At 39.6% G+C, this 263,911-nt stretch overlaps 6 protein-coding genes across 8 annotated transcripts; 1 reads left to right on the top strand and 5 right to left on the bottom strand.

Moving 5' to 3' along the window:
* Nucleotides 1–30,562: 30,562 nt before the first annotated feature.
* Nucleotides 30,563–38,904, bottom strand: LOC128737156 (glycine cleavage system H protein, mitochondrial). Its single transcript, XM_053831727.1, has 4 exons — nt 38,723–38,904; nt 31,469–31,548; nt 31,102–31,297; nt 30,563–31,038 (listed from the first exon to the last, which is right to left on the bottom strand). Exons 1-4 carry the CDS (start codon nt 38,841–38,843, stop codon nt 30,941–30,943), a joined length of 495 nt encoding a protein of 164 aa, XP_053687702.1. The 5' UTR covers nt 38,844–38,904; the 3' UTR covers nt 30,563–30,940.
* Nucleotides 38,905–46,507: 7,603 nt separating this feature from the next.
* Nucleotides 46,508–51,724, bottom strand: LOC128738039 (uncharacterized). Its single transcript, XM_053832855.1, has 7 exons — nt 51,662–51,724; nt 51,465–51,597; nt 47,885–48,034; nt 47,688–47,815; nt 47,430–47,624; nt 47,146–47,222; nt 46,508–47,069 (listed from the first exon to the last, which is right to left on the bottom strand). The coding sequence occupies exons 1-7, from the start codon at nt 51,722–51,724 to the stop codon at nt 46,508–46,510; spliced, it is 1,308 nt and encodes a 435-aa protein (XP_053688830.1).
* Nucleotides 51,725–60,499: 8,775 nt separating this feature from the next.
* On the bottom strand, nt 60,500–73,572 carry LOC128736164 (uncharacterized). 3 transcript variants are annotated; one of them, XM_053830646.1, is made up of 7 exons: nt 73,553–73,572; nt 72,731–72,988; nt 62,111–62,225; nt 61,881–62,051; nt 61,687–61,823; nt 60,833–61,628; nt 60,500–60,771 (listed from the first exon to the last, which is right to left on the bottom strand). In XM_053830646.1, the coding sequence occupies exons 2-7, from the start codon at nt 72,800–72,802 to the stop codon at nt 60,743–60,745; spliced, it is 1,320 nt and encodes a 439-aa protein (XP_053686621.1). In that variant the 5' UTR covers nt 72,803–72,988; nt 73,553–73,572; the 3' UTR covers nt 60,500–60,742. The 3 variants fall into 3 exon arrangements, with proteins under 3 accessions (XP_053686621.1, XP_053686620.1, XP_053686619.1); XM_053830645.1 differs by lacking the exon at nt 73,553–73,572 and adding an exon at nt 73,056–73,534; XM_053830644.1 differs by lacking the exon at nt 73,553–73,572 and having other exon boundaries at nt 72,731–73,534.
* A 12,935-nt stretch (nt 73,573–86,507) lies between these two features.
* On the bottom strand, nt 86,508–88,746 carry LOC128734876 (pescadillo homolog). Its single transcript, XM_053829267.1, has 2 exons — nt 88,590–88,746; nt 86,508–88,533 (listed from the first exon to the last, which is right to left on the bottom strand). Exons 1-2 carry the CDS (start codon nt 88,608–88,610, stop codon nt 86,713–86,715), a joined length of 1,842 nt encoding a protein of 613 aa, XP_053685242.1. The 5' UTR covers nt 88,611–88,746; the 3' UTR covers nt 86,508–86,712.
* A 7,449-nt stretch (nt 88,747–96,195) lies between these two features.
* LOC128737068 (uracil phosphoribosyltransferase homolog) lies at nt 96,196–107,896 on the top strand. The gene is made up of 4 exons (XM_053831620.1): nt 96,196–96,577; nt 97,208–97,400; nt 97,470–97,637; nt 107,489–107,896. Exons 1-4 carry the CDS (start codon nt 96,450–96,452, stop codon nt 107,669–107,671), a joined length of 672 nt encoding a protein of 223 aa, XP_053687595.1. The 5' UTR covers nt 96,196–96,449; the 3' UTR covers nt 107,672–107,896.
* Nucleotides 107,897–108,348: 452 nt separating this feature from the next.
* On the bottom strand, nt 108,349–186,668 carry LOC128734076 (protein vein). The gene is made up of 7 exons (XM_053828077.1): nt 186,167–186,668; nt 185,330–186,106; nt 135,625–135,793; nt 129,465–129,607; nt 128,940–129,063; nt 128,727–128,833; nt 108,349–108,446 (listed from the first exon to the last, which is right to left on the bottom strand). Exons 1-7 carry the CDS (start codon nt 186,666–186,668, stop codon nt 108,349–108,351), a joined length of 1,920 nt encoding a protein of 639 aa, XP_053684052.1.
* Between the last annotated feature and the right edge of the window lie 77,243 nt (nt 186,669–263,911).

The following is a 263,911-nucleotide window of genomic DNA, read 5'->3' as shown; positions in this document are numbered from 1 at the left end:
GAATCGCCGCTAGTGGCGCCGCGCTTCGCCCACGTTTTAACCAATTTCTGGCTGTACGTACCACTTGTGTCAAATCTAAATGTTGTGTTTTATGCCATATTTTATTATTTCATGCATTTCAGAAACAAAATTTTTAGCATCCTAAAATTAAGTTTTTCTTAACAATAAATATGAGGGTATTTTTTTCCAAAGAAGCGTACAAACTGGATTGTAATGTTTCAGAATTTTATGCAACCTTGTACACGACTTCAGGGCTTGTGCATGAAACAATATTTAAAAAATTCATGGTATCGTGTTTTCCTAGAAAACTCAAATGGAAATTTCTCGATTTTCATGTACACCTCCTATTTTAAAAATTCATAGCTGTTGAGCCAAGTATTGAAAAATAAATATTTTTTTATGCTAATGTAAGCAAATTTACTCATCAATCCAGAAAAATACTATCTGGAAAAAAATTCATGATTGTGGGAACTCTACCGAAAAATCAATAAAAGTATAGTATTACGAACTAGTTGGAAATGAATTCCTTTTAGTTCTACTATAATTTGACTTTCATACGCGTTTTTCGGTTACGACTTGCAACCTTCATCAGCGTGGCAAATTTCTGCAGAAATTATAGTAGAACTAAAAGGAATTCATTTCCAATTAGTTCGCGATATTTCGTGAGTTCTACTAAGACGCTCGTAAATAATTTTTAATAAAAGTATGCTTTACCTTTTAAATTTTTCAAAAGTATTTCGGTTCGCCAATTTCTATTCTTTTAACGATAGGAATTTAGGATTATTTGTTGTCCCTGAATTAGGGCAAAAACCAACGACTAACGTCGGTGTATGACCGGTTATTTGTTAACACAGTTGTGATTTCAAGAGCAGCTATTTTCACTGATCTATTTGAAAACATACTGAAATTAAATGTAAATTCTGTCTTTCTTCGAAGGCACCTGTTAAAATAGAGGAAAATTGCGAGACTAGTGCTTCGATCCTATTGAGTCTTACAGCCTCTTCCAGTCGAAATTATAACATGCGACGCCTGGCTTGTTGAATCAGTGTTGTACCTTGAGGTCAACTGGGAGGAGAAAGTTAACTTATTTAACACTGCTAGGTAGATAAAGTGAAAAAAGATACTATATTTACCCAAAAATACATCTGTACTATTTGTAATGCTTCCGAAGAAAGTAAAAAATTATCTGAATTTATATAACCCGAAATAGTTAGAATATTGACCATGTACAAGCTCATTTAACACTGCTAGGTAGATAAATTGAAGTGAGATACTATATTAGGCACCAAAAGTAAGCTTATACCATTTATAATTGGTTAATATATAAAAACATTCGTTTCAGAAACTTTTTATTGGAATAGGCCGAACCAAGATCATCGATGGGCCGAACCACGATCAACATAGGCCGAACCAGGATCATAATTTGACTGTCATTAAAAATCAAATTATAATTCAACTGGCCCTCTAAAGTTTCTTCTAAATTAAGAAATAGAATCGTCTTTAGTTATTCTTCCTAAACATTCTAAATTTTTTTCGAAAAACATTGTGATTTTGTAGATATACGTGCATTAGTCCATGTGTGCTATGTGAAACAGTGAGAATAGGCCGAACCACGATCAATCACCCTATCTTTCAATTTTCATTATTTTTCAAATATGCTCAATCTACCATCAATAATGTTTTAAAAATAATTTTCAATAAAAAAGGAAAAAAATATTGGTTATTTCATGCGTAATATTGTTAACTGTTATTTTAGTTTTATGTCATTTTTTAATCGCTGGTAAGTATATCAAAACAGGCAAAGAGGTAAAAGAGAAAAAAAACCTACAGATCCCTTTCGAACTTCAACCACCTTATATCAGTATATCGTTGATTTGGAAAACAAAAATGGTAGTCATTTATTTGAGAGATTCAGTAAATGTTATTGTCAGCAATATACCAATTTATTATATTAATAATTGGTGGAAGCTCCAGAGTACGTGTACAATACGAACGATTTTGTATTGCAATGACTGGATCGGACGACAGCAGGAGGCGTTTGAACGCATCCTCCAAATTGGCATTCCGGTTAAATTTTCTGGCGTGAAATTCTCTGAACTTACAAATACATTTATTTCGCGTTTCCTGTACCTCTTAGCTTAATAACCCTATGGGTCGTGCCGTGGCCTTAATAATATCTGCGCCGTGTATTAACATTTTATTAACGGTTGGCGATATAGCTAATATGGAATTGAATGGGAAATAATCTCCTAAACTACCGAATTACTTTCACGAACATTTTAATACTTCAAAAAAACTGATTCAAAAAAACAGTAACGGTACCCTCAAATCTTTTGACAAAAAACTCCTGGACTCTAATAGGATTTGCTTGAAAGCGTTACTTCTTTTTTACTACGATCATAGTCATGTTCCTGTTCCTGAATACGTATAAGACATCAATTTTGAAGACTTCTCAGCTTTCTGACACTAAAGTAACTTAAAAGATTACTTTAGACTAGAATCAGAAATATCAATATAAAATTTAATTTCATGTGCATATATCCAAGTGAAGATTTCCATTTGTCTATTTGTAAAATAATGAAAATTGTAAGATAGATATTTATCAAAAACAGCTGGTGCTGAGCTCCATGTGCAGAGAGGACGATACGACAGTGATTATTTGAAATCCAGGATAACTGCTAACCAGAGTACAGTAGTTCTGTGGAGACTAAGGCCCTTCACTCCAAACCACCGTCGAACTAACTACGCGCGCAATGAACCAGCCTGCGGCTGAAAACTAAACTTAAACATGTCGACTGATAATATTAAGAAAAAACTTTCTGACTATTTCTGAGAGGTCAATTACATGTACACTAATACCACTGCATTTTATATTATTTTGTATTTGGTATTGTAATTTATATTTATATGTATGGACTGGATGACGGGCGAAGTGATATATCTTGACAATAAACAATTATAAAAACTACCGTTATACAAACTTATTTAATGAATATTTCAGCAGTGGTTCGAAAACTAGCACAAGGTCGAAAAACTAGATCTCTTAACTTATCCTGAGTTCGAAGACTATTTTACGTGACAACCAGTAGAAATTGTGTCATGGTACGACAAATTTCTTTTTTACTATTGACATGTTGACTTTAATCGTCTTCAAGAAGATATTAGAAAATACTGCATAGTAGAAAATGGTCAAACATGAAATAATTAAACTGAAATTATTCGAGTTAGAGAAAAAACCAGTTTTTTATTTTCACATATGTTTGAGATAAAACTCCAAGCTTTCAGAAACGGCCAAGTTAGATTTTTTTCGTTTGCCCCTTTTTGAGATATTCTATTCCAAAAAAGACTAAAAAAACACAGGAAAAACGTTAGAACTCGTTATACGTATGAGTTTTCAACATACAATGTTCTACAAAAATATGTCTTTTGATAAGATAACCAACTTTGTAAAACATTATGATGCAATAAAACCATTGCATTTGAAGTAATCAGCGAAAAAATGATTTTTGAGAGGTCTTTTTATAAAACACCCTGTAAGTTAGAAACGCTTAAAAATACGCCTACTATGTCTTTGGCAAAGTTACTTATATAATCTTTAGCTACAACTTTGTTGAAAAAATTATCCGTCTATCTCTTTCTTATAAAAAGTTATTATCGATTATGTGTTTACAAGCCAAACTGGAACTTAGTCGTTGATTTCGCATTAATTGTCTTTTAGAGTTGTACAACTTTGCTGAACATTGTGGGGAGCTATTTTAAGCCACAAAAAACTTTCCACTTAATTTTCGCTGCTGGACCACTGTGCAATGGCCGACCGACTGACCGACGACGTCGTGATTGTACGATTGTGTAGATATGAAGGCACGCGCGTAGTAGCGACGAAAGGATCAGCGTCGTGATTTTCATGCTCTCTGTTGTTTCTTGAGTGAACCCATCGTGTACGCTAGACATCGGATGATTCCCTACCTGTCGGTGATGCAAGCGATGGGAAAAGTGCTGCAACGGTGGCGAAATGTTTGTTCAGCATAGAGGGCACGGGAGGGTATTTTCAGCAGGTTTCTAAATTCAGCCTATTTGCCTTTTCTTTCGCCAATAAATATACTTTGCCGGCATACAGTTTTAATATGTTATAACTATTTTCTCAAGACAGTAAGTAATCTACTATTTTTCATTCAAAGAACGTCAAAACCACCTGTTCTTCCACTAGAACTAGGCCATGGACTGAAAAAATAGATGCCATCGCTTAATGGGCTAAAAATACCCTCCCGTACCCTAGTTCCGCAAGATTACTTTGTTTTACTTTTGTTTATGATTTGCTTCTGTAATTATCTACTTATATGTACTATTAATTGAATTCCAGAGAAAGTGGACTCAAATGTACTTTATAACAATACTTTATTTTTTTAATGGTCTGGTTTATTCAATAAAATTCAACTATTTTGTAATGATTATATTTTTACTTTTCGTTTCATTATGTTTTTTTATATTTACGTATAATTTTGAGCCTTAGCGTGTAGAGCGCTATATCTCTGCATATTAGCGTTGGTAATAGGAAATGCTTATTAACTTAGGGAATATATTAACTCGATTCATTATGCCTGAATTTTTTTTTCAGCGAAAAAGCAAAAAAAAAACAAAGAGAATTTTTTTAATTGAGCAAAAAAATATGGATTTTAGGCATTATTACTTAAAGTTTAAACTTGAAAACCAAATCTATTCTTACTTTTAATATATACGTTATTATTTTCAATGCAGAAATCTACGGAAAAAAGACAAAATAAAAAAGAAAGATTTTTTGGATTTTCGAATTTCCATTTCTGCTTCGTGCTAGAAGCACAAAGCTTTTTTTTTTGTTATTTGTTATTTATTTAAAAATCATTCGACGCTGCATGGTCTTTTGGTACAAATTAGGACTATTAGTACAAATACAACAATAAAATTTACAAATAATTATTACATTAACTACTCATAGCTATCATCTCGGGGAGAGTCGTCTCTTGAAAGCATCGATGGATTTTCCAAAATTGAACAACTCGTAGGCACTGTTGAATTTAGCTGCCATATACCTTTTCGAATTATACTGGCCGTAGTTAACTCTCCGTACATCGAGCTGAACAAAGCTTCTCTTTCGAAGAGTTCATTCTAGAGCGTAGATATTTAGTTGTTCCAGAAGATTTCGACATTCAATTTGTCCGATCAGCTGTTTGGCGACAAACAAGATTTGAGCTGTCGTGCGCATATCCTCAAGCGTTTCGAGTCCTAGCAATTTGCAAAGTGTATCTTACGGGTACAAGTCTGATGGGTTACTCCAGGGTACCATCAGAAGAGCATCCGAGCGTCCGAAGAGCGTATAAGCTTCTTTTGCACTGCTCCGATCCTCGCAATCCAGTTTGCTTGAAACGGACACTATGTTATAGAGCAGGATTCCAGTACTGATCGTACTAAAGTACAGTACAGTGAACGCAGGCAATGCGGATTCTGGAACTCATTAGCAATTTTGAAGATGAATCCGTGTTACCTATTAAACCTCGAGATAGTTTCCTCGAAATGATCGAAAGGAGAGCGCGCAATCAAGATTGACTCCTAGGTCACAAATGTGAGCAACTCGTTGCAATGCGTGACCCAGAATAGAGTATTCGAAGGTAATCGGGTTCACTTTAAGGAGATATGTGATTGCGTTGTACACTAATTGTTTTCAACTTATTCGTATAATTTCAGACAGTCGAGAACGGTTTTTTACACACAGGTATATCTACATCATCAGCATACAATAAGCGACATCCAGGTGGCAGCAGTATAGAGAGCTCATTGACGAACAGTGTGAAAAGCAAAGGTTCTAGGTTTCTTTCTTGCGGAACTCCTGACGTATTACAAAATAATTCATAAATCTGCAACAATCTTAACACATAAACTACGGCCAGTCAAGTAGGACCTGGTCCATGTCGTAAAAAATTCCGGCAGAAGTTCCGAGTTTTTCTATCCGACACAACCATGTTTCATAGTCAACACGATCGAAGGCAGCTTTCAGATCAGTGTATACAGCATCTACTGGAGCACCTTCCTCCAGATTATTTAACAAAAACGAAACGAATTCCGTGAGGTTCGTGGCAACAGATCCCTTGGGAAAGATCGATGGAAATATAATGCGAGCTACACATAAACAACGTGTAGTGGACGATGATTTCCAAAACCTTTGAGCAAGCACAAAGTGACGTGATGCAACGGCAATTTTCAACAACTGGAAGATAAAAGGCTCCCCGTTTATACACGGAAAGCACGATGGAATTTTTTACATTGTGGAAAATATATTTATTTATTTATTTATATTATTATCTTCAACTTAGAGTTGTACAGACAATTTGTTTTAGTCTAATAGTTGTATCCTACGCTTATAAATAGTTTTGCTAATGTCGAAATCGTACACTTCACTAGTATCATTGAAGACACGGCAGCACATGGCCCAAGGTTCGTTGTACCCGTAGTTTGTACGATGAGAAGGCTGCCACAGAAGGGAATGATTCCGGACTTTAAGTCTTTAAGTGATTCCTTTTTTTAAGTCAATCGCAATCTAAATATTGTCATTCTGATTAGACCAGGCCATTGTATTTCAGAAAACTAAAGTAGAACTACCCAAGGTGATCTACCGTTCTGATTCAAACTTCGAACACTTAAGCCATGCTGAAACTTTCTTCAAAGTAAAATGTACGAAAACATCTTTATTCTACCCCCATAAATAGTTCAATAGCATTGCAGTTTATTTATTTTCATGGGAAAATTTAAAAACTGTGGATAAAATGTTATTTTATAATGAAAAACACCAAAAAACTGCTGTTCGGTTTTGATTCAAACTTCGAACACTGTCATGGTCGACATTCAAAGCTCGAATATTTCAGTCTCAGACATCGAATACTTGTATTACTTTGAAAAGTATTAATGTTTTTAGTGTCATTCAACTTAAATAAGTGAAATTACATCCTTTTTCTAAACACTGTCCTTTTAAATCCACCTAACAGTGTGATTTAAATTTTTCACACAATAATTAGTTTCAATCCTTATTTCTGAAGTCAATTGCTAATATTTACGAACTCCATGAACCACATCTAAAGGAAGTTTACTTTCTACAGCTTTATCAATGCAGACAATTAATTTTCCCGAAGGAAAACCCGAAAAAACCGGATATTATTCGTGGGTGTTCGAAGTTTGAATCACACCTCAAAACGTGATTCAAACTTCGAACACTTTTTATTTATCTAATATCTTTGAAATAATGCATGAAATATTGTATTTTAACTATGCTTTAGTACATATATATCTTGCACTTACCTAATAATCGCGCAGTAGGAAGGTAAATGTTCTAAAATTGGTAAAATAATGCAAAAGAAAAAAACAACTACTTTTGCACGAAACGCTAAGAGTATGCGAACGAAGTTAACATCTGAGTTCTCACTTTTTTCCAACGCCTCCTGATTTCTTACAAAAAGTGCTACAGTTCAATGTCATACCTCACCGGATAGAGGACATTCTAACGAACACGGTGGTGTACAATAAACATAATATTTTATAATATTAGTGATACTAACGAGCATTTTATTCTGAAGTGTTCGAAGTTTGAGACTGTTCTAAGTTTAAATCAGAACGGTATTTACGATTAATTTTGCGCCGAGTTTCTTCTGCAGATAGATATCGTAGTGTGACATAACGTTGCCATTTTAAAAAAGTTCTTTAAACCCCATTTTCAAGCATAACCATCGTTGCTAGTAGTTGCTCTCTTCAGTAATTAGACTAACATGAGCACTAATGTGCCCAGACATAAACAAGAAGTTTTCGTCTGGAAACAAGGAGAAATCGTAGGATGGCGAATCTATCATTACTTATCACAATTGGATTTAAAATCAATGTTGGAATTGGGCTAGAACTTAAACTTGGAACTGGTTTAGAAATTAGAATTAAAATTGGACTTTTAGTCAGACTTAACATAGGACTTTAAACAGACTTGAATTTAGATTAATTTGGGTTTGAAACTTTACTTTATATTGAACGGCAAATTGGACTTATTCTATTCTTTCATATTATTCTCCCACACGTTTTACCTGTTTTCTGTTCCGTTTTCTCTCTTTACCAGTCCCTGTTTTCTACTTTTTGTTCTGTTTTTTTTTCGTTTCTGTGCCATTTTCTTGGTTTTCGTTTTCGCTTTTCTTCCGTTTTTTCCCTTTTTCTTACGTTTTCCCTCTTCTGTCCATTATTCCGTTTTTCTTCGTTTCTTTCCCAAATCGTCTTTCCCAAAAGTCAGTTTTCGTCTTTTTCTATTTTTTACCTTTGTTATAGTATATAACAAAGGTTTAGAAATTGGTCGAAAAACACGAAACTGATCCGAGGCCCGGAGGGCCGAATCACATATACCAATTGATAGAGCTCGACGAACTGAACAATGTCTGTGTGTGTGTATGTGTGTGTGTGTGTGTGTGTATGTGTGTGTGTGCAGCTCATTTTCTATCGCCTGTTTCTCGGATATGGCTAAACCGATTTATGCGTTATTAGTCTCATTTGAAAGGTATTATTGCCTAGTATATCACTATTGAATTGCTTCGTGGTCCGATGTTTCGTTTAAAAATTATAAGCAAAAATGTGAAAACTACGTGACACGATTTTCTCCGGAACCACACAACCGATTTCAATGATCTTAGTACCAAATGAAAGCTCTTGCTGAATTATAAAAATTTTCAGAAAGTTTTATTGAAAACAAACAAGTAGTTTAAAAGTTATGCTTAAAAACGTGTTTTGACAACGTAATAATTATCGCCTGTTTCTCAGAGATGGCCAAGCCGATTTATGCGCTATTAGTCTCATTTAAAAGATAATATATCCGGATAGATCACTATTGAATGGTTTTTTGATTGGACTTTTAGTTTGAAAGTTATGAGCAATTGAAGTTACACGTTAAAATTTACAATACTTTATAGCGATTTTAACCAAGATAATTTATCTAGTTTCAATTGTTTTAGTATTAAACGAGAGGTCTTAACACTGTAAATGTATTTACCAAATTTCATAAGGATTGGTTCTACTGGTCAAAAGATATTTAAAAATGGTTGATGAAATTTATTCAAGAAAACCTTAATGACCAAACCTTTAATGGGACCAAACCTCAAAAACAGAATAATATAGTAAAAATGTGTAATTTTTCAACGGGTGTTTCTTTGCAGCAGTTAATTAATAAAATATAGCACATTTCCTGACACTTTTAGGGTGACCGTGAATCCGCTTAGAAGGGTGACACAAATTTTTATTTTTGAATGAAAAATGAATGAATGAATGAAAAATAGCGTCTTCACAAAAATTGTAGAACACACTAAAATAAGCAACTTTGTTGCAAATAGTAACTATCTATCTCTTACTGGTTGCGAAATTTAATGATTTGTTTAAAGAAACCAGTTTAAATTCAAGCAAAGCAAAGTCATGGGTGTAAACGTCCTTCAGAACTTAACCCTTCTTTATCGACAGACTTCGCAGCCGGTTATTAGAGTACAGGAAAATTACGGGCTAGGGCAAAGATCCTATTAACTCTGTAACGGCACTGATCAGTCGAGATTCGAACATACGACGATTGGCTTGTTAGGCTAGCATTGTACCCCGAGACAAACAGCCACTTTAAAATCAGTTCTGCTCAAAAATTCTGTACACGCTGTTTTCATTGCTTTCATATGTTCTATAAAGTTATTTAGTAGGTTAAAATACACACTGAAGATTGTTTATCGCTAGGATGCATATGGATGATAACTAGCACAGCATTAACAAACAATTGAATTAAGTTCCGAAGACGTGTCGATATCTGTATGATCATTTCCAGCTCAAAACGCATAAAAAGGCATTTTTTTCTCGACTATTTTCGATTGGAATTGGAATTTGAATGTGAATATAATTTCTTTCGTATCCTAATATTTGACGGGCAATATTTCGAAAGGTCCAATGTGCAAATGACATTCTTTTTGCGCCTCCTCTCTTACGCTTATTACGGCGGCATAAATGCACTTGAATGCATCTATTTTGCATGGAACGGTTGCCGGTGTTATTGGAAAGCTAAAATCCTTTAGAAAAATTGGGTTGAAATGCATTTATGTCTCCGTAATAAGCATAAGAGAGGAGACGCAAAGAGAATCTCTCATTTACACATTGAACCTTTTGACATGTTGGTCGAGATTTCCACGTTTATCTGTAAGTAAAAAATAAAAAGGTTTGACAAAACGGGTCTTTTCTTTTAAAAAGGAGGTACTGCCACTAATCGTGGGGGGTATCAATCGGCACCAAATTTAAGATGTTTGCTTTCTGACCTATAATGAACAATCTGACAAAATTTGGTTCGAATTCGTGAAGGTCGATTACACGGTTATCGGATACTTTGCATGTGTTAACTTTAATAGATAATTTTTAGATTTCACATCTGAATAACTTGAGAATGGCTGGGCCTGGAAACAGCTTATTTAAGACTTTAGTTCAAAGTGATGTGTATAGAATTTGACTCTGTCAGTTTTATAAAAATTACAAATTAAAAATAATGACCTGGAAATGCCCATTTCAAATGACATATAAGCTGGTATAACAAAGGTTCCTTTCACCACTAGGTGGATTAAATCGGGTTTTTTGTTTGCAATTGTCGCAGTTTTTTACATTTTTCTGTTGCGTTTTTATTCTGTTTTTGGCTCCCATTTACCTTTTCCTCTCTGGGATTTGCTTTTTTACTTTGCGTTTCACGTCGTTTTCTCTTTCGTTTTTCCTTTTTGCCTTTCTACTATATAAATATACTAGCTGACCCGACAAACTTCGTATTGCCACAAATTACTGTGTTGTACATAAATCGTGAATCTCTGATGGCCTTTGTCACAATCTCGAGTTTTGCAAGTTTCTGGTGAGTTCATGGGAGTTTTAATATACAAATTTTCCTCACAGTAAAGTAGAAAACAACTCCCCCCATTGCTTAGCCTGATAAAATAAAGCGGATAGCATTTAAATATTCACCATCATTACAAACCATTTCGCCGAATACCATTTTGCGGAACACCAATTCTCGGTTGACCACAACGCGGAATATAGAGTTTCGCAGTATACCATTTCGCGAAAAATCTTACGCGGGACGTACCATTTCACGGAAAATCTTTTCTTAGAAAGTGCCATTTCGCAGGGGTGACCCAACTGAAGGAAAGTAATAAAGGTCAGTAGATCTAGGAAAATAAATAAACCTAGATAAAGGTGATCTCTACGGGGGCTGCCCTCCGCAGTGGCCAGCGCTTCCGACTGCAGGTCGCCGGCCTGTGGCCGTCTCGCCCTGAATCATCTACTGTTACTATTGATAGTTTTTGGTGGTCTTGTTATTGACTAATGTTTTATGAAAGAGTTTAAAATTTCTCGAGTTCGATTAGTTTTTGAGTTACGCAAAATTTCTGTTTTAATTGTATGAGAGGGGTCCACAGGGGTGAGGGGTCTCAAATCATCATAAAAAGAATTCCTGCCACCAAAACCCTCCACATGCCAAATTTGGTTCCATTTGCTTGATTTGTTCTCGAGTTATGAAGAAATTTGTATTTCATTTGTATGGGAGCCCCCTCCTAAAAAAGCAAGGGGTCTCAATTCATCATAGAAAAAATTCATGCCTCCAAAAACCCCCACATGCCAAATATGGTTCCATTTGATTAAATAGTTCTCGAGTTATGAGGAAATTTGTATTTCATTTGTATACGAGCCTCCCCTCTTAAAATGGGGAGGAGTCCTAATTCACCATAGAAAAAAATCTTGCCCCTAAAGACCTTCACATGCCAAATTTGATTACATTTGCTTGATTAGTTTTCGAGTTATGAGGAAATTTGTATTTCATTTGTATGGGAGCCCTCCCTCTTAAAGGGGAGAGGAGTCATAATTCACCTTCTAAAGAGGGGAGGGGTTCTCAATTCATCATAGAAAAAATTCTTGTCACCTAAAACACCCACATGTCAAATTTTGTTCGATTTGCTTGATTAGTTCACGAGTTATGCAGAAATGTGTGTTTCATTTGTGTGGGTGCCCCCCCATCTCAGTGGAGGGAGGGGTCTCTAACCATCATAAGAACCCTCCCTGGCCCCAAAAACCCCTATATGCACATTTTCGCGCCGATCGGTTCAGTAGTTTTCGATTCTATCAGGAACATACCGACAGACAGACAGACAGAAATTCATTTTTATAGGTATAGATATGTAAAATATATATGAAATATAAATATAAATGAATTTTCAGACCAGAACAAGATGCAAACGATGCTTTCGCGGGTGGCGAAAACTAGACATGTATTACAAATCGAACTTTTGACTTTTTCAAATATTTAGTCTTAATTTTTATACTAAAACGCAGCAAAAATGTTTCTGTTTATTGGATACTAAAAGCTACTCATCGGTATGGAACTAAACTACCATGAATTAAGGATTTATTGTTTCATGTCTACAAAAGTTGCGATTTCTGGTGCCGTTACCCTATTAAGAAAAACTGAATTTTCAGACATTAAAAAAACAACCAAAAATGTTATCTTGTAAGTTTGATTAAGGTATTCAGTATTGACGAACTAGAAAGAAAATTTCCATGACAGAACATAATTTTCTTTTTTTTTATATCAAAACATAGTTAACATTTTTTTTGTTTAGATTATAGTCACTTTAACACTTTTAGGTCATTTGTGACTTCTGCGGGGTTGGGATTTGAACCCGGGTCCTCGGCGTGAGAGGCGTGAATGTTAACCAATACACCGGGACTGACCCCTGACTTAACAAATTGATTTTACCGAATAGAATAATAAATTCACTTTTAGCCGAGCTTTAATATAAATTTTCACTTTTAATTGGCGGAAACGTGAGCGTGACATTCAGATTGTAAATAGACAATGCTTCTTATTTTCTTTTTAAATTAGATCCGTCACTGCGATACACGCCCGACGAAAAATAAACTCTCAGTGTGTAGTTTACTTATCATGTAGGGTTTTTTTCTAATTACCGTCGTAATAAGTAAAGCCATTCTAATTTTCATAATTTGTTGGATGGATTTAATGAATACTCCAAAAGTTCTTGTGCTGATTTGACTAAAACACACTTACCTTCCGATCCGTGAACTTTGAAATCACTGAAAAGCGACTATTAAAGCATATTATTGAAATTACGCAACTGACTTTATTTCTAAAATTCGTCGTACCGTTTTAAAATCCGTCCATCAAAATTTTTCATCGTCCAAACTAAAAATCACAACAATATTCACGAAGCTAACGCGCATGTATTTGTGTAGGACGGCATGACGAATGTTATTCTACAAATTTTCTGCAGGTCAGGCAAGTTTTCCTGACTGTAGAGTAGAATAATGACAATGCCTTGCGTGAGTTATTTTCATTTATGAATGACGGAAATTAAAACGATTAGTCGACATTGTCTTCTTCGTCGCACGAAAAAACGTTGGAAATTTGGCCGGTAGGACTTCTTTAATGTTCAAAAGCATTTAAATAGATCTCAGCTCACATTGATTGATCGCGCATGATAGACAACTAACTAAAATCTTAGGGAATAACTAGTTTTGCATTGTGTGTCATAAAAATGCTGATATTTTTAATAATTTGTATTGGATAGGACGGGAATAGGTAATTTCGACGATGTAGCAACACACCCTACATGTAATGAATAATGTCGAATTTTCTCATTCTATTCTAGAGCTTATTAATCCATGTGTTATCAGAGATTATTTTTTAGGTCATTTACTGGTCTGCAAATTGGCTTTTTTTCGAGGTCAATCACAATCTAAATATTGTCATTGTGACCAGGCCAGGTCATTGTATTGCAGGAAACTAAAGTAGAACTACCTACGTCGGTATCGGCACGTCTGGCTACGTTTCGGCATCTCGCTGGGTGGTTCAATCATATCAATCTCAAAACAGTAGAAAGTGATAAGGTTAATAAAGAGACATAGAGGTGCAGGTGAACTTACCGTGTGCTGAGATTTTACATGATGACTCGAGCAACAGTTGTTTGTTATATACCTGGTATGGTAACCATAATACAGTTTGATGTACACACGTACACCCCATTAATAATCGTACGTGCCGAAGTACTAAATGTTGCTTTCTTGATACGAGGACTTTTTATTCTCAATCAGCTGTCTTCGTACATTTTAGGAAAGTAAACAACAAATGCGGTTTTTGATCCAACCATTCCTCTTTGCGCCTTTGAGGTGATTCATGCAAAAAGATCATGCCACTATTGCAATCATTATTGCTATACAAATCCGATTATAATTAGTTCTGATTATAGCTAGGTTCGTTCCGCCGATCTCCCATCATGGGTAAATAAGCATGTTATACAAACTTAATAAGCGTCGCTTCAATGACCTTCCCTTACCTAATTTTCCGCTCATTCCTTTTCACGTCTTGTCTCACCGTGGAGATACTATCAACACCTTTGTTGCATTACTTTTTTCTGCTCTTCTCTCCGTCCTTTGGAAAGACTACCGTTTTACAAAATTGTAAAAAATTCTACTGTTTGTTTTATTGTTTCGGCAGATACGCATTTCACCTGCTTCTTACAGGCTACATCAGTACCTAGGACAGGACCGGACAACTGGCTTCTTTGTCTTCTTTTCTGCAAATTTTCGTTACTTTTCCCACGTTGTCTAGCACTTTTAGCCCTAGTGTTCTTGACAACACTATTGAGTGCTCTTTTTGTGTTTTTTTTTCATGCGTGCAAAGCCTTCCAATTCAGCCAATCAGCGGCTGGTCTAAAATGGTCTAAGCATCTGCTACGAGTTGACACGTCTCGACTCAGATCAAACATGATAAGTATTTGTTCATGTCCTATACTGACCATTTCCCACAGCGATAACTTAAACATTTCCGGTTAATTCCAATACAGCGTAAAACTCCTAAAATGGTCGAAAATGCGCATATGTTGTATAAGAAATTAATACCGGCTCTCCTAATAACGGTATTTGAACATTGTGTTAGTAAGGATGCCATACGATACACGCATTTTCCAAAATTGGATGAACGAGAGCACAGTACAGCGATTTCCAAAAATATGCGTCCGAAAAATAATTCGCTATCCTGGCGACAAAACCTGACTGACGTAATGCTTTCGATAAGTTTGTTGAGCATTGTAAGTTGAACGACATTTTTGAGTCAAGTACAATTCCCAAATCCGTCATTTTTGTAACTCTAGTAAGAGTAACGCCGTTGATGTTATGGACGAACAAAATTGTATGTACCTTGCGATGGAACGTGACCACTTGACATTTTTCCACACGAATAATTAATTTGTTTCGTTGACACCAATCCGCAACTGATATTAGCGAATTGTAAGCGTTGTTGTAAGCGAATTGTTGTAAGCACCAGTAATCTTCTAGTGCGTGTACTACTACGTACAGCTTCAGTTCATCTGCATAAACTAGTTTGAGACTTCCATTCAAAGTCAGAGCAGCATCGTTAAAAATAGAATAAACAACAGTTAACTTAGCTAGTAATGAGCTACTAGCATTGTAGCACCGTAACTACAAAAGATACAGCGAAACTTTATTCAGCAAAATTGTAGATGATAATAGTAGACTAATTCTACAAATGTCTCATAACTGGGGCCAGCCCCGGCATAGTGGTTAGCATCCATTCCTCTCACGCCGAGAACCCGGGTTCAAATCCCAACCCCGCAGAAGTCACGAATGACCCAAGCTGTTAAAGTGACTATAATCTAACAAAAAAAATGTCCCATATAAAACTTTGTCAAATTTTGCTTGGCTGAGACGGTACTGTCACATGAATGTGAATTGAGTCAAAGTGATCGTGCCATCCCTGGTCCCAGGTTGCTACCTTGCGGGACTCCAAAATTACTTGTAAAAGGTCGTGATATACAACCGTCAATCTTTACCCACAGCTCACGCTCCGTAAGGTAAGATTCTAGCCAAGCAATCAAAATACAAATGTATTCATACAAACTACACAAGTCATATGGCAATACAAGAATAGTTCGCAACCAGATATAACCGCAACGTTATCTAGTCATAAAATCTAATTTATTATCTCTTGAGACCAGTTGTTGTTCAGTAATCATCTATATGATATTTATCGAACCATATGATTCATGTTTTTTACTCATACACATAGACCAGAATAAACGACATCCACGAAAACTGATTCTCTGAAACAATGCTTTCCCTTACATTTTTTTTTGTTTTTAGAATTTTAATATATATTAGATTGATCTCGTCTACTTACAAATAAAAGCGCAATCAAATGGTTTTATTTGCGAATGAAGTACACATTTCATTGATGACTGATCAGGCTATAAAACTTTTGTTTTGTATTGGCACTGATTAGATTATCTCGGCAACCTTTGGAATGATGACAACACACGGAACCAACACGCAATGTTTGACAAAAGTTACAGCCAACAATGAGCTCTGGGAAAAATGGGTGTCGTCTATTCCGAATCGGGTTCTCTGATTGGTTTTGCTGGGAAAAGTCCGCAAACTGGCGATGTGACTGAAAGAACGTGTTTCTGTTGTGATTGATCACGCGATAATTTCGATACGATACAGATTTACTGTTACTTATTTTGGTGATAAAAAATGTACCTCCTCTATTGGTAAGCAAGCTACGCAATTGGAGTCATGCATTTTTTCGGTAAATAGCTCAAACTTTGGACCTGTCAAACAATAACGGCTAGGATGATTGCATCAAATAGATCATACTTTGTTATCGAAGCCATTAGTCATTGATAAGCTGTATTGCTAATCTTGATGAGCTAATTTCTTTTATTAGCAAATTATCACTATTTATCAACCGAAATACTAAGCCACATGATAGCTTTGGTTTTCTTTTAAACTCTTAAATACAATTGAGCTTACAAAGCTGCAACTTTTAAACCGCATATAAGGCATACAAAAGTGATTAAGGCAGGTTTATAAAACAGCAAGTAATATCCATAGTATCCCATGCCATTCTACTATGAATGCTTGCTTTCGAAAGTACCGTCAAACGGGGTAACTTGCAACATGCAATATTTTTTGGAAATTGAACGAGTTTAATGATTTGTAGAGTTTCTTTTGACTTGAATATGCAAATGCTAATCCGACTTGCGATTTTTAATGCTTTTCCTATAAATTTACGCACAAATGTCCTATGTCACGTTGGTGAAAATAATAAATTTATAAGCCCCGTAACGGAAACTACTAATTTGAGTCTTTATGTTATTCATGCAGTTGATAGTCCTTGTCTGGATCGGAAAGAGCTGGCTTATTTAAGGACCATTCACATATTACGTAACGCACTTAGGGGAACGGGAGTTGTGTAACAACGTATTACACGTCCTATATCCACTGTGCAAAATCGCATCACAAAGTGGAGCGGGGGAGTTAAAAATCATCGATAGCTTGGTTACGTAATATATGAATGTTCATTACGTTACGAGTGATCGTAATTAGACACTGTCATATTGCTGGTCGATTTCTCTCAGTGAGGATATTTTCTTTTTGGCCTCTTCAGTATATCTAAAGAAAAACTGGCATATTCCCGATTGACTGAAAGTATCTTACACTCTTCAGGTCTACTTTAGAATTGCTTAATGCAAAATTAAATGATAACTTGCCTCGTGAATTTAATGGAAGCAGCTTTTTATATCTACCAGCTGTTGCAAGTTACCAAAATAAATTTAACAGTATCTAAGGCTTCTTTGAACTGGTAACAACAATATTCAGTGCCTGATATAGGTTAAAAATTGAATTAACAGATCAAAAAGTACAATACATTGGATCGATATAGCGTTGTTGCATGTTACCTCGTTTGACGGTACCATGAAAGATCTATTTAAATTTACCATGATTCTTTTACGTGGAACATGTTTTCAGTCAATTCTACTAGCTTTCTTGTCACTTTGAATACAATTTTTGATTTTTACTGTGGGTCATGCTAGCGCCGAGAGTAACGCATAGTAATTTAGACTAGAAGAAGCTTAAACTGGTGACTCAAGCCAAACAGAAAACTTTTCAGGTAAAAAGTACTAACGTACTATTTTATTTTTACTCTCTTATATAGTATTTCCTACCATGGTTGTTTTCTGTGTATTTTAAATTATGTTGGTTTCGCAAAATAGCAGTGGAATCGCTGATTGTAAAGTGCTAGCTGATTGCCCGATCTTATCCGGGACTGCCTTGATGGATAATTAATCTGCAATGTTTTTTATGAATTGCTTAGGAACGTTGGTAGATGAAATAAATGTGAGAATAGGGAGAATCCGAAATAAACTTCTGTCTTACTCGAGAGAAGCATTTTCCGGCGATAAAGAAATCGACCAATCATCACCATGAAACCATTGTATCTTCTTATCAAAACGACTAAAAAATGATAATGCTGAAAAATACCGAATTCATCCTTTCCTTGTTGCGAACTGGTAGTCTTTTGTTGATAAATCTAAAAGAGGTGATTTTTGTCTAACTATGACTAATCAAATCAACTGGTAATAATTAGGTTAACCGGACGTAACGCATTAAATGCCATTCTCTAAGGGATTTCTTATCACGATTTAGTATTTTTCGAATTAATGGGGGTTTTCCAAGATACGCCCACGGGAAAAAACCTTGGTATTTTTGTGGGATTTCCATACAAATCTTTTATTTTTTTGACCTTCAGAAAAAATTGAAAGCTTTTTTGGTTTGATATTCAACTTTTGCAGTTTTAAAATAATTTCAAACGGATGCGATGGTTTGTTGGTATATCCAACGTTTCGGCCATTGGTTTAGTTTTGCACTTATCTTGAGATTGCCAAAGCTCGTTCTTCTGACATTATATTATAAATGAGAATAAAATAAATATAAAATAAATATCAATAAAAATTATTACCGATAGGTGAAGAAATGAATAAATCTAACAACATTTTGCACGCATTTTACAAAAAACCTGTAGTTGTGTTATATTATAAGTAGAATATAATTTGGTTTCAACTGGTTTTTAACGTTGATTACCTTAATGTTATACAAGAGAATATCTTACTGTCGTTTATAGACTCAATATTTAATATCATGAAAATTCATATGATCGGTATTAAATCAGACCGGTCCAAGTCGCAAATTTAAAAAATTAGTATGTTGCAAACAGTCTGACTTAACACCGACCATATGTACAAGTACAAAAAGTGTTTCTGTGCTATACTGTAAGTTATGTTCTATCTCAGTGGAATAGTCAGTAAAGGGGCTGACTGGTTGTTACTTTATTGAGCATAAAAGTAAAAATATTTATACTTTTGACATATTCTTCGTTGCAATGTCAAAGATTTTTTCAGACTTGCGATAGTTTTTTTTTCAATGGTTTTCTCAAATTTTCATTAACATCAAATAGCATTATAGATTTGATCTATTCATTAACTTTTCTACTGAATTTGGATGCAAAAACGTTTCTTTGAGGTATAACACTGCGTGACGTTACAACTAACGCTGAATTTGTCACTTTTCCAACTTTCTTAATAATAGTGAAAATATTAATCAATGAGATAAGTGATTTGAAAGATTAGAAGACTGTTTGTTTATATGTTAAGAACAATTAACAAAAACCAAAATTGATAAGACGGGATGCAAAAATTGATTCAAAAGTCGGGTATACCACTGCGAAGAATGTGTTTTGCTATCTACAGCATCTTCCTACATTCTAAAATACGAAAATCCTTAAATCGCTTCTCCAATCTCCAGTGAAATTAAACCTCCTTTTCAGAAATCATGCAATACTTCAATCCACTTCCGACACATTAGTCATGTGATTAGTACCATTCATTTTCAATAGGCAAAAATCTCGTTGCATAGTCTAATGAAGGTCACCGTTCAACTCTTCGCTAAGCACATTATGTTCCCAATTGCCTACACGCAATGAGAACCGCCAGCGAGCATGACTTACGCCGCCGGCACGCGAATTCATACCGGCTGATAAGACGATGCGGCGTGATCGGGGCCCGCATCCCGCATGCTCAGCTGATAGCAACGACACGAGAGGTGTGTCCGGCGACAGCATCTGGTCTGATTGATAAATTACGCGCCAGCCCGTGTACCCATACCGGCGACGCTTATCGCCATGTACATACAAATTTTATATAACAAACTCATGACTGGACCGACCGATAATCTGTTTCATTCGTCGGATGTGTGATTTGCACCAAATGGCCTGATCGATTTCGAACGGGGGATATACCGATGAAAGGCGGGGAAGTTTCGTAAATACTGCGGAAAATATATTCGAGTATATTTACGTATTACGGCACGAGGCACACGAAATTAATTCCAGATTTAATGGTACAGAGATTAAACTTCCCTCAGTGAGTGCTTCGAAAGCTCGTGCGTGATGGTTTAGAGTAAATGTATCAGTAATAGTGATAGAACAACGTTTCTTATTATTTTCGGCTATTCTGAAAACATCATTTTAAAATAAAAATTCCGGAAAATGGTAAAAAATATCACTTATTCCGTTTTTTACTTTTGCAAAAAAGGTCCACCTAGGACAAAAGATTGATCTCAAAATTTATCTATGAGTAAATGATATGCTTTATGCCAATTTTGTCAACATATCTGAACTGAACAAATATCTGGCTCATCATTAGTATCGCCGTAAACAGCGGAAGAGAGGAGATACGAACAGAATCTCTCATTTGCAGATACGTCGAAATGAAAAAGTATGCGAGAAATCAAAACCTTCATCGCTGATGTTACCAGCGCCAAATACAAACGGGAATTCGGGAGCATGGATGAAAGTAGATCGGGCATACCCAAGTAACCAAAAGTTCCGATAAAAGGGGTTTTTAGCTTAATCAGCCGACGAAATGATCATGAATAGAACTCTATTCAGCTTAACTTTTAAGTAATTAACCGTATTTGATGATTAAACTTCGAAGGGAATACAAAGCAACTTCTAACAGGACTAGAAAGTTCGCAAAAAGTTCAATTAAGTCGCTGTATAGAATACTATTCAGCTCAAAAAGAAACTCCAATAATCTTAAAAATAAAAAAGATTGGGGGAATATACCTTGAAAAGAGGAGCGAACTGAATTGAGAGTTCTCTTGTGACAGCTCACTCGATGAAGAATTTATTTGAAATGTAAGCAGTTGCTTACAGTAGCTGAGTCGAATGGTATATGACATTCGGCCCGCAGTACCTTATTTCCATTTCCGGTTTTCCAAGTGATTTCTATACCTTTATACTATATATTTATACTAGCTGACCCGACAAACTTCGTATTGCCACAAATTAACCTGTGTTGTACATAAATCATGAATCTCGGATGATCTTTGTCACTATCTCGAGTTTTGCAAGCCCCCCAGTGGGCGGCGCTTCCGACGGCGGGTCACCGGCAACACTCGCGACCGGCTCGTCCTGAATGATCTAGTGTTACTATAGATAGTTTTTGTGGTCTTGTTATTGATTAATGTTTTATGGAAGAGTCTCGAATTTCTCGAGTTGGATTAGTTTTTGAGTTTCGCAAAAATTTCTGTTTTATTTGTATGAGAGTCCATATCTCCCTACCACAGGGGTGAGAGGTCGGTCTCTAACTATCATAAAATAAATTCAAGACTGAAAAATCTCCTACATGCTAAATTTGGTTCCATTTGCTTGATTAGTACTCAAATTATAAGGAAATTTGTATTTCATTTGTATGGGAGCCCACCCTCTTAAAAGGGAAAGGGGTCGTAATACACCACAGAAAAAAAATTCTGCCATCTAAAACTCTCACATGCCAAATTTGGTTCCATTTGCTTGATTAGTTCTAAAGTTATGAGCAAATTTGTATTTCGTTTGAATGGGAGCTCCCCCCCCCCTCCTAAAAAGGTAAGAAGTCCTAATTCATAATGGGAAAAATGGTTGCCTCCAAAAACACCCACATGCCAAATATGGTTCCATTTGCTTGATTAGTTCTCGAATTATGAGGAAATTTGTATGGAAGCCCCCCCCCCTCTTAAAGGGGAGAGGAGTTACAATTCCCCTTATAAAGAGGGAGGGGTCTCAATTTACCATAGAATAAATTCTTGTCACCGAAAACACCCACATGCCAAATTTGGTTCTATTTGCTTGATTAGTTCTCGAGTTATGAGGAAATTTGTATTTCATTTGTATAGGAGCCCCCCCTTCTAAAGTGGGGAGAGGTTCTTATTCATCATAGAAAAAATTCTTGCCTCCAAAAACACCTACATGCCAAATTTGGTTCCATTTGCTGGATTAGCTCTCGAGTTATAAGGAAATTTGTATTTCGTTTGTATAGGAGCCCCCCCCACTTAAAGTGGGGAGGGGTCCCAATTCATCATAGAAAAAAATTTTGTCTCCAAAAACACACACATGCCAAATTTGGTTCCATTTGCTTGATTAGTTCTTGAGTTATGAGGAAATTGGTATTTCATTTGTACAGGAGCCCCCCCTCTTAAAGTGAGGAGGGGTCCTAATTCAACATAGAAAATTTTCTTGCCCTCGAAAACTTTCACATGCCAAATTTGGTTCCATTTGCTTGATTAGTTCTCGAGTTATGAGGAAATTTGTATGGAAACCCCCCCTCTTAAAGGGGAGAGGAGTTATAATTCCCCTTATAAAGAGGGGAGGTGTCTCAAATTACCCTAGAATAAATTCTTGTCACCGAAAACACCCACATGCCAAATTTGGTTCTAATCAAGCAATAGTTCTCGAGTTATGCAGAAATTTGTGTTTCATTTGTATGGGAGCCCCCCCTCTTAGTGGGGGGAGGGGTCTCTAACCATCACTAAAACCTTTCCTGGCCCCAAAAACCTCTACATGCAAATTTTCACGCCGATTGGTTCAGTAGTTTTTGATTCTATAAGGAACACAGGACAGACAGACAGACAGACAGACAGACAGAAATCCTTCTTTATAGGTATAGATTTGTATTTCATTGGTGTAGAAGCCCCCTCTGTTAAAGTGTGGAAGGGTCCTAATTCACCATAGAAAATGTTTTTGCCTCCAAAAACCTCCACATGCCAAATTTGGTTCTATTTGCTTGATTAGTTCTCGAGTTATGAGGAAATTTGTATTTCATTTGTATAGGAGCCCCCCCTACTAAAGTGAGGAGAGGTCCTAATTCATCATAGAAAAAAATCTTGCCTCCAAAAACACCTACATGCCAAAGTTTGTTCCATTTGCTTGATTAGTTCTCGAGTTATGAGGAAATTTATATTTAGCTTATATAGGAGCTTCCCCCTCCTAAAGTGGGGAGGTGTCCCAATTCATCATAAAAAATATTCTTGTCTTCGAAAACCTTCACATGCCAAATTTGGTTCCATTTGCTTGATTAGTTCTCGAGTTATGAGGAAATTTGTATTTCGCTTGTATTGGAGCCCCCCCTCCTAAAGTAGGGAGGGGTCCCAATTCGTCATAGAAAAAATTTTGGTCTCCAAAAACACACACATGCCAAATTTGGTTCTCTTTGCTTGATTAGTTCTCGAGTTATGAGGAAATTTGTATTTCGTTTGTATAGGAGCCCCCCCTCCTAAAGTGGGGAGGGGTCCCAATTCGTCATAGAAAAAATTTTGGTCTCCAAAAACACACACATGCCAAATTTGGTTCCATTTGCTTGATTAGTTCTCGAGTTATGAGGAAATTTGTATTTCATTTGTACAGGAGCCCCCCCTCTTAAAGTGGGGAGGGGCCTAATTCATCATAGAAAATATTCTTGCCTTCGAAAACCTTCACATGCCAAATTTGGTTCCATTTGCTTGATTAGTTCTCGAGTTATGAGGAAATTTGTATTTCGCTTGTATATGAGCCCCCCCTCCTAAAGTAGGGAGGGGTCCCAATTCATCATAGAAAATATTCTTGCCTTCGAAAACCTTCACATGCCAAATTTGGTTCCATTTGCTTGATTAGTTCTCGAGTTATGAGGAAATTTGTATGGAAGCCCCCCCTCTTAAAGGGGAGAGGAGTTATAATTCCCCTTATAAAGAGGGGAGGGGTCTCAAATTACCCTAGAATAAATTCTTGTCACCGAAAACACCCACATGCCAAATTTGGTTCTATTTGCTTGATTAGTTCTCGAGTTATGCAGAAATTTGTGTTTCATTTGTATGGGAGCCCCCCCTCTTAGTGGGGGGAGGGGTCTCTAACCATCATTAAAACCTTCCCTGGCCCCGAAAACCTCTACATGCAAATTTTCACGCCGATTGGTTCAGTAGTTTTCGATTCTATAAGGAACAAAATACAGACAGACAGACAGACAGACAGACAGACAGAAATCCTTCTTTATAGGTATAGATAGTAGAAAGGCAAAACATACATTCGTTTATGGCTTTCAAAGAAGAAATTTCTGATAACCTATTTTGATCAATGTTCTTCAACAAAATGTTACACATAAAGTCATGTGAATTGATTTTCTTGCAGGGGGTACATTTTTTTGTGAAATATCGTCAAGGGGTTCGCGGACAAAAAAAGGTTGGGAACCGCTGCACTAGATGATTCAGGGCGAGACGGCCGCAGACCGCTTGTGTTGCCGGCAACCCGCCGTCGGCAGTGCCGGCCACTGCGGGGGGTAGCTCCCCCGCAGAAATCCTCTCTGCCAAAGCTTATTTGTTTTCCTAGGTCTACTGACCTCTATTACATTCCTTCAATTGGGCCCGAACAAGCGATAGCGAATAAGAATGCAAATCAATGTCGTATCCCGTTTGGTCTGGTGTACCCCAAGGGAGCCATCTAGGACCTTTACTTTTCGTAACTATCATGAACGAGCTTCCGGAACTACTTCCCGATGTTTACATCCTAATTTATGCCGACGATGTTAAGATTTTTCTCCCAGTAAAATGCATGAATGATTGTCGCATACTTCAAGATAGCGTCGATCGGTTCGTCGGCTTTTGCGAAATGTTTGGTTTCAGAGTGAATACAACGAAGTGCAGCGTGGTTTCGTTCACTCGAAAACCAAACAAATTGTTGTCTGAATATCTAATAGAAGGTGACGTAATTCCTAGAAAGGTTTGTGTATGTGATCTTGGAGTAGAAATAGACAATGAGCTCAACTTTGTTCGTCATGTGGAAAAGATAGTAGCAAAGACAAATTCACTGTTCGGTTTAATCAAACGCCTTAGTGGAGATCTGAATGACTCGTATACTATCATTACTCTATACAATTCCTTAGTATGCAGTGGTATTGAATACGCGAGCATAATTTGGCAACCATGCTATGAAGTGCATAAGAAACAAGTCGAATGAATTCAGAAAAAAATTATACGCTATGCCCTTCGGAATTTAGGATGGTCTGGAGAGATGCCCGTTTACAAGTCGTTATGCATGTTGATTGGAACGGAAAGCTTAGAGAGCAGACGACGTACCACAGATGTTCTTTTCCTAAAGGATCTACTCAGCGGCAGGTATAACTCGCCATATCTGTTGAGTCAGATAACCGTGTACGATGGACGTTCTTCGTTGAGGCGGGTTAGGCCTTTCCAATTGACAAATAGAGTCCAAAACTATGCTAGAAACGAACCAGTATATAGAATGATGTCCATATTTAATAATTATCGAGATATTGTTAATGTTCAAATGACAAAGCAGCAAATTAAAAGTAGTTTTAGATTGTTTTATGTAAATTTTATGTGATAAATAATTAGTTTTAATGATGATAACGGGCGAAGCCTATCAATCAGTTAATCAATAAATAACTAAATAAGAAGAAAATCACCCCTGCGAAATGGTACATCCCGCATAAGGTTTTTCGCGAAATGGTATTCCGCGAAACTCTATATTTCGAGTTATTTTTGAAAAAATAGCAAAAAGTAGTGTTTTTTTTTTTGAAACGATGGTTCTACAATTGATGAAGGGACGGTAGGGGAAAGAAATGAAAATTTTTTTTTTGTTTTTTTTTTTTTTTTGGTGAAGGAGGGGGAAGAGCGGAATGGAAGGGGGGGTATTGGTAGCTATGCTTGACAAGTAGTCATTTTGACTCCTACCTTTTGTCCAATGCTGGAAGGTGCATGAGTCGAACCAAGCTGTAATCTGAGATTATAACCGGATTCGAACCCACAACACCCTCCAGGGCATGTGGTTCGCTGGTACTTGTACCTTTGAACCATAGAGGCGCTGGACAAAAGGAGACCGCAAAATCCACTTCTCAAGGATAGCTACGCGTGTTGGTTGTGTTATCGACACATATTGTGCCGCTTCCTGCATCAATTGCAGATTACCACCGAGCGAGAAGTTTTAATCTAACTACTATTTACTTTCAGGACGACGACACTGTGCCGGCTCTTACGACTTGCAAGGTACTGCACGTGACGCTGTTCGTCCGTCAGCGTATGTTAGCCGCGTTTCTCGGCGCGGGTTTTCGAGGGAAGGCCCCGTTCCTATGTAATAGACTAATCTCAAGATTTTAGTCTTGACCTTGGAATGAGGTCATACATATATTAATATTTTTTTTTTGAAACGATGGTTCTACAATTGATGAAGGGACGGTAGGGGAAAGAAATGAAATTTTTTTTTTTTTTGGTGAAGGAGGGGGAAGAGCGGAAAGGAAGGGGGGGAGAAGTGGATTTTGCGGTCTCCTTTTGTCCAGCGCCTCTATGGTTCAAAGGTACAAGTACCAGCGAACCACATGCCCTGGAGGGTGTTGTGGGTTCGAATCCGGTTATAATCTCAGATTACAGCTTGGTTCGACTCATGCACCTTCCAGCATTGGACAAAAGGTAGGAGTCGAAATGACTACTTGTCAAGCATAGCTACCAATACCCCCCCCCTTCCTTTCCGCTCTTCCCCCTCCTTCACCAAAAAAAAAAAAAGAAAAAAAAATTTCATTTCTTTCCCCTACCGTCCCTTCATCAATTGTAGAACCATCGTTTCAAAAAAAAAATATTAATATATGTATGACCTAATTCCAAGGTCAAGACTAAAATCTTGAGATTAGTCTATATAAAAAATAGTGGTTTTCTTACATTATCTTTTGTCGATTACGAAAGGACAATACATAAATATTAATGCCAAGAATTAGTTTGAATTCGCCGTTTGAATACTTCCGTGATTCGCCTCAAAGTCAGTAAAAATGCTGGTTTTTCGTACCTATGTCGGGAAACTCGACGAAGACGCGCTGTAGACGAAGACGCGCTGTAGACGAAGACGCGCTGTAGACGGAGCCGTCATGCACCCTACCCATGCTTTCATAATTACGTAACTGCCAAAATGAATCATCCAGGGCTAAACCTCTCAGAAATTTGCAAAGCTCGAGATTGTGACAATGGTCATCCGAGATTCACGATTTATGTACAACACAGTTTAATTTGTGGCAATACGAAGTTTGTCGGGTCAGCTAGTTTATTCAAATAAACGTTTAGGTTTACCATGAACACATGGGATGTACAGTATACAGTGTTTCACGTTTTTGTGTTAAGGCCCAGATACAATGCATACGGATTTTACTACGTTGCGGAAATTTGACAAAAAACCCATAAAAAAACTGTCAAATTACCGCAACGTAGTAAAATCCGTATGCATTGGGTCTGGGCCTTAACACAAAAACGTTAGCCACTTTCGGTTTCCACTTAATTTTGACAAAATTGAATGTCCAATCTAAACTCCGCTTTCAAGCTCATTTCAGCACAAATTTCAAGTCTAATTTAGCCCTCTAGTGCCCGAATGTCTTTTCAGCCTGTAGAAATTTTGATAGATTACTGTTGTGATCCATTATCCGAAGCTGATAAAAACCCCAATTTTGAAAAATATGTCTCAAATATAGAGAGACCACCAAAAGGCGATCCTGAGAAAAATGTACATAAAGCTCGGAAACCATGAATTTGAATGGCTAGATTAGAATATAATGAAAAGGTATGAGTAAATATTAATCTATACCTATAAAATGGATTTCCGTCTGTTTGTCTGTCCGTATGTTCCTTATAGAATCGAAAACAACTGAACCTATCGGTGTGAAAATTTGCATGTAGGGATTTTTGGGGCCGGGGAAGGTTCTTATGACGGTTCGAGACCTCTCACCCCACTAAGAGGGGGGGCTTCCATACAAATGAAATTTGTCTTGTGGGGGGTTTTGGAGGCGGGAATTCTTTTTATGATGGTTTTAAACCCCTTACCCCTGTGGTAGGGGGATAAGGACTCTCATACAAATAAATCAGAATTTTTAGCGTAACTCAAACACTAATCGAACTCGAGAAATTTTAGAATCTTTCATAAAACATTAGCCAATAACAAGACCACCAAAAACTATCAATAGTAACACTTCATGATTCAGGGCGAGACGGCCACGTGTGGCCGGCGAGTGTTGCCAGCAACTCGGGCAGCACTCCGCAGAGATCACCTCTATCTAGGTTTATTTGTTTTCGTAGGTCTACTGACGTCTATTACTTTCCTTTAGTCCGAACGAGCGATAGCGAGTAAGGAGAGGATAACCCCTGCGAAATGGCACTTTCCACGAAAACATTTTCCGTGAAACGGTACATCCCGCGTAAGGTTTTTCGCGAAATGGTATTCCGCTAAACTCTATATTCCGCGTTATGGTCAACCAGACCAGACCAGAAGTGGTGTTCCGCAAAATGGTATTCGGCGAAATGTTATATAATCATGGCGAATAATTTAATGCTATCCGCTTCATTTTATCAGGCTAAGTAATGGGTAATGGCTAAGTAATGGCTAAGTAGAAAACAACTCTATTTTCTACTTTACTGTGAGGAAAATTTGTATATTAAACCACCTATGAACTCCTCAAATACTTGCGAAACTTGAGATTGTGACAAAGGTCATCCGAGATTCACGATTTATGTACAACACAATTTAATTCGTGGCAATAGGAAATTTGTCGGGACATCTAGTATATGTATAAAAATCCGGGATTTATAGGGATTTAAAGAGAAATACCTCTAACTCGCCAATAGGCGACCGTGAACACCAGAGGATTAAGTCAAATTTCAAATCTTTTTTCAAACTCAAATTCAATTTAAATAAAATTTCTATTTCAAATTAAAGTAAAGTTTCAAACTTAAATTAATCTACATTCAAGTCCAATTTTATCACTAGCTTGAATATAATTGCAAGTTTAATTTGCATATCTAATTTTACATCCAATATCAACTCCGATTCCAAGTCCAATGTAGATTTGAAAGACCAATTTCAAGTTCAATTTAAAACCAGCCTTACGTAAAATTTCAACTTTCGCGTCTAATTTCATGTTTAATTTAAAGCCCGGTTTTGTTGTCGTATTTCCAGTTCAATTTAATTCCAATTTATAATTTTGACTTCTGTTTTAGAATATAGACTTTTGAATGCAGAATTTTTATTTTTGGCTTTAAACTGTGACTGTGTCACAGTTAACAGTTAACAGTTAACAGTTAACAAAAGTTAACAATCTTTTGACTTGATTTTGGCATGCAACCTTTGACTATTTTGACTTGTGTTGTTGATTTTTGTTTTTAATTTTATTTTCGATTTTTTTTTGTAATATTTTACTTTAAATTGGACATTTAGTTTTTTTAATGTTGACTTCTGAATTTCAATCATTCGAATATCATTCGAATCGACTTCGAATATTTGAATTTAAACTTTTTATATTTTAACTTTCGGCTGTTTACTTTTTGACAAATTCTAGCATTACGGGACACAATCAGCACCCATTATTACCGTGTGAATCGCCTCCTATTTCACCAATTTTTTAGCAAACACCTTGTAAAATAGTTGTTTAAAGAGTACTTTATTTTCCACTAAAATACCAGGGATTTGATAAAACAGAGACCGATCTGTATAGTAGGGATAGGGTCCCGTAACACTGGAATGTGTCTTATGCTGGTGACTATTTCCTTTTGACTTTTGACTTTTCAAGTTTGACTTTCAACTGACTATTTGACTTTTGTGTTTACGACTTTCGATGTAAAATCCAATTTAAACTCCGATTTTAGATTTGTTCATAGTTCCGAATTCAGTTCAATTTTAAGTCTATTTCAAATCCAATTCATTGTTCCTTTTTAAATCTAATTTAAAGTTCAATTTGAAGTCCAAATTCATGTCCAATTATTTGTTGAATTTTCTATTCAGGTTCAACTAATGTCTATTCAGGTTCAAAGTCTAATGCCAATTCAAATTAAAGTTCCAATTTCAATACAATGTCAAGTCCAATTTGAAGCTTAATTGCAACTGATAAGCACTGATGAGCCCAGACTTGGGTCCTTGCTTCTCTATCGTTACAACAAATAATGTAAAAAAAATCTCAAGATGTTACGGAAGGTTTGCGTAAACATAGAGCTGCTGTCCTACTTGATTAGTAATTGATTTTAAAATACTATACTATGCTTCGATCTCTTAGCCTTATTTTTTGTTTTTGCCTGTACAAGCCAATGTTCATTGTGTTGATTTCAAAAAATCCTATTAGGATACTCCGCAAATAGCCGCACACTTATATCGCTTGCCAATGATTGCACAGGTTGGCCAACTGTTCTTTCTACAGATAAATTATTATGTGATATTTTTACAAAAATGATCTACAATTGAACAGTAGTTTAAACACAGTATGTATGTGGGTACGAAAAGGTTGAAATTCAATAGTTTTCATTGCGATTGTTTCTACGCTGACGTCTTATTTACTTATGTAGTGATAAGCAGCCGTTTAGCAAAACGCTATTTGGTGTGGAAAGTTGCATAACTAAAGCCTAAATTAGCTGGGCGGCTTATGTAAGCAGCAAACGTGTTACCCTACTTTCTATCTTAGGTCAAATAGGCAACCGTCTTAACTCCTGTGACGATAATGGTCCACAACGACAATTAGTGGCAAATAAATACCAATATTGGTTTAAAACATATTTACTTTATAAATTACAAACATTCGATTTACATGAGACTTATCTGACTTAGCAACTATTCACGAAATGGCTACGATACAGGTAAGCTGCCAACTTAGTGATCGGGATTTTTTGTAGAATCTGCACCATTCTTACCGCTCAGAGAAATGCATTAATGAGCATCGGATTTCAGGAACTCAGTATACTGCTTTTCATTCATCAGCTGTGACAACTCATCTGGTTTCGTTAATTTCAGCCTAAATAACCACCCTAACGGAAATATCAAGTTTCGCATTAGTTGAATATTAACAGTAGTTTAAATTTTTGTTATACCTTTTTCGTAACACGATGAATTTACTAGCCCTGGCGTCTCCTCAACGGCTCCGTTTTTCTCTGTTACCTCTCCGGAAACGGGCGAATACACCTCACTAGCTGCCTTTACACTTTCTAGCGCTCCGCATTCGTCTTTCTTGGACAGTTTGGTTCCAACATCGGGAAGCTGTACAAAGACCACATCGCCAAGGGCTTCCTATTTTCCATAAAGAAGATTTGAAGAAAAATATGTTTCGATAGTGGCCAAAAAGAATGGAAGAATTGCAGTATAATCGTTTATGAGGAACATTTCATCATTGCAATTCATACATTATTATTTTTGCTTGCAGTGATCCTGAACGTTACGCTCAATTCACAAATCACCTACCTGGGCAAAGTTCGAAATTCCAACGGTTCCGACCTCACCGTCCACTGAAACCCACTCGTGTTTATCAGTGTACAACCTCTCTGAAAGTGAAAACAGAAAACATATTTTATTTTCCGAACTCATGCTCCACGTCTGATTCAATTCATTTCCCAATGTCATTGCCACGCGATAATTGTGCTTGTGCTCTAGAAAGTATAAAACAGCTCACAAGTAGGTAGTGATAACGCTTGAAGTGGGCACATCCTTGCTCGGTTGAAAGATGGGGAAGCCTTTTTTTCAACTAGTCTGGTTGACTTCGGAAGGAAACGTTCCGTGGCAACCCTTTCCGCAACCCACCCAGCGAGGCTGCGACCAAGTTATGCGTACGAGTCCAGATGCCATCTGGCAGATGGTATAGGCAGGAGCGTTATGGCTTTTTTTCCCTAACACCGAACAGAGCTTATTTATTAATATTTTAAATATGCTTACGGTTCAACGTTTTAAGTACCGAAAAGGTTATCTTGACAATTAAGTCGTCGGGTCGCAAGCAGCACCTCTCAATCAGAGAACAGTATCTTGCCGCGAAATCGTTAACTCTACAGGAGATTATGTAAATAAATTAACGGAACCAGGATTTGAGGAACATAACGAGCAAATAACGTATAAATAAGAACAAGCGTGAATTGTACCAGAAGCAATAGCTTGTCTCGAAATTCACAATTTCAAATTTACCAAAAAATATTTTGCATGTTGTTGACTCATCTGGCTCATCTGGTATTTAGTTAAATAGATGATGCAAGAGCGTGCAATTTATGTACGGTAAGTAGCGTAGTTAGGTCAAAAATAAACGGTGCCACAACATCGACATGGTAATTTCTTTCACTAAATAGTCAAGATGTGTTTGGAAGTAATCACTTTTGCAAATTCATGAAAAAATTGTGAAGATAGTGAAAACAACAGTCTAATAAAGAGACACAGTTAAAATAGGTTTACGAATCACATTTCTCGCACTGAGATGCGCTGAATTGTGCTTATTTCTGAACTCGCGAAGTTTTAAAAATTGTTTCTATGTGCCTTTACATGATTTTTTGCCATGTGATCAGTAAATGACATCTATGCGCGGATTAAAGCCACAATACTATTGACTCTAACAGCATCTTCCAGGCGTGATTCGAGCATGCGTGTCATGTCATGTCATACGAATATTTACCAATAATTGTGTAGAATCTTTTGCTGGTAGACAGGACACTATCTGCCATTTATTTCAAGCGTGATTACATCCGGTAAGCAACGTTTTGTTTTTGTTCATCTGCACTATTCTTGTTTCGAAGAACATTGAGAACAGGCAAATAATGAAATAAATTGTAAAAAAGGTACTATGCCACGGTCACAAAGGATATCAAACAAAGCTATTTCTATAGGACAAAATTTTCTATAGGCAAACAATATTTAAAAATTGGGGTCTCTTATTTTCCAAGAAAACTCAAAAGAAAATTTCCCGATTTTATTGGACATCGTTTATTTAAAAAAATTATAGCTGTTAAACCAAGCATCGTAGAACAAATGTTTTGGAATTGACCAAGCTCGTGCTTTCGTCTTGATCTTTGTAATGAGGTCTGACATTTAATTATTTTTTTTAATGGCCGTTTTTAACAATCGACAGAGGGAACGGTGGAAGAAAGCTTGGGTAAACAAGAACGGTACACATATTTAATGAGCGTTGCTTCAATGAACCTCCATTACCAAATTTTCTGCTCTTTCCGCTTCACGTCTTGTCACGCCCTGGAGACACTATTAACACCTTTGTTTCATTACTTTCTTTTATTTACAGTCGATTGTAAAAAACTGCTGTTATAAAAATTAAAAGTGATGGAGTTCATCACTATCGAGGAAAATTTTGGGAATTTTCTTAGGAAAACCCATCTGGAAGTAGTTTTTGGGCCAAAAACAGGGTTTCTGTTTTTAAAAATGTATTCATTGCATTCTTCTTGCCAATCGGAACACAGAGAATATATTTTTATGAACAGAATTTTGAAATTCTGTTCTGCTTTTGATAAACTGCTTTTGAAATTTACAGAATCAATAAGGACTCATTCCTCCTTAAAGATAATACCAAGGTCAGTTAAAATAGGTGATCTAGTTATCACAGTTTGTAGAACAGAAGTTCGCGGAGCGATTGGTTAGCAACCATCGACGTTGTTTATACCCATTCAACAGTTTTCGCTTTGAAAATGTCGGTGATCGTCAAGGGTAACCCAATGGGGATGATAAACATATTTGAACATCAGAAAACCTCTCTTGACTAACCTTGGACAACACTTTATCTGTAACTTGAAAAAAATGGAAAACCCACAAAAAACTTAAGAAAAAGACTAGCTTGCTTTGATCCGAAGTATGGCGTACAATGCTTACCACTGGTAAGTTACCAACGTTACCCCTATAACTACCAGGTAATCAAAAATAACGAACGCACAAGAGACAAAAACAACAGTCAAGATGGGTTTGGAAGGAAAATCACTTTTGCAAATCCATAAAGAGATTGTGAAAACAACAGTCTAATAAAGAGACATAGTTAGAATAGGCATCATGTTTCTCGCGCTGCGATGCACTGAATTGTCCTCATTCTTGAACTCGGAAAATTTTAAAAATTGTTTCTATGTGCCCTTACATGTATATTTGCCATGCAATCATTATTAAATGCGCATTGAGAACAAGTAAATAAAATAAATAAATCGTAAAAAAGGTACTATACTATGGTTACAAAGGACATCGAACGAAGCTAGGGGTTTCCGTGTATGTAAATCATGTGGACATTTTTCTATACGATAAAACTTTTGGCCGAAGGGTCCCAGTGTTTCAAGTAATTTTTTACTCAGGCATAGGTAAGGGCGAAACAGTGTATGAGAGAAGTAAAACAATCAGAAAGGACTTTCAAAATGCCATCTTTCACTTTTGAACCAACGCTGTTCGATACTATCGTTGCTTCACCTTATCGAAAACAATATTTAAACATCGGGATCTCTTATTTTCCAAGAAAACTCCAAGTATTTTTTTTTTTGATTTTCTCTGTCATCGTTTATTTTAAAAATTTACAGCTCCTAAGCCAAGCATCGTAGAACAATAGATTTGGAACAGACTAACCTCGTGCTTTCGTCTTGATCTTTGTAATTAGATCTAACATTAATATAGTTTTCGTATAATGGCCGTTTTTTACAATCGACAAAGGGAACGGTAGAAGAATGCTTGGTTAAAGAGAAACGGTACACACACTTAATAATCGTTGCTTCAATACACCTTCCTTACTTAATGTTTTGCTCTTTTCCCTTCACGTCTTGTTACACCCTGGAGACACTATTAACACCTTTGTTTCTTTACTTTCTTTTATAAACTGCCATTATAAAAAATTAAAAGTGCTGTAGTTTATCACTATCCAGGAAAATTTAGGGAATTTTCGTAGGGAAGTCCGTTCGAAAGTAGTTTATAAACCAACAAACAGGGTTTGTGTTTTTAAAAATGTATTCATTGCATTCTTCTTGCCAGTCTGAACACAGAGAATATATTTTCATGAACAAAATTTTTGTTTCATACAAAATAACTGCTTTTGAAATTTACGGAATCAATAACGACTCATTTCTGCATTGACAATATGTACTTTATCAGTAACTTGGACAAAAGGGAAAAACCGCAAAAAATTAAAGAAAAAGACTAGCTTGTTTTGATCCGAAGTCTAGCGTACAATGCTCACCAGTGGTAAGTTACCAACGTTACCTTGGTAACTACCAAACATTGCACAGTGGGGAATTTTTCGAAAAAAAGTCCTTTATCTCTATATCTTAAAATGCGACTGGGCAGTTTAGTGGCAAAGAAAAGATGTTTATATAAGGATTCCGATGGTGTGATGCATGTTTGCGGCACCGATCTGTTTCCAGCAGTTTTTGCCAAAAGAAGAGCGTTTCACCCTACTTTTCTTGACTTGAAATAACATATTAGTCCATATCTCACGATTCCGTTGGGCTAAAATGGAAATTTTCCGCTATAAATAAAGCTATCTTGAAGAGAAATCCTATGCCATTGTATTTGTTTACGACACATGGTTGTTTTTTGTTCCTTGATGATCAATAAAAGTGAAAATCTTTAGATTCCGCAGGGATAAATTAAATCTTTTTCCATAAAAAAAAGCTATTTTCATGTGCATTCCAACAGTTTGGTGTTTGGTGTTTCTTGTAGTTTTGATTAAATAAAGATCATACTACTATGATTTGGCAAAGTTAGTAGAGAAAATTATAGGGTAAAATGACTAATTTTGCCGCAATCAAATACCCTGCTATCGGAATCTACCTAAAGTTAGATTTCTTGGGGTGAAAAAAGTTCGGTTTCGTCCCATCGGATGGCAGAGTTCTTTATCAATACATCTATGTTCTCCTAAAAGAGTAGACTAAGACCCCCTTCATTTGGCCAAAACTGCTAGGAACAAACGTGTGCCGTAAACAAGGACAACACCATTGGAATTCCCAAAAAATCAGAGGGGCTGTGTACAAGACACGACCGCATATATAGGTAACGCAGGACTACGTAATTCTCTTTGTAGTGATAGTAGCATGTATTCATGCTTGTAATCATTCGATTCTTCATCTATACATGCTAGATGCAACATTCAATTTTCAATTCAATTCTTCAATTCAATTCTCAAAAGATTGTGTACTGAAATTAAAGATTGTTTTTATCACCTATGGTTCCCCACGTTGAAGGGATTTTACCAATTCAATCCTATTTTATCAACAGCACATCTTTTCACTACACTTCTAATGAAACGGCAAGCATGCGTATTCATACAGAGTCGTATTATAACCGAACACTACAGCTGTAGCACATTTTTCCAACACAGATATCAAATTCGCCGAGGTTTAATCGTCTCGCAGTAAAGAATTTGCGATTTGTTGGGACAATGAACTTGTGTCATTTTTTCTGGCACACTTCTCTAACACAGACATCAAATTGGACTAGGTTTAATCGCGTTCGTAAGAAATCTGTTGGCACGAGAGGGCTTTGTTACTCTCTCTGGCGTACTTCCCATACAAGGACATCAAAATGGTCTAGGTTGAACCGCGGTGTTAAGAATTCTTGTTGAAATGAGGAAACTTTGTCACTTGTTTTGGCTTACTTCCCAAACACAGATATCAAATTGGTATAGGTTTAGATCATCGTAAAGAATCTTCCAACCAATCACGAAGCGAGAATTCTGGTAAAACATAGGTTCATTATTTTCAATTTTTCAATAGTCCAACATCAAGAATCCATACTTTCCTTCATTTGGGCCAATTCTTAGAAGATTTTCCAATCGATTGGTATAAGAATATTGAACATCGATCGGAAAACCGCTGAGCTATTAGCACTCAAAACCTTTCATTTTCCGTGACGCACGCATTTTTCGATTTTTTGGAATGACACCCTATCTCAAAACTTGCCGTAAGACGTAGTCCTACGTCAAAAAACCTTTCTTTTGATATCAAAATATTTAATGTAGCCCAGTGGCATTTGAAGATATTGTGATCAAAGAGTTTTTTGCAAAAAAAACCCCACTGTGCATTTCCGCTGCCGACATGATATTGTTATCATATCTTATTATGACATTCGATATATTTTATAAAATGATTTTTTAATATCTCATATTCTACTGCATCCGATATTCAATACTTTAATAATGCTAAAATATGTTATTCTAAACACTGAGTATAGTCATGTTATTGTTTTATTGTTCAAATAACACAAGCATTTATGTTTTTGGCCTTATAGGAGCAAAATTTTAATATTATTTGTTGTTCTTTTACCAATTATGTCAGCCAAAAGAAGACCAAATTTTGATTTGTGTTATTCGATTTCCATAACACAGTTTGAATTTTTTTATATTATTTTGCCCTTCGCGTCTGCTCGGGTGAGATTGTCATACTACTTCCAAGCACCATTCAATTGGTTCTTTATACAATCTTACTGATTCGGCCAATTACGGAGTGCAACTACGGGCAGTTTACCTAAGCTAAGGTCAAAGGAAGAATCTTTAGCTTTAGTTTATTCTTAATTCGGCCTGAAAAATATTTTCGCTAAAAGTAATTTCCCACTTTTTGTATAAGCCTATTAAAGTTAGGTCATACCAGACTTTTTATTGATCAATCCCCCTAAGAATATTTCGAATTCTCAAAAATTATTTTCGTTGTCAAGTCCATTAGCTTGTATGATAATTTTGAAAATTGCCCATATAACGTTCCAAGCCCAGACAAGTATTAAATGAAAGTTCATATTTTCTGATCAGTGGACACGTAAAAATTAGTAAAACGATTAATCGACTTATTTAGACTCTAAACACAGCAGCCAAAATAGATACGAATGAAGGTACGTAATCCTGCAATGAATATCACCCTTATTTTTGTTTTAGTTCGAATGACATTCGTTCGGAAGTTCAGCCGATTCGTGTACTTGTTTTCGTTCGAGTCAATTCGAACGTTCGAACGCCCCTTCCGTTTGCTCATTCGAATATGAGAATAGTGCTTCCCAATTCGTTCGAAACAAACTCTTCGTACGAATGCAGGATACGGCCGTATACAAGAATAAAGGTGTATATATTATAGATAAAATAGACCCAATAGACCCAATTTAAAAGTTCAATTGTAAACCCAACTAAAGTTGCAATAACAAATTATTTTATTCAATTCAATCGTGAGATGTACACTACGTCTTTGATGTACACCGTTTAAAGTATCGCGTTAATTCGAAAAATGGTGTAACAAAACTGCGTTAATTCAAAAATCGTACAAACAAGCCGTGTAAAAAAAGTCTGGAGTGTATACGAATTATCAAAAACCATAATATTCCACAAGCAAGAAAACAAGAAATACACAATTCAACCGGTTAAAAATAGGAAGCACCTCCGTTGTTGCGTTTATGACTCACTTATACCACTTTGTTGAAAACAACATTTGTTATCCACATAGAAACCTTAGGGTCAATAAAAAAAGTTGAGCACATGTCCGCGTTAAACTAGAAACAGAATTTCTAGCAGAACACGTGCTGCTCTCGCGCGCAACGAACGAACGATTTTTTTGAATCGCTAACACGCTGTAACGCCACATTCTATCCACAAGCGTTATCCATTTGCCAGCAAACGTCAGATAGTCATTTGATTTGTTTTGATATCATATTCCTTCGTATTCATAACCACACTTTTATACACTATTCATTACCGGCGCTGTATTGTTTATTTTTTGCAGAAAAGAAATTTACCTTTTAATAGCAAACTGCTGGTGCCAAGAAACCTACTGCTCTGGTATCCACATTGTGCACGAGCGGTAGAACAAATTAATTGGCCAAGTTGCAAAGTCGCACGAATGTGACATAACACCATTTTGCTATCTGTCGCTGGTACCTATAACTGAAGAGCTCCGAAAGAGATGAACTGAATGCGGCGAGTTGTTTTTTCCTACTGATCGGCCAACAGCGCGCCGAATGATGAGTGAGCACGACGCAGGCTGTGTGAGATGGGAATGGGAGTAAACGTTATCAATGTTTTGATAACGGTTTGATGTTGTTATATTTCACTTAGAACAGTTACTGTAGTTTTTCTGCTTTGTATTCTCGGTTGCGTTTTTAGCGGTGGGCGAGAAGCTAAATTCGATTTTGTCGGCACTTGCCACCTTGGCTACTCAAACAGGGTGTTAAGTTAAATTCAGTTAAATACCATATTTCTAGATTGGATCTCTTTGCTTCACTATGGTTTTTATAATTACAGAGGTTGCATGTAAGAAGAATTCCTTATAAAGTAGCTGCCAAAATAGCCGATAATAAAATTTCACATTTCATAAGATTGAAAAATAGGTCATTTTAAAAAAAGTAAAAATAAATATTTATCGCGAATGTAAACATTATTGTTGTATATTAAAACTAATATCTTAGCGTTAGCGTATTAAAATATGAAATATAAACAAATTTAAAATCAATACGGTGCGCCATAGGCTACTTATTATAATAAAAATGAAATTATTCTCATAAACTTTAATAAAAAAAAACAACTCTTATTGCCTCTTGTCGTAGCAGTTTCTTACAGTGCGCCTGAAAGCTCTAAGTGTGTTATACAGTTGGATTTCGAATTTGGCGTAGTTCGATTTTGGCATGCCTCGATTTAGGCAACAAAAGTATTCGTTTTTGGCAACAGAAGATATTTCACTTCCAAAAATATGCTTAAATATCAATCAGTTTCCGCATACATCCTTTAAATGACGAAAAAATGTTGCCCTAAGTATGTTCATGAAAAAAAGTTATATGGTTTCGAACAATAATATTTATTTTTGCCGTTTGTCAATATTTTTTTTGCACCGGGCGGATAGCTCTTGGCGGACTTTTTAAACATAAAATGTTTGCAATCGTTGATTAATGATATTTAGTCAATTTCTAAAGCATTTACATTCATTTTTTTCACACCAAACACCAAATGGGTTTCGATTTTGGCAACATAGGCGACACGCATTCCAAATCCTACTGTATCGAAACACGATTTAAATGTTTGCTTTAATTTGAAGTTTTTCGAGAACTACATACTAATTTTAAAATAGTCATATTTTTAGCCAGCGTTTAATATTTTAAATACTCTATCTACAAATCTGATTATCTATGTTACTAAATTTACTTAGTATCTGGAGAGAATTTTGAAGAGAAAATGGAATCCCCGAGAGAAAGATATTTTTGCAAAGCAAATATTCATATCGGGAGCGTCATATTTACCCAAATAACGCTAAATATAACTTCTTATATTTATAAAAAATAATTTTTGTCGAAAATCACAATTTTCGGACTATAGTGGATTGGTGGAAAACGAGAAATCTATCCGAGGCTCAGGTAGATTTATTAATTTTACAAACCTATTTTATTTAATTGGACGACAAGAGTATAACATTCCACAATTAAGTGGGCATAATTGTATCTTCAAGAGTAATAGGTACCTGCTTTTTCCATGTGTCTAGACCAAAGTCAGACAAAGGAAAAGTCTGAGAGTAATGCGAACTAAGATGTATTAAGACTGAGCTCAGGCAAACAATTCATAAAGTTGGAATACGCTCGCCCACGTCTCGTAGAGTACAATAATGTATAGTATACATTATAAAATAAAGTATTTCTAAACAGTGTGGTCACTATCCACGACCGTCACTACCCGGTGATGCTGAAGCTAACTGCCTCTACCAATACGGTGGACAGTCGGCCCCGATGAAACTACCATCGTGCCAACTGGATCGAGTTTCAACGCATCGTCGACGACAACATCGATCCCGAACAGCTTCTGCATACTCTGTCTGTCTGTCTGTCTGTTTGTCTGTCTGTCTGTCTGTCTGTCTGTCTGTCTGTCTGTCTGTCTGTCTGTCTGTCTGTCTGTCTGTCTGTCTGTCTGTCTGTCTGTCTGTCTGTCTGTCTGTCTGTCTGTCTGTCTGTCTGTCTGTCTGTCTGTCTGTCTGTCTGTCTGTCTGTCTGTCTGTCTGTCTGTCTGTCTGTCTGTCTGTCTGTCTGTCTGTCTGTCTGTCTGTCTGTCTGTCTGTCTGTCTGTCTGTCTGTCTGTCTGTCTGTCTGTCTGTCTGTCTGTCTGTCTGTCTGTCTGTCTGTCTGTCTGTCTGTCTGTCTGTCTGTCTGTCTGTCTGTCTGTCTGTCTGTCTGTCTGTCTGTCTGTCTGTCTGTCTGTCTGTCTGTCTGTCTGTCTGTCTGTCTGTCTGTCTGTCTGTCTGTCTGTCTGTCTGTCTGTCTGTCTGTCTGTCTGTCTGTCTGTCTGTCTGTCTGTCTGTCTGTCTGTCTGTCTGTCTGTCTGTCTGTCTGTCTGTCTGTCTGTCTGTCTGTCTGTCTGTCTGTCTGTCTGTCTGTCTGTCTGTCTGTCTGTCTGTCTGTCTGTCTGTCTGTCTGTCTGTCTGTCTGTCTGTCTGTCTGTCTGTCTGTCTGTCTGTCTGTCTGTCTGTCTGTCTGTCTGTCTGTCTGTCTGTCTGTCTGTCTGTCTGTCTGTCTGTCTGTCTGTCTGTCTGTCTGTCTGTCTGTCTGTCTGTCTGTCTGTCTGTCTGTCTGTCTGTCTGTCTGTCTGTCTGTCTGTCTGTCTGTCTGTCTGTCTGTCTGTCTGTCTGTCTGTCTGTCTGTCTGTCTGTCTGTCTGTCTGTCTGTCTGTCTGTCTGTCTGTCTGTCTGTCTGTCTGTCTGTCTGTCTGTCTGTCTGTCTGTCTGTCTGTCTGTCTGTCTGTCTGTCTGTCTGTCTGTCTGTCTGTCTGTCTGTCTGTCTGTCTGTCTGTCTGTCTGTCTGTCTGTCTGTCTGTCTGTCTGTCTGTCTGTCTGTCTGTCTGTCTGTCTGTCTGTCTGTCTGTCTGTCTGTCTGTCTGTCTGTCTGTCTGTCTGTCTGTCTGTCTGTCTGTCTGTCTGTCTGTCTGTCTGTCTGTCTGTCTGTCTGTCTGTCTGTCTGTCTGTCTGTCTGTCTGTCTGTCTGTCTGTCTGTCTGTCTGTCTGTCTGTCTGTCTGTCTGTCTGTCTGTCTGTCTGTCTGTCTGTCTGTCTGTCTGTCTGTCTGTCTGTCTGTCTGTCTGTCTGTCTGTCTGTCTGTCTGTCTGTCTGTCTGTCTGTCTGTCTGTCTGTCTGTCTGTCTGTCTGTCTGTCTGTCTGTCTGTCTGTCTGTCTGTCTGTCTGTCTGTCTGTCTGTCTGTCTGTCTGTCTGTCTGTCTGTCTGTCTGTCTGTCTGTCTGTCTGTCTGTCTGTCTGTCTGTCTGTCTGTCTGTCTGTCTGTCTGTCTGTCTGTCTGTCTGTCTGTCTGTCTGTCTGTCTGTCTGTCTGTCTGTCTGTCTGTCTGTCTGTCTGTCTGTCTGTCTGTCTGTCTGTCTGTCTGTCTGTCTGTCTGTCTGTCTGTCTGTCTGTCTGTCTGTCTGTCTGTCTGTCTGTCTGTCTGTCTGTCTGTCTGTCTGTCTGTCTGTCTGTCTGTCTGTCTGTCTGTCTGTCTGTCTGTCTGTCTGTCTGTCTGTCTGTCTGTCTGTCTGTCTGTCTGTCTGTCTGTCTGTCTGTCTGTCTGTCTGTCTGTCTGTCTGTCTGTCTGTCTGTCTGTCTGTCTGTCTGTCTGTCTGTCTGTCTGTCTGTCTGTCTGTCTGTCTGTCTGTCTGTCTGTCTGTCTGTCTGTCTGTCTGTCTGTCTGTCTGTCTGTCTGTCTGTCTGTCTGTCTGTCTGTCTGTCTGTCTGTCTGTCTGTCTGTCTGTCTGTCTGTCTGTCTGTCTGTCTGTCTGTCTGTCTGTCTGTCTGTCTGTCTGTCTGTCTGTCTGTCTGTCTGTCTGTCTGTCTGTCTGTCTGTCTGTCTGTCTGTCTGTCTGTCTGTCTGTCTGTCTGTCTGTCTGTCTGTCTGTCTGTCTGTCTGTCTGTCTGTCTGTCTGTCTGTCTGTCTGTCTGTCTGTCTGTCTGTCTGTCTGTCTGTCTGTCTGTCTGTCTGTCTGTCTGTCTGTCTGTCTGTCTGTCTGTCTGTCTGTCTGTCTGTCTGTCTGTCTGTCTGTCTGTCTGTCTGTCTGTCTGTCTGTCTGTCTGTCTGTCTGTCTGTCTGTCTGTCTGTCTGTCTGTCTGTCTGTCTGTCTGTCTGTCTGTCTGTCTGTCTGTCTGTCTGTCTGTCTGTCTGTCTGTCTGTCTGTCTGTCTGTCTGTCTGTCTGTCTGTCTGTCTGTCTGTCTGTCTGTCTGTCTGTCTGTCTGTCTGTCTGTCTGTCTGTCTGTCTGTCTGTCTGTCTGTCTGTCTGTCTGTCTGTCTGTCTGTCTGTCTGTCTGTCTGTCTGTCTGTCTGTCTGTCTGTCTGTCTGTCTGTCTGTCTGTCTGTCTGTCTGTCTGTCTGTCTGTCTGTCTGTCTGTCTGTCTGTCTGTCTGTCTGTCTGTCTGTCTGTCTGTCTGTCTGTCTGTCTGTCTGTCTGTCTGTCTGTCTGTCTGTCTGTCTGTCTGTCTGTCTGTCTGTCTGTCTGTCTGTCTGTCTGTCTGTCTGTCTGTCTGTCTGTCTGTCTGTCTGTCTGTCTGTCTGTCTGTCTGTCTGTCTGTCTGTCTGTCTGTCTGTCTGTCTGTCTGTCTGTCTGTCTGTCTGTCTGTCTGTCTGTCTGTCTGTCTGTCTGTCTGTCTGTCTGTCTGTCTGTCTGTCTGTCTGTCTGTCTGTCTGTCTGTCTGTCTGTCTGTCTGTCTGTCTGTCTGTCTGTCTGTCTGTCTGTCTGTCTGTCTGTCTGTCTGTCTGTCTGTCTGTCTGTCTGTCTGTCTGTCTGTCTGTCTGTCTGTCTGTCTGTCTGTCTGTCATAAGATAACGTATTTTTCATTTATCGTTTTGTCTCCAAATCGGCTGCTCACAGTAATAGTTTGTCACCCGGATTCGGTCCAACGCAAGCAAAATGTTCGTTTGTATTGGATGGAGTTTCGGCGACTGCTAATACATTTTTTTTAAATCATGTTTCGATGTACATAAGACAACTTTTTGAAGTTATAAATTGGCTTATATTGAGGTCTCCCTGTATCAAGGAATCAAAATATCATTGTTCATACCGAGAAATAAACGTCAAAAACGAAGAGCGATAAACTGTTTATTTTCTGCCCATAGAACAAACATACGTAGCAACCAGAATATATCATAACATTAAAATAAAGGGATCAACGATTGTCGGCTCGCGGGTATGATCAGAATAACTTTCTTGTTTTGGTATTGCAGGTATACAATATACCAATTTATTTATTTATTCGACATCAACAGACTACAATTGTCCTAATGATGGTTTCTTATACTATTACTAATCACACAGTCAAAAAATTACAAATATACACAGATTTTCTTAAACGTCATTGTTAAAGAAAAACTCAGAAAAGTTTCGGCGGAAAGTTTCACGTGACAGATTTAAATCGAAGACAGCGACAACTCTATTGAAGACTCGCTGTACTGTAATAGCACTGTTTTCTCCATAGTTGGTGCGTTGAAATGGTAGTCGCAGCATTGCATCATTCCGCAATGCCCTGGAACGTACATTCAGATTAATCGTACCCAAAATGACAGGACAATCGATTCTTCCCTGCAACATATCAGCAGCAAACAAAGCTCTTGCGACGTTCCTTCGCACCTGAAGTCGGCATCATCTCTCGTAACTCGGCAATCGGAACGGATCTCGCCAAGGTAAATGACGGAGCGCAAAACGTAAGAAGCGGCGTTGAATCGACTCAATCCTAGCAATTCCGTTTTGGTAATACAGATGACAGACGACGGAACTGTATTCGAGAGTCGAACGGATGAGTGAGCAGTATAATGCTTTAAGACAATACACATTTGTGAAGCCTCTAGTGATGCGGAAGACGAATCCTAGAGTTCTGGATGCTTTGTCCACAATGTAGGAAATGTGTCGTCTGAACGATAACTGACTGTCCAAGATAATGTCGAGATCCTTCACTTGGTCGACACGTTGGATTTCAGTACCAACGAGCTTGTAGTTGAAAATCACTGGTTGACGAATTCGGGCGAAAGAAATAATGGAGCATTTTTCAGGATTCACAAGCATGCAGTTCAAGTTACACAAATCCATAAAGGTGTCAAGCTCTCGTTGAAGACGGATTGCATCGACATTGGAGCGAATCCTCAAGTAGATCTTCAGATCACCGGTGTAGGATAAACGAAAGCCTTCATTGAGACATCATTGAAGTATGCATGTGTTTGTCGCTAGTCGACTGGTTAGAGACAATACTTTATCAGTAACTTGAGCAAAAGGGATAAAAAGCAAAAAACTTAAGAAAACGACTGGCTGACGTACAATGCTTACCACTGCTAAGTTACCAACGTAACCGTGGTAACTACCAAACACTCCCGCTGCCGATAAAGTATGACATGATTAGGTTGCGTACAATACGTATTGCGTACAACAGTGTGTCTCTTCCGCAAACAATAGCATGGTTGTCATGAAACCTCTGTATCCATGATAAACAGCTACGATAACTTGTTGTTATCCTTACTTTCATGCAATAGTGACAAACTTTCATCACACTTTGTCCCAACATTTTGAAGTAGGGATAATATCATTGTCTCTTGTGCGTTCGTGATTTTTGATTCCCTGCCCTGTATATAAACATTAGAATGGCTCCCTTTACCCCAATGATAAAAAAACACAAGTTAATTATATGCATTGCTGATATGTCTTGCAGCAACCACCATCGAAGTGATCAAGAATTACGTCATAACGTTTCTCATGTTGTTGTTGATTGCACTGAAAGTTTCCGATTTCATGACGTTGTGGTTGCTATGCCTATGGGCATAGGTTTGTTTACTCTTTTCTGTTACACACATCCGACCGATTTACTTTTATTAACCTGGTTCATGCCGGGTAGCACAAGCTATACCCAAAAGGCTATTAAAACGTTTAAAAGCCCATCGCCGAATTAATTTGGATAACACAAAATCGTTCATTTTAAAATGCAGTTTCAAAGCGCTTACCGTAATACTACCTAGATGGTTTAAAACAACATTCCAAAAAACATTTTCTTGTTAATTGAGATTGATTATGGGTTTTTAACGAACGATGGCATTTCAGTTATAAGGCTTGCGAACCAGGATGAACCAGATCAATGAACAAATTTGGTATTAAATATCTATATCTCTTGTTCTTAATATTTTGTTAATAAATAGCAATAGAGGCATATACCTCGATGAACCGCTGTGTTTAAATTTCTCGGCGAGCGTGTTACATGTGTATTAATTTGTTATAACAAATTCTACTATACTTTCGGCCAGCATCACGAACTCCTATCTGCACTGCTATCAGCGCAAACGTAACCCTACGTCTCCGGTATTGACCCTTTATGGGGGGTTAAGTGTACAATATATAAACCAAGTTCGAATGCGTTCATTGCTAAGGTACCCCTTTTCTTATCGCCTATGCCAGGGTATGAGTGAAAAAGCAAGCTTCAAGTTAGTACCGCAAAACAAAATATTTGTAATATTTTATTACTTTATTTCTATCAAAATATATACGAGTCAGTTGCATTTATACAGATTTTCAACTCCCCATTGACGTTCGTTTGTCTACTGATATCTCGTGCTCCGCAACACGGACCTTAGTGGCGGTCGATTTTCGAACGGATTTGTTCGCGGCATTGGTGGACTGTAGTTTGCCATCGGTAGATCAGCTTCATTACCAGTCGCCGCCGGTGCAGCACCAAACGTTCGCAGTCCATTGCTGGTGTTTCCGTTGGACATGTTCATACTATTCCTGTAGTTCAACTCCTGAGCCACTTTGGCAGCTGCTGCGTCTCTCCGTACCACTGTGTTCATATTAAAGTTTTTAGGTGGCGGCGGCGGAGGAATCGGCTTCGGGGGATCGGGTCTAACTTCTTCCGGTTCGGTGAAGGATTGCGGGCGTTGTAAGGTTTCGAATGGACGGACTGCCGAAGGGCCCGGTTGGGGAGTAAATGTTCTTTGATTGCTGGACCAATCTTGCTGCTGTGGTGGCTGCTGCGGGGCGGGTCGCTCGACAACGGCGATCGCTTCACGGGGTTGTTCATTGATGCGTTCCAACGGTCGACGATAGTTACTGGGCGGGATGTACGGTCTGCGTGGCTCTTCTTGGCTGATGCGACGGGCTTGACTATTTGATTGAAGAGTATTGCTTGTTTCAGAACTCGAGATATCAGCACACAAAATTGTTTTGGTGTGTGACTCACCCCATATCGTAGGCATCAATAGGCTGCCGACGGACTCCACTGTTATCCTCTGTGAATCCTCCGTTGGTCATACCGCTCTGCAAAACAAAATATAAAAGGAGAAGTAAACCTCTACGGAAACGCATCGAACAATCTAAAATCAGTGTCAATCGAATTTGACTGCCGTAGATGTAAACCGATTGATTGATTGATTGATTGATTGTTTAAAACTCTCGAAGATCCACTTGAAACTGTTAACGCTCTATACCACTTTGATCAACACGATGTAAGCTATCACTTCGTACCTTTCTTCGCAGCTGGTTGTAATCGTAGATAACGATTGATTGCGTAAACAGATAGACCGCCAGACCTACATTGACGGCCCAGAATATCCAGCCGCGGAAAGCCATGACCATCATTATGCCGGATACAGTAACCGCCATGATGAGGGTTTGGTCTGCAGCGGTTGTAGCCGGATACGGACGAAGAAACAAGGCATGCTGAAATCATTTTTGATAATTTATTAGTTTTCTCGAGAAAACACAAAGATAAAATATACTCACAATGATCGTATCGTAGTCCACACCGAACTGAATTCCCAACGCAAGGTCAAGAACGCTTATAACGACGGTTAAAGCTATCCAAATATATAGAAATACGTTGATGTAACGGACGTATTTTTCACGAGCATCTGAAATTGACAGTGTCAGTCAGCACGTTTTAGCACTAATTTGGTTTTTGAATTTTACTGTATACTTACTGGTGAGTAGTGTCAGAGAGCTGATGGCCCAGAAAATGTGCAGGATCAGGTAAACCCAAACCCAAGCGTGAAAATCGCCGGGTGACAGTAGGTTAAGTGCCCGCACTGCTGTCATGTCTATATTAGGAATGTTCGTCATCGTACACGTGCCTGCAAAAGAAAGTACCTACACTTGTAAACAGTCCTACAATAGATTTTTAAAACGGAACTTGACGAATCATATGAAGAAGTGTTTACAACTAAGCTGGTTTTTATTTATAGTGGCATGCAATTCACTCTGCAGTTGCATAAATGATTTACTTAAAATATATTTAGACAGAAATAAATCGTCAGTTGTTCACATCAATTGTTATAAGTAGCTGCTAGAAATTATACAAAGATTGTTCTAGCCAATCTTAAATTTCAAAACTGTTTCGACTTTCGAGCCACGAAATTTGATTTCAATTTCAATTTGAAGTTTGAATTTCGAATTTTGAATTTTGAATTTTGAATTTTGAATTTTGAATTTTCAATTTTAAATTTTCAATTTTCAATTTTGAATTTTGAATTTTGAATTTTGAATTTTCAATTTTGAATTTTCAATTTTGAATTTTCAATTTTCAATTTCAATTTTCAATTTTCAATTTTCAGTTTTGGATATAATCATAGTAATATGGGCAGCAAGATACCAAAGTTATTTTACCAAATATACTTACTATGTTCGCAACTCCATAAGTAATTTTTACTAGCAACTTTCAAGAATGATCTATGGACTAGTACTGTTTATGTTTATAATATTCATAGTTCAAAATGCCAAGTATGCTTTATCACCCTTAATTTTTTTTATAGGAATCGCAAATGTACGATGTATGTAAATGTAAATCAATAAATTACGATTTTCTTATACAAATATTAATTGTAAATTTACCTTCAAATTTATTTTTTGCAATCATTTTCCTATCAGCAAATAATGGTTTATGAGATGAGAATGGTCAGACCTATAAACCAGAGCATGTAGAGATATAGAAGCAAAGCCTAGCTGGTACATTCCGATTTTAACACTGAACCTTCTGTTTTTATACGACAGATTTTGCAGCTAGCTGCTAGAGTGCAGGGTAATTACGGCGTCAGTGTTATAATAATTTGACTCTAACAGCCTCTCAAACCCGGGATTCGAACATACGATGACTGGCTTGTAAGGCCAGCATCGTACCCCGAAGCTAACTCGTCGGGACCATCAACCATTATCAATAGTACGCTCATAAATCATTAAAATGTCTCAAAACAATGGAAAATGACCGTCTAGGGTATTTTTATAAATTTTGATATCCATATTGTAGGTATTCTATCCAAAAACATCCATGGCCACGCGGATCCCTACGGGAACCCGTTGCAGAATGGCCATTCCGAGGACCAATAATCACATTGTTTCAAAGCAATGAAAAATTACCTTCCGGAATAATTTCAAGAAATTTGATGCTTTTCATAATTTGATTTGATTTTCATATCCAAAAACATAAAAAAACCTTCCCAACCGGAACACTTTCCTGGAATACCGAATTCACAGAAACCAGATGAATCGATTACGTCTCTGTTGTCACCTCACTGAAATGGATAAGTTCCTGAATCTTTGTGTTGTGTAGATTTTCAAAAATAGCTTTAGTATGAAACATAAAAAGTGAATGTAAGTAACTGTGCGTAAATATAGAAGATTTGAAGAAGTGTCTTCTAAAGCAAATATTCCTTTGAAATTTTTCAATGTGCAATCCTCAATATGTAGTAAAACTGCTCTTCAAGCGCTCTTCAAATGGAATATTTCATGAAGTGCAGTTTTCCAATGATTCGGGAGCTTCGCATTGAAACACTTCAAGGCTCACTATGAGGTTAAAAATAACGAAGTGTTTCGTTGCCATGCTCGCCTCAAATACAGCACATGAGTGAGGTTCTTGCAAGCCTGCTTTATACTGTCTTTTTACTAGCTTCAAGAATTCATATCTCAGGAACAAAGGAGCGTGAAACAAGTGAAGTGGTAAGCATATTTTTTCACCAATCTGGAAAAATATTATAGGGTGTAGAGATTGTAAACTTTATGAAATGAGCAAAAAAGACTCTTTTATTTGTACGGCCCTACTGTACATGTTTTAGGAGTTACGAAGATCTTGGCTTAACCATACTTTATTAAAAATAATTAAATAGAATACAAATGTTTACGAACCGATTGAACGTAATTCGAACCTGTTATTAAAGTGTAAATTTATGTGAATGTATTCAAATTGATCACGATCGGTGAAATATCAAAACTCAGTTGATTACGTTTCGGCCTACTGTCTTTTATTCAGCCATCATCAGATACTACTGTTGACAGAAATAAAACAAATTTTAATTTACATATTTTAACAAACAATTGTAAATTTATGTACAACAATTTAACTTTTATTTAACATTTCATATTTTTAATGATCGACGGTTAGATGTTTGAACGAAATTCATATGGTCATACGTTTAGTCCAGGACTATAACAAATTAGTTTTTCATTCTTTTGTTTTAAACACCAAATTTCCTATTAGGGCGATTTGTCTATTTTGGGCATTATTTTGGACCTATACGTCAAAGTCAAATAGAAGTGTACGCGTAACGCACTGTCCAAAATAGATGAATCACCCTAATTCAAACAGTCTTCCAAGTAACTTGAATATTTTAGTTTTTATAACGGTAGTTTTTAATAATCAACGCAGATAACGGTACAAGAAAATTATGAAACAAAGATGTCTAAACAGAATGGGATCTTGCGTAAAGGGGAAAACCGAAAATTACCCAGGTAACCAATAAGCATTAAGACAAGCAGTAAATCAGCTGCTTATTAGCATATCTGGCATTTTATACTGCACATCGCTGTTTATTAGCTTTTTGATTGCCTAACTGCATTAAATCAGCTTCCAAAATTCTATTCAAATTCTTCTTGTCGGTAATCAGCCGCAAATAAGCATTGTCAGCACTATAAGATGGTTAGCAGTAAAATAACTGTATATTTTGCCAAAATAGTTTTTAAGTAGCATTTAAGGTGACTTAAATGCTTATTGTCTTGCATTTGAATGGCATTGGTAATGCTTATTGGTTACCTAAGTGGGTAAAGGAGGGCCATTGAAGCAACGCTCAAGAAGTTGTGTGAAACTCCTTTTTTATCCAAGCTTGAATATTTTTTTTACTTTTACTTTCAATACACATAACTATATCTTGTATTGCTAAATTAATTGAATTTTATAATGAGAACGCTCAGCTTCATATACGGTATAATTTTTAACCCCGTAGGATTCACTATAAAAGTCGCGTGTGTAATATAACGGTAACTTTATCGTTGCCTTCAAATCTAGCCTATCAACTTTTCCTGATAATTATCAAGGTGCACACAGGCAGAGTGGATTAATTAGTTTATTTTTGTGTTGGTTCTATACAGCTTTAGAAGTTGAATTTTTGAATGTTTGACTCATAACAATGACGCACAGTTTTTCGTCATTAATCATTTTGTCCAAAATTATCTTCACATGTAAGCTTACAAAAATGTTTCTCAGCATAGGTATAAGTGAACAAAATCGAATCTTACCTTCGAAATATTGGTGAAAAAATGTCATCGTTAGCAGCGACCCAAGTGTTTCTGACTGACCGGATAGATTTAAATCGCAGTAATACGCGATGATTCCGGTTATAGCAAAACCGATCCATATTAGCGATTGGAACTGTTAAGGAAGAACATAGTTTACTTCACGAAATGCATTCCAGAATGCATTATTATCTACTTACTATTCCGAACACTCCAGCAAATATAGCAAACGCTCTGAATACACTATAGTTTGCAAAGGACATTTCTAACGAATAAACTTAATCAAAATCGCTATGGAAATAGTAGGATGTTGTGTATAATATAAAGTATCGCGAAAAAAATAAACTTGTTTTTTATACTTCCGATCACATTTTCTACCAACTAGCTATCTAGCGAAAAAAAATATAACACACTTATTGAGCGCGTAAATACTTAGCCGCAACTAAACTGTAACTAACCACCCACAGAAACCGCGCTTCTTATCCAACCCGAAAAAGGTTCAAATTCTTACTACGAAACTCAATCGAACACGACGAAGGAAGCCGATATCGAAAGTGGTCGAACCGCCCAGCACCTAGGCGGACAGGTGAAAATCTTATCAGCACTTCCACACCTTTCCCTGAGTGTTCTGTGCGAGTAGCCCCTCTGCGCTTCCCAAATGGCTGCTGATAACAGAAGTTCGGCTCATAAATTGAATCAGCTTGTATCTAAATTTTATCGTCAGTAGCCCTGCATGGTTAGGGTTGCGACTTCTGATAACACCGGGTAGTTTCACGGTGGAGCACTCGGGGGATTAGATGAGTAACTTAATTTTTGCTAACATGCCGATCCCACTGCACTGGTGTTAATTACATGACAAATGTTATAAACTAAAAAATTACTCATATGAAGCAGGGAAAAAATTCTTTTAACATATAAACCAATTAGACTGAGAACCCCCTTAACGTTGATATTTGTTGGCGAAAGTTTAACTCGAACAGGAGGTCAGGACAGCAGACACATAAACCAAATCTTTACTCCCGGTCTGATTGCGGTCAGCTCGCTCTTATCAGAAACAGAATTGCCGCAAGCATAGGCGCATTCCTCGGGTTGCTGCTATTCTTTGACGGTTCCTTTTAATCTTTCAACGGCTTTAAAATCATTCCAATGATAAGAGATGGTGGTAATTCAGTGTAGTTCCGAGTCTATTATTCAACTTTGGGCTTTATTTGTGTTGCGGAAGTAACGAATGTTTATGCTGTATACAAAAATAACGCTTACCAGTAAAACAAAATATGACAAAGTTATGGCAAAATACAATCTACGATGGTATGGATCGTATGATCTTTGTGCGATTTTCATCTAATGGCATATGAGTGACCTCGGTACGGGACTGAAAGGGGTACGGAACATGTCTTTTACCCAAAAAGAAGAGTATCCGTATACAACAACACTTCTATGATCTTCTCGATGTATGACGAGAGGTCGAGTCAAAGCCTTATCAGTCGCCAGTCTATTCGCTAAAGGTTACCCTTTGATTGCCAAAGTAATTTGAAGAATTGCTTCAGGTTCATAGGTTTCAGTCACCATTAAACCACAGACTAACAGACGTAACACTTCGAACAAATTTTCAAACACAACATCGTTTCAATGACATCCCTAACACTTGCAAAAAACACTAGCATCACCTGGTGTAGTCTTCGAGCTACGCAGAGCGGGTCGCTATAAATTTAGCAATGCTATAAATTTACTTGTATATTATCTGATAACCAGCGCCGCAGCGTGCGGTTGGCCAGACTGGCCCTCGCCAAGGGCGCTAGCTCCTGAGGGCCTGCATTTCAGGAAAGCATTAGCAATAACATATGCATTAAAAAGCTGGATTGAGCGATTTTTCATGCCACGTTCCAGTTGATTTGCATGCAGCAGCCACGGCGAAAACAGTCAAACAATTACATACGTTCGTTGCTGTGTTCGTACTGCCAGCTCCACCCCGGAGCGAAGAAGTTGAACATGGTGTACCACTTCGTACCAGTTGAATTGAGTCAATCTGGCAATTACAACATCCTTCCCCGCGTTAAACGAAAACCTGGCTTCGGCCACTAGACAGTGCTGCGCGACTGTAACGTGCAGTAGAAGTTAAAAATGAAAGCCGAGAGCAAAATGGTTTCATAGTTCCGCGCCTCGGATCGGGAGGTCGGAGCAACTAGCTAGACGATGAAGAAGTACTGGGCCAAAATGAACATTTTTATGCGAACAGCTGAAGGTGCTGGTGAAACCATCTTTCCGGCAAAGAACGATGTCGCGGTCATAATGAGCGACGAATACTACTTGACGCTGGGCGGCAACGATTGGTAGATGACCGCGTGCTTTACGTCCCCCACCAAGAAGATAAACGAGAACGTCAAATAGATCTTCCCAAAGAACATCCCTCCGTAGCTGACGATCAGCGTAAAGAGAATACTTAAGCCGCTGTTGTTTCGTTCGGGGCTTACGGTGACCGAGGAGATACGAAGATATAATATAAAGTACCTACCGGAAGTTACCGCCTTTGTCGAGCAGTATCGCGCAAAGGACGGAGCAAACGGAGCATTTAAGCCAATAATGTTGTGGTCAAAGTATTGAGGGGCGCCAAATTGGGTTTCCGCCAAGGAAGCCACAATATCACGCTATGGGTCTGCTGATAACAGCGTCAGCGCAGTCGAGCGGTACTCTCGCGCAGCGACTGTTGTTTGTGTCTTGGCTTTAGTGAAAATTTGAAATGATCGTTTTTATTGGCGATGGAATGAGGCTTCAGTGTTACGTCTGTTAGTCTGTGATTAAACCATCATTTCAAATTTGGGCTTAGTTGGGAATGTCTCCGTTTTGGTCAAAGTGGCGCTTTTTAACGAAAGAAGGGGAACGCCCCATAAAAACACTTGCTAGTTCGAGAGATGTTGCTATTTAATATTTGGGAATGTCGATCATAGATGGTGCCAGTGGTCAGTCTAAATGTGAGGTACGATATTTTTTGTTGATTTTTCTTGCAAGAGTTATGTCTGTTTGTCTGTGCTAAAATATTGACTTACAAAACATATTGACAATTTTTTTTATTACAAACCCACCCTGACCTCAGTGTCTCTGATGATGCTGTCAACGGGTAGAACATACGAAAAGGCGTTTCAAAGCAAACTAAAGCCTGGGTGTTTCATTCCGTATATTTTTTTTTCGACAGTTATAAGCATATTATGCGGATTGTCAAAAATATTCGAGAAACTTCTCAAAGAGCAAATGACTTCATATATTGACAGAAACAACCTACTAAGTGAATACCAAGCTGGTTTTCGTTTAGGTCAAAGCATCAAAACCGCCGTGCTGAGGGTTCACGATGACTTCGCGGGAATAGTCGATAAAAAAGGAGTAGGCATACTGCTTTTATTGGATTTTTCGAAAGCTTTTGACACCATTCCTTATCGGGAACTATTGGATAAATTGGGAGCACAATTCAACTTCTCTTCTGCAGCTGTGAACTTGCTCCAGTCGTATCTCCAAGGAAGAAAACAAACGGTGTTCTGCAGCTTCTCGAATATGGTAGAAGTAATGTCTGGTGTACCCCAAGGCTCAGTACTTGGCCCTTTGTTGTTCTGTTGCCACATAAATGACCTTCCAACGGTTCTCAGGTATTGCTCTATCCAAATGTATGCTGATGATGTTCAACTCTACATTGGACGACTCGGCCCGAGTATGCGCGATATAATCAGCAGTGTGAATGAAGACCTGGAAATGATCTCTGATTGGTTTGGTGATTCACGCTGACAAAAGCAAGGCACTGTTAGTTACAAGCAGACGTCGAAGAACTGACAGGTCAATGTCATCGATACCCGCCATCATGATGGACGGCAAGAATATTCAGTGGTCAGAAAAGGTTAGTAATCTGGGATTTATATTCCAAAGCGATCTTCAATGGGACGGCCTAATAACACAGCAGTGCGGAAAGATCTACGCTGGTTTGCGGACGTTATATGTGTGTATGTCTGCGGCACCGGTTGAAACTAAACTAAAAATGTTCAAATCGCTAATCCTACCGCATTTTCTTTTCGGAGATGTCTTTCACGTTCGCTTCAGTACAGTATGCTTCGATCGCCTTCGAGTAGCTCTAAATTGCTGTGTGCGCTTTGTCTTTGGGCTAAGCCGGTATGATCACGTGACCCACCTCCAAAAAAACTTGTTGGGATGCCCGCTGCAAGTCTTCTACTCGTATCTTTCCTGCATTTTCCTGAGGAAGCTGACAGCAACACAAGCTCCAGCCACACTGTACCGAAAATTGATACATGCCCGCGGTCGACGTTTGCAAAATTTAGTTATACCGGCAAATAACACCATGAATTACGCCAACTCATTGTTCGTCCGGGGTGTAATAAATTGGAACTGTTTACCATCTATAGTAAAGCGTGCAAATTCCGAAGTAGTTTTTAAGAGAGGCTGCATCAAATTTTGGAATCGTAATTAGTGTAATAGTTTTAGTTTAAGAAATTGTGTAAAAATGTAAGACTTTATTATACTTAACGACAAATCGGAAGTAGCATTTTTAAAAGGGTAAACCTTACGCTACTAGACAATAAAAGACAAACAAACAAACAGTTTTTTATTCGCAGCCCTGGCGAGTCCTAAAGCATCATCGGGAAACACAATAATATAATGAAGCATTTCGCTAGGTTCTACAAGCTGTAGAGCATAAAGCTTATTGTGGTAAAAAGCTACATCAGCCAGATAGCTTTGTTAACTTAAAAAATATATAGCCGTGAGTAGAAAAATTAAAATTTAGGTACGGTCAGATCATCCTGATCAATTTGGTTTGATTTGGTTGGATAAAAAATAATAAATAAATAAAACTTTTAGAAGTTTCCGTGATTGTGCAGCATAGGCATATTAAATTTTATCGTGCATATTGGATTAAGGTGAAATAAGTGATAATTAAGATATCATTTTCAATTTGTATTATTTTGCGAATAGAGTAGAAACTGTTAGCGACAAATAACCAAACGCATTGTGTATGCACATGCAGATTGACGAGCAACACCGGAGCGTTGTATAACATATACTTACTTACTGTGGCTTAACACCCTAAGACAATGTCTGTTGAACAAGGTTTCTCCAATTTACTCGGTTGTGGTCTACCGCTCTCGAATTCCTCGGACACCGAGTACTATCCGCCAGATCTCGCTCCACCTGGTCTAACGATCTTGCTCGCTGCGTTCTTGGTGGTCTTGTTCCTTACCGGATCTGAGGCAAGCACCATCTTTGCAGGGTAGTTGTCCGGCATTGCAACATACTCTGACCATCGTATCCGTCCAGCTTTAGCTACCTTTCGGATACTGGGTTCGCCATAAAGCCATACTCCGTTCTCCTGTACGCCGCCGAAGATCGTTCTTGGCACTCGTCTTTCGAAAAATCCGAGCACAACCGGTCTAATATGCGTCTTGTACAGGGTACACTTTGCACGGGGGCTGCTCGACCACAATTGCTTGTGCGCATTCTGCACCACTCTACCCTACTATGAAAGCTGTACCCAGCTCGTGTGTGTTGCCGCACCTCTGGTAGATGGTATGTGCATCTCTGAACGTACGTACCGTTGAGCTCTTCCAGCACACGTTCTGCAGCGCCACGATGTCGAACTTGCGGCTCTTCAATACATCGGAGAGCACTCGAGTACCCTTGGAAGTTGATAGATCGGCAGTTCCACGTCCCGAGTTTCCAATCCATAGTCTTTTTTCATTGCAGTTGTTCCAGTCTAAACTTCCTCGTTCTTCAATCATTACTCCTTTCTTTTTCGAGGTGACGCCAACCCCCTGTTTCGCCGGATAACCTACGAAGCTCAAAAGAGCCCTAATTCCCTGTCAGCATACGACCTTGGCTTCCACCGGGGCTGGTTACCCGATCTCCACCAAGGTTACTCGTATCCCGGCTGGCACCACAAGGAGGTAGGGATAGGACTAGCTGAATAAGAGGCAGTGAACCACTGTAGAGTCTATTTTATCCCTACAGGTGCACAATGCACCGACGGTACACAGTATTTAATCGTTTATTAGCTGCAGGCAACGTACGACAATTGTTACGTACGACACCATTAGTAGACGTACGTACAACGTACGTAACCCATTACTATCTACGCCAAACTAAAAGCAGAGGCTACGAGGATTGGGTTACAAATAGTAGAAGCTCCAGAGAAAATTACGTTCGCCTCCCACAGACAGAGACTATTGAGAGCGATGAAGGGCTAATGAGTTCCTATATTTCTTTGGTCTCTGGTCACCGACGTCAATTATATGAGTATAGATATTCAACGACGCATTCAAGTTGGAAGCCCTCCGCAAGATGCATACGCCGTTCAAAGCTACGCATACGCCGTTCAGATCTAGAAAACGTCAGTCAGGACGACAGTTATCTACGGACTATAACTTTGCTTACGGAAGACATACATTGCACTTTGAACGAAAGATGTTGCGGACTATTTTTGTTTCATTTCATTTTTTGACAGAGCACAAACGGAAACCCGAAACCGGCGTAGACTTATGAACCACGCACTACTTGGAGAGATTCCCATCGTAGTCTGGCACGTCACAAGTATGCCGGGCTGCTGTGCAGTGAAATCCTTTCTCTTCAAGAGCCCCACCGGCACCAGGAATAGAAAACCCCAACGTGCTAGGTGCTTCGGCCAGATGGAAGCCGACTTGCGTGTGTAGAGACGCTCAACGAATTGGTAACAAGAAGTCCCCCAAGTAGCACACGTTGTCACAATTGAGTCGCAGCGGCTGATATGCGACAAATTTAAATGTAAAACTTCGGTTACAGTAACCTAAAATATAACAGTTGTGTAACCGAAATAGCGCAACTTATGTAACTAAATCTGGTTGCATTAACAGTTACTCAATAACCAATATGTAACATGTATAGTTACAAAATGGTTACTATTGAAGTTACACATAAACTGTAAATTGACTTTCAATTGGTGGAAAATCAGTTATCTTGAAACTTTTATTACATAGCGAAAATGTAGCAGGTTTATTATTTCAATCTATGGCTGTCAACGTCAAGCAGTAAATTTAACTGTTGAATATAGAAGAGTGTATAAATTATTATTTCAACACAAATTTTAATGCAGTTTCAAATTTATGGTGAAATGCATGATTCTAGCTTTGAAAAATTCACGCTCTCTTATTTAATATAGCTTTTCGTTACTTACTTCTTTGAAAAATTGATGTTTTGTAAATCAAATATAAAAATTTAAATTTTAATTTTTTGATTTTTTAAATTTATTCTTAGCAATAATGAATTAGTGGAGCATTCACCTAGAAACCATTAAAAATCAAGTTGTTTTCGCTATCACTTCTATCACAGTAAAATTCATAGCCATTTTGCCTTTGGTTCTAACTACTACACCATCGTCCTTGAAGTTTTGTATCGTTTTCGGCATATTGCATGAAATGATTTTAAGCAGCCATTGTTCATTGTTCACATTGTTGATATCGGGAAAAGGTATTTTTTAGTGATTGTTGTGAAAAGAAAGTGTTAATTTAATATCAAAGAATAGTTTCAGTTTGAATAAAACAGTTACCACCAGTGTTAATCATAGAAGGTTACATTTCAGTTACATTCTAGTTGTACGTAACCTTAGCCTTCGGCCTGGTTACGGTATCGGTTATACGGTAACCAATATTAAATCTGTTGTACCCAAGTAGCACTTGTAACTAATCATAAAAATAAAAAAATACAAAAAGGTTGCACAGCAGTTACATTTAGGATACTTGTAACGAGTTAGGTTACATAAAATTAAAAATAGTTACTTTTTAGTTTTCTAGTGACAAAAATCTCAAAAAGTTACCAGGTAGTTACCAAATGACCAAATTGAAACCTTTTTTTCGAACTGTCAACAACTTGGTCGTCGCAAAACAGTCACCTTTCAGTTACGAGTTACCAAATAGTTATCAAGTGACACAAATGAAACCTTTTTCCAAACTGTCATCAACTTGCTGGTCGCAAAACAGTTAATTTTCCGTTACGAGCAGTTACAAAGTCAAAAAAAGTCGGCTAGTAACATTTTCGCAACAATTTGTTCACTGTTCCTTGTAAACACAACGGATTAAGCAAAAACTAGATCTCAAGAATTTTACTAATGGTAAAGACTAACGGAGGCAGAGCAATCTGCTTTTCACAACGACCAAGTGCTTTCGTTTTCTGTTCAACCGTTTGCTCTCCCTCCGAATGATGCCTGAATACTGTTTTCTCTTACGACCACTCATCTTATGCAGAAGGAGACAAACGCAGAAAGAGTACTACTACAAGCAGAGCTAATATTTTCTTTGCACACTGGAGATACGAGACTATTTGTTCCGTATCCCAAAGAGAGTATCGGACAGGCAATTATATGGACTGAAACGATTTGTTCCGTGACCTTCAGAGCATCCATTCGGTAGTGCTCCAAAAGAAAAAGAAAAATGAAACCGAAGTGATGCTTTTTAGCTGCCGGAGATGCATATTTGTCCAAGGAGCCCTACGAACTTTGGTCGGGATCAAACCGAGCGAGGAACAAGCAAGTAGGTCAAGTACTGACAATAGTCATCAAAGTACTCGATAGAGGCTGACAACGCCAAGGCAGTCCCCACACGAGTTGGATGTGTGCTGTTGACAAGGATGTTCGAACAACGGGTGTTAGGGGCCATTGGAGATCAATGTGATATATACAGGTGTGGCGATGTTGATCAAGTGGTGTTAGTGCCATGAAGAAATTTCATCATGGTGTGGGTGAAATCCTGAATCCGACCTATCACGATCAAGCGTGACGTCAAACTCCAAAAACAAACCCCATTGTTCGGCGTGGTTTGTTTTTGTAGTTTGACGTCGTTTCCTGATTGTTCGCTACTAATACCATCAAACAGCCCAAAATTCGCGTAAAAATGCGTAAATTCTATTTATCCGATCCACCGATTCAGCGCTGATATAGGGCGTTACAAGGCGTAACGGAATATTTTTACTTCATGGTGTCAAATGCTTCAATCTAAATGGATAAACCGGATCGAACGACTTAACTTAGGCCTGAATATGTCCCGACTAGAAATAGGTATTCAGTACATACACTGTCGTTTTTATTTCTTTTCATTTAATTTGCTATCGTTTCTCACTCGAATGTTACCGTTCAATTAGCCTACACTGCACTGCAGTGCTAAGCCATGCTAACAATTATTTACAAATCAAACAATACTATCATTTTATATAAACATAACAGTTCGATAATGGCATCTTTGGTTCTACTCCTATTTATTGCACATTTAATACCTATATTCTGGTCCGCTCCATTCTAGAAACAAGAAAAACACAATTAGCACATGTCGTTTTTATACTGCGTACTTCAATCATACTTCCTTCGTCACTGGAACGATCGTCGGGAGCAGTAGGTTTAGTCATTGGCGATCTGTACTCCTCACCGGGGAACTCTTTATGATCGCTAAGGGTAGAGGTCGCCCTTCTCGGTACTGGCCCTTGATCTGGTACTCCTTTGAAGTATGACCACGGCAGCTGTCCTCGTACTTCCGTTGGGACGTTAGCAGAATTCCGGGGACTAATTTGTGGTGGGCCCGCAAGATAAGAAAACGGTTGTGGGTTACCGGGTAAATAAGTAAATCGCTTATCCGTGTACGGATTGATCATAGTGTTTGGTCGCAGTGGGCTCGGCGGAGCGTTCGGATAATTGTTTGCTTCGTGGTCGGGTGGAAGTTCATGGCCACTCTTCAAAGGCTCTACGGTACGACGAACATTTACATTGCTGGGTGAAACTTCTCTGTAAGGTAAAATATCGTTTGGCTGTCTAGCTGTATCGTCGTATCTTGCGGCAGTAACGGTAAGGTTTATTGACGGTGGTCTGGGTTCTTCCCTCATTTCATTTGGCGCAGGGGCTGGTACCATCATAGTTCTTGGGGCTTGAGTTACGTTATTATACGAAGGAGCCGGTTTGTTTTCATTCCATAGACGGCTTGCAGTTCCGAGCATTACAAACGCAAGAATCAGGAACATAAACCATAGGATAACTCCAAAACTAGCCGTAAGCCACAGTAATAGCGAAGGCACGATTAGATATATGCTTTCGATTTGTTCGAATGCATAGCGAACAACTTCTTGGTTTTGGATTTCCAGTAAATCCATTACGAAATACATATCCTGCAAAGATTACGAGTTGATGAATGTCACATTATTAGCAAAAAAATCAAAAACATACGAAACTTCCAATGAAATCTATTAGATAGAATACGAATGTGACTGCGCTGAATGTCAGCACGAGAAACAGGGTTATAGTATATGGAATGATTCCCATTGCAATGCAGCAGCGACTCATACATGGTGTACAGGCTGATCCTGTAAATAAGATTTGAAAATTTCAGGTTGCACACGTAATTTTGAACAAGGATATACCCAACATGATGAAAGAGGTAATCATCCATAATCCGAATAGGACAACTCCGATAATGCAGAAAATATAAGTCCTTTGAGCGGCAGCAGCAACATCTGGAACGTCAACTTGCACTTCGGCGATGGAACCCGGCAGGCCCAAATGGGTTAGATTAATGTTTCCACATTCGGAGGCTGCAAATCATTAAATTAGGAACGTTTTTGGTGGACATAAATTCAAACTCGATTCTTACACCGAAGATAGAAGAGGTATATAGCGTACATTTCTGGAGATCTAGTCATGTTAATACTGCAGGTATGTGCTAAAATTCCAGACACTGTGAAAAAGGTGTATGCACCGGCGAATGCCTGAAATGAGAAAAATTATCAGTTAGTTGTATCCTAGCTCAAATAAGTTTGTTTTTTATTCAGAAAGATTCGTGAATATATTTCTTGTCGAAAAGAAGCTCAAAATGTGTCCTGCGGTCTAACTAATATCGAATTCATAAACTATATCCTGCCACCTTAACACTCAGTTTTAATTGAACTGATGTCAAAGCGATCATAAATTAAACGGCAGTCTATCCAGGTTAAACTGACAGTGTTCTTTTTAAAGCGCAGGGTAAAACCTTTTAGCATTACGGGTTTTTTCCCAAGTGTGGATACATCACTGCGACCAGTATAGTATAGTTGATCTATTGTAATATCGCCCGGGTGTTTGCTGTATGACCTGCACTACATTTCTTTTTGCTATAATCGCTATTAAGTGAGCGATATGCTTATTAAATTGTATGCGTGTATTGAGGTTTACCCTTCCTTCAAAGCTTGATCTACTTTACCCACTTATTCCTCGCTGCCAGCACTATCCCATATTATAGCCGTCCCTGGCGAGGCCTCATACATTCCTCTGACCAGTACACTTAACAACTATAGGAGGGACTTTTGCACTGTCAAGAGGCTTCAGTGGGTAAATACATAGAATTCAGCATGAAGGAAGGGTAAATGAGGGGCCTGAGAATAAACCCAGGCTAAAGTCATTTGATATCGAATGGTTTTGATTCTATCAAGATTCGAACCCACGACTTGCTTGTTAAAGCAGACTCGGTAACCTTGCGGCTACGGAGCCCCCAGCATTACGGTTTATAGGTCGCTCTGTTATAAACTGCATCATCGTTCATAAATTTCGGGTTAGAGTTAGCACGAACACAGACTAATTTCTGAATTAGTTAGGTTTTTTCTATTCCCGTCGTAGTAAGTAAAGCCATTCTAATTTTCATCATTTGTTGGATGGATTTAATGAATACTCCAAAAGTTCTTGCGGTGATTTGACTAAAACACACTTACCTTCCGATCCGTGAACTTTGAAATCACTGAAAAGCGTTTATTAAAGCATATTTATGAAATTACGCAACTAAAATAAAGTCATTTCTTAAATTTGTCGTACTGTTTTAAAATTCGTCCATCGAAATTTTCATCGTCCGAACTAAAAAATCACAACAATGTTTAAGCAGCTAACGCGCGTGTACTTGTGTAGGACGGCATGACAAATGTTATTCTGCAAAATTTCTGCAGGTCAGGCAATTTTTCCTGGCTCAAGAATAACGACAATGCCTTGCGTGAGTTATTTTCATTTATGAATGACGGATCTTCAAACGATTAGTCGATATTTTCTTCTTCGTCGCACGAAAAAACGAAGAAAGTTTGGCTGGTAGAACTTCTTTAATGATAAAAAGCATTTAAATAGATCTCAGCTAACTTTAATTGATCGCGTATGATAGACAACAAACTTAAATATTATGGAATAACGAGTTTCGCATTGTGAGTTATAAAAATGCTGATATTTTTAATAATTTGTGTTGGATAGGACGGGAATAGGCAATTACGACGTAGCAGCAACATACCCTATAAGAAGGTACAAATAACGCATTTATAAAAAATTTATAATTAAATCCCACCGAATCTGAAGTAAATTTCGTGTCATAAAAACTATGTGAAAGATATAGGATAATTTATAACCTTGTACTTGTAATGCGGAATTTTTAGATTGTTGCATTTAATATTGATATAATGCCGTTCAAATCAGTCTTCCTATATGTAATCGATAGAAATTTTGTGCTTTTTTGCTGCGAGATCGTATTATCCTGCCATATAAATAATGACAGCACTTTATACAAAAACTGATAACAAATCCGATAATCATATGACTCCCCTGTACAGCGTTTAGCAATTCGTTATTGTTTTTCGAATTGAATGAGCTGATAAAAAATTTTCATTTTTTTCTGTATTACGGTCGGCAATAGCAAAATAGTATCATTTGCAATCAGACCAGCTTGCACTTTTTGTCAAAATTCATATGTACATAGGCAGTAGATTTCAAGCAAACAGGCATGTGTTCACCGGATGTTTCGGGCAGTTTTGAACCAAAAAATCGGTTAATAGTTTTATAGCGTAATAAAAATATGAATAGGTGTTTTCAACATTATTTGCTTACACAGATAAGACTTTTATGCCTTCATCGGCAATAAGGAAAACCGGCATGTAACGACATTTACTTTAAATTGTAACTAAGATTACGGAAGTGCTTATGTATTTTTGCTTTTGTCTTCACTTATACAACGACAAATCATTATATAAAAAACTAATAATTGAGCTAAAAGAATTAATGCTATTTTGATAGTCAAGTAAAATATGTCACTGTATAGAATCTGTGGTCTAACAATTGATGATACAGGTCGATTATCCGGGTGAAAAAAAAATTGTAAATAGGTTTTTTGAAATGTATTCACGTTCAAAACGTGTTCGTTATAAAGAAATGTTTTTTCATCCGGATAATCGAGTCCGACCTGTTATTCCGAAAAAAATATTTGCATGTTTTTTTTGAGTAATGTGTTTTTTGGATAACATCTTTGGGATATGATCTCCGCTAACAAAACTGTAACAAACATAGAACATGTGGTAAACCGATAAAACTGTCTAAACTAAAACTGATGTTTTAGTCTTAGTCAATAACAATTTTTAGCATAACTGTTAATTTTGAAGGTTCTAGAATAATTTTCTTTGAAGTTTCTTGTTGTCCTCATTCCAGAGTGCAACCTCAAGCAGGCCACTGAAAAGGATTTTTTGCCGAGTTGTTCACGATGTACACACGAGTGTTTATTATATGAACCGGATCCGTAACAGGCAAATGTACCTTAACGACAGGACAATTTTTTTTCTTTGCATCCATAAGTCATACCGTTAGCTGATAACCTTTACAATATACAGCGTACGCGAATATTTTCATCTGTTCTCTCGCATGGTGTCGCAATAAAACATGATATGGCACATCACAATGAGTCATTTCCTACTATTTGGTTATGAAGATTTAGCTTCATGCACCAATCAACTGCAAAATATCTACAATTTGAATTGCTCATGGCTAACTCATTATTTTTCTCTGTATTACTATGAATTTTTCGTTTTAGACTCTTATCCTCAGAAATTATTTTTAGAGCATTTAAACCCCCGTTTTCTCTCAAAAATTCACTGTGTAGTAAAAAATTCTTCAAAGTGCAATCGGTAATTTCAGTTTCAAGTCCAATTTCGAATTTCATTTCATGTCCAATTTAATATCCCAGCTGATTTCTTTAGGCTTCCATTGCACCGTACTCAGTTCGCTCAAAACAATCCATTTGACGTATGGTGTCGTGTATTTAATACTGTTTCTGACGATTATGATTTTAATGTTACTCGGACTACTTTCAAACTTAGAATAAGTAATTACTAAGAACTGTCTGTACGAAATTTCGAAGACTAGTATAAATATAAATATTAATAAATATCCCATTTTAAGTCGCCTTTCAAGTCTAATTTGATTCCCATTAGGCCCCCACATATATTTTGTAAAGTTTTGTGTCTTTCCTATGTTTAGCAAGGGGGGAACGGGGTTTGAGATTGGACATTGTGAGGCATTTCGTGTCCTCCGGATGTACGCGATCCGGCAGTTACAATGTCCTCTCCCTCCTGGAGAAAGACAAAAGCGTTAAACAGAATCCTGTTTTTGGCCGCCCTATGGTGCTGCATTACCGTAAAGGGCAATTGAAGAGGAAGACCGAGAGCAAGGTAGCCACATCGTTCCGCGCTTCGGAGCGGGAGGTCGGAGCAACCAGCCAAACAGCTAAGAAGTACCTAACCAAAATGGAAATTTTTATGCAGAAGCGTCAGTCGACGCCGGTCGTGTCTAAGCTATAGGTAATCCATGATGTATAGAGCTATACATGTCTATACTCACCATGAGGTAATCATCCAGAAAGAGTGGCAGAAGGTGTTGTAACATGTAAGGTGTTGGTGAAAGAAGAAACCTTTCAAGCCAAGCACGGCGTCGTGGTCACACTCCACCAAGGAGATAAGCGATGACGCCAAACACGTCGTTCACACCTAGTAAATAGTGCATTTTTATAAACAACTGCAATTTTTTCAAAGTTGGAACTTTTTTTTATCGATTTTTTTTACTTTAAAATATTTGTTCATCTTTCTCGAAGAAGCATGCAAAATTTGGAAATGGAGAAATGAAAACTCTGGAAGTTATGAGTTTTTATGTCTCAGCGCGTGTGTTAATGTGAAGCGAGCGGTAATGCTCAATCGATGTTCTAACCCACGGGCAGCTTCATAACGAGGCCGCCTTTGATTCTATTAAGTGTAACGTGTCGTTGAAGCATGCGCATTCGTCCGCTCGTTTGCATTAACGTGCGCGCATCGATATAAAAATTCATAGCTTCTAAAGTTTTCATTTCTCCATTTCCAAATTTTGCATGCTTCTTCGAGAAAGATGAACAAATATTTTAAAGTAAAAAAAAATCGAGAAAAAAAGTTCCAACTTTGAAAAAATTGCAATTGTTTATAAAAATGCACTATTTAACTATTGAAAAACAATCGAGAGAAGGTATGGTATACCAATTTTGAAAGCTTGTGGAATAGTGAACACATCTGGTAGAAAGTCATTTTTTGATATTACAAACTATGTTTACAATCAGTATTTAAAAGATAGTGATTTTTTCGGATTACAATACTTTAAAGAATCATATCTTGCGAATTCCAACAGTAACAGCGAAATACAAAAATACGTGTCGATTTTTTTTGAACAAAGAACGTAAAAAAAATATCCCGAAGAGAAAAAAAATTTTGACTGTAAATTTCCCGTGGAATGACCCATATATATATATGCTCATAGTTTTACAGGCTAACTAGTAACATCCAGAGCGCTTACAAAAAAACAGAACCTGAAGAATTTAGCAAAAATAAAAGTTCAGTTGATAAAAGATGTTAGAGATTTGATTCATTCTTGTTTATTTTCTATCAGCAGTTCCTCTCCATTTACCCAAGTAGCACACTCCATCGCACTTACTAAAAGCAACTAATTAGTGATAAGAATCAATCATAAACTAAATAAAATCAACTATTGTGACTATTCATATTCATTTAACTGCCAAATCAGGAATGTTATTTGATGTTTATGGAGATCGTGCTGATCCATCAACTTCAGCCAACGAATACTAATTTAGACAGCTTAAAGCGTTAGTTTTTGATGTAAGCAGCAAAAATAAAACTTTTTGTTAATAAAATCACATTTTCTAAATAAACTCACACAAAAAATATATAGCTCTAAATCAAACGTTTAGATGATACATCGTAATATCACATAGAATGATTTGATGGATTTCGCGCTAACTTGACCAAAGTTTGGTATGGTATGACCCTTTCAGAATCAAATTACACTTATTGGGTGTAAAGCCCACATCTAATTAGGAAACTAATCAGAAAGTTTTTCCAAAATAAGTCCAGATTAACTCAATTATTTTTTTTTGTTATAAAACTTAACTCAAAAACTTTTAACACGAACCTGCGAAACAATGATTCATGAGAGTCTTTAAGAAAATGTCCTGAATTTTCAATAAAAAATACTGAAAAAAATAAAACCAACGTTCTTCACTCAAAATAAGCATTTTGAAACTAAAATTAGATTTACCAAAATTGGGAATCTCAGAAACAAATGAATTCTTTTTTTCAAGACATTACTATCTGTGTTATTCATAAATATAAAGAAGTACATATTTGAAGGAAAAAAGTTCATCTAACAAAAACTTTTTCATGACCCTGAAGAAAAACTAGAACAGAATTGGAAGTTATAGCCATTTGAATTTTGTCTACCACTTTACATCCCTTAACAAAAAATAAACATAAATTATAGACATTAAGCCTTAAAAGTTGCGAAATTGGATTTATTAAGGCTTGTTCGCGACAAAATTTGGCCAGCCCTAAACACACACAGCTTCGGAAATACATACATTAAGGTGAAATTAGTCGTCATCGATTCTGCTAATTTCAAAAGCAGTTTTTTTTTTGTTTAAAACAAAGATTCTGTTCATGAAAATATATTCGCTGTGTTCAGATTGGCAAGAAGAATGCAATATTTACATTTTTATAAACAGAAACCCACTTTTGGGCCCAAAAACTGCTTCCGAAATTGGGCTCTCCAACGAAAAGTTAATGACTGCTAGTTTCCCGTTAACAATGAGTGAAATATTTTGCAGAGTGGTAGACGTATGTCTGTTCTTTCTGAAAACATAACACTTGCTTTATTACAAGCGCTCAGCGTAAAATGGCGTCGAAAAAAGAGCATGTGCGAAAAGCAATTGTGTGCGGTCGCAATGAAAATCCGGATCTCTCGTTAAGAAAACTTGCCAAAAAGCTTAAATGTCCTCCAAGCACAATGTTTTAAAATCGTTCGATACTCGCTTGACAACAGCTAGGAAGAAGGGAAGTGGAACAAAAACGGATCTGAGGAACCACCACAGGGATGCGAAGGTAAAACGGAGGAGACCAGATTTTTCTGTACGTACCATTGTTCGTAAAATAAAAATGTTGCCAACATTCGTGCACACTTCTAAGCAACGACAAGGCATGAAGTCTTTCAAGGTGAGGACTGTACCAAACCGTAATGATAAGCAAAATACGTTTTATCATGCGAGGTACGATCTTCAACAAAACTAGCAAATTTATCGGTTTCGCTGACGACGTTGACCTTGTCGGAAGAACGTTTCAGGTGGTTGCTGAGCAGTATACCAAACTGAAACGTGAAGCAATAAAGGTTGGATTACTGGTTAATACGTTCAAAACCGAGTATCTGTGAGCGCGATCGATAGGCAATAGTGTGGTAGTTAACGGGGACTAGTTCGAGGTGGTGAACGAATTAGTATACCTCGGATCGTTGATGACGTCGGATAATAACTGCAGTAGAAATACGCAGACGTATTCTTATCGGAAGTCGTGCTTGCGGTTGGGTAGACTGGCCCCCGCCAAGGGCGTTAGCTCTTGAGGGCGCCAAAAAGAGCCTGCATTTCAGTAAGGCAAACAGATACGCTCGATGCTTTATTCGTACTGGCAGATCCACCTCGTAGCGAAGAAATTGGATATGGTGAAGCACTTAGTATCCGCCGAATAGAGCCAATCTGGCAATTACAACATCCTCCCCTGCAAGAAAGCGGAAAACGTTGAACGGAAACCTGATTCCAGCCATCCGACAGCGCTGCGCGGCCGTAATGTGCAGCAGAAGTTGAAGATAAAGACCGAGAGCAAGTGGTCTCATCGTTTCACGTCTTGGGACGGGAGGTCAGAGGAACCGGAAAAAAGGTGAAGAAGTACTGGGTCAAAATGAACATGTATATGCGGAAGCTTCAGTCGATGCTGGTTGTGTCTGAGTAGCATGCAATCACCTAGCGAACGGCTGAAGGTGCTGATGAAAATATCTTTCCGGCGAAGCACGATGTCGTGGTCATAATGGGCGTCGAAAACTACTTGGCAGGCAACGACCGGCTGAGGACTGAGTACGTTACGTCCCCCACCATGAAGATAAGCGATGACGTCAAGTATATCCTTCCAAAGAAGACCCTTCTGTGACTGACGATCAGCGAGAAGAGAATGTTAAAACCCCTGTTATTTCGTTCGGGGTTTACGGTGAACGAGAAGATACGAAGATGTAGTACGAAGTACCCACCGGAAGTTGCCGCCTTCATCATGAATTATCGCGCAAAAGACGCAAAAGGCGTCGGCCCTGGCCTTGGGCCATCATGCCAAGAGATCACTAGAGGAAATGACCCGGCTGAAGATAAACGTTGTACTGATGATCACCAACTCCTAAAAACATTTTAGACGAAGCTCAAACGGAGCATTTACTTCAATAATTTTGTGACCAAAACAGAAAAAAAGCTGCCCATCTTTCGATAGGTCGCCGCGAAAGTTCCGGTGAACCGATGTAAAGCCACCTGGCAGGGCGTCAAACCATTTTATAGAAGGCTTCATCGTCAACCGAAATCAGTCCATTTTTCAATGCATAAGTTAAGTGCAGCAAAGTATTGGATAAAGGGCGAATACGAAAAAAAATAGATAAACCTGAAAGAAACACAGATTTGGGAAACAAGGGGCGTAAAATCGGGTTTCCGCCAAGGGCGCCACAATGTCACGCTACGGTTCTGCGTGCTTACTACAGACTCCACAAGACCCTAAGGTCTGGTACGCTCGTACCAAATGTACCATATATAAAACGCTAATAAGACCGGTAGTCCTCTATGGGCACGAAACGTGACCAACGCTCACCGGGACTTGAAAGCATTGGCCGTTTTTAAACGTCATCTGCTTCGGCGGACACAGTATCTAGAAAGTTGCTAAAACTGGAAGGGTACAATGGGCGGGACATGTTATGAGAATGCCGGACAACAACCCTGCAGAAATGGTTTCGCCTCGAATCCTGTTGGTACCAGACTTAGAGGTGCGCAGCGTACTCGATGGTTAGACCAAATAGAGCATGAACTGGAAAGTGTGGGACAGTCGAGAAACTCGAGCCGCACAGCAATGGACCGAATTAGTTGGTAGGATATTATATTGCCAAATCCCAAATATAAAATTATACACTAGAATGTCTTTTTACGTCCGTTCATTTTACGTGATTTCGTTTTACGTCACTTTTTACGTCCGAAATTTGAATTAACGTCCTCTCGTTTTACGTCCAAAATTTGAATTAACGTCCACTTTTTTTACGTCCAAATTTGAATTAACGTCCTCTCGTTTTACGTCCAAAATTTGAATTAACGCCCTCTCGTTTTACGTCCGAAATGTGAATTAACGTCCTCTCGTTTTAAGCCTAGTATAGAGTTCCGAGCGAAGTGAAAATCCCATACAAAACGTTCAACTTTTTCACTAGCGCAAAAACTGCATTTCACTTCACTCGGAACTGTAAACAAACGTGATCCACCGAAATTAAAGATTGTGGATGACATCTTTTTCACTTGGGTACTTTTCTTTCGCGCGCGCCTACGCTCGTGAACAAGGCTGCAGCTAGCGAAAACTTGACGTTTCAAGCCAATGAGTGTGTAGAGGTGTGGAAAAGGAAAATATTTATTAATATTGGCGACAAAAACTTCATGGCTCTAAAAACATACCGCAACGAGCAATGCGGATTTTTTGTAAATTTGGACGTCACGCCTAACCGTTATTACCGGTTTTTCGGTTCCAAAAACGTATTGATAATGTTTTGCGCTACACTTAACTACTGCAGCACCATTGCCCCACTTGTAAATACCGCATTGGTTTTAAATTTTTTTCACTTCGCTCGAATTGTAAACCCTTCAATTCACTTCGCATAAACTGTAAACCGAAAGCTCATGAAATTATGAAGAGATCCACAGTCTCTATTTTCCGCGAGCGAAAAGGTACGCTTTTTCACTTGCTTCAATTTTCACTTCGCTTGGAACTGTATACTATGCTTTAGGTACGAAATTTGAATTAACGTCGTCGTCAAAAATCGTTATTTGGTTGTAGAAAATTCGAAATAACATCAATTTATTTTATGTCCAAAATTCGAATTAACGTCCACTTTTTTTACGTCCAAAATTTGAATTAACGTCCTCTCGTTTTACGTCCAAAATATGAATTAACGTCCTCTCGTTTTACGTCCAAAATTTGAATTACCGTCCTCTCGTTTTACGTCCAAAATTTGAATTACGTCCACTTTTTACGACCGATTTTTTTTTATGTCCCCCCAGTAGTAGACGTAAAACGAGATTTGAGTGTATTGCCAAATTATATTGGTCAAATCCTAAGGGACAGCGAGCCATATGGATAAGTAAGTAAGTATTAAAAAGATTTCATCAATTTCTGAGGTGGTCAAATCGCACTTCTAGACTTCAACATGTATTTTTTTCAGATTTTATAAAATTTGATTATTTTTTCATTTTATTTATTGAAAGTTAAGGATGTTTTCTAAAAGTCTCCCAGAGATAATATTTTTGCAGGTCTTATAATTCTCGTATTATATCTTTTATATGAAAAAACGAACAAAAAAGTTTAGCATCCTTCAAAAATTAGCCCGGACCAATTTCGGAAAAACTAAGTATGCAAAGTTCCTTATTTATATGAACTCTTCACGTACACCAAGTTTCATTAAACCCATAGACGAGTTGGGGCGAAATCCGTCAATCTCGATTCATTTACAAAACTAGGAAAGCCAGTAGCTTATCACTACTTGTAAAAATACTCAATCTTATGTTATGTATGGTAACTATGTTTTGGTAACTTATTTATTGTACTAGCGATAAGATATGGTGGATTGAGGCAGTTTTTTTTAAATTTTATTAGCATGTTAATGACATGCTTGCAAATATTTCTGGATATTCAACATTAGAACAGCTGGATCAGTAATTATTTTATCTCTAAGAAAGTAATTCAATCATCCGTAGAACGTAACTGTTGAAAAATATATGATAGTTACAAATATTTACATAGTAGTGATATTTATATACTAACTACAAATAAACATTATTGCTAGTATAAATACTACTCACTATTGACACTAGTCCGACGAAAAGGATGGTCGCCCTCGGGCCCATCCCGCAAAGGGTACAATTGAAAACCATAATGTATGTAATGGTATGCACTTCCGCTTGATGCTATGCTGTGCAACTATTGCCGTTATCCAACACCGTTTATCACTTCACGATTTTTTTGCTTCCGTTCGATTCGCCGTTGACAAATCCGCGAACGCGCACTTTCTCATTCTCCGATCACGGGTGACTATTTCACTCTCGTTGAATTTGGAATTACTGTCGAAAAATAGCATATAAAACAATTCAAAACAATATCAGCACCTGCGAACATGCAAACACATACACGCTCGAAGGTCAGGTCCCCCAGATGATTAGAGCTGGACTGGTGCCTCATTCCTCCAAGTCGTAATCAATCTGCGTATTTTTGCCTTGTTCACTGAACGATATCACTGACAGCCGCGACACGATATCAGCGAGCAGTCTATCTTCCCCGCCGCTTCCTATGGATGCGGAGTTCGTACCCAGTCATAGGTAGGATGACTCATGGTTAGCGTGGTTTACCATGGTTTTTCGGTAATCACCATAAGATTAGGATGTCTAATCTTAAGACAAAACCATGTTTTTAAACTAATCACTCAAATCACTACCGCGTCAATACTATTGATATCGAAGTTGACTTTCGATCATTTTCTCCGTTCCTCCTATCGCGTGGTTCATGTAAAACTGTCGCGTACGCGTGAAATACCCTCGCGATTGCGAACGCAAGTGTACGACTTTTTTCCGTTGTGTTTGCTTCACCAGGTAACAGATATATCTTCACCCATCTGTTTGCATATTTACCCTTTCCCCTCCACTACTGGAAGCCGCATGTAGTGTAGCACAGTCAGTCCGGATAATTTGATATGCCCCGTTGTCGTTCCCGTTTCCCGGTTCCGACCCAAGGTTGCAAATACGTACAAAATTCACGTCCGTATGTGGACATCCGCGCTGTGTAGTTGTCGTTCGGTTAGCCCATGCCTCCATACTATCCGAGCTCGTTCGGAAGTGTTTTAGCGCGACCGGCAATAGCTTGTATTGTATGTATCGTCATCGCTATCACCATAAGTGAGATCCAATGCATTTCTTCTCCCTTATTCCTCATCCTACGTGCCGTCTTATAGGCAAGAAATGCCTCTTCCTTGACCACAATCAACCAGGTATTAAACCGTGTTAAACGTGCGACAGCACCGAGTGCTTTTAGTTAGTGTACAGTTGTTTCCCGAGTGGATCAATGTACTAAAATGCTCATTTATTAAAAAGTTAGGTGATGATGATCTTTTGTCTAATAATACCATTACTGAATAATACCATAGATCAACCTCATGTTTGTGTGTTGACTTATTAATGAAGTCAGATAAATTTGGATAATCTATTTATATAAGAGACTGTACCGAAAACCAGGTCTCTGACAGGACGTCATAAGAGGCTTATCGGAAACTAAAAACAAGTCCCTGACAGGACGTCATGCTTTCGTAGCAATGGGTTGTATTCTCAGTCACCCGACCCCTCGGCACGTCGCCATTTTTCTGTGACTGAAACTGAAACGTCAAAAACACTGGGCGGGAAATCACTTCATAGAAAATCAATGCGACGGCCATTGTTGTTTGGGGTACAATAGTGAGGGGTCCAACTTAATGGGGGTACTGTCAAACTCTGTAGACCAAGATAGTGATGTCGAGGAGGTGCAGTCACCTCACTGGTCAACTGGTTGACTAAACTGCTCGACTGGACTGGTCGAATAGACTGCATTAATTACTGATAGTTATCAGTAAGCAATAATATCACTAAGTATCAGTAAGGTTTCGCAGTTATTGATGCTTACTGATACAGCTACGTCGTCCCGTCGAAAAATCAGTTGGATTAAAGTTAATGGTCGGTAGTTGCGTACGATAGACGAAAATGACACATTATGTCGTCGTTGTCGTCAGCAGCCTAGAGCCGGGGTGGCTCGTGTTGTTTCAAGCAGACGTCTCTATTCAACTCGATTTTGGGCCATTCGTCGCAAGTTTTCTAGTCGTCTCAAAAGTCATAAATTGCTTTCGATTTGGTCAAGCCATCTTGCATGTTGAGTCTTCGTGTTTCCAGTGCCGGTGGGGTTGTTGAAAATAACTGTTTTCGTTGCTCTGTCGTCCGGCATCCTTACGACGTGCCCGGCCCACCGTAGTCTACCGACTTTCGTCAGATGTAGATGGAAGTCTCTGGGATTCACAAGCATTGAAAGTATGTCGTGATTCATATACTTCTACCCTTAATGAAAATCATGCCTCTCGTTTCGATACCCGCTGGTCGGAACACCGCCTCAGAGTGATGTTGAACAATATACTGGATAAGCTGTCACTTTGTACCAACCATCGCCGTGTCTCGAAGAGACTCGTTTGTGTCCCCGAAACGTGCGAAACACATCACTAGTTCCAATGTAGCTCTGATTAGTCGCGTCAGTTTATCCGAAAAACCAGTTTCGTGCATTATGTGCCATAGCTGGTCTCGATGTATCGTATGTTGCTTTGAAATCAATAAAGATGTGATCCGAGGACACGATGTACCCATTTCCCGATTTACATTTCTACAAGATCTGTCGGATGGAATAAAATCTGGTCGGTAGTTGCGCGAGCTTCCATGAAGTCCACCTGATAAATTACAATGTAAAATTACAATGAATGATGCAGTTATTTCAATGTCCTGTTTTTTTGCTACAATGCCGTGATGCGTAAAATTACTGATAGTTATCAGTAACGTACTGAAACTGCTGATGGTTATATGTAACGATTTTTAATGATAGTTCCCATCCCTAACTGCTCGACTGGACTGCTTAACTGAATTGCTGGACTGTTCGATTCGACTGTCCGACTCAACTGCTTGATTGAACAGATCGACTTGACTGCTTGACTGAACAGCTCGATTTATCTGCTCGAGTGGGCTACTCGAATTAACTACTCGATTCGACTGCTTGACACATTTGCATGACTTACTACTCGACCCGACTGCTCGATTTAACTGCACGATTGAACTACTCGACTGGACTGTTCGATTCGACTGCTCGACTGGACTACTCGACTCAACTGCTCGACTCGACTGCTCGAATAAACTGCTTGACTCAACTACTCGATTGGACTATTCGAATCGGTTGCTCGACTCGACTGTTCAACCCGATTGCTCGATTCAACTGCTCGACTAGACTACTCGATTTGATTGCTCGACTCAACTGACAGCTTGATTCGACAGCTCTACTAAACTGCTCAACTTAACCGCTCGACTTAACCACACAATCCGACTGCTCGACTCAACTGCTTGACTTAACTGTGTGATTCGACAGCTCGAGCAGTTGACTGGACTACTCGGCTGAACTGCTCGATTCAACTGTTCGACTTAACTGCTCGACTGAACCGCTTGACCCGACTGCTCGACTAGACTACTCGATTCAACTGCTAGACTAGACTACTCGATTCAACTGCTCGACTAGACTATTCGATTCAACTGCTTGACTCAACTGCTCGACCGGACTGCTTGACTGAACAGCAAGAATTTGCTAAGCAACATTTTACTTTAATCAGACTACATAAATATTGTAAACAGCCAGGAGTTTTTATTCAGTTAAATAAAATTCCATACGATCATAAAAACTATTTGTTTCAGTTTCCGGCTATGACTCTTTTATGTACAATATCTTAGAGCTACATTATGATATAAGAGCTACATATGATCAACCAAAAGTTCGAATTTTACCTAAAACGAACTCAGAAGTTCTCATTTGGATAACTATCAGTTCCGCTGAACTTTATGGCTGCTTAATATAGAACCATACGTGTAAACCGAACTTAAGTACCGCTATATTTGTTAAAAACTAAAAAGTTCAAAACAATTTTTTAATTCCCTTCAAAACAACTTTTAAGTTCACGTTAAGGACTTAAGAAACTTGTTTCGAACTCTGTTCGACAAAGTTTAACAAAAGCACCGACTGTACTTTTAATAAGCGTGAAAGTTCACGACAAATTGTTCGACTGTTAATCAGCGTTGTAGCTTGTAACCATAGAAATGTTTATTTATAGAATTGCACTTTTATTTATAGAATTTATTTATATTTGTGCTATTTGTACACTATTCATAGAAGTGCACTTGATTGATTTAAGTATCAGGAAACGTTTTCTTGCTGGGTGGAGAGATGGATCGATTTAGGCTATACATCGCTATACATATAAAACAATTACGTTCATTATATAAAACAAGTTTTTATGAGTATTGCTAGTTAGACTACACCATTCAAAATTAAAGGATTATTTGTTAAAAGGCCGATTTTCTAAAATCTAACACAACTATAGGCGCAGTTGGAGCGCACAACTATAGGCGCTCATTTCTATAGTTGCGCTACAATGTTTTTTCACCTAGCAAGCAGCACCTTTTAGGACTATTTATATTTTTGGTGACCTGTTTTAATCTGTTTGGGATAAAATTAACAATTTTTCAAATATCCCTCTGTGGACTGCTGACCATTTTTTTACAAGAGCTCGGTTTAAGTCATTTTGATAAGAAATCGAATGATTTCTCATTATAGAAATGAAATTATCTAAAAAGATGTTCAAAAGGGTTCAAATCTAGACTGAATACTGATGTTTTGATAGCGCTAGGACAGTTGTATGGTGCCAACCGCTCACAATTATCGACAGTATGTTTAGATTCAACTTCCCGGTACAATATGTGTGTACCACACAATTACAATTTTGCTTTAATTTCGCCTAAAATTGTTCAGATAATTAAGTTTACACTTAGTTCTATCCAAAAATATATATCTTTGCTACCTCGGAGCTTTCCATGCACCCCAACAAGGTATGACACCAACAACCCTTATGCAGGAATAACTAAAAGAGAAGGGCTACAAGAGGAAAATCACTCGTCAGCAACGAAACAAGCAATGCGGTTAGTGTCATACCTTGTTGGGGCGCTTGGAAAGCTCCGAGGTAGCAAAGATATATATATTTTTGGATAGAACTAAGTGTAAAGTCAATTATCTGAACAATTTTAGGCGAAATTAAAGCAAAATTGTAATTGTGTGGTACATACATATTGTACCGGGAAGTTGAATCTAAACATACTGTCGATAATTGTGAGCGGTAGGCACCATACAATTGTCCTAGCGCTATCAAAACATCAGTATTCAGTCTAGATTTGAACCCTTTTGAACATCTATTTAGATAATTTCATTTCTATAATGAGAAATCATTCGATTTCTTATCAAAATGACTTAAACCGAGCTCTTGTAAACAAATGGTCAGCAATTCACAGAGGGATATTGGAAAAATGGTTAATTTTATCCCAAACAGATTAAAACAGGTCATCAAGAACGTAAATGGTCCTACAAGGTAGTAGTTGAGCGAGAAAGGACATTTGTTTCAACTAATAGTTAACTGTCCGAATAATTTTTTGGCTGCATTTTTAACCAATTCAAACTATATATACTCTATCTTCAAAACGGAAAGCAATTCCCCGAATTTTTGTTGTGCATCTAACTATGCTTTAGTTAAACATTGTTTTAAAAAAGATGTGTTACCATTCTTTGCAAAAATACTGCGCAAAATTACTAAAAGAAAAATTTATGCGCTGCTGTCCGAATACTTTTTAGGTTGACTGTAGATACAGGTTACCAAGAGGCGTACTTGAGTTCGAAACCCGAAGTAAGTTTTATGAAAAAAAATTCATAATAATAAACAATCATTATTCTTCTGATCCAGGTTTTCGATCTAAGCTTATCATTAATAATCAAAACAAATGGTTTAGTTAAGCAAAAAACAGGGAAAAGTGGAAAATTGTCCAATCTTTTTAATTTTGAGATTATTGAAGTTTTTTTTCGAGCTGAACAGCGTTCTATACAGCGACCTAAGCAGACTTTTTGCGAACTTTCTAGTTCTGTTTGGAAGTTGCTTAGCATTCCTACTTGAAACTTGAAAGTACGGTTAGCTGCTTAAAAATTGAGCTGAATAGGATTCTATTCATGATCATTTGGGTAGCTGATTAAGCGAAAAATCCACTTTTATCAGAACTTTTGGTTACTTGGGGAGCAATATAAGAATTCAAAGAACTAATACAAAGATGAAACATCTTCGCAAACACTGGAAAATGAAATGTATTAGCAGTTTTCTGAATTCTGAAGAGACATTTATATTTTCCGGATCGTAAGATTCCGGCTCAACTAGTTTTTTATAATTACGCTAAAGTCGCATTTTACGGGTTTTTGCGCGACTATTTGTTAGTAGAATTATGGTTTTACGCTAATTTCGGAATTGTCTTTGGTTATTCACTATCCTATTCTTTCACAAAATTTGAACAAAACTCGATCACTTTTCAAATTTCAATAGAATTATTCATGGAATTGCTGTGAGTAAATAAAATGTTTGTGAATTAGCGGAATTATTCACGTTATTTGCTGTACAATTTAAAAGATGAGAGGTCTTGTGCACTTCGGCGGACTTTTCGCTACTTTACAAATCAAACAAACAAATAAACATTTGCAATCTCTTGTATGAAATCTTATCATACCGCCGTTATTTACATCATTACATATATCACATTCTGGATAGCAGTAGATATGACCTGTTTTAAGTTCAATTTTGCTACACTTCTTGCCTCGGGCCACAACAACAGAGCGGCCTGACTAACTAATTCACGTTTTGTGAAATCTGCGGCTGGTGTCAGTTATTTTGAGCACGCCTCGCCATGGTTGTTGTCGTAGATTGCAATGCAATACAACCAAGTACGTACTATAACCAAAAGCGAGCGCGACTACCACCAGTAGACTAAAGTACAATGTCGGTGTCTCTCATCACTATTGGCGGCTGTCTGCTACTATCCAATGATTAATTCTGCTGATGGTATAGCAAGTTGAATTGCCGATTTTTTTACACATCTGAAGTAGCAAAATATTGAATAAAATGAATTGTTCATTGGGGAAGTGCATTAAAATAGAAAATTATAATTTCTATTCGAAATCTTGTACTGATCGAACCATATTCCATATATATTCACTTTCAGAAAAGCGCGAACAGCCATCCAACGTGTGCTTATTCACGAGTAGCACAGCGTATGTCGCTTGTAAAGCGATAAGATAGCAAAAAATCAATTTCGTATTATGCTGATAAGTACGTACTTAAGTTGACTCAGATGTAGGAGAACAACATCATGGATTACAAATTTTCATGGTTCGAGTTTTAGATTTAGCATTGCCATGGACGTAAAAATAGGTTAAGGATGATGCACTCAAAATGTAGATAAACGGGAGAAAAATGCAGATTCCCTTTCTATATAATCAAGTAGTTACAAACATACAGTTGAACTGGGAAATAATTCTTAGTTTGTTAAAATTTGACAAAAGGTTCAGAATCTGTAAAACATAACTTCTGTATCAAATGGAAACTTTTTAACATTTTTTTCGAAGTTTCGCCAAAATCACGAGTTTTTCTAACAGAAGGCTGTTAACGACTGAATCTATTCGTACGATTTCAATGATTTGGAAGTGGGACGAGCTGGGAGTGCCCATGAACATAATAGAGATTCGAAAACATTTGATGCTCCCGTAGACCATGTTACGTCGCCTATCCCCAACGTCACGAGCTATGGTAGGGCAGTACTTGTACAGTAGAGCGGCTTTTTTCCCATGTTAGGGACTTACCACCGCGTAGAGTGGCTTTATGGGGGACCGTGCTACTACGGATCAAGTTTTTACACTTCGACACAATGTATGTCTTTCACGGACAGTGACTATTGACGGCGTTGAGCTCAAAATGGTTGATGAGTTATTGTATATTTGAGATCTCTGATCACCGCCGACAATGATAAGGACGACGACGTGTAAGGAGATTCAACGACGCAATTGATTTGGAAATCGGGCCTACTTTTCCCTGCGCGAGATATTTCGATCAAGGATCATACATCGCCGAATAAAGGTGACGATCACAAAACGCTGATCAGACTGGTAGTCCTTAACGGACTCGAAACTGTAATCTTATTTACGGAAGAAATACTTACTTACTTTGCTACACTTTACTACACTTTGCTACACTTTGCTACTTACTTTAGTGGCAACGCTCCGTTACCGATCCTGCGCCGAACAAAAAGTGGTCCTCCAGTACCGTCGGTCCTGGGCTGCCATTCTCCAATCCCCATGAACACCAGCTGAACGTGCATCGTCTTCGACAGCACACACCCACCGGGTGCGGGGTCTGCCTCGGAGTCTACGGCCTCTTCCTGGTTGTCTGCTGAAAATAGTTTTGGCTACTCTTTCATCGGGCATTCTGGCCACGTGTCCAGCCCACCGCAGCCTGCCACATTGCACTACCGTCACTATATCAGCATATTTGTATACTTGGTACAGCTTGTGATTCATGCGTCTGCGCCACACTCCATTTTCCCTTTTTGCCACCAAGTATAGATCGCAGAATTTTACGCTCAAAAACCCCAAGCAATCGCCGATCAGCTTCCTTTAGTGTCCATGATTCGTGTCCGTTAAGGGCCACCGGGAGGATTAGTGTTCTGTAGAGCGCCAGTTTTGTGCGAATTTGCAAGCTACGGGACTTCAGCTGGCTACGTAATCCGTAGAAAGCCCAATTCGCGGCTGCAACTCGTCGTTTCACTTCGCGGCTTACATCGTCGTCACATGTCACGAGTGTACCAAGGTATATAAATTCCTCCACTATTTCATATCGTTTCCCATCTAACTCCACCTCGGCACCAACACCACTTGAGCTCCCACGTGCTGGTAGAGAATGTACGTTTTGGCGGTGTTAATGGTAAGTCCTAATCTCGCCGCTTCCTGATACTTATCAACTCAGTGAGTGCCTGCACGTGTTAGGAGCAGCCCATCGTAGCCATTGATCCAGAGTGGCTGAATTAAGAAACGTGATGTCTCGGCACTAAAGCTCGCCAAAAACGCTCGAAACCGTACTTTCAAGTTTGTATATGACGATTAAAATTCGAAGGAAATGCAAAGCAACTTCCGAATAGAACTATAAAGTTCGCAAAAAGGTCACTTACCACACCACCCCCACGGGGATTTTAACTCGATTATTCCTTTCGGTAACCTAGATGCATAACACCTCTCCATTGCTGAAATATGCTATCTGCATTGATTTTACTCGATTTCTCATTTACAACAGCCCCGAAACGAACTTACACTCAAGAACAACTCATTGGCAAATGTAGCGAACTCAAGGCCAGTGCAGTGTTGGGAAGCTCACACTCGTTTGGTCTAATTTTCTTACACACACGTACTCATTCTAACGAACACGCCGCCATAAGCGCCGCTAGCCCTGACGGGCAGCTGATTTTTCTCACGACTACGTGAGGAGTCAAATCTCGAGTAAGCCTCGTAGAAAGGTGATATGAGGCTGTGCTTTCGCAAGTGTGTAGGTGCAGAATATCTGCACACAGCAACGGCGGTTGTTTAATCTGTTTCACGCTTGCGTAAGCGTTGAATGCTATGCTTCTCATACTCTATAGCGTGAGAGTAGGCATCGTTGACTTCTCGCTCGATTTGCAACATCGCTCAAGGCAACTTTAAAGTTCGGATAATTACTTACAAGTGAAGCTGTTTAGCCAGTTATAGATCTATATAACATAAGACTTTTTACCCAGCTAGCATTTTCATCTGTATAAAAAAGGTAAAAATCAGCTATACGTACAAATATACTCTTCGTACTTCATGCGTACACTATCGTATTTCATGCGCAAAATTGGCATATCCGTACTATTTTGGAGGCGATATACGTGATTACGAATAATTTTGAGCGTTACGACTATATAAGTATTTATATACAATAATATCCGATTAAGCGCGAGTCGCTCCGTACTACTCTACGATTTTGTGCTGAAAATCGTATGTATGTCAGTCATTATCATTATATACGACAGAAAATCAACTTGATCCCACTTTATCCAGCTTTAGTTACGATTTTGACTTTGTTAGGAGATATTTACGATAGTTTTCGTACATTGATATACGAGTTGGTGCAAGCTGGGTAACCTTCCTTAGACACCATTCTCCGAACTTTTAATTACTTTCAAGTTGCTACAAATATTAACGACACTTGATTGAGAATGAAGTACGATTTATTCATGTAATTTCTTGTTATTCTGCAAGAAAGTTCTGTGGAACTAAATTTGAACCAAATATAAACTTCCAAGTTCATTCCTTATGTGAAATTCGAACTTTTGGTCGCTAGGGAAGAGTATAAGAGAGCGTACCTGAGCAATAATTACAGTGCCTTGCAGCTAAATCTGGAACATTTTCTCTAATGTCAATCTCTCTTTCTCTCACTGTCAACTTTGTCGCACTTTTGTGTGTCAGTTGCACTTCCAAACTCCATTTCATTGGATAGGATACCGCACCTACCTAGACGACGAAACAAGGACGACCCCGTGGAAACTATACTTGAAACTGCAACTCACTGAATGTTGGCAACCAGGCATAAGGATTGAGTTACGATCTACTCGTCGATCACGATTGTGCTGGTTGCTAGATGTGCCATTTTCAACTGCTAAATTTATGCTGCACTACAGGGTGTTCAATAAGTTTGAATACAACTTTTCATCGTTGTGGAGATGCGCATCATGTGCATTCTGTGTATTGGTATTGGTATCAGCTTTAGCCTTACAACTAGGCTAACCGACGCGCAAGGCGTCGACTTGATGTCATTTGTTATTTGTTTACTGCGCGCGATGAAGGAGTACCGGAACGTCGGCGTAGTAAAGTTGTTTGCGAGAGGTGAGCGACCCGGCGACATATTTCGGCGGTTGAAATCCCACGGGTGAAGCGGAATTTCATTTATAACACCATCCGTCGGTACCGGGAGACGGGCTCGGCCAAGGACCGTGCTAGATCCGGGCGGCCGCGACTTTTCATCTTGCAACAGCCGCACAATGATCAGCTGAGGGCGCCGACGTTGGCCAGCATCTCCCCGTCCCACATAAACATCCCGTGGTTCCAGAGCGCCGCGTCGGTGTTGGTTTGGGGAGCCGTATCCAAGCGTGGGAAGTTTCCACTGGTGTTTTTGAAGAAAACCGTGAAAATCAACTCCACGTCCTTCTGGAGAAGGTCCTGGCCCTGGCACTTCGTGACCTCTACGAGGAAGATCATTACGTCTTTCAACAGGACGGCGCTCTAGCCCGCACGGCGAATATTGTCCAAGCGTGGTGTCGGGAGAATTTGACTGATTTTCTCGATAAGACTTTGTGTCCTCCCAGCTCCCTGGATCTTAATCCCATGAACTTTAATGTATGGTCATACATGCTGGTGCTTCCACCAAATATGTCGTAAAGGTTCTCAATAAACACTGCTTAAATAAAAATTGACTCAGAAAACCGGAAGGCGGTCAACGAGAACCTGTTGACGTTAAAAGGGCGGTTCTTCAATTACACCATCATAAACGTTCACTGCCTACACGAAGGTAGCCCCGAAGGCACCCGATTTTCACCAATTGCGAATAGATTTGTGGGAACTTATCAAGCCGGCTTCGTCGAAGGACGGTTTACAACGGATCAAATATTATGCGACCGATCCTCCAAAAGGGCCGTGCTTCCACGTACCATTTGTTCGTTGACTGCAAAACCGCATATGACACCCTCGACCGGAAAAAGTTATGGAAAACCATGGACGAGAACAGAGCTTCCCCAGGAAGCTCATAAAACTGATTCAATCTACGAAGAATGATACCCCAATGTTGTGTTCGGATTTTGGGTGGATTAACAAGTTCATTCGATAGACCAACCCCATGTTTTAGTCTAGATCTTGAAATGAGATCAGCGTCAGGCATATAAATTTATATTTTTTGAAACGGTAGTTCTTTTACAAGTGATGAAGGGACAGTAGAAGAAAGTAATGAATTTTTAGAGTGAAGGAGAAAGAGAGGAAAGGTAAGAGGTGGGGAGAGTTATTAGTAGCTACGTGCAACAAGTAGTCGTTGTGACTTCTACCTTTTGTCCAATGCTGGAAGGTGCATGGGTCGAACCAAGCTACAATTTGAGATTATAACCGGTTTCGAACGCAGAACACCCGCCAGGGTATGTGGCTCGCTGGTACTAATGTTCCTTTGAACCATAGAGGCGTCGGACAAAAGGATGCCCTTCCCTAGCGGGTGTTGTGGGTTGGAACCCGGTTATAATCTGTGACAGCTGTTGGCCACGAAACATCAAGATCGTCATCGGGGATATGAACGCCAACGTCGGTAAGGAAGAAATGTAAAGATCGGTTATAGGGCCCAACCGCCTGACACGAACGATAACAGCTAGCAATGTGAAATTTTGTAGCTTCCCGAAGCCTAGAGGTCTGAAGCACCTTTTCCCCATGCGAAGATACTCACAAATCAACCTCGAGAACATCTAACCAACGTACAATGAATCATATTGAGCATGTTCTCATCGACGACCGCTTCTTTTTCTAATATCACGAACATACTTTCCATACTGGGTGCAGATATTAACCTGACCTTAACCTAGTAACAGAATATGTACGCTCAAAACAGTCAACTGTATACAAGAAGGCACGTCAAAGCGGTCCTCCTAGGCAGAACATTAGCCAGATAGACAATCTGCCGAAAACTACGCGTGAATACTGAATGAAGTATTTCTTCGTCTTAGGATTTAGGTGCTTCAACAGATCGGGCAATTGGTTACGGAGGCCAGGAGTATACAAAATGATTCAATTTATCCTGGCCGAATACCGACCAACAAAGAACCAATTAAGCACGATCCTGAGAAGTAAAAAGCGCCAAAAGGAGGGCAAAGATAGAGAAAGGCTAATGACAAGTACAAGTTTTACGAGAAGGTGAAGCAATCTCGTAAGGGCTACACACTAAAATTTGTGGAAAGAAATCACAAACGAGCACTAGCTTGTCGACAGGCGGAAACAATACTTCGATGAACACCACTATGGCGAATTTGCAGAAAAAGGCCTAAGAATCCCCATGGAAAATAGTAGTCTTTCAGGACCTGAAATCCAAGAAGGCAAATGATAAATCGGGTTACTGAAGCCAGCAAAGCAGCCAGCATGTCCCGCCTAATGTACACTGCCAAGACAAGCTGGCAACGGCGCTCACTGGGTCATTTTCAAGATTTAGGACGAGGGGAATCTTTCGGAGGAATGACTGGAAGCAGTTGGGTGATCGGCTCGACTACTGCAACTATCGCGGCATAACGCTGACAAACGCCGCCCATAAAATGCTCTCTAAGATTCTGTTGTGCCAGCTCCCATCGATAGCACAAGGTTTCGCAGGGAATTATCAGGCGAGTTTCAAGGGGGCTCGCATAACTTCGAACCAAATTTTTACCGTTCGACAGATCTTGCAAAAATGTCAGGAGTACAATGTACCCACGCATCACATCTTTATTTTACCTACCTTCCAATCAACGTCCATCAAAACCAGCTATGCCAGATAAATGCACAAACTGACAAGACTGAATAGTCAGACTGATGCTACATTGGATCGAGTGGCGTTTCGCGCGCATCTCGCGGACACTCTCGAGTCCCTTTGAGACGCGGTGTAGGTTGAGATAAGGTGACGGCTTATCCTGCATGCTTTTTAACATCACTCTTTAGCTTGAGGAGGTAATCTGAACAACGGCCATCGAAACGAGACACGATTTTTAGCTAAGAATAACCAAAAAATCCGATATGAACTGTTATTGTGAGTAGTGATACAATGCTTTCTTTCTTCTCAAACAAAAAGAAATAATGATGTGATAGAAATATTATTATTATTATTCTATCTTTCCCTTGCTCAAGAACTTTCTTACGATGGAAAACATCCTGTACAGGAATAATGCCAAATGACCCAACTTTGTATCATTCTACAAAAGAGCAATTTTGATCTCATACAGGTTTTAATTTTGAATGGAAATCTATTCTTATTAAATAGGTTTCAAAAACAATACAGTAGTTTTAACATGAAATATGAATCGTTAACTAAACTCTTATTTCGCACCTAATTTGACAAAATATTTTTCCTTTCGGCTTTTCTCTTCTCCGTCTGTGCCACCCGTTTTTGTTTGTCGATTTGCTGCCTTTTTTCCTTCAACAGGTTCGCTTCCTTGGTTGCCTTCTTCTGTTTGTCCATCATCTTACGGTACAGTTTCTTATGCCTTGATTTGACCATTCTCGCTCGCAGCGCTTCCTCCTGCTTGGTCAGCTGTTTCTGCTCCTTTGGATTTTCTTTGAAAATTTTTCCGCTGACTACCGTCATCTTCTTCTTTTTCTCTTGCCTTTTATTATCTTCTTCCTCCGGATGTTCCTCATCCTCCTGATCAGCGTTCTCTGGCTTACCCTCCGTTTTGTCTCCGGAATTGTACATTTCTGAATTTTCTTCTCGGAAAGCTTTTTCCAAAGCGTAATCCAGCTGAACCTGCTTGCGAGCAGTTTCTTCCTCTAAACGATGCTGCTGCTCATCCGCCTCTTCGTCATCGGAAATTCCATCCTCGCGATTCTGCTTTTCGAAATCATTACCTTCCTGCAAATTGACTTCCTCAGGTGGAACGTAGATCGCGTCATCACGGTGAAACGGTGACAAATGGGGTGGCAAAATTGCACCGATCAAATATTTGTTAGTTGGCAAAAGCTTTCTCTGATTAACGCTGTCGAAGATCCATTGTGGTTGAACGTAATCTCGAGAAATGTACTGCTTGCTGAGACTTGGTCGATCTACAATTTGATGTGTGATGGTTTCGTCGGATTCATCAAAAGTAGCGCCAACAAAAAGATTTTTATCCCACGAAACTCGACCGCCGAAACAACGAATAATAAATACAAGTGGCTCACGAGGGACCTCCCGGTTGATGAAAAATTTAAAGCCTTTAAACAAAGTCTTCAGTTTGTTTAAGCTGACGGCTTCCTCTCGGATTTTCCTTGCTTGCTCCGAGTCCTTATCACCTTCCAACAATTGGAAATCGATGACCTCCTCTTCTTCCTCTACTGTTCCACTGTCCGATCGCAACAAGTCCATGTTCAAAGCAGCGATTCGCTCCGAAACAAACGTATCTTCACTGGTTTGACTGTTGTCAGAATCCAACGAAACAGAAAACGTCGGGGGATAGACCAAATTTAGTGTATTATACAGTCTAAAATTGACAAAACCAGCCATCACAGTGAAAAAATCGGCAAACGAACGCATAATTTTAAAGTCTACATATTCTTTTCTTTGCGGCTGGAAGGGGAAATAATGCGGTACAATCCACGTGACCAGCTCTCCTTTAATGTCCGCCTGAAAGTAGTAGCCTTTAATTGAAACAAACACCTTTCTCAGGGCTTTTGCTGCGATCACATAATGCATAAACTCAATTGTTAGTCTCCTTGCTAGCGAAGTAAGATCTCTTGTGATAACTTTCGTCGCTGGGAACGTACTGAAGAGAAACAGCAATGTCATGCAATCGTCCAACTCCTTAAGCGCATCCATAAAGGTAGGAAAACGTTCCTTGATAATATGATCTAGCTTTATTTCCGGGTAATTGGCCATCCGAACGTTTTTAAGCAAATTATTTCCTTTAGCACGAGCGTGTGCTATACGTCGGTTGAAAATTTTTCTATCTCGTAACGTCCAGACAATTGGCTCATGCAGCAAGAAAGTTATATCCTTTTTATGGAACAAAATTTTAATATCAGTACTGCCCCGCTGGGCAATTACTCGGTGTTTGGGTTCCCGAGGATAGATTCCTTTCAAGATACATAACCGACGGAAATCCTGCATGGAAAGCTGCAGTTTACGCATTGCTGCCTTTCGCGTCATGTACTGGGCCCCCTCGCCGGATTGATACTAAAACAGCAAAAATAAATAAAACATAACCTTCAAACATGAACGGTATTCCATACCTTATGATTTCGTTTCACCATCCTGCGTTAATAAATGTTGTAGAATGTTTTCTGCAGGCTTCCGAAAACAACTGATCTTCTGTGACAACTTTATAAGCAATAGTTTTACACAAAAATCAATTTTTTAACGATTAAACCAGAACCGCAAGCGAACATGCTCGTGCATGCCTGATAAAAGAACAATATTTTGAAGTCAGGCAAACAAAAAAGCACGTTGCTTTCAATGTTTTCTTTTACACACAGCGCCAGAGATGCCAGATATTAAAGAAGCCCAAGTTTTAATATTCACTACCCAGATACGAGAAAAAATCTTTTGCAGGTATTTAGGACTAATAAAACTCTGCAATGATAATAAACTTGATCCTAAATCTTCAAAATTTCAAGCATCTATTATAACTGTAAAAATCGACATTGTATCCATTTTCTCGATAAGCAATTGAAAACAAAACATGAACTCCGTTTTAACCCGGATTTTTTAGTTTTTAATCGACAAATCTGCAAGTCTGCTAACTTTGTACAGTGCACACTAAAAATTATTTTGGAAGGGAAAAATCGAATGCTGAAATGATAAAAGATGTGAGCCGTCAAAATTAACGCCATCACTTATACAATAAGGACTGTTCAAAAATTACGCAACACAAAAACGCTGCTCGCGAATCTTTCCAAAAGGGCCATTCTGCAAGATGCACCCCATCGGCAGGCAACCATGTTTTCGCCGCCAACATCTCGTGTGCGAAAATGAGATAGCATTTCATCACTTCGTTTCACTCGACAGCCAGCAGCGTGATTTGGGCCCGCTGTCAAATTTTGAGCCCAGGACATGCTGTCGCTGACGTTCACTGCAGCTCGATATAGAGATGTCGATGGGGTGGCAAGATGTAAACAAACCGAGTAAGGGTTTCTATCCCAATGCTAGTCCAAGGGGCTTAAACCCTACCGCATAAAATCCTGTAGATGCAAGCTACTCCGCAATATGCATAACCCCAACAAACATTTGTTTTCGAATACTATAGTTTATTCAACCATTGTACAGCTAATTACAGGGATACCTCGATATAAGACAATTTATAATTTCAAAAAGTTGCCTTATATCGAAACATGATTTTTTTAAAAGAAATTTGCATTAGCGGTCGCCAATTTTGCTCTGTGGTGTGTGTTTTTTGAACTACCCAGTAAACCACTTGGTTTGTATATCTCGATTGCAACTGAGATATACGAAATCATATCTGAACGAAAAACTACAACGTATACAGCCCTAAGGGTTGTACGAAAGGGTGACGTAGGACTATATCAGATCATCAGGTCAAAGACTAATGCAAACTGCATTTCTGGCATATGTATGTTTATAAGAATCTGTGAGTGCCATTGTTTAAGCGAATGTTTAAAAGAGAAGAGCGAAAAATTCAGATTCAATTCTTTATTGAATGCAATGGTGGCTTTGAAATACGTGGACGGAGGTTCATAAGCACAACGCCAGCAACCATTGAGACATAGAGATTTCTTTTAAAAATCACTTGTGTGCATCACAAAGGTTGAAATGATAATGAATGACCAATTTCTGTTTTATTTGTATGAGAGTCCTTATCTTCCTACCATAGGGGTGAGCGGTCTGAAACCATCATAAAATAAATAAATTCAAAATAAATTCATGCCTCCAAAGAACCCCACATGCCAATTTTGGTTCCTTTTGCTTGATTAGTTCTCGATTTATGAGGAAATTTGCATATTATTTGTATGGGAACCCCCCTCTTAGAAGGGAAGAGGTCTCAGTACATCTTCGAAAAAATCCTGCCTTCTGAAACCCCCACATGCCAGATTTGTTTCTATTTGCTGGATTTGTTCTCGAGTTTTGAGAAAATTTGTGTTTTATTTGTATAAGAGCCCGCTCTCTTACGCCCTCCTTAGAATTTCTCTCTCACCTCGCTATAAAACTGCTGGTCATTTTATCTATCCAACGACATATAAATTGTTCAGTTTCGTTCAGTAGTTTAGTAGTTATTAGCATTTGAAATCTTTCATTCAAACGTTACACTTCTATTTTCGTTTTCATAAAGTGCTACCCAGTCCCAGTATAGTAAACAAAGACGTAGTCCTACGTCAAAAATTATATTTCACGTCATATAAGAAAATATATATACTAAAGTGGAGGCGATATACGTGCGAAAATTTTGACAATTATTTGTAATTCTATTTTGCGCAGTTTTATAACACGCAACCACAGATAACAGACATCCAAGCTAGAACAAATTTTTCGTAATTTTCTGTGTAAAAATTCAAACGAAAAACCGTTAAAATTACAACAGTTATCAAACGCCGCCTAGCCTACGAATTGTCAAACTAAATTGACTGTCAATCACCGTCAAGTATTTCCGTCAATAGAGGTTTTCCGTCAAAAAATTTTTTTTCACTAAATGTTAGGTTTTGACTCTTAGAAATGATACCCATATAAAAATTTCTTTATTAAAGCCCCTAACTACTGTAAAAATGAAAAACTAAAAGAAGTATATATTTCAACCCGTCACTTCTCGGATGTATTACATGCCTTTTTCTACCAGTGTCCTCTATTTTCACCACTTCGAAACCATCTGTGCTACTCTTTACTCTTGTGGCAAGCAACACACGAAACGAAAAAAGGTAATCTTTTGCTTTTCATTCGTTTTGTCCTTTTCACTCAACCGCTGATACACATATGTCAAAATTTGTTGTGCAGTGTTGCCAGAAAATCTGAAAATTTTAATACACAGTGCTGCCGAAACGAATTTTTTAAAATTCAACATTCGTGATTTGGTGAAAAAAAATTCAACATTTTTGCAATTTGCATTGTTTAAAATTCTAGAGTAAATTCTAGAGTCAACGAAAGAAATATATTTTTGCACCATTGTCACTCGTATTGGGAGTACTTTCGAGAAAAAATAAGAAGAGAAGGGGTATGATATGACGGAAAACCTCTATTAACGATGAGAGATAACACTTGAAATAACTATCGATATTACGGGGCTATAATCACAGAGAACAGATTAACAGGCTCGAAGGAAGTAATCGATTTTTTGTGTGTAAAATCTGTTGGTAGCGCCCTCCAGAAATAGTTTGCCAAACGCATCAAAAAATATGCATGTACCTTTATCAATATTTCTTTGTGCTGGAGTTACATAGCAGCGATGGCAGCGACATCAAGATTTAGTTTGCCACTTACTGCTCGAGGGGTGCTCTATTGAAGGATTACTTGTTGATTACATAAAAACCTTTTACACACTTTTTGTTAATTACCTGGTAGTCTGTTCTCTGTGCTATAATATCGATGATTTGACGGATACTATTTCGAACAGAACTAGTCAAACATCAACAGTAATAATAATGATAATAGAGGTTTTCCGTCAAAAATTTTTTTTTCACTAAATGTTCGGTTTTGACTCTTAGAAATGATACCCATATAAAACTTTCTTTATTAAAGCCTCTAACTACTGTAAAAATGAAAAACTAAAATACGTATATTTCAACCGGTCACTTCTCGGATGTCTTACATGCCTTTTTGTACCAGTGTCCTCTATTTTCACCACTTCGAAACCATTTGTGCCACTCTTTACTCTTGTGGCAAGCAACAAACGAAATGAAAAAGAAGGTAATCATTAGCTTTTCATTCGTTTTATCCTTTTCACTCTACCGCTGATACACATATGTCAAAAACTATTATGCAATGCTGCCAGAAAATCTGAAAATTTTGATAAACAGTGCAGCCGAAACGAATTTTTTAAAACTCAACATTCGTGATTTGGTGAAAAGAAACTCAACATTCTTGCCATTTGCATTGTTTAAAAAATCGTAGTAAATTCTAGAGTCAACGAAAAAAATATATTTTTGCACCATTGTCACTCGTATTGGGAGTACTTTTGAGAAAAAATAAGAAAAGGAGGGGTATGATCTGACGGAAAACCTCTATTAGCATAACAACACGATAACATCAAAAGAAGACCGAATTTTGCCACGTGTGTGTCACAAATCGCAAATCATTTCTAACGATGAAGTTTGACGATACTATCGATACCATACTAGTTTCGATAGTATCAACAAACCTTTGAACCATTCCCATCGTTCGGTTTGTTTACTGATGAGCTTTTGATGTTTTTTTGGTTTTTGCATACCCCTCGCATTTGTTAGTTTGGCGATTCGTTTGATGGCGGCGCCACTCGCAAGCATTTATCAAAACTGAGATCCAATATGTCTTATGTCCAATCCAATATTAGCCAACACGAAATACGCGTGTATATACATGATGTTTACCTCATTTTGGGGAACAGCTGATGCTGGAGGAACAAACCGAAAAATAACGATTACTAGTTGTGTTTCTCCGTTTGTCACACTGCAGAGCACATATTTCGCTCGAATTTTTCATCCTGTTCCAAATTCAAGCTCATATTTTGAAAATTTGCTGGTATTTAAGCCTGCGGAAGACGAAATTCATTCTGTACCTTGGTGACAAAGGAATGCATCTCTTTTGTTTACTGTTGTTGTTTGCATCATTTTCAAGCACCAATACACACATAACTGGAAAGCTCTATACATAAGTTTCATGGAAAATAAGATGTTATAAAAAAGTTTTATTTCTATCGCCGATGTTTTCAGCTAGAATGACAAGTTAAAGTTGTATTTCGGATGTACAGCTAAGCTTTTATCGATCATTTACAACTGAGTATTCGCGACTACGACAGTAAAAGAGATTTTTAAGCCTGTTCGCACTCACACGAAAACCCTTGCCGAATTGTCAAAACTTGCGTGAAAACAAAAGCAGAAATACTTCCTTCTCTTTTTTTCTCACATAAAAATCAAACAAATATCAGCAACTTCGTAGTGACGAATTGCCGGCATTGAATAGCGGGCGAAGCGATGACGATGAGTACAGCGCAGATCAGTAACACAGAGAACAGACTACCAGGTAATTGACAAAAAGTGTGTAAAAGGTTTTTATGTAATCTACGAGTAATCTTTCAATACAGCTTTCCACGAGCGATAATGGCGGTTATTGAGCACAAGTGGGCACAATCTTTTGACATTCATTGGAGGAGCGTCGAGTTCGCCCTGGCGGAGTTACTATGGAAACATCCATGATTGTTTGTTGTTCGAGTGTAAAAATATAAACATTGTTTCATTTTGCAGATCAGCTCAAGTGGAACATAATTGAACGGATTCAAACTTTTGTAGTGGTTTGTGGCCATAATTTCCTGAAAGCACCGGCTCAGGATACTTTCTACAATCGTGCGAATTAAACATTCGAATGCACTCAGAGGCAAACGTGAACATTGAACTTCATATTAGTCGAACCGTTGCCAAGTTTGCCCTCGAACAGCGTCTCGTTTTGATAAGAAACTTTCCGCTGCGTATTTGGCCATTCTCGCTGAAATATCCGAAAACTGCGAAGCCACAATTCATAAAACTTGTCCGTTCAACTATGTTCCTCTTTAGCTGATCTGCAAAATTGAACAATGTTTACATTTTTACATTCGAACCTTGATTCGAACAACAAACAATCATGGATGTTTCCATAGTAACTCCGTCAGGGCGAACTCGACGCTCCTCCAATGAATGTCAAAAGATTGTGCCCACTTGTGCTCAATAACCGCCATTATCGCTCGTGGAAAGCTGGATAGAGCACCCCTCGAGCAGTAAGTGGCAAACTAAATCTTGATGTCGCTGCCATCGCTGCTATGTAACTCCAGCACAAAGAAATATTGATAAGGGTAGAGTGACTATATACAGAGTGGCGCCAAGTCATCCCAAATGTATGCAATGCGGTTTATCCTAGGTTTTTCTTTCTCTTTCCTGCATACGCGTTAGATAGGTTGTCTGCTCGATTGGAATGACACTGACAGATAATTATCATTCCAATTTTGACATTGTCGCCACTCTGTATATAGTCACTCTAGATAAGGGTACATGGATATTTTTTATGCGTTTGGCAAACTATTTCTGGAGGGCGCCACCGACAGATTTTACACACAAAAAATCGATTACTTCCTTCGAGCCTGTTAATCTGTTCTCTGTGGTATAGTGACGAATTGTCGGCATTGAACAGCGGGCGAAGCGATGACTAGTGATGTCCGGTAATCGCTCGATTAATCGAGTAATCGATTAGAGCATGGAATAATCGAATAATTTCTAATCGAATACTGCCGGCACAAGTAATTCCATAATCGAATAGTTCAAATGAGATAAAAAAATGCGAATAATCGCCATTAATCGTTCATAATCGTCTGATTAATCGAATTTTTTAAACGAATTATTCGAATATTTGTGGTCGAATACTACTAGCATGTAGAGTGACTATATACAGAGTGGCGCCAAGTCATCCCAAATGTATGCAATGCGGTTTATCCTAGGTTTTTCTTTCTCTTTCCTGCATACGCGTTGGATAGGTGGTCTGCTCGATTGGAATGACACTGACAGATAATTATCATTCCAATTTTGACATTGTCGCCACTCTGTATACAGTCACTCTACTAGCATGATTACTTAACTAATCGATTAGTGCATACATCGCTAACCGATTTATCGGTAATCGAATAATTGAAAATTTCGGACATCACTAGCGATGACGATGAGTACAGCGCAAATCAGTAAGGGTACCGCCAGAGTGTAAGCGACATGTGACGCGACGCGACATTTCTTGCTGTAGTTATACGCGCAGCCCTTTTTCGCCCGAAGGAGGACTGTGCATTTAGCAACATGAGAGCGAAGTCGTGTCGCGTTTACTCTGTACGGGGCCTAACTTGTTATAGAGATGTCGATGGGGTATATATATACTATATATATATATATATATATATATATATATATATATATATATATATATATATATATATATATATATCGCCGTCACAGCGAATCACAAGAGATTGATTACTGGTAATCAGAGGTAATCAGTAAAGTAATCAAAAATATTTTTTTTCAAAGGTGCGTAGTAATCATTGCTGTTGGAAACCCCTTGCGCCAAGTAAAACTATAGTATATATATATATATATATATATATATATATATATATATATATATATATATATATATATATATATATATATATATATATATATATATATATATATATATATATATATATATATATATATATATATATATATATATATATATATATATATATATATATATATATATATACTATAGTTTTACTTGGCGCAAGGGGTTTCCAACAGCAATGATTACTACGCACCTTTGAAAAAAAATATTTTTGATTACTTTACTGATTACCTCTGATTACCAGTAATCAATCTCTTGTGATTACTATAAATTAATTGTGATTACCAATGATTGCTTAGGATTATCATTGATTACTCTACTGATTACCATTGATTGCCTAATTAATTCGTAAATGGTTACAAAAGTAATCTCTGATTACTACGCACTTTTACGCCTTACTGGAAACCCCTTGACCTAGAGTTTTCACGGTTTTCACCTTTTTCAAATATTTGCCGAAGATACCGACTCGCATCTTTTCTCAATTGCTTTGACAGTTTGAACGTCAGCTGTTGCTTGTGGTGAGTACGTGATTGTCTCTGAAATGGTGAAATCGCGATGCGAAAAGCGTGCCGACGGGAAAAAACGAACGATACGAGCGGTGAATGTTTGCCTTCACCGAGCTCGCGTCTGTTTGTCTAAAAGTTTGTAAAACAGTTCAAAATCCGCTGAAGTTTTCGTTTCTTTTAAGTTTTTAAGCGTAAGGTGTTAAACCGGTTCTAGCGGTGTAAGAACAAGCCATATTTCACATTTTGCTTACGTAGAACGGCTTGCGAGTGACTCAGAAGAAAGCAAACATTTCGCAAACCACTGCGAAACGAGTTGAGAGACGACGTAAAATGTGCAGTGAGATTAACGACATCAATGCGGAGCCAGTATCAACTAATCCGGCCGACTACGGAAACAACCTAAGAATTATTGACTGCAGTGATCAGATACGGGACCTGCAAACAATCATTCGAGATAAGTAAGTAGCTTTCGGGTGCAGATAAAAGTAGTTTATGTTTAGTCAATGAAACTGTACGATGGCTATGTTTATTTTTAAGAAAACTTGTGCATTTGAAAGTAGATTGCATAGTATAATTTGATTCCAGCTGTAACAACACAATGTGGACTTATCCAACTTAGAATTAGGAACATAATCACAGAAACTCTACAAATTTAAACACTAATTTAAGGTATATCTAAGGCGTTATGTTTTTAGTTAAAATAATAAACATACCGCATGGTCAGTGATATAACAAAGAACTTGCACTAGACGGTCTCGAGAATAAATTATAATTCTTCATAGTTGTTTTACAGTGAGGTAAAGTTGTAATGAAGCGGAAAACTTTATACAGATCTGCTAAATCATGCGACGAAAAAAAAACAGAAAGTTAGCTGTTTAAACATGAAGGCAATTTAAAAACAAAGTAATTGATAAACATTTTAAACTGCGTTAGACTTTACGATAGACAGACAAACATTGCAAACGAGATTTGGTAATCAACGTTGAAACATCTCCCTAAAAAATCTTGTTTTTAGCCCTACAGTCCATGTGGTTTCGGGAAGCACATACTCCGTCGCACTAAAACTGACCCATATTTTCTATTTTTAGAAACACCACGCGGAGTGATTTTAAATTTTACGCCGATCGGCTAATACGGTTAGTGATAGAGGAAAGTCTAAATCAGCTGCCATACACAGATTGCTCGGTAGTGACACCGACCGGAGCGATCTACGATGGGTTGAAGTATCGATCCGGAAATTGCGGCGTTTCGATTGTTCGCTCGGGCGAAGCGATGGAACAGGTTTGTGTTTGCCTTCGGGGCGTTCTTTGATGTAGGTATGAGGTTACTGATGCCTGCTTGTCATACCAGGGACTACGCGATTGCTGTCGATCGATTAGGATAGGAAAAATTCTGGTTGAATCTGATGCGGAAACACATGCTGCGAGAGTTGTTTATGCGAGGTTCCCAGATGACATCGCCAGACGGCAAGTGCTGTTGATGTACCCTATCATGGCCACAGGAAACACCGTTATACAGGTGAGCAATGATGTAAGGTGGAAGAGAATAGTTTTATAGGTGGGATAGGGGTTTTCATCACAAGTTTATATAAAGTATATTGATCAAATCGACATCCAAGTTTGTCGCATTAACACTTTGATAATGGTGTAAATTGACGACCGCATGCCGGTCACATGTTTAAGTGTTTGTGTACAGAAAATGTGTTTTGGTTCGTCAAGCTTAGGGCTATTGAAGCTTCTATACCAAATTAACATCTATTTGTGTTTTAGTATCAACAATTTGAGCGCGAATAGTAGACTACCGAATTCTATTCAGAAATTTCTCGTTTCGTTGCGACGGACTAGCGACTAATAATGTATAATTTACATTTAAATTCAAGTTCGTGTAATTAGGCGGAAAGGATTTGAGACAGAATATGTCGAAAGAGGTTATAGGCGTGAATGCCGTCTAGAGAGTGCTTTCCCAAGTTATTTTCCATAGATTTTTGCCGCTGGCCAAAAGAAGCTATGCTGTCATGGACCAAATGGTCTGCGCCAAAGCGAGAAAGAAAAAAAAAGGCTATCAGGCCGGCTTTATGGTGAGTTGGTCTTCAAGGTATCAACCAGTAGATCCTTCAAAAGTGGCCCGAATGGCTTATTACCATGCTCGACTGTAAATCCGCCCCATAAAGAAAAGCAAAGCAAAGCCTAGGTGCTACATTCCGTTATCGAAACTTGACCTTCTGCAGGACAATTGCAAGGCCAGTTGCTACGATCCTATTTACTCTAACAGCCTCTCCCAGTCGAGATTCGAACATACGACGACTGGCTTCTTAGGCCAGCGTCATACACCGAAGCCAACTGGGAGGCAAAATCCGCCCCATATGGTAGTGTAAACCGTCAAGAACCCCATTGATACACTTGGCTTAGAATGTACTAGAGGAAGTGAATTTTCAGACCACGTCATTTCTGCTGTTGCACTTGTATAGAACCGCGGCATCGGACGGATTCTCTAATTTTACATACAGCTTAAGATCATTAGCAAACGAGAGTTGCGGACATCTATGCAGGAAATGGGCTGCAGCCAGAGGAATGGTTATCTGTAGTACCTATTTTGCACGATGGAACATTCGGAAGCACATCTGGAAACACCCTAATGGAGAGGCCTGGCTTCAGACCGACCACGTTCTGGTTGATGGTCGGCGCTTTTTTGATGTCGCAGATGTGCGATCCTTCCGGGGACCAAACGTCGACTCGGACCGCTATCTTGTAGTAAGCAAGATCCGCGCCCGGTTGTCCAACATATTCAAATCGAAATCAACGAGGCAGATTCGACTGAACATTCGGCGGTTATCAGCGGAACGAGATGCTGCAGAAGAAGACTGATGAGCGGATCGGTGAGCAAGAGAGAACCTGAACGAACAGTGGAGGCACATCCACGACGCGATCAGTTCTACAGCGCGAGGAGTGTTGGGTACTACTGTTGCAGCCACGTCCAGTGAGTGCCAACGAGTGATTGATGGGATGAATCGAGCCAGAAGCAGCCATATTGGCTGCAACTGTGACACGCCAGAGCAGACTCGCCAGACTCGAATGCGGCGTTCGAGGCATTACTCTTTTTAATTCTGCACACAAAATTCTCTCACGCATCCTGTTTCTCAGACTGAGTCCGTTGCAGGATACCTTTGTTGGCGAATACAAGTGCGATTTTCGAGAGGGAAGGGACGCTCCTTGGCGGACCAAATGTTCACCTTGCGACAGATCCTCGATAAATTCCGCGAATTCAACTTGCAGACTCACCATTTGTTTATAGACTTCAAGGCGGACGAACAGGGGCTTGCGATGGGTGCCATGTTTTTGTTGCCAACATCTCAGCACATCTCGACAAGGTTGGCAGCAAATCTACCTGTCAGGCGGGCGCTATTTCTTGCAATAGCGCGAATAGCGCCCTTCGTTAAGTCGACTGTCAAACACCGTTCGTTAAGATAGGGATAGCACCCCGCTGCGGACGAACGATGCAGTTAAACGAAATGAGGTGTGGCATATTATGCTTGAATATCGTTTTCCAACAAAACTGATTAGGCTGATACGTGCTACCCTTGATTGTTCAAAATCAAGCGTCAAAACACGGTCAAATCAAGCGGCGAAACACCGGACTCGTTTGTGACGTTAGATGATTTGAAGGAAGGTGACGGACTATCGAATTTGTTGTTCAACATTGCATTGGAAAATTCTCTTCGAAGGGCAGATGTGGAGAGATGCGGTACCATCATTATGAAATCTCATGTGCTCCTAGGGTTTGCGGACGACATCGATATCATCGCTGTTAACCGTAGAGCTGTGGAGGAAGCGTACATGCATCTTAGGGAGGAAGCTGCGAGAATTGAGCTTATTATAAATTCTACCAAAACAAAAGGCATGGTGGCTGGTAGAGTGCGTGGTAGCCCTTCGGTTGTTGGAACTCCGGTGGTGATAGATGAAGACACTTTGGAAGTGGTCGACGAATTTGTTTACCCAGGTGCGTTAGTGACATGTGACAGCGATGTGAGCCGTGAAGTGAAAGGCGGATAGCGGCTGCCAACAGGGTCTTCTACGGATTATGTAGCCAGCTTTGTAATATTATTTGAAACATTTATTTATTGTTTATATCAACAGACATATTATTGTTCTAATGATAATTTAGTCTATCTTGTACCCTACGATAAAACTGAACCTTGTCGTGGTGTAGGGCTTTTTAACTAATCAGTAAATAAACAGCGGTCACGTTTACTTCTGAATGTGGGTGTATATCAAAATACTTTTGTGATTTCAAGTGGGACTCGGGGTAAAAATTTACCAAATGTGATTGTTGCGTTGTTCAGAAAGTGCTTTTATTCCGTTTAAGAATAAGGCCAGTATGGGGATCTCTGACAATAGATGAAGTTTTCTGGGATTCATCCCTATTTATCACAACTGTCACAAATATCTCCGAAAAATGTCGGATTGATTGAGTTGCTCGGGGGCTTAGGGTTAGTAAGGGGATCTAAGCGGGATACCAGATCCGATTGGATGCCGAAGGACCACTCTGTAATGATTACGGGTAATAGCACTTCTTAGGTAGCAGATGGGAAAATTAGGTCAATTCGTGTCGCGTGTTCGAGTTTCGGCTAGGCGGTGCTGCTAGATAGAGTAGGATGTTTGCACTGGCCCCGTGGCTGTCCTGAGCTCTGATGGCCGCCCGCGGACTCTATCGATGGGACGGGATCGAGTCTTAAAGAGACGTTTAAGCCCAGAGCTTTACAGCACTTTGGTCTCGAGGGTTGGAAGGTGGGCGAGTCTCTATATTTTGAAGCTTCTGTCGACTACCGCGAACGTCCAGCTTGTGCTGCGCTCAATTTACTTTGTATCGTGGGAATGCACTGTGAATGCTAAGGGGATTAAAGATTAAATTTGCCCTGATAAGTTGATAACCACTAATGCTCCGAAATTTGTCTTACCTATTGGTTCATTTGTGGTTGTTTGTGTTGGAAAGCTGAAAGCGGGCGCGCGGTTGAAGACCGGTGTCAGGCGGGGCTGACGAATCCTCCACTTATTCACTATACCACATATTGCAACTCGAGTGGTACAAAAAGTCCAAAGCACATTTACAAATTCGATCTATTATTTTTCTTATCATCATCATTATCATCATCATCGTCATCATCATCATTATCATCATCATCATTATATTTAAAATATGACATTCCGGCCTTTGGCAGAGAGATCTTAGAGTCAGTTCGTGTAGTCCGCGCAGGGCCGAAACGCCTCCGCCTGCGGGTATAGGCGTGACGGCTATGCTTGGGGCTCTACCTGTGTTTTAGTGGGCGACAATGCCTGTTTCGTCAGGTAGAACTGATGTTTGAGGTCTCCCTGACACTTTGTTGACATCACAAAAGGGCCCAGCGCAGAGTTTTATACGCTATTAAGCGACCAGTTGGATAACCCGAGAAAAAGGAAAAAAGGAAAAAAAATGATAATTTAGTCTATCTTGTAGGAATAATATTTAAAAAATTCCCGCGAATAGTCCTACGATTTAGTTGAAAGTCGAACCCAGCTGACACTTGGCTGAAAACTCGTTGTAGCCCGACGATGGCTGCATAATTTGTCCTTCGAAATGGTAGTTGGAAGAACATTCTGCTACGAAGAGGTCGTGGTTGAGCTCGTAGACTGATATGATTGAGAAGTTATGGACAATCGGCCCTCGCCATTAGAAGATCAGTTACAAGGATTGCACGGCATAGTTTTCTCCTGCTTGCTAGAGTGTCCAGCCCAATTAGCATCAGGCGCGCTTCGCATATTGGTGGCTGGAGCGGATTGTTCCAAGGCAGGAGACGGAGGGCGAACCGAATGAATTTGCATCGTATTTTCTCTAACCGATCAACGCCGTTGAGATAATGGGGATTCCAGATCGCCGAGCAATATTTCAGTGTCGAACGGACGAGCGCACAATACAAATTCTTAAAGCAATGTATATCGGTGACGCTCTTCGCAGTTCTCATGATAAGGCTAAGACTGCGGGATACTTTAGCAACGATGTATCTGGTGTGACTTCCAGATCCTTGATGTAGGACTCTCTTTTATTCAGTTCACCGCCTAGATGATAGTTGAAAAGGATTGGCCGTTTTTTCCGGAGAACGATACAACTGAACAATTGCGAATGTCTAGAGAAGCTCTCCAGTTGCTGTTACAGAAATATGGCATCTTCTACTTTTTTGACCTCGTGATAGATCTTAAGATCACCAGCAAATGAAAGCCTGGGTCCTCATAGTGAAAAGTTGGCATCGTTGAAGTATAGCACTAAGGTGAGCGGACCCAGATGGCTGCTTTGTGAAATACCGGATGGTGCAATAAACTTGCTGGATAATGATTCTCCGATTTTAACAGCCACGTGCCGATCAGTCAAGTAGGACTTCAGCCAGAGCACGAAAGTGCCGCCAAGTCCCATCCTGTCAAGTTTGGCAATCGCCATTTCATGATTTGACTTATCAAAAGCAGCAGAAAGGCCGGTATAAATTGCATCCATTTGGAAACGGGTCGACATGGTATCCGTAGCATAAGTAGTAAATGAAAGGAAAATCGCCGATGAATTGCTTACAATGGTAGAACACCGGTCCCAAAATTAGTTTTTCAACTAGCTTGGATACCGCACGCATAATTATCGATGTGCTTTTTATCGCCTTTCTTATGAACCGGAAACATAAACGCCGTTTTCGATAGCGTGGGAAAAATTGTAAAGATGACGATGAGGAGCAATTAAACCTGTGGTGTATTTCTTGAGAAGAATAACTGGTATCCCGACCACTTCATTCCGGAGATTGCTTTTTGGATCATAGCATTACTCACATTAATAATATTCAACGAAAGCGCGGATAGTGGCACTTTATTTGCAGCCAAGGAGATTTGGTCAGTTGACAGTGTCTCACATGAAAATGTACTGGAGAACTTCTCGAAGAAAAGCTTAGTCAATTCTTTCCTTTACTCGTTGAAGTTTCTCCAAAACGAGTGCGGCGCAGTTTTCAGTTTACTATGTATATATTACGCAAGTAATTCGCATAACAGCGTTGGCTCGTACGTTTGTATGCATTGTTTATTTGCCTGTAATGATCACGCAGCAATAGTCCATCACATTTCGAGAGCTTTCTCAGAGCTGTTCTTTTCCATGTCTTCAAGCGTCGCAACTCTGCAGTCTGTCAAAATGCATGTTTGTTAGATAGAGGTGTGCGTTTGGGAACATGTAAACAGTGTGATTGAGGCTATTCGAGAAAGTCTGAACAGCAACATTGACATCGTTATTGTCTAGAATCTCGTTCCAATTGATATCTAGTAGTATATCTTGAATACCAGTGAAGTCAGTTCGTATAAAATCGTACCTAACGGCATCCGCTATGCTACAGAAATTCTTCGATATAATGGTGTAACGTGGGATGATGATAGACAGTTTTCGCAAGAGGATGTGCAGCTGCAGTTAGCCGAGGTGCGTAGTTTGTTTTGCTGACGAAACAAAGATCGAGCATTCGACCATTCTCATTAGTCACAGAGTTGATTTATCGCAGAAGGTAGAGGTTGTAGCTGCCCAGCACTGTACGCATACCATCATGGAAGGTAGATTGTGATGGATCTGCATAAAAGAATGCATCAGTAGAGGTCTGCCACTTCAAGCTAGGGAAATTGAAGTTGCCGTGGGCGGGAGGTCACGCGTTCGGTCAGGTGGCAGATAGAGCACACAAAGGTAAAGCGAATAGCTCTTTAGCTTTACTTGCACCCAGACTTGCTCGATGGTTGTTCAAGCACTATTCTCCACGATTTGTGCCTTGATTCTTTGGTGAACAGCAATCAGTACCTCACCGCCATTAGATCTGGAACTGTTCTGTGCACTCCTATCAGTTCGGAAAACTTCGTAGTAGTCTCGAAATATTTGGCACGATAAGGTATGCTCACAGAGCCAACTCTCCGTAAGAACGATGACGTCGAACGATTCGTCTGAACAGGCAAGAAAGTACTCGGCAACGGACGTATTCATGCCGTCATTCTGATAGTACAGTTGGAGGCTGGCAGGACGGAATTTGCTGCAGCAAATTCTCTTTCCAAAGCAGCTGCTTGCTCTCGTTGCGCGTAGCTATAGCGATAGGCCTCGACAAGCTATAATTTGGAAAGCGGTTGATTGCAGCTAACCTAGCGGAGTTGCATCAGAAAAAGGTTGATTGCAGCTAAGTTATCGGAGTGGCATCGCGCATCGGTAAAAGGTTGAGTACAGATAATCTGGCGGATTTTCGGCTATTTCCTGGAACGAGGTCAGCGGATCAGCCATTCATCGCGATGCTGCGTGAGATGCGTAGGAATTTACTGAAGATTTTGCTCGACTGAAGCGGGGTAGGAAGTGGCTTTAATAATGCCATATATCGTGCGTTCTGGTCTCGGCGATAAACTGCAGTTTGGCTAGAGGAGTGGGATGGATTGCGCTGTAGTTGTTTACGCCGACATTCGTTTAGTACGTCAAGCAAATTTTGACCAAAATCAACCCCTCCCCCTTCCCCCTTGTCACATTTGGTCATACATTTGAGACCCCCCTGAGGAAGTACGTCACGTCACGGGATGTGTCGTCGATTCAACACTACCTTAGATGCGAAATTTAATCCGAATATGGCATAAACTCTATCCTCCGGGAGCTTTTGAGTGAGGGGCAGTGTAAATTATACCGAAAAACCTTAAAAGCAGCCGTGGAACTTCGGTATGAGTTTATGTTCATCGATAGAGTTTAGCACGAATATCAAGGAAAAACATTGCCATTGGTCTCTGGTAGCACCCCGAGCCCCTCAGAAGTTTGTGCGACTGCTATTTGCAGTTGCAAAAATCTTTTAGGCAGGACGGTACTCAAGAAGCTCTTCAGTGGTGTACAGCATATTCTGTAAAGCCCTAATGGAGAGTTCATACTACATAGAAGAATAAATGAGTCCTGCTCACACATATATGTTAAAAAAAAGTTTTCATTCAAAAAATTTAACTATTTGTTTAAAATCCATCACTACGTTAATTTTATAGAAGCCTTAAATAGTTGTATCTTAAAATGAAGGCTAAATTATAATTCCTCGAATAAATTTTCCATTTGATTTTTTTTCATGTGACGTCACATAACTTCATACCCCCCCCCCCCTCCCTCCTACGTCGCAAATCGTCACGATTAAGCCAACATCCCCTCCTCCCTATGTGAAGTAATTCGCATAACAGCGTTGGCTCGTACGTTTGTATGCATTGTTTATTTGCCTGTAATGATCACGCAGCAATAGTCCATCACATTTCGAGAGCTTTCTCAGAGCTGTTCTTTTCCATGTCTTCAAGCGTCGCAACTCTGCAGTCTGTCAAAATGCATGTTTGTTAGATAGAGGTGTGCGTTTGGGAACATGTAAACAGTGTGATTGAGGCTATTCGAGAAAGTCTGAACAGCAACATTGACATCGTTGCCATGTTGAAAACACCGATTCTCTCCCCCTTCCCCGCTATAACCGTGACGTACTTTATGGATGCCCCCTACTGTGTAATTAGCTTTCTGACACGGATGAGAAGCCACTTAACCAGGTCCTGATAATAGTGATGATCAGTAGGCTGGACAAAGGGCTAAAAGCGCAGAAAGGATCAACGCTTTGATAATTTGGATAATGAATAACGGTATAGTTGCATTAACTGTGCTGTCTTGGTCGAGGTAGGTACGTTTTACAAGTCCCGTAGCCTGCAACTCCGTACAAAACTCGCGCTCTATAAGACACTAGTTCTCTCGGTCGTACTATACGGCCACTAAGCGTGGACGTTGAAAGAGAGCAACCGACAAGCTCTTGGTATTTTTGAACGGAAGATCTTGCGATCAATTCCTGGTAGCATATTCGACGAAGGAGTGTGGCTCACGCGCATGAATATACCAAGTATACAAAGGTGCGGATATTGTGAAACGACTAAAACACGGCATGCTACAATCGGCTGGCCATGTAGCAAGGATACCGGATGAGAGACCAGCGAAAACAATATTTAGCAGAGGACCCGACAGAGGTCGACAACTTGGAGGCAGACCCGTATCCGTTGGATGAGCGCTGTTGACGAGGATGCTAGAGCAGCGAGTGGTAGGGACGAGTGGAGAGCGACAGTCCAAGAACCAAAAATTCGGCCTTGGACGAATTCGGCGTGGATTCGACAAGCGGATTGGACTAGTAAGCAAGTAGTGGATTTGGAGTCAGGATTTGGCAGGAAGAACAGATGCCGGAGGAGTAGTTGAATGGCCTCTTTTGTCTTATTTGTAAAAAAGGAAATCGACACGAGTGAAACACTATCGAGGCATTGCATTGCTCAATTCTGGCTGTAAGGTGCTTCTGTTTTCTGTTCTGTAGACTGAGACTGTTTGCGTATTCCTTCGTCGCCGAGTACCAAGCTGATTTTCGTGAGGGTCGCCGCACGACGGAACAGATGCTTACCCTGCGCCAGATACTACCCAAGTTCCAGGAGTACAACTTTCAGACTCATCATCTGTTTCTGAACTTTAAGACAGCGTACGATTCTGTCAAACGAAATGCGCTATGGCAGATAATGCTAGAACATGGTTTTCGACGTAAATAGTTTAGATGATTCGTTCGACACTGGATAGGTTAAAGTTATGCGTCATAATAGCGGGCAAGATCTCAGCCGCTTTCGTGATGTTGGATGTAGTGAAGCAGGGTGGTACACTCTTTAACCTACTATTGACAATTGCATTGGAAGGTACAATACGAAGAGCAAAGGTGGAAAGGAATTATGAAATCCTCACATGCTTCTTGGCATTGCGGATGACGTCGATGTCAGCAAGCAATTTGAAGCTGTAGACTGAAAAATGGTGTTTACGGAACTTTTTCTACCATGTATAAAAAATATCAAAACGGGTGCCCTCAGAAGAGATTATATCAAAGCCTTAGAACTGAGTAATAGGTACCAGATCTTTTCATTTTTTCAATTTTCTCGCATTGACATTGACTAGATAGTTTTAACAATCAGAATTGTTTTACTGAGCTTATTCAATTTTGTTTTAATTCTTGGAAAATTGTGAAATCTAGAAATATTTTAAAATTGGTTTGGTACGTTATTTCTACTCCAAAAAAATACTGACAAAAGATTATTTCCGAAGTCTTTTTCTTTTCACAGCAAACGCGGCTTAAGCCTGCTGTTGATTCGGTTTTCCAAATTAGTTTTAAGAAATATCGTTGTTTCTCGTTAACCATGCAAGGTAAAAATATTTGCAAGCTGATCGGTGGAAACGATCAAATTTATGTGAAAAATGGATTATTTAACTTTCCGTAATGTCATTATTTTATATGTCAATATATTTAATATTTTCTTTTCTCTCTCTCCTTCTGTCAGGCGGTGAATGTCCTAAAAGATCACGGCGTTCCGGAAACATCGATAATCCTTTCCAATCTGTTCTGCACCCCGGTGGCTGCCTCGATGGTGGTGAAAGCTTTTCCGGACATGAAAATTCTTACCTCAGAACTGCATCCGGTGGCACCGAACCACTTTGGGCAGAAGTATTTTGGCACGGACTAACCCTCTACAACCGCTTGCCACTGGTTGGTACTGATACCGCTATACTAGATGTAACCTTCGGGTGCCACACTGCGTCACATATTTGTAACTTATTTATTATTTAGTGCTTTTTTGCAATCCCTTACGGTAAGAGGTTGTCGCGTCCCTTTTGTCAAAATTTTGACTAGTACAGTGTATGTCTCAAAAACTAGAACAAGTAAACTGATATTTAGATACAGTCAATATATGGATTCTTTAAAACCACTCGGTTGTTTTCTCAGATTAAGTATGTAACTCCATAAATGCGTATGATTTAATCAACAGTAAAAGTACACCAGCTTTATTTCAAGTCAATAATTTATTACAACTAGTACAATGATATTTACATCTTTGGTTTTTCTTCAACATTCTGTTTATCGTTCAGTTCAGAACAGTTTTTTTACCATGTATGTGTGTGTGTATGTTCCTCAAACTGAACTATATGTACGTAGGTTTACAACGAGTTACTTAAATCAAATGGAATTTCATTGAAAGTACATAGATCTTTGCTGTTGCATACGCTGCTGCTGTCCTAGTCTGTATAAATACTTCGATTTGCAATCACATGGCTGCTGCAGTACATTATTTCAACTTTTTTTTTATTCTCGTATTCGATTTCGGGTGGCAATTGGTTTCATTTGTTTCATTAATCGGTAGTTTTAGATATCGCTATCATCGTCGTAGTCGTAGAGTGGTGGCAATACTGGCATGGCCGCCGGTGAATCCATCAATAGAAAATCGGCACATTCTGGATGACCTGGGATTAAAAAAAAGCAGCAATTAGATTCTACTATTGTAAATTGGTCACTAAAAGAAAAGATGATTTAATCAAACACATCGGTGTTAGAAGGGATTAGTGGAACACACGGTTTTGCTACAGGAAAGAAAGAATCACATTCAACCGTTAGGAGGGTTATTTCATATACATTTGAATGTTAGAACTTATCACGTTTCGTGCAATTAGCTACATTCTTCATTTTGCAAGCTCAAGCGGTTCGATTATTGGTAGTTTTCGTTTTTTAACTATTATTTTTGTATAATTTTGGAAATCGATTTACGGTTGCTTTTAGCTGGCCATCTAGTGGTATCGAATATGTTACTAGTATTTTTCTTTGCTTAATTCTGGTTTCACTAGTTTTGTTTTATGTCACAATGATATGTTTTTGGTACATGTTTGCTTTTTGGGTTTTCATTACAATTATTATTTCCATCTATGCTATTTATAGAGTAGTGCCATTCGACTAGAATAAATACTTCATCTCATTCATTGGGTTACGTATGATGGATTGAATATGAACCTTAAACTAAATGGGTTGGCCAAGAACCCACTCGCAGCGAATCTAGGCGGAGGGCGGTTCTCACACACAAAAGGATGTCGATCACCGGGAAGCTAAAACGAGATTGGATACACAGCGAAACTTTAGTATATTAACTGGAAAGTTGTTGCCTTGAGCTATGCATGCTTAATAACTAGTACGATGATACGTGAATGACATGTAACAGCGAAAGCAGTATTTTTTTAGCGTCCTTAGAGCTATGTTAAGTTTGTTTATTGAATTGTTTAGTTTTTGATTACTTGTTCATGTCGATACTTTGTGTTCATGAGTTAACAGAAAGATGTGCTCAGCTAACATGCAAAAAAAGGAAAGCCAGTGAAATTATGTAAAAATCGCCGTGATCTTTATATGGAAAATTATGCACTTCTGTACACCAGCTAATAGGGCCTAGTTAGTGGTAAAGTAGATCAAATTTAGTTGGTCGCACGTAAACTGGTTCGTATAAGTGTATCATATGGTCATATATGAAATGTGCGGTGGATGAAGATTCTCATGTGAATATGTGGGATGTACCGATTTTTCCAGTGTATAACAAGCAATTGCGCATATACACAATCATAAAAAACATTAGATGCAAAACAATTTGCAATTTAACCTTCTGGTTTTATATTTCACATACTTCGCAGCTATTAGTGTACAGGACAACGGCGGTGCTGGTTCTGCTCAGTTCTGTTGGTACTTGCTCCCATAGTTTTCCTCGGGATATCAATATTATCAATCTAAGCATTCCCGGACGAACAAACAAGATTTGCACAGAGTCTCTGGGGTTGCTCGCATAAAAATCATGTGGAAGAACTCTGCAGACGATTCGTACAAAATACCTTGCTTATAGACCCAGAATCTTGTATGAAGATCCAACAATTGGATTCTCCGGGATACCTATAACTCGGAAAAGGAATCGCTTTTACTATGAAGTAGGAATTTGAAAGCAAAAATTCTGGAGTGGATTCTTAAAGGTTGCCCCGAGATAGAATTTAGCCCAGTTATGACGAGCGTGGAACGAGTTGACCACGATCCTGAGGAGGAAAAAGCACCACACAATGAAGTCTGATATGTGTAAGGACGAGGAGGAAACCCTGATAACAAACGAGTGCGATGTGGTCGACACATGGAAGCAGTTCTTTTGTAGACTTTAAGGCAGCATACGATACAGTTGAATGCGAAAAGGTAAGGCAGATAATGCACGATAATAGATTCCTGGATAAACTAACGCGACTGATCAAAGCGGCGGATCTACCCAGACTAAAAATGGATGCTAGGAGCAATAAATGCGTTAAAAACCCATCATATGCTCAGTTAGCTTTCAGGTACGATGCTGATCTAACAAGTCAGTTGTCCTATATTCGGCAGGGTGGTGCAGTTAGAGTCAGTACATGATTGTGAGGAACGTGCTGCTCGAGCCAAAGATGCTGATACCTAGAGTCAGTAGGATCATTGCATTAACCCCCATTAACTGTCCTGTACTCTAACAGCCTGCTGCGAAGTCTATCGATAAAGAAGGGTCAAGTCTTAAACACGTTTATAACCCAACGCTTTGCTCTTTTAGAGGCTCTAGAGAGGAAAACTTTCGTCTCCCACGCACAGCGACTATTGACGGGAAACTCGGGACATGGAAATGCCGGTCTCTCAGCTTCTAAGGGAGCACTCGAGCGCTCTCCTACGTAATGAACAGCCACAAGTTCGATGTTGTACCGTTACAGAAGGCATGCTGGAAGGGCTCAACGGTGCGTACGTTAAGAGATAGACATAGCATCTACCACAGCCGGTGCAACACATACGAGCTGGTTACAACTTTCATAGTCATGGGCGAGATGCGGAAACGGGTAATTGGGTGGTGGCCATTCAATCCCCGAATGTGTAGGTTGAGAATTAGGGGCCGGTTCCTCAATATAAGCATCTTCAACATGCATAACCCTCACCTCAGAAGTACCGATGACGATAAGCTAGTTTTCGTATGTTCGAATCTCGGCTGGATGGTGCTGCTAGAGTTATTAGAACTATTTGTTTATTTGTTTATTTGTTTATTTGTTTATTTGTTTATTTATTCATCTGGCCATACAGGCCTTCATGAATTGGATTGGATGGGGAAAAGCCTCCTTGAGATGATCATACATCGACCGTTCTCAAGCAGGCGTAAAAACCCCATCATCTTTAGATATCAATACATAGTATACATAGTAAGCCCTGTAAAGCTTACAATACATTTTGGATCACATTTAACTTACGACTACTTTAAACAATTAATAGAAATCTTACGTACTAGGGTAATCTCTTTAAATTATTTTTAAACACATCAATGGACATAGAAAAGTCAAAATGCACGTAGTATTTATTGAACACGTCACACATTGCCCTTATAGGCTCGTTTTTGCCGTAATCAGTGCGCTGATATTGCAGTCTTAAGAAATCCCATGACCTAAAGTTTCTGGATGGGGTGTTGATGTCGATTTTGGAAAGGATAAGAGGAGAGTCAATTTCGCCTAAAAGCAGCTTTGCCACAAAAACTGCTCTACATATATCTCTTCTTTTAGCCAAGGTATTCATGTCAAGCAGGCGGCAGCGCTCAACGTATGGAGGTAATTCCAGAGGGTTTCTCCAGGGTAGATTTCTTAACGCGTAGCGCAAGAACTTTGCTTGAATAGCTTCGATCCTGTTTGACCAAACAGCTGTGTATGGGCTCCAAATGGCAGCTGAGGCTTCTAATACGGAACGAACAAGGGAATAGTATAATGCTCGTAAACAGTACGGATCAGTGAATTCTTTAGCAAGTCTAATAATAAACCCCAAATTTCTATTCGCCTTTGAAACGACATGGGAGTAGTGATTTCTGAAGGACATTTGATCATCAAGAAGAACACCTAGATCTTTGACTACCGTTAATCTACTGACTGGTTCTCCAGATATGGAATAATTCCAGTGAATTGGGTTCTTTTTGCGTGCGAAAGAGATCACAGAGCACTTGGACACACTTAGGGTAAGCAAATTTCGAGCACACCAATCGCTAAAGTCGTCCAGATGTCGCTGAAGTTCGATGCAATCAGTTGTCGAGCGTACAACAAGGTAAAGCTTTAGGTCGTCAGCATAAATTAAATATCGACCTGATGGAATTATCTTACAGACGTCGTTAAAAAATAATAAAAAAAGAAATGGTCCCAGATTACTTCCTTGTGGTACGCCCGACAAGTTTGTGAAGCATTGTGATTCGTGACCGCCTATTTTTACAGATAAGGTGCGGCCATATTGCATTAGCCCCGTAATAGTCCTGTACTCTAAAGACCGGCTCGGTTAAATCTCGCGCGGCAGAAACAGCTAGACATCACCATAAACTACGCACATTCACTCGAAGCTGCGCGCATTCACTCGAAGCTGCGCTGCCGGAACAGCACAACCTTGACGAAGGTTACACGAGCGCTGTTGGAACATCATCAAAACAGCCATTAGCAGTGTAGTGAAGAGCTACATCGGGTACGCGACACGTAACCAGCGAAATGACGATGATGGTTTGACGATGGATGTAGGAGGGTGATGGATGATGAAAACGTTGCCCGGACGGCCAAGACGCACAGTGCCATACGTCAAGACGTGGAAAGATACAGACAGAAGAAGAAGCAGCGTATCCATATCTTCCGGGAGAAAAAGCACTGCCTGGAAGTGCGGAGTATGCGAAATTGGGCAGTTGCATCGTTCTCAGTAGAACCGGAAAGTTTTACTGCATCGCGCCAAGGTTTTGTGCTGCGAGCCGAAATGTAATGGGATAATAGCAGTATTTTCAAGAACGATCATGAGGTGAGGCCTGGCAAAGGGTGAACACGTGCATTCTATAACCTCTGTTCACTCCACACTTCCTTCCTCCACATGGTACTGGCTGGGGTACGCAATGCAGTTGTCGAAAGAATAATCGTTTCCAGATTTAGAACACGAGTTAGAAACCTTACAGCAATCCAGTGCTATGCGCCAAAAGATGCTGCCGGCCTGCAGGAGAAAGAGTTCCTACAGCCAACTGAACAGCGTGGTTGAGAAAATCCCGAAGGGAGACATTCAAATCCATTTGGGAAACTGCATGGGCCCCCATGTCCTGGGAGAGATAAGCGAAAACGGGGAGTTGTTTACAGAATTTTGTGGTAATAACAACATGGTTATTGGTGGATCGCTCTTCCCTCATAGACCAGTACTTAAAGTCACGTGGGTCGACCACATTTGCATTAGCCGAAACTGGCGAGGGAGCCTTCTGGATGTACGCAACAAACGCAGCGCTGATATCGCATCCGACCATCATATTGTTATCGCTGAGATACGTTTGCGCGTCGCACGTGTCCAACGACTGGAGGAGAAAATTGGGTGCCGTTACGAGGTTCGCTCGTTGCCACCAAGTGGAACCGTCGAAGTGCAATGGGCCGATATCAAGAACGCTTTCATCACGATCAATGATGATTTCGGATAAAACTTGGAGGGAGATCGACGTGCGGAAAGAGGCGAAAGCCAGCGTTGAGCGAACGCGAACCAGATCGGCTAAGACAGCTGCCCGTCAACGATACGCTGAACTGGAGAGGGCTGTTAAACGAGCTTGTATGCGGAACAAGAGAGCCTGGACTAACTACGTAGTCGAACAAGGGGAAATTGTCGCCGCCATTGGTTTGTTGTACAATATTTCTCCCCGCCTTAGTAGTGCCAAGATGAATAAAAGTTGTCGCCAAAGAACAGAGTTACTGACTGATTGTACTGAGCAGCTTAAGCGATAGACTCTTCCGAGTTTCAAATGTCAAAGACCAACAAAACCATCAGCGTATGACGCCAACAGTTCGTCGCACCAATCGCCTCATCTCGGAGGCGCCATAACATCCAACAGAAATTATATTTCTGCCCAGATGCTCAAAGCTGACCCATCTTTTTCAGCCTAGATGTTGCTTCAGTATTTCAGCAATATATGGGAAAACGCGACTTTTCCGGTGGACTGGATTGGTATAATTGGATGGTGGACTGGATAGGGCTTATTGGTCAAAGTCCCCCCTTTAACTGAATGCGATAACTGGCGTTGCATCACGTTTATTTGTATTACTCTCGAAGTACTCTGTAGGGTAATCCTCAACCGGATCCAGGAGAAGTTCGGCGCTATTCTCCGGCGGTAGCAAGCTGGATTCCGTATTAGCCGATCACGTGTAGGCCATGTCACAACGCTTCGCATTACATTGGAGCAGATCAACAAATTGGAGCGATTGGCAGTACACCAAATTGGCCTTGGAATCCTCTAATGATGGAGCAGCTAAATGACCTCCGGTCCAGTCGACGCCCAGTTAACCCTTATGTGGGCAGTGATTTTTCCCTACGTAGAAGGGCGACGGGGTATCCGTGGACCCATGGTTATTATAATGCTTAAACAACTAGATAGAACCATGCAATGGTCAACAAAGTTGTAGATTTTGGCAAAATCTAAAAGGTGGCATGCATGAATTTGTAAACCGTCCTTCTGTTATCCCGGAAACAGCTTCCAAAAGTTACAAGGAAAGTGACTAATCTCTAGTTTTAATAAAAACTAGTCATGCGACATATCAAAATTTTCAGCATTCTATAGACAAATCATAAGACTACAAATACATTCATCAAGCTAAAAATGTCCATTTGGATTAGGTTCCGTAATCCCAAAAATAAGTTTGTTGTCTATGGGAGCTGGTAAACGGCTGGATAATGCGAAATATAGACCCCATAGTGGTCGTTAGCCTCTTATCCTTATCCTTATTATTAACTCCAATCCCGACCTGCTGCTGGTACCAGCCGGAATACGAGCAACCTTAGCGGAGATCGGGTAAGCAACCTCGGTGGAAATTAAGGTCGTATACTAACCGGGAATTAGGTATAGTGAGTGTCGGCACTATAAGATGGCAGCCCCATCGCGAGACTCGGTAGTGTTGCCCCAGTACGGCTACACACCTAAATTAAATTACAACTAACAAAATTCAAGCAAATTCGGAGCGGAATATTCGGCATCGACCTAGGCGACGGAACAAGGACGACGAATGGAGACTCGGTACTTCGAACTGCAGATCGCTAAATTTCGCAGGTTGCGAGCAGGTGCTGATTGAACAGCTTGAACCCCGCAAACTCGGCATCGTAGCTTTGCAAGATCGCGCGATAGATTGGAAGGCGATCAACGAGAGAATGTGTGTATTGAGGATAAAGGACCGTTTCTTCAATTATAGCATCATTAACGTGCACTGCCCGCACGAAGGCAGGCCCGACGATGAGAAAGAAGCGTTCTACGCGAGGCTGGAGCAACGTACGACAGCTGCTCGTCACGGGACATCAAGATCGTTATCGGGGATATGAACGCCCAGGTCGGTAGGGAAGAAATGTATAGACCGGTGGTAGGATCCCATAGCCTGAGCACCGACACGAACGATAACGGCCAACGATGTATAAATTTCACAGCTTCCCGAGGCCTGGTGATCCGAAGCACCTTTTTCCCGCGCAAGGATATCCACAAAGCCACCTGGAGATCACCTGACCAACGTACAATGAACCAAATTGACCACGTTCTCATAGAGGGCCGGTTTTTCTCTAACATCACGAACGTACGCTTCCGACGGTGTGCGGATATTGATTCTGACCATTACCTAGTAGCAGTACATGTGCGCTCAAAGCTGTCCACAGTATACCGGACATGTTAAAGCCGTCCTCCTCGGCTGAACATCAGGCAGCTAGATAACCCGCAAGCTGCCGAGAACTACGCGCGAGTACTGAATAAGGCACTGCCTGCTTCCGAGGAGTTAGGCGCTTCAAACCTTGAAGATGGTTGGGGCAGAATACGCTCGGCCATCGGAGAGGTACTAGGTATTGAGCCTCGGAGTACACAAAATGATTGGTTTGATGGGGAACGCTAACAAGCGATGGAGGGGAAAAAACTGCTTGGAAAAATTATCTAAGTGTTGCCACTAGAGAGAACCTGCCCAAATACCGACGAGCAAGGAACCACTTGACCACGATCCTGAGGAGGAAGAAGCGCCAAATACAGGACAGAGATCGTGAAGAATTAGAGCAACTATTCCGAGCTAATGACACGCGCAAGTTTTATGAGAAGGTGAACCAAACTCGGAAGGGCTACACACCGACACCTGACATGTGTAGGAACGAGGGAGGGAATCTAATCGCAAACGAGCGCGAGGTGGTCGACAGACGGAAGCAGTTCTTCGATGAACACCTCAATGGCGAAGTCGCAGAAGGAGGCGGAACAGAAATTAACCTAGGAGCGCCGATGGAAGATAGTAATGTCCTAGCACCTGATCTCCAAGAAGTCAAACGAGAAGTCGGCCTGCTGAAGACCAATTAAGCCGCTGGGAAGGACCGCCTACCGGCAGAGCTTAATAAACATGGCGGAGAAACGCTAGCAAAGGCTCTACACTGGGTTATTTCGAGGAATTGGGAGGAGGAAAAGCTACCGGAGGAGGCAGGAGTGGTTTATATCGCGATATTACGCTGGTAAACGCCGCCTACAAGGTACTCTCCTAGATCCTGTTACGCCGGTTGTCACCGATAGCACAAGGTTTCGTAGGGAATTATCAGGCGGGTTTCATGGGGGCTCGTGCAACTACGGACCAAATTTTTACTATCCGACAGATCTTGCAGAAATGTCGGGAATACAACATGCCCACGCATCACATTTTTATTGATTTCAAAGCAACATACGTACGATACAGTCGATCGAGACAAACTATGGCAGATAATGCACAAACACGGTTTTCCGGACAAACTGACGTGACTGATCAGAGCTACATTGGATCGAGTGATGTGTTTCGTACGCATCTCTGGGACACTCTCGAGTCCCTTTGAGACGCGGCGAGGGTTGAGACAAGGTGACGGTTTATCCTGCATGCTGTTCAGTATCGCTCTTGAGGGGGTGATCCGACGAGCGGGCATCGAAACGAGAGGCACGATTTGTACCATGGGTAGCCAACATCTAGGCTTTATAGACGACTTTGATATCATAGCCTGGAACTTTGCGACGGCGGAGGCAATCTACGCCAGACTGAAAGCGGAGTCTTAGAGTTCGTTGATGGCGACGAACTAGAAGTGGTAGAGGAGTTCGTGTATTTGGGATCGCTGGTGACCGCGGACAACAACACTAGAAAGGAGATCCAGCGGCGCATCCAAGCGGGAAATCGGGCCTACTTTGCCCTTCGTAAAACGCTACGATCAGGAACCATACGCCGCCGCACGAAGCTAACAATGTACAAAACTCTTATTAGACCGGTAGTTCTCTATGGACTTGAAGCCGTCACGCTACTCACGGAGGACATACGCGCCCTTGCCGTGTTCGAGCGGAAAGTGCTGCGGACGATATTTGACGGAGTACAAATTGAAAGCGGAGAGTGGCGGAGGCGTATGAATCACGAGCTACAGGCACTGCTTGGAGAGACTCCCATCGTACATCTAGCGAAAGTTAGCAGGCTACGGTGGGCCGGACACGTCGTAAGGATGCCGGACAACAGTGCGACGAAAATAGTCCTTTTCAACAACCCCACCGGCACCAAGAACAGGGGGGCCCAACGTGCACGATGGCTCGACCAGGTCGAAAGCGATTTCCTCTTTTTATCTTATATTGCTCCGCATCATCTATTCATTTTTTCTAATTTTGATATATCCCCCTTATATCTCATCCATTTAAACATCGGTTTTCATTCCGGAAGTACACAAAACGAAAAAGAAACAAAGCCATTTATTTGATCCTCGTCTGTCAAATTTGGTGGGGATCAATCTAGGGGTTTCGGAGTTATGGCGTTACATATAGATATAGAATAAGGAGGAACAAAAGGGTTTTTCTGTGCAATCTAAAGGCATTGTTATGGAAGGGTAGTTTGGGGAATTCTACTGTAAAGAATACTGTAAAGGAATATTAACGATTCTACTGACGTAGTAGTCGACAGCACACCTTAGTTAACTTAAATAATTGCTATTAATGACTTATGTAAATTTATAAATAATTTTTTTTAGAATTTAAAATGCTTGTTTAATAATCTATTGATATTCCACAATTTGATCAAACACCAACACGCGTCTAGCGGGCTAAAAAGGCGTCGAAAATTATATGCAGTTTACTAAATAATGTACTGGATCTAAACTGTCAACGGAAGACCGGCTAACTGAAGGTAAAACCAAAAAAAGGATCTATGGCGAAAAGTTTTGGTCTGACGGAGGCTAAATGGAATAGGAAATGTAACAATTTCTTTATTTTTTCTCCATTTTGCCATCTGTTCAGAAATATGGAGATTTGGCTTGCAAAATCACTATTGTTCCATGTGATTTATATAGGGTTGCCAAGTCTGAAAACTGCAAAAACCGGCCGATCGGTCCTGACATTAAATAATGCGCGGGGGGGGGGGGTATAGTGGCAGCATATTAGAGGATTTGCCTGTAATGTGTAATGTGCGTTAGACAGTCGCCGGTAGCATGTAACCGGCATAGAGAGAAAGTGGAGTCGGTTGACAGTTTTCCGTGTAAATTATTGAAGATAGCTAGTTTTTGAGTGAGAACTACTTGCTTCTGGCGCTAGTGGATAATTTAATGTATATTGTCCTTTTCTTTGGTAACAAAACGCACTGCTCACTTTTTTGATAGCTTGAAATCGTCGCAGAGAGAATTTGCTTGGCTGTATGTAAGTTATAAGTATATATTATGCTTGTCTAGCACGTAAGCTATTGATTTACTTGACAAAATAAACGATATTTGCCCCCGCGACGATTCTGGCGACGGTTTCGCCCGCGACGGGTATAATTCATCGCGTACGAAAGGGTGGGAAATTGATAATATTACCGCCAGAAGCAAGGTATTATCACTGCAAAACTAGCTATCTTCAATGATCCACTGTTCAGGATTGCTGATAAATTTATCAGAAAATTTAATAAACCAGGCAAAAAGTACAAATCCGGTTTCATACGTCGGAAAACCGGCCTTTCTGCCGCATTGACCGGCCACCGGCTTTGCAAGTGAAAAACCGGCCACTTGGCAACCCTAGATTTATAGCAAGATCATTCCTTACCGGATCATTAGTTTTCAAACTTAAACTGATTAGTGCCTTTAAGGGTGTAAATAAAAACAAGAGTGCTATTTTTTTCTAATTCAATATAAAAATCTAGATCCCCAGTTTTTTGCCATTAAAAAAAATGATTATGACTAAGTTTGCCTTAATCTTTTCGTTGTTGTTTTGGACTACTGCAAGTTCGTTTTCAGCAAACTTGTTCACGATTAATAGATCAAAAGTAGGTACGCTGAGTCGCTGAACATTACTTTCAAAAACAAACCGATCGTACAATCCCATTTTATTGTTTCAAACCGTGCTTGTTAACCAATTGCACGGGCGCCATAATCACCCTAACCGGCATTAAGTGCCAAATTTAATCTTGACATATCCGCCGGCAGACCTTCTTCAGCTTCGGAGAGAAACTGTTTTGTAATGGTCGCTTCGCTACTTTAAACAAAATCACACGCCCTGAAATTGCACCGCAATCTGCGGACGCTTTAGATTGACAGTAAAGGCTGGCAAAATTAAGCGATAATAAGGTTGGGTTTCAATTTTGCTTTTGTTTTAGGAAGAAATGATAAATAATTGCCTAAAATTATCGTTTGCATTTGGCAGATCGGATGTATTCACGCTCGCGATTTTAGAGTAGAGTCATTTTTAAAGAAACTTGACTTTGAAAGTTCTAATTTGAATAAATTAACCGGTTGGTTTATGAGCTAGAGGAAAATTTTCAGGATCTTATTTTGTCACCCAACAAACACTTTTTTTTGAATAGTAGCTTGTTCAACCATTGTACAGCTAATTACTAAGTAACAAGCGTTTGACAAGTTGTTATTCAACAAAATCATTTGTTGGGGTCCTACTAGTAAGACTTATTCTCTTTCTAATTATGGACATTAAACTAAAATATGTTTCTAGAACTCAGCATTATTAATATTTCAACTTTTTATTAATAATCACAACACAATGCCGTTCCGCCCTATCAGGGGGATTGTGTTTTGTTTCGACTATATCGAGACAATTACTCTCATCACATTAACAATACCACAGCCCAGAAATGGGCAGCAAGAAGTTCGACAAAACTGGGAAAATCACGCAACCGGAAAGCGCATCAACACTGGCATAACACAGTTAGTAAGTTAATAAGTGAGCAACTATATAGAAACACCGGATCGCAAAATAAAAAAGCAGCCACAGTGGAAGGCAAATATCGCCCACTATAGTAATGAATCTGCAGAAAAATATAAAGACTCAACATCGGGGAAAATGCGTTAGAAGGAAAGAGATAGATTGAAGATAAGCAAATAACAGAAACCGCGCAATTTCAGCACTAAAAAGCAAAAGACGTGATGTTGAAAAGTGCCACAAACAAAAGATAAGCGCCGACAAATTCTAGATTCATATAAATTAATTAGTCTTACCTTGCCTGGTTCATCACGACATCAGAGGTCACCTTCCTGGGGCTGAATTCGGTCAGGTTAAGTTTTCTTTTTCCGCCCGAGGCTCGTTTGGCTTTGTCGTTTGGCGCAGGTGCATCGGGTTGTTGGTAGACCGTGTCGGTTTGAGCGATTCGGCTTGAGTTTAAGTCCCCCCAAAAGACCACAGCAACAACGGTGTTCTTTTTTGGTTCCATTGTGAACGTGTGCATGGTTGAAAGTAGGTATAATCGGCCGAATGAGAGAGAGTTACGAAAACTTAGTTAAGGTGCCGGGGGCCACGCCACGATGCAGAAGGTAAACGCAATCCAGAAAACGCAGCCTAGGAAAACAGTAGCGTAGCGCTAAAAAGAACGTAAGAGACCCCAAACCAGTAGAAAAGGGCAAGCGGAAAGAGAGGACAGAATAGAAGCGCACTGTGCCAGTGCAGCAGTGAGGAGAAAATTGAAAAGTCATCGCCAGAAAGGATTCCGGCCGAGTGTGACGAGCTCGAGCGGGCAGCTGGAAAGCGAACAGTTAGTGGCTAGAGGTCTTAATAAATGAAGTAAATGTAGTTTTGAGTATTGTATGTCTTGCTTGTTTGAGATTGTCTTGAGTTTGTGGGTTGTAATGCTGTATAAACTATCTTTTTGCCTGTCGATGATCGCGCGAAAAACTGTGTCAATTGGGATCGAAGAATTTAGACTTTAATTCATATTAACATGTTGAACAAATCACATGAGCAGTAAATTTTCATATCATATTCTATGAATGGAATGAGTGATAATAGATTTTCCGAATGGGCGATAAGTCGATTATAATTCATAAATAGCATATAGAAAAGTAAAATGCCACACTAAGTCAAATTATGGTAAGCATCGATTCAGTGGATTATTCGATCGGTTGCTGGAGTGGCTCTGATAATCGTTTTGAAGAAGTTGCTTCAAAAATCAATTGGATAAAAGCTTTGAGAATAAATTTTTTACTTGAATTCCACCTCATCGTTAATCTTTAAGCGTCAATCTTCTCCCAAGTTAAGCAGAACCACTTGCTTTATTCATGTCGCTGAGGTTTAAAAGAAAAATGATAAACTGTATAGTAGAAACTAGCTGAAAGATCTGACGGAAGGATTCATATGAGGTAAATATTTGTGTAAATAAGTGTTGCTCACTCTTACTCATTCACTTATAGAGTGATGGTAATCGATAATGGACAAATTTGGAACAAAAATTTGAAGCTACAATTTCTAGTGTAAGCATACTAGACAAAGTCGATCATTTTCTGTTTTCATTGTCTCCAAAATCCCATGGAAAAACATAGAAAAAAAGATGCGTTGAGTAATATTTATTAATTTTCAAGGCAATGATTGCTAGATATTTGCGATTTGCTTTGGAGCACGCTGCTGTTGGCCATATTTTAATCCTAATTTAAGTTTCCTAAACTCGTCATCGAGATTTGCTGTCAACAACTAGTTCAGCACAATAAATTAATTCTTTCTGTTTTCTTCTTCTTTTATAATAACAAAATTTGTTACAAATTCGGCTATACAATTGATTTAAGCACATAGCACAATTTTACCATCTTATATCTACCGCACTCAGTCACTCTGCTCCTTTCGTTTTTTTTCGTTTATTCCTGGGAAAGGCTTTCTATGCAAAAAAAACAAGCCGAAAGAGAAAGAAACCCGCGCACGTAAAATCGTTCCAGCATAGAGCGCTAGCATTCAGCAGGATAATACTTACAGATTCTATGTACAAAATTAGTTCGACTTCGTATTTTATTTCCTAAATTTTTTCTTCCTCGCGGAACATTTAATGGCCATCTTCTTTTGATTGTTTTTTTTTTAATTTTTTTTCTTTTCAATAATAAATCTACAATTCTAGATGGATGAAATTTTGGTAACCGAGGTTAGAGTTGCTCTATTTTGAATACATTATACTGATTTAGGGAAAGGTTAGCATGGAAAATAGTTCATTCGGCTGGGGAAAAGAAAAGTTTTTATTAATGAAACCACAAGTTATTTATGTTGGAAAGCAAACAATTGCTTTGCAACCATTATTTAAAATCTAAAATTCAGGGAATATCATTCCAAAATACATGAAAAGTAAATGATTCTCTGATTTTTTCAATTAAAAAAAATTAAAAAAATTGCGCTATTATTGATTGTGTTAAGGGTCAAAAAGAATACTGCATCAACGCATCCAACAGCGCCAAATTGACAGTTAACCCATGGGAAACAAATTGACAGCTAACCCATGGGTCAGAATGGCACTGACGGACGCGTTGACACAGCATTCTGGATGGGCCCTTCACTAGGAAAATGATTTCTGTGAAGAAAGATGCGTATTATTTTTAACATTTGGTTGCATACACAATTTCACCTCTGCTTTTTCAACAAACCTCAGAGTCCCTAGACAAGTATTGGCGCTGGCATCACTGGATATTTACAGGTTATGCTCTTTTTTGCTATGTACTGTACTACAAATGTCAAACTTGTTCACATTTAACTTGTACAGATCAATAATAATCATACAACGTTGGTAGGTTGAACACACTTGAAGATAGACCAAACCTCGTGTTTTTAGTCTTGAGCTTGAAATGCGGTCAGGCATATATTTAAATTTTTTTTGAAACGGTGATTCTACAATTGATGAAGGGACGGTAGGGGAAAGTAATGAAGAATTTTTGAATGGAGGGAAAAGAGTGGAAAGGTGAGGAGGGGGGGGGGGGCTTATTGGTAACTACGCTTAATAAGTTGTCTTTATGACTCCTACCTTTTGTCCAATGCTCGAAGGTGCATGGGTCGAACCAAGCTATAATCTGAGATTATAACCGAATTCGAACCCACAACCAGCCACGTAGCCAGAAGGGGGGGCCCGGGGGCCCAATTTTGATTTTAACTATTTTATGTGCATATTTTTTCGTTTAGAACTACAATACATTAAATGTATTATAATATATTATAGTTATAACCAATAAGATATGCATATAATGTATTAGGAGCCAAGATAGGACTCCTGGCCCCCACCTCTGGCTACGTGGCTGCCCACAACACCCGCCAGGGCATGTGGCTCGCTGAACCATAGAGGCGCTGGGCAAAAGGAGACTGCGCAACCCTCCTAATTAAGCTAGCGACATGGTTTGGGTTATTAGATTTTATTTATTAACTGTTTTTTATTGGGGCTTTCAACTAGTGGTTGGTCCGCCCCAATGGGTCATTAGAGACAAATTGTGCCTCTTCCTCCGTCTACTGTAGAAACCACCAACCGAGAAGTTTAACCTAACCTTGTTTTTACTGGCGGGACGACGACACTATGCAGGCTTTTGCGACTTACAAGGTACTGCGTGTGACGCTGTTCGTCTGTCAGCGTGTTAGCCGCGATTCTCAGCGCGAATTTTCGGAGAAACCCGTTGCAAAAAAAATATGAATATATGCCTGACCGCATTTCAAGGTCAAAACTAAAAACACGAGCCTATTTGGTCTATTTCATAGGAATGGAGACTAAAGAATCACTTTGAAAAAGGACGTATTTATTTTACTAGATATTATGTGTGGAAAGTCGTATCTCGAAAACTATGGTTTGCTCCAAAATGAGCGTGCGTTGTAGAAAATTTATTTTAGAAAAATGGAAATATAAATGTTTGAAAAAACTTTCACCATGTTAAAACCATATAAATGTTTTGTTGTGACACCCTAAGCTAGCATTTGAGGGGTGAGCCTCCGGCTTTTATGACAAAGTGTTATTTTGGGACACTCTAATATACACTGAATACCCGGTTTTCAAATTCAAATGGTGAAAATTCCTGGAAGGGGCCTGCGGAATTCTGGAACCTGGTCCTCTAGGCTACGCCAATGGGAATCGCTAGTATTGAAGCTTCATGGGATAATTTCTATGACTTCGGCTACGGTTTGTCCAATTGACAAAAAGAGTGATTGCTGTAATTAACACGGCATTACGTTTGTCATCACACCTGAATGGCGCCCAGGCAGAGAACCATGGCGGCGGGGAAAGCGATTTCGACGGTGCAACAAACGGGGAAGAAGTGCCAACCCCAACGATAGGCGAAGTTAAGGAGGCCATCATGCAGCTAAAGAACAACAAGTCAGCTAGATGCTGGAAAGATGGCATCGGAGCGGAGCTTATTAAAATGGGACCAGAAAAGCTGGCCGTTTGTCTACACCGCCTAATTGTTAGAATTTGGGATACGGAACAGCTACCGGAGCAGTGGAAAGATGGGGTTATCTGCCCGATCTATAAAAAGGGCGACAAGTTGGACTGTGAAAACTATCGAGCGATCACCGTTCTCAATGCCGCCTATAAAGTGCTGTCCCAAATCATTTTCCGCCGTCTATCACCAATTGCGAATAGATTTGTGGGAACTTATCAAGCCGGCTTCGTCGAAGGTCGGTCTACAACGGATCAAATATTTACACTGCGGCAAATCCTCCAAAAGGGCCGTGAATACAGAGTTCCCACGCATCATTTATTCGTTGACTTCAAAGCCGCATATGATACCATCGACCGGAAAGAGCTATGGAAAATCATGGACGAGAACAGCTTCCCCAGGAAGCTCATCAAACTGATTAAATCTACGAAAGATGGTACACAGTGCTGTGTTCGGATTTCGGGTGGATTGTCAAGTTCATTCGAATCACACAGGGGGCTTCGTCAAGACGATATTCAACAAATCTAGTCAATTCGTCTGCTTTGCCGATGACATGGATATTATTGGCAGAACATCTGTGGCGGTGGCTGAACAGTACACCAGACTAAAGCGCGAAGCAGAAAAGATTGGGTTAAAGGTAAATACGTCTAAAACAAAGTACATGCCGGCCAGCGGAACCGAGGCCGAACGACAGTGCTTGGGCAGTAGTATATTGATCGACGGCGATGAGTTTGCGGTAGTCGATGAATTTGTCTACCTTGGCTCACTGGTAACGGCGTACAATGATACCAGCCGTGATATTCGGAGGCGTATTATCAGCGGAAGTCGTGCTTACTATGGGCTCCACAAGCAATTGCGGTCGAGCAGACTAAGTCCCCGTACAAAGTGCACCCTGTACAAAACGCTTATTAGACCGGTTGTTCTCTACGGGCATGAAACATGGACATTGCTCGAGGAGGACCTGCGAGTGCTCGGAGTTTTCGAACGACGAGTGCTAAGAACGATCTTCGGCGGCGTACAGAAGAACGGAGTATGGAGGCGGAGGATGAACCATGAACTCGCACAGCTCTATGGCGAACCCAGTATCCAGAAGGTGGTTAAAGCTGGACGGATACGATGGGCAGGACATGTTGCAAGAATGCCGGACAACTACCCTGCAAAGATGGTGTTCACTTCAAATCCGGTAGGAACAAGACGACCAGGAGCGTAGCGAGCAAGATGGTTATACCAGGTGGGGCGAGATCTGGCGGAGAGTACTCGGTGTCCAAGGAATTGGAGAACGGTAGCCCTCAACCGAGTTACATGGAGAAACTTTGTTCAACAGGCTTTGTCTTAGGACGGTAAGCCACCTAACTACATTGGTCATCGGGGCATCGGGAGGATATGCTCACCCAGATATTACGTTGACTATCTCCAACTGCCAAAGAGTTCGTAGGACAGTACCTGGCGGACTTGATGGTGGGGTGACTACATTGGCCAAACTAAAAATCTGAACATACATGCGGATGAAGACTTTGGAATCGGTATATCAACCACTTTTATTCGTTTGGGCTACTGAAGATACAAGTCATAGAACTCTTGGCAAATAGTATAATCATGATGACGACAGAACATCAGATAAAAATCTGTCACTTCTATAAAATTTGCTCTGCTCTGATGTCTATAAATGATTCTGATTCTATAGATGATTCTATAAAATAGAAATGGATAGAGAAATACATTTCCTCTTATTTTTACAACAGTTGGTTTCGGGATTAATTTTTGTTTAACTGCAAAACCTTCTTTTTCTATTTTCGATGAGTGACGCGGGGATGATAAAAGCAAAATTATTTATATTTCACATACAAATATATCAACAAATTAAACACAAGCCTATTTAAGTGCGAACACTTTTCACTAATCAAAGGCAAACATTCACAGTCCGACAAGTCCTCTCGAAATGTCGGGACTACAACGAGCCCATGCTAGTTTTATGGACTTCAGGGCAGCATACGATACAGTCTAGCGTGAACTGATATGCCAGAAAAAGCATGAGAATGGCTTTCCGTGCAATTTGACGTTGCTAATCGAAGCTACCCTGGAGCAAGTGATGTGTTCTTTGCGTGTTTCAGAAGCACTTTCGAATCCCTTCGAATCGCACAGAGGGTTATGGAGTATCCTGCACGTTATTTAATTGCCTTTGAAGGTGTGATCCGGCGAGCGGGCATCGAAACGAGAGGACCGATCTTCAGCAAAAGTAGCCAACTTTTAGTCTTCGCAACTTTGACATCATTACCAGAAACCTTGGAACGACGGAGGTAATCTGCAACAGGCTAAAAACTAGTCTTCAGGAGCTACCAAAACCAAATATATGATAGGAAGGGACAACGCAATTCAACGTATTCAAGCTGGAAATTGGACCTTCTCTTCCCTGTGCGAGATTTTTCGCTCAAAGGGCATTCGACGTTTAGTGTATTCAAACGTTGAATATTGGCACCTGTTCAAATCGAATGTTTGTTGGGACATTTTGACTAACAGTTTTTGGTCCGCTGACGCGCATGTGCCCTCCGGCGATGGGCAGATGTATTACGGTTGCCTATCGTCGTGCCATTTGTGGGATGTCCTAAGAGTGGTGCCTTTGATCAATAAGTAGGTACTATTTTCTTATTTTAATAATCAATTGCGAGCCATCCGCGTTAATTTCTACATTCTTGGGTTGCCATACGATCAATGGTTGCAATATATAGGGAAACTAGTTTTGATTAATGTTAAATCAAGTAAAACATGTTACGCCGCAACTAACTAAAAAGGAAGTTTCAATCCGCTTCAATTAAAAAGGATCAGCTTCAGAAAGCAGAGGTGAATTTGGGTTTGCATTCGAACGCTTGTAGAGTTTCCTAACAAATTTGGAAACTCTACAGGAACGATTGAAATTGACGATATCCAATTAAGTGAATGTAAACAAACTAAGTATAACAGTTATCGCTTCTTTCATCGACCAGCGAAAGGAAGCCTGCACTCGGTTTGTTTGGCGCTATTTTCAAATTAATTTTGCCTTATTGTTTTGTACAAAACTGAGAACGCGAACATACATTGGATAGTGAGTGTAGGAAAGCAATTTGAAAAACAACAATACTAATTATAATTCAGCATTACAAGTGGGCAGTTCCTATACTATTAATCGTTAATGTTTAATTTACGAGTATTGACACTTTTTGGTCCGGTAGTGGTATACTGAACGGAATAATTTCGCTACGCTTCGTTGGACTGTTACAGTAGGTAATCTAATAGAAGTGAGTATCGGTTTAATTGGTCGAACGGTTTGATTCAAAACGTAAGTGTTTATCTTTTTTCTCTCGTCATATTAGTTGAAATGGTTTATCCAAGATTGTTGGAATGTTTTCTTCGAGCTATAAATATTTGGCATTTGTTATAGTGATAAAATTTATCAATAATCAAATATAAATAATAATTTTACACATTATACACAAATTTGTACTATAACTTTAAAATTAAATAAAGAAAAAACTCTTTCCCTATATTATGATACAAGAAAACATGACTCGTTCTCCATTATTTACAAATATTGAAAAAAGGTGCAATTAGAAACGTTTCTAACAGTTTTGGTGATAGAAAAACAATATTAACTACAAGCTAATTTTTGGCATTGGATTTTAATATCCTTTCGAGTTGAATTGTGAATTCCCTTCGTGAGTGATAACGTGGAAAAGTCGCCTCTTTTACAACCCAATCACCCGCTTGAATCGAATGAACAGCATGAAAACGAGGACTTTTCTGTCGCTGTGAAGCGATCGGGCAGGCCCGACGAGAGCAGGAGCAGCACAAAGCGAAAAAGTCTCCGGGTTTGCTAAAGGAAGTTTACACAAGGGTCCATTCGTTTTTCTTCCCGGATTTTCTCTCGACGGGCCTGCGATGAGGAAATTAAATGTGATGATCGTTTGTAACAGTATTCGCCGCGGTGAAAAGCGGAGGAATCTTGAAAATGACTAGGATAAGGGGCGTGGGTTCGAGAGGTGGGATGTCAAATTCTGTGCTTGACGATTCGGTCGGTGTGTCTAATTTGTTAATTCAACAATTGGTGTTATGAAGCCTATTTTAGCAATAGTAACCTCCATATCCGTAACCGTAGGAGCAATCCTGGTGCTTACTGGATGTTGTTGGGTGATAATCGATGTCTTTGTTTTCGCACTTTTGCCCCGAGAAGCCCTTCGGACACCTGTAAGAAAAGAATGCGATATTTAATCAGTTAACAGCAATAACAAAAAACAGAAGGATTTTTTCGAATGGAGATTTGTGACGGGTTCTTAAAGTTGTATATTTACCTGCATGCCCACTCTAGGATTTCCTCAAAGTGAATGCAGGAGCCACCGTTGAGGCAATAGTGCTCAGCTCCTTGTCCTCGGCAGGGTGGAGGATAGTGCGGAGATTCTGTCGAGTGTGTCGGTTCTATAATAATTGGTCAGAAAAAAATAACAGCGAATGAATCAATGAGGCCGTGTTCAGTTAGTGGGTTGCTGATTTATGTCATATATCGTTTGGGATAATTATTCCTTAACTGTTCCCGATCGGTGTTTTCTAAAACTGCTTTCATAATGTAGCGCTACTAATTTTATCGTTTTTTTAATATATTACATGAAAAATGTGCTGCAACATGTTGCAGACGCGTCTAACGACCGTTACGTGGGCATTATGTATTTTCAGTCAGCTGGATACACAGTTACCTGATCAACCACAGTGCTGATATTTTTATAATTAACCGGGCGAAAGTTTCACACGCTAATGCAACTTCTAAGCTAATCTAACTACAACGTATTTTTGTTGGATGGGAATGAATAACTAATAATTACTTGGTTGCTTGGTGCTCGAGTACTTAGACGTTATTCTAACGTGGGTCGAATTGGCAATTTTAGCAAACTTATTTTTTGCTCTGCATTCGTATTCTCCAGCATCACTGGGTATAACGGAGTTAATGATGAGCTCGGATCGTTTTCTAGAAAGAAAAAAAGTGAAAGCAATGATAATCATATTGTCATGAAGCCTTTAATGCTTTATAGATATAGTAAAAAAATATAGTAAAAACAACTTGAAAACTACATTTGACTTCATAGAGAATCATAGAGAAATTTCATTAGAAATCGTTTATATATTCAGGATGATAATTAAAACCAATATGGCTGTCCAGCTTAAAGATACGGCAAAATAGCCTCAACGCATTTCTCTGAAGATTTTGCGAAAGAAATCCAATAATGAAGGTTCTGTATGAGCAGCAAGAACTGCTGGAGCGGAAAATAGAGATACAACGCGAACAGCAGTTGGCGAGAAACAAAATGCAGCTTGAAAACAAGACGCTTAAGCCGAAGCTGGACATCCCGGGGGTACAAGAAACCCGTCGATCCTGTCGAAATTCCTGCAATCAACACACGCCGCATCGATTCCCTCATTCGGTCACAGTTCCACTCCAACAACCGCAGCCGTTTCGAAAGCACTGTAGTTCGACTAATCGTTAAAAACAGTGTCGCATGTCGAGTTAGAAAATTCAATGACGCGTTCAAACTGGAAGTCGAGCCTACTTTTCCCTTCGCAAGACGTTTCGAACAAGGAGCATTCGCTACCGCATGAAGCTGACGATGTACAAAAAGCTAATCAGACCGGTAGTCCTCTACGGACTTGAGACAACAACTTTGCTTACGGAAGACAAATGTATACTTACAGTATTTACCGTACAAAAGGATAGCGGAGAGTGCCGTAGGCGTATGAACCACGAGCTGTAGGCACTACTTGGAGAGATTACCATCGTACACCCGGCGAAAGTTGGGAGACAACGGCCACGTCGCAAGGATGGCGGACGACTGTGCAATGAAATCCGTTCGTATAAGGAACGCCACCGGCACCAGGAATAAGGGGCCCTACAATGGCTCGACAAGGTTGAAACCGACTTGCGTGTGTCGAGACGCGCAACGAATGGGCGACGAATAGCCCACGACCGAGTACAATAGAGAGGAATTCTTGATACAGCAAGAGCTGCTGGTAGATTCGGCTGGTAGAAGTAGAAGAACAAGTGTCGCAAATCACCACCAATGTTCTGCCGGCGAATTCAAATTTTCCTATGTCTACGACAACGGAATAGCCGAATCTGGGCTACTATCAGCGATTGGGTTATTAGCCAGACAATTGGCACATGTTCCATAGCTCCACTGTTAATTTGTGTGGGTTTCCGAAAGTGGAGAACTTGGCTAGGTTACAGAAATCGTTAGAAGATAGGGCGCTTGAGGCATGTGTGCCACAGGTAGTTGCTACTCTACGCAAGCTTTGCGGAAGGCCAGAGCTTATTATTCACAGTCAATTAAATCTGTGAAATCTTATACACCGAAACCCGACATGTGTAGGGATGCCGAGCTTTATAAACATGGCCGAGGAACGCTGTCACCGGCTGTACACTGAATAATTTCCAAGATTTGGGAGGAGGAGAAGCTACCGGTGGAATTAATGGAACTAGTGGTTTGTTCCATCTACATAAAGGGTGATCGGCTCGACTGCTGCAATTATCGCGGAATAACGCTGGTAAACGCTGCCTACAAGGTACTCTCCCAGATCCTGTTACGCCGGCTGTCACCGATAGCACAAGGTTTCGTAGGGAATTATCAGCCGGGCTTCATGAGGCCTCGCGGCACTGTGGACCAAATTTTCACCATCCGACAGATTGTGCAGAAGTGTCGGGAGTACAACGCCCCGACGCATCACATCTTTATTGATTTCAAAGCAGCACACGATACAGCCGATCGTGACTAGATATGGCAGATACCCAGCAAACAATTTGGTTTGCATATTTCGATTGCAACTGAGATATACGAAATTATATCTGAACGAAAAAGTTATATTTTACACCACATAGGAACATATAAGTACCAAAGTGGAGATAATATACGTGCGAAAAGTCTGATAACCATTTGTAATTCTATCTTACATTTTATACATCCGTTGTTCAACACCGCACTGAGAGGGTAGTCTGACGAGCGGATATCGAAACGAGAAGCACGAAGGGTAGCTATCTTTTAGGCTTTGTAGATGACGTTAATTTCTTAGCCAGGAGCTTTGCGACGACGGAGGCAATCTATGCCAGACTGAAAACGTATTCTAGGAGGATTTTGCTAAAAATTAATGTATCGAAGATTAAATACATGAACGGTAGAGGCTCAAAGGAAATAAACGCGTGCCTCGCACGAACGGTAACCGTTGACGGTGACGAATTAGAAGTGGTAGATGAATTCGGGCTGGTAAACGGCTGAATAATGCGTACCGTCGGTGCCTTGTGCACGTGTAGGCATAAAATAGACCCACTGTAGGGTGCCACTGTGGTTCATAGCCTCTTATCCAGCAACTCCTATTTCTACCTCCTCGTGGTACCAGCCGGGATACGAGCAACTTTGGTGGAGATCGGGTAACCAACCCCGGTGGAAGCCAAGGGCTGACAGGAAAGGAGGGCTCTTTCGAGCTTCGTTGGCCCTCCGGCGAAACAAGGGTTGGTGTAGCAGGCGTTGTAAGCCGTCACCACGAAAAATACTAAAGCACGGAATGAAGAACAAATAAATTCTTCCTGGAACAATCGAAATAGACCCACGCGACGAAAAAGGACTATGGATTGGAAACTCGGGACGTGGAACTGCCGATCTCTCAACTTCCAAGGGAGCACTCGAGTGCTCTCCGACGTATTGAAGAGCCGCAAGTTCGACGTCGTAGCGCTGCAGGAGGTGTGCTGGAAGAGCTCAACGGTACGTACGTTTAGAGATGGACATATCATTTACCAGAGCTGCGGCAACACACACGAGCTGGGTACAGCTTTCATAGTGATGGGCGAGATGCGGAAACGGGTGATTGGGTGGTGGCCAATCAATCCTCGAATGTGCAGGTTGAGAATCAAAGGCCGATTCTTCAATATAAGCATCATCAACGTGCATAGCCCTCACCTCAGAAGTACCGATGACGACAAGGATGAATTCTACGCGCAGTTGGAGAGTAAATACGACCGCTGCCCAAAACATGATATCAAGATCGACATCGGGGATTTCAATGCTCAGGTCGGCCAGGAGGAGGAATACAAACCGGTGATTGGAAGGTTCAGTGCACACCAGCGGACCAATGACATGGGCCTGAGACTTATCGAATTTGCCGCCTCCAAGAATATGGCCGTACGTAGTACCTTTTTCCAGCACAGAATCCGTCACAAGTACACCTGGAGGTCACCAAATCAGACAGAATCACAGATCGACCACGTTTTGATTGACAGTCGGCACTTCTCAGACATTATTGACGGCAGATCCTATCGAAGCGCTAACGTTGATTCGGACCACTACCTAGTGATAGTTAAGATGCGCCCAAGATTCTCCGTTGTGAACAACATTCGGTACCGACGCCAGCCTTGGTTAGATCTCGCACGGCTGAAGCAGCCAGACGTCGCCGCAAACTACGCGCATTCACTCGAAGCTGCGTTGCCGGAAGAGGACGAGCTAGACGAACCCCTCTCGAAAGCTGTTGGAACACTATCAAAACAGCCATCAGCAGTGTAGCGGAGAGCTCCATCGGGCATGTGGGCCGGAATCAGCGCAACGATTGGTTTGACGATGAATGTAGGAGGGTGATGGATGAGGAGAACGCTGCGCGGGTGGCCAAGATGCGCAGTGCCACACTTCAGAACGTGGAAAGACACAAACAGAAGAAGATGCAGCGCAACCAAATCTTTCGGGAGAAAAAACGCTACCTGGAAGAGCAGGAATATGCAGAGTTGGAGCGGCTGCATCGTTCTCAGGAAACGCCAAAGTTCTACCAGAAACTGAACGGATCCCGCAAAGGCTTTTTGCCACGAGCCGAAATGTGTCGGGATAAGACTGGCAGTATTCTGACGGACGATCGTGACTTTGACGAACACCTGAATCGCGCCCAGGCGGAGAACCATGGCGGCGGGGGAAAGCGATTTAGACGGTGCAACAAACGGGCAAGAAGTGCCAGCCCCAACGATAGGCGCAGTTAAGGAGGTCATCATGCAGCTAAAGAACAAGTCAGCTGGAAAAGATTCCATCGAAGCGGAGCTTATTAAAATGGGACCAGAAAAGCTGGCCGTTTGTCTACACCGACTAATTTTTAGAATTTGGGATACGGAACAGCTACCGGAGGAGTGGAAAGATGGGGTTATCTGCCCAATCTATAAAAAGGGCGACAAGTTGGACTGTGAGAACTCTCGAGCGATTACCGTTCTCAATGCCGCCTATAAAGTGCTGTCCCAAATCATTTTCCGCCGTCTATCACCAATTGCGAATAGATTTGTGGGAACTTATCAAGCCGGCTTCGTCGAAGGTCGTTCTACAACGGATCAAATATTTACACTGCGGCAAATCCTCCAAAAGGGCCGTGAATACAGAGTTTCCACGCATCATTTATTCGTTGACTTCAAAGCCGCATATGATACCATCGACCGGAAAGAGCTATGGAAAATCATGGACGAGAACAGCTTCCCCAGGAAGCTCATCAAACTGATGAAATCTACGATGGATGGTACACAGTGCTGTGTTCGGATTTCGGATGGATTGTCAAGTTCATTCGAATCACACAGAGGCCTTCGTCAAGGTGATGGTATTTCATGCCTGCTGTTCAACATAGCGCTACAAGGTGTTATGCACCGAGCGGATATCAACACGCAGGGCATGATATTCAACAAATCTAGTCAATTCGTCTGCTTTGCCGATGACATGGATATTATCGGCAGAACATCTGTGGCGGTGGCTGAACAGTACACCAGACTAAAGCGCGAAGCAGAAAAGATTGGGTTAAAGGTAAATACGTCTAAAACAAAGTACATGCTGGCCAGCGGAACCGAGGCCGAACGACACCGCTTGGGCAGTAGTATATTGATGAGTTTGAGGTAGTCGATGAATTTGTCTACCTTGGCTCACTGGTAACGGCGGACAATGATACCAGCCGTGAGATTCGGAGACGTATTATCAGCGGAAGTCGTGCTTACTATGGGCTCCACAAGCAATTGCGGTCGTTCTTAGTACTCGTCGTTCTAAAACTCCGAGCACTGCTGCGGTCGCAGACTAAGTCCTCGTACAAAGGGCACCCTGTACAAAACGCTTATTAGACCGGTTGTTCTGTATGGGCATGAAACATGAACAATGCTCGAGGAGGACCTGCGAGTGTTCGGAGTTTTCGAACGACGAGTGCTAAGAACGATCTTCGGCGATGTACAGGAGAACAGAGTATGGAGGCGGAGGATGAACCATGAACTCGCACAGCTTTGTGGCAAACCCAGTATCCAGAAGGTGGCTAAAGCTGGACGGATACGATGGGCAGGACATATTGCAAGAATGCCGGACAACTACCCTGAAAGGTGGTCTTCTTGAGAAATTTTGTTCAACAGGCTTTGTCTTAGGACGGCAAGCCACCTAAGTAAGTAAGTAAGTCAGATGAATTCGTGTATTTGAATTCGTGTCAGAGAAAACGTCAGCAGCGAAAAATGCCGCACATATTCACGAATTATGATGGCAAACATATTGGCGGAGTTTACGTTTTCCCTTCGCGGGGATCGACATTTTCTTATCTAGAAAGTAAAAAGCCTTACACTCAAGTACTTTTTTTACGCGGTTTGTTTTTTCGATTAATAAGAACAGGGCAACTTAGAGACCATTCATTTATATCTCAATACATTTGGGAGTGGCTTGACATTCGACACGTAGTTTGTAAATGGTCCCTCAGTTGTACCGTTCTTGAGTAATCAAAACAAACCGTGTAAAAAAAGACTTGAGTGTATAAGAATTAGATAAACATGTAATTTAAATGTGTGTTTTCGTTTAAGTTTGCGATTTGTTTTGAGATCATTCTCTCACGCTCACTCACAGCTACGTATCGCACGACAGAATGCCTATGCCTATCAATAAAATTCTATTCTAAAAAACATTTTTCAGTTATGTATACTCATAAAAAAACAATAAACACATGTGTTACCTTTCCACTTACTTGAGGTGTACTTGAGCATATTTCGTCACATTCCGGTTGATGGAACGCTTGTCCTTGAACCACGTCACCTTCGGTGGCGGTTGCCCCCGCACCTTGCACACCAGACGCACCCGTTTACCCTCTTGGCGCGTCACGTTCGACGAGATGGAATATATCTCCGGGGGTTTACCTGCAAGTGAATCGGAAAAGTTCGAAATTTTAGCTCAGTTAGCCTTGAGAAAAATCAGAACAGATGGAAAAATCGTACAAGTTTTACACCAGCTACACTCGCGATTCTGGACTACTTCAGTTACCGAAGCGATTTTATGTACGGCCCCAGTGGTGTTTCCCCTTTAGGAAATCAACCGATTATTATGGCGCGTTGCTCCATTTACTGCAGAACGATTCACTCAGACATATAGAGCGAAATAAAATTAGATGAGGTTTTTGAACTTGGTCTATTTCGTAAACACGGAGATGTGTGAAAAAAATTCCTTGTACATGGGTGAAATTCAACCGACTGCCAGCTTGCCGAAGAACGGAGGAAAATTAATCCTGCATTGAGATTCTCTTTTGACCCCCAAAAACAGTACACACAGGAGAGCGGAAAATCTGTCAGACGGATTGTCAGACAGGTCGTATCCACTGGCACTAAACCGTAGGACAACAAACGCGAAAACATACTATTTGCAAGTGCTGTTTTCTTGGCGAAATGACTACATAATCAACTCGATCAATCGGCTTAAAGTAATGAGTAAGTGGTGGTAAGCATATTTGTGGTAAAGTCTTTCCGTCGTCTAAATAACATCAATTCACGTTTCAGGCATTAAGTTATTTCGCCGACTTTGTTCATCCACCCACCGTAATCCGTAAGGTTTGTTTGATTTTTTGGATTGAAAAGAATTGGTCTTGGTATTGTTAGCTAGAGGAATGTGTGGATCGCCACCACTAAGAACGCACTCGTTTAATGTACGTTGTCAACATTGTTGCAATGTTGATCATGATGAACGAGAGAGAGAGACTGCACGAAACGCTTCGACGTGTTATTTGTGTATGTAGCCAAAATCTACGATCGTCGGTTAAACGAAGCGCGCAGGCAGAATGAAAAATGTCTTTTCCTGTCGTGTTTAAGGTGATGTCGATCGATACGAGAAAAAAAGTGTCTAGTTAGCGAGTGGTTTTGGGACGCGCTCAGCCAGCATGGCAATTCACTTGGCATTACCGGTTACCATGCGGCTCCATTCGGTTTACAACTCACCACCATTCAGTGTACGGTTCAATGAATTTTCCGAACGGATCGCTCCAATCAACCGTGTGACTAACCAGCTGATGAGACATGCCGACTGACTGCATGGCAGACTGCAAAGCGAACAAAACAGTCGCACGTACAAGCGTCCCGTGACAGTTTGCTCGCAAGTGAGCCAAACCTAAAAAAAAAATACTAACTCGTAAAGTCGCGAAAAGCGACGATAGTCGTATCGCGTAAACAAATCGGTTTGCGCTGAATTTGGCCGCCGAACGAGGAATAGACAGGAGTTTTGAATTTTTCGTTCTGCTTTACTAGTGGTACTTGAAGGATGCATGACGCACTTGTAAAAAGTTGCTGTAATAATTTTATTTGTATTTTATTGTTGCTGAGTTTTCGAAAAAAGTGCGATACAGCACCGATAATAATCAGCAAGCGTGTTAGAAACCAATGGAAAATTTGCCATATGCTATATAACGATCAACTCTACCATCGATTCTGAAAAGAATGATTTGCTAGTCCTGCTTTGCGAGTTCACTCAACGAAAAAAACTATGTGGTTCGGGTGGCTTTGATGCTCGGCTGGCGAGTGAGTCGTTCGTGAGTAGGTACAAATTAGTTTTGATCAGAGAGCGAGCTAGGATGACTATAACTTTGCTGGTTGGACTCAAAACAACGCTGGTCACAGCCCAAGCATCGTAGCATACATTGGATTAGCGGATGGAAAATGCGCGCCTTTTATCCTAGAGATGTGATAGGGTTACGGACCCTGTTCGTCATACGTAAACACGATCCATACTTTATTGCGAGTTTTTATAAGAATTAAACCGCAAGTACCGTGCAAGCACCATATTCAAAACAGTGCCTAATTCTGAACAGTTGCAAATTTTTCTTAAATATTGACTAAACTCTAGCTATTAAAACCATTCAAATAACAGGAAATAATCAGATGTAGTGTTTAAATTGTTTAAATAGCTGGAATTTTGTCAATATTTATGAAAAATTTGCAACTGTTCAGAATTAGGCACTGTTTTGAATATGGTGCTTGCACGGTACTCAAGATAAATCTGACATATCCTGCCTGTACATGTATGCCCATTTAGCCCGAAAAAATATTTCGGAACTTACATTTCTCAGTAGAACAATTTTTCATGCTCAAGCGGGAGTTCGTCATACGAAAATTCACATCGTGATAAGCACGATTTCTTTCGTTTATCATGGACAGAGAGCAATTATTTACACAAATTTATGCATGTATTCTTTGAGCCGTGTGCAAGAACTAACCAACTACTACAAAAAAATAAATAGACCGAATCATAGTTCAAAATTTCAAGTAGTTACTCCCAGTCACGTAGCCAGGGGGGTGCCCTGGGGGCCTTGCCCCCCCCCCCCCCGAAATATTTTGGCTTACATTTAAAAAAAATTTCAATGCAGAATAACAATACACCAAGCTAAATCTGTAGCACAAGTATATTTTTGAAGAGTGCGCCTTTGAATAACAATATAACCGACATCGTTTTGTATCTCTCATAGTCTGTGAAAATTCTCAACTATGTAGCTCTCCGTTACTTGGAGCATTCGTCATGAACAAAGGCGACGAAATAAGGACATGGAATGGAGACTTGGTACCTGGAACGGCAGATCGTTAAATTTTGTTGGTGGCGATAGAGTGCTGCTTGATTAGTTAGAACCGCGAAAGTTTGGCATCTGGCACTGCAGCGGAGATATGTCGCAAAGGCGAGAAGGTGTGGAGGATCCGTGGCAGTAAAGCCCAATTTTTTCAGAGCAGTGGAGCGACCAACGAGCTGGGAACGGGCTTCCTAATGTTGGGCAAAATGCGGAATCGCATAATGGACTGCAAAACGATCAACGAGAGGATTTGCGTGTTGAGGATAAAAGGCCGTTTCTTCAATTACACTATCATTGACGTACACGAAGATATACCCGACGACGAGAAGGAAGCGTTCTATGCGCAACTGAAGGCAACGTACGATAGCTGCTCATGATAGGACATCAAGATCGTCATCGGGGCTATGAACACCCCGGTCGGCAGGAAAGCAATGTATAGACCTGTGATCGGGCCCCATAGCCTGCACACCGACACAAACGACAACAGCCAGCAATGCATCAACTTTGCAGTTCCTGAGCACTTTCTTTTCCCACAAAGATATCCACAAAGCCACCTGAAGATCACCTGACCAACGAACTTCGGACCAAATCGACCATATTCACATCGAGGACCGGTTTTTCTCGAACATCACCAACGTATGCTCCCTATCGACTCGGACCATTACCTAGTAGCAGTACATGTGCGCTTAAAACTATCGACGGTATATATCTCGCGACAAAGCCGCTCGTCTTGGTTAAACATTAGGCAGTTAGACAACCCGCCAGTTGACACTTTGGCTGTGTAACTGTATTTGAAAACCTTCAGCTAAAATTATTTGATCAACTTGATGGCACGAAAGATGATAGAAAAGACAGTATAAATCCTGTGTTATAGAATGTAGCATGACAGTAGCGGCAAGAAAATCATAATATCGCGTATTTCTTTCCGTTCAGTATGATAAATAGTATTCAGTCAACATCCGACAGCGCGTCGTGACTCCTCCTTGTTTTGCGTGTCACTACTACGTTTGCAGTTTATGTTGGCGAAACCTCAATACGCCTATTGTTGTACGAGAAGATTATTTATAAAACTTTCTCGAGAATATCGTACAAGGACCTTGCGACTCGAGACGCAACAATCGGCTGCTGCCCCTGCTACTTTCCATACAGCTGCTTTAGAAGTTCGTTTGGTTCGTAGGCAAATCGTGCTGCAGCAAAATAGTCATGAACCAGAGCTGATGCCGAGTGTTTGTTGTTGACTGATCTTTGCACCACGTTTGAGGATTTTCAAACTTACGTTTCTGAAGTTTTTTATTTTGAATTAATTTTTTAGTGTAAATAGCAGATATACCCATAAAAGACATAACCGACGACTAAATTTGATAAAATCAGATTCTTTTATATTTAGATTTGGTTCTATAGACATTAGCGCTTATTTTGATACTAATTTTCCAATGATTCGACCGCGGGAAGCGTATGAAATAAAAGCATAAATCATAAAGAAACCTAAGTATCCCAGCGTCTCGTGGAACACACTCGGTCTCAGCTACTTGTACGTCTGTTATTGTAACGAAAATTCTCATAATGCAAGAAACAAAACCCTTTTTCTTCATTTGAATCTGTCTATACTTTGTCAGCACCTTCCTGTTGTCCCCAGCCACATGTAAATCTATGGATCCGATCGCCTTCCGTTAGTTTTCTTTAAGAATTGCTCTGAATCTCTTGCAGTTCTTTTGAGCATGATCTTTAACAAATCGCTCAGAGAAGGTATCTTTCCCACTTGTTGGAAAACCACGATAGTGCCTATCCATAAGGCCGGAAGCATTCATGACGTGACTGGCTACAGAGGAATATCCATTCTTAGCTGTCTCTCTAAAGTCTTCGAGTGTTTAATCCTAGATGCAGTATATCCTCATGTACATCAATTCATTAGCGAAGAGCAACATGGTTTTGTGAAAAAACGATCTACAAATACAAATATGATGTCGTATGTTTCATCACTTGTAGATAGCTTTGAAAAAAGAGTGCAAGGTGACGCTATAAACGTGGACTTTTCAAAGGCCTTCGATCATGTACCGTATAGACACGTTGTAGAGAAATTGAAACGGTGCAGGTTTCCGGATTGGTTGACAGCATGGATTTTCTCGTACCTGTGTATCCGCACCGCGTCGGTGAGAATTGGAGGCACCATATCATAGCCATTCGATGTCTGCTCTGGCGTTCCGCAGGGCAGTCACCTGGGCCCGTTACTTTTCGTATTATACGTAAATAACTTATGCAACTTGCTCAGAACTTATGTTCGCAGATGATCTCAAGTTCTTCCGTGCGGTTACTTCTGTTGCGGATTGTATTGCACTCCAAGAAGATATTGACCTGCTTTTGAAATGGTGTGAATGTAATGGAATAGAAGCCAACGTAAAAAAGTGTTACATCATAACGTTCACCAGTCAGCGTAATCCAATCGTCTACAATTACTCGATGTCATCGAGTGACCTTTACAGGGTGCATTCCATTCAAGTTCTGGGTATCACATTGGACAGTAGACTGACCTTCTCGGAACATATCGCATCATGCATCGCAAAAGTATTCGCTGCGTTAGGCTTCATCAAGGGCAACTCTCAACAATTCAGCTACATATATTGCTTAAAAATTCTGTACTGCTGCCTGGTACGAAGCATCCTCGAGTACGGAATTCAAATTTGAGCCCTTTACCAAGCCATCTACTTCAACAGGATTGAACAAGTCCAAAAAAAAGCAATCATTCGTTACGCTCTTTGTTCGCTTGCCTGGAATGATCCTTCAGCACTACTACCCTTGAATCCAAACGGTTGCTTTTACAGCGGATGTTTATCTTCGACATTATCAGCAATAACCTCGGCTGCATCCACTTGTGGTCGCAATTACGATTCAACATCTCACCGAGGAATATTAGAGCATCTACATTCTTCAGAACGGCTGTACATCACACGCAGTATGGCCAATTTAAGCCTCTAGAAACGTGCTGCCGAAGATTTATTGAGTGATTTAACGAGTGATTTGTACGATTATAATAAAGTAAATGTGTGTTTAGATTAAGACTCTTACGAAATGAACTGGCTGTACGACAAACCTAGGTCGAAGACTGAACATAAACAAAATAAAATAAATCTGTCCTCTTTTCGGTAACCCCTATAAAGCGAGACAAAGTCTTTTTTACATTTTTCAGCCTCCCCCTTGTTATTGGCCACCCTATTGCCCCCTTTTCAGAAATCGCCCCTTTTCGTCCAGACACTTGTAAATTTGTTTATTGTACAAGTGCTATCGTTCCAAATGCAAGTGAAATACGACCCCTGAACTGAATACGCTGGAAGAACATGTATGTCAAGGTTGATGAAGAATCGTGCAGACGTTTCGGAGTTATGGCAGAACATACATTCATACTCTAGTTCAACGTCGCCCACCTCATGTTGGTTGCCTCCCAGTTAGCTTCCCCTCTGTCTTGTAGCCAATTATGTCATATGTATTATGTAAAATCCCAATAACGAAAGAGAAACAACGCCTTTTTCATATATCTTTCCTCGTCCCCTCTTATCTAGTCCCCCTTCATAACCCTACGCTTTCTTATCTCCCAACCACTTCTGCAATTGAAATCGGTTTAAATGCAAGAGTAACGCAACCTCTTTTACTTATTTGGACCTCTTCCTCTCGATAAAGAAACCCTTCTCCTTTTTGCCAAACCCCGAGTGCTGATTCCTTTTTGTCAAGGAACATCCCGATCAAATGAAAATAACAAATGTATAACAGGATGAGTTCTAAACCACAAGTTTTTTAAAACAAAATTTCCTCTGTTTTGTTATAAACTTGGTTTCGTTAGTAGTTAAAATAACAAAAATTTTAACAAAATCCGCTCCAGGCATATCACAGTTATATCAAATTATGGTATAATTTGATCAAGTTTATTTCAAGATGAGTTTCAAAAACTAGCATTCTACCCTGTTTTATAACCAAAACGTATCTAACCGTGTTATGAGTAACAGGACAAGATAGATTCTTGGTAAAACATTTCCTGTGTCGCTTGCTATTACAATTATAACACACTTCAATGGAAATATCAACTAGAGCTACAATTCTGTAATATTTTTGTTAGAATCGGGATGTGTGCCAAGTTTGGTGGAGTACGGTTAAGGCGTTTTGAAGTTATGGTGGGACCTACAAAAATACAAAATAGTTTACGTCATGACCGCATATACTAGTATATACTAGCATATACTAGCAAATAAATAAAACACACACCCGGTGCTGTATTTAATACGAGACTTGCCATGGCGAACGTCGGCAACGCATTGCTTTGCTTCTATGACATTGACCGAGTAGACAACAATCTATCTTCTCGGTGGTAGAAACAATGAGCAGTCATATAAATAATATCGTCGGGGAAGTGTGTATACGGGGTTATAGAATTGGGACAATTAAACAAAATTACGTATTAGACTACCTAATATAGCGAGTGGCGGTAGTTTGGTTAGTAAAACTTTCGGTTACCAACCGAAAGGGCGTGGGTGTGGACCACACCTGCTATTGCCCCGATCTAGTTCATCGCATTAATTATTCGTCGCATCAGACAGTTCCTCCTGATGGAAGCAGCTGGAAAGCTGCTCCTGGTTTCCTGCCAGCTCTTGGTTTGTGATACATTGTGATTCTCAGAATACAAAAAAAAATCAGCGGGGTTGTGTACAAGACACGACCGTATATATAGGTGACGCAGGACTACGTAAGACTCTTTGTAGTGATAGTAGCATGTATCCATGCTTGTAATCATTCGATTCTTCATGTATACATCCAACATATATACATGTTACATGCGTTGTCTGTAACATTTATCAAAGTAGTAACATTGCATACGTTCAATTCTCAAAAGATTGCAGAGTTATTTCTATGTGCATTTGCAAACAATTTAACAAAATCAAGAACGCAAACTATTGCTTTCCTACTACCTTACAGAAATTAAAGATTGTTTTTATTACCCATGGTTCCCCATGTTGAAGGGATTTTACCAATTCAATCCTATTTATCAACAGCACATCTTTTCACTACACTTCTAACGAAACGGCAAGCATGCGTATTCATACAGAGTTATATTATAACCGAACTCTACAGCTGTAGCACATTTTTCCAACACAGATATCAAATTCGCCTAGGTTTAATCGTCTCGCAGTGAAGAATTTGCGATCTGTTGGGATAATGAACCTGTGTCATTTTTTCTGACACACTTCCCTAACACAGACATCAAATTGGACTAGGTTTAATCGCGTTCGTAAGAAATCTGTTGGCACGAGGGGGCTTTGTCACTCTTTCTGGCGTACTTCCCAAGCAAGGACATCAAAATGGTCTAGGTTTAGCCGCGGTGTTAAGAAATCTTGTTGAAATGAGGAGACTTTGTCACTGTTTTGGCTTACTTCCCAAGCACAGATATCAAATTGATATAGGTTTAGATCATCGTAAAGAATCTTCCAACCAATCACGAAGCGAGAATTCTGGTAAAACATAGGTTCATTATTTTCAATTTTTCAATAGTTCAACATCAAGAATCCATACTTTTCTTCATTTGGGCCTATTCTTAGAAGATTTTCCAATCGATTGGTGTAAGAATATTGAAAATCGTTCTACTAAGCTATTAGCGTTCAAAACCTGATCACTTTTCGAGAAAGATTTTTTGGAATGACACCCTATACCAGCTACCTTCCTGAAAGACGTAGTCGTACGTCAAAAAACTGTGCCAAATTTGGTACATTTCTACCCAGTAGAAAAAAGTTATGGTCAGTTGTAAATGTTACAATAATTTCCATAGATTGTGTAAACGATTCCTGTTTGTCTGTGACAAATTTTGTGCTTATAGGACGAAGTGAAGTTTCCATATGACGAACTTCGGCTGCAACATGAAAAATTGTTTTACAAAAAACTTTAAAATTGATAATTTTTTTTAAAATTTTTACAGATTTTAGTTTGGCACTTACCCAGAACATGCTTATTTATGAAGAGACATTGTTTGAACTAAGCAAATTAAAAACCTATCGCCAGTTGTGAGCCAATAGAGTTTGCCAATAAACTGTTTTTATTTTTTTTCGTGATCAAACAACCATCAACCGTTTTTCGACACTGTTGATTCCGAGAAGTGTGAACTTACATTTCACGCCAAGCTGCCCGGTTTATGATTCATCCTATTTACCAAATGTTCTATTTTTCTCATTTCGACGAGCGATTCACCTTGTCTCGTGCGATCTTCGTTTCAAAATACGCTGAATTGCAACCAACCGCGTGAGACTGAGAGCACTGAGCGGTGGTGTACAATCCAAAGTCAAGAGTTGGAAATGATTGCAACTGTCGTATTATACTCCTTTCGGAACACACTTGGGACTGTGTCGGTGAAGGTGACGACGCAACGGTTGCATGGTTTTGGGTGGCTAATGAAGAAAATATGGGCGGCTGGTGTTTGGTCGCTCGTTTTTCGAATCTGACATCGATTGTGGTATACGAATGGAGAAGAGCTAGAGATAGAATCGAGATTCGGGCAAGGACAGCGACAGGAAGTGTCGAAAACATAAACCTCTTTTACCTTGTCGCTCTTCTACCTGAAAATAGATTGTCGTGCCAGTTCTGGTTGTATTGTAACGCTAGTCGAATGCACTAGTGCAGTCGCTCTGATGTTGTCACACTTCTGATGTCTAGCTCAGGCAAACTGCAAAGGTGGTGGCCAAATCATTGCCAGCAGATTTAAAAGTTAATTGCCTTATGTCTCGTTGAATGGCTGCGTTAATGAGTAGTGTGATATTTGAAGTTCGGAAATAGCGTTTTGTACCTAATAGGACTTCTAGCTGACTCAATTTTGTTTATAAACGGTTTGCAAAACATTAAATACAAGTTTTATAGGTGTTGGCACTGAAACCCGTGAAAACCTGATGATGGAAGAAAGAAGAAGGGCTTGACGTTAACGTATAAATACCAATCAAACCAGCGACTGGTTGTTTCCTGACAACATTCGTGTAAAAACCCAATCAAAATCAGCGATTCTGGCGAAGCATCACAGATTGACCAACATTGTTTAGGTATAAATATCCAGAAGCCGGCAAACTGTATTTAACGGTTGCCATTACACTTTAGACGAGGTTTTTGTATATATACAGGATACAGTAACTTGAGCTAATTTGCATTTCCTTCCAAGACCTCAAAACGTCACAGATTCATAAAGACGCTTTGATATATTCCGGCGATCGCTGCTGCCTACTATGTGCATCAATCCCTTCGGTATCCCGATCGCTCGTCTTTCCATGATACAAACCAAATCAAACAATCCAACATAGTCCGGTTCGCAGCAGATCAGCCTCACGGTCCAAATATAGGTCTGTTTATCGACAGTCAGCTCAACCTTAGGACCGTTAAAAAATAACTGTCCAGCTTACAAAGTTACATTTGTATTTGTAATTATAGGCTTATAGTATTTAAAAAAATATTACAGATAAATACGTTTGTTTTAATAAAGTGACCAATAAATAAAACTAAAGTCCTTAATCACATAATCGTTCGGTAAATCTTAGCAAGAACAATCTAAGGCCTGACTGCAAACAATCTGCGAACCGCGAGTAGTTATTATTCCAAACAGTGCGGCGCGGCAAATAAACAAATCATTGTTTGCAAATTATGAGCTCCGAATATTGATTTGATGTATCACCGATTGATTGATTTCGGTCGTTTTTCGGCCGTCCCAATGGTACGGGATGGCAGCGCGCGGCGGCGGCAACGGTGCACATTACATGGCGAAATCGGTAGCAACAATTTTGTGATGAGCGTTTGTCGTTTTCAAACCGCTGCTGCTGCAGCTATGATGCACGGTATAGTTTGATGATTGAGCCGATGACGCTTGCATACAAAAGGAATTGAAAATCGAAACGGGAAACAAAAGTGCAAGTGAATAAAAATTCACCTGCGATTGGCTGCTCGCGTTCAAGAAACATGCGAAGTACTGGGATGAATTGATTTTTGTGCTGGAAGAAAATTGTCGGAACATCAGATAATCTCGATGTCAGCCCTGAAAAATGTTGGTGGCTGCATGCTCATCCTATAACTCATTTGGTTATTTATCAATCGCAGGCGATGTTTTGAAGCGGAAAAGCTCTGGATCAGGTTCATTTGCAAAGCCTATGATGGCGCCAGTCCGTTGAAATGTACGAGACCAGTATAATCGACCTTTACGGACTTGAACCAAATTATCCCAGATTGTTCGTTTTCAGTCAGAAAGTATAAGGATCCAAAATTTGGTGCCGGTTGGACGTTCCCTCGATTAATGGGAGCACCTCCATTTTGAGGTAAAATACCCATTTTTGTAAAACCCTCTTATTTTCCTTTGGTTATATCTCCGGAAATATTAGGTTTAGAAAGACACTATTTTCACATTGTCAAAGGAAATTACCTAAGCAAGTCGAAAAAGATGTTATTTTTGAGCACCAGTGCTGCCAAATATTTTTTAACTCGATATGAAAACTAAATTTACATTTTTCTCTCAATGACCACAATTTGATCTCAAAAATTCCAACTTCATCGTGTTTCGCAGATTTTTTTAACATAAGAATCACTCATTGCCCCAAGGTGTTGTTTGCTGATCGTGAGATATAGCGTTTTAAAGCAAGAAACTAGCTGTTTTTATGTAAAACAAAGAGAAAAATTGCTTTTTCTTGAAGCAGTGAGTCTCTTTGCAATGTAAAAATAGACCAGCCTCGTGTTTTTAGTCTTGACCTTGAAATGCGGTCAGGCATATAAATTAATATTTTTTTGAAACGGTAGTTCTTTTTACAATGATGAAGGGATGGTAGGGGGTAAGTAATGAATTTTTTTTAGAGTGGTGGGGAAAGAGCGGAAAAGTGAGAGGAGGGAGGGGAGGGTTATTAGTAGCTACGCTTAACAAGTAGGCGTTGTGACTCCTACCGCTTGTCCAATGCTGGAAGGTGCATGCTCAATTAACAATTTTAAGTTTTATTACGTTCCACTAGTGGTTTTCATGACCAATTCCATAAAACCGCTAATAAAACTATGAGCTCCACCAGAACTTTTTGATGACCGCTATAAAACTGCCTTCCGACCAAGTGGCCCACTCTTCAGAAGGTATTCATAACCTCTATAAGAATTAGGCCATAAACTGAAGTAGCCTTATCACGCTCTGCTGAAAGCAGCAATAAAACCGATAATAATTTAATTTAATATCATCCTGATCGGTTTGGTTTTCAGCGACCATAATCAAATATTCCATAAATGATTCATAAATTTCAGCAGTTGACGTTGGTTTGTAGTACATGCGCATACAATTTTAGCGTGCAAATTGACATGATAAGTGGATAAAATCAACACGCCATCGGAATTATGCAATTTTTGAAAACTGGTTATTTTAACAAAATAAATATATTCAGGTAGTCAATCTCAATTTCTAGCAAAATCAATTTAGTTGCTTCCTGTGACAGGAAAACCGAGTGATAATAACTTTCTGCAAAACACTTTGTTTTGATTCATTTTTCTTTGTGAGCTAAAACAGAATACTAGAATATGGCAATATGGCTTCGCATAAAAAAATTATTTCTGTGTTAAACTCTAACATTCTTCATAATTGACGTAATAAATATTGATGCGATCGTATCATTGTTGCCAAAGTATGGAATAGGCGGTATAAATCTGAGGTGGATAAGCGATTATATAAAGAATCGATCGCAATATGTCAAGATTAACAAGAGCAAGTCAGCTTCATTCCCGGTCTACTTTGGCGTGCTTCAGGGGAGTCATCTAGGACCAGGGTTGCCACATGCACAGATTATTCTGTGTTTAACAGATATTTGAAAGAAATCGCCTGTACAGAATCTGTACCGCATACTATCATATCATTGTACAATGCCTTGGTACGAAGTGGTGTTGAGTACGCAAGTGTAATATGGCAACCATTCTACGAAGTGCACAAAAAACGAATTGAGCGAAACCAAAAGAAATTCATTCGCTATGCCCTGCGGAATTTAGGATGGACCGGAGAGATGCCTAACTATAAATCGTTGTGTTTATTAATTGGAACGGAAAGCTTGAAGAAAAGAAGGCGTACAACAGATGCTCTGTTCTTAAAGGACATACGCGCCGGCAGGTATAATTAAGTCAAGTGACCGTGAATGATGGACGTTCGTCGTTAAGAAATGTTAAACCTTTTCGTTTGACAAATAGAGCTCAAAATTACGCCAGAAATGAACCAATGCATAGAACGATGGCCATATTTCACAATCATCGTAAAAGCAAATTAGAGATAATCTTAGAATGTTTTATGTAAATCATTTGCAATAAGTAGGTAATCACTATGTATGTAATTATTTTAAATATCGATAACGGGTAGAGCCTAACATCAGTCAAATAAATGAATAAATAAATAATAGAAGCAATAAATCTGATTGGTCATGGTGTTACCGTTTTAATAGCACTATATAACTAATTATTACGTTTATTACGGTTTGACAAGCAACACTAATAAGATCAACTTCGATTGGTGCGCCACATGTATGATAAGTTTATAAGAGACGTTGTGCAGCCAATTAGTTTTATCGTGGTAATTTACGCAACCACAAAAAATTTGCTTTATTATCAGTTTTGTTATGGTTTCATAGCTAGCTAGAAGTGTATTTTGACATGTACCCTCTTGTTATTGCGTAATACCCAGAGGTAATGATTAATACCGCAATAAAACCCATATAAAATTCAATTAAAACCAAGTCCCTTTAGAATTGTTACTTGGGTGAATCCGGTTATAATCTCAGATTATAGCTTGATTCAACCCAATTGTAAAAGTAACTAGGGTTTATTTCTAATTCCCGTCGTAGTTAGTAAAGCCATTCTAATTTTCATCATTTGTTGGATGAATTTAATGAATACTCCAACAGTTCTTGTGCTGATTTGACTAAAACACACTTACCTTCCGATCCGTGAACTTTGAAATCACTGAAAAGCGATTATTAAGGCATATTATTAAAATTACGCAACTGACTTTATTTCTGAAATTCGTCGCACCTTCCAGCATTGGATAAAAGGTAGGAGTCACAACGACAACTTGTTAAGCGTAGCTACCTATTACCCCCCTTCCTTTCCACTCTTTCCCTTCCATTCCCAAAAAAAAAATTCATTACTTTCCCCTACCGTCCCTCCATCAATTGTAGAACCATAGTTTCAAAAAATATTAATAATAATGCCTGACCGCATTTCAAGGTTAAAGACTTAAAACACGAGTTTGGTCAATTCAATATCATTCCTAGTTGTCGATTAGCTTTGTTGATGATCATGTTATAATGTTGTCTAAGCGTTAGTTGCACATTTAATACAACTCCAAGATCAGTAATCCTATCACATCCTATCCATCATCCTATGTTGCAGTTTTCATATGCCCACGTGTGCTTCTTTAAGGAGAAACTAAGGACAATACATTTAAGGATGCTCACAGCCATACAATTGCATCTGGACCATTAAAAAAAAACGATTTATCAGTCCTTAAAACCTCATACAATCATCAGATATGCGAATAACTGCGTTGATTTTGCCATCATCTGCATAGAGTAATCTTGTGCTGAACGGTGATAGTCGTGATATATCGTTAATGATCAAAGAGAACAATGGAGGTCCTAGAGTGCTACCTTGAGGTACTCCAGAATTGTTTTGAAACCAACATGAAAGAGATGTTCGTAAGTTTCGCCATTCTGCGGTCTCGTAGCATCCCCCCGGCATAAATCACAACTGCCTGGTTTGTTTGTTTTTCTATGTCTACTGACTCTAGTTAGTTTTCCCTAGTTCTCGCATCGAGTCTCATAAACCATATAAAGCGGCAATGGAGTTTATTAGACTAGCTATCTGAAAGCGACCTCGCAGCCCATGGTCACACTAGTTCTCCAAGCTTTGAATTGATCGATGTTGTTCAGGGACAACTTGCCAAAAAATATGGAATTATGGCAATTGTACATTATGGCAATCCTACATTGTGGCTATCGCACATCATGGCTTCCGTCAATGACAAACATATATTATGGCATTCGTACGTAGGACAAAGTCCGTAGAGCAAACGTAATGGGGTGTAGTCTTTTAAACTGAGTGTCCAAAACTAATTTTCGGTTCACGTTTTCCTTCAAGTATACCTTCTTTGAAACATTCAAAAAATGTTGCTCTGCTCTTTTTTTAATTAGTAAAAAAAAACTATACTCTACCGTGCTCCAAGCATTGAATCGTTGCCAAAGTAAAGCGATGACTAAGTGACTTTTGAACGGTTAGCGAATTCACTTTTATTTACCGGTCGTAAATGGAAAATCAAACCTGATGACTGTACCACATACGATACACGGTGGACCTATTACTTACATGTTGAAAGGTTGATGAAACTAGAAATAGTCTAACTTGACATTAATGAATTTTACATTGGCGTAAGTACAGAGAGTGCCGCCACAGAATTATGTGTTTACGCTGCGCTTCAAAGTGCTACTGAACTAGTGATCGTTCCGTTACAAGGATGGTTTTCAAAGACTCAGGGACACCGGACAAGTTAATAATCTACAGGCCATCAAGTTTACCAGCAAACTTACAAGCTGCTTCGTTGGATTCTCACTGTCAATGATTAAAGTCATGATCAAAAATGAACACACGATTACATCGGTACCTACTTTAGTATTACATTCATTATTGGACTAACAACACAAGCTACATACAATCATCCGTGACGTCAACGATAACTGCTGATAGAGACGTGACAGTACCGTTGGATGACGTATCCTACAAGTCGGGCTCCCTGTGGTTTAAGTGTTACCAGAATTGTATTCAACACACATCTCGATCTGTGTGTATTTATTTATATGGACCATTCAATTACACAGATGATCGGTTTCGTTTTGGTACGAGCCACGGGCAGTGAGATGTGTCGAATTTTCCGGTCTATCGAGCTTTGTCGGCTGATGGTAGTGCCTTGGGGCTCCAGTAGCTAGGTAGGTAGTTGGTAACGGAAATGATTCTCCAAGTGATTTGGCGACGAAATGTGTAGCGTAAACGTAGAGTTGAGTGATTTTACGAGCTCTTGAGCCAATTACCGTTGAATCGAATAAAAATATGGGAAGATGCAGGAATATTTGTGGAAAGCCATCCATAGTTGTACTCATTGTCGTCTTTTTGCAGTCTTGCAGTCTTGTATTTTGGAAAGCATTAAAAATTAATGTAGCATTTTGCGTTTGAAATCAGTGCCCAAAGACCAAACTAAGTTTGACTGATTTACCCTTAGCCATTTAAGACTTTTGGAAAATCGACAGCGAAAAAATGAAAATAAAGTGTGAAAATAATAAATAATTGTGTGAAAATCTTAGTATTTAATGAAATTTGAGACCCAAATAATAAATAACCTATAATGCAATCTTTAGTGCTTTAAGTTGCAAAATCTTCTTACCGCTAGCAGGTTAGTTGACTCAATTTTTATTATTCTGTGATAATTTCTATTAACTATGGCGATACGTTAGTTAGTGGTAAAAGGAAACGGAAGGTAGATGTTAGGTGCCATACTGACAGTCCTATCTCTGACAACCCTATCGTTAAGTCATCTTAAATGCTACTTAAAAACTACTGTAGCTAAATATTCGACTACTTTACGGCAGACCCTCTCATAGTGCGGACAACGCTTATTTGCAGCCGATTACCGACAAGAAGATTTTGAATGGAATTGTGGACGCCAGCCAGCAACGTGCAGTAAAAAATGTCAGAAATGCCAATAAACAGTTGATTTACTGCTTATGATGCAAATGCGTATTGGTTACCTGGACAGTTTCGGATTTCAAGTTTGCTCTTGGAAATCTGCCATAACAAAATACGTGTGATCTTATCCTTGTAAGTATCATGTTACAGTACAGTTAAAATTTACTGCAAAAACGAACACTGGAGTTCACCTAATCCTTCAATTCAAACATTACTATACCTTACGTTAGGGCAAATAAAAATGATCAGTTCGTTCCGACACGCGGTTGAGATTAGATCTTATCATGGATGCTAGAATCACAGACTAACAGACGTAACACTGGAGCATAGTTCCATAGCCAAAAAAACGATCATATCAAATTTCCACTTTGGCCAAGGCTCGAATAACAGTGGCTGCGCGAGGACCTCGTTCACCTGCGCCGGCACTGGCATCAGATAAAATACGAGTAAATTTATAGCATTGCTAAATTTATAGCGAGCCGCTTTGCTTAGCGCGAAGACTGTACCAGGTGCTGCTAGTTTTTTTTTGCGAGATTTAGAATAATCATTTGAACAACGTTTTGCTAGAAAACTTGTTCAAAGTGCTCGCTGCTAAGATACCGAAGAGTATTTTCAGCATGCTACTAAATTCAGTCTACATTCCAGTGCAGCGAGCAAAAACTAAAATTTTGCTTACAGTTGATTTTATATTTGGTAAAATCCTCAGGTATTCAGTACTGGGAGATCTCCCCTATCGGAAACAAGCTGTTGATTCTGTTTTCTGTTAAAATGTTGGGTAGTTTAAGCAATGCAAAATGTGATATTTCAAATTCCTAAATCATCATCATGGAAATAAAGAATATTTACTTTCATACTTTTCGTTTTCTGGATTACAATGAATGGAAGAATATTTTGTCCGATCTACAAAATGGGTAGTAGGCTCAACCGATAGTAGTATCGCGGTATAAAATTGGTAAACGCCGCCTACAAAGTGTTCTCTTGGATCCTTTTACACTGGCTGTCACCAACAAGATTACCAGGGAAATTATCAGGCGGGCTTCCCTATGGAACAATTTTTTACCATCTGACAGATCTTGCAGAAACGTCGGGAGTACAACGTGCCCACTCATTACATCTTTATTGACTTTAAAGCAGCATACGATAACGTCGACCGAGACCAGCTATTGCAGATAATGCATGTACCCGGTTTGCCAGTTAAACGCGCATATTCTTAACCAGAATTATTCATATAATCAGTTACCATCAGGGCTGTCCTGCACTTAGTGCACCGATTTAGCTCTTGCGTGGGAACGTTGTAGGGGAATTGTGTATAATGTGCCCCCTAAGAATAAATGGATATATCTCTGTTATGCTTCCCCAAATTAACGTGACAACTACGAATATATGTTGGTATTTAAGCTGATAACCAATTGCAATTGTTTATTTCATTTAGTATTGTGGAATAAATATGCTAGGAATTATTTAATAAAAGCACCTTAATGTCGTGTTTCTCGTCTGCGCGGGGTAAAATGCCCCACCTGCAGTATAATACGCCCAATGCGGTAATTTAAGTATTTCTACCAGTGACAGACCAACTCTATTTTGTAGAAAGTAAAACTATTTCCTTTGTTTTCAAAATATCGTATTTTTATATAAAATAAACTTAATTTCGGCCTTCTGGTACACTTTTTCTTTTCTGCATGGGGCACATTATACTGCAGCTGTGGCATTTTGCACCGCGTAGTTGAATTACCTGGAATTTGGACGTGGGTAATAAATTATTCCCACCACGGTTACTCTACAATCCTAATTGAATTAAATAATGGCAATTGACTTCAACTTAGATCTGTTTACCTATGTTTATAGCCACATTTGCGAGGGGGGCAAATTGCACCACCGCAAGTGGGGCATATTGGTCTGCTTTTACTTGTTTGAAAAAATATTAAATGCTAAAGCAAATCAAGCGGTTCAAACCGTCATTTTTGGCAGGGATGTCTTTTTGAAGTTCACTTTACTCAATCGAATCGCAACAACTGGTTATTTACAGATTTTGACAGGAAAAGTTACATCGGAAGTAGAGATGGTCGGGTATGAAAATTTGAATACCCGAACCCGACCCGTACCCGATTAAGAAAAAAATTGAAAACCCGTACCCGACCCGAACCCGCAAGTTTATTATTTTTGATACCCGAACCCGACCGCAACCCGTCGGGTACGGGACGGGCGCGGGTACCCGACCATCTTTAGTGTTAAATGTGGTCAATAGAGATACATGACCCGACCCGTACCCGGTTTCAAAAACAAAAATTAAGAACCCGTACCCGACCCGAAACCGCAAATTATTTTTTTTCAATACCCGAACCCGACCCTAACCCGGCGGGTACGAGTACGGGTGCGGGTTTCGGGCAAATTTTCCGCTACCCGACCATCTCTAATCGGAAGCTGCTCAAAAACAAATCTATTTTTGTTTTGTTTTTACAGCATGTGACGACTGTCATACTTGCATAGTAGGCTAGTTCCATCAAATACTATGGTTTCTGGGTGGTTTTGCATTTAAATTTCGCTTGCTTAGGAAAAAACGAAGGGGGGCACATTGGCCAGGGGGGGGGGGGGGGCACGTTATACACAATTCCCCTACTCTCGACATTTCTGTAGAATGGTAAAAAATTGATCCGCACTGGCGGGTGCTTTCATGAAGTCTTCTTAATAATTCTCTAGGAAACCTTGCTATCGGTGATACCTGGCGTAACAGGTGCTGGGAAAGTATCTTGTAGGGGGCGTCTGTCAGTGTATTTCGGGGCTCTTGTCTTCTTTCGGCACTTTATTCTGACTTTTTTCAAGGTTTCCATAGTACTGGTGGGTACAGTTGAACTTTTTTGCAGCATCCCGTTGGCTCACGGAATCCTTATTGTTGAAGGCACGAGAAAGAGAACGAAGTCTTCGGCCATAATTTTGGCTGCTCCGGGTGACTGGTCTCAAGCAGGGTTGCCACATGTACAGATTATTCTGTGTTTAACAGATATTTGAAAGAAATCGCCTGTACAGAATCTGTATGCATAGAATACAGATTTTCGCCAAATTACACAGATTAAACAGATTTTTGAGCTTTTACATGAGAGTGAAAGAGACGGAAATAGTCAGCAAAATGACTCTCTATCTCTTTCACTCTCATTGTTTTGCATTGGACAGATTTTTCCAACAAAAAACACAGAATTATATGTGGCATCCCTGCTTGCGACACATTACATCACATCGGCTTGATCAAATAAGACTGATGGAAGTAAAACTAGGTCATTTAGAAGCCAAATGGCTACTCTAAATTAAGGCCATATAATCTTAACTGTATACCTTTTCAATCAAATAATCTGTCAATTTAGTAGAGATTATTAGTCAAAAGAGGGCTGATGGAGTTTCGTGATTCATTTTTCGTTATTGTATTGAAAAACTTCATACTTTAGTTTACGCGAATAAACAGACTGTTTATTCTTATAGCTTGGCGTAAAGCCCATGAAAAGCAGGTTGCTATGCTAGATGATTATGCGGGGAGTTACGTCAACTATGCAGAGTAGCTCTATTTTCCCAAATATCTTGAAAATTTTCGAGCAAACAAATGTTGTTTGAGCAATGGGCATTGATATTACATAGTTACGAATGCGTAGGACCGAAAAAGTACATTTTGGTCATTGTGGCTTTTACGTCAACTATGAATCCATGGGCAGTCTAGTAATAAATATTCTAGTTTGGAAGTGTCTTCATAAGCATTTGTCAACAATGATGAGTTTTTATATTCGACTGGAAGAAAGTCAACTGAATCTGGATTAATCCGAAAGATGCTGTAGAAATCTAGCTATTTCCACGCTATGTGTTATCGTCTACCGCAAACATTGCCGTCATGTCTTTCTAAAGTTTTGTAGTAGTTTTTATTAAAATATTATGACGAGTATTTATGGATCAAAACCAAACTAGTTTTAACTTATAGTCTTGATTGTTTGTTTGTAGTATTCGGTTTTACAACACAGTACAGTAATGAACCGTATTAGACTGTGGGAGATATCGCTCACACTTTTCAAACAATAAACGATAGTTCTGCAAGGTCGCCATTCGGTGCATGTTGTGTTTACAACATAGTTCGATCCGTCGACTATTTTGACTATTTTTCTCCGACTCCAAAGCAGGAATACAGTATTTATATTTTCATGACCGACCGTTTCAACGCTATGCGCCATATGATCGCGGATGGACAATTTATAGTGTGCAATCAGGCCGCGATCGGCAGGCCGTTTGTAATTTTATTACCTCGCGTTCGCCTGCCACAGCTCTCTCGCGGAGCCGTTGGAAACATGTTGCCGAAGACGACCCTTTTGTAGGCCTTTCGGACAAATTCATGTGCGAATAGCATGATCACCCCGGTGTGGTGGCTACGGGAAAGCACCCATCAATAGAGCGAGAAGGGAAGTGGCGTGGAATGAAGCGCAGTATAAACTGTAAATCCAAACTCGCCAAATGTGGAATATCAGGTGCACGTCGCCGTCGCCGTCGTCGCTGTTGTTGTTGTTGCTACTGCCGCTGTTCTTGTTGTTGTTGTCGCCAATTCGTTTACCATAAAACTCTCCACTGATCGTAGCCGGCTTGCACTCGGTGCATTGCGGCAGGGAATCCGAGAATCCCGAATATGGATCGGACAACCGGAGGAAAGACACTATCGCTCGAAGTTGTTGCTGTCTTCGCTGACTTTGGGCTTCAAATCGATTCCGCGTGTGTAGCGTGTGTAGATCCAGTAGACTTACTACGAGGGACGACGCGCGCGTAACGTGGGATCCAAACGACCGCGGCAAGAAATCCGAAAACACCGTGGAACTGGTCATCAAACCGAACCAAACCAATACGAGCCAACTTGAGGCGTACTCACGTTTCTCATGAGCTATGCACGTATGTGTCTGTGTGTATGTGTACATGTGTGAATTGCTATAAAAATAGCAATTGAATTTTAATAAGTAGTCCTACGCTTTTCAGCTTCTGAGCCACCGTAGATGGCGCTCAAAACAATGCATGTTGGGCTTTTTATTCTACTTCGTTAACCTTATTGTCTACTATTCATTGGGTACATTTCAGGTCATAAACCATGGATGTGCACTTCGCTGTGTGCTATTAATCATTATTCAACTCATATAAGTTATGCGTACCTACTGTTAAATTTCGAATAAAAGAACCGAAGATTGAGATTATAAAAAATATGCTTAGTTTCTTTGTGCATTGTTAGACATCATTATTGTCCTGATTTAAAAAAAATGGTTTCGAAATTATTTTATCTTAAAATTCAAGTTTTTGTTGACAACTAGCATGCAATAGTAGAGTAAACTTATTTTATTTTACGTAACATTGTACAAATTATTTAAGCATCCGTCTTGTGATTGACGAACAAAACCAATTCCGAAGGCACCACATCGCGCATTTTATCTTGTTTCGCATCCTCTCCTCCCTATCACTCACGCCAGTTGTTAAAATTGGCCCTCTAAAGTTCATCTTTACATTATCACTCGCACTTGCAAAACACACCGAATTTTCTCTGCAGTTTTCTGATCCCACGAAATCAGCGCGGGAATCTGCTCTGCTTAGATTAACGTCTAATTACTGTCTGTCTGTCTGCTTGGCTGACTGGCTGCCTGCCCGATCAGTTCTCCTTTGGGGAGACGCGCCGCCTCGGATGAAGACGTTAATGATAATTACGATTTTTCTCGTACCAATGCAAACAAAAAAATAAGAAAAAAAGCATCTTCTCATGTTCCCTCCATCTTTGCCTACCGTTTTTCAGCAGCTTTTTTATGCTGGTTGATGGGCACCTCTAGTAACTCGACAATCATATTCATCCGAATTTACGAGTGAACTTTCCTAGAGTGCTTCAAGGTGCTTCCGTGATATGCCAGAACATAGCAACATCAGCACGGCTAGACGACCGCGGAGGTCGTCTACTGCAAATTTGGTGCACAAAACGACAAAAAATATGCTGTAGAAAACCAGTCCGCAGATTTTCATCATCATATTGTACACCAATTGTGTGGCTGATGCGAAACGGAAGGCACACGGTGGTAAAAAAAGTGTAAATAAAATTAGAGCAGCTCACGTCGAAAAACAACATGCTTCTATGCTGTGATTCTTTGAAAACAAAATAGACAGCCAAGAAAATTGACGAAGGGTGTTAACCTACTGCGGCTTCCCGATTCAACCTTGTGAATACATCCATCAGGTTACCACCATCTGCGAATGAGATTTAGCAACTCGATTGCTTTGTCTTTTTTGCTGCTTATTAATATGGTATTAATAGAACTTCCGGTTGAATTGAAGAAAGAAAAAAGAAACCTAAGCTAGGAATCCATCTGTGACAAGCAACTGGTGCACTCGAAGTCGGTTCTACCTGAGCATCGAAATTAAGTATTATATGGCGTATCTCACTCGAAGTAACCGAACCAGTTACCGTTTTGAATTTACATAATTCTAGAATTCATCGTGCTAATCCAAAGTTCAAATTTTTAAAATAGCATGCGAATCAAATTCAAAGCTTAAGTTAGATTGGGTAAGGAACAGATTAATTAGGGGTCGCGTATCTAAATCCGTTGAAAGTTTATTTATTTATTTACTTTTTAATGGGGCTTTTAACCGGTAGTTGGTTCGCCCCAAATCAGTTGACAATAAATGGGCTTAAATGCAGTATTTTGTTCATATTATCAGAAGCTCTTGGTAAGAACATTAACCTGAATCACTTAACCATAGATGTAATTCATTCACAATTAACTGTGTTTTCGGCAAGAAATACGATGAACTAAGAATTGGTGTCAAAAAACTTGCATTTTTTCAGTTGCAGAAGAGAATCGCCACCTCGTCACTACTGAAAAGGATCCTCGCTAGTTAGAGCGCTGATTACACAATTTCTTAAAGCCAGGCACTCATTTTTCACATGCCATATTTTAGTAGTTATGTGAGCGCTTGCGTCACTTGACGTCATGGCAGTTTATAACAGTGAATTTGGGCCAAGTCAGTAAAATTCAGGACTACTTAAAAAGTACCTTGGTGATTAAAATGCGTTCGGACTGATTAAAACTAGTTCCATCGCCTTAATTTTTAATGTAAGAAATTAAAAGTTTAGCTTAATAATAGTGACTGTCACCGGTAACAGCTTGAAGAACTAAAGTTAACAAGAAGATTGATATGTTGATATCTCTGATATGTTTACTCAACCCATTGCACTATGGGCAAAAACGAGCAAAAAACGGACGCAATTGAAATACGACCTTCAGGCTGATAAAATACAAGTGATCTTATGTAAATTTTTTCAGAGAATCATGTAGTGCCAACCCCTTTGCTGTTTGTCATCGGGAAATGCCCCATTTTGCTCATTTTCCCCTATTTTTAACATTTTTATTCACTAATTGGACTATACCAAACAAGGCTTTTAGAAAACAACCTTAAAGGCCTAAAAATTTTATGTAAAGAAGTCCACAGAATTGAATTGGGTTTATCCCTTTAGTTTAGAGCACATTAATTTTATTGGTTGAGCTCCCGTTCGGTATCATCAGTTTGGTAACGGGAACCCGACCAAAAAAAAATATGCTCTAAACTAAGTGGGATAAATCCAATTCTGTTCTAAGGACTTCTTTACACAAATTTGAGGCTTGTTTTCTCAAATCTTTGCTTTGTATAGTTCAATAAGTGTAAAAAATGTTAAAATAGGGGAAATCAGCAAAATGGGGCATTTCCCGATGACAAATAGCAAAGGGGTTGGCACCACGCGATTCTCTGGAAAATTTTACATAAGATCACCTATATTTTATAGGTGATTATAGGTGATAGGTAACGGGTGACAACTAAAATTTTGGAATTTTTTCGAGGTCCCTATGCTCAACAACAAACAAGCTCAGGGAGAAATGAGAGTGTGCATGTGTTAGCTCTTTCTCTCCAGTTTCTGTCAATATTTTTTGTTTTGTTTATGCTTGCCAAGTTCTGCTTAAAATGGCGTCAAACACGCGTTGTACACTTCTACGAACTTCCACAGAGATCTCGGGAAAAAGATTACGGTACAACCTTTAAAAAGCGAATATGTTGCGGCTTCGACTGTTTACCATATCATAAGATGCCCAACAACTATTCGCAAGCAAGGTAGTGGGAGACCAGCCAAAATTATGGACGCAGGATATCGTTTTCTTTCTCGTTTCTTCAACAAGCCTTCTGGTTTGGCTATCAATTAAGATGTAGGGGAAGGGCGGTAAAGACGGACACTGCGGGAAGACGGACACTTGTCATATTTCATAAACAATAATTTTTTGAAGCAAATCAATGATGGGAAATGTTTCTATAGACTGAATTAACAGTTTTGAATTAAACTGCCGATTTTTAGCAGCGCAGTTGTCAAATTTATAAGCAAAACAAAGAAAAAATGCGTATATACGCTAACCGATGTAATTTTGTGTGTGAAGAAAATAGCTGGTAAATCGTTAAAAAACAACATATTCATGCTAAACCGACGACATTGCGTTAGTTTGATTCTTCACTGAATATCCATTGAAAACTTGGTGAATTTTTGAATATTCAGTAAAAAGTTATTGAAGTTTTAAAAAATGGTATCCAAGTCGGGAAAGACGAACACCCAACGGTAGGGAAAGACGGACACATAGATTTTGAACCCATTTTGCCCAACAACGATTTAAGATAGCAAATACTTACATATTCTATATGTAAAAGTAACCAGAAGTCATATAACAGTTGGAATAGGCCATCTTTTAGAAACGATTAATTCGTCACCAATTAAAATATTGAAGGGAACCATTTTATTTTCTCGCTCAAAGGGAGGATCGGGAAGGGGATTTTCCCAAACCAATTCTTTCCTAAATACATGATGAAATATGTTAATCTTTCTTAATACTGATAATTCGACGACGCGAGACACCCTTTTGCGAGTGTCCGTCTTTCCCATATCAAGTGTCCGTCTTTCCCGCCCATGCACAGAAACTCTGATTTATATATGATGTTTATAATATTAAAAAAAAGCATAAATTTTTTGTAAGAAATTTTCCAGCACACGTTGTAACTTTATTAGACAGAGACTTAAAGGTTCAGTTTGTACGAAAATGGCAATCAATACAGTCATATTTGAGTAAATATTGAGTCTTTACCTTAAGGTGTCCGTCTTTACCGCCCTTCTCGTACCAGACGAATGTTTGAAGAAAATTTTGATCCTGTTTCTACAAAAACATCATGCAGATGGACAATATGTGTTTTGGACGGATAGTGCATCATCGCATTACGCCAAAACATACAATCGTTCCTGAATACCCATTCGATCCCATTTTTACCCGAAGACCACGACCCGTAAAATCTATCTCAGTGCGCCTAATCGAAGATTTCTACGGGATTTTGAGTTCCTTGGTGTACAAAAATAACTGGAGAGCCACGAATAGCAAACAGTTGATTGGTAGAATCAAGAGATGCATTCGCAAAGTTGACCTGACGGCCGTACAAGGGTCCTGTCTCGACGTCAAACGAAAGCTTCATCGAACAGCCGATTACGGACCGTTTTCAAATGTACACTAATTTTTTTTCAACAATGGATAATGTATCTTTCATTTTGGTAAATCAGATCTTCTTCATGTATCTTTGTCTGTTTTTGACAGCTTGAGAAAAAAATTCCAAAATTTTAGTTGTCACCCGTTACAACAATCAGTGAACTGCTTAAACTCCTCGCCTGCTCTACTAATTCTAGTTTTTCTCTTCTAATCGAATAGTATTTAAAATTTTGAGCTCATTTGTTCGAAAAGACAAATTTACAAATTTAATATCATTTAATGAAAAGAATATTGAATAAAGCCAATGTTCTTGTTATGGAGATAGATTGTCAGAATCTCTCCAGAGGTTATCTCTTAAGGGTATATAGCTGAATCTCTTTTGAATGTATTCGATTCTTAAAATCCAGGTGAGCTGATAGGAGCTGTCAAATCCACTTGCATGAACCCAAACTGTCGGGATGCCGAGGACAATTGGGCTCAGAATGAGGTGAGATGTGATTACCTCACATTTTGCTGCGCTCACAATCAAGTAGTTTAATTTGCACCAGTTCCCGAAAACGTCTAGCTGTTCCTGCAGCCAGAGACAATCGTCGATGGAATATACAACAAGAAACAAGTACGCATCCGACCTCAAGCAGTCTGCGCACGTCGTTGAAAAATAACACGAGGAGCAATGGTACCATGTTACTTCCTTTGGGATCACCAGACGCTAACATCACTGGATTTTTACAGGTTATGTTAGCTGGGTAAATCTAATCTAATCTAATGTCACTGGTCTGCACATAGTTTTTCGTTTAGAATGTAGTCGAATGTCTACACAGCTTGCAAGTTTGTTTTGAATTCTTATTCGTTTAAGAGTCGTGGTAATCATGGACGCGAAAACGGAACTTGTCATATGTCTGTTTTTGAAAATTTGTCGATCGTGTTATATTTTGAAAAAACTGAAGCCACTCGGAACAAACGAAAGATTCACCTTTCGTACAATCAAGCGATGCAAAGAAACCGGTTCTGCACTGTTAGGACGCCGGAAGCCATCAAACGAGAAAGAAAGAGAAAGAGAGAGCGGAATTCGACGGAAACCAGATCAGTCTGGACGTAACATGGCAAAAGAGCTGGGAATTTCGCAGTCAACCATGAACAATATTTTGAAAGATGCTTTTCGACTGATTCAATTCGAAAAACTGAGTGTAACTGAACAGCAGAAGATTGCAAAAGTCGAAAGATGTCGGCAGCTTCTCAAGCGGCACGGTGATTGTGAAATTTGTTACAAGATCACTCTAACCAACAAAATCTGATATATGCAGCACATCTTCCTGATATTCCTCGGGCAAACTGGTTGTTCAAAGGTTCCAGAATGTTTCCAGGCTGATGGTATGGAGGCGTTTCTCTAAAAATTTGAAGGTTCCATTACCGTTCATTGAACCTGGCGTTAAAATAAACCCTAAATGTTACACCGATAATGTTTCGAAGAACCATTTGCTTACCATCGTCAAAAAACACTACAAGAATGCATTATATTGGTTCCAACAAGATTCTGCACCGTCTCACCAGTCGAAAGCAACACAGGCATGGTGTAAGGACAATTTTCCGGATTTTATTTCTTCGAAAGAGTGGCCTGATTTGAATCCTCTCGACTTCTATGCATGGGCTTATATGCTAGGCAAGGATTGACTGTGGATACTTTCAAGCAACGCATTATGGGTAAAAACGAGCATAAAACGGACGCAATTAAGATACGGCCTGAGGCTGATAAAATATAGGTAATCTCCTATAAAATTTTCCGTAGAATCGCGTGGTTCCAACTCATTTCTTGTTTGTCATCGGGAAGTGCCCAATTTTTCTCATTTGCACCAATTTTTAACATTAACATCCACAGAATCGAATTGGATTTATCCCAATTCTGAGGTCGAGTGTGTTAGTTCTTGCACACCACCAAGCAGTCTTCTAACATTAACTTATGCTTCATATTTCTGATTTTATTATTTTCCACGTATTTACTAAGCGAGCGCATATTTTTGATAAATATTACAATTGCTGCCGCATAGATTGGCTAGTCTGTTACGTTACTTTAGTATAACTAAAACAGGCCATTGACATAATCACACCGTAACATTGTAAACAGAACTGTCACAGGTCGGTCGCGTCATCAATCAGAAATCGAATAGTTTGACAGTATTGCGACGGCGGCGGCGTCTCCGACACGGACTGCCGTAAATTATTAGCCCTACGAGAATTACCAGCGGCAGACTGGCACGGCGATGGATTCCGGCTGGAAAACTTCACTTTCACACATTCGGTATATAGGTACTACACCTAGTGCCACTTCTGTACATAGCGGCTGGCTGGAAAATTGCACTAATCTCGGAGGGTTTCTCCGAGCGGTCGACTGAAGCGCGTCTCCTTTACCAGCCGGCATTATGGAGTGTTTATTTTCGTTCGCGAGATCTCTTTCTTGCAGTTGGGTTCTGCGTACTTGAACATTACCAGGCTGCTATAAATAGTCTGCATGCGATTATTCATTTCCCATTTACTGTTATTCTGCATGTTGGTATGTGGAAATTCTTGACTACGGAACGGTGTCTAAGTGTGTGCATTTATTTATACTGCACAATTAGCTAATAGGCAAATTGACCACAGCCTTTACCGATAGGTTTTCACAATTCATGTGTTCTCTGTTCGGCGTCCCGCCTAGCATAAATGACTATCCATCAGTACGTGGAAGTGGTAAAATTAGCAACCGCCACATCGTTTACCGGAAAATTGCGCGTTGTGATCCGAGCCGAAGAAACTCCTCACTAGAGTCAACACCAACGTGTCAGAGTATCACTGCTGACGCCAACCAATGACCTAGTGGCATTTGGTTTGCGATTGGCTTTCTCTCCGTGTGCCGTCGAAAAAGGACTTGCGTGCGCCATGGCTGCACCTTGTAAGGGATCACTTACAACATATATACTCCCAGAATGCGGTTATGTGCGTAGGTTCACTTGCAGCCAAAAGGGGGTAGTATAAAATACTGAGTGACAAGTTGCAAACACGAGTGCGCGGCTAGTCTATAAATATGCATACAATTGATCTTGCCGCACCCGTCTTATGGTTAATGACAAACCATCTCAGTTTCCATCCATCTATCCGTCAGCAGCGATTGCAACTGTGCAAACCAGTGTTTCGCCTCGTGCAGACGGATTTGGCAGTTCGATGGCCAGCAATAAAAATGCAAAACAATCGATCTGAACGTGGTCAATCAAAATGGGTTCTTGGGTGGGTATAAGCTGGTGAATAGATCTTACATGTTCACTGAACTGCGGACTCACATCACATCAGTTGATGTATTTTACGGAATTATGCATCTTGTTTCAATGTATGTAATAATAAAGTAATATTATGTAATTTTTCATATCCCAGAAAAACTATACAAATTTTTGCATTCGAATCCAACTTTCTCCGTAGGCCTTATGATTCGCAGATATTGAATAACGTTTCTTTCACATTTTTTTAAGCTTTATATAACCATGCTGCATGCGACGTTATCTTTAGACACAAATTGGGCGTTTTGCTCCGTCTATTGTAGTCAACCATAGAGAAGTTTAATCTAACAGGTTTTCGAACTGGTTAAGGCGTCAAAACTCTACAGGCACTTGCTACTTACAAGGTACTGCACGTGACATTTTCCTTCTTCTTTTAGCAGTATTAAGCCAGGGTGACTCACGCCGTATCAAGAATTTCTCTTCACTGTACTCGGTGCTGAGCAACTCCGCGTCAATTCGGTAAGTCCAGTCTCCAGTGCATAGAGGACTTCCGGTTTGATTAGCATTTTGTACATCGTCAGCTTTATGCAGCGGCGAATTCTCCTTGATCGAAGCGTCTTGCAGAGAGACAAGTAAGCTCGACTTCCAGCTTGAATGCGACGTTGAATCTCCTTACTCGTATTATTGTCGACGGTGACCAGGGATCTCAAATATATGGACTCATCAACCACTTTCAGTTCATCGCCGTCAATAGTCAGTGTACGTGGGAGGCGACCGTTGTGTGCTCTTGAGCCTCTTCCTACCATATATTTGGTTTTCGAAGCATTGATTTGTAGCCCAATTCATCTATTCTCCGTTTTAGTCTGATGTAGATTACCTCTGCCGGCCGTCCCAAGGTTTCTAGTAATGACGTCGTCCTCGAAGGCTAGTTGGTTATTTTTTCCAAAGATCGTTACTCTCAATTCAATGCCCGGACGCCGGATCACATCTTCAATAGCGATATTGAATAACATACAGGATAGTCCACTACCTTGTGATGCGGCACAAAGCCGTATTTGACCGCGTTGTCCTTCATGTCTAGCGAACAATGATGATTATACTCGAGCGACGATACAAAACAGTGCTATTGTTATTTTTGGTAGATATTTTAACAATTAGACATTATCGAACGCGTGTATAAATACGGCAATAAACGTAGTGTTCGGTTCAGTCAGTTCGCCGCTGGCGGTGGACTGCATATTGTAATTTGCAACACTCGTTCTTTAGTTATTCCTGCAGAATATCACGTTCCTGTTTAAGTAAGGTAAAGACGATCACGAACACCTTGTCATAACCCTCTGCGCGTTTTGAAGGGACCCCAAAATAACCACGTGGCACATCATTCACTCTATGGTAGTTTTCATCAGCCGAGGCGGTTTGTCCGAAAAACCTATTCGCGCTCGACTGTATCGTATGCCGCCCTGAAATCTAAGGAAATTCAACGAAATCCTACGTAATTTACCTTAGGTTTTATAGTCCACTATTAAAGTACAGTCGATTCTATGGTGAATTTCGCCTAGTTTCGTTTGATTTCGGTAAAGAATTTTACGAGATCTCGCACAGTCTTACTGAAAGCCACGAAAATATGATACATGTGCACGTTGTACTCCTGACATTTCTGGAGGATTCGTCCTTTTTATAGATGGGACAAACCACACTTTCCATCCATTACTCCGGGTAGCTTCTTCTTCTCCTAAAACCTTGAACATCTTGGTAAGCATCCTGCTCCGTCCGTCTTCGAGGGTCAGCTAGCTAGCTAGCTCCAAAGAGGAAGGTAAACCTTCATCCAGTACGCGCGCATAAATTGCCTAATGTTTAACCGAGGAGGGCACCGTCGACAGTTTCGAGCGCACGTATATTGCTATTAGGTAATGGTCCGAGTTGATATTCGTATCCCGTAGGGAGCGTACGTTGGTGTTGTTCGAGAAAAACCGGCAGTCGATGAGAATATGGTCGATTTGGTTCAATGTTCGTTGATCAGGTGTCTTCGTGGATATTTTTGCGAGGAAAGAAAGTGCTTCTAATAACCTGGCCTCGGGAAGCTGCAAAGTTGATGCATCGCTGACAGTTATCATTTCGCAATATCGCAACAGCAATATCGTTAAAGTACAAGGCGAAAAGCAAAGGCTCCTAGTTACTACTTTGTGGGACACCAGACGTGTTACAAAATTCACGTGAAACTGTCAAATGCAGCTTGACATGTAAAAACCTCATTGATTTGCGTTCCGGCTTCCATTTGTGAGATACAGGTACTGGGGAATTCGATCAAATTAATCGACACTGAAACAGAACGACCCGGCATAAAGCCATGTTGGTCAACTGAAATATAGTTTTTGGTGCTGTTCAGGATTACACTACTGACGATTATTTCAAAAAGCTTTGATCCAGCAGAAAGACTTGTAATGCCTCTGTAGTTCCTTACGTCTCGCTTTCCTCCCTTCTTGAATACGGGAAACATATAGGACTGTTTCCACAGCGTAGGAAACTTCCGCTGATCAAACGATTTGTTAAAAATCCGACTGAAGGGCAGGGCAAGAGTAGTAGCGCAGCGACAGAGAATAATAGCTGGAATACCATCGGGACTAGGTATGTTGGAGCTCTTAAATTTCTTGGCACTAGCAATAACCATATGCCAAAGGAGTGATGTCAAAAACATCCAGATCAACTGCACCATCAGGGACATCCGACGCAGCTATTTCAGCAGCAGATTGTGTAGTACAGCCACTCGCGAACACAGAAGAAAAATGATCGCCAAATAATTCGCAAGATTCGGTAATTGTCGAGGATTCCATTCCACCCAGGATCAGACTAGAAGGAATGGAAGAGTTTTTCCTCTTGGAGTTTACGAATGTCCAAAAGCTTTTAGGATTATTACACAAACCAAATTGCATTCACAGTACATACGATTTGAAAAGAGAACTATTCAGCCTACGGTAAGCGTCACTGGCATCTTTGAAAGCGCGTTTATTTAGCGGTGTTCGTTACTTACGAAGTCTCTGTTTTGCGTTGCGAAGCCGTTTCAATCTACGCAGCTCACTGTTACTCCAAGCAGGTTTTAAAGGAGGTCTAGATACATTTCCATTCAGTCAAGTGCAGACAGCATTGCAAAACTGCAAAGTCATATCATCCACGTCCTTCTCGCCAAATAATGCAGCCCAGTCCAGAGAAGAAAGGTATTCATCAAGTGCCTCAAAGTTTACACGACGATAACTTAGAGGTGCCATTCCGACATTGATAGCAGGAGCGTCAACGGGATCTACCACTATAGGCAAAGATAAATCCAGTGGAGGATGGTGAGGATCGACGGGAAGCAGCGGAGATATTGCGCAAATCACTGAGATCTCTTGATGGGGAAGGCAGTATAAGAGGTCGAGTGTTCGTCCAAGGTAATTACTCAGTGGATTTACTTGTTTTAAATTTAGGAATTCGAATCCATCAATCACAGCAGCACTAGCAGCAGGAAGCATGAGTGAATTATCGTATTGTACTCCATCCTCCCCATTAAACCAGGAAATTTGCAATTGGTTGTAATCACCGCAAATCAAAATTCTGTGGTCAGAAAGCTCTTTCTCACGTAGCTCACGAATCGAGAGGATATGCTCGTCCATGAACCTGACTTCCTTGCTTCTATCGGGAGGGATGTAAACCACTACAAGCAAAAACTTCGTGTCTCTGATAACAGCAGAAACGCAGACTTGTTCGAGACAACTTCCATGGTTTAGATCGACCATCGAACTAGGAAACTGCTGGGCAACGGCAATCAATACGCCACCAAAAGAGTTTTTGTGACTATTCTTTGAGCTACGATCACATCGATAAACATTGAAGGCGGATCCAAACAGCAGAAGTGTGTGTTGATATAGCGGTATGAATATTAGCACTCACTCACACAGATGCATCCACGGACCACCTTGTTCGAGTCTCCTGAAAATTGGTAGAGCTGCCAATCTTCTTACTATGGGGTCTTCGGTAAAGCTACCAGGATTTCTACACTCAAAAAAATCGGCATGTCAAGTTTATGTCAAAACATAGGTAATTCTCATCCATCACACTTTTCATGTAACATTCACGTGAATTATTGGTAACTCGCACTCATACTAACCAGTTTTCGTGCGATTCCGATAAATTTGATCAACTTTCCCATTAACTAGTACAGCGGTTCCCAACCTTTTTTCACTTCGCGTACCCCCTGACGGATTTCCCTATACTATTCTGAAGCGAACTAAAGTTTTGGCGTACCCCTGGGGGTTCGCGAACCCCCATTTAGGAACCGCTGAACTAGTACATGAAGTTCTTGTAAGTTGCTGTACAGAAATTTACATGATTTTTCACGTGGATGCGACGTGTCGATTGTTTTGAGAGTAAGTGAGGAATGTAGAGTACTGTTAGACCACTTGTTCTAAAGTTCATTGGATTTGCATGGCCGTGAAAGAACATTAGATGGTATACTCCAATATGCCCTACCATGAACACAGCAGAGACTACCTTTCTTTGGCGTTTCAACTTAAAATAAAAAACTTTCGTCCTAACTTACAAACCTATAGCCGTCCCGGTGAGCTAAGAATTTGTATACAACATTAAAGCATTGGGGGCTCGAATCAATAGCTTAAATTGCAGGGTAAACCATTTCTTTTTTCGTTGGAATAAATTGAGATAAAATCGTAATGCATTCGAAAAAATGTTTACCCAGACTACACTGATTTTTGCAACTGGAAATTCATTTGATGTTACTTCCAGTAGAAAATAAAAATAAACATCACATATCCAACCAGACTGGCAGTTTAAACTTTTTATAGATCTATTTCGAATAAAACGATTGCCTTGCACGTTTCTAATGGAACAGAATATACAAACAGTCACACCGAGTGAATCCAAATATTGTACAATGATTGCAAAATATCGTGTAAAAGCGTCGAAAAAGTAGTGCAGAAAAAAATACTCGCACAAGATGCAAATGCTTGACACAACAAACACGCGCACACCGCGCTCGAGAGGAGGAAAAAAGTGAGTTTTCAGCACAAAGATAAGTCACACTGCCGCTGCGCTGCGCTGCTGTCGTCGTTGTCAGACATAGGTTTTCCATATCTTATGCCCTCCTCTTTCTTCCATTCTCAGGTCGGGTTCTAGACGGTTTTATATGTGTGTAAATATGAATAATTTAATGTTGTGCCGCACTCTGTTGCTGCCAAGCGTGCGCTAGAAAATCCAAAAATATAAATAAATAATAAAACCAATCTTTCATGTCCTACTGTCTGGCCCGAATCTATTCTAGTTACCGTATTGGATGGGCACCGTAAAGGAGCGCTGGTTTATCCGGTTGTGGGCACATCAGATATTTTTTATTTAAAGTCAACCTAAAAAATCTCCTGTTTCATAATAACGAAACTGTACGAAAGAACCAACTATGTATTTGTTTACAAAATTACTCAAAGGATATTTATCAACCACGTTATTACGTAATGCAGATATCGATAATACTCTTTCCAAACCAATTTGCTTCTGCTGAGTCCAACTACGAAAACGTTGAATCGACACTTTTACTCATTGTATACACAAAAGTTGCGTACGTTCACCAGAACTGATCTCACGGGGATATTGATGAAGGCTGTGCTGACCGATGATGCCGTCAACGAACGAGCCGCCGACGACAGCGCCGGAAATGTGTCTCAGTTTATTCTGCGGTGTTTGCGATTATCAGTTGAGCATGGCAACATAGCAAGAACTGAAGTTTTGCTTTAAATAAACTATCTCACTCTTTTAGCAAAAATTGTAGATTTTCAACTGATTCACACATTTCCTAAATACATTGTCAAAACGAGTGACTTTCTTCAGTCGTTCTGAAGCAAAAAAGCGAAACAAAACTACTTATAGCTAACCCCTGACAAGTTCCTGCAGTTTCTAGAATGGCTAGGAAGATGGAATCACTGTTGAAATCGATACCACATTAAAATGCACTCCCGTGCGAGAAAAGCGAACGTGTGCGTCGTCTGAAACAACCCACCTGCTGACCGTCGCTCTATTTTGGTGAATTTTCCCGATTTTCTTTCTCTCGAACTTCCATTTCAACACAGTGAGGTGATGTTATATGGGGCTACATTGTACATTTCACGCAAGTTGAAATTTGGATTTTTACAATTCAGTTTAAGAGCTAAAATTTTTTTTTGTGAGATTCTGAAAGTTTGAAAAAAATTGTTTTTTTTAAATATGTCAGTAGACATTTTATGTACATGATTTACATCCCAATGGCACACCCCTAGCGATGGGTACCAGAATTAACAGCACATTTTTTGTACTTCTACCAAAACCAACTGATGCAGTAATCACCAATATAAAACATCGCGTTACGGAGAAGCGTAACGTGGAACTCAGAGGAGGATAATAATTATGCTTAACAACTAGGAGCTCAAATGTCAACAAAGTGTAGAAATTCGAAAAGCTACTAAAATCCAAAGGTGTAAAGGCGTCATCGGGCTGTGGATATCTCGAGACATGCCATGCCATACCCTGTTTTTTCAGCTAGCCTGGATATACCCTATCAAACTGTCACCAGAAAAAGTTGTAAGTCTTGCAGCACCAGCAAACATCCAGAAAGCAAGTTGAAACAGAATCTAACACGAGCGTGTAAAGGCCCAGACACAATGCATACGGATTTTACTACGTTGCGGAAATTTGACAGTTTTTCCATGCATTTTCTGTCAAATTGCCGCAACGTAGTAAAATCCGTATGCATTGTGTCTGGGCCTTAAGGCTCAATCAAAATACGGTGGACTATGCTGCGTAATCATCACAAGCTGATAAACAATGCGAGCACACTACGTAGTGTTTGCACCTTTTTTCGACGGTTTATTATGTTAAATGAAATTTGATAACAACATCGGCTATGCAATTTCATTATCCATCGAATGCTACTATTTTTTCTACGTATCCCAATTTCGCCTTCACCCAACGATTTTCTTGTCAAAATTATTAAGAAATTTGATTTACAAAATAAGCTTTCACCGAACGTAGATGCAAATAAACATGTTCTATGGGTTTCGTAGCGTTGATAGAAACTTAGAAAGAAAAGCCTAGGTGCTACATTCCGTTATCGAAACTTGACCTTCTATTTTTATACGACAGACTTCGCAGCCCATTGCAGGGCTGGAGAGTGCAGCACAATTGCAGGGCCAGTTGCTACGATCATATTGACTCTAACAGCTTCTCCCTGTCGAAATTCGAACATACGACGACTGGCTTATTACGCCAGCGTCATACCTCGAAACTAACTGGGAGGTACTACTACACTCAATAAGTGAATAAAATTGAGTCTTTAGAACACAAATAGCCGATAAATTCGTAAGTTCAATAATTGAAACAACGTACGACACTCTTCCAATTTTATTGCACGTCTGTTTTTCTTGTTCTAACCTCTGTTTATCTGCAACGCGCATTTGACATTCACTTCTCTGCGTTGTTGCTTTTTGTTTATTAACGCAAGCGGTGGGAGTTTTTCGTAGTTTTCCGTATCGTGATTTTTCCCGTTTTTCGCCGTTTATAGCAAGGTATCCAGTTCCGTAATAGATACTAAGGTAATCCTAAAGTATGTATATATAAGTGGCTTTGTTGACAAATAAAACAACTTGACAATAATGCCGATGTGCGTGCAATAGTAAGATTTGAATATTATTTTGGTGTGCAATAATTGGGTGCAGAGTTGCTATGCAAAAAATGTATATTACTTGATTTTTGTAAGAAATTCTACACAGATGGCTGTAAGAATTTATTTTATATTGGTCTATCGGCATAGTAAGCGGTTTTGCCAAAAAACATCGACTTTCGTTTGTTCCAAATCTTCAAATTGCTGTAGACGCGTGCTTATCTGTGCAACAATTGGCAATTTACCCTACTAGCGTAACGTACAGAATGAACTCAAAACAGACCCGAATTCTGGAAACATACCAACAAGCAAAGAAAGAATTCGTTCTGCCTTCAGTAATAAAGTACGAATATCAAACGGGAATGAAAGCAGGTGAAAGTCGTGAGCTATTCTCCGAGAAGTTTTATCCAGCGATAGTTGCCAGAAAAGCACTGTCAGATGACCAAATAACCGAAGTAATAATTTGGGTTTTATTACACTCTCATAATGGCATTTAGGACCAAAATTGGTCATGAAAACCGTCATAAGAGTACACTAAAACTCACATTGTGGCTTGGGATCATTGGGTCAATTGGACCGGACACCCTTGTAACCAGGAGAAAACTGTGCCTCCGGACATTCTGATGACGAGAACTGATTGACCATGACTCCTCAACCGCATTAACCACAACCGCATTGTTATTTGGGTATTATTTAATTAATTACCCTCTAAGATAGCCAATTAACATGGTTGTGGGCTGCTGCTCTCCGATTCTATGGACACCGTGTACTCGCTGTCAGATCTTACCCCACCTGGTCTAATTATTTTGCTCGCAGCACTCCTAGTCGTTTTCTTTTTACCGTGTTTGAAATAAACACTGTCTTCGCAGAGCCGGCATTCTTGCAACATGTCCTGCCCAACGTAACCGTCCAACTTTTGTTACCTTCTGAATACTGAGTTCACCGTAAAGCTGCACGAATTCATGATTCATCCTCCACCTCGATGCTCCGCTACCCTGTACGCCACCAAAGTTCGTTCTTAGCACTCGTCTCTCAAAAACTCCGATCACTCGCAGATCTCGCTTGAGCATTGTCCACGTTTCATACAGGCTTCATTTTCGGTTTTTTGCTCAGTAGATGCTCTTTGACTATAGCGCGTCAGCGAAACAGAATTTGAAAAAGTAGTCTAAAGGACAATTGAAGAGTTGCTTTATATCTACAATATTGCTGTAGAAAGTATAGTTTTATCATTTGTATTTACGGCGCTACGAGGCTGCTACCCCGTTGCGCTATGGGCAAAAACAAGCGAAAAAACATACGCAATTAAGATGCGGCTTAATTGCTGGTGATCTTATGTAAAATTTTCCGGAGAATCTCGTGGTGCCAACCCGTTTCCTTTGTCATCGGGAAAAGCCCCATTTGCTCATTTTCCCCTAGTTTTGACATTTTTTCACTCTTATTGGACTGTTCCAAGCTAGACTTCGAGTAATTAAAACTTCAAAACCTGATAATTTTGTGTAAAAAAGTCTGCAGAATCGAATAGGGTTTACCCTAGTTAGTTTAGAGCACATTAATTTTATTGATTGAGTTCCCGTTTGGTATGGTCGGCTTGGTAACGTGAGTTCAACCAAAAAAATTATTGTGCTCTTAACTAAATGGGATAAACCCTATTCGCTTCTGTGGACTTCTTTATAAAAAACTAGAAGACCCGGCAAACTTCGTACTGCCACAAATTGGGCTAAATATACGATATGTAAACTTCAGATGAACTCCTGCTGCGTTTTAGAAAAAGGGATATTTTCTAGGTATAAGTCAAGTTTTGCCGTTGTCTAAGGAGTTCTGCGTTTGGTTTATTAAACGGTGGGATTTCAGAGAATGTCTAAATTTAACAACTGTATTAAGTCATTAGTAAGAAATGCATATCGGTGTAAAAGTTGGTTTGCCAATCCCAGCAATATCAACAGTCGTGTTTGTGGTAGTTGCATTGAGTCTTGTTTTATAAACTCTGCTGGTTAAAAATAGTAATACTGGATGTTAATATATTTGTTGTAAAATTTGGAATGACGGCTAATATCATCGGCTGCAACTTTGGAATTTCTCGATAATTTAAGGGCCAATTTTGTATTCTGATATGTATTCAATATCAATAGTCATCAGATTTTTTATTTTTTTTTTTTTTTTGATTCATAAATCTATTGATAAGAATTACCCAAAGGAATTGCATCGCTGAATCTCGATAACTGTTATTCTCAATTCTCAAAACAAACTAAATTTTATTATTCCACAAAATCAATTGATCGCTGTATTGTTCCTTTGGTAATTCACGCACTAAAACAATTTAACATAAAAGTGTCATTTTATAAACCTTTTTACACTTCTAAAGAGTCTAATACGAAATGAAATCGACTGAAAGTTAAATACGATTGTTTTTTGTTTTGATTATAGTCACTTTAACCAGCTTGGGTCATTCGTGACTTCTGCGGGGTTGGGATTTGAACCCGGGTCCTCGGCGTGAAAGGCGTGAATGACAACCACTACGCCGGGACTGATCCCTTAAATACGATGTATAATAGTTGCTTCGTTTACTATTTTTTCAAAATTCTCAATCATATGCTCTTTCTGTTGATTTATTAGCTTGATATTCAGTTAAACCGAATATGCTCATAATCCGTTAACATATGCAAAATGTATTCTTCATTTGACGATTGGGAAGTGGCAATTCAGTGAATTTAGTGCTTAAACCTTTTGTTAACCTGCATCTTCTGGCTACGCATCCGATGTAAAAAGGAATAAAAATGATTCGTGTTTGTTTCATAAATTTGATAAATGAATGAACGAATGAATGAAATCAACGAATTTTATTGCTGACACTTTAGGCTTGAGTTTAGGTTGATTAATAAGTTGGACCTATTGATTGGTTATTTTCTGAAATTGTAAACCTCCAAAATGTTTAATAGCATTGTTAGATGGGGCGATTCCAATGAAGGTAACCACGTGTTTGTTTGAATACGACAACGGTGCTGCAAAAAATCGTACGATGATCATAGCAGCCAACGACATGGGAGCGGGTTTTATATGGAAAACTAATTTTTCGAGTTTTCCTATCTTCCGAGTAAATTTTTCAACTTTTCTCGCCGTAAAAACATAGCAGTGGTGGAAACGAACACAATAAAGAAAAGACAACTCAAATCGGACGCTCCGTTCTCAAGTGATGCGTGGTCGAACTTTTTCACTTCCATTTTTATATATAAGAAGATATTAGTTTTTCAGTTTTGTTTTCTCAAAACTTTGCTTGGTATAGCTCAATAAGTGTATAAAATTGTTAAAAATAGGGGAAAATGTGTATATTTTATCAGCCTGCAGACCGTATCTTAATAATAGCGCCGTAAATACAAAAGATGAAACTATGCTTTCTTCAGCAATATGGTAGATGTAGAAATAACTAACTCTAGAATTTCCCTTTACACTACTTTTTCGAATTCGTTTTCGCTGAGGCGCTGTAGTCAAATGAGCATCTATTGAGCAAAAAACCGAAAATGAAGCCTGGTTTCATACTCGTAGAGAGCCCATAGTAAGCATGACTTCTGATAATATGCCTCCGAATTTGACAGCTAGTGTCATTGTCCGTCGTCCGTAACCAGTACCAGCCAAGATAGATAAATTCGTCAAATTCCTCTATAAAAAGGGGACAAACGCAATATCGTAAACTACACAGGAACACTCCGTGTGCTGAATCCAAGATATTCCAGACAATCACAAAAGACATGTTATTTGCTGCCTTCCAGAAACACGATTTGACAGATGGTTTTAAATATATCTTAACCGCTAGCGGGTAAACCGCTCAGTTGGTTTCGAGGTACGATGCTGGTCTAACAAACCAGTCGTCGTATGTTCAAATCTCGGCTATTCGGTGCTGCTAGATAGAGTTAGTAGGATTGTTGCACTAGCCCCGTAACAGTCCTTCTAATAGCCGGCTGTGAAGTCTGTCGATAAAGAAGGGTCAAGTCTTAGAAAGACGTTTAAGCCCAAGACTTTTTGCTTTGAGTGTAGAGAAATACTGCGTCATCAGCTTTTACCGCACTAGAAGTGCAATCAATTTTGATTTTGAAATTTACAGTGCCATACTGAATAGAGTACGACAGTTAAAGAAACTTGGTGTAATAGTTGACGAGAAGTTAAGTTGTGGGACTTTAACAAAATCCGATCCAATAAAGAATGCCAATGAATTGAATGAACCACTTTGCTTCAAAACTCTTTATTGTTCCATTGTTTGTTCAATGCTGAAGTTTACAAGCATTGCACAATGGACAAAAACTAGCTCGTAATCCCGATTAATTAATCTTACAAGATACAAATGCCTATGTAAAAAATGTAAGGAATCGGTTGGTGATACTCCCATCTTGTGCGGATTTTGGGAAGATGTCCATTTTGCCGTAATATTCCCAAAAATTATGGTAACAGTTAACTAAACAGTATAAAAACTTATTTGCCTTCCGTGAAATGAACTCAAATAGTTTCCAAATGTTGTCAAAACGTCGGAAGAATCAAATCTCATTCATTCCACACTGTGCGAAATGCAAGAACAGTCAATTTTGACCTATTCACCCCTAAAACATAGTAAAACCTAATTAGCGATGAAAACTAACTCCAATTTATTTGTCTAGAAACCAATTCAAAAACCAACAAGTTTGTATCACCCTGATAGGTGAATTCATGATCACCTTAATAGTGCGAGTACGCTATATTTTATTGGTAAACTTCTCTAAAGACACCATAGTCGAAAAGTTACGCATTTTTTAAGCAATAGCAAAAAACGTGTTTTTGTGGATATAGGAGAGAATCAGGCAAAAAGGACCATTTCTGAATTCATCACGGTACGAAAACGATATATTGAACTCTCCTGATTTGGTGCTATTCCAGTTTATTATACTGTTTTTAAGTTTTTATACTATTCAATTAGGTTTTACCATGATTTTTGGGGCAAAATAGACATCTTCCTAAGATCTGCATTTTTACATAGAAATAGGTATCTTGTAAGATTCCAAACTAGCGGCTTCATTTAATTGGGATTACGAGCTCGTTTGTTTGGAACACGTACGTTGTCGATAGACTACAGAACGTAAAGTGAAAGATTGTCCATTCTGTCAACTTCCTTGGAGAGAATCGTAATGCCATATCCGCCACTCTACCTCACACATAAATATAGCAGTAATTTTTTTTTAAATATATTCAGTGTCAAATTTTATTGTACATCATTAGATGATATTTAAACAAATTATTCGATATGCACAGATTTAACATTTATACATGTTTAAAGTTCGGCCGACACCAAAACACAAAAAAAATGTTTTGCTGCTTCCTATCGAAATGAAAACTCTCTGCAGCTGTCGGCGCACGATTGAACCAATAAAAATATCAGGTGGTTTTGTGCGCTATGCCACCGCCCTGGGTGAGATATCCCATTAATTATCAACATTGTATCAACATTTCGAGCGGGCGAAAAGAGCAGAAGAAAGTGAGCCGATCGCGACTAGTAAATAAACAGTTGCCAACGGGAGGCCGGTGCGGTCCGAGAATCGTGTCAGGATCTTCTCTCTTGCAACTCATATTTCCATCATCGAAGCCCCAACGCAGGCCGCAAACGGCGCTCGATATCGGCGGCATGTTAGGCATTTACCTGGCAACAGTGCCACTGCGGTCCACCGCTTCAATCACGTCCGTCCGCATTTCAACATTTTCCTTTATTCTGCCTTTGTAAATCACCGCCCGATAATCAATCCTAGCAGATCGACGCCACCACCCACAATTTTCTGCTCCCTTCCTGGGCATGCCGGTTGGTGAACCTGTTGGGTTTTCCCTCGGAGATCGATTGCGGTGTGAGATCAATAATTTATGACGTAAACAGGCGGTTCTTGGCCAGTGCATTCCGGCGGTCCTCCCAGGAAGCTGGCCGGCTTCTTAAGGCATTTCGGCAATGAACCAAGGTAATCGATCTCAGCGGGGGGTGTATCGAACAGACAGAGGAGGAAATGCAAATGAAAAGGCCGGCCTGTATAATTGAGTAACCTCCTTGTTAACATCAAGGTATTTATGGTCTGTCGTTAGTGGATTTTTATTTAGGAACAGGATGCAAAATGAGTGATAACTTCATTTTCCGTTTGAAAATAAGTTATAATCGCTTCTATGAATACAATAAGTCACATAATATTGAATATGATCCAACAATATAATAATCTAACTTTTCAATATGACCAAGCATGTGTCTGTGTGTTTTTGATTAGTTATTTTACTGTTTCCTGTGTATACTGTTTGAACATTTGGTTAATCATTGAACAAACTTTCACTGTTCTAACGGATACGTAAATCCATTGCCCTCCTCCTCCATCGGTCCTCAAGGTTACACTACTTGTTCTACGTTTACCATTCATTGACGTTCACGAGATTCCGGCTGCCGAATCGGTGAAACGTCACGGGCCCCCGTTCCGTTCATTGATATATTTCGCAGTTGACCAACCAACTACTTTGTAGACATTAGAGTAATGGAATGCGTCCTGCCTGATCGGAAGACGACGACGCCCACTGTGTCGGACGTCAGTTCAGTCCGATAATCATTCTTCAAACTTCGTTGTCAGATTGGCCGGTATTTTGCATGAGTGCTGGTGCCTAAACTGTGCCAAAATAAAGTGCGGTCTTCGTGCGTCGTCGACGGCGGCGGCTGCGTCAGCGTCAACATCGTTGGCTTCGCGGTTGTCAGCAGCTTTCCGTAGATACGAGGCCGTACAGCCAGACGCGGAAAAACGGCCAGCCTGACATCGGGCAAGCTAATGGTGCTTGGGTGTACGGTTACATGTTTATTAGTAAGTTATTAGGAAGAGTCAATATTAATTCTAATAACAACCATTACTCACACCCGCTGCTCGCCGGTTGACTGGTTCAATGGCACCAGCCGACGAGCAGGGAATGTATGCAACGAACGGCGACGATGGCAGTGCGGCACGCAAGCGGGAAAACTGTGTTCCAAAATGTGAAGACACTTCTCGGGATATAATATACGAAAGGGAAAATCCCAACCATGCTGCATATATAAGGTAAAGCGAGAGTTATCTTTGGAAAATATTGGTTCTTCGTCAAAAAAAAAAGAGTCAAATACAGAAGGGGAAAGCAGTGTGATTTTTGATAAATTGAAAATAGACACACGTCCATCTGGGGCCATTCAACATAATTGGTTTTATTTTTATTTCACTTCAAGCGAGAGAAGTTGCGTTAAACGGCGACGGAAAACAGACCCGATGCTGAAAGTTGTTGAATGAAATGTGAAGGACTTGCCACTTTCGCAAAAAGTACTGCGGAAATAGGACACTTGCCAAAACAACTTCACTACGCGCGATGAAGAATACACAATTCGATTTCCGGTTGGAATCGGGAAAAATATCCACAACCGGTGGCCTCCCCAAATTGTATTTACTTTTTCGGTTTTGAAAATGATAGCATTGATAGTTTTAATATAATTTTTTTTTGAAAATTACTATACAAAACTCCGATATTCTTAAATGTGGTAAACAAGGTTTAACCATGGAAAGAAAATCCGAATTTGATCTTTGAATAATGATTACAAAGGCTAAAGCTAGTGATAAAAGAAATTGTTTTTGACTATAAAATTTGCATATTATACCGTAAGAATAAAATACTATTACGCTGATGGCACCGCAAAACTATATAAACAGCTAAATTGCTGAACCGAAATGTCTTGTGTGACGCATTGAAGTTTGCTACTAATCTGCAATAAAACTTTTATTTTACTGCCAGTGTCTGGTTTGTCGATGCAACCGATTCAGTGCGGCAGTCCAAGATCATTGCTGAGCGTCGGTGATCGTCCGATCGTATCCGATATTCCGGTATCATATTTGGAGCATCTTCGACACCCACCCGCTCGCAGTTCAATCCGCTGAAGATCGCCAATCGCATCTGCAATTGCAATCATGTCACTCAGTTCGCGAGGCGTACAGACAGTCTGTGCTCTCAGTCAGTCAGCTAATTTGCAAAAGGTCTGGTAACGGAGACTGAAAGGTCACACAGTCAGTGACAGCAGAACCAGAACACATTGACTGACGTTTGAAAGATACGTAGAGGTACGCTTGTATGTCAGATCTGTTGAACCGCTCAAAACGAAAGTTGACCATATCACCTGATTATTAAAGTTAGAAGCGCATTTGGACGATATGTTAACTACGCTGATAATAAAAATGGACGTATTGAATTTTGGAATAAATATCTGTGCATGAAATTTCGGTGTTCGAGTTTTATTCAGTTTTAAAATAATAAATTAACTATTGTAAATAATTCAAATTTTAATTTTCAGGAGCGCGAGTGTGACTTCCAAGGCTTTCATTACATCAAATTTTAATCCATCAGCATGACATATGTCAAATGTTTTTGATGAAAAATATACATTACATTAACTACGAATCATTGGGGTTAACACTTTCTCGTCAACCAATTCCAAGGGAATGTACCTCAACGCAATCATTACTTCCGCCTTGATGATTACCGTCCCCAGCGTCTAAACGTCTGATTTGCGTGGTGTTTCAACAATCATTCCAATTGCCACTTTAACAGAGTGCACCAGCCGCTCCCATACTCCGCCTGAGCTCTAGGTGGATTAAGAAATACCGATCCGAGGGCTTTATTTTGATCTTTGACCCGTTTTTGCAACGAATTGTTGGCAACTTTTGCAGCTTTTATCATTTTTGTATCGATTTACACTGGTCAAGATATTTTGCACTTTTTCATGAGAAAGTCAATGATTTTTTTTTCAAAGAACGAACATTGGGTGAACTGGGAAAAAAATGATATGCAAACTATGATGTGAAAACGATCTGCATGAATTTCGTTTGAATACAGTGAGTTTTGAATTTGTTCGTTACAATATGCATAAATCGAAATTTGAATAATTTTGTATTTAACATTATTATAGCCCAAGCAACAATGTGAGTTTTATTGTACTCGTATGGTGGTCTTCAAGACCAATTTTGGTCTTAAATACCATCATAAGAGTGCAATAAAACCCAAATTGTTACTTGGGAGGGTAACGACACCAGAAATCGCCACTTTTTCGGACAGCAAACAAGAAAACCGAGATTGTTTGCCATATAGTTTCATAACGATGGTAATTGTTTAGCCTACAAGAGAAACATTTTTGCTACGTTTTCAGCAAAAAAGTTAAGCCCAAATATTTGAAAAAGTCGTTGTAAATGTAAAATTTGTGATGCATGTTGAGGCACTAGTTTTCGACCCCCAAGACCCAGTTTTCGTCATTTCTGTGCTCCAGTTTTCGCCACCCGCAGAAGCATCGTTTGCATCCGGTTCTAGTCAGAAAATTCATTAATGTTTATATTTTTTCCGAAAAATAGAATTAATTTTCAATTGAATTGTGAAAACAGAATGAATTTCCGTTGAAAAACAACCGCTTAACTGGTTTCCGCGATGTGCTCAGGAATAGTCCATTGACATTCGCCAATAGCGAAAAGTGGGTCATGTTTAAATCATTTCAATATGACGACACCACCTAAAAATAATGTCAATTTGAGTTATATAACCATTAAGGCACAGACTAACAGACGTAACACTTCGAACAAATTTTCTAACAAAACATTGTTTCTTTGACACCCCTAAAAGTTGGGAAAAACACTAGCATCACCTGGTGCAGTCTTCGCGCTACGCAGAGTAGGTTGCTATAAATCTAGCAATGCTATAAATTTACTTGTATAATATCTGACATCAGCCCCAGCGCAGGCAAGCGGTGTTCTCACGCAGCGACTGTTGTTTGAGTCTTGCCTTAAGCGAAAATTTGAAATGATCGTTTTTATTGACGATGGAATGAGGCTTCAGTGTTACGTCTGTTAGTCTGTGATTAACGGATTGGAGTCATATTATACTGGTTCAGTACATAACTATGTTTAAATTATTTAATATGTTATGCTAATTATGGCATTCCAAATATCTATAAAACACTTTTGTACCCCTAGGGTGGCGAAAACTGGTGCCGTTACCCTATTTTAAGCTCGATTAATGCAAGTATTATTAATCAATGTGACTAGTTAAAACCTTCAGCAGAAGCCATCAGACAAAAGACGATTCGTGGTTCTGTATGACGTTCTATTGTTATAATTAAAAACGATGTAAAATATGTTATAATTTTATATTCTCCTTGAAAATGATGTTAAATACCTCGAAACGTCGGGCTTAGAATAAATAAAGTGTCGCTTTGATGAAATGTCGATGAAAGCATACGAAAAACAACCGCTGTTAGTGTGTATGCATACATTCTCTTTCTCGTGAGTGCACAGCCTCGTAGCGTAGTCCTGTTCAGCCCGCTCACGAGGCAAGTGAATGCCAACAGCTCGTAAGCGTGAGCAGCTCACTAGGATGTGTAAATACGCATTTTGCATTACTTCTTTTTAACATAACACTACGTTTTTCTGGAACGTAGCTGGTACAGAGGGCCATTCCAAAAAAATCTATTTCGAAAAGTCGTCAGGTTTTGAACACTAATAACTTAGCAGTTTTCGGATCGATCTTCAGTATTTTCACACCAATCGATCGGAAAATATTCTATAAATGAAGTAAAAATATTGATTCTTGCACTAATGAAAAATTGAAAATAATTAAGCATTGTCAAACTGGCAATCCACGCTTCGTGATTGATTGGAAAAGACGTCATCAAAGTTTTAACGGGTTCTTAGAAACAAGTTACCGAATCTCATAAAATACCTAGAAAACCTAGACAAATTTAATGTCTCTGCTTTGGAAGTACGCCAGAAAAATAAAACAGAATTCTTTATGCATCCGCATGTTGACATTCCATTGGAAGTGTAGTGAAAAGAAAATATATTGTGTTGTGGCAACGATGATAAAATGAAATTTAATTGGTAAAATAACTCGGAAGGGTTGGTAATAAAAACAATCCTTGTTTTCTGTAAGGTAACATGACATCAATAGTTTTGGTCTTGATTTTGTTAAACTGTTTCCACTGACGAACTGACATGACACTTAGAAGAAAATCCTTTAAAAACCATCGTCCTGCACATTTTGCTTGTACACTAGCACCCTCTGTTATGCATGTTGAGGAGTAGCTTGCATTTGCAGGGTTTTATGTTGTAGTGTTGTACATTTGAATGATTTTATACTGAAAACTCAAAGCAACACTCGCGCGCCGCGGTGTAGCCATGTTGCGAAACATGCTTTTTTGAAAAATGAGTGGTTTTTGATTGGACGATGGAATTATCGCGAGTGTCTCGTCTGTTTGTCTGTGCTGTTTCCAAATGCACATTTTTGCCAGGGCAACTATTATGTTTTCTCGTGGTTTTGTTTGATTTTTTTATACACTAAAGATCAAGGATGATCTTTATGAGCAATAATTCGAAAAACAGCAACTGAAGGCTATTTCTTCGAGGCTGTTCCGAGGAGTCAAAGCACACGTTAAGCTTGCTACAAAACCAAAATAAAACTGTTAATAAATCAAACTTATTGTTTACATTACCACGATAAAACTAGTTGGTTGTACCACGTATCTTATAAACTTACTAGGCATAAAGGCGTAGCAATACAATATGGCGCACCAATCAAAATTGATCTAATTACAGTAGGTTGTCAAGCCGTAATAAATCTTTTAGTTTTATAGAACTATTAAAACGGTAACACCGTGATCAATCAGATTTATTGCTGTTATTATGAAGCATATTAGAGTTTAACACCGAAACCATTTTTTTGCGAGGCCATATGTCGGCCAACATTAGAAAAGGGCGAATAAGCCAAACGTCAAACAGACCGAGTGAGAGTTATTTTTTGCTGAAGCAGCATAGGAAAATGAACTCTCACTCGTTCTGTTTGACGTTTGGCTTTCCGCCCTTCTCTAATGTTGGTCGACGTATTGCCATATTCTAGTATTTTATTTTAGCTTGCAAACAAATTCATCAAAGCAAATGTATTGCAGAAACGAACATGTTATCAAAAGATTTTCCTGTCACAGGAATCAACTAAAATAATTCTGTTAGAAATTGAGATTAACTAACTGAATATATTTATTTTGTTAAAACCATCAGTTTTTGTAAATTGCAAAATTTCGACTGCCCGTTGATTTTATCGACACATTTATATGCACGATAAAATTTAATGCGCATATGTTGTAAACCAACGAAAACTACTAAAAATTTATTAATTATTCTATGAGATATCTAATCATGGTCGCTGTAAACTAAATCGATCAAGATGACCTGACAGTGAATAGTTTTTTAGCAGAGCAAGCTGTATGCTTTATGCGAAAATCGTAATTAAATATGGCGGTAGCTGTCCAGCAGTGAAAAGCATTATCGGTTTTATTGTTGCTTTCAGCGAAACGTTATAAGACTACTTCAGCTAATGACCTGATTTTTAAAGAGGTTATAAATACCTTTAGAAGAATAAGCCATTTGGTCGGGTGGCAGTTTTGTCATTTATGCGATCAGAAAGCAATACCTAATGTTTCCCCTCTCAAAAAACATCGCAGCACCAAATAATAATATATATATTTGAACATTAATATAAAAATCGACTTAGAAATTTGTTCTAATTTTTTAAAATTTAATTGTACAAAATAATTTATTAAACCGATTGTGATTGTATCGTAAATTGCATTTACTCACCATATTTGTCACTAACCCCGTCCTGCACTCCGTTGGTGGTGCGTCTGGTCTTCCGGATTGGCTGCCCGAGAATGGAGAAGTTGCCAAGATCGAGTTGCTTCACAAACAGAAAGTACACTTTGCCCTGTTCGAGTTCGTCGCGCACTATACCCCGCTCCCGGTACGTTTCCCGGTAGATGTCGCACTCGCTAAAGTTCCGATAGGAAAACTGCAGTCGCACATTGTTGGGCAGGTAGAATTTGGTGTGCTTCTTGTGGATGGCCACAATTTCGAATGTCACGGAAAAGTTGGCCCGCCGGTCGCTGCTCATCGACTTAACTTTGCCTTCGAATACGATTGGTGCCTCGAATGCAAGAGTGGTCGGATCGCGAGCCGAACAGTAACGGCGAGTTGAACCTGGCCCACCTCCTACGCCTCCAGGCCGCCGGAACGGCTGCTGGTTCGGATGTGAACCGACAGAGGAACCAACTGCGCCCGGACGTATCGAATCACGTCGGTTGCGATTTGCAAGGGTCAAGGAATCGCTAGTTGATTCCGTCAGCTGCAAGCGATGGGCAAGTCGCCGTGCTCGTTTTTGGTTCATACGCAGCCGCCATTGGAGCTGCAGTTGTTCCTCCGCCTGTGAGGCACTTTCAACGCTAATACTAGTACTACTACTGGTGCTATTAATACTACTACTGCTACTGTTGTTACTGCTGTTGGTTTTGGGACTATCATGGTTTGTAGGGGATTGACTTAGGCTTGCTGGCAGTTTCGGCAGTTGCTGCTGCTGTTGTTGTTGTTGTTGTTGCTGTTGTTGTTGCTTTTGACGTTGTTGATTTTTCAAGTGCAAGGGATTTATCAGCTGTTTATTAGCTGTCTCTACAAGCACACGATTAACGTAATTAATTGGACGATAGCTCGGAAGGTCCGCCACTTGAACTGGCGGCCGCCGGCGATCGCTGCTGCTGGCAGCTTTGGTAAAGTGTGAAGTGGTTTGAGATGTTGACCGCTGACTGGTCGATTCTGGTGTGAATAGCCATCGTGGAGGGCGCCACTGGTACGGACTCGTGGAATCCACTAACTCACTAGTATCACTTTTAGGACTTGCCGTTGCCACCCGATTGCGATTTCCGTTGGCAAACAGCTTTGCTATACTATTTATACTACCACTACTACTACTGCTGCTGATGCTGCTACTACTACCATCATCATCAATGACACTACTGATACTGGCGTACGATGAGGCTGGTGCCAAGTGCATCGTGGCGGCACTTTCACACCGACAGAATATCCACACAAGAATTGCTAGCCATAAGTACATTAAATATTTAATGGGACTCCATTTGCGCAAGTACATGGCGTCCGGTGTAGAGGGGCCGGGATGGTTGCCTAGGCCCTAAGCACCAACCGCTTCTAGGAGGAACGGGACCCAAATATTTTAATATCCGCTACTAATACTACTACTACTACAGCTCCTGGGTGATGCTCTCTCAGAATGAAGTCCTCCTCACAAGCCTGCGATGAGGCTGGGCGGCGAATGCGCCTCACGCAGAAGGATGCTTTCAATTGCTGGCTATAAAATTCTCTAGGGAGCCTCACGGTAACGATTGGCTCGAATTTTCAATATTAGTTTAAACTTTTTCGTTGATCGGTACTGATGAGTGTCAAGTATTTTCTTCATGATTTTTCCGGGCACGAAACGTGCGTCGAAGTATGACAACTAACAACTGAGTGGAAAACAAATAAATACTCAAACGACTTTTCACTTTTTCTGTTAATTCAAACACTTATGCCGGGAATAGGAAACATTCGCCAAAGCAAACATCAAACAATAACTTTTCACTCTTCTTATCTACAGCACGAACTATGTAAACTTGAAATTCTAAAGTATAACACAAATTTTTCAAGGGACTACATTTGACTAAGCAATTGCGATTGGCTCTATTCACGTCGAAAATTTTCTTCTGGTAAAGTGATGCATTGAATCTGCAAAAAAAAAGAAAAGAGAATAGATTTTGTTATTTTGTGTGTACTGCGCTTATAAACGATTATATTATTGTACATTATGTATCACTAAATCATGCTAATTCAAATTCACACAACAGTTTGTTTATATGCACAACAATTCATCTGAAAATAACTAGTTTCAACGAAATTCACCGCCAACGCATGGCCTCCACCATTGGCGTACAACATGATTTTATTTATCATAACATGTCACTTTGGATTGTCTCGAGCGGTTTTAGAGTGAGCTTCGGGGCGTAAAAACTGAATCAGCTTTCCCTGAGTGACCGATCCTATTCTTGAATGAAATAAGTCTGCTGATCCACAATTAGCATCGGTGGTGGGATGGGTTTTACTTTATTTTCATCATGTTTCAATTTTTGCCACCTGAGTGGGCGGCGGTTTGATGTTTGTACCAAGAAAACTTAAAATCTTTTACGAGAAGTGTAATCGTTATGTTGAAGCGGTATTGCAATGCAGAAGCAATACTTTGGCAAAAAAATGACTACCAGACACCGGATGTTTATGTGGGCGGCACTGACTGGCGTGATCAGGTTGGGGCTGACTGTGGCGCGTGCCCCATCTTATGTTTCAATTTGGATGTAGATACATAATGAAATTTCTGAAAAATATAAAAAAGTGTGTTATGGTAGTTATGGTGTATGGTGAATTGAAACAGACAATTTATAGAAAATTGAATCTAAAAAAACCTGATTTAATCCACCTATTGGTGAAAGGAACCTTTGTTATACGGTCTTACTTGCTATTTGAGATAGAAATCGACAAGTCTTCGGAACATAATTCATCTATTAGTAAACGTTGCATTGTGCGTTGGTTTACATAAAAATTTTGGAAATTGAATAAGCTTACAAAATTTGAACAAAATAGTAGCACTTACAAATTTTGATAGTTCTTTTTCTCATGAAATTGCTGAGTAAGTTGTTACTAATGTGGGTAAGTGCAAGTAAAAGTAAGTTGTAAGAAGAAATATTATTCTTTAACATATACATTGCGTAGTAAAGGTCTAGTTTATAGGTTTTTAAACTATGCATAACTATGCATCAATAAGGTTTTCTTGAAAAAATTTCATCAATTTTTATTAACCTTCGGTTACTCACGCTGTTGTATACTGAATAACATGTGTAGGTTTTTGAATGCCATATTTACCAATCGGTGTTTAACTAACGTATATTCTTCAAAAAAATGTTCAGCAAAATGTCTGAATTATTCAATGCAATAATACTTTAAATTGTTAGGAAAATAGATCAGCATAAACCGAGAGTACAGAAACGAAGCAAGCAGCATGTGAGGTGTACCCAAGGTTGCCACCAGGTTTTCCCGAAAATCTGGCGAACACGAATAAAAGTGTCTGGCAAAAATCTGGTGGTAAATTAGTCCGATGGGGAGGCGTTTTCCTGAAAAAATCTTGCTCGTTTTGCTCACCGTAGATGCAAATTTTTTTCCAAAATTAGAAGTGATGACATTTTTGCAAGACGGATAATCGAAAATCTGGCACAGTGCCAAATATCTGGAAGGTTTTAAGCTTTGTCTGTTGGTCTGGCGCGCAATCAAAAATCTGGCAAAATCCAGATTTATCTGGCATACTGGCAACCGTGGGTGTACCGCTATTGGCCCCAAACTGGAATTTTTTCACGTTACTTCATATGGAAAAATGATGTCTGTATGTAGCAAAACTATCAGCAAATGTAAAATGTTTAAAATGTATCCGTCAGTTGGTAGTCGAGTAATTCGGGGTTAAAATCAGGGTATTTTTATAATCAAAGTTCTACAGTTCCTAAACAAGCAAACATAGAGGTATACTATTTTCAGCAAAGTTGTGTATTTTTACTATTTGTATAACTTTGTAACACATGAAAAAGTCATACAACAATTACAAAAAGAGCTAAAATAGAAAAGCTGATTTTACAAATACAGAAACAATAAGATTTCTCTGTCTTCGCTTCTATCTCAGGTTACAGTCTTCAGCAAAATTTCTTGTAATAATATGCTCTAAAACTTTGCAGAACATATCAATGTGTTATATTGAAACTGAAAAAAAATTTTTTCACTTTTAGGGGGATTAATCCAAATTTAAATTGCACCAGATGATAGAGCATTCAATTTCAAGAAACTCTTCCAAAGGTTCGATAAACTTAAAAACAAGTTTTCCTAGTCGAAACTCTAGCGCGCACGTTTTCTTTGGTTTTGGGTTATTGAGCGCGCGAGTAACTGTGTTGCAAAAGTAGGCGCGAGCGTTCGAGAATTGATATCTTTTGACCGGTAAAACCAATTCTTATGAAATTTTGCATATATATTCGTAGTGTCAAAACCTCTCGTTTGATATTAAAATAATTGAAATTAGGTAAATTATCTTGGTTAAAATCATTGTAAATTATTGTTAATTTTGGTGTGGTGTATACGATTGCTCATAACTTTCAAATTAAACGTCCAATCCAAAAACCATTCAATAGTGATCTATCCGGTTATATTACCTGCCAAATAAAACTAATAGCGTATAAATCGGCTTGGCCATCTCTGAGAAACAGGCGATCATTTGAACCTTATCAAAAATGGTTTTTTAAGGCTAACTTTTAAACTGCTTGTCCGTTTTCAATAAAACTTGGTAAAAAGTTTAGTAACAGCAAGAGCTTTCGTTTGGTACTAAGATCGTTAAAATTGGTTGCGTAGTTCAGGAGAAACGCGTGTCACGTAGTTTTCACATTTTTGCTTATAACTTTTAAACGAAACGTCGGACCGCAAAGCAATTCAATAGTGATATACTAGACAATAATACCTTTCAAACAAAAGTAAAAGCGATCAAATCGGCTCAGCCATCTTCGAGAAACAGGCGATAGAAAATGAGCTGCACATACACACATACACACATACACACATACACACATACACACATACACACATACACACATACACACACACACAGACATTGCTCAGTTTGTCGAGCTCTATCGATTGGTATATGTGATTCGGCCCCACGGGCCTCGGATCAATTTCGTGTTTTTCGACCAATTTCTAAACCTTTGTTATATAGTATAACAAAGGTAAAAAATCTCACTCATCGGTAAAACTCATCTGACTAATCTAATCTCATTAAGGATAGCCCAAACTATATTGATTGGCAAGCTTGACAAAACTAGACAAAGGACTTTTTATTGAATTATTCATGACACACAAAATAAAAAGTTAATAAAACAAGCTTATCTTTCGTTCTTGACTCCTTTCATTAAAAGTGGAAAACAGTGATAAAAACTTGACGCAGGCTTGTTGTATTTCTCAGTTTAGGCCATTGCAAATTGTTTTTAAAGTTTTTGTCACACCCCCTTATAAATTGGCTTGAAAAATCGGGGGGCAAAAAAATAATTTTAACGATATGAGTTAATTTTTTTTTTATAAAATCAATTGTCCATGGGCTCTACATTCTGAAAAAGTCGAAAAATGAATGTACGATTTGAGTTAACGCTTCTAGCACGAAACAGAAATGGAAATTCAAACAACGAAATTCCCGAAAATCGTCCAAAAATGCTCGATTAAAAAATTCACTTTGTTCACTTTGTTTCGCCCCCCTCCCTTCAGTGGCCCAACACCTGGAGGACAAAAACTTTATATAATATTTGTAATGGCGTTATTTACTAAATTTGTCATTGATATTCAACATAAATGTTGACATTTCTTCTTGTCTAAATATCAAAATTAGCGAGCTCAAATCTTCCGGAAGAAAAAACTCAGTTTTTCTTGCTTTCGCGCCACCGTAAGAGCACCACAATAATAAAATTGGTGGACAAGACACAAACACGTATCACTCTTACAACATTTAAAGATAAGAGATAAGATAAAGATAAGAGAGTGCGAAATTAATCAAATCCATTAAGAAGGTTTCACTGCTAAATGCATGGGAATCAATGTATATCGCCAATGCAGAGAAACCTCTTATGAATGGAGATGATCCACCAATAATTTCCCCTCTCTTTGGATTGGCAAAAAAGTGAGATCAAGTTAACAATTTCTCCCGCTCTTCGACGTGGATACAACCAGATAAACAATGCGTAATCAGTTGGACATCGGCATCGTCCTGATGATAGGCATAGAATGCCTGAAACCGGTCGACTCGTAGGTAAAAATAATTTTTGTTAATATTGTTTTTATCTTTAAATGTTGTAAGAGTGATACGTGTTTGTGTCTTGTCCACCAATTTTATTAAAAAACTCAGTCTTGAGAAGTAAAAGTTTGCAGAATGAAGAATAAATCAAAATAATGGTCGCAGTGGTCCTAATCTTCCGACAATAGAGTGCAAAATTGGAGCAAGTGCAGCGTTCTCATCAAAACTGAAACGATGGACGACCGTGAGGGTAACCGGAAGGCAGAACGACGAGCGACTAGCGCCACAATGGCGCCCAGGGAGAAAACCATGGCGACTAGATAAGCAATGAATCGGTTGACCAACTACGTGATTTTTGTATTGACCTTGAAATGAGGTCTGGCATATAATTATTTTTTTATAACAGTAGTTTTTTACGGTAAACGGAGGGAACGGTGGAAGCAAGTAATGAAGCACAGGGTCGATAGGATCTAACAGATTGAGATCAAACGTAGAGGTGAAAGAGCGATAAATGAGGGGTAAGGGTTAGGGAGGGTCATATGAAGCAACGCTTAAAAAGTTGTGTACCGCAATCTTTTATACAAGCTGAGAGATTCTAAGCTGTAATCGGAGCATTACCACCGACGAATCGACATGTCGCGACATGACATCCCATACATTTTCCTTGAAAAACTTGTGTCCGAAAATTTGAATCAAAATACGTTAAAAATTAGTTTATCCTTTGTTTTTGCAATACACAAAGAATTACCGGGTTATTTCCAATATTCATACAGATTTCCGGTGAAACAAACTGAATTTTGCATAAATCTGCCTCCCGTGTACTTTTGCACATCTCTCTGCTGTTTGACATAAGCGATCGCTCGCTTGTAAGCAAGTGATCGTTTGATTGCAAGGTCTTGTGAATCAAAAATGAAACGCCCGTGTTGCGTCAGTTCGTCAGTGGCATTACAACCAACGGTGCCAGCCGTAATGGTAGACAAAGTTAAGAACACCATTAGACAGCTGTAAAACAATAAATCGGCTAGAAAGGAAAGCTTATTAAGATGGATCCGGAATGCTGGTCACTTGTCTACACTGGTTTATTGTACGGATTTGCGATGGATGGTAAATTGTTGAATAATGCGCTCCAGAACTACCACTGTTGAGTGCGCCCTGTCGAGATGTACGTATCGATCAACCATCGTCCAACACATTGATCCAGCAACGTAACTACACCCATGCTCATGCGAGGGATCGTTTCGTCAGTGACGGGTAAATAAAGGGCAATTCGACTGTAAACAAACCAGAACAAAGAAGCTATAGAAAGGAAAAAGGTTCTGTAAAACTTATTACTAAGAAATTTCTGTTCCTAAATTTACTTAAAAGATATTCTAAAGTTTAAACTTAAAACTAGCTAAATAATTATAGAAAGTGCACTTATATTTACTAAAAGTAGCTTGAGCGAGGATAGAAGGTGAGAATAATAAAATATCAAGCCAGCTTACAGCATTTAATATAGTTTTAGGAAGCATAAAACTACCTAGCGAGAAGCAGAAAGTGCACTGGATTCACGGATTTAAATTAATGTTCCTAAAAGCAAAATCACTAAAAGTAGGTTTAACATAAAGTTTCTCTATAATCACTATTCTGTTATCATTCTTATGCAATTTACTCGGCTACAGGAATTTTATAATTTATATACGTACGAGGAATAAATTCATAAAATTAACAACTATATTCGCTTACGGAACACGGAAGTTTCACAGCCTCTTATTCAGCAGCTCCTATCTCTACCTTCTCGTGGTACTATCCGGGATACGTTCCTTAGTGGAAAACGGACAACCGGTGGAAACTAGGGTCGAATGGGGACAGAGAAATATCATGGACAAGAACCGCTTTTCCGGGAAGTTTATTAGATTGATTAAGACTACGATGGCTGTTACACAGTGCAGTGTGCGGATTTCGAGTGGAATGGCATTGCACTACTGTGATTCAAGAAGGGTAACGTAATGTGGAACAATATCGAGGAATTTCTTCTTTGTGCGCCCGCTCGAAATTTTTGAAGTTATTGCCTAGGATCGACGAATGTTCAGCATAAAAAACTATATTTCAATTGCATAGCATGGATTTCTTGCCTGGCAGGTTCGTAACTACTAATTTATTGGAATTCACTTCTTTATATTTTATATCCAACTGGAAATATCCGTCACGATGCTTAGAATCGCATTTGAGGAGTCGTAAAATTGCTTTGAAACTAGATATGGCACAATGTAGATGGTTTAGTACCAATTCTGTAGTCCCTCAAGACAGTATGTTGGGACCTCAACTATTTTAGTTGTTTATCACAATGCTGTCACAGAGTCATTATCTCTTGGCACACGATTGTTGTATGCGAGGACTCCAATTCGACAATTGATCTGTTCGCTGATTGGTGCCGCAGTAATTATATGACATTAAGTATTTCCAATCATATACAAGGCGAATCAGCAATTTCGAATATTTATAAGTATTGGTAAGAATTTAAAATGACATTAATTTTTAAAATTTCAATATTTGTTTACTACTATCTTCTGTTTCCTATTGTTATTGTTTGTTATTGTTTATTATTCCAAAGGGCGCTACGTATTTAAGTTGTATTTCTATGCGACTTTAAGTCAAAATATGCTGAGTTTTTGGGTCGCTTTGAAAACTGCCCGTGCATTTTCAAGGTCGCTTCGCAGCCATATTCATTAAGACAACTAATGACGGATAAAACTATCAATAAGTTACAAATAACAAATAATGACACAATTATCTATTGGGTATGAGACCGTTTTTAGTGCTCTGTTCTTTTTATAAACAGGGGAAAATTCTTTCAAATTTCAATTCATTTTAAAACGTCTTCTATATTATTGAAACTGGAAAAATACAGTACTGATAGATAAAATCTTTTTCAATTATCTGCGACATGTTTATCAAGGTACACATTTATCAAGGACGAAAAGAAATTATTTTTGGAAGCATAAATAGGTACACTTTTTGTATCTATTATGGAGCTTTTTCATTTCTCATAATAAATTTTCATATAGGTGTTAATATCTTTTATGAACTTTTAAGTTAATAAGGTTGCAGAGTAGTTAGAAACAAAGGTTTTTGAACTTGACTCTCCACTTGAGGTTTTCTGCCGGGAGTTTTTTGAACTTGACTCTAAAGTTAAGTTCAAGAATGCACCCACATAAAACTGAACGGTACTTTGATGCGGTTGAGAGTGCAATCCGGCTCGATTCCCACACTCTTGTTTATAGTATTGGCTACTTGTTTGTTTTGATTGCTGAGTGGTTGCATTTGCATATACATGAATAACCGGGTCGTTTTCCGCGAGAAATATTATTATGTTTTGCACCGTTAAATTTCTTCCCGAAAATAGGGTGATTCAGCACGTACGGCTCTTGGCCCGATAATCATTTATTTTTGGTATTTATAGCTCGGTTAATTACCCACAATCCAAAAATAACGGCTTACTGCAGATCCTCATATGATTGTAGTGCGACTAATTGTATTTAGTGAGAATCTCGTTTGCTTTCAGTGTTTTAAATTAGAAAATGATCTGGACAATAGCTAGCTGCTTGCGTCATTCGATTCGGAAAAGTAAACGCCCCTGCAAACATAATGTAGTGAACCACAAGCATGTCATTCCCTCGGTGCGTAGAGGTATGAGGTAGACACCTCTGGATAATGTTTCTGGCAGTGTAAAATATATGGCAGGTATCTACCTCGTGTGCAAAAGTCAGTGGAATTGTTAGCAAATGGCTGCAATAAATTAATTGTGACGGAATCATTCCATATCGCTGTACTTGGCAACAAGTCGGCAAGAGGTAATAAAATTGCCAAATTTGTCAACACTTTGTTACACTGTGCGTTATATGGGTTGACAACTACTTCCATGATGAGGTTCCGCATCGTGAGCAGAAAGCATAAATCAGTTACCACCAGAATTCTAAATGGAACCAACAAAAGGGCAAAAGTCGTAAGTATGTTTTTTCCTAAACCAGCACAGAAAAATTAACTCTCACACGTTTTTTTTACATTTGCGTTATCCACCCTTTAATTGATTCAATCCTGAATTACACAGTTTGTAGATTGATTTTCATTCTGATAATGCATTGTATTCTGCAATAGTTGGATCTTTTGTATTAACTTAATTATTTTTTATATATACATATGAGTTTCACGATTCATTTATTTATAATTTTTCTTTTTTATGTGTCTTTCCAAAAAAATGCACTTGAAATCTGATTATTATGATGATTACACAATACTTCAAGTTCGTGAGATCATGGAACAAATCCATTGAAGACAAACATTTTCATTAGAAGCAATGAAGTTGTGCAACTAAAAAAAGCTATCAATTTCTGGCAACGTGCAGCAAAAGTCCTGTCGAAGCAAACTGCAACCCTTCGCAAGTGGGTGGTGTGATGATAATTTAAGATCGGTGTCGGCTTTACTTTTGTTCATTCGCAACTAAGCGGTTCGATCAAAATCGTCGTCGCTGCCAGGAGAGAGTTTTTCAGTGATACAAGCAGTGACCACACCGTATTCTATTTTCTTTCGCCTTCTCATTTCTGCTCATACATACTACATACACAACTGGCCTCGTTCAGGAAATGATCAGAGCATCTCGTGTGCGACTGACTGCGAAAAGCGTCCGCTATTGCGATCGCCAGCCCGATCGGTGGCACCCGTTGACGGCAGATTGGCTGGCGTGGATCATCATGACACACGAGTGTGCATGCAGAATTTTTTGCCTCCTCAACAAATTAATTAAATTATCTCACCATTTTGATTCAATTCCAATAAATTGGACTACGAGAACAGATGGGCGAGAGCGTGTACGCGGCTGCCACGAGAGGATCAAATGTTAAATTTGCCAAATATTGAATCGGACAGATTTATGAGTTGTGAACGCAACTCGGACGTTAGGCGTTAGGTCATTAATGACAGTGTTTTGTCTGCAGCCAAACACGTATATCCATTTGAAAGAACTGTATAAATCAACGGATGAGCAACATATGTTTTTACACCTCCTGCGCAAGACACATTCGAAATCCTTCCGGCGTGCAGTAGAACCGCAAAACACATTTCACGCATCATGATCGTTTGAAAATTACTTTCCAACCCCTACGAAAGGCACAAACGTTGTCAAGAGGCAATAAAAACAAATTACAATTACCCAACTTTAAATACTACATTATCGATGCCTTGAGTCCTTCCCAGTTCTGGCTGGCGCTGCCTGGATAGGGTTCTTCAGGGTTTCCTTTTTGTCTGGTTCACCTAATCGAAACACTTGACTTGCGCATTCAACGCGCAATTCACCGTCACCCCAAGCCAACTAGCACCGTAACTAATCCTGATCGTTTCCGAAGTTCTGTTTGTTTATATTGGGAGGCGTTCACTCTAGAGTGGCAACTAGCGTGGTCATGTTTTTGTCTTTCATCGTCGTCGATGTCATGCCATGTAGGAATGAATAATTATTTATTCTTCACGATAGGTTAGATAGAGTTAATTTTCGAGTCGTCTCTTTAAGATTATCTATTAGGGAAAACATTAGTAACGTTTTGGGTCACCTGACGCAATTTTCTTGCATTTTCATTTTATTTTATTGGACACTGATCTTGTTTTCCTTTCTCATTTTGCCTTTGTTACATTGAACAATGGGTAAAAATAAGCTCGTAATCCCAATAATTAGAAGCCGCTGGTTTGCAATCTTACGAGATACCTATTCCAATGTAAAAAAATACAAGGAATCGATTGGTGATAGTCCCATCATGTGCAGACCTTGAGAAAATGTCCATTTTGCCCTATTATCCCCAAAAATCAGGACAAAAGCTAATTAAACAGTATAAAAACTTATTTGCCGCTCGTAAAATGAACTCAAATAACTTCCAAATATTGTCAAAACATCAGAAGAATCAAATCCCATCCATTTCATATTACATATACGAAACGCAAGAATAGTATATTTAGTTTTTCCAAAATTGGTCTAGACCAACTTTTAGGCTTAGGGTTTAATTTTTTTTCTTAATTTTTTCAATAAAAAATTTGAACATTTAAATTTCTTTGCATACGCCGTCGGCTGAAAGAAGCATAGCGCTAGAAAAGTTTCAGAACGGAAAACAGCAGGTTCCGTTCTCACAGTTTTTCCTCGTAGCCATTTTCAGTTTGACGGCTAAGGTTAAGGCTAATGTCAACGAAGTCTCGTTTTATTTTCGCAAAAAATGGTGTTTTTTTGTGTTAAATACAGTTACTATTACGATGGTGGTGCAAGGTTTAGGAGAAGTGATGGAAAGTTGTTTTGATCAATTGGGCGACTTGGAAAACCATTTCTATTCAACCCACCTGCCGTAGCTGAAGTTCTTGTGATAGTGGTGAAAGTAAAAGACGCAATAGAAAATGTAGCAGGAATAATACAAAAATATTGGTATAAAGGATAATCTTGAATAACTATGAGCTGCATGAAAACAGTGTTGTCAAGAAGACGTTGCTTGCATTGGACATATAGAAGATAAAATTTATCATTCAAACTATTTTATTTTTATTCAGATGATTAGATACCTTTGTCATAATTTTCTTTAACGTTTTCCAACCGTAAATTTCCTAAAAGTCACTCATAGATCATTTTTTTGTAGGTGCTATATAATTTTCGGAAATACTGAAATTCCATTTTTCCGGTAAGGGAAAAGTGTTTGTTAGGATTCAATTTGATCATCTTGCAATGTATGCAAGATTTGTAGGCCACATAATTATCTTCAAAAAAACTTTCATCAATTTTTGAAATGGCGTATTTTGGGATATCGATTTTTAATTTTGAAAATGCTTTTTTTTCAGTGTAGAAATTCATTTTTGTTTTATCCAGAGACTTTTTTATGAAAATTCAGAAAATTTCCTAAAAGTTATTCATCGATCATTTTTTTTTTTTTTGAAGTTCTATAATTTTCGAGTTGAATTTGAGACAAAAAAAATTGCTCCCTAGATCCGTAAAAGTACGTTCATTTGCTATTTGCTATATTCAACAATGGTGTATTTGGAGAAGTTTAATAATAAAATGGAGCGCATCTTTTTAAGCTATTAGGGTGACCATAAATTCACCTATTAGGGGAATAAAATTTTTTTTTTTTTTTTTTTAAATTTTTTTCGTAAACATTATTGTGATTTTTAGTTCGGACGATGAAAAATTTTGATGGATGGATTTTAAAACAGTACGACGAGTTTAAGTTATAAAGTCAGTTGCGTAATTTCAATAAAATGCTTTAATAATCGCTTCTTAGTAAATTCAAAGTGCACGAATCGGAAGGTAGGTGTGTTTGACCCAAATCAGCAGCAGAACTTTTGGAGTATTCGTTAAATCCACCTAAAAAATGATGAAAATTAGAGTTCCTTACTACGACGGGAATTAGAAATAAACCCTACTTTGCCGACATACTATTTTAATATGTTATAACTATTTTCTCAAGACTTTTCTCAAGATTTTTTATTCAAACAACGTCAAAACCACCTGTTCTTCCATTAGAACTAAGCCATAGGCCGAAAAAATAGATGCCATCGCTTAATGGGCTGAAAATACCCTCCCGTGCCCTATATAGCTTTTACTAGTTGCGACAATTTGTTTAAAAATGATATTTCAAAAATCAATTCTGCACTATAACTTTGCATCCAAATTTTTTATTCCTTTCTACTCCCAAGTAGCACACTTCTGTCATTTCTGGTTGCTGTAACCTATTTATGACTTAAATTAGTCATTAATCGGTTATCACAACTAGTTTATAACAACTGTGCTAGTAGGGCTGTTCTCCAAAGTTATTCAGTACCTATGTTAAAATACACATTTTTCTGAAAGATATTTTTCAATAAATCAATTGGATCGAGCGCTTTAATTAGGTTTTACTAGGTATTTGGCAAAATGGACTGTTCTTGAATTTCGCACAGTATGGATGGATTTGATTCTTCTGATGTTTGGAAGTTATTTGAGTTGTTTTCAAGGGCGGCAAATAAATTTTTATACTGTTTAATTAGCTTTTGTCATGATTTTAATATAATATGGCAAAAAGGCCATCTTCCCAAGGTCTGCACAAGATTGGACTATCACAAATCGATTCCTTGAATTTTTTTACATAGGAATAAGTATCTCGTAAGAATTCCAAACCAGCGGCTTCTTATTATTGGGATTACGAGCTCATTTTTGCTCATTGTGCACTGTAGGTACATTTGACAATGTGATGGTACATTTATCATTAAAGAAGAAAATTCTCGAGAAATATGTGAAAAGGGCTTATGTACAAAGCAGATATTCTCCTCGTGTCTCCTCTCTTTCGCTCATCACGGCGATATAAATGCAGGATTAATTTGACATGAAACGGTTTCTGACGTTATCAGCTAGCTATTGACTAAGAAAAGATGCGTTGGAATGTCTGGAAAATCCAAACAAATCTGGAAGGTTGCCAACGCAAACCTAAATACAAGAGGTCTTTGGTCGGCGTTTGCGATGGTGGGTCACCGGTCTGTGACCGACTCGCCCTGAATCGTCAAGGAAACAGTTGCTACGTTCACGAAAAATGATTTTTTTTAGCAGCCGAGAGCCGGAGTGGCTCTTACCGTATCAAGATTTTCTCTCCATTGTACTCGGTCCTGGGCTACTCGTCGCCAATTCGTTGCGCGTCTCGACACACGCAAGTCGGCTTCAACCTGGTCGAGACATCTAGCACGTAGGCCCCTCTATTTCTGGTGCCGGTGGGGTTCTTGATGAGAACGGATTTCACTGGACAGTCGTCCGGTATCCTTGCGACGTAGCCAGACCGTAGTCTCCCAACTTTCGCTAGGTGTACATGGGAATCTCTCCAAGTAGTGTCTGTAGCTCGTGATTCATACGCCTCCGCCACTCTCCGCTTTCCGTTTGTACTCCATCAAAAATAGTCCGCAACACTTAGTGTACTTATGTCTTTCGTAAGCAAAGTTACTGTCACTAGTCCGTAGAGGACTACCGGTCGGATTAGCGTTTTGTACATCGTCAACTTTGTGCGGTGACGTATGCTCCTTGATAGAAACGCCTTGCGGAGGGAAAAGTAGCCTCTATTTCCAGCTTGAATGCGTTGTTGAATCTCCTTACTCGTATTATTATCAGCGGTGACCAGAGATCCCAAATATACGAACTCATCAACCACTTCTAGTTCATCACCGTCAATAGTCACTGCCAGTGGCAGGCATACGTTGCTTTCTTTGGAGCTTCTTACTACTATATATTTGGGTTTCAACGCATTGATTTGTAACCCTATCCCCCTAGCTTCCGTTTTTGCCTCCGCCGTACCAAGGCTACTAGTGATGATGTCGAAGTCGTCTGCGAAGGCTAGGAGTTAGCTACTCTTGCTGAAGATCGTACCTCTCGTTTCGATGCACGCTCGACGGATCACACCTTCAATAGCGGTATTGAATAACTTACAAGGCAGTCCATCGCCTTGCCGCAACCCTCCGCGCGATTCGAAAGGACTCGAGAGTGTCCCGAAACGCGCTTGTAGCCCAGCCCTCGCTCCTGGCTAGCTTTGATCAGCCGCGTCAATTTGTCCGGATAACTGTACTCGTGCACTATCTGCAATAGCTGCAAACCAAAGCAAAGCCATGGATATAAACGTCCTTCAGAACTTGACCCTTGTTTATCGACAGACTTCGCAGCCGGTTATTAGAATACAGAAAAATTACGGGGCTAGTGCAAAGATCCTATTAACTCTGCAGCGGCACCGCACAGTCGAGATTCGAACATACGACAACAGGCTTGTTAGGCCAGCGTCGTATCCCGGAGCTAACTGCATGTGCATTTCTGCCATAGCTGTTCGCGTTCAATTGTTTCGTATGCTGCTCTGAAATCCACGAAATCCACAAACGTGTGGGCACGTTGTACTCTCGACATATCTGGAGGATTTGTCGGAGAGTAAAAATTTCCATAGCAGCATGGATCCCCATAAAGGGCATACTGCCCTACGAATTCTCTTGCTATTGGGGATGGACGACGCAGCAAAATCTGAGAGAGCACCTTGTAGACGGCGTTGACAGTAATGTCGTAAGGTAGTAATGCCGCGGTAGTTACGGCAATCTAGCCCGGTTTCCCTTTTTGCTGATGGGACAGACTACACCTTCCAACCACTCCTCCGGTAGTTTCTCCTCCTCCCAAATCGTTGAAAATATCCAGTGAAGTACCATTGCTAGCGATTCTTGACCATTTTTATAGAGTTCTGTCGGGAGTTGATCTTTTCCGACGACTCTATTATTCTTCGAGATCGGGTGTCGGCACTGTTGTCGTTTGTAGGTACTTCTAGGTTAACTTCTGATGCGCCTCCTTCTGCTATATCACCGTTTTGAGGTGCTCATCGAAGAATTTCTTCCATCTGTCGACCACCTCGTGCTCGTTTGCGATTAGATCCTCTCCTTCGTCCCTACACATATCAGGTTTAGGTTAGGCTTTTTCCTCCTCAGGATCGTGGTCAACTCATTCCGCGCTCGTCGACACTTGGCCAAATTCTCTCTCGCGGATATGCGCAGATAGTTTTTCCAAGCTCTTTTTTTCTCTCTATCGCTTGTTGGCATTCCTCGTCAAACCAATCATTTCGTGAGCTAGAGGTTTCCCCACCTAGCACCCCAGTTGCGGCCTCGTTGTCGGCTGATTATATCGTACTTCATCCGTTTTCGAGGGTCGAAGCGTCTTCACTCTAGCTTCACAAAGGAAGGCAGTAAATTAATATAATAGTAATGTTAATTACGATGCGTAGCTCATTTGCCAGTACTATGAACAGAAGTGATCCCAAATAACCACCTTGCGGTGCCTTTCAACTTATAGTATTTGGTTCGAAACTTGCGCGTTCTATACTAACATATTGCTTTCTTCCGGTTAAGTATCCATGGATACGCCTCATCAACAAATCACTTCCTAAATCACTACACCGTCGAAGGCCTTCGTCATGTCTGCATAGACGCAATCAACTTGGTAACCCGTTTTCATCCATTCTGTGGCTGACTCTTGTGGTGAACTCACAAAAATTTGTAAAACCACTGATCGACGCTAGAAGACGACGCTTTTCCTTTAACATTCTCTTCGATTCGTGAATTGTACTGAGAGACGTTCGAAAATTTCTAGTGAGTCGATGCTTGATTATTTTCAATTTTTCAATTGCGCGATCCTCAAAATCAGTATCTGTTTATATTGAAATTGATGCGAAGAAGATTTTTTCGAACAAGAAATTGCTGAGTTATTAGTATTCAAAACTGCTTTTCGCGTTAGATTTTTAGAAATGAACTCCTATCATGAATTAGTTCATTTGGTAAATTATGTGAACCCAAAGAAAGCACTAAGTAAGTTAATATTACTCATAAATGGAACGCTACTGTAATGAAATTTACAATGCATAGAAAAATATACAATGAAATTTATATGAACTATTATAGGGTTATTATCATTATCATTATCATTACCAACAATAAATAAAAAAACAACAACCTACATAATAGAAGCAATATATCGTAATACAGCAGTCCCCCGAATAACGCGGTTTCGAATAAGGACGTTTCCATTAAGGACGGTCTCGAGTGATTCCATTAACGCGGTCGAACGTCCTTATTGGAGTCTACGTAGCACATGGGAATTGACCTAATTGGTTCCAACATGGAATAATTCGTGATCCTGACCTAATAGACGCTTGGTGTCTTCGACAAAGTTGTTCAGTACATCAACGGGTTTTCATTGGATTATAGTATTGCGGAATTGTCTCACAACGTGGCGCTAGCGTATATCTAATATTTTTGTATAGGCTGTATCTCGCGCTGCAGGCTATCTAGAAAGTTGCGGCCTTCGGGAAGGTTGCTCAAATGACTGCCACCTTCAAGATGGCATGGAAAAAAAGCGCAGAACTGACTCACTACGTGGCGCTAGTGTATATGTAATCCTCTTATGCAGGCTGTATCTCACGCTGCTGACTATCTAGCAAGTTGCCGTCTTCGAGAAGGTTATTCATATGACTGCGACCTTCAAGAAGGGATAGAAAATATTGCAGAATTGCCTCACTACGTGGCGCTGGCATATATGTAATCTTCTTAAGCAGGCTGTATCTTGCGCTGCTGATTGTCTAGAAAGTTGCGGTCTTCGGGAAGGTTATTCATAAAACTGCCACCTTCAAGATGGTTTGAAAAATATTGCAGAATTGCTTCACTACGTGGCGCTAGTGTATATATAACATTCATAACCAGGCTGTCTTTTGCCCTGCAGGCTATCTAAAAAGTTGCGATCTTCGGGAAGGTTATTCATATGACTGAGGCCTTCAAGAAGGGAAAATATTACAGAATTGCCTCACTACGTGGCGCTAGCATATATGTAATCTTCTTAAGCAGGCTGTATCTCGCGCTGCTGACTATATAGCAAGCTGCGGTTTTCGGGAAGGTTATTCATGACTACGACCTTCAAGAAGGGATAGAAAATATTGCAAAATTGCCTCACTATGTAGCGCTAGCATATTTGCAATCTTTTTATGGAGGCTGTATCTCGCGCTGCTGACTATATAGCAAGCTGCGGTCTTCGAGAAGGTTATTCGTATGACTGAGACCTTCAAGAAGCGATGGAAAATATTACAGAATTACCTCACTACGTGGCGCTAGCATATATGTAATTTTCTCAAGCAGGCTGTATCACGCGCTGCTGACTGTATACCAAGTTGCGGTCTTCGAGAAGATTATTCAAATGATGCTGGGATTTTTCTGGCCATTTAGGAAGTAGCATTTACGGATAGATGGTAGACTAACCCGATGGATTATTTTTGCGAGGACTGTGGGGGATATACGAGTTTCTTCTAAAAACACGCATGCTGAACATAATAGCATAAACATAAAGGTCAGCATTGATTTGCAATTGTGGAGCCCCACCTCTGGGCACGTCGGTGAGCAGATGCGTTCCATGAAAAAAAGTTGTAGGGACCTAAAGTGCCATTTTCAAAAGATGATTAGATCACGATACTATTTCGTGGTTACCGTTGAACCACTATTATCAAACTGGTTCATCTCTACCAGGATGCTTACCAGGATGAGTCGAAAAATTTTGGTTTGTTAGGTTTCAACAAAAATTTAAGTACTGTACAAAATTTTTGTATTTAATTTTTAATATATGGAAAAATGAACACTGGTTTTTTTCTTTTTTGTTTAGCTATTGAAGGTCTGATGTTATTATCTTTTTCTTGCCCCCCTCTTCAAACAAATTTCCAGACCAGGACACGCAAGTAGCACACTTTTGTCACTTCTGGTTGCTGCAACCTATTTATGACTGAAATCAGTCATTAATCGGTTACCACAACTAGTTTATAACAACTGTGCTAGTAGGGCATAAACTTTTTTACAAATTTGTATAAGCTTTATTAAACTTATTATTAGAATGTGAATTGGTTGCATGGTTTTAACAAATATTTTGTATTCACTGCAGCGCAATATAAAGCCTTCACAAGAAGATTACATATACACTAGCGCCACGTAATGAGACAATTCTGCAATAACTTTCTCGAAGGCCACAACTTACTAGATAGCCAGCAGCGCAAGATACAGCCTGCCTAAGCGGATTAAATGTACACTAGCGCCACGTAGTGAGACAATTCTGCAATATTTTCCATACCATCTTGAAGGTGGCAGTCATATGAATAACCTTCTCGAAGACCGCAACTTTCCAGACAGTCAACAGCGCAAGATACAGCCTATACAAGAATGTTACATATATGCCAGCGCCACGTAGTGAGATAATTCTGCAATATTGTCCATCCTTCTTGAAGGTCTCAGTCATATGAATAACCTTCTCGAAGACCGCAACTTGCTAGATAGTCAGCAGCGTGAGATACAGCCTGCATAAGAGGATTACATATACACTAGCGCCACGTAGTGAGTCAGTTCTGCGCTTTTTTCCATGCCATCTTGAAGGTGGCAGTCATTTGAACAACCTTCCCGAAGGCCGCAACTTTCTAGATAGCCTGCAGTGCGAGATACAGCCTATACAAAAATATTACGTATACGCTAGCGCCACGTAGTGAGACAATTCCGCAATACTATAATCTACTGAAAACCCGTTGATGTACTGAACAACTTTGTCGAAGACACCAACCGTCTATATGGTCAGGATCACGAGTTATTCCCTGTTGGAACCAATTAAGTCAATTCCCATATGCTACATAGACTCCATTAACACGGTTTCCATTAACGCGGTCCCTATTAGCGTCCTTATTGGGGGGATTACTGTATTAAGAGTACAAACTGACATATTGACATACTTTATGACGGGGGTGTGGTGGATGTCATGCATTGCATTGAGAAAGGCTTGATAAAATAGTTCAATCCTGTGCTGCTAATAAAGTGTAGCGAACATTACTAACAACCACTAGAAGTATGTGTAGTTATGAAGCATCACTGACGGGTAGATAAACAGACAAAAACAATATTATATCAAATTAAAATTCAGAACTCGATCGTGCATCTTGCATGTCATTCTGCGATTTAATCATGAACGGAGTGTATTTGAGCGAGAAAGAGAGAGAAAGCGAGATCAAACACCCTGGGCGAGAACACAGACGGGCTGATCGCCAAACAGACAAAGATAGACAGAGAGGGAGAGAGACCGACGGAGGTCGATGTTCTGCAAAGCTGGGTTTGCGTATACGATGAATTTTTTTTTCGACGGTCGTCGATTTTCGGTGCGGTTTTATGCTCCGTTTGCTACGACGATGCCGGTACATACGTACAATTTGACCATTTTCGGCTGGCTCCCCTGGTAATTCGGGAAGTTCGCTTTGCGGAGGTCAGAAGACGCAGGCAAAGGGGCACTCAAAACTCTCCATGCATGCAATGGAGCTGCTCGGGTGTAGTATACCGGCCCGGCACCGTGCACAGTAGTTGCGTTTTATATCAGTCCAGCCACAGCCGTTCGGCCTGATCTGGTTGGTGTGCGTGACAAAGGAAACGTCTCAATAAAGTTAATTAATCTCGTACACATATATGTATCATTTCTGGGCGCAAATTAATTAATAGCTTAATTAATTTAGCAACTAATTGCTGCTGCGGGATTGTCGGTTTCGCGCAGTTTCGACCATCATTTTTGAGAGTTGCCTCCGACGTGGGCTGATCGAAATATGGGCTAGTTTATGGTGAGGCTCTTCGGCGAAATTTTCCTACCGTCCGATAGGTGCAATAAACTGGAAATGAGGTTCTATTTTTAATCCTCCGAGAACAATTTATCGGACGGTGAGAGTGGAGAATGCGCGTCGGTGCTATCAATAATGGAGGTGCATGATACTATGTTGACTCGTCGACGAGAAAATAGATTGGCCAGAGATGATTTCTATAGTCTAACGCCTGTTACTGTATTGTTTGCAATTCATGATGCCTAACAGCTATAAACATTCTGTTTATTGATTAATTATGAAAAAATCAGATTAAGCTCAAGTGCATAAAAGTGCTAATTGCCTGCTATATAATACGCTCACAAGTGAACTCTTTTCGCGTTCATCGCGATGATGAAGGCATTTCAGCTACGAGAACATCTCCGATTAAGTGTAGTCTGCACTTTAGCTCAACCACCAGCTCGAGCAGTCTTCGCCAGTCGTCGTTAAAGATAAATTATGAATTTCGATCATGACAGTGTGATAAAATAACTAATATTCTCGGACTCCCACCCACCGGTCATCGGTATTTAGCATGTACCGCGTGTAGTTTGCCGATAGTTCTAATGACCGTAACGGAGGCAATGCCGCTTTAGTGAGTGGCAGCATTGCTCCGCGTCGTCGTTCCTCGTTGGTGGTCCCGCTTGTATCCCCCGCGATGAATGCATTGGAAGCCGGCAGTAGAAAATGGTTTAGTGGCGTTTAACAACTTGTTATTAGATTGAGAGCGTTTTGGTGTATTAATAAAGGATTAATATGTACATCGTCTGACACGTAACTGTAGCAATTCTCTTGTTTGGAGGAAAAATCTTGAGTAATCCACCAAGCGGTGCGATCTGATCTCTGTCATATGATCACTTTTATCATTTTCAATCTTTTGCCGTAGGATTATCCCTTGGCTAGAAATTCCAGAAAATCTTTGACGAAAAGTTGTCAGGTTTTGAATGCTAATAACTTAGCGGTTTCCTGATTGAAGCCAAAAAAGCAAAGTCTTAAGTATAAACGTCTTTAAAACTTGACCCGTTTTTAGCGGCTCAAACTTCGCAGTAAGGACAATTACGCAGTATAGGACAATTACGGAGCTAGTTCAACGATTTTATTGACTCCAGAAGCACCGCTCATCCGAGATTCAAACATACGACGACTGGTTCATTAGACCAGCCTCGTACCTCGAAGCTAACTGAGCGCACTTCTTGATCGATTTTTAATATTTTTACCTTTGTTATACTATAACAAAGGTTTAGGAATTGGTCGAAAAACACGAAATTAATCCGAGGCCCGGAGGGCCGAGCCACATATACCAATCGACAGGGTTCGACGAACTGAGCAATGTCTGTGTGTGTGTGTGTGTATGTGTGTATGTATGTGCGGAGCGCAACTTTTCTATCGCCTGTTTCTCGGAGATGGCTGAACCGATTTGTTCGCTATTACTTTTGTTTGAAAGGTATTATTGCCTAGTATATCACTATTGAATTGTTTCGAGGTCCGACATTTCGTTTAAAAGTTATAAGTAAAAAAGTAAAAATTACGTGACACGATTTTCTCCGAACCCAAATGACCGATTTCAACGATCTTGGTATCGAATGAAAGCTCTTGTTAACACTAAATTTTTCGGATAAATTTTATTGAAAACAAACAATCAGTTTAAAAGTTATGCTTAAAAAACCTGTTTTGACAAGGTAATAATTATCGCCTGTTTCTTAGAAATGACTAAAGCGATTTATACGCTATTAGTCTCATTTGACAGGTAACATAACCTAATAGATCACTATTGATTTGTTTTTTGATTGGACGTTTAATTTGAGAGTTATGATCAATTGAATACAACACATTAAAATTTACAATAATTTATAACGATTTCATCTAAGATGATTTATCTAGTTTGAATTATTTTGGCATCAAATTAGAGATTTTAATGCTACAAATATATCTGCAAAATTTCAGAAGAATCGGTTTTGCCGATCAAAAGATATTAACCCTCCAACACTCGCCCCGACTTTTGTAATTCGGTTACTCGTGCGCACAATGGTCCAAAGCCAAAAAGACATGCGCATTAGAATTTTGACTGGGAAAACTTGGTTTTAGGTTTATGGAACCTTCGGAAGAATTTCTTGAAATTGAAAGTTCTATCGTCTGGTGCAATTTAAATTTTGATTAATCCCCCTATAAGTGAAATAAAAAAATTATTTTTCTTCAGTTTCAATATAACACATTGATGTGTTCTGCAAAGTTTTAGAACATATTATTACAAGAAATTTTGTTGAATACAGTAACCTTCTATCTATTAAGCGAAGAGAGAAAAATCTTATTCATTGTATATGAATTTGTAAGATCAGTTTTTTCTATTTTAGCTCTTTTTGTAATTGTTGCATTCCTTTTTTATGTACTACAAAATTGTATAAATAGTAAAAATACACAACTTTGATTAATATAGTATACCTCTATGTTTGTTTGTTTAGGTGCTGTAGAACTTTGATTAAAAAAAAGCCTTAATTTTGACCCCGAATGACTCGACTACCAACAGATGCATTTTAAACATTTTATATTTGCTAATTATGTTGCTGCATACAGACACCATTTTTACATATGAAGAAACGAGAGAAACTTCCAGGGCCAATCGCGGTACAACTCACATGCTGATTGCTTCGTTTCTGTGATGCCAGTTTATGCTGATCTATTTGCCCAACAATTTAAAGTATTAATGCATAATTATGACATTTTGCTCATAACAAGGTAATTGAAGAACATACGTTAGTTAAGCAGAGATTTGTAACTTTATAACAATATGGCATTCAAAAACCTACACGTGTTGTACAAAATGCAACAGCGTGAGTAATCGAAGGTTAATAGAAATTGATGAAATTTATTCAAGAAAACTTTATTGATGTCAATCAAAAATAATGGCGTTACAGAAATTTATGCGTAGTTCAAAAACCTATGAACTAGACTTTTACTACGCAATGTATATGTTAAAGAATAATATTTCCTCTTATAACTTGCTTTTACTTGCACTTACTCAAATTAGAAACAACCAGCTTACCCTTACTCAGTAATTTCATGAAAAAAGGATCTATCAAAATTTATAGGTGCTGCTATTTTGTTCAAATTTTGTAAACTTATTAAATTTCCAAAAATTTAATGAAAACCAACGCACCACGCAACGTTAACCAATAGATGAATTATGTTTCGAAGACGTGTCGATTTCTATCTCAAATAGCAAGTAAGACCGTATAACAAAGGTTCCTTTCACCACTAGGTGGATTAAATCGGGTTTTGTACCATTCGATCGGAAAATCTTCGCGTTCGCGTTGACCCAAGTAAAGAAAACTAGTCTAGTCTAGGTTGAAAATATCAGAAATCATAGCTTTTTAACTTAGTTAAATTACCATTTGTAAAAAGATGGTTAAAATCAGCTAGAAAATAGGTGAGTGTTGTAGTTTTAACCTTTAATAACTTTGATGTCTGTGTTAATTAATCTTTAAATATTTGAAAAAATTTGGATCAAACCTAATGTACATTTTAGTCATTATTTACAATTAAAATTTACAAGTATTCTGGAAATTTGACATTTAATTAAAAAATAAAAACGCAGAACAGAAATTAGTTTGATCCTCACGTCAGAATATAAAATGGAAAATAGCCTGCCCGCGCAACTGTCCCCTTAAACTTGCTGCCCGGAGCGCGACGGATTTTCGTTCACATTGCATCAAGATCAAGTCAGCAGGAAGGTAGCCTCGTTGTCAGATAGAGAAAGGTACCTGAACACATAAACACGCCAGATCGTTTCTGGTAAACATCGTAACCAATTTTCATCACTTGCCATTCTCACTGTCTCTCTCTTTCTCACTCTCTCTTTCGCTTTCTCGGCCAATGCAGCACGTATAGCTTATCGGTTTTTCAAACTCTGCGCACTGTCTAGCGTCGGACGGTATTCTGTAAAGACGGTTTGAGTCCCGCAAAGAAAATCATCGTCATCCTGTGAAGCTTCTTCCTCCGTGTAGACTTTTCCCGCGCCACAGCTTGACTTGATCTCACGCAACTCTCTTTCTCTCTCGTTTGCTTTCCTCGTTCGTCGTCACGAAACGCGTGGTATGGCAGCCGTCGTCAGTCGGGCCGCTTTTCCCGTGCGTCTCAAGGTGTACTGTATATCCTGTATGCAAACGTGTGTGTCTCGACCGTACATAGCGCACCCGCCACCGGTCGCCACTGTTGGCTGTTGGCTCTTTGGCACCCACTGGGAGGACGGACCGATCAACCGAGAAGATCCGAGCGACCGACCGACCGACCGACCGACCGGACGACGGGGTGATCTATATTTACTCTTTCGGCTTGAGCCGTGATGAGTTTTTCATCTTAGACTTTTTAGCACGGCTCTTGATCGTCTGTCTGTGCGTTCCGCACGCCCCCACTTGCTGCTCGGCTGCATGGACACACCTCGTCTTCTACGGCACACCCTTTTCCCTTCCTGACCGAGGGAAATACTGCTCTCATGTGCGTGCATAATTTTGCCGACTGCAGTTATTTCGAGTCTGCTGGTATTGTTGAGATTAAAATAATAATCAAAACAGCTACTTTGTTTTTTCGCGCTGCTGAATCTATGCAAACACTTCAGCTGGATTGGTAAACTGCGGAAATATGGTAATATGCTCTGTGATTGGTAAGATACTGGCCTTAGACCAGGGCTGGTTCGCTCACTTTGACTCAATTTTGATACCTTTGACGGTACCGTCTCAGCCGAGCTTCAAATAATAACTTCAAATTTTGCTCGGCTGAGACGGTACTGTCAAATAAATCAAAATTGAGTCAAAGTGAACAAACCAGCCCTGCCTTAGACACCAGTAATAGTATGCTCAGATATGGATTGAGAAGTACAGTATGATACTAAGCTTGAAATTATTATGCTGTCCACATGCGACTCCGTTGCAAAACTCTGAAGCTGAAATCGTTGACAAGTTAAAGGGGGGGGCTAGGATCGGTAGGCCCCACTCATAGAAAAATTATTTAGCTTTGTAAGATTAAAAAACGGGTGTAAGCATTGCTATATAGGAACCTATGCGCTGCGCCGTAGCGTGCGGTTGGCCAAACTGACCCCCGCCAAAGGCGCCAAAAGGGGCCTGCCAAAAAACGGCCTGCTTTATCAGTTGATTTGCATGCAGCAGCCATAGTAAAAACTGTCAAACAACTACGCTCGATGTTTTGTTCGTACTTCCAGCTCCACCCGTAGCGAAGAAGTTGGGCATGATGAAGCACTTCGTATCTTCCGAATAGAGCAATCTAACATTCACAACATCTTTTCTCGCGAGAAAGGCGAAAGTGCTGTACGGAAGCCTGGTTCCGGCCGCCCGTTAGTGCTGCGCCGCCGTGCAGCAGAAGCTAAAGATGAAGACCGAGAGCAATAAGGTATCATCGTTCCGCGTCTTGGGCCGGAAGGTCAAAGAAGCCGGCTAAACGGTGAAGAAGTACTTGGCCCAAATGGACATTTTTATGTGGAAGCGTCATTCGAGTCTAAGTAGCAGGGAATCGCCCAGAGAACGGCTGAAGGTGCTGGTGAAAAACATCTTTCCGGCGAAGCACGATGTCGTGGTCATAATGGGCGACGCAAACTATTTGTCACTGGACGCAACATCTGGCAAAGAACCGTGAGTTTTACGTCCCCCACCAAAAACGTGAAAAAAGTGATGACGTCGAGTATATCTTCCGCTCCAAGTTCCCAAGTTCTGTGGCTGACGATCAGAGAGAAGAAAATGCTCAAGCCACTGTTATTTCGTTCAGGGTTTACGGTGAACAAGGAGATACAAAGATACATGAAGTACCTACCGGAAATTACCGCCTTCAATAAAAAGTATCGCGCAAAGAATGTGGTCTTTTGGCCGGACCTTGCCTTGGCCCATCCAGCCCTGCAGGGTTGAAGATGCGACTGAATCAGCATGTTTCTTCCACTTTGCATGCATTTCTTTAGTACTATTAACTGTACTTCCGCTCCGCCGAAGTTGGTGCCCAAAATTTTTCAGTGGATCGAAACTGGAGGGTTCATATCTTTTGGCACGTAATCGACATTATTAGCTGCATACCACTCTAGCACCACTTTAGAGTAGTTACAGCTGGCTAAATCGGGCCAGAATATAACGTTAACCTTATTTTTACGAATGAAAGGCAAAATCTGTTTCTTCAAGCATTCTTCCATGTATAAACTTGATGTCATTGTTGCAACCAAATTCTGCTTTAAGTGCAGATTCGGATGTTTACTGGCACTGTACGCTCTAGATCCTTCCGTGTGGTTTGAAAGTTGTCGTACATTCTAGCCATATCCCGGATGAAGATGTGAGGATTGCACTTAACGCACCTCAATATTCTCTCAGTTTTCGGTCCTTAGTTTCCGTTTTCTTAAAAGTTCTTTGTCGCTTTTCCACAACTACGTTCTCTTTATAACCTTTTGATGCAAACTATTGATTTTGTTAAGCACTTTCGCCAACTTTCATCCACAATACTTGGGATTTTCCAGGTGTTTGTGCAAGATTATTTTACGTCGTTCAAGTTCCATTCAGTACTGCTCCGCAACGTGGTGAAATATTTTGACGAAACTTGCACGAACTGTAGATGACATAACATGTAAACAAAGGAATGTCAAATGGTTCCAGTTCCTACAACAAGGGGTGTGCCGGTGACGCAAGAGGGGCCTCCAAATATACTGTTTTAGCCAGGCTTTAATTTCACGGAATATTTTTAAGTTGTCGGCAAACATTACCTTAGAATCGCTCAAACGACTGCACAGTTTGCTAACGAAAAGTATAAACATTTAAGGTCCTAGATAACTACCTTGGGGCACGCCGGATGAAACAAGCTGAATTTATTCTTTTGTGGTGCTGGCACAGTATGTAAGAATGTATTACGAAAAACTAATTTCCGCTATCCACATTTTTACAATTGGTTGGTGTTAAATCAAACCGGACCAAGTCACAAAATTTACATTATCAAGGACTTTCTTAGCTACATTTTATTCTAAATGTTAAAAACAGCCAGAGATATGAGATAATTTCGAACGATTGAATGAGCTATGTATATATTGTATACAAACAACACAGAATAGAAAACTTTAACTTCGTTTTTCTACAAAGTAGAATTTTATCACTTGGTTCGGCTTCTTAGCCTTCCAGCTACCGAAATCCTATCTCCTCGTGGTACCAGTCCACTACAGTGTGGGATGCAAGTACGCATCCCCAGCGATCAAAGCGGACTTTCATCATTTGAAGTTAGTTTTTGAGAAGTTCAGCACTAGTAATGCGTTCTTGCAAAGAAGAAGGATGGCTTGTATCGGAAACCAGGTATGTGCAACGACAGAAAACCAGGAGACCAGACGTTGGAAATAATTTTCTCATGAGCTGTTGAATGGCGAAAGACATGGAATTGCTGAAAGTAGTTGGACAGGAATACAGACAAGCTGAGCCTGTGGGTTCATTGACCCAGGATACCTTAGAAGCATTTACAGGACTGAGGAACGGCAGGATGAAATACCCAATGCTTTTGAAATTAGCTCTAGCGCGAAAAGAATGCTAGCTAGTTCATCTCTATTGCTTTCATTCGAAAACTGAGAAAATGAAACTACTGAAAGTTGTCCTTAAACTTCCTAGTTAATGAAATTTGGTAACTTTTTAGAAGCTACAAGCTTTGAAATAAGTGTTCTTTAAGTCGATTTCATCAAATTTGACCTTTAAGTGAGTGATAAAGTGATTGCTTTTATCTACCAATTTGAAGCTTTGGTACCGTTCAACAATTCGTTCTTAGACGTAAAACGCCTATCTCTTTTACTTTCGGTCAATTTAATTTTAAATGTATCGTGTTGCGTGGTTAATTAGTATCTGAAAACTGCACGAATTCATACATCACGCATAGCATACTAGATTACTGCGAGCGACAAACACGGTTTCAGTTTCAGGGCCAGTTATAAATTAGAGTTTAGTTTCAAGCCCAATTTAAGCTCAATTCTAAGTCCGAGTGCGTTTCTAATTTTAAGTTCAATTTCAACACCGACTTGCAGTCTTCAAGTCTAATTCCAAATGCAATTTCGAGAACAATTCAAACCCAATTTATATTCATGTCTAATTTGTAACTATCAAACACACAGCAACACGGAGACTCCCCTCTCCACTGCTTCAGGGTTGGCTTACGCTCTTGGCTACCGGACTGGAAAACACTTGGAACCGGTCTCAAGCAATCTCCCTGTTAGTCTCTATTGTCGACACTTTATTCTTCCCACTTTCTTACTGCCCATCTCCTACCTCTTTAGCTTTTCTTCTTTCACTTCAGGGCCCCCTTTCCTACTGCAGTCGCCTACTTTAGCTTCGCAGCTTTCGGATAGTGACGCCGCTTTGCCTTCCGGATGTTGGGAGGATGCGTTTCGGCGTCGATCGACGTTCCTGATGCCGACATTCTCACACTTGCTGCCAGTATTGTAGCGATCGGGCACCGTATCGGGATGATCGTCAATAGTGCATATACGGGATAAATCGAGGCATACAATGAGGTATACAATGAGGTCCTGTACGACCAACATACCCGGCACGATCCTGCTCTCTACTCGGTTTCTTCACTTTAAACTTTCTTTGGCCTATCTTTGTGGCACTACTGCTTTCTTTTATCTTTGTTAGCAGTCTTTAACCATTGCGACCTTTCGATTTCAGGTTTGCCGGATTATTCGATCGTTCAGGATTTCGCGCTCTTTAACATTTCGCGCTCTTCAACAACGCACCCATTTTCCTCCCTGTTTTCCGTCGTTTGCACCGCTTTTCTTCGGTCGTCCGTTGTTTCGAATGGGTCCACTGGCGGTCGGTAGATGTACTGCGCTTGCTTCTCGTTCTGCCGTTTGTGGGATTTATTAAAGAAGATACCTTTGACCTATGATAACTATTTTCTTTCCTGATTTTATAATTAAATACGTGCTACTCGCGTCAATATCGACTTTCGAGGGTTGCCAAACGGTCACTGGTTACAAATTTTAAGTCTAATTTTAAGATAAGTGAAACTCTAAAGAACAGTCGGAAAATTATGTACGGAAAACGAGAGATAGAATGAGGACAAGCCGGACAGAAAATAAGAACAAAAAACTAGACAAAAGGTGGAAAAGTAAAGAAGAAAATAATGGAGCAGGAAAATGGAGAAACGATTACAGAAAAGAGGAACAGAACAGGTGCGGCAACGGGATAAAAAAAATGGAAACGGTAATGCAAAAGCAAAATAGAATTTGACCAAAAAAGGAGGAAAAGCGGGACAAAATAACAGGAAGAACGGAAAAGACAAAAGCGAATAATAAAACAGAAAATAGCAAAAATGAGACGGGAAAAAACGAAAAACCGGCCTGAAAACGAGGAAAAACGAAAAGAGAAAACCAAGAGAGAAATCAGGACTAAAAACGGTGAAAAACGAGAAAGGTATAGAAGAACGGAACCGAAAAAGAGGAAACAGCAGGCAGAACAATGGAAAACGAGAGAGAAAAGGAGGGAAAATAAGATTAATAGAGGGAAGACGGAACCAAAAAAAAAGAAACATGACAGAAAAGGTGGGAAAACAGAACGAGGGAAAACGTGACTAGAAAGGGAAGACGGAACAGATAGCAAGAAAAAGCAAAAGGGAAAAGTAGAATAGCGAGGGAATAAAAAACCGCCCAGTTAGCTTCGAGGTACGATGCAGGTATAACGTGCCACTCGTCGTATGTTCGAATCCCGGCTGGGCGGTGTAAGAGTGCTGCACTAGCCCCGTAATTGTTGTGTACTCTAATACTAGCTCTAATAACTGGTCTGTCAATAAAGACGGTTATACCCAAGGCGTTGTTGCTTTTTGGAAATAAAAAAGCAACAAAGGAAACGAGGAAAACGGGAAAATAGGTTAAACAAAATATGAAACGAAAAAAAAGGGACACGGATCGGAAAAATGGGATAGAAAAAGAAGAAAAGACAACGAGCAACAATGGACTAAAGAAAAAGGTAAAACGGGAGAGAAAAAGTCGGAAAATGAGAGGTGAAAAAGAAAACCCGGAGAGCAAAAGAAAAAAGGGAGTCAAAACAGAATAGATATTGCAGAAAAGACGGAACAGACGAAGACGAAAAACGAGAAGGACACCATTATTTCGTTAAGAGTTAAATAAAGACAAAAATTGGAAACGAAAAAAATGGAATTACACAAAAAAGACGGAAAACGGGGAAGAAAATAACAAAAATAATAAATAACAAATCGAGCAGAAAAGAACAAGTTTTCACAGGACTAGGAATAAGAAAAAAGAAAGGTATACGAAACGGAGAAAACCGGAACAACGAAACCATAAATACGGGACAGACAAAAAGAATATCAAAGGAAGGGACGTCAGAGCGAAAACCAAGAAAATTGTATAGAGAAGTAGAAAAAAGGGAACAAAAAGTGGAAAAACGGACCTGACAGAGAGAAAATAACGAAACAGTGAGGAGGTAAAACATGTGAGACGAAAGAATAAGACAAAAGGTGTCAATACTATATTCAAGTAACACTATGTGTCTAATTTCGTGTCCATGTCCGGTTTAAAGCAAAACTTCAAGTTCGAATTAGTACAAATTGAAATCTAATAAAATGTCCAAGTTTAATTTTGAATTGCGTGTCCGATTTTAAGCCCATATGCATGTCTAAATTAATTGCGATTTTAAGTTCTATATTGAGTCAAATTTAAGTTTGGTTTCAATTCTAATAACAACTACAATTTGATTGCCAATTTCAAGTCTAGTTACAACTTGTATTGCAAGTCTAACCTCTAATTTGAATCCAGTCTAGTCTAGTACAGTCTAAGTATAATTTATGTTCTATTTCAAATCCAATTTCAAATCCTTACTCCCAAGCATTATTCTGCATTATTCTTTCAACTGATCTAGATCAATCGCGAGCAATTCATGGGCGGCCAAACTATGCTATGCTGATTCCGAGCTTAATTTCAAACCAAATTTCGTGACAAAATTCAATTTTAAATTCAACGTCCATATCAAGTTCAATTCCAAATCTAATTCAATTCCTATGTAAGGAAAAGTCTAATACATGTCAAGTAAAATTTACAGTCTAAATTACTTCAAATTTAAGTCTTATTTCAAATCTAATTTTAAGTAAAATTTCCAGTTCAATTTGTAGGAAAGTTTCAATTCTAAATTAGTCTAAATTCAAGTCTAATTTATTGTCCTATGTCAAGTCCGATTTCAAGTCTAATTGATAGTCCAATTCCCAGTCTAATTTGTAGTCCAATTTCAATTATGCGTTTAATCCAATTGCACCCAAAAATCCGGAACTTTCATACTAATTGGCTTGTATTTTGGTGATAACTAATATTTCCAAGATCTTGGATTTTTCCAAGACAAAACATTCTTCTGAAGGGTCGGTTTTTTTCCTGTACAGGCTCATCACTGCGACCAGTATAGTTGATCTATGCTCAGTAAGAATTGGTCGAGCGACGTCGGACAGACACAAGCAAGAGTTACGGTTGTGTCGGATGACGTCCGTCCGACAATTCTTACCGGGTTGTGATTTTCATCTACCCCTTTCTATTGCTCCTGTTTTCCTTCCCGTCCTCATCAGGTAAATGATGACACGGGCAAGATGGGCAAGGCACAAAACTTCCACATGATTGTGAGGAACGTGCTGCTCGAGCCAAAGATGTTGATACCTGATGATTGTGATGTGAAGGGTCGGCTTATTTCTGGGCACACATGCGCACTAGATGCAATTCTCAATCAGCAGTCTTTGCATGAATGCGTGCAATTGGAAGCAGAACGATGTGCTCTGAGGTTTACTAAATTTAGAGATGTTTTATCATTCTGGTCACATGAGCATTTTCAATTGCTTTCAAACATGGCCTGTGTTAACTATGAATGGAGATTGACTGAAACCTGAGGATAACTATGATACTGCGTACAAAGTGTGCGAAACATCGTGCTGAGATTGGAATATGGGAGTTCCTAAGGTTCGTCAAGGTTTAACGATATTCATCCCTGATTGCTCTAAAACTAATGCTGGAATCTCTCTTATTACAAGGCTCTAACGTTAACTCAACAAGGTTCTGACACTGACCACCGAGTAGATAGCGGTCTCTTCTCGGCGATACAAACAAAAAAGCAATCATGCAAAAATAATACAAAGCGGAGAGTGTGGTGCGTATGTGGAATGATAGGATTGGCAGAATAAAACTATTTAGATTACCTAATATAAGAGTGCGTCAATAGTTTAGTCAGTAAAACATTCGGCCAGCAACCGAAAGAGTGTGACTGTGAGTCCCACCTGCCATTGCACAACTCAATTTTTTTTTTTGGCTTATATATCGAAATTTTCTAGTTCATCCAATTTTATCACTCTTCGCACCAGACAATCCTCATTTTCCAAAAAAATTTTTTATAAATACCATTTATTGCGATTGATGATCGCGTGCTGGAAGCTTGTGAGCAGCCGAAGGTCCCCTGCAATCGCTTCAGCCTAGGCAACTTGACGACTGCATGCGTCCAGCCCGCCGGAAAGACCAGCGATTGGTCCTTTGATCATTCGTAGTCATAAACGTTTAGCAGGACGCCAACCTTCGGGTAACGACGCTAATCACAAAGGAAGATACCCTTCTCAGTCTGGCAGAAGTCGGTCTCGTCCATCGTCAACCAATCCCCGTCAACGAAGGAAGCGTCTGAATGGAGAACCCACGTGGAACATCTTTTCAGGTAGTCCATTCGTGACCCGCCATTTTGCGGGCGACGCCATTTTGCCAGCCATCAAGAAACACGCCCCAGCTACACTTCGTCAGCGGAGTGATCTCCGACGAGCGCTCGCCGGTCATAGAACAGAACCCTTGAGCATAGCCCATCAAAACACACTACACTGGACATTAAAATACATTACTGCAAAGAAGTTGAGCGTTTCAGTGTAAAGCCCTCTAGTTTGCCCAGAAGCATGCCGACCTTGCAACTAAATCCAGGTTTCGTGCTGCTGCAGTTTATTGGGGTAGCAACTCACTTGGAAGTAGTAATAGTTAAAAAGCCCAAAAGTTATAATAATTTTTTCTCACCGTTTACCAATAAAACAAAAAACAATGTTATTTGTTTTAAAGAAAAAACATTGGTTCGAAAAATATAATTTTTTAAACGCGGTGTCTTTCTGCATCGAGTTTGTTCTGCGGAATTCCTAGCTGTACGATATTTGTACTTCTTCTGATCAGTTCCTGATAAAATTACTATCAAATTTAGCAAAAACCTATCTAGAATCGAGATTCAATATACAATAAAAAAAGGAAAAACTAGTAGGGCACGTATAATGTTAGACTAAAAATATTTAAATAGGATTAGCTTGGCTACATGTTTACCATAGGTACACATGGCTACATGTGTAGCTTTCACATTTGGTATTGTCATTTTTCCCAAAAAAACTATTTGAACAGATCGGTCGAGTGTAGCAAAACTTTTTCAAAGATCTTGAGATGCTAACAATTTGTAATGAACCTTACTAATCATGAAAGTTATTATAAGTTTGGTTCTCTGATTTTTTCTTTATGATGTACGTTCCGGTTGCAAAACACTATTACTATGAAAAGTGAGTCGCTTAATTCGACCTTTTATTGTAATTTTTATGTTTTCTGTAAAAATTGTCGGATACATTTTTTGAAATAGATAGCAAATTCTACCACAAAATTAAAACAAATATTGTGCTTCGATTTGTATCAAAATAAATTTAATCAAATGTCCAAGATGTTATTCGAATTACGTCGTATCAAAAATATATCATCGACCAATCAATCTAATCATATCAAAACAAAAACGATCCTTACTTGTATTCCGAGCAGCTTGCAAAACTGTCACTCAGAGGACGAAACTCTCAACAGCAGCGCCACAAATGAGCGCAAGTTTGGTTGCGCGATAGCGGCGTGCAGCGGCTTTTCAAAATCAAATTTTCCACACGTTGTCAGTTTTTCCTGGTGGTAATTTACCGCCACCTCGCGAGGTTGTACGATGCCTCGCGACGACGCCAATTTTTCTTCCACGCCAGCGGCTGTGGGGTTTTGAGTGGTTCTTCTAATGACGGCTATGACGGGATGATGACGATGGGTATCCCCGATTTATTTTCCCCCGTCACAGACCACCACGATTACCACTGTTGCTTTTTCACTCGCGAAAAGAAAGAAAGAACCGCAGCACCGGCGGTTTCTGCAGATACACTTTCCTTACATACATACACACACTGATGCTTTCAAAATGTGTCTGATTCCGCGATAAATAGCCCTCTCGTCGAAACGGCCGCCAAGCCGTGTCTGATACGTGCGATTATTCAAGAGACGTTCAGGCAAGATTTATAATTTGTGTACTTTCTTTCGAGGGAAACTGTCTCGGACACAGAGCCGACCCTCACTCACTCACTCATTTGGTCACTGTGCTGACTAACTGACTGACTGACTAGCAGGCAACTGGCAGTGACTCATTTCACGGTTACTTTCGAGCGACTTTTCCTTACTTTTCCGCCACTTGATGGCAGTCTTGCAGTTACCAAAATTATCTTTGCACTTCTGAATATTCCGGGGACACTTTACCCTGCTGACTTGCCCTCCTCAGAATGAATGGTTTAATTTCAATGATTTTTAATACGGTAAAACATTCACGTCGGCACAAGAGCGCACGCTAGTCGGTTCAGTTAACCAAAATTTCACACATCTGGTTAGTGTTTTCCTCATACAGAGCGGCAAGGTAACGAAGCGATTTCGACTCTAATATAACTGTTAAATGTGTGGTTCAAAATTTGAACGCTCTGTCACTAAAACTTATATAATGACGAAATTGGTCATAGGCTACCACCCCCTTTTTTGACAGATTGAGTGATGGCGTCCCAAGGCGAAGTCCGAATCGTAAACGGGGGACTTTTACCGGTGGGCGTTGGACCGCAAAAACGATGATCACGTTCAACACACACAGAACGTCACCGTCAGAACACGACAATCCTCTAGTTACCCCCGGATCACTTCGCTCTGTATGAAAAGCGTGCACGACACCTCAGCGATCGTCGCCTCTCGTAACACACCTCCGCACACACAAAAAAAACTTTCCACCTGCACGCACGCACGGTACCTAGCCTTCGGTGCAGCACCCGCCTAACGTCGTTTCAAAGATTTTTCTTTTTGATCGATGATGATCAGTCGGATAGAATTTCGCAAGGAAAAGTGCTTCACGCTAGCAAGCAATTGGGCAAACTTCTCACACTCGTCGTGGTTCACTGTCGACTGAGACAAAATATTCATGCGGCACAGTGTCGCGAGAAGCCGGTGCTCCTCAAGGTACCAATCTTGAAAGGTGGTGGAAAATCTCTTTCACACAAGTACACGCCGAAAAACGCACTTCGACAGATCTCTCGCCGAATCTCATCAAGAATACAATTTTCCGTCTATCAGCTCAACAGCATCTGCTCGCAGCGAGAACACAATAACTCGGCACGTTAGTTTGGTGGAAAATTGCGTTTTCACTTGCGATCACTTTGGCGGACGAATCTAAACTAACCGAACGGATGGCGTGCTACTACACACATGGGTCTCCTGCTCCGGCTTCTGGTCTGCTTCGAGCTCTGGCACCGCGATGCGGCAGCACGAAACAAACTTCAATGCGGACACCCCTCACCATAGTCGGTTTCGCCGCCGATAGCACTACTGACGGATTGCTCTTTGCCCGCCCGTCTCGGACTGTACGACTATGTATACGCATCGCATCTGTGCAAGAAGAAGCCGCAATCGCTGTGTGGCACAGTATTGCAGTAGGTAGAGGAATAACGGCCGGCAGCACATGGTTTGGTTGGTTCGTTGGTTAGGTTGGAAAAACTGCTGCGATAGAGATGCGATGCGGCGAACCGGGGGAACTCGCTCGTTCGCATGCACGCGCCATGCCATGCTGCGATGCTTCCGAAACCGGGTGGTGCGCCGTTATTTCTGTGTCACTCACTCACCTCGCATTGTTACTCTCTCGCTGATCGTGCGCGCCATGTGCGTGGCAGTGTTGCCTGCTAAGCAACGACAGATTTGTGCAGAGATATCTATATTATTTAATTATCATTTAGTTGGCGAAGGAAGATCCTCAATTCCAGAGCACGTATCTTTAAAAGAGTTTGTCAGATCGAAATGCCATCCTTGAAGTAAAGTTGTATCTAGCATTGTCGCAATTTAGAATTAGGCCATTGCAAATCAATTTAATTGGCTTGAAAAATCGGGGGGCAAAAAAATAATTTGAAGGATATGAGTTAAATTTTTTTAATAAAATCAATTGTATGTAGGCTCTACAGCCTGAAAAGTTTGAAACATGAGTGTACGAGTTGAGTTAACGCTTCTAGCATGAAATAGAAATGGAAATTCAAACAGCGGAATTTCCGAAAATCGGCCAAAAAAGTTTTCTTTCGTTTTGTCTTTTTTCGTAGTTTTTTGCATGGAAATTAACAACATATCTATTAAAAGCAAGAATAGATTTGGCTTTCACGTTTAAACTTAAAATAAAAATGCCTAAAATCCATATTTTTTTGCACGATTAAAAAATTCTCTTTGTTTTTTTGCCACCCCCCCCCCCCTTCAGTGGCCCAACACCGGAGGGACAAAAACTTTTTAAAATATTTGTAATGGCCTTATCAATTAGTGTTTGTGATAATGGGAATAATTTTAAAAAATATTTCTGACAAAATATTTTTTTTGAGATAATAATAATTCTTACTGGTATTTTAATCAATTCTTAATTACAATTAATATGTGAATAAGTGTGAATATGTTCAATTATTAGTATTACAGGTCGGACTCGATTATCCGGGTGAAAAACAAATTTTTAAATAGGTTTTTTGAAATGTGCTTATGTTCGAAACGTGTTTAAGGGAACATAAACGACTAAAATTTTTGAAAAATTCATTATTTTTTTATTTCAGATTTTGATTCTGCAGTCTTTTTCGCTTATTTTGATACTAATTTTATAACGATCCGACCACGGGAAGTGGCCGAAAAACGATCACACACATAAGCGTTCCAGTGCGGCATGGAGCAACGTCGACGGAATAAAACGCCGCTCCTAAAAACCATGATTTTCAAACTTTATGTACCTTTTTCTCAGAAACTACACAACGTTTTGGAACAAACTTTTTTTTGTTCTGTTGGTAGTAAACTTGACAAACTGTTGCACTTTGTAAACCTGACATGTGTAGTAGAGATGGTCGAGTACGAAAATTTGAATACCCAAACCCGACCCGTATCCGACCAAGAAAAAAATTACAAACCCGTACCCGACCCGAATCAGCAGGTTTATTATTTTTGACACCCGAACCCGACCGCAACCCGACGGGTACGGGACGGGCCCGGGTACCCGACCATCTTTAGTGTTAAATGTGGTCAATAGAGATACCCGACCCGACCCGTACCCGGTTTCAAAAACAAAAATTAAAAACCCGTTCCCGACCCGAACCCGCAAGTTATTTTTTTTTAATACCCGAACCCGACCCGAACCCGGCGGGTACGGGTACGGGTGCGGGTTTCGGGCGAATTTTCCGCTACCCGACCATCACTAATGTGTAGGAACGAGGGCGGGAATCTAATCACAAACGAGCGCGAGGTGGTCGACAGATGGAAACAGTTCTTCGATGTACACCTCATTGGCGAAGTCGCAGAAGGAGGCGGAACGGAAATTAACCTAGGAGCGCCCATGGAAGATAGTAATGTCCTAGCATTGGATCTCCAAGAAGTCAAACGAGAGATCGGACTGCTGAAGACCAATAAAGCCGCGGGGAAGGATCGCCTACCGGCAGCGCTTTATAAACATGCCGGAGAAACGCTAGCAAAGGCTCTACACTGGGTTATTTCGAAGATTCGGGAGGATGAAAAGCTACCGGAGGAATGGATGGAAGGAGTGGTTTGTCACATCTACAAAAAGGGTGATCGGTTAGACTGTTGTAACTATCGCGGTATTACGTTGGTAAACGCCGCCTACAAGATACTCTTTCAGATCCTATTACACCAGTTGTCACCGATAGCATAAGCTTTTGTAGGGAATTATCAGGCGGGTTTCATGGGGGCTCGCGTAACTATGGACCAAATTTTTACCATCCGGCAGAAATGTCGGGAGTACAACGTGCCCACGCATCACATCTTTATTGATTTCAAAGCAACATCCGATACAGTCGATTGAGACAAGCTATGGCAGATAATACACGAACACGGTTTTCCGGACAAACTGATCAGAGCTACATTGGATCGAGTGATGTGTTTCGTACGCATCTCTGGGACACTCTCGAGTCCCTTCGAGACGCGGCGAGGGTTGAGACAAGGTGACGGTTTATCCTGCATGCTGTTCAACATCGCCCTTGAGGGGGTGATCCGACGAGCAGGCATCGAAACGAGAGGCACGATGTATACCAAGGGTAGCCAACTTCTAGGCTTGGCAGATCCTAGGCAGATGATTTCTATATCATAGCCAGGAACTTTGCGACGACGGAGGCAATCTACGCCAGACTGAAAGCGGAGTCTAGAAGAATTGGGCTAAAAATAAATGCGTTGTAGACCAAATACATGAAAGGAAGAGGCCCAAAGGAAACAAACGCGCGTCTCCCACGGACGTTAGCCGTTGAAGGTGACGAACTAGAAGTGGTAGAGGAGTTCGTGTACTTGGGATCGCTGGTGACCGCGGACAACAACACTAGTAAGGAGATCCAGCGGCACATCCAAACGGGAAATTGGGCCTATTTTGCCCTTGGTAAAACGCCGCCGCACGAAGCTAACAATGTACAAAACCCTTATTAGACCGGTAGTTCTTTATGGACTTGAAGCCTGACGCTGCTCATGGAGGACATACGTGCCCTTGCTGTGTTCGAGCGGAAAGAGCTGCAGACGATATTTGGCGGAGTACAAACGGAAAGCGGAGAGTGGCGGAGGCGTATGAATCACGAGCTACAGGCACTGCTTGGGGAGACTCCCATCGTACATCTAGCGAAAGTTAGCAGGCTACGGTGGTTCGTATATTTTGTCAAAACAGCATTTAGGTAGCATTTAAGGCGACTTAAATGCTTAATAACTTGCATTTGAATAGCATTGGTGATACTTATTGGTTACCTGGGATGCTTTCATAGTTACGTAACTGCCAAAATGAATCATCTAAGGTTGAACTGCTCAGAAACTTGCAAAACTCGAGATTGTGCCATAGATTATCCGAGATTCATGATTTATGTACAACACAGTTTAATTTGTGGCAATGCGAAGTTTGTCGGGTCAGCTAGTAAACAATAAAAAAATACTGAAAGTAGAACTCGATACTGTTGGTTTGAAAATAAAATATTCAGAGTTTCCGGTACGTCAAGATTGCAACTGAAAGATCAATTTGACCATCCATCGTTCAAAACTGGTGTGGATCACTTCTTCGTTCTAAACAGCCAAAAATCGCCACATTCAATTCGCATAGCCATCGCCGACGGCAATGGCCATGCATCGAACAAAGCTTGTGCCTCCATCCGTAACGCGATAGTCGAATCGGTCTTTTGTGAGTGACCGCAGTAGCATAGCGAACGTCACCACCAGCTTGCCTCCCGTTCAGCTCGTTATATGAACCTAGTCTTACACACAGAACCAGCAGCGACAGCAGTGGCAGCGCATGAGCATGGAACACGGCAATAGAGCAAAGAACAATCCGTCACGACGCAGTGAGTTCCCTTGTTCCGATATTCCGACTGCGTTGGATCTGACGTGCTTGAGGTTGGTTTGCCGTCTTCTTTAGATTAAGCAATTAGAGCAGGTTTCTTTATTCCATTTAAAATGATGAACAATTTCACAGGAACTACCTGTGCGTATTTTAATTCGGTCGGCATTGATTTAAGTCTGTTTAATCGAAAATTTAACACAAATTTTTATTTATGTTTCCAAGGAAGTCCACTGCAATCCATATCTCTCTTTCATATTGATGTTCTCAGAGTAAGTACTGTAAATTGTTAACATTAGCGGAATCTAAATTCTCGGTAGACAACAAACATCACCGTCTGGCGCCTCGATTGTATACATACATATTAATAGCAATGCATACGAAACGGTAGAAATCTAACAGGAGACTCCGGGCATGCTAATTTTCAAAACGCACGCAATAAATTTCGCACAAATTTATTTATTTAGATAGCTAGTATCGATGCTTATCCGTGCAAAAAAAAAAACATTTTGCAAACTTTCCCCAGCATCCAATTGGCGCTTTTCGGGCGACTCCATTACCTCATAACTGACTGCTGACCGGTGTTCATACGTTTACAATGTCTATGTAGGCACCATCTGTTCATTCGCCAAGCAATGTGGTGCTTCACAATGAGCCAAAGTCTGTTCTCAAAAACTATATCCGAACATTTATCCATACTTCAAAAGCAGGAGTAAAATGGCAGCTTCTATTTCCTAGTAAACCTTAGCATCACCGATACTGCATCCTATCTCTCCGGTAAGGCCGGATGAACAGATTTGGGTATCAGGAAAGTTTTTATTCACATAACTTAAAGCAAAGTAAAACTGTGCTAAATTCCGTTTTCGAAACTTGACCTTCTGTTATTCGACAGACTTCGCAGCCAGCTGTTAGTACAGGACATTTAAGGGGCTAGTGCAACCGAGATCCGAACCTACGATGGCTGGCTTGTTAGACCAGCATTTTACTGACAAGCAAACCTAATCACTCTGTAATTTCGAATCAAACTAGCAGACAATAGTTTTGTACCTTAGTTAGTTCTTAGTTTGATAGCATGTATTTTCCACAAATTTCTGTTAGATCATTGTTTCTTTCATCTTCATATCTTTCATCGAATTTTAAAACGATTTAAATTTTCAATCTCTGCATGTTAACCATAATCGCTTTGAAATTATCAGCTTTTCCTACTGTGCGGAACCATTCGGCGCACGCTTGGTATCAAGCGGGTGAGCGTGCTATGCTGTGTATTCTCGCATTACGAGATATTTTCCACTACACTTCTTAAATTTAACTTTGGTCCCTACCGTACCATGCTTTCACCTTCCAACCGTGAGGCTTCTAGAAGGAAGATGAGAAGCAGTTTGTTTGTGCAAATTGCGAGATTCCGTGATGAGTTCTCGCAAAAACGTGATGAGGCAGGCCGAACAATGTAGCACACCTTTTCACCGCTACCCCAAACGCATCAAATCGGTAAGTAAATATGGTAGAAAGCGGCCATTGGCGACGGTCGACGCCAGCCAGATCCGTGCGGCGGCGCCTTCGTCTGTACAGATGCTGACGTGCCTCCTTTGAAGCTGCGATGACCGGCGGCACCGCGGGAAATTTTAGCAAGCAAATACGCAGAAACTAGAAACCCCTTCCAGCTTTTCCCCATTCGACCACGTCTGCACCGATCCGGGTAACCGTCCAACCAGACGATAGGTGAGAAAAATGAGATCGGGAAATATTATACTTCTGTTCAATAGTTCGCGGAAAAGCGAATCGAAACAAACCCGCGTGAACAAACACGTGATGCCTGTGGTTTACCTTTGGCGGAATATTTTCCTTTCTAAGAAGTGTAGTACGCAGAGAGTAGATTTGTTCACGGAATTTGCGTTTGCCTTATTTGTTTTCATACTGTCGAGCGTTTAGCCAATTGTAAAGATCCTATTTTACGCTTAGAAATCGGAGGTTGGGTTGAAAACTACGTTTTTCTGTTATGTTTACATAAACCATGAAAATAGGAAGAGTTGAAAACTTTCTGCTCAATCGTTTGCGTTTAACTATCCATCAATAGTACTTAATAAAAAATGGGAAAGTGCCTCCATTGAAAATGCTTTCTCAGCTGAGTAGAATATAATGTTGAATAAATTTCAACTATCATAACATCCGAGAACAAACTACAGCTGTATATCAACACCAAAATCACCAAATTATAAACTTCCGACCATGTCGATAACCTTGCGATGTCCTTTGAACCAGACGTTGCCATCCATCCGGTTGGTTTCCGTACAAACCGCCTGCCGTCGCCCGTCAATACGGGGAAAAGCGAATGTACTCAGCATATATCTCGTCACAGTTTACTACTCTCGGGTATACATTTTACTATTGTACCATAAAGTCTAATAAATATACATTATCATACATACAAAATCCGCTACGACAGACGAGACTGCCTCGCCGGCCGGTTGGGTGGATGACAGAGAAACAGCGCGCTAAAAGCTTTTGTGGGCCGGCCCCGACAAGCCCATCAAGCCGGCTAATGCTATCATCCTAAAGTGGGCTGGTTAGGAATCATCTGGGCCCATCCGGTTAAACTGCCAGGATTAGATATCAGGTTGGCTGAAACTGGCTGGTTTCATACCAGTTACGGTTATCTGCTATATAACCGGCTAACGAATACTAATTGTGTTATTAATTTACACGGTGTTTCAGTTCTTGATTTGAGCAATAACATTAAGTTGATCACTCTTTTTTCTTTGAAAGAAATAATTTTAAATTTCTTTTAGTGAAATTCTAAAAATTTAGTAACGTTTTAACTTGCCTATATAAAAACACCGCGGTGTAGAAAATCGTCGTGAAGAATGAAAAAATACTTTACCGATTTCGGTAATCTTGTCAAATGAAATATATTATTACCCCGAACAACGAAATACCTATTGTAAATAAAACCGCGAAAAATCAATACTACGGATCTAAATTTTATCACTGGGTAGGTCCCAAGAAATTGCAGTCTGTTATAAACGATGTCATATTCAACAAAACTAGATGCAATCAAAGTATGGAAATTTCACTAATTGAAAATGGTGGAAAAATCGTACCACTTTGCTAAAATATTTAACAAAGATTTTAACAACGTAGAATCTCTCATTGTACCCCATACTGATCTACCAAGCGCTCATATTACTGATTACGATAGTGAATTCTGCTTTAGTTAAGTTGAAGAGAAAATTGTTGAGCAAACCATAATTAATCCCAATCGTAATACAGCAGTTGGATGGTCCATCCCCGATACGAATGATCTTTCCGTATAATTTCTTTGCTGAACGAACGATTTTGTAAACTTTCAGCTGCAAATGCAATGAATAAAGCAAAAAAATGCTGCAAAGTTTTATTAAGAGGCATTCCAAAAAAAAAATGATTTTAGTAACAAAATGCCCCAAAATAGTAACTAAAAAGTGACCAAACAGATGGAAATCGTTACTGAAAAGTGAACCGCTAATTGTGATCAAAACGGAATAAATATGAAATTTCTATAGCACCATTATTGAACCAACCAATACACAGTCAGTCAGTTTACCAACCGAGAGCTGGGATGGCTCTTACCGTATCAAGAGTTCTTCTCTACTGTACTCGGTCCTGGGCTACTAGTCGTCAATTCGTTGCGCGTCTCGATGCACGCAAGTCGGCTATAACCTGGTCGAGCCATCCAGCACGTTGGGCCCCTCTATTCCTGGTGCCGGTGGGATTCTTGAACAGAACGAAAAGTTACTGTCTCAAGTTCAAGTCCGTAGAGAACTACCGGTCTGATTAGCGTTTTGTCAGCTTCGTCAGCTTTGTGCGGCGGCGTATGCTCCTTGATCGAAACGGCTTGCGGAGGGAAAAGTAGGCTCAATTTCCAGCTCGAATGCGTCGTTGGATCTCCTTACTCGTATTATTGTCGGCATTGACCAGAGATCTGAAATATACGAACTCGTCAACCACTTCCAGTTCATCGCCGTCAATAGTCACTCTCCGTGGGAGGCAAACGTTGCTTTCTCTGGGGCGTCTTCGTACCTTATATTTGGTTTTCGACGCATTGATTCGTAACACAATCCTCCTAGCCTCCGTCTTTAATCTGGCGTAGATTGCCTCCGCCGTCCCAAGGTTTTGTTCCAATGATGTCGAGGTCGTCTGCGAAGGCTTGGAGTTGGTTACTCTTGCTGAACATTGTTCCTCTCGTTTCGAAGCCCGCTCGCCGGATCACACCTTCAATAGCGATATTGAATAACATACAGGACAGTCCATCCCCTTGCCACAACCCTTTTCGCGTTTCGAAAGGACTCGAGAGTGTTCCCGAAACGCGTACGTAGCACATCACTCGTTCCAGAGTAACTTTGATCAGCCGCGTCAGTTGGTCCGGATAACCGTACTCGTGCATTATTTGCCAAAGCTGTTGGCGTTCAACTGTATCGTATGCTGCTCTGAAATCGAAGTTATTGCAGTCCGCGTGCTATTCGTGCTCCACAATTGCAGAGCAAGTGTACCGAGGTAAAATATCATCTTATACAACAACGAGATTCCGAACATGATATTGACTCGGACAATGTCCTGCCACAAGACCGGTAAGCGTGCTGAGATCTCTCTTATTGAGACTCAGAAACTTTTGAGTAACTTTATATTAGGTCCTTAATACTCGACGTTATAGATTTTTAGAATGTTTGAGGGATTGTACAGCCATCCAATTGGCCATGACAGTTCGGCAGGTGGAAAAAATTGTTTACTCAGGTGTCGTTGATTTTAGACTATTTACGTGTTAGTAACAAAATCTTGATTTAGGATGCCGCTTTTTTTGGCATGAGCTATTTTAGGGCGACCCTTAAATTAACCAAGATCCAGAAATCCAAAGCGAAACAAGATAGAGCGATATTCACTTCAGAAATTTTATAGCTTGAAGTATTTTGAGTAATGTTGTAGAAGACAAAATCACTCTATCTCGAACCGTTGCCATATTAGGGCGATTTTCCTGTGTCAAGTTAATCTGTCTCAAGTAAATCAACTTTGAATATGTGGGGTTTTAACATATTTAAGTATACAAAAGTAAACGAGTTGCATCATAACTCCGGAACGCCTTGACTGTTCTTGATTAAACTTCGCGTAAATGTTTCTTGACCTAAGTAAATCAGTACAGGGGGTTGACAAAAGCGGGGTGGTCGCTAAAAAGGGGAGGGGGAGGTACAAATAAGTAAAAGTGGCTGTAATTATCTTGCATTTAGACCGTTATAAGTTGTGTGAGTGGTCCTAATTCTAAAAGAGAATGTCTAAACTTGACCTCATGTTTGTTGACTTGAACTTTATAATGAGGTTAGACATTAAAAATGGTAGACTTTCCAATAAATAGGCGGAATGGTAGACAAAGTAATGAAATCATATGTGCTTCATAGTAACATGGAGTGGAACTACCGAATGAGAAGTTTAAATAGTTTTCTACCCACGACGCACCTCCCCTTTCATCAGAGGCCACCATCCTTTTATCTTTCAGCCACCTGTACATCTGTTTTCGATAAAGTTGAAAATCTCAGGCGAGCGAGCGTGAAAAGCATAGCATCCAAAGCTTACTCCACTGATGCAAGCCTACGACAAACAACTGCTGGTACTGTGTGCATACATTCTGCTACCTACACACTCGCGGGTGTACAGCGTCATAGCAACTTTCTACATATCCCGCCCGCGAATCCAAAGCTCACGAGCTGTCCATATGTCGTGAGTACGAGCGGCACACTAGGATGTATGGATACGGATTTTACTTTACTTCTTTTCTTCTTCATTTTACATCCTCGCTTACACTCGCGGATAAGTGTGCGGGCCATTGCGAGCGATGATAGGTATCAGCTGCTGAGTTGCAATGACGTGCGTAAGCAACGACTGTGGCTGATAACTAAATAGCAAAGCATATCAAAGCCTAGGTGCTACATTCCGTTATCGAAACTTGACCTTCTGTTTTTTATACGACAGACTTCTCCTCGGTCAGCGGCACTTTTGTCTACAGCAACTTGTACGTCTCTCCGAAGATAATGAAAGAGAAACAAAACCTTCCTTATATACTCCCGTAGTTGTGACCCTCCCATCTTTTCACACGCTCTTCATCTTATCTTCCAGCCACTTGTACAACTTCTAACGGTCCAAATTCAAGATATTATTATTATTATTCTATATTTGAGAGGTTTTCAGCCTGTGGCTGGTTCGCCCCTCATTGCAAGATGACCGCAGCCACTTTTACATATTTGGACCTCCCCCTCCCCCCCTCCCCTTTTTATCGACCACCCCCTTTTTGTCAACCCCCTGTGCTGATTCACTTGTATCAAGAAACATGTACGCCAAGTTTGCTGAAGAACAGTCAAGGCGTTCCGGAGTTATGGCGCAACTTGTTTACTTTTATATACTTAAATCAACAGATTTAACAAAAACCCCACATATTCAAAGTTGATTTATTTGAGATAGACAAAAATCCACTCTCCAGTGTTTTATAATATGCACAAAAAATCACGATCTTTCAAACGCAATCAATCGATTTTAATTCTGCTTGCATCTTTTTAGGATACTAACATTTGAAAACGGCCTATTATTATCACAAAATTTAATATAAGTGTAGAAGTAAAATATATAGCCAGTTTCCTTTTCCACCAAAAGTTGCGTCTTATTGAGCCTCAAAAGTTATCTGAAGAAGTGTTTTGCGAGAAATACAAAATAAAAAAGTTATGGAGAAAAATCGCAAAATAGCAGGGTCACCCTCACTTGACTCAGGAAAATCGCCCTAATATGGAAACGGTTTGAGATAGAGGAATTTTGTCTGCCGCAATATTACTCAAAATACTTCAGGCTATAAAATTGCTGAAGTGAATATAGCTCTATCATGTTTCGTTTTAAAGATAATTTCTGGATTTTGGTTAATTTAAGGTTCACCCTAAAATAGCTCATGCCAAAAAAAAGCGGCATCCTAAATCAAGATTTTGTTGCTAAAATCAACGACTACTGAGTAAACAATTTATTCCACCTAATTTGGCTTTCTGGACCATACTGTGCACAGTGCAGTGACCGGCTTGATGCAGCAAGGGCAAGGACTCCTTTGCGGCAGAGAATTTATAGAACCTCCTCCACCATTCATCGCTCGGCGCGGGTCGCATCACTCATTGGATTAGGGGTTTATCCATTCATGTCTTTACGTAATAGCCATGGATAACGACTATTAAAACCATCCTCCTTTTAGGGGTTTGGGACGGTCTGCTTTGGTTCTTAGTTGTCATACCCTCTACAGAGAACCGTCATTGTAGGCGAAGATTTCACACTCAGCATTCGCATGAGTGCCTCCTTCCCTGTCCGCATTCGACCCTAGTTTCCACCGGTCCGATTTCCACTAAGGAACGTATCCCGGATGGTACCACGAGGAGGTAAGGATAGGAGATGCTGAATAAAAGGCTATGGACCTCCGTGGAATTTATTTTATAACTGCATGTGTGAGATATACTGCGAGGTTCTGGAGCGCATTATTCAACTACTTACCATCCTGATATTGGGGATAGACGACGGAAATCTGGCGGGTATAATGCTCCTACTGAATTTGGCGGCACCACCCAACCGAGATTCGAATATAAAACTACTGCTTTGTTAGATCGGCATCGTATATCGAAGCTCACTGGGCGTCAGCATAGAGTTGAGGTGACTCGAGCTATTTCACACAGCTGTCTCCAATGGATTCCATTCTACTCGATGTTGAATTAAAAACATTAGATATTCGGGATGATACTTCTTTCGGAACTTCTCCAGAACATCTAGGCGGGACCTGCCAATGAAAACCTCTACGGAGATCTGTTTGGCGTCCGATTTAATGTTCGTCTCGGCGTCCATTACGATGCATTTCGGTTACACCAACCACTCATGGTAGAGCGGAATTTGGCCACCGTATTCTGTTTGTCAGTTTGGCTAGGTGTTTTGCTTACCTCGAAGAAGTGAAGTCCGACCCGTTTCATTGTCCGCTGGACGTACCAGATGGAAGAATTGACCTTTTTGGGCACGTCCCAAATCGAAAGGTTCGGATTGTGCTTGAAGTAATCCCTCACCGTCCTTGACTTCACGGAGTCGGTTGTCTTCGCTTTTCTTCCGCTTCCAGCTCACCGCTGGATCGTCTGGGTCTCTTTGAACGCTTTAACCACACGGGACACGGTCAAATGGTCGATTCCCAACTGTTTCGCGATTCACCTGTGGGACTGGCCTGTATTTTCCACGATCGCGCCCATAATTTATTGTCAAAGCACTTTTTGTTTGGAAGCTATCCCGATAACCATTTGACAGATTGTGGCGAAATGTTCAAATTTAAACATTACATTCTAAACTAGTTTTACCCAAAATTTCATCAATTTTCATGCATACAATAAAAAATTTATGCACAAAAGAAAGTTGTGCATTTCTTTCGTATACAATCTTTATGGTCTTCTCAAACAATTGCGGTAGAACAGATTAAGCCCCCGAACAAAGTGTACCCTGTAAAAACCTTTCATTAGACCGGATGTTCTCCATGAACAGGAAACGTGGACAATCCTCGAGGAGGACATATGAATGCTCGGAGTTTTCGAGAGACGAGTGCTAAGAAAGATCTTCGGTGGGGTACAGCTAGGAGAACGAAATATGGAGGCGGAGGATGACCCATGAGCTCGCGCAGCTCTACGGCCAACCTAGGATGGTTATATCCGCTGGAGCGAGATCTGGCGGTGAATACGCTGTGTTCAAAGAAGTGAAAAGCGGCTGCCCACAACCAAGTTAACTGAAGAAAGTTTGTTCATCAGACTATGTCGTAATTTGGATCAATCTTCATGAGTTGTTTAGTAATAAAATCGGTATAAATCTCCTATCTTGGGATTTGCTAGAAGTCTGTTTTGACGTATTTTTCGTCATCCATCACACAGCAGCTATATATGGTCAACATGACCGCGAAGAGATTTCTAGCGCGTGCTTCGGCAATAGTTTGCTGGCGTTCGTCGCGGCTTGGGAAGTACCGTTTTCTTGCAAGCTGCTCCTGGTTTCCTTCGAACTCCCGGTTGCGATTCAATGTTAATTAATCCTTGAGCCTTTTCAACACTTTTGAGACGGTTGAATTACAGATCTTTAGTTTTTTTCCTCAAGGCACGTGGAATTGCTCCGAATTTTTCATTTGATTGTACATAATTTTTTTCACGCTCCTCCACTTAAGTCGTTTCCATTTTGGCCGAAACAAAATGTTCAATTATGAAATTTACAGAATGCAAACAATATGCTTAAAACAAAAACTGTGCCGAATTCGGTTAGTATCTATCCAGTAGAAAATGTTATGACTAGTTGTAAGAATATTGCATACTCCAGAATCCATGAAACAAGCGTGTAATAAGCTATTATACAACAAAAACTGCTTACTATTTAAATACATCTCGAAAACGTTAACCTTTAAGCCAATTTTTGGTTTTGTTCGACTCTCATTGGATGAACTGTCATTTTGCATCGTCATTATACAAAATGATTCGAGCTTAGTCCTTACCAGCTCAACTAGAGTCTAATTGCTCTTCCATTACGTAACTGAATTTTCATCTGCTGAGCACAGAACTGAGGTGACGGTTTCCAATCCAAAAAGTTTTCTTCGTTCAGATAGCCGAATATAGTTCTCACGTTACCAGAGACGCTTAAAAATCTGCTGACGCGTCCGCGGAAAATGGGAAAAACAGAATATACGATCGTGAGAAAAATATGTTTACGTCGATATCGTGTGCCGTTTTTGCCTGTTTAGCAAAATTGTTCGACACGCGTGAAACAAACAGACTACACCGATGCCGCCGGAACGCGTAAAGTAGTAAGTCTGCCGGAAAATCATGTCTGCTGCTCCAGCAAATCATCAGACGATTGCCACCCGGCGACGGGCGGCGTCCTGTTAGTCTGTGCGTATCATATACAGTAATCCCCCCAATAAGGACGCTAATAGGGACCGCGTTAATGGAAACCGTGTTAATGGAGTCTATGTAGCATATGGGAATTGACTTAATTGGTTCCAACATGGAATAACTCGTGATCCTGACCGGAATGACGGTTGGTGTCTTCGACAAAGTTGTTCAGTACATCAACGGGGTTTCATTGGATTATAGTATTGCGGAATTGTCTCACTACGTGGCGCTAGCGTATACGTAATATTTTTGTATAGGCTGTATCTCGCGCTGCAGGCTATCTAGAAAGTTGCGACCTTCGGGAAGGTTGCTCAAATGACTGCCACCTTCAAGATGGCATGGAAAAAAGCGCAGAACTGACTCACTACGTGGCGCTAGTGTATATGTAATCCTCTTATGCAGGCTGTATCTCACGCTGCTGACTATCTAGCAAGTTGCGGTCTTCGAGAAGGTTATTCACATGACTGTGACCTTTAAGAAGGATGGACAATATTGCAGAATTGTCTCACTACGTGGCGCTAGCATATATATAACATTCTTGTATAGGCTGTATCTTGCGCTGTTGACTGTCTGGAAAGTTGCGGTCTTCGGGAATGTTATTCATATGACTGCCACCTTAAAGATGGTATGGAAAATATTGCAGAATTGTCTCACTACGTGGCACTAGTGTATATGTAACATTCTTATACAGGCTGTATCTTGCGATGATGACTATCTGGAAAGTTGTGGTCTTCGGGAAGGTTATTCATATGACTGCCACCTTAAAGATGGTGTGGAAAATATTACGGAATTGTCTCACTACGTGGCGCTAGTGTACATTCAATCCGCTTAGGCAGGCTGTATCTCGCGCCGCTGGCTATCTAGTAAGTTGCGGCCTTCGAGAAAGTTATTACAGAATTGTCTCACTACGTGGCGCTAGTGTATATGTAATCTTCTTGTGAAGGCTTTATATTGCGCTGCAGTGAATACAAAATATCTGTTAAAACCATGCAACCAATTCACATTCTAATAATAAGTTTAATAAAGCTTATACAAATTCGTAAAAAAGTTTATGCCCTACTAGCACAGTTGTTATAAACTAGTTGTGGTAACCGATTAATGACTGGTTTCAGTCATAAATAGGTTGCAGCAACCAGAAGTGACAAAAGTGTGCTACTTGCGTGTCCTGGTCTGGAATTTTTTTTAAGAGGGGGGCAAGAAAAAGATAATAACATCAGACCTTCAATAACTAAACAAAAAAGAAAAAAACCAGTGTTAATTTTGCCATATATTAAAAATTAAATACAAAAATTTTGTACAGTTCTTAAATTTTTGTTGAAACCTAACAAACCAAAATTTTTCGACTCATCCTGGTAAGCATCCTGGTAGAGATGAACCAGTTTGATAATAGTGGATCAACGGTAACCACGAAATAGTATCGTGATCTAATTATCTTTTGAAAATGGCAGTTTAGGTCCCTACAACTTTTTTACATGGAACGCATCTTCTCACCGACGTGCCCAGAGGTGGGGCTCCACAATTGCAAATCAATGCTGACCTTTATGTTTCTGCTATTATGTTCAGCATCTTTTTTTTAGAAGAAACTCGTATATCCCCCACAGTCCTCGCAAAAATAATCCATCGGGTTAGTCTACCATCTATCCGTAAATGCTACTTCCTTAATGGCCAGAAAAATCCCACCGTCATTTGAATAACCTTCTCGAAGACCGCAACTTAGTATACAGTCAGCAGCGCGTGATACAGCCTGCTTAAGAAGATTACATATATGCCAGCGCCACGTAGTGAGGCAATTCTGCAATATTTTCCATTCCTTCTTGAAGGTCGTAGTCATGAATAACCTTCGCGAAGACCGCAGCTTACTATATAGTCAGCATCGCGTGATACAGCCTGCTTAAGAAGATTACATATATGCTAGCGCCACGTAGTGAGGCAATTCTGCACTTTTTTCTATCCCTTGAAGGTCTCAGTCATATGGATTAGTATTGGGCGATACCTTATCGATACCCGCGATATCGATACTCGAAGGCCGATATTTCGATATATTTTATCGATACTTGCGACGTCGATATTATGATAAATCGATAATTTCACCCCGATACTGTTTTGATAAAGCGGGATATGCAACTGAAAAAATATAGGCTAAAACTAGGCCAGAAAATGCTCAAGAAAGCAAAATTTTAAGGATTTTTTCGCACTCTTTTCTTTTCACATAACTAAGCTTTATTCTCAAATTTACTTTATTGGAATTGACACTTATGCAAAACCTTGAACAATGTCACTTACATGTTTAACGCTTATTGAACAGTAAATGCATACGATACGCGATTTTCAGTAATTCAGAACTGACCAGAGAGCACACTAGCACAGAGAGTAGTATTGGGTGTTAACGGCATTACAAAAGACTTTCCAGCTTTTCACGCGCCATAATGGCGATGAAAGTGGCAGTGGTGGGACAGAAATCTAGAAGAGCTAGAACTGGAAAGGAGCAACTCCCGGTGGAACTCTGCAGGAATGGCCAAGAACCGCCAGCAACGACACCTCACTGGATGGTTCCCTGAAACCCCTGAGTTTGGGAGAGGGCTGCCGAACGAGTGGATTGAGGGAGTGGTTTGTCCCATCTACTGAAAGAGTGATCGGATAGATTGCTGTAATTACCGCAGAATAACGCTGGTCAAAGCAACCAACAGGGTACTCATCCAGATTTTGTTGCGTCGTCTATCCCCGGTGGCAGGGGAGTTCGAAGGGGAGTACCAAGTGGGCCTGATGGAGGTGTTACTACGGATCAAATTTTTACTCTTCGGCAAGTCATCCAGATGTGTCGGGAGTGCAATCCATCATATTTTTGTGGATTCCGGGGTAACGTACGATTCAGTCGGGCGCGAACAGCTGTGGCAGGTGGTGCACGAGTGAGGTTTTCCGTACAAAGCGACGTGTCCGAAATAGAGCTGCACTGGAGCGAGTGATGCGTTGCGTGCGTGTTTTGGGGGCACTCTCTTTGCTCTCTTTGTTTTTATTGATTAATTTTTATGAATCCCTTTTTTGTGTAGCATTTCCTAATCTCAGAATGCCGCCCTAAATAGTATCGATAAATCTAATATCGATGCTTCACGGACGATATATCGACGGTATCGATAAAGCGGCGGATTTGATATTGATATTCAATTATCGATACTTTCGGCAATTTTGCCCAATCCTAATATGGATAACCTTCTCGAAGACCGCAGCTTGCTATATAGTTAGCAGAGCGAGATACAGCCTCCATAAGAAGATTGCAAATATGCTAGCGTCACATAGTGAGGCAATTCTGCAATATTTTCCATCCCTTCTTGAAGGTCGCAGTCATGAATAACCTTCCCGAAGACCGCAGCTTGCTATATAGTCAACAGCGCGTGATACAGCCTGCTTAAGAAGATTACATATATGCCAGCGCCACGTAGTGAGGCAATTCTGCACTTTTTTCCATCGCTTCTTGAAGGTCTCAGTCATATGAATAACCTTCTCGAAGACCGCAGCTTGCTATATAGTCAGCAGCGCGAGATACAGTCTGCTTAAGAAGATTACATATATGCTAGCGCCACGTAGTGAGGCAATTCTGTAATATTTTCCATCCCTTCTTGAAGGCCTCAGGCATATGAATAACCTTCCCGAAGATCGCAACTTTTTAGATAGCCTGCAGGGCAAAAGACAGCCTGGTTAAGAATGTTACATATACACTAGCGCCACGTAGTGAAGCAATTCTGCAATATTTTTCATACCATTTTGAAGGTGGCAGTTTTATGAATAACCTTCCCGAAGACCGCATCTTTCCAGACAATCAGCAGCGCAAGATACAGCCTGCTTAAGAAGATTACATATATGCCAGCGCCACGTAGTGAGGCAATTCTGCAATATTTTGCATCCCTTCTTGAAGGTCGCAGTCATATGAATAACCTTCTCGAAGACCGCAACTTGCTAGCTAGTCAGCAGCGTGAGATACAACCTGCATAAGAGAATTACATATACACTAGCGCCACGTAGTGAGTCAGTTCTGCGCTTTTTTCCATGCCATCTTGAAGGTGGCAGTCATTCGAGCAACCTTCCCGAAGGCCGCAACTTTCTAGATAGCCTGCAGCGCGAGATACAGCCTATACAAAAATATTACATATACGCTAGCGCCACGTTGTGAGACAATTCCGCAATACTATAATCCAATGAAAACCCGTTGATGTACTGAACAACTTTGTCGAAGACACCAACCGTCTATTAGGTCAGGATCACGAGTTATTCCATGTTGGAACCAATTAGGTCAATTCCCATATGCTACGTAGACTCCAATAAGGACGTTCGACCGCGTTAATGGAATCACTCGAGACCGTCCTTAATGGAAACGTCCTTATTCGAAACCGCGTTATTCGGGGGACTGCTGTATACTATACGCTTACGTTTTTCCATTACTATCACAACGACGCGTGGCGGCGGCGACAGATGAATAGACAAATGGTACTGATTGTCAAACGAGATGGAAAATACTGTGGTACCGGGAAAATATATAGTGCAGATGATAATAATCCGAAGATGGTGTTTTGCTAGATGAATGCTGTTTTGACAACGAGAGACAGCAATAAAAACAAATCCAAGTTATTTGTTGGTCTGCCGGGTGATAAGACAATAAGTTAATGTGTTATTTGTCGCTCAAGTACATTAGAAGCACTGTACTGTTGCTATATTTTCGCTCTGAAACCGTTCAGATACTAAACGTTCTGCTAAAGTTCATCAATCTTTACCTTCTGACTGAGGGGTCCATGCGAAAAAACGGTGGAAAATACCGAAGGTATAATCAGTAGTTTCATTTCAAAAACTTTCGTAATTTTTATTCAATTTCTTAAGAAATATTTTAGATTTTATTTTTTAAGAAAATACTAACAGAAACTCTTAAATTTGATATAAATCAAAAATAAAGTATAATTCAATTTTTACAAAAAATCTGAAAATTATAAAGAATGTTCATGAAGAGTTGATAAATGATAAATTATCGTATCAATGCATTGTGAGGAAAATGGGTTAGTAAAATGTCTTATTTTGTCAATCAATTTTAAAGCCATTAGAGTCAAATAAATATGTATAATCAATTATCTGAGTTGTAATTGTTTTTTGAAATATTGAGATGCTAAGAACTATTGAGTAGTACTAGAAAACTAAATTGCTTTAGAACGCTTTTATATCACATAACAAATACGCAAAAGAAACTATCATCGCTAAAACCGACATGTATTAGAATGAGTTATTAGAAAAGGAAACTCTCGGTTCCTTTATCGAATAGTCTTTTTTCGCATTCCATAACAGCAATCCTAGACAGGGCGATAATGGTCTCCCACCGATAATAGTGGCAAATCCAATCAATAACTTTTCGGTGTCTGAAAGTCTGACTGTTTTATTTATTTATTATTTTTATGAGCATAAACATCGAAGCCAATGGTTTTTTTCTCGTCGATTTATGAATTCAGTAACATTATGACAGTAGAAAAATCGTACCGATCGATAAATTTTTTCTCCTGATGGCTGGGGGCTATCCACCAAGCGTCCTTATAGGTGAAAAATAAAACGCAAGGGTTGAGAAACGTTACGAATCTTTGTGGGGTCAATTCTCGATGCGCGTCAACCGTCAGCAGTCGAATGATATGGCGTGCCGGTCTATGCTAAAATCGATGGAGACAGACCGCGGATGGACGAAAAGCGCACCGTAATCTGCGATTAGGTGCAGGAAAAGATGAAAATGTTTGTTTTATTTTCGTTCAGAGCATCATGGATTTAGAAAGTTGCTGCTCTCGGATGAAAATTTTGTATATAAAAGAGCAAGGTATACATGTGTAGACCGGCATCAGACAAATTATCAACCGCACGCGAAAACGATCGCCAGATACAGAATTTAAACAGTTGTCTCGCCATTACTCAATGCTGTTGGAAATATAATGATTTGTTTATGATCACAGGTCGTGTTCACGTTCAATTTAATGAATATATCTTCCGACGAAAGCAAGACGAAATTTTGTATAATTATTTAAGTTCTTATTTTATTCTAGGCTGCTTCCAATTTTTCCTTTAACACTCGTTAACGGTAAAATTGCAACACGCAAAATTCAAGTTTTTATCCGATTACCTTAAAATTTTCATGGTTTAAAATAATGATTGTTCGTCATAATAAAATAACACGGAGCCATGTAGGGGGACTGGGGGTATAATGCCCACGTTAAGAAGAATATCGTATTATTCGCCAGTGCGGAATGCATTTCAAGAAACTAGATAATAAGCCCTAAAGTAGAATAGTTTTTTACCTAACATGCTCGTCCTGAAGCATAAAAACCAATAAAACACGTCTAAATCATGAAATTTTATAAGGCATTTGAAAATTTGTTTTCAGATTCGTTAGGGGTAAAAAGCGCATATGTGTGTACAAAACGAACCACAACAAAGGGTCAAAATGCGCCACAACAAATGGGCAAAATGTGCTGTCCGTTTTATTTAAATGCAAACCCGGCACGATTCAGAACATCGTGAGGACATACCTACTTGGAAAATTTATTATTCCGGATCCCGGTCTCGCGATCACCAGGTCCATCTTCGCTGGAGCGGTCGATGCTAAGATATCACACAGGGGTTTTTCTTGGTACCTTGTAGATACCGGCAGCGCGTCTTTCACTAGTTTTCACTACGGTCTTAAGAGCAGGCTCCGGCCAAGACTGACGTTTGGTTTTTCTTGTGTAGCTTCGAGGCATCTTGACCGGTTCTTTCGGAGCGAATCCAAATTAAAACAACACTTTGCTTTTTACCAACGTTTTGACGTTTGCCTAAATGTGATGGGCTACTAGATCGATTAACGTTTGGTTGCACAGCAAGTAAATTCATGTTTTTCATGGCGCATTTTGCCCCGCCATGATTTGTTTAACAAAATCGTTTAAATCACACAAATAATAATTCAATTAAGAAATTTTACGTTGGCTGCTGAATACCAAGACCATTGTTAATAAGAAGAGCAGTTTACAGGTACGTAATATTGTATATTAGTGGAGTAAGGTCTTACGAAAAAAGTTGTGAAAATTGTAAGAAATGGGCCTGCAAATATATTTTTCGTTTTTCATAGGAATTATGTAATATAGAAAGCTTATATGAGCATCGCAAGTAAAGAATGTATAATAGAAGCGATTTGCACCTTAATTACTATTTAAGAGTGATTATTTCGTGAAATATAACAGCGGCGCATTTTACCCCGACTGGGCATTTTACCACCAGTTACCCTATATTAACACGCATTACACATTACATCAGCGGATTTAATACGCGGCGGACTTTTACAAGGTGGACAGTAACAAAGTTCTTGAACATCTCTTACTTGGCATATTATACTGTGGTGGGGCATTTTACCCCGCGCAAATGAGAAACTCAACATATAGGTACTTTTATTAAGGGGGACCTTACTCTGGAAAGTCGGAAAAATCGAATTTAATTTTTTTGCATTTTCGAGACAAAAAGCAAAGCCATGGGTTTATACCGTCTTTAGACATCACCCTTCTTTATCGACAGACTTCGCAGCCGGCTGTTAGAGTACAGGAAAATTACGGGGCCAATGCAAAGATCCTATTGACTCTAACTAGCAAGCACCGCCTAGCCGAGATTTGAACATACGACGACTAGCTTGTTAAACCACCATCGTACCTCGAAGCTAGCTAATATTTGATGTTGATGTTGAAAACTTACGGCAAATATTGTGGAGTCACCTCAAGTGAAGTCCATTGCTGTACGAAACTTTGACCCCGCCCAGGTAACCAATAAACATTTTCAATGCAATTTAAATGCAAGCCATTAACCATTTAAGTTGCCTTAAATGCTACTTAAATGCTATTTTGGCAAAACATGCAGCTACTTTCCTGCTAGCCCTCTTATAGTGCTGACAATGCTTATTTACAGCTAGTTACCGACAAGAAGAATTTAAAAAGAATTGTGGATGCAAATTTACAACGGTTATGCAGGCAAAAGGCTGATAAACAGCAAGCTACAGTATAAAACGCCAGGGATGCTAATAAACGATTGATTTACTGCTTATGTTAATGCTTATTGGTTATCTGGGCGTTTTCCCCAAAACCATGTTTCTTTAGCTTGCGGTACGTGTATCTCAGAATCTAGTGAACCGATTTGGTTGAAATTTTTTTCAGCATGTAAAAATGAATTATCTAGAATTAATAAGCCGTTTTTTGATATCTCAATTTTTTTATGAGCTTTTAATTGGTGATTTTTGATGAAAAAACACCTTTCTTTTGGAAAAATTGGAGCCATTTTGGTAATTTTTCGAATTTTCAAAAACCGCTACGTAACAATTTAGGTATTAACCTAAAGCTTCAAAATCATCCTTGAAATCCGTTCTACGATACTCCGTTGGTTCCCGGCACGTATCGCAAGCAAGGAACTATTTTCTAGAGGGCATTCACGCGCCCACCTGCCACCAGTATAATAATCACTATTCTGGTATCCAAAAACCCGATTTAATCCACCTAGTGGTGAAAGGAACCTTTGTTATACGGTCTTACTTGCTATTTGAGATAGAAACCGACACGTCTTCGGAGTATAATCCATCTATTGGTTAACGTTGCGTAGTGCGTTGGTTTACATAAAATTTTTGAAAATTGAATACGTTTACAAAATGTTCAAATATGACCACTTAAAAATTTTGATAGATCCTTTTTTCATGAAATTGCTGAATAAAGATAAGTAAGTTGTTAATAATTTGAGTAAGTGCAAGTAAAAGTAGGTTGTAAGAGCAAATATTATTCTTTAACATATACATTGCGTAGTAAAGGTCTAGTTTATAGATTTTTGAACTATGCATAATTTCCTGTAATGCCTATTTGATTCACACCAATAAAGTTTTTTAGAATAAATTTCATCAATTTTTATTAACCTTCGGTTACTCACGCTGTTGTATTTTGTATAACACGTGTAGGTTTTTGAACGCCATATTGTTATAAAGTTACAAATCGTTGTGTAACTAACGTATATTCTTCAATAAACTTGTTATGAGCAAAATGTCATAATTATTCAATGCATTAATACTTTAAATTGTTGGGTAAATTGATCAGCATAAACTGACATCACAGAAATGAAGCAATCAGCACATGAGGTGTACCGGAATTGGCCTGGAATTTTCTCTCGTTTCTTCATATGGAAAAATGGTGACTGTATGCATCAAAACAATCAGCAATAATGTAAAATGTTTAAAATGTATCCGTCTGTTGGTAGTCGAGTAATTCGGAGTCAAAATTAGGGTATTTTTTATAATCACAGTTCTACAGTTCCTAAACAAGCAAACATAGAGGTATACTATATTCAGCAAAGTTGTGTATTTTTATTATTTGTGCAACTTTGTAATACATGAAAAAGTCATACAACAATTACGAAAAGAGCTAAAATAAAAAACTGATTTCACTAATTCATATACAATAAATAATATTTTTCTAGCTGCGCTGAAGAGATAGGAGGTTACTGTCTTCAGCAAAATTTCTTGTAATAATATACTCTAAAACTTTGCAGAATACATCAATGTGTTATATTGAAACTGAAGAAAAATAATTTTTTTATTCCACTTTTAGGGGGATTAATCAAAATTTAAATTGCACCAGACGTTAGAACTTTCAATTTCAAGAAATTCTTCCAAAGATTCCATAAACCTAAAAGTTTTCCCAGTCAAAACTCTAGTGCGCATGTCTTTTTGGCTTTGGGCCATTGTGCGCGCGAATAACCCGTATTACAAAAGTTGGCGCGAGTGTTGGAGGGTTAATATCTTTTGATCGGCAAAACCAATTCTACTGAAATTTTGCAGATATATTTGCAGTATTAAAATCTCTAATTTGATGTCAAAATAATTCAAACTAGATAAATCATCTTAGTTGAAATGGTTATAAATTATTATAAATTTTAATGTGTTGTATTCAATTGCTCGTAACTTTCAAATTGAACGTCCAATCAAAAAACAAATCAATAGTGATCTATTAGGCTATATTACCTTTCAAATGAGACTAATAGCGCCTAAGTCGGTTAAGCCATCTCTAAGAAACAGGCGATAATTATTAGCTTGTCAAAACAGGTTTTTTTAGGATAACTTTTAAACTACTTGTTTGTTTTCAATAAAATTTACCCGAAAAATTTAGCGTTAACAAGAGCTTTCATTCGATACCAAGATTGTTGAAATTGGTCACTTGGTTCCGGAGAAAATCGTGTCACGTAATTTTCACGTTTTTACTTATAACTTTTAAACGAAATGTCGGACTTCGAACTAATTCAATAGTGATATACTAGGCAATAATACCTTTCAAACAAAAGTAATAGCGAACAAATCTGTTCAGCCATCTCCGAGAAACAGGCGATAGAAAAGTTGCGCCCCGCATACACACACACACACACACACACACACACACACACACACACACACACACACACATACACACACACACATACACACACACACATACACACACACATACACACACACACACACACACATACACACACACACACACACATACACACACACATACACACACACATACACACACACATACACACACACATACACACACACATACACACACACATACACACACATACACACACATACACACACACACACACACACACACACACACACACACACACACACACACACACACACACACACACACACACACACACACACACACACACACACACACACACACACACACACACACACACACACACACACACACACACACACACACACACACACACACACACACACACACACACACACACACACACACACACACACACACACACACACACACACACACACACACACACACACACACACACACACACACACACACACACACACACACACACACACACACACACACACACACACACACACACACACACACACACACACAGACATTGCTCAGTTCATCGAACCCTGTCGATTGGTATATGTGGCTCGGCCCTCCGGGCCTCGGATCAATTTCGTGTTTTTCGACCAATTTCTAAACCTTTGTTATAGTATAACAAAGGTAAAAATACAAAATATATCTCCAAATATATCTTAACCAATAACCAACATACCCCAACACTTCACTATAATTCTAGCATCTGAAAAAATTACGAAAATCTATTACTTTCCGGTCTTCCAGAGTAGGGTCTCCCCTCTTAAATAATTCCTAGCATATTTACGTCAACTGTTTTGACTACTTGAGGACGTTTCAGAAGATTCTTATTCATAATAGGCCGGTTTTTCTCGATTGGCCGGTGTATTTGAGCGGTTAAGATCTTTTGGCACGAACCCGACATTATTTGCATTATACCACTCCAACACGTCCTTTGCGTAATGGCACGAAACCAAACCCGGCCACAAGATCTTAGGGCAGTTGCGAGATTTCAGAGGAGGAAGAAGTGGCTTTTGGAGCCACGCTTTCAAATACACCGTTGGTCACGAAAGGTGTACTCCGTTTTCCACATAAACAAATTGTTTGCCAAATCAAGAATTTCTTGGCAAACCTCGAAATCTTCTGTTTTCGGAGGTTCTCGTATCCTTTGCAGTGAAATACTGGTTCCTCGGAATCTGGTTGAAGTCCGCCTTTACGTCTCGTCGTCCATAATGCAGCAGCGTGGTTTCGTCAGCTTTTGATCTTATAACTCCCGGGCACGGTTTTTCACGATCGTATTCTATTGGGGCCTTCTGAACCTTAAGCGTACGTAATCCAGCTCAAGTTTTGGCCTTCTGCACGAAGCTTTTGTGCAGATTCAGTTTTTCTGTAACATCTCGAACGAAGGAATTTGGTTTCCTGTCGAAGGCACCAAATACGCGGGTGGATCCTTAACAGTATACGGACAACTTTTTTCTCTACAAGTTGCCTGGAAGTCCGTACTTGAAAATCGACGGGACACTTACTTACTTTACTTTACTTTAGTGGCAACGGTCCGTTACCGATCCTGCGCCGAACGAGTTATGGTCCTCCAGTACCGTCGGTCCTGGGCTGCCGTTCTCCAATCTCCACGAACACCAACTGAACGTGCATCGTCTTCGACAGCACCCACCCACGTTGTGCGGGGTCTGCCTCGGAGTCTACGGCCTCTTCCTGGTTCTCTGCTGAAAATAGTTTTGGCTAGTCTTTCATCGGGCATTCTGACCACGTGTCCACCCAGCACGTCACCGCAGCCTGCCACATTGCACTACCTTCATTATATCAGCATATTTGTATACTTGGTACAGCTCGTGATTCATACGTCTGCGCCACACTCCATTTTCCATTTTGCCGCCAAGTATAGATTACAGAATTTTACGCTCAAAACCCCCTAGCATTCGCCGATCAGCTTCCTTTAGCGTCCATGATTCGTGTCCGTAAAAGGCCACCGGGAGGATTTGTCTTCTGTACAGCGCCAGTTTTGTGCGAATTTGCAAACTACGGGACTTCAGCTGGCTACGTAATCCGTAGAAAGCCCGATTCGCGACTGCAACTCGTCGTTTCACTTCGTGGCTTACATCGTTGTCACATGTCACGAGTGTACCAAGGTATATAAATTCATCCACTACTTCATATCGTTTCCCATCTAACTCCACCTCGGCCCCAACACCACTTGGGCTCCCACGTTCCCTACCAGCAACCATGTACTTCGTTTTGGCGATGTTAATGGTATGTCCCAATCTCGCCGCTTCCCTTTTAAGAGGCCTGAAGGCCGATCATCATACCGATTGCTTCTGTGGCCAGCATTCTGATCTCTTCTAGTATTTCACCTGTTGCCGACAGTAAGATGACGTCGGCAAAGCTAATGATCCCTGCCCCTGCATTTTACGTCCCGTTCCATAGCGTTGGACCTAGAATAGAGCCCTGAGAGGCTCCTGCTGTAATTCTCACCGATTGCTGCCCTGGGCCGTCTCATCACCAACACTCGGTTCTGGAAGTGACTCTTCAGGATCTTGCACAGGTAGTCCGGGACACTCATTTTGTGCAGTGACGCGGCTATTGCGTCCCAACTGGCGCTATTAAAGGCGTTTTTGGCTGGACGTCGATAGTACGATAGGAATAGTGCCTTTTTCCCTTTCGGGCCTCCTGGAACAGCTACGACCTCTTCGTTGGATACATATGGACTCTCTTGACGTTGTCTCCTTCGTCTAAGTATGGAGTAGGTGGTCACCACGCTGAGTCGTGCCTCGGGAAAGTCCTTCTTCGATAACCTTTATCTTTTCTAGACTAAACACAAAAAGTTATCGTTGGACCTTTGATTTTTGCTAGAACAATACAATACATGTCACCCTAAGAATTGGCATTATCGTCACGGCACAGTTCTTCGTAGCATTTCGTTTTGCTCTTTTTGATTTACTTCTCCAATGCAGAGCTCTTGCCGCTTGAAACACCAACCTATGCCCATCTCGATCGGCTGCACTTTTAGCTCTCTGAACTCGTCGAACTCAGTTTAACTTGCTCTTTGACAGCTACTCGTTCCACCAATGAACTGGTCGCCGTAGAATCTTTAATTCCAGCTTCCTTGGCAATGTTGCATCACATGTCCTCACTAATGTGTTCGTAAGCCATTCCGTGTTCCGATATAAAGGCTCGCCGTCCACCCTAACAAAAAGGTACTTGTCGAAGGTTTTCGTCTTCCATTTACGCTCACAGCTTCATGTCCTCCGTGTTGCTACATTTTTTTACGCAGGATTACGTCTTACGTCAAGTTTTGCGAATTCTCTTCACAGTACTATGAGCAGCACCAAATTTTCTGGTCACACACGGTCCGAGAGATTGAGATTCCTCTTGATGGTCATCAAAATCTTATCACGCAGTTTCCGGTCGACAGATACACTCCGATGATTAGCTTGAGTCACTTTCTGCAGAATTACTGCGTACGTCACTTTGTCAGTAGTTTCAACAATCAGGGCATGTCGTCTGTTCCTCCTGCTTCTTCCACTTACTGCTCCTTCCTCTCCAGCTCTGGGACTGAGATCTTCTAGTCATTTTTTTTGTTTTTTGACTCATCTTCTTTACCCGGTATCTCTCTCATCCGCTTCTTCGAGCGTAGATTCAGAGGTATCTTTAGGATTCATTCTCTAGCGCTTTGTTCTCAGCGGCCACCATCAACGCTTTTTTTTCAACAGGTTCGGCCCTTTTTCTTAGCGCCTTCTGCTCCCATTTAGCTGTAGGTATCATGGCTTTATGCTCATGTCTAACTGCCTGATCTTCAAATGGTCGTTAGTACTATCCTTGATGAACTCATATAGCGCATGCATTAAAAAAAATTGACTTTTTTCGGATGGTGATTAAAAAAACCACTAAGACAGCTAATTGAGTTTGATAAATTTCCCATGGGAGGTAATTATATTAGCTTACTTGCAAAAAATTCTACGCCCTTGCGAGCGGCCTCCCGGCAGTTAACCGGATCATTCACAGTGGCGGACGAAAACATGCGTGTAGGCATGTTTTTGAGTTCTTTTTTCGTTTTATTTATCAATTCCTCCTCAGTTTTAGCGACCAAATTGTTGGAGTAGATCTTACGCTTTAGGTTTGCCCAGAAATTCTCGATGGGTCGCAGCTGGGGTACGCTGGGCGCTTCATCTTCTCCAACGATCGCTTCGAGTAGTGGACCGACGCCAGATCCGGACAGAACATCGCGTCTTCATCCTGATGGTTTATTTCTTAATGAACGACGTATCTTCCGGCAGGCATTTCGTAGTATAAATTTCCGCGTACACAGCAGTCAGGAGCGAAAGAAAAACAGCTTTGACATCTCCTTCTCGCTGATTGTCTGCCACAGTAGCATCTTCGCGGGGAATTTGGAGTGTGAAATGAAGTGCACCTCGGAGCACATTTCCTTCGTGGAGCAAGTAAAATACGAAGTGCCCTGCCAGTCGTTGCCATCCAGGGTGAGATAGGTCTCCTCGTCCATCACCACCGCCACGTCGCGATTCGCCGGGAAAATCGTCTTGACCATCTTATTCAGCCGTTGCCGCTGCGTCATTGCCTGCAGCTCCGAGACCATTTGACGACACTCCCGCTTCCGGACATATATGTTCATGCTCGTCAGGTACTTTTTCACTGTTTGGCCGGTTGCACCGACCTCCCGGCCAAACGCATGCAGCGATGAAGCCACTTTTTACTCGGTCTTCCTCTTCAGTATCCTTTGGAGATTCTTGTCGCTCAGGGCCGTTGGCTGTCCGAAACCAGGCTTTCTTTCGATGCTCTGGTTGTTGTCCAATAGTGCCAAGACGTTGTAGATGTCGGAACGGGCGTATCCGGCGTCCACAAAGTATCGCACGATGTCCGTTTTCGACGCGGCGGGGTACCGTTCTTTAAACACGCACACTTCTGGACGAAGTAGCTTCACTGTTTTCGCCATCACGGTTAGAATTTTTGGCAAGTAGGCTAATATAATTACTTTTTATGGGAAATTTTTCAAACTCAATTAGCTGTCTTAGTTTTTTTTATCATCATCCGAAAAAGTCAATTTATTTTTAATGCATACGTTAGTTCGTTCACCTTTCGAATAACTTCCGTCATGACAGTTCTGCCAAGCAGAACTTCTTGAGCTGTTGACTTTCGTCGTAAACATGTGGCTCGACGAGAGATCAGTCTCTCCTGGGTTTCTTATTGTGATATGCCGCTAATTGGGGATTCTGTGGCCACCGGGATTAAAATTGGTGATCGCATAAGCTTTCCGCTCCTAGCAAATACGTTCACTCCTTTTCGGTCCTGTTCCAGCCTGCAGTCAGCGTGGTCTGGACTTGAATTTGATTTATCTGCGGTTTTGTCTCGTTTCATTTCATTATTCTTCAAGTTTTTGGGTCCCCCCACCGCGCCGCTGTTGTAGATAGTCGCTTTTCGTGATCTCAAACGTTGAAAGCATCGCGATCATCACATTTGTCTAGTATTGAATCCCTCTTGTACCTTTTGTAGTCAAACCACAGGGAAAAGTAGGTTAGGTTAATCAATTCGTCGAATCTAAATCTTCACCCGCATGTTTGGGCGAAAAATGTCCTGATTTTTAGTCGGAGCGATATGATCACCCGATTTAAGTTCAAGCCTTTTGCTTTATGTAGTGTCATGGCAACCGACCAGTGTCATGTAGTTTTTGGCGGAGGACAGATTGACGGGAAGATTGTACCGAATTGAACATAAAAAACCACGCTTGCTACTAAAACTGTGATCGAATCTTTGTAGATCGTCTCTATTGATGATAGTGACATACCTAAATATAATAATGAATAAAGTGCTGTATGGAAATGTAAGTATACACTCAACAAGCTTCAACAAACTTCTTAATTCTATAATTAATCTAGTTACCTATCTGTGTTTGAGTGTAAAAATCACGCTCTAACGTTGAAAGTTTTTCTTCATACAACAATGGTACGGCTTGACATTAGAGGTCATGTGCATTAACCCTGGCCCGTCCTAAACCTGTATCTCCAGATATCATATGATTCGAGAATTTTTTCTTTGTTTTTCTTCCGTCGGAGGTCGACATCCCAGAAGTAAGTAACTGAAGATGGCTCACTTCCAAATTCGTTTCACCAAACCACTAACACACGTTCCTTCGAACGTGCGAATGCGCAACAACTGCTTCGCCAGGGACATTGGTTAGCGAACAACCTTACCAGAGAGTCAGCCAGCCAGCCAGCCGGCCAACAGGCTAGAGGCGCGTATTTGTACGGTTACAAACCGTGCGAAAAAGTACGAGTCCGGTATGCAGACGCATTGCATATATAAGTGCGAGTACGCCAAATAGGGTAGGATGAAGCTACGTTCCTCCACCACACACTGCTCGGCTGGGAGATTTCTCCTGCCCGATATGCTTTCCGGTGGAAAGCCATCATTGCGTCGTGGTGTGGTGCAAAATGCAAAACTGCACCGCGTCGTCACTTCGTCGGTTGCTCGGCAGCCGCGGCGCTTCTGATGTGATAATACTCTCCTTTTTTGGGGGCGGCAGAACTGCGCCCGGGTTTGCTGTTTTGGCCAAAAAAATTTTTTGGGCAGAAAATGTATGTCGCCAATAAAATTTGCTAAATTTAATATACTGAAACATTTCGAAAACGTCGGCTGCTTAACAGTTACTCGCTGGTATGTGAAGGTGATGGGAAAAAATCAGTATCCCGTCCTTGACCACGAGATAGCCAGCCTAAGGATGGAATCCGGAATGTCGCGGAAACTTTTCTTACCACTACTGGCTAACGGAAATATCAAAAGCTGAATAAATCTACCGGATGACTACCACTTTTTGCGCTAATCAAGCAATTAGAATTAAATAGCCATTAATAATATTTCCGAATCAATAACGAAACGCGCAATTGTTCTTTATTTGGTTAGGCCAACTCGCTAACATTCGATATATCTGCTGCAGCCTATTGACCAATCCGCAAGTATTAGCGATTACAGTAGCTTACTTCTGAATGTGCAGTGCTGCCAAGAGTATTGGTTCGATAAGTTGATCTTATCTACGAGAAAACGAAAATGTTAGGTCGGACATCATACGACTGTACTTTGTTTCAATCTCTAAATAATATTTCCGGTGTGTATTTAATCAAACTATTATATATTTCAAACAACTATTTCACAATTTTCTCGCTTTTCTCACATTCTGGCACCTCTGGTTATAGTCTCGCGTAGCCGATGGTTTAGAGGGCAGCAAGTTGCAAGCAATGCATCTTGCATTTTGCCAGTCGCTTATGATGCCGCCGTAAAACAAAACCAACAAGCTGTCGATGCAATTGCCAATTTTGGCGCATGCTACAAAAGGATAAATATTTTTACCGCTCATATGTTGTTTGTTTTGCTTTATTGCTTCGCATCATCGAAACGGCTGGAAAACTCACTCTCGTGCGCACCGCGTCTATATTTTGCTCCTCTCTGGCACAAAGTCGGATAGGCAGACACTTACCGTACACATTTCTCCCACAAAATGCAGGCGAATAATAATAAGAAATCATATGAGCTCGCGAATGCATGCGTATAGCGGCAAGGCATTTTACTCCACTGTGGCAACATAAATAGTTGACTACGAGAAAAGTGCAACTTCGAGGACCAAATTGGGGCAGAACAGCAACTTTGTCCCATCTTCACACGCTACTTTTTATGCGATACTTTTTTCCATATGCCCTGCAACTCTCCTCCCTACTAATACCGAAGTTGAAAATCACCTACACGTGAAGAAACAATGTCTCAGAGAAAATTTTCCGCAAGAAAATAGACTCGTTTTTGTCTTCAGATTTTTTTTCTATATAACTTTCATCTTTTCTGGTTTCATTCTTCTGTTTCATGTTTCTTTTTCAATCTTTTATCTTTCTCGTTTGATCTTTGATCTTTCATTTTTCATCTTTCATCTTTCATCTTTCATCTTTCATCTTTCATCTTTCATCTTTCATCTTTCATCTTTCATCTTTCATCTTTCATCTTTCATCTTTCATCATTCATCTTTCATCTTTCATCTTTCATCTTTCATCTTTCATCTTTCATCTTTCATCTTTCATCTTTCATCTTTCATCTTTCATCTTTCATCTTTCATCTTTCATCTTTCATCTTTCATCTTTCATCTTTCATCTTTCATCTTTCATCTTTCATCTTTCATCTTTCATCTTTCATCTTTCTTCTTTCATCTTTCATCTTTCATCTTTCATCTTTCATCTTTCATCTTTCATCTTTCATCTTTCATCTTTCATCTTTCATCTTTCATCTTTCATCTTTCATCTTTCATCTTTCATCTTTCATCTTTCATCTTTCATCTTTCATCTTTCATCTTTCATCTTTCATCTTTCATCTTTCATCTTTCATCTTTCATCTTTCATCTTTCATCTTTCATCTTTCATCTTTTAACTTTATCTTCTCAATTTGTGGGCTTGTCATTCTTTTTTACGGAATTCTTCTGAAAATTGCTTTTTTCGCGAAATTACGAATCTTTTTGTTACATATTTTCAGATAACAGAAAACAATAAACCTGAAAGACTAAGAAATTAAAAAACTGAACTACTAAATAACAAACAAATGAAAACCTAACGAGCTTGAACATTCAGAAATTGAGCAACAATAAATAGAATGCCGAAGAAGAGATAAACTGAAGAACTGAAAAACAGCGAAACAAAATAAAACGGAACGATCACAAATGCTATATTATGTTTCGACTGTTTTTATTTTGCTTTTTAGTCTATCTGATATAAAAGCTGTAAAACATACTTAACATGTAAGATATAAATATATAAACTTGCATGGTGAATAACCAACTGGTTAAAATCACATTAAAATAAAATGAAAAAATATATCCGCGTAAACTAACAAAAGCAAAACCACAAACTTAAAAAAAGAAAAAAATATATAAACGAAAAATACTCTAAAAAGCAGAAAACAGAAATTTTGAAAAAAAGACAAGTAGCAAAACAGTTATCTCAACTTATATAAAGAAAAAAGTATAAAGAAATACTAAAATATCGAATTCAAAACAACAGAAAACAGAAAACAGAAAACAGAAAACAGAAAACAGAAAACAGAAAACAGAAAACAGAAAACAGAAAACAGAAAACAGAAAACAGAAAACAGAAAACAGAAAACAGAAAACAGAAAACAGAAAACAGAAAACAGAAAACAGAAAACAGAAAACAGAAAACAGAAAACAGAAAACAGAAAACAGAAAACAGAAAACAGAAAACAGAAAACAGAAAACAGAAAACAGAAAACAGAAAACAGAAAACAGAAAACAGAAAACAGAAAACAGAAAACAGAAAACAGAAAACAGAAAACAGAAAACAGAAAACAGAAAACAGAAAACAGAAAACAGAAAACAGAAAACAGAAAACAGAAAACAGAAAACAGAAAACAGAAAACAGAAAACAGAAAACAGAAAACAGAAAACAGAAAACAGAAAACAGAAAACAGAAAACAGAAAACAGAAAACAGAAAACAGAAAACAGAAAACAGAAAACAGAAAACAGAAAACAGAAAACAGAAAACAGAAAACAGAAAACAGAAAACAGAAAACAGAAAACAGAAAACAGAAAACAGAAAACAACAGAAAACAGAAAACAACAGAAAACAGAAAACAGAAAACAGAAAACAGAAAACAGAAAACAGAAAACAGAAAACAGAAAACAGAAAACAGAAAACAGAAAACAGAAAACAGAAAACAGAAAACAGAAAACAGAAAACAGAAAACAGAAAACAGAAAACAGAAAACAGAAAACAGAAAACAGAAAACAGAAAACAGAAAACAGAAAACAGAAAACAGAAAACAGAAAACAGAAAACAGAAAACAGAAAACAGAAAACAGAAAACAGAAAACAGAAAACAGAAAACAGAAAACAGAAAACAGAAAACAGAAAACAGAAAACAGAAAACAGAAAACAGAAAACAGAAAACAGAAAACAGAAAACAGAAAACAGAAAACAGAAAACAGAAAACAGAAAACAGAAAACAGAAAACAGAAAACAGAAAACAGAAAACAGAAAACAGAAAACAGAAAACAGAAAACAGAAAACAGAAAACAGAAAACAGAAAACAGAAAACAGAAAATAGAAAACAGAAAACAGAAAACAGAAAACAGAAAACTGAAAACTGAAAACAGAAAACAGAAAACAGAAAACAGAAAACAGAAAATAGAAAACAGGAAACAAAACACCTAAAAGGTTGAACGAAAAGACAGAAAATCCGAAAATCTGAAAAACTGACAAACTGAAAAACTGAAAAACTGAAAAACTGAAAAACTGAAAAACTGAAAAACAGAAAAACTGAAAAACTGAAAAACTGAAAAACTGAAAAACTGAAAAACTGAAAAACTGAAAAACTGAAAAACTGAAAAACTGAAAAACTGAAAAACTGAAAAACTGAAAAACTGAAAAACTGAAAAACTGAAAAACTGAAAAACTGAAAAACTGAAAAACTGAAAAACTGAAAAACTGAAAAACTGAAAAACTGAAAAACTGAAAAATTGAAAAACTGAAAAACTGAAAAACTGAAAAACTGAAAAACTGAAAAACTGAAAAACTGAAAAACTGAAAAACTGAAAAACTGAAAAACTGAAAAACTGAAAAACTGAAAAACTGAAAACTGAAAAACTGAAAAACTGAAAAACTGAAAAACTGAAAAACTGAAAAATGGAAAATTGAAAAACTGAAACACTGAAAAATGGAAAACTGAAAAACTGGAAAACTGAAAAACTGAAAAACTGATAAAGTATAGTAGTAGCAGTAGTAGGGGAAAGCCACCTTCATTTCAAGGACTTGCCAATGTATGTAGGTAGAATTACAGTAGATCCAAATTTGATTATCAAATGAATTTCACACTAATGCTGTTACAGAAGGGCCAAAAGGGATTGGACGGACCCACAAGCAGAGGCACTTGTGCGCATTCCGGGGTTATAAGAGTCGCCTTCCAGCATAAGGACCCTTCCATGTAATAATCAATTTCGCTGTACCAACTTCAACCCACATGATGATTTGTTTGTTTTGAGTTGAGAAGTGCCATATTTGCTTCAGACCTTAAGGATTCAGGTTGGTAATCCACTCCATCATCCAGCCTTCCACATTTATGATATCAATAATAATACTATTAATAATATGATATTAAGAGGAAATGTGGTATATATGGGTATATAATGAAGTGTGGTATATAATAGAACAATCTCACCAGCAGTCCTTCGTATGAAATAGAATAGCGTCCTTTGAAGTTCCATAAGTGCTTCTAATACTTAATTTAATTTTTTCATTCTGGTATCCATGTGCAGTATTAAAACTCGTTTTGGCCAAAGTTTTTACTATATAGCAAGAGATGGTTCATAAGCTAAAACGAAAAAAAACATTAAAATAACTAAATTAGGCTTACCTAAATTAAAACTAAATTATCAAGGCCGTGTGGCTCCGCCGTCTGCCCAAAACCCCGGTTTTGAGATCAAGCAGCCGGGAACCACCCAGCATCGCACTTCCTAGCTTGGCTACTCAAAAGAGCATTACCAGGTATGGCCACGTGGAGGCACTAGGTAGGGGCTTGGGATGGGTAGAGCTATATTGACATGGGGAAAGGCGAAGGGTAGAGCAGAAATATTATCGTAACTGTGTCGAAATGCAATCCAGTCAATCAGCTCCAGGGAAAACTAAAAAACTGATAAAAACTGAAAAACTGAAAAACTGAAAAACTGAAAAACTGAAAAACTGAAAAACTAAAAAACTAAAAAACTGAAAAACTGAAAAACTGAAAAACTGAAAAACTGAAAAACTGAAAAACTGAAAAACTGAAAAACTGAAAAACTGAAAAACTGAAAAACTGAAAAACTGAAAAACTGAAAAACTGAAAAACTGAAAAACTGAAAAACTGAAAAACTGAAAAACTGAAAAACTGAAAAACTGAAAAACTGAAAAACTGAAAAACTGAAAAACTGAAAAACTGAAAAACTGAAAAGCTGAAAAACTGAAAAACTGAAAAACTAAATAACTAAAAAACTGAAAAACTGAAAAACTGAAAAACTGAAAAACTGAAAAACTGAAAAACTGAAAAACTGAAAAACTGAAAAACTGAAAAACTGAAAAACTGAAAAACTGAAAAACTGAAAAACTGAAAAACTGAAAAACTGAAAAACTGAAAAACTGAAAAACTGAAAAACTGAAAAACTGAAAAATTGAAAAATTGAAAAACTGAAAACCTGAAAAACTGAAAAACCAAAAAACTACTGAGAAACAAATTAAAAATTAAACCTGAAAACTTTAACAAAATTCATAAACAAAAACCCAGAATGTGTAAAACCAGATAGCAGTGCTTGGTATTCAAAAATGGAATTGAATTGTCAAAAAACTACATTCTTAAAGTGAAAAAACATTAATAAACTGATAAACTGTGAAGGCGAGAAATCATTACGTAGGAAAAGCTAAAAGACTAAAACGCTAAAAAATTAAAAAATCAAAAAATTGATGTAATCAAAATTGGAAATCCATGATTTATTAAAACAAGGAAACTGAAACCCCAAAAACAGATATATTGACAAACAGAGAAAAATAAAACAACTTAAACAAACATAGAGAAAAGTAAACATAAAAAATGAAAAATTATCCGTACATAATACTAATTGAAAAACAGCGGTGCATTGAAGACCATAAAACAATAACAGAAAGGCAGAAAAAAAGAAACAACACAAAGCTAGAAAACTAAAAAATACAAACAAAGAAAAATAGAAAAATAGAAAATAAAAAGCAGAATAATTCAATTTATTTTGCTAGTCAATCATGTGCATCCATTGCATTCGAATTTCGACTAAAATTGAGCTCTGTCTGCTGTACGATATACCACCGCTAGCAATCGAAATCCCAATACATCAAGGACCAAATGATAGTTCATTCTGCGAGACGAATTTTACGATCCACTCTGTTGCTAACCAACGGCGTGCATTTCAGTTGTACCCCGCCGATGGCGGCATCTCCCGGACGAGAGAAGTGGGTGGCGATATGGAGCGGTCGCAGGATTCTGAGCGCGCCGAGACGGGGTTTGTGTATGAACAGCGAGTGTAAACGACCCTGCCGCGAGGATATTTGGCGCCACACGACGAACGGACGGCACAGAATATTGGCGTTCTTTTCTTCTGCACGCCAGAGTTTCTCCCTTACCATTTCAAAAAGTTTTCATATACTCTTTTCTTTGCTAGACACGGTGTGATAGAGCTGGTCAAACAGTTCAGACAATCTATTATTTGATAAATCGTGGCGCATGCTGCAAACAACTTCTTTAATATACAGCTATTTTTATTGACATCAATGGAAATATAGGGATTGAGATTTCACAAATATTTTGAATTGGTAAGCAGTTCCAAATTTACCAACCAATTACAATAAAATATATCATCAATATTATAATTTATGTGGGATGGATTTTCCATCCATAAACCAACGAGGTTGACCCACTATTTCCATCGTAGTCATAGAATAAGTACGAGCGTAAATCAACCTTTTTTATAATCTATCGAATTATATTTTGCATGTTTATGCAAACTTATCAATTGTATTATTACATCCACTAAAAACCAACTTGAGCCACAAAATCATTGAAGCGCATCCGTTAACACCACCGTGTAAACTCATAATATTTCCGCAACGAACGATACTAAATTTTACGCTTTTCTTGGTGGCTTGTGACTTACACCCAATGGATTTTTTACATTGTAACAGTTCATTGCTTCAGTTGTCAGCCAGCCAGCCAACCAGCCAGACAACCATCCCGGTCAATCGTTCCGTCTTGGAGAATAACATAACCGCGGAAACGGAAAAGATGTGTGGCTTCGAAATGTCGTAGATCGCCACCACAGGAAGGGGTGATGAGTGATTTGAGCATCCTAACCTCCGACACACAACGCGCATTTATTTCCAAGAATTTCTTTCTAGCCTTTTCTCCTTTTTTGTTCGACAGTGCGCTCGTTGCCAGTTTGTTCCTTTTTTTGTACACAATAGTTATATCCTGCTGAATATTTATTGTATCCTAGCCGGCGAGAGCTGGTTGCCTCTTGCTACGAGCAGAGCTGCACAAACTATCGCTCAAGCTTTCCAACCAATTGTGGAACTTTTCATCATGGCTCCACAATGAGGACAGCTATCCTAGCACAAGCATCGTTCCGATATTGCGACTAGCTATTTGCTTGGTCGACGGATGATGCCAGGAAAAAAACCTTCGAATCCATGGTGACCCTGCAGTCTAACATGGCTTGACGGATGAGGCAACATTATAAAATCACGATTGTTACGATAGGACTGCGGTCAATAACCTTCGAATAGCGTGGTGTGTTGATATTAATTGTATGAAATGATTTTTCGTGGTTTATGAAGCGGCGGCGACTTTTAGGATTGAAAAGTTGTCGAGTTCTTATCAATCAATGCCGATAAGAGTAATTTAGTTTAGCGGTTGAGTATAACCGCGATCAGGAGGATATTTTTTACGATTGAAAAAATACATCTCTGTAAAATATTGAAGAAATTCATTTCCAAAGATGCAAAAATTGTAATGATTTTCAAAAGCTGCTATACGTTAAGTTAATCTTTAAAAAATCGATATCTGATAGATCATAATTCAAATCTAACTTCGAATTTAAAAAAAAATCCAGGATTCTTACAAGTTATATGTCAATAGAATGCAAGATATGTTGGTATCCTTTCGCTATAAAATTATCCTACCATCTGACGCCATAAAGCGTCGCCCTGAACGTGCAAAGCTCTAACGAAATTCGAAAGCTCTGTATGATACACCACCAAAAGCACGCGAAAGCGCATGGAGTGGTGAATAAAATTTACTCTATGAACAACAAGCAAGAGATAGTGGCTGTTTAATTTCAGTTGTTACAGGTTTGAAATCTATTTCGAAAATCGTACTATGATTAAAATATAAAACCATCGTATTATTATAATAAATACTATAGCACAGAACAGAAGTGGAAGTTAAAATCAAAACTCGTAACTCTAACCTTTTACAGATACTAGCGAACCTGGCGGTGGAAAGTGGCTTTTTACACGGAAAATTTACTATACTGTTTTCCAAGTTTAGACTAGCTGACCCAAAGCAAAGTTGCCAGAACTATTCTATGGAATTCCTGTACGGAAATGGCAAAAAGGTGTTAATAATCTTTATGCTCACGCGACCAAACCAACAAAAACTCAATCATGCATGTATCAATTTAGTTATATAGAAGTGAAGAATTTTCTAGGAATCTCAAAAACAGTGCATTGGTAACAATAATTTACATTCGTCTAACATAAAACTTCACTTTTCGGGCGAGAAACAGATGACGCCGCTACAAAAGTTAAGTTTGCTGCTGCGGAAATGTCGTATTAATCGTTTTTTTACACGCAAACTAGCCGCGCACTAGCATAAAAGGGATCCAGTGATCCAGATGTGTTGGCTTCATCTATTTTGTTCGAAAACGTCAAAGTTGCCACCGTGTGATCAAAACTAGCATAGGTGTTTTTACATCTCTCAAACATGCTAATGTAGTTGCCGCTAACCGCAGGTGATCAATAATAAAAATCAAAATCTATACCTACGCGACTTTTGATTATACTCCTATTTTATACGTTACACCGGTTACGCATATCGTTGGAAGTTTAGCATAGAGATTGCTGACAAGAATATTACGCACACATCGCCGCGTATACGTATACGCGATTTGTTTGCATCTGGAGTTATTTTTCATTGAAAAGTGTTTCCCGATGCATACAAACCACCAATACAGTCGCACATCAACAATTCTTATATTGCAAATTGCATTAAAAACGTGAAATGCAAAAATCTTGAAAACAGTTTGCACGTAAAATTCCAGCGGCGAGTTGTCAAATATTTATGTCAACTTATTGCGAGTGTCAATCCCAATAAATTGACATATGTAATTGACAGCTCGTTGCGGGGCTTTTACTTGTAACATGTCTGCAAGTCTCTTGCATTTCACGTTTTTGATGCAATTAGCAATATAAAATTTGTTTAAGATCACAAGCCGCATGTTGATTTCGATTCTCGTCTCGATGATACATTTTGAAAATTCATAACACTTTTCTTTCTGGCATCCTTGCCAACTCGTCTAAATGCTCCAGTCTCGCCACTAGGGACTGGTGAGGCTGTCAAATTCTACATATTGTCCGTATAGCATTTATCAGTTTTGGTTTTGCTCCCACTTGCTGGTTGGAAGTATTAAACAGGAAGCAATTAAACACTGTATTTTTATTACAATTTTACTATTATTAGCTGTTGTCTCCGTTATGAAATTCAACTAGTCGAACCAACTGAATCTGTCAGTTCGCTCAGTGAAACCAAAACAAAAACAAAAGTTGGGTATTTTAATCCCCCTGTGTCTAGTCTAATCTGCCTGGACAGTGGGTAAAGTGATGAAATATGTAGTTATGAATTCTTTTTTTTTTACGATATTTTTAATTTAAAAAGTTTTTGTATAGTTATCTTCTGTAAGTTATTTCAATTTATTGCTTCTTATAAATTCAAATGATTTGCTCCCGTTGTACAATGCATGTCGTTTGACTCCCCAATTAATTTGTATTATCGGTCCATCTAAACGAAACCATCATCAAAAAGGACCCAAATTTTGAGCTTGCTCTTTTTCATCCATTTTCAATCCGAACTTCGTTTTCTTTGCCTCCCTTGAAAGGTATGACCCAAAACTGACACCCAAGGTAAATTTCGGAGTATTTTGTACTAATGGCCGCTTCTGCGTCAGCTCCGGAACATCAACCACCTGTCTCCGGGGACATTTTTGTATTTTGAGATAATTCATTTTGCGGCACATCAAATCACATTGGCTTAGCAAAATAACACTAATGGAACTTCCCGGTACTTGGGCAGACAGACAGACTTCGCAGCCGGTTATTAGAGTACAGGATAATTACGGGGCTAGTGCAACGATCCTACTCACTCTATAGCAGCACCTCCTAGCCGAGATTCGAATATACGACGACTGGCTTGTTAGGTTAGCATCTTACCCCGAAGCTAACTGGGTGGATTATGATTTAGCACATATGGGATTATTCGGGACAAAGATGTGTAATACCTTAGAAGCTATGATACCAGATATGCCTTCAACACATAAGATGGTTTTTATTCCAATGGTAATGGTTACTTCTAAAACGCATTATTAGTTTGATATATGTATTGTAGTTTTCAGTGCCATAGGATTTTGTTTTAAACCTCCCCAATATAACCAGAACT

Source organism: Sabethes cyaneus, chromosome 2 (genome assembly GCF_943734655.1).
Source record: "Sabethes cyaneus chromosome 2, idSabCyanKW18_F2, whole genome shotgun sequence".
In the NCBI taxonomy this organism is placed as follows: Eukaryota; Metazoa; Arthropoda; class Insecta; order Diptera; family Culicidae; genus Sabethes; species Sabethes cyaneus.
This window is presented reverse-complemented; position numbering and strand designations above follow the sequence as displayed.

What these genes read in the sequence shown, in the direction of transcription:
- LOC128737156 (XM_053831727.1), bottom strand. Translation starts at nt 38,843, where the DNA reads ATGGTGTTATGTCACATTCGTGCGACTTTGCAACTTGGCCAATTAATT. An exon ending in GAATTTCGAACTTTGCCCAG is followed by an intron (nt 31,298 to 31,468) that starts GTAGGTGATTTG and finishes TATGGAAAATAG; the next exon opens with GAAGCCCTTGGCGATGTGGT. An exon ending in TTCATCGTGTTACGAAAAAG is followed by an intron (nt 31,039 to 31,101) that starts GTATAACAAAAA and finishes TATTTCCGTTAG; the next exon opens with GGTGGTTATTTAGGCTGAAA.
- LOC128734076 (XM_053828077.1), bottom strand. Translation starts at nt 186,668, where the DNA reads ATGTACTTGCGCAAATGGAGTCCCATTAAATATTTAATGTACTTATGG. An exon ending in AGCTAATAAACAGCTGATAA is followed by an intron (nt 186,107 to 186,166) that starts ATCCCTTGCACT and finishes AACAACAACAAC; the next exon opens with AACAACAGCAGCAGCAACTG. An exon ending in CTCGAGCACCAAGCAACCAA is followed by an intron (nt 129,064 to 129,464) that starts GTAATTATTAGT and finishes CAATTATTATAG; the next exon opens with AACCGACACACTCGACAGAA.
- LOC128737068 (XM_053831620.1), top strand. Translation starts at nt 96,450, where the DNA reads ATGTGCAGTGAGATTAACGACATCAATGCGGAGCCAGTATCAACTAAT. An exon ending in CGGGCGAAGCGATGGAACAG is followed by an intron (nt 97,401 to 97,469) that starts GTTTGTGTTTGC and finishes TTGTCATACCAG; the next exon opens with GGACTACGCGATTGCTGTCG. An exon ending in CAGGAAACACCGTTATACAG is followed by an intron (nt 97,638 to 107,488) that starts GTGAGCAATGAT and finishes TCCTTCTGTCAG; the next exon opens with GCGGTGAATGTCCTAAAAGA.
- LOC128736164 (XM_053830646.1), bottom strand. Translation starts at nt 72,802, where the DNA reads ATGGTTTTCAATTGTACCCTTTGCGGGATGGGCCCGAGGGCGACCATC. An exon ending in TCGTCGGACTAGTGTCAATA is followed by an intron (nt 62,226 to 72,730) that starts GTGAGTAGTATT and finishes TTCTCATTTCAG; the next exon opens with GCATTCGCCGGTGCATACAC. An exon ending in TAGATTTCATTGGAAGTTTC is followed by an intron (nt 61,629 to 61,686) that starts GTATGTTTTTGA and finishes TAATCTTTGCAG; the next exon opens with GATATGTATTTCGTAATGGA.
- LOC128738039 (XM_053832855.1), bottom strand. Translation starts at nt 51,724, where the DNA reads ATGTCCTTTGCAAACTATAGTGTATTCAGAGCGTTTGCTATATTTGCT. An exon ending in TTGCTGGAGTGTTCGGAATA is followed by an intron (nt 51,598 to 51,661) that starts GTAAGTAGATAA and finishes CTTCCTTAACAG; the next exon opens with TTCCAATCGCTAATATGGAT. An exon ending in TTTTCACCAATATTTCGAAG is followed by an intron (nt 48,035 to 51,464) that starts GTAAGATTCGAT and finishes TTTCTTTTGCAG; the next exon opens with GCACGTGTACGATGACGAAC.
- LOC128734876 (XM_053829267.1), bottom strand. Translation starts at nt 88,610, where the DNA reads ATGGTGAAACGAAATCATAAG. An exon ending in TGGTGAAACGAAATCATAAG is followed by an intron (nt 88,534 to 88,589) that starts GTATGGAATACC and finishes TTGCTGTTTTAG; the next exon opens with TATCAATCCGGCGAGGGGGC.